Source organism: Nycticebus coucang, chromosome 12 (assembly GCF_027406575.1).
Source record: "Nycticebus coucang isolate mNycCou1 chromosome 12, mNycCou1.pri, whole genome shotgun sequence".
Classification (NCBI taxonomy): Eukaryota; Metazoa; Chordata; class Mammalia; order Primates; family Lorisidae; genus Nycticebus; species Nycticebus coucang.
The window spans coordinates 96,707,024-96,986,471 of record NC_069791.1 but is presented as its reverse complement, the minus strand read 5'-3'; the positions used below and the strand labels follow the sequence as shown (position 1 = coordinate 96,986,471).

Here is a 279,448-nt window from a genome sequence, read left to right as displayed (position 1 = left end):
CCTACCTCTAGTGCCCATTGTGCTGGGCACCGTTAAGAAGCAGGGTGATTCTCCTTGAGGCAGTAGAATCATTTAACCTCAGGAGTCTGAGGTTGCTGTGAGTTATGATGATTCCACTATGGTCCAGCCCCAGTGATAGACACTCTCTCTCTCAAAAAAAAAAAAAAAAGAGAGAAGTTATCTAAACTTTCATCATTTTACGTAAAGGTTTCTCTGACAGCTTCATGAGAATTTTGGCTTCCCAGCATCTAGTGCCCCTTTGGTGGCTTGCTGGATGGAGTAGGGCAGGTGCTCCCTCCAGGCCTTCCAGAAAGACTGACCCTCCTCGCATCACCTCCTGAAGCCATGGAGGCTATCGGGAACAGCTCTGTCCTCTTGCGCTTCCATTGGTTAACTCTGGAGAAATTTTAGGTATAGGCTTTTTTCTGTTAGTTTTACAAATCCATTATGATTTCTTCTTTGGTTAATCACTTAAAAGGTATCTAAATTTCTAAATGTATTTAAAAATCTTGTCATTCATTTCAAACCTAATTGTATATATAATAGAGAATACGATCATTATGATATCAATTCATTAATATTCATTTTGTTTTCTAGTCTGACAGCTGGTCAGTTTTCATACATGTGACATATACACTTGAAAGAATGCTTCTATGGAAGGCTCTCGGGTTCAAGTGTGCACAACTAGACTCATCTCTGCTTGATCTCAGCTGCAGAGAGCAGAGAGGCCCTAAAGGTGGTGTGAGTTTTTGTTTTGTATGGGTTTATTTCATCTTTTTTTTTCTTTTAGACAGGGTCTCCTCCTTTTCCCTGGCTAGAGGACAATGATGTCATCATTGCTCACTGCAGCCTAAAACTCCTGGTATCAAATGAGCCCCAGCTAATTTTTCTATTTTTTATAGAGACAAGATCTTATTCTTGCTCAGGTTGGTCTCAAATTCCTGCCCTCAAGTGATCCTACTGCCTCAGCTTCCCAGAGTGCTAGTATTTCAGGTGTGAGCTACTGTGCCTGGCAACTCTTCTTTTAAGACAGAGTCTTGGGGGCGGTGCCTGTGGCTCAGTGAGTGGGGCGCTGGCCCCATATACCGAGGGTGGCGGGTTCAAACCTGGCCTGGCTGAACTGCAACAAAAAAATAGCCGGGTATTGGGGTGGGCGCCTGTAGTTCCAGCTACTTGGGAGGCTGAGGCAAGAGAATCGCCTAGGCCCAGGAACTGGAGGTTGTTGTGAGCTGTGTGACGCCTCGGCCCTCTACTGAGGGCGATAAAATGAGACTCTGTCTCTACAAAAAAAAAAAAAAAAAAGACAGGGTCTTGGCTTGGTGCCTGTAGCCCAAGCAGCTAAGGTACCAGCCACATACACCTGAGCTGGTGGGTTCGAATCCACCCTGGGCCTGCCAAACAACAATTGACACCTGCAACCAAAAAATATCTAAGTGTTGTGGCGGGCACCTCTAGTCTCAGCTACTTGGGAGGCAGAGGCAGGTAAATTGCTTGAGCCCAGGAGTTGGAGGTTGCTGTCAGCTGTGATGCTATGGCACTCTACCCAGGGTGACAGCTTGAGGCTCTGGCCCAAAAAAATAAAAAATAAGACAGGGTCTCTGTCACCCCTAGACAACATTTGAAATTCCATATCTACTCTCAAAAAGTTACTTAAGTATTACAACTTATCATTTAAGACTGATAGAGATGTAATACTAATGCCCAGTCTGGAGATGCTAAGGTCACCCAATCATCTTCTTCACACAATTCCAGGAGGGGCAGTCACCTCTATCTCTGCCAATACCACCTCCTCAGGGGTCTCCAGCTCCCCAACTCTCTCCACCCCCCTTCCACTTCCCTGGGAGGCCTCCCACACCCTCCCGGGCATCTGGAACACACTGGTGAGCTCTCCCTGACCTCAGGACAGCTCCTACATGAAGGAGCCAGGTATCCTTTACTTGGTAATAACACTTTCCTTTCTTTTTCCACCTCTCCTTAGAGAGGGCTGCCTACCTAGAGCTGGCCTGTGCGGTTCTCACCTTAGCCCATACCTGATACACTGTCAATGGCAGCACCTCGCCCATCTGTCCTCTCGCCCACTGGCCTCACTTCTATGCTGGTTCACCACAGTGTCTCCAGGACTGAAATCAGTGCCAGGTGGTGTTCATGTGGGTGACATACAACAGTCACACCAAGAGTAACAATAGGCAATAACACAAAGAATGTTCCCCAAAGCCATTTGAGGACTCCATATTTTAGGAAACCCAAAACCTAAGTAACACTATTGGGTAATAACTTGGAGGATGGGAGAAATAGACCACTGCAGAGGGCTTGGCACCCGTAGCACAGTGGTTACAGTGCCAACCACATACACAGAGGCTGGCGGGTTCAAACCCGGCCTGGGCCAGCTAAACAATGACAACTGCAACAAAAAAAAATAGCTGGGTGTTGTGGTGGGTGCCTATAGTCCCAGCTACTTGGGAGGCTGAGGCAAGGGAATGACTTAAGCCCAAGAGTTTGAGGTTGCTGTGAGCTGTGATGCTATAGCACTCTATTGAGTGAGACTCAGTTTAAAAAAAAAAAAAAAAAACCCTCACAGAATTAAACATTTCACTGAAGGCAAATTTTTACTCGAAAAAAGACTCCTGGGTGGCACCTGTGGCTCAAAGGGGTAAGGTGCCGGCCCCATATGCCAGAGGTGGTGGGTTCAAACCCAGCCTCAGCCAAAAACTGCAAAAAAAAAAAAAAAGAAAAAGAAAAAGGACTCCAAACAAATATTTGGACCAGGTTATGGTGGCTCATGCCTATAATCTTAGCATTCTGGGAGGCTGAGGTGGGAAGATCACTTGAGCTTAGGAACTTGAGATAAGCCTGAGCAAGAGAAAGACTCTGTGTCTACAAAAAATTGAAAATTAGCTGGGTGTTATGTCAGGTGCCTATAGTCCCAGCTACTCAGCAGGCTGAGGCAGGAGGGTCTCTTGAGCCCACGGGTTTGAGGGTGCTGTGAGCTAGGCTGATGACAGGGCACTCTAGCCTGGACAACAGAGTAAGACTCTGTCAGAAAGAAGAGGGGAGTGGGAGGGAGTAGGGAGGGGACAGTAGAAGAGGGGAGAGGGAGGGGAAGAAAAGAAGAGAAAAATACTATTCTAGTCAATGGGCGCACCTGTGGCTCAGTGAGTACAGCACTCTACCAAGGGCGATAAAGTGGAATTCTCAAAAACAAACAAAAAAATATTGAAATTGAGGCAGCGCCTGTGGCTCAGTGGGTAGGGCGCCGGCCCCATATACTGAGGATGGCTGGTTCAAACCTGGGCCTGGCCAAACTGCAACAAAAAAATAGCCAGGTGTTGTGGAGGGCCCCTGTAGTCCCAGCTACTGGGGAGGCTGAGGCAAGAGAATTGCCTAAGTCCAGGAGTTGGAGGTTGCTGTGAGCTGTGACACCACAGCACTCTACCGAGGGCAATAAAGTGAGACTCTGTCTCTAAAAAAAAAATATATATATATATATACACACACACACACACACATATATATATAGAAACTGGCTTGACACCTGTAACTCAGTGAGTAGGGTGCCAGCCATATATACCCATCCCAGGCCTGCTAAACAATGACAACTGTAACCAAAAAATAAAAAAAATAGCCAGGCGCTGTGCCACCACCTATAGTCCCAGCTACTTGGGAGGCTGAGGCAAGAGAATCGCTTAAGCCCAGGAGATTGAAGTTGCTGGGAGAGCTGTGACACCACAGCACTCTACCAAGGATGACATAGTGAGACTCTGTCTCAAAAAAAAAAATAAAAAGAAAAGAAATATTCAAATTCTTGGTTCGGCACCTGTAGCTCCAGCTAGGGCGCCAGCCATATACGTGAAAGCTGACAGGCTCAAATCCAGCCCAGGCCTGCCAAACAATCACAACTACAATCAAAAAACAACCAGGCGTCATAGCAGGCGCCTGTAGCCTCAGCTACCTGAGAGGCCCCAGAGAATCACTTAAGCCCAAGAGTTTGAGGTTGCTGTGAGCTATGACGCCACAGCACTCTACCAAGGGCAACATATTGAAACTGTCTCAAAAAAAAAGACCTTCGAGGAGAGGAGCAGTATCTTTCTAACATTATGGATAAATAGTTGAGTCAGTCAAGTCTGGAAGACAGGGTGTGAAGTGCAAAGAATAAGAAAGAAGAGAGTGGGTGGTGCCTGTGGCTCAAAGGAGTAGGGCGCTGGCCCCATATGCCGGAGGTGGCAGGTTCAAACCCAGCCCCGACCAAAAAACTGCAAAAAAAAAAAAAAGAGAGATCTTTTTTTTTGAGACAGACTCCCAAGTAGCTGGGACTACAGGCACCCGCCACAGTGCCCAGCTATTTTTGGTTTCAGTTATCATTGCTGTTTAGCTGGCCCGGGCTGGGTTCAAACCCGCCAGCCTCGGTGTATGTGGTTGACACCGTAACCACTGTGCTACCGAGCCAAGAAGAGAGATCATCTTAAAACTAAGGGTATTTGAGGGCTGATGGAAAAGGGAAGATGCTGGAGGAGCAAAAGGTGGTTGAAAGGGTAGCGGATGACAGGGAGAGGCAATGAACGTGCACAGTGGAGATGACTGACCTCCATTTCTGATGGCTGCAATCCCTTGGTAGAAGTCTTCGAAACTGATCACGCCAAGCCCACTGGGATCCAAGTACTTAGTTAAGTCCTTTACCTGCAATTGCCAAATGAAAACATGTTATCCAAGGCCTTTAAAAAATTAGGTGGGGATACATATGCACTTGATCTTTTAGCATATGCAGAGCAGCACCCCACTCAAAAGATACAATGCTGAAAATGAGAGCCATTGGTTCCTCTGTTCTAGGAATCAGAGGTGGCCATCAAATGCCACTACAAATAGCTCCAGCCACAGAGTGGGGGGCACCCTGGGAAGGACCTCCAACAGGAGCTAGGATTATGAAGCCTGAAAATCTGATCCTAAAAACAGTCAACAGCCATGCTCTTTAAGGGGAAAGGTGAGAAGTTTCAAAGTTTTAGGTATTGTTCCAGCAAGCATCTGGAATATTTACACACAGCATAAACCTACTCAGAAAGTTTTCCCAGCTGTGCGGAGTCTTTGGTAGAAAATCACTAAGGTAGGCGGCGCCTGTGGCTCAGCGAGTAGGGCGCTGGCCCCATATACCGCGGGTGGCGGGTTCAAACCCAGCCCCGGCCAAACTGCAACCAAAAAAAAAAAAGAAAATCACTAAGGTAAACAGAGGTTTGATATCAAAAATCACAGAGGGTAAGTACGTTAATTCATACATAACATTGCAGAAAATGAAACTTCACAAAGAAGGTTTATATTACCAAGTATAAATTGGATTTCATAAAAATGTAAAACTTTTACACTTCAAAAGACAACATTAATAAAACAATGCAGACTGGGAGAAAGTATTAGCAAATCAAATATGTGACAAAGAACTTGTACCCTGAATATATAAAGAAATCTTATAGGTGAGTAAGAAGATAAAGATTTAGGCTTGGTGCCTATAGCTCAGCAGCTAGGGCACCGGCCACATACACGGGGGTTGGCAGGTTCAAATCCAGCCCAGGCCAGCTAAACGACAATGACAACTGCAACAAAAAAATAGCCAGGCATTGTGGTGGGTGCCTATAGTTCCAGCTACTTGGGAGGCTGAGGCAAGAGAATTGCTTAAGCCAGTGGTTCTCAACCTATGGGCCGCGACCCATAGGAACTGTATTGAAGGGCTGCGGCATTTGGAAAGTTGAGAACCACTGGCTTAAGCCCAAGAGTTGGAGGTTGCTCTGAGCCACAGCACTCTAGCCAGGGCGACATAGTAAGACACTGTCTCAAAAAGAAAAAAAGATTAAAAAAATATATACATAGACTTCTCACTGCCCTTGTTTGCGGGGTAGGTCATAAAGGGAACCTCTCACTGGATGGAAACTGGGCATGACCATGCTGGGGGATGCAGAGAAGCACTAGGGCAAAACCACAGATATCCCCCCGACACTGGTTGGGGGCAGGCTGGCTAAGGCAACTAACACCCCACAGAAGGCCTCCCAGAAGCCCTGTCTAGGAAGGGAGGCAGAGAGACCAAACCTGATCAGGAGAAAAAATGAACACAGCTTCAGGGAAGGGTGGAGCCAATCTGGGAATGCCTAGGGAGGTGATGTCACCCTCCAGGTGGGCGCTTCTCACCAGCATCACCTCCACATAGCAGAGCCCTGAGGGGAGCTCAGACCAGGTGGACTAACGACAACAAGATTAGATCATGGGAGCCTACACTAGAAGCAAAGAGAGGGAGCCAGAGGCACAATTGCTAAGATGTGCATGGGACAGATAGCCAAGATATAGAGGAACAAGAAGTGAGGCTGCCTACCCCCAACAGGGACGCAGGACGAAGGCAGGGGCAGGCAGAGCACCTTAGACCAAGCTGGAAGCCAGGCATCAACAAGGAGATGTCCAGCTGCCCCTTGGGAGGTAGGGTGGTCAAGAGCTCACAACAGGGCTGTCATGCACGTGCACAGAATGACCGCTCACGTCAGACAGGGGGCTGCCACTAGGGCAGATCAAAGAACCCTGAGGGCAGCCCACCATGGAAAGGCAGACGGAGATGCAGTCACTTGGTGTTTCAGAACTCAAGGGAGGATATGGTCAGCAAGGCCACATCACCAGTGTGCAAGAAGTCAGGGAACACTCCAAAACCCCACAGATTAACAGACATCAGAGAAAGGGTCAGACAACCCTGTTTAGCTCCCCACCACTACCTGTGAACACACAGGCAAAGTCAGACTAGAAGGGGACTGGCCCCATCTGAGAGGCTTTCCCAGCACAGGATCCTCCAGCCCTAGACCAAGTCTCCTCCTCCTCCCTTCATGATGAGAAGGTAGCAGCCACATGTCCATGACCCAAGTGGGCCCTGTGTGTATGATGCTAGCTTTGGAAGTCCATTTATCAGCTGATTTCTTGGAAACATATGAACTAAGGATTTTTTTTTTTAATGAACTGAATTCTTTATAAAATATCTCCCTTCTTATTTCACAAAAGCCTTCATTCCTAAAGCACATGATATCTAAAAGAATCCCACTGGGTACCTAAAGAGTTATCTAATCTGAAATCTGTATTGGCCCACATATCCTTAAGATTTCTTTTTTTTTTGTAGAGACAGAGTCTCACTTTATGGCCCTCGGTAGAGTGCCGTGGCCTCAGACAGCTCACAGCAACCTCCAACTCCTGGGCCCAAGCGATTCTCTTGCCTCAGCCTCCCAAGTAGCTGGGACTACAGGCGCCCGCCACAACGCCCGGCTATTTTTTTTTTTTTTGGTTGCAGTTTGGCCGGGGCCGGGTTTGAACCCGCCACCCTCGGTATATGGGGCCGGCGCCCTACTGACTGAGCCACAGGCGCCGCCCATATCCTTAAGATTTCTAACAATTTCACCATTGAAGCTACTAACTAAACACAAAGTTGTACATTCTGAAACATTAACCAAATACTTTTCAAATAAATCATTAACTATGAACAGGCCCATCTGATGCCATTTTAGAATGAGGAAGGATCAATCAAAATATACTTTTTTTTTTTTTAAGAGACAGTCTCACACGTCGTCGCCCTCAGTAGAGTGCCGTGGCGTCACAGCTCACAGCAACCTCCAGTTCTTGGGCTTAGGTGATTCTCTTGCCTTAGCCTCCTGAGTACCTGGGACTACAGGTGCCTGCCACAACGCCTGGCTATTTTTTTTGTTGCGGTTTGGCGGGCTCGGGTTTGAACCAGCCACCCTTGGTATATGGGGCCAGTGCCCTATTCACTGAGCCACAGGTGCCACCTGATATACTTTTTTTTTTTTTGATGAGGAGTCTCATTCTGTTGCCCCAGGCTAGAGTGCCCTGGTGTCATCATAACTTATAGCAAAATCAAACTCCTAGGCTCAAGCTATCCTCTTGCCTCAGCCCCCCAAGTAGCTGGGACTACAGGTATGCACACAACACCCGGCTAGTTTTTCTATTTCTAGTAAAGACTGCGTCTTGTTCAAGTTGGTCTCTAACTGAGCTTAACCATACACCCTCTTCAGCCTCTCAGAGTCCTAGGACTATAGGCATAAGCCACCATGCCCGGCTCAAAATACACATTTAAAAAATTCCATTTAAGGGCAGCACCTGTGGCTCAGTGGGTAGGGTACTGGCCCCATATACCGAGAGTGGTGGGTTCAAAACTGGTCCCAGCCAAACTGCAACAAAAAATAGCCAGACGTTGTGGTGGGCACCTGTAGTCCCAGCTACTTGGGAGACTGAGGCAAGAGAATCACCTAAGCCCAGAAGTTGGAGGTTGCTCTGAGCTATGTGACACCAAAGCACTCTACCGAGGGCGATAAAGTGAGATAGTGTCTCTACAAAAAACAAAATAAATAAAAAAAAATTTTAATTCCATTTTAACTACATTTTCTTTCTAATCTGAAGAACAGATTAACTTCCATGTAGCTTGTGCTTTGAGGATGGTTCTAATTCACCAAGCCCAAATTACCCTATTCAGAGGCTTTCAGGAAAAACTGTTGAGACTGTGAAATATGAGACAAGTTGCCCTTCCCTGAAAAATACACTGGAGTCAGAAAACTAGCCAAGACATAAGCCAGAACAGTCAAAGCTAACCAGCAGCTCTCCACCAAAAAGGCACAGTGAGCTACAAACACCACAAGAGAGAGATCCACTCTATAACCAGCTCCACAGGGGTGGAATCGGCTCCTAGCAGGATTATTCCAATAGGAAAAATTTACCAACGAACTATGTTATTTCCACTACAGATGGAGAAACTTAACCCACTAATCTGAAAAAGAAATCAGAACCACTTTTCTTTTTTTTTTTTTTTTTTTTGTAGAGACAGAGTCTCACTTTATGGCCCTCGGTAGAGGGCCGTGGCTTCACACAGCTCACAGCAACCTCCAACTCCTGGGCTTAAGCGATTCTCTTGCCTCAGCGTCCCGAGCAGCTGGGACTACAGGCGCCCGCCACAACGCCCGGCTATTTTTTGGTTGCAGTTTGGCCGGGGCCGGGTTCAAACCCGCCACCCTCGGCATATGGGGCCGGCGCCTTACCGACTGAGCCACAGGCGCCGCCCCAGAACCACTTTTCCACCTGCAGTTAACTAGCACTCCAAAGACCCCACAGAGGTCAAAATGAAGATGCTGCACGGTGGCTTCACAGCACCACTCAGCAAAGCACTCTTCAAGGCAAGAAACTGCTCCCACTTCTGCATCTTGTTACTATACTTTGAAATGCAGTGTTTTGAACAAATCTTACCTTATCAGGCAAAATGTTCTTGACAGCTTCCTCCAGCCATAATATCAGCCCTGGGAAGCCTGATTACAGATGATCTCTAAACGTCACACTGCAAGTGGTGGCTCACGCCTGTAATCCCAACACTCTGGGAGGCCAAGGCAGGAGGATCCCTTGAGCTCATGAGTTTGAGACCAGCCTGTGCTAGAGTGAAAACTTATCTCTACTAAAAATAGAAAATTAGGCCAGTGTTGATGGGTTCGAACCCAGTCCAAGCCTGCCAAACAACAACTACAACAAAAAAATAGCTGGGCGTTGTGGTGGGCGTAGCATCATAGCTCACAGCAACCTTCAACTCCTGGGCTCAAGCGATTCTCCCGCCTCCACCTGCCAAGAAGCTGGGACTACAGGCGTCCACCACAACACCCAGCCATCTCTTGGTTGCAGCCGTCATTGTTGTTTGGCGGCCCCGGGCTGGATTCAAACCCACCAGCTCAGGTGTATGTGGCTGGCACCTTAGCCGCTTGAGCCACAGGCGCTGAGCCCAGAAGAAACATTTTTTAAAAAACTGCCTGGCTGGAGACACCCATAGCTCAGTGGGTAGGGTGCCAGCCACATACCCTGAGGCAGGCAGGTTCGAACCTGGCCTAGGCTAGCTAAATAGCTGGGCGTTGCAGCAGGCGCCAGTAGTCCCAGCTACTTGGGAGGCTGAAGCAAGAGAATTGCTTAAGCCCAAGAGTTTGAGGTTGCTGTGAGCTGTGATGCAACAGCACACTCTACCCAGGGCGACAGCTTGAGACTCTGTCTCAAAAAACAAACAAACAAACAAAAACTGGCTGTGTGAACACAAAACAAAGACTCACTCACTGAATGCCTTACTCACACTGAAAGTACTTGGTCCTGCTAGAGAAAAATGAAGTCATTCAAGTAAATCTAATGTCTATTTTCTTGGCCACTTACAAGGCAAGGAATGTTTACTTCTGAGCATAAATTTAAAAGACAGGTAGGTTAAATAACAAGAGTTTTCCCACACTGAATGTGCTCATTTAGAGCTCAGATTTCTGTTTGAAGTACAAAAATAGCTTACCAAGTCACAACTGCTCTGATTACCTGTAACAATCTGATTAGCCTTCCCTGGCTTGGGGGGAGGGTTCAGAAAGTCTAGAAAAAAAGCACTGTGCTGGTATTATATGGAAAAGGTCATTCAAAATGTCATCAGAGAGGCATAACAGTCAAGAATCCATTTTCATCCATCAAAGGTAGGTGGTAAAACACGACCAGCTGCCTGTCCACAAGTGAGCAGTAGCCTGCTCAGACCTGGCTCTGAGTCCATCCACGGGACTGGTCCCTTTTCCTGTCAGGCATGGGGGATAGAGACCTGGGTTTTACCCAGTCTCAGATCTACTCTCTCCTTTAAATCTCCCTATCAGCAGGATTTTGGCAGATGGCTGCTCCCCAATAAGCTTGACACCTCACACTTTGTGGGGCACGAGGCAGGTGGGGTGAAGGTAGGGGGGTTCTGGCTGCTCCAGAGACACAGCAGCACCAACTCCCCAGGTTACTCCTGTTACCAACTTTACTGAAATACAACTCACACACCATAGAGTCACCATTTCAAGGTAAAATCCAATGGTTTTAGTATACATATGTACTCAGAACCATCTCTATGTCATTTTTAAGACAGCACACTCTTAAAATGTACATGGGAATATTTGAGGTTTTTTGTTTTGTTTTTTGTTTTTGAGACAGAGTCTCACTGTGTCACCCTTAGTAGAATGCCATGGCCTTACAGCTCACAGCAACCTCTAACTCTTGGGCTTAAGCAATTCTCTTGCCTTAGTCTCCCAAGCAGCTGGGACTATAGGCACCTGCCACAATACCCAGTTTCGTGTTTTTTTTTTTTTGGTTGTAGTTGTCATTGTTGTTTGGCAGGCCCAGGCTGGGTTTGAACCCGCCAGCTCCGGTGTATGTGGCTGGTGCCCTAGCTGCTGAGCTACAAGTGTCAAGCCCACATGGGAATATTTGGAAAAACAGTCAAGTGGATACAATCAAGCTTTAAACAAAAATGCTGAGGAGATAAAATAGAATTTGTAAAAGTAACCAAAGAACACATACACACTTTTTTTTTTTTTTTTTTTTTGAGATAGAGTCTCACTATGTCGCCCTGGGTAGAGTACCAAGGCATCACAGCTCACAGCAACCTCAAACTCTTGGGCTTAAGGGATTCTCTTGCCTCAGCCTCCCAAGTAACTGGGACAACAGGCGCCTGCCACAACGCCTCGTTATTTTTTGGTTGCAGTTGTCACTGCTATTTAGCTGGCCAGGGCTGGGGTCAAACTCATCAACCTTGGTGTTATGTGGCTGGCATCCTACTCACTGAGCTTTGGGCGCCAAGCCAGAGCACATATGTTAAACACTGAAGTAACAGAGCAAGCCCTGAAGGGAGAAGCCTGTGGGGATATACCTGAGAGGAGGGTGAGCAGCCCTGAACGGTCACTCCTGGCCATCAGCTACTCTCAAGGCTTGTTTCTCCTAGGGGCTAAAGAAAGCATTCCCTTGCAACTCATTCCTATAGTGCCCCTAAGCTGTGCCCCCCGACCAGAAGACACTGCTCAGTGCCACAGCACCTTCATGACACATGGCAGAGGAGTGGAAACATCACTCATTCTGCCTGAGCAAGGGCCTCCACCACTCCTGATGGGGATACTCTGCAAATCCTGGCTTAAACCTAGACCCCTGAGAGTAAACAAAGGAGGAAGGAAAATAAACTAAAAAAGTCATCAAACACAGGTACATAGTTCAAAAAGTGCTACCAGGCTCCGAAACTTCCTCAGCCATCTCTCTTGTTCTGAGACCCCACTTTCTCCTCTTCAGTGCTATCTGTCTTTGGGTCCTGGCCTCTACCTCTAAACCACGTGCCTGAAGCTTTTTTAGATCCACATGCTTCATTGTGGCCTCCAATGGTGAAAATGGAGCCCAGTGTTCTCCTAACACCTCCCAAGTTTGGCTAGGTTTTTCTGCAGTGTTTACAACCTTGACTACATAAATTATTTTTCACTGCTGAATCATCCTTAAACTGTAACACTTTCTTATCTAGATTTTTTCCCTCTTTACTTAGCAAGTCCCATGCCCTTTCATTGCCTTAATTTTCTACATAACTATTGCTATTTCTATCTAACCTCTCTATAGAATTATACACTCCTTTCAAGATCATTTCTATATGAGTGAATTCTTCAGGCTCCCTTCTGGACCAATTGGCTGCCCCAGGCCTCTCTAGAGCCCCAGCCTATAGCCCCTATCACCACATCCTACTATGGTAGAAGCCCTGTGTCTTCCTTCCCTACTCATTTTTTTTTTTTGAGACAGACTCACTCAGTAGTAGTAGGGTTGAGTGCCATAGAATCATAGCTCACAGCAACCTCAAACTCTTGGACTCAAATGATTCTCTTGCCTCAGCCTCCCAAGGTGCCCACCACAACGCCCAGCTATTTTTATATATTTATTTATTTAGAGACAGTCTCAAGCTGTCACCCTGGGTAGAATGCCATGGCATCATAGCCCACAGCAACCTCAAACTCAGGCTCAAGCAATCCTCTTGCCTCAGTTTTTCTATTTTTTAATAGGCAGGATCTTGCTTTTGCTCAGGATGGTCTCAAACTTGTGAGCTCAAGCAATCCACCTGTCTCGGCCTCCCAGAGTGCTAGGATTACAGGCATGAGCCACCTCATTTGGCCTGCCTGGCTATTTTTAGAGATGGGGTCTGGCTCTTGCTCAGGCTGGTCTCAAACTCCTGAGTTCAAGCAATCTGCCCTCCACGGCTTCCCAGAGTGCTGAGATTACAGGTATGAGCCACCCCACCTAGACTATTCCCTACTCATTTTAGAGCAGCCTCCTCTAGTAGCTTTTATTTTTGAGACAGAGTCTCACCCTCGGTAGAGTGCCATGGCGTCATAGCTCACAGCAACCTCAAACTCTTAGGCTTAAGTGATTCTCTTGCTTCAGCCTCCCAAGTAGCTGGGACTACAGGCACCCACCACAACACATGGCTATTTTGTTGTTGTTGTTGCTGTAGTTGTCATTGTTGTTTGGCAGGCCCGGGCTGCATTTGAACCCACCAGCTCCGGTGTATGTGGCCAGTACCCTACCTGCTACAGGTGCTGAGCCCTCTAGTAGTTTCTTGAGGATACTACAAACACAGGCACGCAAATGTCTCTTTGAAATTCTTATCTTCCAACTCTCTTTTCTTCCTTTTTTTTTTTTCTTTTCTTTAAGACAGGGTCTCTGATGCCTGTGGAATGTGGGCTAGAGTGCTGTGGCATCAGCCTAGCTCACAGCAACCTCAAGGGATCCTCCTACCTCAAGCCTCCATAGTAGCTGGGACTGCAGGCACCCACCTGTAGTTTTTCTAGTTTTAGTAGCGACTCTTGGCCAGGCTGGTCTTGAAGTATTGAGCTCAAGGGATCCTCCTGCCTTGGCCTCACAGAGTGCTAGGATTATAGGCCCACTGCTCTTGGCCCTTATTTTTCATTATATCACCAGGCTGAAGTGTGTCACAGACACACTCATAGCTCACTGCAGCCTCGAACTCCTGGCCTCAAGTGATCCTCCGGCAGATCACACCTCTGTGCCACTACATCCAAAGAAAGCACGATGACACAGAAAAAATTCACCCTGCTTGACCAAGAGAAAAGCAACACCTAAAACTGCATTGTATCTTGGCACTTACAGTTCAGTTTTCCTTCTGTGTATATACAATATTTGCATTTTAGTTTAGTTTTTTTTTTTTCTAATTTTTTTAGAGACAGAATCTCACTCTATTGCCCTCGGTAGAGTGCCATGGCATCACAGCTCACAGCAACCTCCAACTCCTGGGCTTAGGCGAATCTCTTGCCTCAGCCTCCCGAGTAGCTAGGACTACAGGCACCTGCCAGAACACCGGCTATTTTTTTGTTGCAATTTGGCCGGGGCTGGGTTCGAACCCACCACCCCTGGTATATGGGGCCAGCGCCCTACCCACTGAGCCACAGGCACCGCCCTTTAGTTTTTTTTGAGACAGAGTCTCAGTCTGTCACCTAGGCCAGAGTGCTCTGGTTCAGCCTAGCTCACAGCAAACCTGCCTCAGCCTCCTGAGTAGCTAGGACTATAGGTTCCTGCCACAATGTCAGGCACCTGGATCACTGCCCAGAAGCAGAGGCCCATGGATGTACCCAAACACTTGGAGTAGCAGCCTCGCCAGGCAAAAGAGGCAGGGGGGAAATCAGCCTGGGCAGAGCTGATGTATCCATGTGGCCAATCTTCAGCTTTTTTTGAAGTAATGAGAGTTATTCAATTCTCCAGAATAAAAAGAAAACAATATTTTCTTAAATTCAAGGCATATGGGCCTACATCCATCATGGCCCAAACTTTCTGTTGAGTATGTGCCACACTGACCGGGCCTGAGATAAGCTGGACAGGGCAGGACCTGGGCAAGAAATCTACATAGAACAAATGAATATTACATACAGTGACAATTAGAAAGGAATCCTGTTCCCTGGCCAAAGCAATGACTTCTAAGCCTGACCACAGAATATACTTGTTTACTGATTACTTTTTTTTTTGACAGAGTCTCAAGCTGTTGCCCTGGGTAGAGTGCTGTGGTGTCATAGCTCACAGCAACTTCAGACTCTTGCGCTTAAGCTATTCTCTTGCCTCAGCCTCCCAAGTAGCTGGGACTACAGGTGCCCGCCACAACGCCCAGCTAATTTTTGGTTGTAGTGGTTGTTGTCTGGCAGGCCTGGGCTGGATTCAAACCTGCCAGTTCCCATGTATATGGCTGGTGCCCTAGCCGCTGAGCTACGGGCACCAAGCCTGTTTACTGATTACTTAAAAAGAGCATCTGACTCCATGCCTCACATCTATAATCCTAGCACTGTGGCAGGCAAAGGTGAGTGGTTTGCCTGAGCTTAGGAGTTCTAAATCAGCCTCAGCAAGAGTGCGATCAAGTCTCTAAAAATAGCCGGGTATTGTGACAGGTGCCTGTAGTCCCAGATACTTGGAAGGCTGAGGCAAGAGGATTGCTTGAGCCCAAGAATTTGAAGTTGCTGAATAAGGTGACTCTACCCAAGGTGACTGAATAAGACTCTGTATCAAGGGTGGAGCCTGTAGCTCAGGGGGTAGGGCGCCAGCCCCACATACGGAGGGTGGCAGGTTCAAATCCAGCCCCAGCCAAACTGCAACAAAAAATACCTGGACATGGGCGGCGCCTGTGGCTCAAAGAGTAGAGCACTTGTCCCATATGCCGGAGGTGGCAGGTTCAAACCTAGCCCCGGCCAAAAACCAAAAAAATATATATATATATCTGGGCATTGTGGCAGGTGCCTATCGTCACAGCTACTTGGGAGGCTGAGGCAAGAGAATCGCCTAAGCCATGAGACTCTACTGAGGGCAATAAAGTGAGACTGTGTCTCTTAAAAAAAAAAAAAAAAAATGGCGGCGTCTATGGCTCAAAGTAGGGCACCGGCCCTATATACCAGAGGTGGTGGGTTCAAACCCGGCCCTGGCCAAAAGAAACTGCAAAAAAAGAAAAAAAAAAGAAAGAAAGAAAGAAAAAGCACCTGATTTAGCAACAGCTAGGAGGCCACAGTCCCCAGTCTTCCACCTGAGAAGGCAGCCCTAAGGTGGAAAGCAAGCAGACTATGGGTCTGACAGTTCTAGGTCCAGATTTACTCTATCTTGTAAAATATCTTTCTGGCCTTCTCGAAGCTGTTCCCCAAACAAGCCTCTTGGTCTACAGTGACAAGTCCCACATACAGTCTAGGCTAAGACTCACAAAAGAGAGGTACCCAAAACCTGCTCCAAGTTCAAGTGTGTCCACCTGCTTTGGGGAAGAATCAAGGCTCTTAACCTCACAGCCAAGTGGAAACACTTGGAGAGGTTTCACTTTCTTGCCTGGACCCACCCAAGAGTCTGACTAAAATGACCAAGGCACACAACTGGGTCCCTCAACTCCGACAAGCTCCTCAGATTGAAAAGCACAGTTCTGGAGCAGGGACTCTGCAAGTGGCTCCCAGATCAGCAGCAAATTCTTGGCCTCACCCTAACCTGCTGAATCAGAAACTAAAGGCTAAAAGAAGCCAGCACTCTATTCTGATGAGGCCCTGGGGCAACTGGATCCCTCTGGAGCTCAAGAAGCTCTGACTTAAAGAACAGAGGCCCAGACCAGCAAAGCCAAAGGCCTCAGTTGGATTTACAATTCCAATTACCCTCACCAATCTCTTTCAAGACACCCACCAGTGGGAACATTAACTCCATTTTCAATAAAACAGTATCATAAGCCAGATGCCATGGCATGTATCTGTAGTCCCAGCTACTTGGGAGCCTGAGGCAGGAGGATCGTTTGAGCCCAGTTCAAGGCTGAAGTGCACGACGTTTGCTTCTATGAGCAGTCACTGTACTCCAGCCTGGGCAACACAGCAAGACTTCATCTCTTTAGGCATGGCGCAGTGGCTCATGCCTGTAATCCTAGCCCTCTGGCAGGCTGAGGCAGGTGGACTCCCTGAGCTCACATGCTCAAGACCAGCCTGAGCAAGAGTGAGACCCTGTCTCTAAAAAAAGAAAAAAATAGCCAGATGTTGTAGGAGCCTGTAGTCCCAGCTACTTGGGAGGCTGAGACAAGAGAACTGCTTGAGCCCAAGAGTTTGAGGTTGTTGTGAGCTATGATGCCATGGTACTCTACCAAGGTTGACAAAGTAAGACTGTCTCAAAAATAAATAAATAACAACTTCATCTCTTTAAAAACAAAACAAAACAAAACTAGCCTCATACAGAGAACTTCACAACTGTGGGCTTCTTCATTCAAAAGTACAAGGCACATGGGGCGGCGCCTGTGGCTCAGTCGGTAAGGCGCCGGTCCCATATACCGAGGGTGGCGGGTTCAAACCCGGCCCCGGCTGAACTGCAATGAAAAAATAGCCGGGCGTTGGCGGGCGCCTGTAGTCCCAGCTACTGGGGAGGCTGAGGCAAGAGAATCGCTTAAGCCCAGGAGTTGGAGGTTGCTGTGAGCTGTGTGATGCCACGGCACTCTACTGAGGGCTATAAAGTGAAACTCTGTCTCTACAAAAAAAAAAAAAAAAGTACAAGGCACGACCCAGTATCGATCACTCAAGACCTGTTATTCCTCCACAGGCAGAGTGGTGCCCAGGTGTGGGAATGTAGATGCATGTTTACTGGAGGGCCAGTAAAGGAGGGCACAATGCAAAGGGCTCAAGCCAGCAATGACCCCAGGCCGGTCCCAGTGCACATCAGGGCTCATGTAGAAAGAAATCAATTTGCAGAAAACCACAGAGTATCAGATGTAGTGGTTATTTTATTACTTCAGGGGTCCTCAAACTGCAGCCCGCGACCGCATGAGGCGGTATGATTGTATTTGTTCCCATTTTGTTTTTTTACTTCAAAATAAGATATGTGCAGTGTGCATAGGAATTTGTTCATAGTTTTTTTAAACTTTAGTCTGGCCCTCCAACAATCTGAGGGACAGTGAACTGGCCCCCTGTTTAAAAAGTTTGAGGACCCCGGGCGGTGCCTGTGGCTCAACGTGGTAGGGCGCCTGTCCCATATGCCAGAGGTGGCGGGTTCAAGCCCAGCCCTGGCCAAAAACCACAAAAAAAAAAAAAAAAGAAAAAGAAAAAGTCTAAAAGAAAAAAAAAAGTTTGAGGACCCCTTCTTTTACAGGATATTTCTAATAAATAATTTATTTTCATCACTTGTAGGCCTTCAAATGTGTCAGCAGGGTAAATTCACCCCAGTGAGACTGTGCCAACTCACCAATGGCAACAGGGAAGATCTCAGACCCATGCTGTGCATTTCAGTAGCACTTGCTGTTTTAACAATGAAGAAGTATGACTTAGTCATCAGGAACATGAGGTTACTCAGCGATCGGGAGCAAGAAAGCACCCATGACATCATTCTTACCCTCTGGACTCAAATTGGATGAGCAAGATATAGCCAGGCGGCAGATACAGGCAAAGGTGCCTGTGCCAGCGGCACTTGCTCTTACCTCCCTGCTTCCAGCCTCATCTCACAGCTCCAAGCCCACCACCAGGAATAATGGAGATTCCTGGAACTCATGGTGTGGATGCTCTCCAAAATAAAATGCACAGATTTATCACAAGCACTGTTAGAAGTAAATCTTTTTCTGACAGTGCTTGTGAGGCTCTGTAAAAGAACCTCTTTGAACATCTATCTTTGTAAGATGCATCACTAACCTGAGAGATAACAGTCAGGACGCTGGCAGCAAAGTAGGGGAAGCTCTTCCAGCAAAGAGAAAATTCTCTTTTTGTTGCTGTTTTTGAGAGTCTCACTACATTGCCCTCGGTAGAGTGCTATGACGTCACAGCTCACAGCAACCTACAACTCTTGGGCTTAGCGATTCTCTTATCTCAGCCTCCCAAGGAGCTGGGACTACAGGTGCCTGCCACAACGCCCAGCTATTTTTTTGTTGCAGTTGTCATTGTTCAGCAGGCCCAGGCCAGGTTCAAACCCACCAGCCCTAGTGTATGTTGCCAGCGCCCTAACCACTGAACTCAGGTGGGGAGCCAAAGAGAAAATTCTTTAGGAAATTAAGATGCTAGCTAGCCAGGTCTTATAGAAATAACACCTACCAGGTAAGCCATTCATGAGGATGAAAAGCAGTTTCATCCTCAATGTGGTATTTCAAACTTTTAAAGCCATTTGAGTCTTTAATAGAAAAAGAAGGCTTGGCACCTGTAGCTCAGAGAATAGGGCGCCAGCCACATACACTGAGGCTGACATGTTTGAGCCTGGCCCAGGCCTGCTAAACAACAAGAACTGCAACCAAAAAAAAAGAAAAAAAAAGATAGCCGGGCACACATAGTCCCAGCTACTGGACCAAAAAAAATAATAGCCAGGTATTGTGGGGGGTGCCTATAGTGCCAGCTACTCGGGAGGCTGAGGCAAGAGAATCGCTTGTGCCCAAGAGTTTGAGGTTGCTGTGAGCTGTGATGCCATAGCACTCTACCCATGGCGACAAAGTGAGACTCTGTCTCAAAAAATACAAAAAACAAAAAAAAAGGTTTTCCCATGTGCAGCGTGAACCTGGGGACATCATGTTATGATGAGATGGGAGGTTTGGTGGCTCACGCGATGAGGAATTTCAACATAGAAAACCCAGCAGAACGGGAGATCAGCAAGATGAAGCTCTCTCCCATGCCCAAGCACCCTTCCACCAGGAGCCTCCTGCAGGAGCACATCGGCAATGAGTGGTGCATCAGAAGCGGGGGACATGGGGTGGCCGGGTGGTTCTGCGTGCCTGGGCCACCTCGGTCTGGAGGCCAGGTGACCAACGCCAACCTGCTCTGCCACGGAGTCTCTGGCCAGCAGAACAAGGGAAGATGGAAGCGCCCAGTCAAGTGACATTAAGACTGTCCCCTTGTGCCTGCAGTGAGATCAGCTGCTCCACCTACTTTCTAGTGACCTATGCCTTCTAACCCGGCCCTCGCCTGCTTTTGTCTGCAGTGTTTGGCAACTTATACAGGACTCAAAATCCAGAGGATAATGTGCAGCAGTTTTCTCTAGGGGTCGTCACAGAGCCCTAGATGCTGGCCTTGACCTTGTATTTTGATTTACAGTTAAATCCAAACTGCTATGATTATGTTTATTAAAAAAATAATCAGGCGGGCGCCTGTAGTCCCAGCTACTTGGGAGGCTGAGGCAAGAGAATTGCTTAAGCCCAGGAGTTTGAGGTTGCTGTGAGCTATGATAACACAGCACTCTACTGAGAGTGACAAAGTGAGATTCTGTTTCCAAATAAAGAATTTTCTCTTTGCTGGAAGAGCTTCCCCTACTATGCTGCCATCAACTAAGGAGAAAAATAAGGCCAGGCATGGTGGCTCATGCCGGTAATCTTAGCACTCTGGGAGGCCGAGGTCAGAGGATCACTTGAGCTCACGAGCTGGAGATCAGCCTGAGGAAGAACAAGATCCCATCTCTACTAAAAATTGAAACATGGGTGGCGCCTGTGGCTCAGTGAGCACCGGCCCCATATACCGGAGGTGGTGGGTTCAAACCCAGCCCCGGCAAAAAAAAATTGAAACATTAGCCAGGCGTGGTGGTCAGCCATCTGTAGTCCCAGTGTCTCAGGAGGCTGAGATAGGAGGATTGCTTAAGTCCAGGAGGAGGAGCAACAGAGTGAGACTCCGTTTCAAAAAAAGAGGAGGAGGAAGAGGAAGAGGACTGGTGTGCTGCAGCAAGGCCAGAGTGTCCCTGACTAGTCTCCAAGTAGTTCCCCCATATATGCCAGCCACACCACTAGGTCCATGGTGCTGAGCAGCTGGATTCCTAACAAGCTCCCAGGTGACACTGCTACTTGGTGGGTCCAGGGACCCCACCCTGGGAAGCAATGCTGTAGCCAATTTTGATGTCTCTAGCAGGGCCTGCCTAGGAAGCCCATTGAAGCACACATGGCCAGCAAAGGGGTGGGGGGTGGGGGGAGCAAGATATACGAAGGAGAAAGAGGGTCTTCATTCTGCCTCTGGACACAGTGAGCCACACACTGGGTGACAGGGGCAGAGCCAGACCCCAGGCTCACCCCAAGATGTCACCTGCCTAGAGCCTGTCTCATGTGAGACAATGGGTGTTCTTTATAATTTGAGCCACTTTCATACAGCTTCCAGCGACTTTCTGAAGTACTTCCTACTACTGCACTCTCAACCTTATCCCCTTCTCTGAGCTCCAGGACATCCCATGGGTCTGTTCAGACCATGTGCATGGGGCTCCAGCTCCCTGCTGCCTCCTCCCCATAGCTCATCCTGTGATGAGATCAGCAAGATGAAGAGAGAGAAACAGTCTAGTTCTTTTGTTTTTCAAAAGCACTAGAAGGAAGCTACTAGGAGTTAACCTCAGCTAGAAGTGAAAAGTGGAGTTGTGAGGAGAACATAACTGCTATTTGACCTCTTCTTTTTTTTTTTTCTTGGAAACAGAGTCTCAAGCTCTCCCCTGGATAGTGTGTCATGGCGTCATAGCTCACAGCAACCTCAGACTCTTGGGCTTAAGCAATTCTCTCACCTCAGCCTTCCAAGTAGCTGGGACTACAGGCGCCCACCACAACACCCAGCTATTTTTTGTTGAGTTGTCATTGTTGTTTAGCTTACCTGGGCCGGGTTCGAACCTGCCGGCCTCGGTGTATGTGGCTGACGCAATAACCACTGTGCTACGGGCACCGAGCTGCTATTTGACTTTTTAAATGTAAATAATAGGCCAGGTGTGATGGCTCATGCCTGTAATCCCAGCACTCTGGGAGGCTGAAGTGGGCAGATCGCCTGAGCTCACAAGTTCCAGCCCAGCCCGAGCAAGAGTGAGGCCCTCGTCTTTAAAAATAGTGGGCGTTATGGTGGGCTCCTGTAGTCCCAGCTACCTGGGAGGCTGAGGCAAGAGGATCACTTGAGCCTAAGAGTCTGAGGTTGCTGTGAGCTATGACGCCACAACACTCTACCAAGGACAACAAAGTGAGATTTTTTTTTTTTTTTTTGTAGAGACAGAGTCTCACTTTATGGCCCTCAGTAGAGTGCCGTGGCCTCACCCAGCTCACAGCAACCTCCAACTCCTGGGCTTAAGCGATTCTCTTGCCTCAGCCTCCCAAGTAGCTGGGACTACAGGCACCCGCCACAACGCCTGGCTATTTTTTGGTTGCAGTTTGGCCGGGGCCGGGTTTGAACCCGCCACCCTCGGTATATGGGGCCGGTGCCCCACCGACTGAGCCACAGGCGCCGCCCACAAAGTGAGATTCTATCTCAAACAAACATAATAAAAACTAAACTGAAGTACAAAATCAAAGTACAAAAAATAGTGTAGCAAACTGGGGCTATAGCACAGCAGGGACATGCCAGTGAGGACAGGTTCAGGTGAGGTGTGAACCTCACTGACAGGTTGTGGTTTCTCACGTAAGCTGTGAGAACACAGGGCACCACTACAGCCCTGAGGCCTCAGAGGGCAACGAGTGGGCTCTAAGCAGAAATGAAGCCCCAAAAGTGCCTTCAGTGTTTGGGAACCCAGGTGCCCGCTGCTCTCAGCCAGGCGCGGGGCACAGACTCCAGTACCCCCAATTCCATCCTCACCACTGAATCATGCGGGGGGAACACCAGGCCGGGCAGAGTGCAGGCTTCTGTGACAAGTGAGCACCAAGGTCACAAAATGGATTCAAGTGAACCGGAGACCCTGAAAATGGAAATGAAGGGAGAACTAAGAGATGTTTGAAGAGCTTCTTCCAGCCAGCTAGCCCTGCTTCTGCAGCGTCTTATGGAAGGGAAGACCCTGGAAACCCAAACTATACAAAGCCTTTAGAGCACACTGGTTTGCCAGGAGAGGATCTTGTGAGATGGGTCCCAGCAGCCTCATGAGTGCCAGCTGCCTCATCACCCCCATAAGATGGATACTGCCTGCCACCGATGTGCACCAGGGGGCTGCGTAGGATAAAAGACGAAAGGACAAAAAGATGAGACTACCATAACTCTGAAATGATGACAGGCACCGTTACTCTTAGATCAGTCCGGATAGGGCCAGAACAGGACAAGATAAGAACCAATGGGCCAAGTACTGTCATGAGAGTTAACCAGCTAAGTGCTGTGACAATTTCTTTTACTTATCCATTAGTTGCTAGATCTGCATTATGTTAACTTGTTATCTAACTGCCTTTTATGTTACCTATTGGCTAAACCAGTAAATTGCAAGGTTCGCTTCTGTAAAAGGGGTCATTGTGACCCTGTGCTTGCTTTTTGCTTCTTTTGCCAACTTTCTTTTTGCTTCTAATTGCTAACTTTCAGCCCACCTGTTTGGTCCTTTGCCAACTTTCAGACTAGAAAAACCCCAACTTCAGACCCCTCAATGCTCTCTCACTTAGTCTGCTTTAGACTTTGCTGAGACAGCCCCGCAGTTAATAAAAGACTTCTTTGTGAAATTCTAATTTGAGTCAGTGGTCCTTATCTCACCCCATAACATTAGGTATGGCACAAAAATTCTTTAAGATTATTATTTCTGAAAAAAGTTCAAAGTAAAAAATATACATTTTTTACTTTTTTTGAATCAACATATTTTAGTGTGCTACAGAAGTTTTACTGTAGGTCCAAGTGTGCTATGAGATAAAAAAAAAAAAAAAAGGTTGAAATACACTGCTTTAGAGGACATGCCACCCCCACAATCAGGATGCAGAGGTTCACCGTCAGTGATGTCCACTCACTGCTAAGCTTACAAGTACACAAAAACGTACAAAAAACATGAAGACACTCCCAAGGGAGGATCAGGCCTTAAGAAGATCAGGCCAAGGACTCCAGACTACAGCAGCTCACCCCAAGGTGCTTTGAGCTGGCCAAGGAACAGATGGATACATCTTCTGCCAAGTGACTAATATACTATTTTAAAAAGGAAACATCTGGGGCGGTGCCTGTGGCTCAGTCGGTAAGGTGCCGGCCCCATATACCGAGGGTGGCGGGTTCAAACCCGGCCCCGGGCAAACTGCAACCAAAAAATAGCCGGGCGTTGTGGCGGGCGCCTGTAGTCCCAGCTACTCGGGAGGCTGAGGTAAGAGAATCCCTTAAGCCCAGGAGTTGGAGGTTGCTGTGAGCTGTGTGATGCCATGGCACTCGACGAAGAGCCATAAAGTGAGACTCTGTCTCTACCAAAAAAAAAAAAAAAGGAAACATCGGGTGGCGCCTGTGGCTCAAAGGAGTAGGGTGCTGGCCCCATATACCGGAGGTGAGGGGTTCAAACCCAGCCCAGGCCAAAAACTGCAAAAAAAAAAAAGAAACATTATAGCAAGATTCTCTGTTTATTCTCCACCTAGTCCTGATGGGAACAGGCTCCCATTGACCCTGGACATCAAGGGAAGGCATATGTGGCTGCCTAAGCCATCAGCCAATAGCAGTGTCTTGGAAAGGAGTCTTGGCCCTTTGATTCCCAGAGGCTGGTCTTATCCCGGTACACACAAAAGGCAAATCCTCATAAACATAGTCTCCCACACAGGGCAGCATGGCTTTGTCCCCCATACTAGATATGCTGCCTTATGACACTGAATCTGAATTCAAGCTACTCTGTGATTTTATTTATTTGTTTTTATTTATTTATTTATCTTTTGCAGTTTTTGGCCGGGGCTAGGTTTGAACCCACCACCTCCGGTATATGGGCCCGGCGCCCTACTCCTTTGAGCCACAGGCGCAGCCCTATTTATTTATTTTTTTTGAGACAGAGTCTCACTATGTTGCCCTGGGTAGACTACTGTGGTGTCATAGCTCACAGCAACCTTAAGCTCTTGGGCTTAAGCGATTTGCTTGCCTCAGCCTTCCAAGTAGCTGGGACTACAGGCACTAGTCACAACACCCAGCTATTTTTTTTTTTGTTTGTTGTTTTTTTGGCCGGGGCTGGGTTTGAACCCGCCACCTTCGGCATATGGGACGGGCGCTCTACCCCTTTGAGCCACAGGCGCTGCCCCACCCAGCTATTTTTTGATTGGAGTTGTCATTACTGTTTGGCAGGCCCCAGCTGGATTCAAACCCATCAACTCCGGTGTATGTGGCTGGTGCTCGCCCTAGCCACTGAACTACAGGCACCGAGCCTGCTCTGTGATTTTAATATAGTTCTTCCATACAAAAGATTAAAGACGTCACAGCTGAAATATGTTGAAAAACTTCCTGAACATTTTACTTGGGTCCTCTAGGCATACGGCTGCACGCAGATATTTCCATAATCCCAGAAAATCACACAGCTTCAATATACTGGGACCAATGATCCTCATCCAATATTGTCATTGACAAAAGATTCTGCAGAATAATTTTGCATGATATGTCCAATATTGAGATATTTTCCAAAATTTTAGTACTTTTTAATAAAAGTACAGATGAGAATCTAAGATGTATTAATAATACAATATAACAGATTGGGGATTTTGTTTTTAAAAACTGTGAAATTAATGCTAGAATGAAAGATCAGGAAAAGAATGCTATTAAAATGTGACTTGGGGTAAAAAAGCCTTTAAAGACCAAACATGTTCAAAAAATTCTAGAAGTGACTTTTCAAGAGTGACCCAAGATCAGAAGCAGCAAAGAACTGATTAGGAAGGAACACATTTACCAGGCTCCATCCAGAACAGTTAAATCTGACACAGGGGGGTGCAACCCAGCAATCAGTGTGACACACTCTCTAGAGGATTCTAAGGTGCTCACTTTAGCAGTGTGAGACAGTTCTCAACAAGTGATCTTAGCACTCCTGGGGACGTTGGTGGTTTTGCAGGGAAATGAAAAGGAGTCAATATTAAAGACATGCTTTGCTTTCCTTCTCACTCTCAAATATACAGTGAAGTTTCCCAGAGGATACATGATATAACTGTAGCATTGAGCCTAAGAATCTAGCTCTCTTCAATTAAGACACTGAAGAGACTTGTGAAAATGTAAAACAAGCCATTCTCCTAATTTTAGAAATAGTTATTTTTCATAAAAATGTCATTTATGGACTGGGCACGGTGGCTCACAATTGTAATTCCAGCACTCTGGGAGGCTGAGGCAGGTAGACTGCTTAAGCTCAGGAGTTAGAAGACCAGCCTGAGGAAGAGTAAGACTCCATCTGTACTAATAACAGAAAAATTAGCCTATATTGTGGCAGGCACTTACACTCCTAACTACTCAGGAGACTGAGGCAGGAAGATCACTTGAACCCAGGAGTTCGGGGTTGTTGTGAGCTAGACTGCTGCCACAGCACTCTAGCCCAGGGTGACAGAGTGAAACTATCTCCAAAAAATAAAAAAAGGCATTTATTTTAATATATAATGGATTTTTTTTTTTTTTTGAGACAGAGTCTCACACTATTACCCTGGCTAGAGTGCCGTGCCATCACCATAGCTCACAGCAACCTCAAACTCTTGGGCTCAAGCAATTCTCTCACCTCAACCTCCCAAGTAGCTGGGACTACAGGCACCCAACACAATGCCCAGCTATTTTGTTGTTGTAGTTGTCATTGTTCTTTAGCAGACCCAGGCCAGGTTCAAACCCACCAGCCTTGGTGTATGTGGCCGGCACCCTCACCACTGAGCAGTGGGCGCCAAGCCAAGAGACAGGATCTTGTTCTTGCTCAGGCTGGTCTGTCTCGAACCCATGAGCTCAGGCAATCTATCCACCTTGGCCTCCTAGAGTGTTAGGATTACAGGCATGAGTCACCATGCCCAGGAATGGATTATTTTTAAATGGATTAATAAATATTTTAGATTTTCACAGTGGCACAATCATAGCTCACTGTAACCTCAAATTTCTAAACTGAAACTATACTTCTAGTTTGGCCTCCTGAATAGCTAGTACAATGGGCCTGCACCAACACACATGGCTATTTTTTATTTTTTAAAAGAGCTGAGGTCTCACCATGTTACCCAGACTGGTCCCAAACTCCTGGCCCCAAGCATTCCTCCCACCCCATCCTCCCAAATCACTAGAATTACAGGCATGAGCCACCACGCTCAACTTACTTCAAATACAATAAAAATCAATAGACGGATGGATGGATAGATAACCCACAAAAACAAAACCTCTTTGGGGTCCTCAATAATATTTCATAAAAAGGTCTAAGACCAAAAAGTTTATAAACCACTAGTCTAAGGCTTCACAACCTAAGCAAGGACTTTTCTGATCATCATTAAAAGGTCACAGTATAGTCTCGACACCTGTGGCTCAAGGGGCTAAGGCGCCAACCACATACACCTGAGCTGGCAGGTTCGAATCCAGCCCGGGCCCACCAAACAATGATGGCTGCAACCAAAAAATAGTCAGGTGTTGTGGCAGGCGCCTATAGACCCAGCTACTTGGGAGGCTGAGGCAGGAGAATCACTTGAGCCCAGGAGTTGGAGGTTGCTGTGAGCTATGATGTCACAGCACTCTATCCAGGGTGATAGCTTGAGGCTCTGTCTCAAAAAAAAGTTTTTCTAAAAAGGTTACAATGTATATTTAATATTTAAATGCTTTCCACTTTGTTAGCAGCAAAAACAGGCAGTTATGACTTAAACCAAACCACAACCCACAAACCAAATTTTGCTGCACTTTGTGTACTGACACCTAAATACAAATGAAATGACCCTCAGGCTTTGAAAAATAACACACCATCACTTTGTACTAGCATCTTTTTTTTTTTTTTGCAGCTTTTGGCCAGGGCTGGGCTCAAACCCACCACCCTCAGTATATGGGGCCAGCACCCTACTCCTTGAGCCACAGGCGCTACCCCATTTTTTTTTTGTAGAAACAAAGTCTCACTTTATGGCCCTCGGTAGAGTGCCGTGGCATCACACAGCTCACAGCAACCTCCAACTCCTGGGCTTAAGCGATTCTCTTGCCTCAGCCTCCCAAGTAGCTGGGACTACAGGCGCCCGCCACAACCCAGCTATTTTTTTTTTTTTTTGGTTGCAGTTCAGCCAGGGCCAGGTATGAACCTGCCACCCCCATTTTTTTTTTTTTAAAGACAGAGTCTCAAGCTGTCACCCTGGGTAGAGTGCTGTAGAGTCAAAACTTACAGCAACCTGCAATTCGTGCTCAAGGGATCCTCTTGCCTCAGTTTTTCTATTTTTAGTAGAGACGGGGTCTCACTTTTGCTCAGGCTGGTCTTGCTCAAGCAATCCACCTGCCTTGGCCTCCTAGAGTTCTAGGATTACAGGCGTGAACCACTGTACCTGGCTCTAATTAGCTTTTTTCATACTAAAACAAAATATTTGCAGAAATACATAAAGTTACCCAGAAACAGGAAATTAATTCTTAGATAGGTTAACTAAACATTGAACATAATTATTCATTTCAAATATGGATTTAGCCCATCTGAACAGTTTCAATATAGAGAGAAAAGAGATCTCCCCATCCCCCGTCTGAATTTCCTTGTGAGAGATTCCAGTGCCTTGAGGGAATACTACCGCTTCATAAATAAGAATACGACTTCATCATATTATTACTCCTTTTTTTTTTTTTTTTTTGTAGTTTTTGGCCGGGGTTAGGGTTTGATCCCGCCACCTCCGGCATATAGGGCCTGCACCCTACTCCTTTGAGCCACAGGCAATCACCCTATTATTCCTAGTTTATTAAGAGGAGCTTCCATTTTCTGTTTCAATCTCTGTATCAAAGAAAGGGGTCATTTCATAGCCTCTGTAATCTATGAACCAACAATGCAACAAGATAGTTGTTAAGTTAGTGAGAAGTAAAATGTGTGTGTGCATGGGTAACATTCTTTTTACTGGTTTCACAACAAAAAGATTGTTTTTGTTAAAAAATGGAGACTTTACATCCTTCGTATTAACGTGGATGGAAGTGGAAGACATTATTCTTAGTAAAGCATCACAAGAATGGAGAAGCATGAATCCTATGTACTCAATTTTGATATGAGGACAATTAATGACAATTAAGGTCACGGGGGTGAGGGGGAGGAAAAGCAGAGAGAGGGAAGGAGGGAGAGGGGTGGGGCCTTGGTGTGTGTCACACCTTCTAGGGGCAAGACATGATTGCAAGAGGGACTTTACCTACCAAATACAATCAGTGTAACCTGGCTTACTGTACCCTCAATGAATCCCCAACAATAAAAAAAAAAGATTGTTTTTGTTGGTTATTCTTAAGGTTGATAGAAAACCACATAATCTAATGAAAAGTACAAGTTAAAGTATAGACTGTCATCAGTGAAGTTCCCACACTGTATTTTCCCTAACTTTTTATTTTAAAATACATCAAACTCGTCATGTTGAAAGAATACAAGGAGCATCCATATAACTCTCCCCTACAGCCACCAAGTCATCTTTCCACATTGGCTCTATGACTCTTTCTACATACATGCACAAGCACACACACATTTTTTATGGAACTATTAAAAGTTGTGGACATCATGTATCATTATATTTACCCCTAAAATCTTTCCAGAATGTGTTTCCTAGGAACCAGAATATCCTCTACAAAATCACAATACCATGACGACACCCCAAAAATTTACATTGATATTATCAAATATTCAGTCTATATTCAAAATTTCACAATTGTTCCAATAATGTCCTTTACATTTAATGTTTGGGTTTTGTGGGGGAGGGGCAGAGAATATTACTCTGTCACCCTGGGTAGAGTGCCTTGGCATCATCATCGTTCACAAAAACTTTTTTTTTTTTTGAGACAGAGTTTCACTACATCACCTTTGGTAGAGTGCTGTGGCATCCAAGGTACTCAGGAGGCTGAGGAAGGAGAAGCACTTGAGCTAAAGAGTTTTAGGTTGCAGAGAGCTATGATAATATCACAGCACTCTAGATGAGGCCATAAAGTGACACTCTGTCTCAAAATAAAATGAATAAAAAATTAGTATGGAGTAGACCTGAACCATGGACCAAAGCCCTGTGTCCTCAAGTACCTTACTACCTATAAGTTCTGAGGTCCCTCCACTGATAAAATCTTGAGACATACACCATAAACAGCAGAGGAGAACTAGGAAACTGACAATCCTCTGCTCAGATCTCTCCAGCTGCTCCCTTTCTATTTTCTACCTTTAAAGTTAGAAAAATGCGGGCAGCGCCTATGGCTCAACGGAGTGGGTGGCGGGTTCAAACCCAGCCCCGGCCAGAAAAAAAACAAAAAAACTGTAAAGTTAGAAAAATGCTCTCATTGACTTAAGTTTTTTTTTTTTTTATTGTTAAATCATAGCTGTGTAATTTGTGCAATCAAGGGGTATAATGTGCTGGTTTCATATACAATCTGAAATATTCTCATCAAACTGTTCAATGTAGCTTAAGTTTTTAAAGGTACTTTAGTAAGTTTTCAGAAAAAATGTTTATCTCTCTAATCAATGTAGAATTATTGTGACGCAACCAATGGGTCATTGGCAGGCCAACTGATCTAATCTACACCAAAGATTGATAAAATGCCCCTAAATACATTGTCTTGTTTACTGACCCAATGATTTATGGCAAGAAAGATCTTCACAATGTACTGGACAATTCCTCCTCTAAGCACAGAAACCACCTATAAAAAACCTCAGCCAACAGGTACCATATCATTTAGAACCAGATTTTCAAGCCTTTAAACTGGTTGAACTTAATAAAAGAGAAATCAGATTATGTCAAATGAAAAAAGAATGGATCATAAAATCCTCTTAACAACTACACTGATAAACCCCAAACAAAAATATAAACAGCAAAGTTCACATCTTTTTGTCTGTTTTGAGACAGAGTCTCATTCTGCCCCACTGGGCAGAGTGCCATGGCATCATAGCTAACAGTAACCTTAAACTCTTGGGCTCAAGTGACTCTATTGCCTCAAAATCACTGAAGGTAGGTGGATCTCCTGAGCGTAGGAATTTAAGAACATCTTGAGTAAAAGTGAGACCCTGTCTCTACTAATTAATATAGCCAGGCATGATGGCAGATATGCACCTGTTAATCCCAGCTACTCAGGAGGCTGAGGCAAGAGGATCACTTGAGCCCAACAGTTTGAGGCTGCTGTGAGCTATGTGACACCACGGCACTCCACCCGGGGTGACAGAGTGAGACTCTGTCTCAAAAAAAAAAAAAAAAGGGGAAAAGAAAAACTAGCCGGGTATTTGGGTTGTGGTGAGTGCCTATAGTCCCAACTACTGGAGAGGCTAATGCAAGAGGATCACTTGAGACCGAGATTGAGTTGCTATGAGATATGATGATCCCATGGCACTCTACCCAGGGCAAGAGTTAAGAATCTGTCTCAAGGCTCGGGGTCTGTAGCTTAGCAGCTAGGGCACCAGCCACGTACACTGGAGCTGGCAGGTTCAAATCCAGCCTAGGCCAGTTAAAACAACAATGACAACTGCAACAAAAAATAGCCAGGCATTGCGGTGGGCGACTATAGTCCCAGCTACTTGGGAGGCTGAGGCAAGAGAATTGCTTAAGTCCAAGAGTCAGAGGTTGCTGTGAACTGTGACACTATGGCATTCTACTGAGGGCAACATAGAGAGACTTCGTTAAGCAAAGGTGAAGGGAAGGAAAAAGGAAAAACGAAAGGAAAGGAAAGGAAGAGGAAGGAAAGGAAGGGGAAGGGAAAAGGAAAAGGAAAAGGAAAAGAAGGAAAAGACCAGGCTCAGCGCCTGTGGCTCAAGCGGCTAAGGCGCCAGCCACATACACCTGAGCTGGCAGGTTCGAATCCAGCCCGGACCCACCAAACAACACTGACGGCTGTAACCAAAAAATAGCCAGGCATTGTGGCAGGCGCCTATAGTCCCAGCTACTTGGAAAGCTGAGGCAGGAGAATCACTTGAGCCCAAGAGTTGAAGGTTGCTGTGAGCTGTGATGCCACAGCACTCTACCCAGGATGACCGTAGAGCTTGAGGCTCTGTCTCAAAAAAAAAAAAAAAAGAAAGAAAAAAAGAAAAAGAGCAGCATGGTGACCAGTAGCTGGCTTCTATTCCCATCTACTCGGGACACTGAGGCAAGAGGATGACTCTTGAGCCCAAGAGTTTGAGTTTGCTGTGAAGTACAATGTCACAGCACTCCACCTAGGGCAACAGAGTAAGACTCTGTCTCACAAAAAAAAAAAGAAAGAAAGAAAGAAAAGAAAAGGAAAAAGAAACTAGGGGGCAGCACCTGTGGCTCAAAGGGGTAGGGTGCCGGCCCCATATGCCGGAGGTGGCGGGTTCAAACCCAACCCTGGCCAAAAGCTGCAAAAAAAAAAAAAAATAATAATAATAATAAAATTAAATTAAAATTAAAAAATAATCCAATTTACACTTACAAAAAAAAAAAAGAAAGAAAGAAAAAGAAACCAGGAAAGACAAATGAAGCATCACATGTTCTCAGTCCTATGTGGGAGCTACTACAAAAGTAGATCTCATGGAGGTAGAGAACACAATGATAGATACCAGAGGCTGGAAAGTGATTGAGAGGAGGGGTATTATACAGAAGGGTTAGCTAATGGGCACAAACATACAGTTAGAAGAAATAAGGTCTAATGTTGGTAGCAGAGCAGGGTGAACAAAGTTAACAATGTATTTCAAAATAGCTATAAGAAAAGACTTGAAATGTTCCTAACACATAGGAATGATACTAAAGGTGGCAGATACCCCAAATACCCTGATTGTTATACCCATGTAACAAAATAGCACATGCACCCCATAAATATGTACAAATATTTGTATCAAGAAAATCTTATGGGGCTCAGCACCTGTGGCACAGTGGTTCTTGGGCCAGCCACAAACACCAAAGCTGGCAGGTTTGAACGCGGCCCAGGCCAGCTAAACAACGACAACTGCAACAAAAAATAGCCAGGCGTTGTGGTGGGTGGAAGTTGCTGTGAGCTGTGAAGCCACGCACTCTACTGAGGGAGACAGTGAGACTGTCTCAAAAAAAAAAAAAATATATATATATATATTATATATATCTTATGTCAAAAGGAAGATTCAAAGCAACATACGTGGGAATTATAAAATTTACATATAATGAAGCATATATTACATACATTTCAATTTACATTTAAATGTATAAGTAGGCCTGGCATGGTAGCTCATACCTGTAATCCTAGCACTCTGGAGGCTGAGGAGGGTAGATTGCTTCAGTTCAGGAGTTCAACACCAGGCTGAACAAGAGCAAGACCCTGTCTCTAAAAATAGCCGGGTAACAGGTGGCGCCTGTGGCTCAAAGGGATAGGGCGCCAGTCCCATATGCTGGAGGTGGTGGGTTCAAACCCAGCCTCGGCCAAAAACTACAAAAAAAAAAAAATAGCCGGGTAGCTGTAGGGAGGCTGAGGCAAGAGGATCACTTCAGTCCATGAGTTTAAGGTTGCTGTGAGCTCTGATGATGCCACAGCACTCTAACCAGGGCAGCAACATGAGACTCCATCTCAAAAAATAAATTGTATTCTGACACACACATACCTGCTCCTGCACACACATATATCACCCACACACACCATGCACACACAAACATACGCCGCTCTCATTCACACATGCTAAGCTACACTCCAATTCAAGGACAGGAGAGAGACTGGAAATGACACTGAAACAAATAAAAGGTGCAGCCTAAAACCTCTAAGAACTTCCTACTGCCCATCAGTAGAGATGCAGGAATGAACAGCTTGGAGGTCTTCTGAGCATCGATACTTTTTTTTTGCAGTTTTTTTTGGCAGGGGCTGGGTTTGAACCACCACCTCCAGCATATGGTGCTGACACCCTACTCCTTTGAGCCACAGGCGCCGCCCAATACTTTTTTTTTTTGAGACTGAGTCTCACTTTGTTGCCCTCGGTAGGTAGAGTGCCATGGTGTCATAGCTCACAGCAATCTCACACTCTTGGACTCAAACGATTCTCATGCCTTAGTCTCCTGAGTAACTGAGACTACAGGTGCCCACCACAATGCCTGGCTATTTTTAGAGAAGAGGTCTTGCTCTAGGTCAGAATGGTACCAAACTCCTAAGCTCAGGCAATCTGCTGGCCTCAGCCACCCAGAGTGCTTGGATTATAGGAATGAGCCGCCACCACCGTGCCCAGCCTCATCAATACTTTCTTTAGCAACCTACTTCTGCAAGTATCAAAAAAGACGTATCGTGCCCACCAAGGTTACTGAAGGTTTACTCTGGGCTTCAATTCTGTAGGATTCTCTGGAAAGAATCAGTGACTATTTAAATGTAAATGCTTAAGTAACTTTCAAAATAAAATGTGAAGACAATCTTCATGATTGTAGTTCTTTGCTTTTTTCCCCAAACAAAAGGTCTCACATATTTACTACTAAACCAGCCTTCTACTGAAAAGCAAATAAAAAGAAAAATCCTTTTCCCAATGAACTGTATCTGACTGTCTACAGAGAAGTGACATTTTCAGTTTGATATAACTCTTTAAAAATAAAGGAACCAATCCTTTCCCACAACACTCTAAGAATTTATTTTACAATCTCTGCTTTATGATGGGTATGTGGTGAATACAAAAGCATGACTCCCCTAAGTATGAAGAGGTCATGTCAATCTTCAGAGATGGAAGAAAGCCTTAAAAATAACTTATTCTAACTAATGCCTAGAAACATCCAACTATAAATCCTGTTTCAAGAAGATATGAACAAAAACCTCCCTGGGCATAGTGGCCTACACCTATAATCCCAGCATTCTGAGAGGCTGAGGCTGGTGGATTGTTTGAGCTCAGAAGTTGAAGACCAGCTGGAGCCAGTGAGACTCCGCCTATAAAAAATAGCCAGGCATTGTGGTGGGCGCCTGTAGTCCCAGCTACTTGGAAGGCTGAGACAAGAGAATCACTTGAGCCCAAGAGTTTGAGGTTGCTGTGAGCTCTAACACAACAGCACTCTACCGAGGGTAATGATCAAAAAAAAAAACCCCTCCGCTATAGTCCTCTTTATCCTTCCATCTGCTTCCAGCTAACATAACCCTGTGTTATATTACACCACACCTGATCTATTACCAGATGATGTAAGGCGATCCATACACATTATGACATTGCTAAGGGACACAAAAGCCATCTGTATTATAAATGGGAGCTGCTTCTATTAAAAATTCACATAATCCGGGGGGAGGTGGGCAGAGGGAGGGGGATTGGTGGGATTACACCTGCAGTGCATCTTACAAGGGTATATGTGAAACTTAGTAAATGTGGAATGTAAATGTCTTAGCACAAAAGCTAAGAAAATGCCAGGAAGGCTATGTTAACCAGTGTGATGAAAATCTGTCAAACAGTCTATGAAACTAGTGTATGGTGCCCCATGATCACATTAATGTACACAGCTATGATTTAATAAAAAATAAAGAAAGAAAATAAAAATTCACATAATCTGGCTCGGTACCCATAGCTCAGTGAGTAGGGTACTGGCCACATACACCTGAACTGCTGGGTTCAAACCTAGCCTGGGCCTGCTAAACAACAATGACAACTACAACAAAATAGCTGGGCATTGTGGCAGGCGCCTAGTGTCCCAGCTACTTGGGAGGCTGAGGCAGGAAACTCACTTAACCCCAAGAGTTTGAGGCTGCTGTGAGCTGTGATGCCACAGCACCCTATCCAGGGCAACAGATTGAAGCTCTGTCTCAAAAAAAAAAAAAGAAAGAAAAAGAAAAACTGGCTTAGTGCCTGTAGCTCAGTGGCCAGGGCGCCAGCCACATACACCGCAGCTGCTGGGTTCAAATCCAGCCTGGGCCGGCCAAATGACAACTACAACCAAAAAATAGCAGGGCGTTGTGGCAGGCACCTATAGTCTCAGCTACCTGGGAGGCTGAGGCAAGAGAATCACTTAAGCCCAAGAGTTTGCGGTTCCTGTGAGCTGTGATGCCACGGCACTCTACCGAAGGCAACATAGTGAGATTCTGTCTCAGAAAAAAAAAATTAAAAAATAAATAATAAAAATAGAAAAACTGGGCTTGGTGCCCGAAGCTCAGCGGTTCGGGTGATGGTCACATGCACCAGGGATGGTGGGTTCAAACCCAGCCCAGGCCTACTAAACAATGACAACAAAAATAGCCAGGCATTGTGGTGGGTGCCTGTAGTCCCAGCTATTTGGGAGGCTGAGGCAAGAGAATCACGTAAGCCCAAGAGACAGAGGTTGCTGTGAGGCTATGATGTCAAGGCACCCTACCAACGGCAACATAGTGAGACTCTGTCTCAAAAAAAAAAAAAAAGAAAGAAAGAAAGAAAAAGAAAAGAAAAAAAACGAGGCAGGCACGGTGGCTCACACCTATAATCCTAGCACTCTGGTAGGCTGAGGCAGGTGGATTACCTGAGCTCACGGGTTCAAGACCAGCCTGAGAAAGAGCAAGACCCCGTCTCTAAAAAAATCTGGGTGCCTATAGTCCCAGGTACTTGGGAATCTAATGCAAGAGAATCACTTCAGCCCAAGAGTTTGAGGTTGCTGTGAGATAAGACACCATGGCACTCTACCGAGAGTGACCAAATGAGACTCTGTCTGAAAAAATAAAATAAAATAAAAACAGAAAAACTAGCTGGGCAAAGTGATGAGCACCTATAATCCCAACTACTTGGGAGGTTGAGGCAAGATCGCTTGACCCCAACAGTTTGATGTTGCTATGAGCGATGACACTATATATATTTTCAAACATGATTTTTTAATATAAAAATATACATATAAAAATACATATATAAATTCATGTTTTAAAAAAATACTGCCTGTGGCTCAGCGCCTATAGCTCAGGGGCTAGGGCACCAGCCACTTACACTGGGGCTGGTGGGTTTGAACCCAGCCCAGTCCTGCCAAACAACAACGGTGTCTACAACAAAAAAATAGCCAGACATTGTGGTGGGGGGGCCTGTATTCCCAGATACTTGGGAGGCTGAGCCAAGAGAATCACTTCAGCCCAAGAGTTTGAGGTTGCTGTGAGCTGTGACACCATGACACTCTACTGAGGGCGACATAACATAGATAGTGAGACTCTATCTCAAAAAAAAAAAAAATTGAGGTATGGTTGGGTGCCCGTAGCTCAGTGGTTAGGTCGCCGGGTACGTGTTCCAGGGTTGGTGGGTTCAAACACGGCCCGGGTCTGCTAAAGAAAAAAAAAAAAAAAATAGCCAGCAGTTGAGGCAGGCACCTGTAGTCCCAGCTACTCAGAAGGCTGAGGCAAGAGAATCGCTTGAGCCCAGGAGTTTGAGGTTGCTGTGAGCTACAATGAGCACTCTACTGAGGGTAACAAAATGAGACCGTCTCAATTAAAAAAAAAAAAAGTTTGACGTTCCTGCTGAGCTATGATGACACCATGGCATCCTACCCAGGGAGACAGAGTGAGACTGTCTCAATTTAAAAATTAAAAAAGGCTTGGCACCTGTGGCTCAAGCAGCTAAGATACCAGCCACATATACCTGAGCTGGCAGGTTAGAATCCATCCTGGGCCGCCAAACAACGACAGCTGCAACCAAAAAATAGCCAGGTGTTGTGGCAGGTGCCTGTAGTCCCAGCTACTTGGGAGGTGGAGGCAGGAGAATTGCTTGAGCCCAGGAGTTGGAGGTTGCTATGAGCTATGATGTCACAGCACTCTACCCAGGGTAACAGCTTGAGGCTCTGTCTCAAAAAAATTAAAAAATAAATAAAATAATAAAAAAATAAAAACCATAGGACTGGGCATGGTGGCTCATGCCTGTAATCACAGCACTCTGGGAGGCCAAGGCAGGTAGACTGCCTGAGCTTAGTAGTTTCGAGACCAGCCTGAGCAAGAGCAAGACACTCTCTAAAAAAAATAGCTGGGGGTGGTGCCAATGGCTCAGTGGATAAGGTGCCGGCCACATACACCCAAGCTGGCAGGTTCAATCCCGGCTGGGTCAGCTAACAACAATGACAACTGCAACAAAAAAATAGCTGGGCACTGTGTCAGGTGCCTGTAGTCCCACCCACTTGGGAAGCTGAGGCAAGATAATCACTTAAGCCCAAAAGGTGAAGGTTGGCTTGGTGCCTGTAGCTCAAGCGGCTAGGGCGCCAGCCACATACACCAGAGCGGGCGGGTTCGAATCCAACCCGGGCCTGCCAAACAACAATGACAATTACAACCAAAAAAATAGCCGGGCATTGTGGCGGGCACCTATAGTCCCAGCTACTTGGAAAGCTTAGGCAAGAGAATCGCTTTAGCCCAAGAGTTTGATGTTGCTGTGAGCTGTGACGCCATGGTACTCTACCCAGGGCAAGAGATTGGGATTCTGTCTCAAAAAAAAAAAAAAAAAACGAGTTGGAGGTTGCTGTGAGCTGTGATGCCAAAGGGCTCTACTGAGGGCAACATAGTGAGACTCTGTCTCAAAAAAAAAAAAAAAAAAAAAATAGCTGGGCCTTGTGGCAGGCACCTGTAGTCCCAGCTACTTGGGAGGCTGAGATAAGAGAATTGTTTAAGCCCAAGAGTTTGAGGTTTCTGTGAGCTATGATGGCACAGCACTCAACACCAGGGTGACTGAGTGAGACTCTGTCTCAAAAAAAAAAAGCTGACCAGCAAGCACAGTTCAAGCTAACCACCCAAGAAATTATCAGTCACTTATCTCCCTGCTCAGTAGACTAAGAGGTGGAAGACTCATCCTGGCAATATCTTCCAACCATAGCTAATCACGTGAGCATCACAGGATGCCCTGCAGGTACCTATGTGCACATAACCTAAGACTATAAATTCAGAAAGGGACTCATATTTATTAGAATCCAGGTTTGGGGGGTTTTGTTTGTTTGTTTTTGAGACAGAGTCTCAAGCTGTCACCCTGAGTAGAGCGCTGTGGCGTCATAGCTCACAGCAACCTCCAACTCGGGCTCAAGCAATCTTGCTTCAGTTTTTCTATTTTTAGTACAGATGGAGTCTCACACTCAGGATCTCAAGCAATCCAGCTGCCTCGGCTTCCCAGAGGGCTAGGATTACAGGCATAAGCCACCATGCCCATCCTGGGAGCCAGTTCTTTACATACCCACTGCTCAATGAATACTATAAATTATCAAGAGGGCAAATGGATCCTTTATGTATTTTTTCTTTTTCTTTTTTGGGGGGCAGTTTTATCTTGTCGCCCTCGGTAGAGTGCGGTTATCATGACTCACAGCAACCTCCAAGTCTTGGGCTCCAGCAATTCTCTTGTCTCAGCCTCCCAAGTAGCTGTCGGGACTATAGGCACCAGAGACAACACCTGGCTATTTTTAGAGACAGGGGTCTCACTCTTGCTCACTCTGGTCTCGAACCTCCAGGCAAGCTCACTCAGGTGAGCTCAGGCAATCCACCCACCTAGGCCTCCCAGAGTGCTGGGATTATAGGCATGAGCCACCACACTCGGCCTTCTTTTTTTTTTTTGAGACAGAGTCTCACTCTGTTACCCTGAGTAGACTACAGGCATCCCCCACCATGCCCAGCTATTTTTTCTATTTTTAGTAGAGATGGGGGTTTCACTCTTACTCAGGCTGGTCTTTAACTCCTGAACTCAAGGGATTTCCCACATCCACTTCCCAGAATACTAGGATTTTAGGTGTGAGCCACCAAACCTGGCCCCCTTATAAAGGTTCTTATTTTTATAACATCTGAAGAGTGCTGTGTCAATTTTATCTCTGTTCTTACAAACCTCTTGGCTTAAATATGCATATGTACTTAAACATCCACCTAACAAACATCTACAAGTGTGAAAAGTCAACAAAATATAAAAATTAGACCAGCATTTTAGGGATTTTCTACTACTGAGATATTTAAAAGTGAGCACTGATATTATTTGATGTCTAACCTTGTTATTAGAAGAATACACCCTGCTGTGATCTCCACTTACACTTTATTGATAGACAAGAAGGACTGGATCCTGGGGCCCCCCTCCCTCCTGAGCAGCTGGCACCCTGGGGACCAAGTGGGACCCCTGCTACACTGCACTGTAGCCTGTCTATGCGTTTCACCTCTCCTACAAGAGTGGAGGTGGCCCCAGTGCAGTTCTGCTAGATTCTGTATTTTTATCTGCCACAGAGCTCCAAGGCTCATTCCCTTCCCTTTTCACTGAAGGTACCAAAGTAAAAAATGTTTAATTCCTAGGACCTTGGATAAGTATTCACTTTCTCCCAACAATAAAAGACAAACGCTAGGTAGAAAAACTGTCAGTCATACACAACAAAGTAACTACTCAAAATAGGCGTCTATTAGAATGGTTTCAAGGGGACCGTGCAGCTTGTGGTCAGCTTAACTTGGATAGATGACACCTGGGCCCCTCTTCATTCAGCGGCGCTTATATCAGGCAATCCAGGAGAAGGTACCCAGGCCAGGAGCTGACCTCGGTTTAGGAAAGACCCAGCTGGTGTGGCGATAAGGGAAGAGGACGGAAATGACTCCTTAGCACTGAACCTCCTCTTAAGGTGGATAGGGGCTTCAGTGAAATTCAACCAGAATCCAAGAAGCGGTTAAAAAATAAAAGCGGGACCCCTTGGTCTTAGCCATGCCTTTCAGGACCACACGAGGCCTGTCCCCCGGCCCCAGCAGCCCCGACGCGCCTAGCTACCTGCTCTGCCCCGTAGACTGTGGCAAACTGGACGAAGTCCTCGATGCGAACGAAGCCGTCTCCGTCCCCGTCCAGGGCGTCGAACACGGCTCGAAGCCGGGAGCCGTCCTCCTGACCCCCCGCGGGTTCGCTCGGGAGCGGGTGAGTCTGGCTGAAGTCCGAGGGCTGGCACGGGTGCCCCGGGCCCAATTCCAGCGCCGGCTCGCCCACCGAGGGCGACTGGAAGGACGGGAAGAAGTCGACCTCGCCCCTCACTTGGTAGCAGTGACTGGAAACCTGCACGCGGAAAGACAGGCTCTCCTGGCGACTCGCGGGGGCATAATCCTCGGGCTCTTCAGTCCAGGAGAAAAATGGGTCGAGTTCTGGAAGCTGCAATACCGGGAGGGGGTCGGCGTTTGGGCAGACGCCCTGGTTAGGCAAGAGGCCAGAAGCCCCAGGGCTGGGCAAGTCGGAGTCCGCGTCCAGCCCCCGTGGGCCGGGACTGGTGCAGGGCGGCGGGGCGGGAGGCCCGGAGTCCTGCGGCCGCTCCTCCAGTCCCGGGGCCGGCTCCGCGCACCGGCGCGCCTTGGAATCCGCGCCGGATTCGGGCACCAGGTCGTCACACTCCGGAGGCTCCGCGCCCGCGGCGGGCGCTCCAAGATGCAACTCTGAGGGGCCTGGTGTTTGTTCGGCGGCCTCCAGCCCATCCGGCCCGCCGGCCCGCGGCTCCGGCGGCTCCGTGCGGCTGCAATGCCCGCGGGGCTCGGGGCCCCGGGGTAAGGCCGGCCGGCCCGACTCCATGTTCACGGGCGCTCCCGCGGCCCGGCGCGGGCCCGCGAGGCTAGTGGTGCGGCGGGCAGTGCGGGCGGCAGACAAAGGCGCTCAGAGCGCGACGGCGGGCGCGGGCATCCCCGCGGCGGCGCGGGCGGGCGCGCGCGGGACGCCCGGACTGCTCCGGCTGGCTCTCGGGCCCTGCTCCGCCCTCGCCCATCTTCGCTCCGCGCCTCAACTGCCCTTGGCTGGGCGGCGCGGTGGACGCGGGCCCATGGCGGCTACGCGGCCTGGGGAGGGCGCCGAGGGCCAGCGGCGAGCTACAGGCGGTGGGTGGCGGGGCTGCCAGGGGCCGAGAGGAGTCGAGGCCGAGCAGCCTGAGAAGAAGGCTGAGAAGGCCGTGGAGGCTGAAAAGACAGAGAAGCGGAGCAAGCGAACGCCGGGGCCGCGACCCCGCCCACCGCCGGGCCTGACGTCTGCACGTCGCGGAGCCGTCGGCCCCGCCCCTCGTCGGCTTGCTAAGAAAGCAGGAGCCATGGGATGCGCCGCAACTGTGGCTGGGTAGGGCGGCAATTTGTATTTTTTGTTAAGTCTTGAGCACCGGTTCGGAGCCTGACCGGAGCCTGGGAGCACGTGTGAGACGTCACCGGCGGAGGACGCGCAGGATCAGGCTCCGGAACTTGCTCCCGCAACAAAGCGTTGAGCTGACTCGAAGACCACCGCCGCATGCTGCAGACGAACAGGCTACGCGTAGAGGCGAGCGACAATTGCACAGGGGCTTGGATCCCGAAAGGGTTCTGTCCTTAACCCGGTAAAGCTCTCTTACTAACTTGTTTAGCAAAGACGCCCGGGGTAGCACAGGAGGAAGTGCGCGCGTTGGCTCCCCAGCAGCCCAGAGGAGGCCAGCGCAGAAGGGCAAAGGCGAGGTCTGAGCAAGGTCTGACAGGGCAGCGGCTTTCGGGGTTGGGAAGAGGTCCCCAAAAGGCAGAAAATCTCTTGAGGAGGCGCCTGTAGCGGCTCAGTGAGTAGGGCGCCGGCCCCATATACCGAGGGTGGCGGGGTCAAACCCGGCCCGGGCCAAACTGCAACAAAAATATAGCCGGGCATTGTGGCGGGCGCCTGTAGTCCCAGCTACTAGGGAGGCTGAGGCAAGAGCATCACCTAAGCCCAAGAGCTGGAGGTTTCTGTGAGCTGTGACGCAATGGCACTCTACCGAGGGTGACAAAGTGAAACTCTGTCTCTAAAAAAAAAAAGAAAAATCTCGCTTGTAACCAAAACAACGAGCAGTGAAACACTCAGGCCTTTCTTCTGAATCTCTGACTACTAAAATTATGGTAGACCTTACATATTTCCCCCATCTTAGGTAATGGCTTTCTTTTTTTTTGTTTTTTTGACAGAGACTATATCGCCCTCAGTAGAATGCCATGGTGTCAAAACTCACAGCAACCTCAAACTCTTGGGCTTAAGCTATTCTCTTGCCTCAGCCTCCCAGGTAGCTGGGACTACAGGCACCCGCCACAACGCCCGGCTATTTTTTGGTCATTGCTGTTTAGCAGGTTAGCTGATGACATCTTATCATTGTCCTTTTTGTACTTAACTGATGCCAGTGTGATTGTTTCTAATTGTATTTATTGACCAACTGGGATCCCACCTCTGCAAACTACCCAGCTGAAGCACTTGCTTATTTTTCCATTGGGTTCTCTGATGTTTTATTCCAGACAAAAATCCCTCATCAGTTTTAGATGTTGCAGATATCTTCTCCCTGTCTGTGATCCCTCCATGAACCCTGGGGTGAGGGTGGGAGGGTGGTCCTCTGATAGAGAAGAGTAAATGAATCTTCAATTTTGAGTAGTCAAATCCATCATTTTTACATTGCTGGCCTTGCTGGACATAAGGAAAATATGGACAATAGCTCATGCTCTGTCCCAGAAGGAAATGAGCAAAGAATATGAATAAGCAGTTCATGTTTGATTCAGAAATGTAAATGGCTGGTAATCATATTTAAAAGATGCTCAACTTCATTGGCAATCAAGGAAATGTGTGACTATAACATTTGACACAAATCAGAATAAAAATTTCCAGGTAACAGAGAATGTGGGGATTTGGCATTACTAATGCAACTGAAGGCCCGAATACCTTTCAGTCTGAGACTGTCCCTTCTCAGTACCTACTCAGGGCACAGGTTCACACAGACACAGGAAAGGCTGTTCCTTACTTATTGTGTTTTCATTTATTTATTTATTTGACACAGGGTCTCACTCCGTCGCCCTGGGCAGAGTACCACAGTGTCATAGCTCACAGCAACCTCCAGGAACCTCAAATTCCTGGGGTCAAGAGATCCTTTTGCCTCAGCCTCCTGAGTAGCTGAGACTACAGGTGCCTGCCATAACACCTGGCTAATTTTTCTAGTTTTAGTAGCAAAAAAACTCTTGCTCAGGCTTGTCTTGAACTGCTGAGCTCAAGGGATCCAGCTGGGCGTGGTGGCACATACCTGTAGTCTCACCTACTTGGGAGGCTTCCATTTCATTTTTAAGATTTAAAAGTAGTTTGTGTGGGGCTCGGTACCTGTGGCTCAAGCGGCTAAGGCGCCAGCCACATACACCTGAGCTGGCAGGTTCAAATCCAGCCTGGGCCCACCAAACAACAATGACGGCTGCAACAAAAAAAAAAAAAAAAAATTGCCAGGCATTGTGGCAGCTGCCTGTAGTCCCAGGTACTTGGGAGGCCAAGGCAGGAGAATTGCTTGAGCCCAGGAGTTGGAGGTTGCTGTGAGCTGGGATGCCATGGCACGTTATCTAGGGTGACAGCTTTGAGGCTCTGTCTCAAAAAAGTAAATAAATAAAGTAGTTTGTGTGGGCTAGGCACAGTGGCTCATATCTGTAACTCTAGCACTCTGGGAGGCCAGGGTGGGAGAATTGCTTGAGCTCAGGAGTTTAAGACCAGCCTGAGCAAAAGCAAGACCCCCATCTCTACTAAAAATACAAAAGTTAGCAGGTGTTGTGTAAGGTGCCGTTAGTCACAGCTACTCAGGAGGCTGAGGCAGGAGGATCACTTGAGGCCAGGAGTTTGAGGTTCCTGTGAGCCACGCCAATGCCACGGCACTCTAGCCTGGGCAAATAAAGTGAGCCTCCATCCAAAAAGAGAGAGAGTGTGAAAAAAGTAGTTTGTGTGAATCAGTAGAGGTTGGAGAAGAGTTGTGACATTAGGTACCCAGATCCAGTTTAGTCTGAGATTGAACAGGTTCTTTGGGGAGAGTATCCAATGAAGCTCCTTCCCATCGTAGGCGGTTCCCGATGTGTCCATGGAGGGCCCTTCCCTCAGCCATCATTAAGGGTTACATGGGGCAAAGCCAACCAGTGGTCTCAGTGGGAGCCTCTGGCAGGAAGCTTTGGGGCAGTTAACCAGGGCCAGGCACAATGCCCCAGGGAGGCTGGAACAGGAAGGAAAAGGGACTTGCCACAGACTTGTGATGGGGTCAGGGTGGGAAAGGAACAGTCTTCATCTGAGTACTAAAGAAAAGAGGTCCTGGTCTCAGCAGAGGGCATAATATCTCACCCACTATTCCCACTGTGCAGCCAGGTATTAGTCTCTTCACAGAGCATCTTCTCCCACATAGCTGCCCCCTTTGTGGCAGGTCCCTCCTAGGCTCTAAGCTGCTATCCTGAATGGATCACCCACTTCTTTGTCCTCAGTCTCCACTGCCATGTTGAAAACTCAACCAGTGGGCCGTGCCTGTGGCTCAGTGAGTAGGGCACCAGCCCCATATACTGAGGGCGGCGGGTTTGAACCTGGGCCCGGCCAAACTGCAACAAAAAATAGCCAGGCATCGTAGTGGGCACCTGTAGTCCCAGCTGCTCAGGAGGCGGAGGCAGGAGAATCGCTTGAGCCCAGGAGTTGGAGGTTGCTGTGAACTATGATGCCACAGCACTCTACCCAGGGCAACAGCTTGAGGCTCTGTCTCGAAAAAAATAAATAATAATAATTAATTAATTAGGCTTGGCACCTGTAGCACAGTGGATAGGCACCAGCCACATGCACCAAGGTTGGTGGGTTCAAACCTGGCCCAGGACAGCTAAACAACAATAACAACTGCAACAAAAAAAATAGCTAGGCATTGTGGTGGGCACCTATAGTCCCAGCTACTTGGGAGGCTGAGACAAGAGAATCACTTAAGCCTAACAGTTTGAGGTTGCTGTGAGCTGTGATGCCAGGGCACTCTACCGAGGGATGACATAATAAAAACTCTGACTCCAAAAAACTGCCAGCCTGTTTTCCAAAGGGCTGCACCATTTTACATCACTACTTTTTTTTTTATTTGAGACTGAGTCCCTCACTCTTTGGCGCTGAGCAGAGTGCTGTGATAACATAGCTCACAGTAACCTCAAACTTCTGGATTCAAGTGCTCCTCCTGCCTCAGCCTCCCATGTACCTGGGACTACCGGCACCTACCACAAAGCTCAGCTAGTTTTTCTGTTTTTACTAGAAACAGTCTCACTCTTGCTTAGGCTAGTCTCAAACACCTAAGCTGAAGTGATCAGCTGAGGCTGATCCCATCTCAGCCTCTTTAGAGTGCTAGGATTATAGGTGTGAGCCACCATACTTGGCCTACTAATTAATTTGTTTTCAATTTTTCTTGAAATGGAGAGGGCAGAGGGCGCTCGGCAGGCTGGACAGCAGTTTGAGCGCAAGCGCTCGCGTGGTTGCCTTGCCTGCTCCTGCTCTGGCCAGTTTGTGGAATGCTGGTGGACGCCAGGGCTGCTGCCTCCGCTGCCCTCTTGGCTGAACGCCCCACTCGGCCCGCCATGCTGGTGGACATCAGCAAGTGGTCTGGGCCCTTCAGCCTGCTGGAAGTGGATGAGCAACCTCAGCACCCAATGCAGGTCACCTACTCTGGGGCGGTGGTAGACGAGCTGGGCAAAGTGCTAACACCCACTCAGGTTAAGAATAAACCCACCTGGGGGCGGCGCTTGTGGCTCAAAGGGGTAGAGCGCCGGTCCCATATGCCAAAGGTGGCGGGTTCAAACCCAGCCCCGGCCAAAAAAAAAAAAAAAAAAAGAATAGACCCACCTGGGATGGTCATGATCCAAGTAAACTCTACACCTTGGTCCTGACAGACCCAGATGCACCCAGCAGGAAGGATCCCAAATACAGGGAATGGTACCATTTTCTGGTGATCAACATAAAGGGCAATGACATCAGCAGTGGCACAGTCCTCTCTGATTATGTGGGTTCAGGGCCTCCCAAGGGCACAGGCCTCCACCACTATGTCTGGCTGGTTTATGAGCAGGACAAGCCACTTAAGTGTGATGAGCCTGTTCTCAGCAACTGATCTGAAGACCACCGTGGCAAATTCAAGGTGGCATCATTCCGTAAAAAGTACCATCTTGGGGCCCCAGTGGCTGGCACATGTTACCAGGCTGAGTGAGATGACTATGTGCCCAAACTGTACAAGCAGCTATCTGGGAAGTAGGGCAAAACTTGGAGCGTGAACTGCTCCATAGGCCCCAAGTAGTGTTCTCCAGTTCTGTGTTGCATGTAGTTCTCCTCTTTCCTGCTCCCCTGCACATAAACAGGTGAGATCTGAGCAGAGAGTATTTTAGGGTGACTTTTCCTACTCCCCATTCTTATAATTTTAAATAGTCACAAACCCCAGTTTGTGTTTTGATAAAATTTGAGTTTCACTTTGGTACTATGAAGGAGTCATCAAATTAATACAAGAACAAGCCAAAATTTAAAGAAAAAAATCCTGTAAAAACACCCATTGTCTATGGTAATAGAGCAAAGCATCAAAGAATCTTTAAGGGAGGTTTAAAAAAGGCAGGCAGGGAGATTGGTTGCCTCTGCGTTTGTGATCCTGAGTCCAAAATTGTGTGTGACAGTGTCTCTGAGACTCATCACAGTGCTGTCTCACCAAGACAACCAGAGGCTGGCATTGAGGCTGATCCCCAACACAGCACATCTCAGATGGTTTAATAGGCATCAGTGTCCTGCTCTGGCCCTTTAAAGAGCCATCCTGGAAGAATCTGTAGGGAAAGTGGCTTTGCTGCTATGGAGACATGGCTGTCCAGACATGTGGCAATGCCAGCTGACAGTTTATCAGGAATCCTTAAATCTGTGTCCATTAAATTTTTCAGTCTTCACTAGGTGAGAAAAGTCAGTTTGGAGTTGCTGAATGTTTTGTTAATTCTGCTGTTTGCTTATAGTTGAATAAAAATAAAACCTTGAATCAATAAAAATAAAAAAATAATAATAAATTTTCTTGAAATGGCTGTGAGGCCAAGTCAGGTGGATTGCCCTGAGCTTAGGTTCAAGATCAGCCTGATCAAGAGCAAGATCCCATCTCTTAAAAAAAAAAAAAAAAAAATAGCCAGGCATCGTGGCAGGTGCCTATAGTTCCACCTACTTGGGAGGCTGAGGCAAGAGAATTATTTAAGCCCACCCACCCTATCATTCCTCTGCCATTCCCTGGAGAAATGAAGGCACATCTTTGCAAAGATTCATTAGTGAATGTTCATAGTGGTTTTGTAATAGCTTAAAATTGGGAACAACCTAAATGCTTATCAACAGGTAAATGAACCAGCAAATTGGTATGGCTGTACCATGGACTACATGTAGCTCAGCAATAAAAAGGAATGAACTATTGATACATACAGTATTATGTATGAATCTCAGAATAATGTTCAACAAAGGAAGCCAGACCAAAAAAAAGTACAAGATCAGATAATGAAGTTCAAAAACTCATCCTAGAAAAAAAAAAATCTTAGAAATAGTGCTACATACTTCATTGTTGAGTATCATTACAGTGACCTTTGAAGTACACCTGCTGGCCATCTAGTGAACGTGATAATTGTTAACAATGAGGCATGTAGCACTTTTTCTAGGATGAGTTCTCGAACTTCATTGTCAGACCTCCTACAACAGCTCTGATGAGGATTCCAGAAAAAGAGTTCCAAAATTGCTTTCAAGGGTAGACTAGGCCCTGGCATTGGCACGTAGCTTTCCAATGGGAGTACTTCAAAGGTGACCATAGTGATATTTAACAAAGACATGTAGCATTTGTTCAAGGATGAGTTCTCAAACTTAATTGTCAAAGCTGGTATTACCTGATTCAATTCATGTAAAATTCTAGAAAATGCAAACTAACCTGTATCGAAAGAGAGCAGATAGGTAGTCACTTAGGGTCAGTGATAGGAGAGAGGGCGGAGTCACCAGGGACAGGAAGCACCCAGCAGGTATTGAGCACCCTCATGCACTGAGGGCTTGATGGTACAGTCCTGTTAGAATTCATCAAATTACACACTCTACATGTGTGCACTTCATTGTGTCATTATACCTCAATAAAGCTACGTGCGTATAAACAAAAACCACCTGCCAAATATTTTTAATTTACCACTTTGAAAACTAGATTAAAATTTGTATTCAGTAAGAAAACTTGGCAAGAAGTGAAATTTAGGGGGTCGGCACCTGTGGCTCAAGCGGCTAAGGTGCCAACCACATACACCTGAGCTGGCAGGTTCAAATCCAGCTTGGGCCTGCCAAACAACAATGACGGCTGCAACCAAAAAATACCTGGGCGTTGTGGTGGGTGCCTCTAGTCCCAGCTACTTGGGAGGCTGAGGCAGGAGAATCACTTAAGCCCAGGAGTTGGAGGTTGCTGTGAGCTGTGACGCCACGGCACTCTATCCAGGGCGACAGCTTGAGGCTTTGTCTCAAAAAAAAGGGTGGGGCCTTGGTGTGTGCCACACCTTCTGGGGGCAAGACATGATTGCAAAAGGGACTTTACCTAACAAATGCAATCAGTGTAACCTGGCTTATTGTACCCTCAGTGAATCCCCAACAATAAAAAAAAAGTCAAATTTAGGACCAGATCATACTCCCCAGTGATCCCCAGCAGAAGACAGCACAGAGCCTCACTGGTGTTTACCAACATTTTATTCAGTAGGGGGGGACTTTTATTTTCATCTTCAAATTTGGTAAAGTACATTTCTTAGAGTAAAACTAGAACATGAGTTTGTAAGTTGCCATTTAACTCCTGGCTCAGTTGAAGTTTTTTTTTTTGTAGAGACAGAGTTTCACTTTATGGCCCTTGTGTAGAGTGCCATGGATGGCATCAGACAGCTCACAACAACCTCCAACTCCTGGGCTTAAGCGATTCTCTTGCCTCAGTCTCCCGAGTAGCTGGGACTACAGGCGCCCGCCACAACGCCCGGCTATTTTTTGGTTGCAGTTCAGCTGGGGCCGGGTTTGAATCTGCCACCCTCGGTATATGGGGCCGGCACCTTACCGACTGAGCCAAGTCGCTGCCCCTCAGTTGAAGTTTTAAATTTTTTTTTTATTGTAAGGCCGGGCATAGTGGCTCGAGCCTGTAATCCTAACACTCTGGGAGGCCAAGGTAGGCAGATGGCCTGAGCTCACGGGCTTGAGACCAGCCAGAGCAAGAGCAAGACCTCATCTCTAAAAATAGCCAGGTGTTGAGGCAGGCACCTGTAGTCCCAGCTATTCAGGAGGCTGAAGCAAGAGAATCGCTTGAGACCAAGAGTTAAAGGTTGCTGTGAGATATGATGCCACAGCATTCTACCCAGGGCAACAAAGTGAGATAACTAATAAAAAAGAAAAAAAAAAAAGATTTACCTATTTTAGCTGGGCACAGTGGCTCATGCCTGTAATCCCAACACTTTGGGAGGTCAAGGTTGGTGGATCACCTGGGCTCATGGGTTCGAGACCAGCCTGAGCTAGAGCAAGACCCCATCTCTAAAAATAGCCAGGCATTGTGTCGGGCGCCTGTAGTCCCAGCTACTCAGGAGGCTGAGGCAAGAGAATCGCTTGAGCCCAAGGGAGGTGCTGTGGATATGACACCAGGGCAATTCTACTGGGGGTGACAAAGTAAGACACTGTCTCAAAAAAAAAAAAGGTGCCACCTATAGCTCAAGGAGTAGGGTGCTGGCCCCATGTGCTGAGGGTGGCAGGTTCAAGCTCAGCCCCAGCCAAAAATTGCAACAACAACAAAAAGATGTTCTTATTTTAACGATTCACTCTGAAGTTGCTAGCACCTGCTTCATGTCTTCCTTTGATAACACAGCCATCTCTATCCCCACTGTGACTGCAGATTTTCAGAGACGCCATCTGTATTCACCACATCTCCCACAGGCCCAAGCTAGATAGGGTGGCCAGTCTGAAGAGGAGAGGTTTGCAGGGTGCAGACCTCCCTTCTTAGCTGCCTATCAAAGTCTAGTTCACATCAGTCTACTTCCCATTGTGTAAAAATTGTGATGGTGGAAGACCTAAAAGTTAACTTTTTTTTTTTTTTTTTGTAGAGACAGAGTCTCAACTTATCGCCCTTGGTAGAGTGCCATGGCGTCACACAGCTCACAGCAACCTCCAACTCCAGGGCCCAGGCAATTCTCCTGCCTCAGACTCCCGAGTAGCTGGGACCACAGGTGCCCGCCACAACTCCCGGCTATTTTTTGGTTGCAGTTTGGCCGGGGCTGGGTTTGAACCCGCCATCCTCGGTATATGGGTCCGGCGCCCTACCCGCTGAGCCACAGGTGCCGCCCCTAAAAGTTAATTTTTTTTGTTTGTTTGTTTGAGATAGAGTCTCACTGTTGCCCAGGCTGGAGTGCCATGGCATCAGCCTAGTTCACAGCAAGCTCACACTCCTGGCCTTGAGTGATCCTCTAGTATCTAGTTAGTGAGCTTTAATTTTTTTTTTTTTTTTTTTTGGTAAGCTTTAATTTTTTTATTTTTCTTCAAGACAGTTTCACTCTGTTGCCCTGGCTAGAGTACAATGATGTCACCATAGCTCACAACAACCTCAAACTCCTAGGTTCAGGCAATCCTCCTGCCTCAGCCTCCAAAGTAGCTGGGACTATAGGCCCAGCTTTTTTTTAGTAGAGACGGGGTCTTGCTTTTGCCCAGTCTGGTCTTGGAACTCATGAGTTAAAGCAATCCTCAGCTTTGATCTTCCAAAGTGCTAGGATGGGGTTTCTATGGCAGATGTCCAACAAGAACCACCTGATATCTGCCAAGGGCCTGTGCCTACTCCAGAGCTGAGGCCAACTGTTAACCCCTTACCCTGGAGGACCCACCTTCCTTGCTTGGGAGGACATGGCTGCCTCACTGCAGCATTTTTGAGCTTGGTAGGAGCCAGGGACAACACAAAACCCCTCACTGTTTCCACATGCAGCCCAGGGTAGGGGCTTGACTGGTGTAAGGGAGGCTTGATCTGTCCCAAAGGATAAGGACAAAATGATGTGGGGGACAGAGGAACCTCTGCTGAGCCTCGAAATGTCATGACTGAGGAGGTTCTTGGAGACTCGTTGTTTTGCTCTCCCTGCCTTTACTCCACAGCAATTCCACAGGCAAAGCAGAGAGAAGCCCGTCCCCAGGAGGGTAGCACATGCTCACTTCTGGGGCCTCAGCACCCCTAACAGAGCAGGTGCACGTGTGTACTGGTAGGTGGACAAATGTGCAAACAAGGTCACCCACAGACTGTGTCCCATGCCCCCACTGGTGTGGCCAAGCCCCAGGAGGTACATATCACAGTGCCAGGGCTGGGAAGAAAAGAGGAAAATGAGGTGGGGGAGACACATGTCAGGAGAGAGCCAAGCTCACTGGCTGGGAGAGACTGTGGGTGCCAGGGCTTGTAGCGTATACCAGGCACAAGATACCTGAGCCACAGAAGTTGACAGAGAGGAACACCCCCAAATAATTAGCACTGTTTACTTAGGCAATTCGTTTTTGTTTGTTTGTTTGTTTTTTTGCAGTTTTTGGCCAGGGCTGGGTTTAAACCCGCCACCTCTGGCATGAGACTGGTGCCCTACTCCTTTGAGCCACAGGTGCTGCCACTTTTTTTTTTTTTTAAGAGACAGAGTCTCACTTTATTGCCCTTGATAGAGTGCTGTAGTGTCACAACTCACAGCAACCTCCAGCTCTTGGGCTTAGGCGATTCTCTTGCCTCAGCCTCCCAAATAGCTGGGATCACAGGCACCCACCACAATCCCCAGCTACTTTTTGTTGCAGTTTGGCCAGGGCCAGGCTTGAACCTGCCACCCTCAGTATATGGGGCCAGCGCCCTACTCATTGAGCCACAGGCGCTGCCCTACTTAGGCAATTCTAAGGTTTTCTTTGCTTTCTGTGTCTACAAAGATGAACATACCCTGTTAGGGTGTGTTCAGACCCGCCACCTTGGTATATGGGGCCAGCACCCTACTCACTGAGCCACATGTGCCGCCCAACGCAGGCTACTTTTTAGAGATGGGGTCTTGATCTTGCTCAGGCTGATCTCAAACTTGTGAGCTCAGGCAATCCACCTGCTTTGACCTCCCAAAGTTCTAGGATTGCAGGCATGAGCCACCAGGCCCATCCTACCACAACACTTTTTATTTATCTTTTTATTTTTTATTTTTGAGACAAAGTCTCATTATGTCACCCTCGGTAGAGTGCTGTGGTGTCACAGCTCACAACAACCTCAAACTCAACTGTCACAGCTCAAATTCTTGGGCTTAAGCAATTCTCTTGCCTCGGCCTCCCGAGTAACAGGTAATACAGGCATGGGCCACAAGGCCTGGCTATTTTTTTGTTGCATTTGTCATTGTCATTGTTGTTTAGCTGGTCCAGGCTGGGTTCAAACCCTCCAGCCTCAATGCATGTGGCCGGTGACATAACCACTGTGCTATGGGCACAGAGCCCACAACTTTTATTTTTTTTTTTAGAGCCTGGGTAGAGTGCTGTGGCATCACAGCTCACAGCAACCTCCAACTCCTGGGCTCAAGTGAGTCTCCAGCCTCTGCCTCTCAAGTAGCTGGGACTACAGGTGCCCACCATGACACCCAGCTATTTTTTGGTTGCAGCCATCATTGTTTGGCAGGCCCAGGCTGGATTCGAACCCACTAGCTTAGGTGTATGTGGCTGGCGGCTTAGCCGCTTGAGCCACAGGTGCTGTGCCATATCTTTTTGTTTTTTGTTTTTTTTGAGAGAGTCTCATTATGTTGCCCTTGGTAGAGTGCCGTGGTGCCACAGCTTACAGTAACCTCAAACTCTTGAGCTTAAGCAATTGTCTTGCTTCAACCTCCCAAGTAGCTGGGACTATAGGTGCCCACCACAATGCCCGGCTATTTTTTGGTTGTAGTTGTCGTTGTTTGGCAGGCCGGTGCTGGGTTTGAACCTGCCAGCCCCAATGTATGTGGCTGGTCCCCTAGCCACTGAGCTACAGGTGCTAAGCCTATTTTTTTATTTTTATTTATTTTTTGAGACAGGATCTCAAGCTGTACTTCTGGGCAGAATGCTGTGGCATCATAGCTCATGGCAACCTCCAACTCTTGGGCTCAAATGATCCTCCTGCCTCAGTATTTCTATTTTTAGTAGAGATGGGGGTCTCACTTTTTGCTCAGACTGGTCTTGAACCCATGAACTCAAGCTATCCACCCGCCTTGGCCTCCCAGAGTGCTGGGATTACAGGCATGAGCCACTGTGCCTGGCCGTGCAACACGTTTTATTTTATTTTTTTTTTGAGACAGAGTCTCACTATGGTGCCCTAAGTAGAGTGAGGTAGCATCACAGCTCACAGCAACTTCAGACTCTTGGGCTTAAGCAATTCTCTTTCCTCAGCCTCCCAAGTAGTTGGGACTACAGGCACCTGCCACAACGCCCAGCTATCTTTTTTTTTGGTTATAGTTGTCTTGTTTGGCAGGCCTATGTTGGGTTTAAACTCGCCAGCTCTGGTGTATGTGGCTGGTGCCCTGGCTGCTGAGCTACAGATGCTGAGACATGCCCAACACATTTTAAAATGTGCATCTGCGGGCGGCGCCTGTGGCTCAGTGAGTAGGAAGCCGGCCCCATATACCAAGGGTGGCGGGTTCAAACTCAGCCCTGGCCAAACTGCAACAAAAAAATAGCTGGGTGTTGTGGCAGGCGCCTGTGGTCCCAGCTTCTTGGAAGGCTGAGGCAAGAGAATCACCTAAACCCAGGAGTTGGAGGTTGCTGTGAGCTGTGACATCACAGCACTCTACCGAGGGCAACAAAGCAAGACTCTGTCTCAAAAAAAAAACAAAAAAATGTGCATCTGGCCAGGTATGGTGGCTCACGCCTGTAATCCCAGCACTCTGGGAAACCAAGGTGAGTGGATTGCCTGAGCTCATTAGTTTGAGAACAGCCTGAACCAGAGACCCCCATCTCTAAGAAATAGTTGGGCATTGTGGTGGATGCCTATAGTTCCACCTACTCGGGAGGCTGAGAAAGTGGATCACTTCAGCCCAAGAGTTTGACGTTGCTGTGAGCTATGATGCTACATCACTCTACCAAAGGTGACAAAGTGAGTCTCTATCTCAATAAATAAATAAAATGTGCATTAGGTCCTGGACACATCAGTGAAGACAGACGGGCTGAATCTCACACCTCGAATGGTTGCCATCTCATGGCTTCTCACCCTGTTTTGGCTGATGTTTTTATGCAGTTTCCTTTTTTTTCTTGAGGCAAGGGTCTCATTTTGTCACCCTCAATAGAGTACCATGGCGGCACAGCTCATAGCAACCTCAAACTATTAGGCTCACATGATCCTCCTGCCTCAGTCTCTGGAGTAGCTGAGACTATAGGTGCCCACCACAAAGCCTGGATCTTTTTTAGAGATGGGGTCTCAGGCGGTGCCTGTGGCTCAAAGAGTAGGGTGCCGGTCCCATATGCCAGAGGTGGCGGGTTCAAACCCAGCCCTGGCCAAAAAAAAAAAGACATAGAGATGGGGTCTCATTCTTACTCAGGCTGGTCTTGAACTCCTAGCTCAGGAGATCCACCTGCCTCAACTTCCCAGAGTGCTAGGATTATAGGTGTGAACCACTGCACCAGGTGTATACATAGTTTTCAAAGGACCAAAGTTAAAAACTTTCACCCTTACCAAAGGGGTAAGGTCAAGTGTTGGCAGAGTTGGCAGCTTCCACAGGTAAAGTTTCAGAAAATTCTCTGACCAAGGTTCACATATAAAAAATTACCTTTCGTTTCAGGAAACCTGGCATTTTCTGTATTTTCAAGATAATTATGGCATATTTGAAGAAATTGTTGATGTGAATGGAAACTTTTTTTTTTTTTTTTTTTGAGACAGTCTCACTCTGTTGCCCTAGGTAAAGTGCCTTGGGTATGTCATATCTCATAGCAACTTCCAACTCCTGTGCTCAAGCAATCCTCTTGCCTCAGCCTCCCAAGTAGCTGGGACTATAGTCACCTGCCACAATAGTGGCACTGCCACCTGCCCAGCTAACTTTTCTATTTTTAGTAGATACGGGGTCTCACTCTTGCTCAGGCTGGTCTCAAACTCTTGAGCTCAAGGGAGCCTCCCACCTCAGCCTCCTAGAGTGCTGGGATTACAGGTGTGAGCCAACACACCTAATTACTGTGGTATAAATGCCACCACCAAGGGCAACAGCTCCATAGGCCGGAGTGCCACTGTCCATCCTCACTGTACACACCTGGTCCTTCTTGCTCTGTCACTTGTCTTTCCTTGCTCTGTCACTTGTCTTTCCTAGCTTCACTGTGAGGCAAGTGACACCTGCTGGGTATGCCTATAACCAAGGACCCTGGGCTGGTGAACTAAGCCAAAATGACTGCCACATCCATGCAATCTGTCTGCACTGAAAGGCTTCATCCTAGAGCACCTGCCTCAGACCCAGGGGTGAGCATCCCAGGGTCCTGGCAGGTGGCTGTTTTTCCTCAGCTTGAATTCCCTGCTGCACATTTCCACCTCAACTGTGCATCTCAGACTGCAAAGACAACAGGGACTGGTTGTAGCGGTAAGGGGATACTCAAGACAGGCTTCAGGGCAAGATCGCGTGACTCATTTCCACAGATGGTGCACTTAGGTAGGTGTTAACTGTCAGTCCTACTGATTCTATGCTCAGGGTGAACCAGAACATTTGGTGTTGCCTGTGGCTGTAAGTTTTCAATCATTTATGTTGCTAAGGCCCCAGAGAGGCTACATCTGGACTCTCCAAGAAGGCTGAACAAGTTGGACACCAGGTGTGCCATGGCCATTGGTGCTGGGCAGGAATAAGACCTCGGCTAAGCTTTAACTGCAGCTTGGTCATCACAGAGCTGCTGCTGCTGGCAAATCAGTGCACACAGCTCTGACACTGCCTTACGGGGCAACAATGTCCACTCCACACAGGTGAGGAGCATGTGCTGAAATGCAGTACCCCTAAAGCTGACTCAACAGCTGTAAGCTTAATACCATGTTTACAAATGGGCCAAGAGTGAAACTATAAGGGGCAAACGTTTCTCCTGTTTCTCAGAAAGTAAAGCCTGCGCACATTTGGGGTTTGGGGCAGTGGTGAGGTGAGAGTATGGAAAAACAGACTGGGGACCACAAGGCCCATAGTAGGCCACATCTCCCCCACCCTGGCCTCCTGCTCACCCTCTGCTGTGTGCAGAGGGGCTGCGGGTATGTTCACAGAGGAAGAAAGGCAAAGTAGTGACCAACCCAAGGAGAGCAGCAACCAGTGGGTGGGCAGAGTAGGCCAGATGTGAACAGGTTGCCTCCTGCAAAGGAGCATGTGCACTCTCTGAGTATCAGGCATCAGGTGGGAAGAGTGTTCTTTTTTTTTTTTTTTTTTTGAGACAGAGCCTCAAGCTGTCGCCTTGGGTACAGTTAGTTCCATAGCATCACAGCTCACAGCAACCTCCAACTCCTGGGCTTAAGCAATTCTCTGGCCTCAACCTCCCAAGTAGCTGGGACTACATACAGGCATCTGCCACAACACCTGGCTATTTTTTGGTTGTAGTTGTCATTGTAGTTTGGTAGGCCCGGGCTGGATTCAAACCCACCAACTCTGGTGTATGTGGCTGGTGCCTTAGCCACTTTAGCCACAGGCACCGAGCCGGAAAGAGTGTTCTAAACATCACAGAAAATAGGCAGGAAGGAAACAAAATCCCTCTAAGTGACAGGATTACCAGTGATTCTTTTTTATTTTTTTAAAACAGTGTCACTCTGTTGTCAAGGGAGTATCATGGCATGAACCTAGCTGACAGCAACCTCACACACCAAGCAATCCTCCTGCCTCAGTCTCCCAAATAGACCAGAGACACCCGCCTCAATACCTGGCTTATTTTTTTTTTTTCTATTTTTAGTAGAGACTGGGTCTCAATTTTGTTCAGCCTGATCTCGAACTCCTGAGCCCAAGGGATCCTCCCACCTCAGCCTCCCGGGGTACTGGGATTACAAGTGTGAGTCACGGTGCCTGGCCTCCAGTGATTCTTTTTAATCATCTTTTTCCTTCCTCTCTGGTTTGACTTCTGAGGACAGAGATCCCCAGGCCAGGAGTGAGGCAGGGGAAAGGAGGCGTGGATTGTACCATACCCTCCATCTAAGGCAGTGGGAATGACCAAGGATGCCCAATGCACACACACAGGGAGGAAGGAGACTAGCCCAGGGCTGGAGTTGGGCAGGCAGGAGACACCCCAGCAACCTGGCTACGTCCCCATCCCTAGCTGGCCCTCAGGCAGATGCCAGCATGGGCAGTTACCTAGGTAGGGCCATTGGAAGGGAGAATGTGAAGATAGCGTGCCCCCTAGAGGAAGGTGTTAGGCTTGAATGTGCACCACTGGGGGCAGGTGCCCAGAAGGTGTCCTCAAGCTCAGAAGAAGGCTGAGGGCAGCTTCCCTTCAGATACTTTCTCTGCCTTAGTCTTCCAGTAACTGCCAGAAATGCCAGCAGAGCCTAGGTCATAGAGCTACCTCCTACACAGCCTGTCAGCCCTGTCTGTCCAGTGGGTAGCATCTGACATGCAGCCAAGAAGGGGCAGGAAGGATGGAGACAAGGGAGCCACCCACTACTCTCCAGCAGGGCAAGGCCAGGAGTACCAAGGACACAGGTTAACCCCAGGACCCAGGGTTAGCACCTCACCTAGAGCTTAGCAGAGAAGGATGTGAAATTCGCCAGCTTCTTGATGTCATTTGGGAATGTCAGCCATGCCCCACCATCAGCCACCAGCACAGCACCCGTCACATAGGATGCCAGTGGGCTGGCCAGGTAGAGCGCACTGTGGGCAATCTCTGTCTTGTTCCCCAACCTCTGCAGGGGGCTTGCAAGGACTTTTGTGTTCATGCTGGCCTGGGAGCCACCTGGAGGGCAACAGGAGGCTCAGGCCCCTCGTAAACCCAGCATCTCAGCACCCCACAGCCAGCATCTTCCCTAAGCCACATCTGAGAGCAGCAGGAAGCCTTCAAATATCACCAGGCCTAGCAGACTGAGCCCTGTAGCTGAGGGACCAGCACAGGCTTTCAACATGCACCTTCCAAGGTTCTAGAAGCTTTGAGGGGCAGCCTGTGCCCCAGAAAAGGCCCAAGGGAGGCCAGGTCTCCCCAAGAGCCTTCCTTACCCAGTCGCCAGAACCCCTCTGTGCCGCTGATGGGACCAGGGGCAAGGCTGTTGACACGGATATTCTGGGGGCCCCACTCCACAGCCAAGTGCCTCGTCATTGCATCTATACAGAAGGAAGACGAATGTGAGTGGAGAATGCAGGACCAATCTGTCTTCTGGGGTGGGGCCCAGGGCCAAGGTCAGGCCTCCCTGGTCCTCATAGCTAGATTCAGCCTCTCCTTGAAACTGCTGGCCTATAGGGGTGGTTAGGAGTGGGGCCCTCGGAGAACCCAGGTGGCAGGCCCAGTATCCATACCCATGGCTGCCTTGGCTGAGCCTGCATGCACCTGGAGCACCTGCCCACGGTTACCCAGGGTTGCAGTGATATTCACAATCACCCCTCCATGGTCCTGCAACACACCAGGGGCAGCAATCAGTGAGCAGGCCACTAGAAGGTAGGAGACACTGGGTGGAAGGACACCTACCCGGAAAAACTTCTCATGGAGCACACGACACACATTGAAGGTGCCAACAGTGTCAATGTCCATCACAGTCTTGAAGGCATTGAAGGACAACACACTGGCAGGACACAGGAAGTTCCCAGCTGCACCTGCAGAATATAGACAGAAGGTGGTGCTGGGGTACCAGGGAAAGGGACTCTAGCTAAGCAATGGCCCTCATGGGAGGGTGCAGAAGGGAACCTAGAGACCCTGTGAGCAGGTAAAACATATGGACCCTCAGGGTACTCTAAGCTAGACAGAGAAAGTGACCCTTGTGATTGAATAAATTCCTGAAGGACAGAGTACAGACAGGATGTCATAGGTTGAACTGTGTCCCCCAAAAGACATGCTGATGTGAATTGGTGCCCATAGCTCAGTGGTTAGGGCGCTGGCCACACACAGCAGGGCTGGTGGGTTCAAACCCGGCCGGGGCCTGCTAAACAATAACAAAAAAATAGCTGAGTGTGTGGCAGGTACCTATAGTCCCAACTACTTGGAAGGCTGAGGCAAGATAATAGCTTAAGCCCAAGAGTTTGAGGTAGCTGTGAACTGTGATGCCACAGCACTCTATCAAGGGTGATATAGTGAGACTCCGCCTGAAAAAAAAAAAAAAGGACATGCTGATGTCCTTGATGTCCTGACCTCTGGTTCCTGTGAATGTGGCCTTATTTGAAAATGGGGTCTTTGCAGATGTAATCAAGTTAAGATGAAGTCACACTGAATTAGAGTGAGCCCTAAATCCAATGACTGGTACCCTCATAAGAAAAGAAGACAGAGACACAGACCATGTGAGACAGAGGCAGGGAATAGACTGATACGTCTACAACTGAAGGACTGTCCATAATACAAGGTGAGACAAAGGCATTGAAGAGGTTCTTCCCAGAGCTGCAGAGAAAGCATAGCTCTGCTGGCACCTTGACCTTAGTTTTTCTAGCTTCCAGAACTATAAGAGAATATGTTTCTGTTGTCTTAAGCCCCACAGGTTATGGCACTCTGTGAGTCCAAGAAACTAATACAGGGTAGTTTTTTTTTTTTTTTTTTTAGAGACAGAGTCTCACTTTGTCGCCCTGGTTAGAGTGCCGTGGTATCACAGCTCTCAGCAACCTCCAAGTCTTGGGCTTAGGCGATTCTTTTGCCTCAGCCTCCCAAGTAGCTGGGACTACAGGCGCCCAACACAACACCCAGCTATTTTTTGTTGCAGTTTGGCAGGGGCTGGGTTTGAACCCGCCACCCTCGGTATATGGGGCCAGAGCCCTACTAACTGAGCCACAGGTGCCGCCCTAATACAGGGTACTTTTTTTTTTGTAGAGACAGAGTCTCACTTTATGGCCCTCAGTAGAGTGCCATGGTATCACATAGCTCACAGCAACCTCCAACTCCTGGGCTTAAGCGATTCTCTTGCCTCAGCTTCCCGAGTAGCTGGGACTACAGGCGCCTGCCACAACGCCCAGCTATTTTTTTTTTTTGGTTGCAGTTCAGCCGGGGCCGGGTTTGAACCCGCCACCCTCGGTATATGGGGCCGGCGCCTTACCGACTGAGCCACAGGCGCCGCCCTATACAAAGTACTTTTAAAAGGGAATCTCAGCAGAGCGAACACTGACGTAAACTGTGGAATATAGTTAATAATAATATATCAATATTGGGCTCAGCGCCTATGGCTCAAGCGGCTAAGGTGCCAGCCACATACACCTGAGCTGGCCTGGCGGGTTTGAATCCAGCCCTGGCCCGCCAAACACCAATGATGACTACAACCAGAAAATACCTGGGCATTGTGGTAGGCGCCTGTAATCCCAGCTACTTGGGAGGCGAGGGCAGAAGACTCACTTGAGCCCAGGAGTTGGAGGTTGCTGTGAGCCATGATGCTACGGCACTCTACCCAAGGTGACAGTTTGAGGCTCTGTCTCAGAAAAAAATATATATATCAATATTGGTTCAACTGTAAGAGATGCAAGATGTTACTAGTAAGGAAAACTCTGGGGGGTGGGTATATGAAATTCCATGTACTATCTGCTCAATTCTATAAATCTTACAGTATACTAAAAAAAAAAAAAAAAAAAAAGTCTATTACTTTAAAGGAAGAATTTCAGGACACAAAGTACCCCAGCAGTCATGGGGCATAGGCTTGAATGGGGACTGTGTTCACCCCACTTGGAAAAAGCAGAGTCTGGGTCTTGGCCTCAGGTATCTGCAATGACTGCAGCCATGCCAGGGGAAACACCGGGCTCTCTGGCACAGACCTCACTCAAGGACCAAAGTTCTGGGGCCTCCAAATTGCTGATCGCTAGAAGCCCCCCAGCTTTGCTCAACACTGACTCACAGTTAATGAGAATATCGATTTTGCCAAACTCCTTCAGCGCCTGGTCCACAGCAGCCATGATGGCTGGGGGCACTCGGACGTCCATAGACAGAGGAAGGCATCGCTGGCCAGTGGCAGCAGCTAGCTTCTTGGCAGCCTAGAAGCCAGACAGAAAGTCAGGAATAGACTACTCAACAGCCTCAGCCTGGAGGAACACTCTTCAGAGTTGATGATGATGATATATCCAGATTCTACTAGGACTGTGGATTGGTGCTGGACACTACTCTGGGTAAGCCCAGCCTGCAAATCACCACTCCCTGGGGCTACAAGCCTGGTCAGCATTCATAAGACATCCCACACTCTCTATCTGCTCCGCCCCCCACCCCCGCCCCTCACTGTGCCCAGAATCTTCCATTCATGCCACCATCACTGGTCAACAGCAGCTCCAGCTGACCTCCCACTGCTGCCAGAGACCACAGGTGGCACTGGTAACACTCTCTTCCCAGGTCAAAGACCCTGCTGAGCCCAGAGATCTCTCAATACGGTGGTCTCTCCTAGGACCCACTAATCACTTCCACAAAGCTCTGTATTTAAGACCGGATAAAGTTTTGCTGTCACTATCCCCCGGGCCTTACCACCCTCCTAGCCCAAGCTCAGTGGCCCACATAGTGTCCAGTAGACAGGGCTACAGGATAGACTCACCATTGACACTCTCGGCAGGCTCCGGCTGGCGATGACTGTGTGGCAGCCATGCCTGCAAAACCAGATGGTAGGTGTGAGGACAGTGAAGGGCTCTCCCAAGTATGTTCCTGCCTAGGTGCTCAAAGCAGAGATCCACCCAAGGTTTTAGGCAAAAGTTTTGGGTTTTTTTGTTTTTTGGGGTGTTTTTGAGACAGAGTTTCACTTTGTCACCCTCAGTAGGGTGCCGTGATGTCATAGCTCACAGCAACCTCAAACTCTTGGGCTCAAGTGATTCACTTGCCTCAGCCTCCTAAGTAGCTGGGACTACAGACGACTACCACAACGCCCAGCTATTTTTAGAGATGTGGTTCTTGCTCTTGCTCAGGCTGGTCTCATTTGAGATCAGGCAATCCATCCACCTCAGCCTCCCAGAGTTGCTAGGATTACAGGCATGAGCCACGGTGCCTGGCCCTTTTGATTTGTTTTTTGAGACAGAGTCTTACTATGTCACCCTCAGTTGAGTGCCATGGTGTCACAGCTCACAGCAACCTCAAACACTTGGGCTTAAGCAATTCTCTTGCCTCAGCCTCCCAAGTAGCTTTGACTACAGATGCCCATCACAAAGCCTAGACACTTTTTGTTGTTGTTGTTGCAGTTGTCATTGTTGTTTAGCTGACCCAGGCTGGGTTTGAACCTGCCAGCCTCGATGTATGTGGGCTGGCGCTGTTACCACTGTGCTATGGGTGCAGAGCCTATTTTTTTTTTTTTTTTTTTTTTTTGAGAGAGTCTTACTCTGGTCAATGCTATGGCATCAAACCTTAAACTTCTGTGCTCAAAGAATCCTCTTGCCTCAGCCTCCCAAGTAGGTGAGACTACAAGCATCTACCACAACACCTGGCTAGTTTTTCTATTTTTATATATTTATTTATTTTTGAGACAGAGTCTCACTCAGTTGCCCTGGGGTAGGGTGCTGTGGCATCATAGCTCACAGCAACCTCAAACTCTTGAGCTCAAGTGATCCTCTTGGCTCAGTCTTCCCAGTAACTAGGGCTATAGGCACCTGCCACAATGCCCAGCTAGTTTTTCTTTTAGTAGAGATGGGGTCTTGCTTTGCTCAGGCTGGTCTCGAACTCCTGTTCTCAGCCTCTCAGAATGTTAGGATTATAGGAGTAAGCCACCGCACCTAGCCTTTCTTAGGCATAAGTACCAGTCAAGGGCCAAAGGCACGGCTGGCAGAGGGCACAGGCTGAGCAACTCTGGAGTTACCTCTACTGAGCACCACTGTTACCCACCCCAGGGTTTCTGGGCTGGAGCCCTCTGATGTAGGGTATGCCAGTCACACAGATATGCAAACTCCACCCTAAATACCTTGTGCACTGCAGAGACAGCCCAGCCCAGATATCTGCCAGGGGTCTGCTTCATTCCCCTGGCTCAGCCCCACACGCCTGCGCTCCCTTCTCCCCATGGAATTGGAGTGAAAAGCAGAAAACCCATTCTGAAGCCAGATGCCTCCCCTGCCCCACTCCCTGACAAACTCAGCCTCACAGTAACAACAAAGCCAGCTATTGCGTGCCAAGCAGGTCCTATGGGAGCTGCTGGCACTTCATCCATCTAATCTTCCAAATGACCCTAAACACAGATGGCTAGACTCTTCTTGGAGAAGCAACATGCACAAAGCATCAGCTCTAAAAACAGTCCACCTGGAATGGAAGAGCACCCCAGTCCTTCCTGTGGTACTCACCTCTTTGGTATTTAAGGGGAGAGCTTGGGGGAACAGGGAAAGGGTTCCTTTCCCCCAGCCTTAGCCTAACTCTGGGCCTCTGTCAGGTAAGGTGACAAGTTGCTAACCCTAGGCTGAGGCCATAGCACTTGTATACCAGTAGACATGTGCTTTGCATGGCATGGGGGCCTGATGCAACCTATCCTGACAGCTCTATGAGGCTTTAGGAGGCCGCAAAGCCACAGCCACACAATCTCCACTGGCTGCTAGGAGACCCCAGAGTCCAGCCTCCCCACTAGGCCAATCTTTGACCCCTCACCAGACCCCCTAGCAGGCACCTGAACCCTGCTGGGCAGGTGGGGACATCCACTGTCCTACTCCCTAGAGGAGTTCCACTATCCACCAGCATCTTGTCCAAGGATCCCAGGACCCAGCAGGGAGTCACCACGGACAAAGCAGTGCTCACCTCATGAAAATCTCTGCAATCCGGAAACCAATCCCAGAGCCACCGCCTGTGATAAAGGCCACTTTGTCCCTGAAAGCAGAAAAAAGGAGGCTCTTTGAAAAGATACTGTTAACTGAGGGGGGCAGGTGTGTAGCCATACAGGACTCTGACCCTTTGAACCTGGCACTTCCAACCCGTCTAAATTGTTGACAAAGAACATGTATTACTTTCACAGGAAGAAATGAAAAGCTGCTTTCTAAAACCTAGTATTCCTAGGCTTTTGGGTCTTCAGGACCCAAAGGTCTACTTATTAATAAAATTCTCTGTTCATACTGCTCATAGAGCACTCAGTAAACCAAGTAAAATTGTTTTTTTTGAGACAGAGTCTCACTTTGTTGACCTTGGTAGAGTGCCCTGGCGTCATAGCTCACCGAAACCTCAAACTCTTGGGCTCAAGCGATTCTCTTGCCTCAGCCTCCCGAGTAGCTGGGACCACAACGCCCGTCTATTTTTAGAGACGAGGTCTAGCTCTTGCTCAGGCTAGTCTCAAACCTGTGAGCTCAGGCAATCCACCAGCCTCCGCCTCCCAGAGTGTAAGGATTACATGCGTGAGCCACCGCGCCCGGCCGGTAAACCAAGTAAATTTTTTAAAAGATTAAAAAAAAAATTCTCTGTTCAGAGAGTTGCCAAGTGAGACACGATTGAAAACATGTAACTTCCCCCTACCGCCCCACACCTGGGGGCCTGCACCACGTCGACTCCCGGGACACACGTTCTCCCGGGCGCTCACCGCAGCAGGTCCGGGCAGAAGAGATGGCGGTACTCAGGCAGGCAGGCATCTTCCTCTACGTCGGGAGGCAGCTCGGCCATGGTGGTTGGGGAGGCCAGAGGCGACGCTGGCGGGTCTCAGCCACCAAGCAGCCACTTACCTCCCGCTAACCTCTGCAGCAGGGCCTCTGCAGAAAAGCCCCGCCCCACCCCTGGAGGCCCCGCCCACACGCACGGCATGCTGGGACTGGAAGTCGGTCAGGGCAGCGCGCGCTGCAAGTGCTGGGCCGAGTTCTGCGCTTCTCAGGTGGTTCCCTAAAGTTTGGCGTTAGTTCAGTGGTCGCCGCCTGACGGATGCCGCCGCGGGCCCAGCCGTACTTTTCAAATACCTACTTGTGGTGTTTGGGCCCCTCGCCCGCAGACCTCCCCATCCTGTTACATAAATATGGCAAAGGAGGAGGAAAAAGAAACTAGAGCCTAGGAGAGCAGAGGAAACCGAGGAGGGCCTTGGTTCCCCAAGGGTCCAGTTTTGTTACCAATAAAGAAGGGCCGCTGGCCCGGAGCGGTGGCTCACTCCTGTAATCCCATCAGTCTGGGAAACCAAGACAGGAGGAACCCTTGAGCCCAGGGGTTCCAGACCAGCCTGATCAAGAGCAAGACCCCATTTCTACTGAAAATAGAAAAAATAGCCCAGCGTTGTGGTACGCGCCTGTTGTTTCAGCTACTTGGGAGACTGAGGCAGGAGGATCGCTTGAGCCCAACAGTTAAGAGTTGGCTGGCACTCTACCCTGGGCAACATAATGAGACTATCTCAAAAACAAAACAAAACAACAAAAAAACAAAGGGCTGCTGGCATTTCATCCATACCCCACATAGTGGCTCTGCCCCAGGCATTTGTCACCAAGCCCAAGTTGGCCTCCACAAGTATAATAATGATATGCGATATACAGTGTCTGCTATCCCTCCTGAGAGCCCAAGAACCTACCAGTAGCCAGCACTGACTAGGGTTGGAAGGAGGGTGATGTGTATGGTGTAAGCATGGCAAAGTAGATGCCAGGCAGCTCCTGGCGTTGGGCTACAAAAAATCACAAAGTGAGGGATGTCTGTAGTCACCAGGCTCACCCTGCCCTTGCCCACCCCTTCCTATCAGCTCCAGCTGCAGCCTCCAGACCTACTCAGGGAAGGCAGCTCTTCAGCAGGATCACACAAGTGGGGCTGGGATAACACCTAGCCTGGAGCTCAGTCCACATTCCCCAGATCTCAGGCCAGAGGTCTCTGGATCCTTGCCTGACTCATACATTCAACAAAGTTCTCGATCCCCTCATGGGTGTGCAACACAGTAAGCTTCATTTGTATTATTTAGTGTTTTTTTTTTCTTTGAGGGTCTCAGGCTGTCACTCTGTTGCCTGGGCTGGAGTGCAGTGGCATATCATAGTTCACTGAAGCCTTGAACTTCTAGGCTAAGCAATCCTCCCACCTTAGCCTCCCCAGAAGCTGGGACTAGGGGTTTGTGCCACAACACCAGGCTAACTTGTCTTACTGTGTTTTGTTGTTGTTGTTAAGATATGAGATTTCGGGCGGCACCTGTGGCTCAGTCGGTAGGGCGCCGCCCCATGTACCGAGGGTGGTGGGTTCAAAACCCGGCCCTGGCTGAACTGCAAACCAAAAAATAGCTGGGCGTTGTGGCGGGCGCCTGTAGTCCCAGCTGCTCTGGAGGCTGAGGCAGGAGAATCACTTCAGCCCGGGAGTTGGAGGTTGCTCTGAGCTGTGTGATGCCATGGCACTCTACCGAGGGCGATAAAGTAAGACTCTGTCTCTACAAAAAAAAAAAAATAAGATATGAGATTTCATTGTGTTACCAGGCTAGTCTCTCAAGTGATCCTCCCACTCTAGCCTCGCAAAGTGCTGCAATTATAGGCATGACCACTGCACCGAGCCAGATTCATTTTTAAACTGCTTACATTTGGCATAAAAGCATCATTCCTGCTTCTGAGATGGCAGAAATTGCCATGGACATCATAATAAGCACACCACTCCCATGTTCAGCAAGGTGAATTTTAATATCTCCCCTTTAGGAGAGAAGAGGTTACACTGTCCAATTTTGAAGACACACCAAAGGTTGTCTGGCACTTTGGTACAGAAAGGACTTGGTCCAATCTTATGCTGGTTATGAACAGAAAGGCACATAAAGTTGGTGGCTCAAAGTCCTCCAGGCTGGGGTGCAGCAGGTGAACAGGGAAGTGATTTGGGAGGGACAGATATGGGCATGGGCTTGATTTCTTGTTGACAGAGGTAGTTGGTCCTGGATTGGCACTGGGGTGGCCTCAGGCTGGGTAGATGTTGCTTTGCTGGTCCCCATCTGCCCAGTTCACCAACTCACTGCTCTGGAACCACAGATGGATCTCTCTCTGGGCCCCCTCAATGGAGTCACTGGCGTGAATGATGTTCCTGTGCCAAGTGATAGGTGGGAAAGGTAAGGCTCAGGCTGCAGGGTGCAGCCTGGGGAGTCCCAGGGTCTATCTGATGCCCCTCTGTCGCCTTCTTTCTAGAGAACAAGCTGGGTAATTGTGCAAAGGGAAAAGAATCACAGGGTGGTGGATTGGAAAACTGGGTTCTAGCCTGGCCTTGGCCTCTTGCTTACAACCCCCTAGACCAGCTGGGACCCCAACTTTTGGGCACCTCATTTTCCCCCCAGCTGTCTCATGCCAACAGTATCATGGCAAGTTAGGCAGTGATGTCAGAGGACATACACAACACAAAGCAAATGCTTCATCACCTCTTATTTGCAGAGGGCAGGGGTGGAGTGTGAAAAAAGCTCCAACCATGTAAGCTATGATATCCCACCATAAAAAGTCTTTTGGCTTCACTTTCTTTCTTTTTCTTTGTTTTTTTTCTTTTTTTGAGACAGAGTCTCACTTTCTCACCCTTGGTAGAGTGCCATGGCATCATAGTTCACAGCAACCTCAAACTCTTGGGCTCAAGCGATCCTCTTGCCTCAGCCTCCCAAGTAGCTGGGACTACAGGTGCATGCCACAACACCCAGCTATTTTTAGACAAGGTCTCACTCTGGCTCAGGCTGGTCTCAAACCTGTGAGCTCAGGCAATTCACCCGCCTCGGCCTCCCAAGTGCTAGAATTATAGGCATGAGCCACCGCGCCCAATCCCACTTTCTTTCTGTGTTTTTTGTTTGTTGGGTTTTTTTTGTTGTTGTTGTTGTTGTTTTTTGATGGCGTCTCAATTACCCAGGCTGGAGTTACAAGGAGTACCACAGCAACCTCAAATTCTTGGGCTCAAGGGATCCTTTTGCCTCAGCCTCCTAAGTAGCTGAGACTACAAGCACCTGTCACACGTCCAGCTATTTTTAGAGACAGGGTCTCACTCTTGCTCAGGCTAGTCTGAAACTCCTGAGCTGGAGGGATCCACCCACCTTAACCTCCTAGGTATAAGAATTACAGGCATGTGGGCGGCGCCTGTGGCTCAGAGGGTAGGGCGCCGGTCCCATATGCCGGAGGTGGCGGGTTCAAACCCAGCCCCGGCCAAAAAAAAAAAAAAAAGAATTACAGGCATGAGCCACCATGCCCAGCCCTTGGCTTCATTTTCAGCATAGGAACACACCTAGGTCTTATGGATCTGCCTTGGGAACAGGCTGTCACCCTAAACACTTGCCCTCTTTGCCCCTGAACAGGCAGCTGAATGTGTCAGGGCCCTCATACCTGCTGATGTGGATGCTAAAATCTCCCCGGATAGTCCCAGGGGCAGCCTCTGCTGAGTCAGTATGTCCTATCATGGCCCTCGAGGCACGAACCACATTGTACCCTTCCCAGACCTGTAGCAAGAGATAAACTCTGGGGAGAAGTGTGGAGTGCCAAGGGCCCCCAGGCTCATTCCAGGCCCCTTCCATCTCCTTGGGGGAGGACACTCCACATATCTTCCACTACCCCTGTCCGCCATACCATGGCCACTACAGGCCCAGAGCTCATGTAGCTGACGAGGGCTGGGTAGAAAGGTTTTCTCCTCAGGTCCTGGTAGTGCTCAGCAAGAATTCTCTCTGGTGCCTGGGTGGTATAGGGGGAGGGGTAAACCCAGGACACTGAGCCAGTGCCTGGACCTCAGAGCACTCTCAAGATAATACCCTACATGGGCTCCCAGCCACAGAACAGATGCCCCTACCCATTTCAACCGCGAAAGCCAGGGCACTCCCCCTGGCACTAGCTGAGATGTGAGCAGAGAAGCACTCCCAAGTCCCCTCAAGGACACCCCACAGCCAAGAGCTCTGGTACCTGCAGCATCTTCATCCCCACTAGCTTGAAGCCTCGCCTCTCAAAGCGCTGGATTATATCCCCAACCAGGCGCCGCTGCACTCCATCTGGCTTCACTGCCACCAAAGTCCGCTCTCTGGTCCAAGAGGGCCCTCCTTTAAAAAAGGAGGGGTCATGGCTACTGCTACTTCACATTTCCATGCCCCCCAAAATCTGGGATCCTCTGCCAGGGCCCAGGCAACACCGAGCTTCAGGGTGTCTGCCTCCAGGCAGAGCAGCTCTGGAAGAGACAAGTGTGGTACCCAGAGTCAGAAACTGCCCCTATGGAAATGTGCTCCCTGGGGCTTCTAGTCTGTCCCAAGGGCCACAGCTTTGCCCAGGCAGTGGCAGAAACTGCCCAAGGTAGAGTGGAGCCAGCGACACAGAGCCTGAGATGGAGAAGAGGGTAAGGGGCTCTTGTTTGCAGCAGGAGACTCGGGAGGGCTGCTTCTTGCACACCGTGCCAGGCAGAGACTGTGTGCTTAGGGCTCCAAACGGCAGAAGCTTCCAGACCCAGGGTCAGCACTAAGCTCTGCCCAGCTTGTCTCCTCTGGAGGGGACCCTGCCAGGGAGCCAGGAGACATTCTCATCCTCCTACAGCTCCAGGCCATTCCCGAAGTGATGCTAAATCTCTAGCATTGGGTCCAAGGTCAAAGGCTGCTTTGGAGAGGAGCCCAGACCCTTGATGTGCACAAAATGGCTGTACAGAGTCAAAAAAGAATGGCAAATTATGGGTCCAGGAAGGCTGAGTGTTGAGCTTCACCCCCAGAGTGGTGGGTACCCACCCTGGGCCTTCTGGACTGAACAAAGCCCATGGGAGGACACCCCCCCTGCTTGTTTGTTCTCTCAAAATCCAGTTCACAAGGGCCCCTTGTCTAGCCTGTGGGGTCTAGTGTGGCCACTTTCTGCCTTGCAATTGCCCTTTCAGGGCCTGTGGAAGAAGCATTCTAACATTTGCACTCAGAAAGCACCCGTGAGCTTCAACCAGGGCAGGAGTCCCAGGCAGCAGTGGACTAGGGTCTAGGGTGCCCACTCTGTCCTAATTTGGCCAGGAGACAGCCCTGCCACAGCAGCTCCCTCGAGAATGCCCTTCTGCTGGGGATGAGTCTCTACACAAGACCCGGGTCCAATAAGACCCCCATCACAGCCCTGTGTGGCCTCCGGGCCTTGGGCTTTCAATTGCCCCAGAGCCCTCGGTCCACCCCCACCCCCTACCTCCCGACACACCCGAGATGCCCTGGGAAGAAGGGCTTCAGGGGGCCCGCCAGACGCAGGAGGGGAGAGAGCTTCAGGGCCTGCGGTGCGAGCCCCCAACTCCCGACTTGACCAGACCTCCACCCCCACCCCCACCCCCGCACGTGGGCGAACAAAGGCGGAGTGGCGCGCCCTTCCTCCGGCCTCCCGGGTCGTGCGGCCCAACTCACCCCAGCAGGTGCGCACCAGCAGGCTCAGGCCTGGGGCGCGCCGGTCGCAGTGCAACTCCCGCAGCGCCGCGCGCCCGAAGAGACTGCCCATGACGCTGAGCGGAGGGGAACCAAACGAAGACCGACGCCAAGAGGGCGGTGCCAGACCCCAGTCCCGTCCCCCGCAGGTCCCAGGCCCCGCCTAGGACCTCGACCCCCACACAGACCCGCCTCCCGGTCCCAGGCCCACCGCAGATCCCCACCCTTCTGTCCTGGGCCCTGACCACCCCTGCCCAGGCCTGCACCACCAGACTGGCCCCGGCCCCGCCCCCCATCAAAGACCCGCCCCCGGTCTGTACTTGATCCATTGCTGACCCGTGCTCAAGCCAGCTACTCAAGCACAGCCTGGGACTCACAGGCCCCTGGGACTGGCTTTTCTTTTTTGAGGCAGGGTCTCCCTCAGTTGTTATGGGTAGAGTGCAATGACATCACCACAGTTCACTGCAGCCTCAAACTCCAGGGCTCAACCCATCCTCCCGCCTCAGCCTCCCAGTAGCTAGAACTACAAGCATGCACCACCAAGCTTAACTAATTTTTCTGTTTTTGTAGAGATGGTGGCCTCCAACTCCTGGCCTCAAAACCTCCTCCTACCTCCGGTCTCCCAGAGTGTGAGCCACTATAACCTGATGTGGGAATGTTTAATGTTGATTTCTGTTGAAATCAGAAGAAAAAATGTAATAATAATGAATTCAGATTGGATTATATTCATCCTTATAATAAAGCATCATTAAATACCTTTTAAAAGATTTTTTTGGGGGAAGGCCCCACCCAAATCCTAATGCAGCCCATGTTGGTCTCAAGGTCAGTGTCTTCAAACCACCTCCTTCTCCTGGACCTGAGGGGCCCTTAGAAATTGCATCCTCGGGGGGCACCTGTGGCTCAGTCGGTAAGGTGCCGGCCCTATATACCGAGGGTGGGGGGTTCAAACCTGGCCCCTGCCAAACTGCAACAAAAAATAGCCGGGCGTTGTGGCGGGCGCCTGTAGTCCCAGCTACTCGGGAGGCTGAGGCAAGAGAATCGCTTAAGCCCAGGAGTTGGAGGTTGCTGTGAGCTGTGTGATGCCATGGCACTCTACCTAGGGCCATAAAGTGAAACTCTGTCTCTACAGAAAAAAAAAAAAAAAAGAAAGAAATTGTATCCTCTGGATGGCTCCTGTAGCACAGTGGCTAAAGCACAAGCCTCATACATCAGAGCTGGCGGGTTCGAATCCAGCCCGGGCCTGCCAAACAATGACAACTACAACCTAAAAACAGCCAGGCATTCTGGTGGGGCACCTCTAGACCCAGCTACTCAGAAGGCTGAGGCAAGAGAATCACTTAAGCCCAGGAGTTTGAAGTTGCCATATGATGCCAGAGCACTCTACCAAGGGCTATAGCTTGAGGCCATCTCAAAAAAAAAAAAAAATTAAAGAAAAAGAAAGAAATTACATCCTCCATCAGAGGAGCACACTAGGATCTGGATTGTCAGAGGAAAGGTGAGACCATGGTTTCTCAACCTGCCCTTAATTGGTGAATTTAAATGCAGAAAAATTCCACCTTTATTTGCTACTGGCCTCTGATGTGAACACATTCCTCTAATTGCATCAATTGTGAATATAAGGAATAAGCCATGCTTCTAGTTGCAGGGCCTATGACTTTGTCACAAACAGAAATGACAGGAACAATAATATTGGGGTAGATAGCAAAGCATGCTACTGCTTGTAATGGATCATCTCTTGCTATGTCTTTCTTTTATTTTATTTATTTATTTATTTTTTGAGACAGAGTCTCAAGCTGTTGCCCTGGGTAGAGTGCTGTGGCATCACAGCTCACAGCAACCTCCAACTCCTGGCCTCAAGCAAGCCTCCTGCCTCCGCCTCTCAAGTAGCTGGGACTATAGGCACCCACCACAACGCCGGGAATTTTTTTTTTTTTTGGTTGTAGCCATCATTATTGTTTGGCAGGCCCGAGCTGGATTTGAACCCGCCAGCTTAGGTGTATGTGGCTGGTGCCTTAGCCACTTGAGCCACAGGCGCTGAGCCAGTTTTCCTATTTTTCAGTAGAGTAAGGGTCTCACTTTTGCTCAGGCCAGTCTCAAACTCGTGAGCTCAAGCAATTCACCCACCTTGGCCTCCGAGAGTGCTAGGATTATAGGCATGAGCTACCACGCCTAGGTTTTGATATGTTTTGTCTTCAATTTCACTTAATTCTAAGTGTTTTATGATTTCCTTTATGAGTTCTTCTTCCTAACTCTGAAAACAACAAATCATGTTGAAAGAAATTAAAGATCTAAATAAACAGAAAAACATTTCAAGTTCATGGATAGGAAGACTTTTTTTTTTTTTTGAGACAGTTTCAAGCTGTAATCCTGGGTAGAGTGCCATGGCGTCATAGCTTACAACTCTTGGGCTCCAGTGATCCTCTTTCCTCAGTTTTTCTTTTTTTTTTTTTCAGTTTTTCTATTTTTAGTAGAAAGAGGGTCTCGCTTTTGCTCAGGCTGGTCTTTTTTTCTTTTTTTTTTTCTGGGTATCAAATGATCCTTTATTGAAACATTTTCCTTTGTACTTTTTAACTAGCTGGGCATTCCACAGCACCACTATTGATGTCATCTATGATGTCATGAGGGTGGCGGCCATCAACATTGCAGCCCATGGACTGGGCCGTCCCCTGGATCTCTTTAATGGTTCCAGAGAGTTCTCTGGCTAAAGATTGGTGCCGCATCTGGCTGGCAATGTTGACAATCTCATCGAAAGTGATATTTCCGTTGTGTTTAATGTTTTTCTATTTCTTTCTGTCTCTCAGCGGTTCCTTGAGGGCTTTGATGATGAGGGCAGAGGCAGAAGGTACCACTTCAATCTGGGCCTGTCTGTTCTGGATAGTCAGTTTCACTGTACTCCTCAGACCCTTCCAGTCACCAGTTGCTTTGGCGATGTCATTACCAACCTTTTTTGGAGACAAACCCAGGGGGCCAATCTTGGGGGCCAGGAAAGACGTGGCACTGACTTCGCCACTGGTGCACCTCAGGTACACGACTTTGATCTCGTTGGGGTCGAACTTAGGCGGCATGGTGGAGGCGGCTGGTGTCGGATGAACCCGGATTAGGGACAACCAAAGAAAGTTGGACGACAGAAGAAAGTTGGACCTTGGCCTCCTCCAACCGAAAAGCCAAAAGACCGCCTTTTTTTTTTTTTTTTTGACAGTATCTCATTATGTCACCCTCAGTAGAGTGCCGTGACATCACAGCTCCACAGAAACCTCAAACTCTTGGGCTTAAATGATTCTCTTGTCTCAGCCTCCCAAGTAGCTGGGACTACATGAGCCTGTGACAGTGCCTGGCTATTTTTTGGTTGTAGTTGTCATTGTTGTTTGGGTTTGAACCTGCCAGCTCCTGTGTATGTGGCTGGCATCATAGCTGCTGAGCTACAGGCACCTGTCCTCTTTTTTTTTTTTTTCAGACAGAATCTCAAGCTATCACCCTGGGTAGAGTGCCGTGTAGTCATAGCTCACAGTAACCTCCAACTCAGGTTCAAGTGATCCTCTTGCCTCAGTTTTTCTATTTTTAATAGAGACGGGGTCTCTCTTTTGCTCAGGCTGGTCTCAAATTCTTGAGCTCAAGGAATCCACCTGCCTAGGCCTCCCAGAGTGCTAGGATTACAGGTGTGAACCACCATGCCAACCTTGGAAGACGTAATTAACATTGTTTAGATGGTAGTACTCCTCAAACTGATCCATAGATTCAAATCAATCCCTATCAGAATCTCAGCTGACTTTTTGTAGAAACTTTAACAAGCAGATCCAAAAATTCCATGGACTTGAAAAAGACCCAGAATAGCCAGAAATTTCTGAAAAAGAACAAAGAATGTGCGCTTTATGATTTCAAATGTATTACACACTGGCTCGGCACCCATAGCTCAGTGAGTAGGGTGCCAGCCACATACACTGAGGCTGGTGGGTTTGAACCTAGCCCGGGCCAGCTAAAACAACAATAACAACTGAAATAAACAAACAAAAATAGCCACGCTTTGTGGCAGGCGCCTGTATCCCAGCTACTCAGGAGGCTGAGGTAAGAGAATCGCTTAAACCCAAGAGTTTGATGTTATTGTGAGCTGTGACGTCATGCACTCTACAGGAGGGTGACATAGTGAGACTATGTCTCAAAAAAGAAAAAAAAAAAAAACTATATATATATATATGTCTCGATGCCCATAGCACAGTGGTTACAGTGCCAGCCACATGCACCAAGGGTGGCAGGTTCAAACCTAGCCCTGGCCTGCTAAACAACAATGACAACTGCAACAAAACAAAATAGCTGGGGTGTTGTAGCAGGCATCTGTTGTCCCAGCTACTTGGGAGGCTGAGGCAAGAGAATCTCTTAAGCCCCAGAGTTTGAGGTTGCTGTGAGCTGTGTTGCCACAGCACTCTACCAAAGGCGACATAGTAGGACTCTGTCTAAATATATATATATATATCACACAGCAACTATAAACTGTGTACCGCAAGGATATACATATAGACCAATGGAATACAGTTGAAAGTCTAGGACCAGGTACAGTGGCTCTGTTGTAATTATTTGCCACCTGAAAGACTCGGACCCCACTTCAGGTATAAATCAGATGGTGATTTATTACACCTACGCAGGGGACCGCAGTGCTTTATTACACCTGCGCAGGTGGGCCACCACCCAAAGGCAAACAGCCCTGAAGAAAAATGCAGGTTGCTTTTTATATCTTTTTGTTGCCATGCAAGCAAGCAGAAACAAAAGCAGAACGTGGCAGTTAGCTGGGGCAGGATTACAGTCAGGGGGCTACAGCATGGCAACCGCGTGGTGTACTACGTGGTGGTTGGCATGGAGAGTTGGCATGGGGGCATCTAGGGGGATGCAGTACCTTGGGAACTTTGGTAGGTAATTCCTTTTCACCATTGTTTCGCCATAGCTAGGCGTTTGGGGGAACTGGGAGAACTTCCCTGTTTTATGGGGGTAAGCTTTCCCATTATTTTACTTGTTGCTAGAGTTCTTGGGAACTCAGGGAACTTCCTTGTTCTTTTCTGAAACCGGTTTGAGGAATTAACCCAAGGGGGGTGGTGAGACGTGTGGGAACTCAGACTGAGACTGTTAGGGGCCTTTAGGGGTCCTTTTGCTGGGTACGACAGCTCTTACCTGTAATCTTAGCACTCTGGGAGGCCGAGGTTGGTGGATCACTTGAACTCAGGAGTTCCAGACCAGCCTGAGCAAGGGCAAGACCCTGTCTCTAACAATTGCCAGGTGTTGTGGCGGGTACCTGTACTCCCAGCTACTAGGGAGGCTGAGGCAAGAGAATCCTTGAGCCCAAGAGTCTGAGGTTATCACACTGTGATGTTACCGCACTCTACTGAGGGCAATAAAATGAGCCTCTGTCTCAAAAAATAAATAAATAAATAAAAGTCCAGAAGTACACTCATACACATATGGTCTATTGAGTTTGACAAATGTGCCAAGACCATTCAATGGGGGAAAGAATAGTTTTTTCAGACAGCGCCTGTAGCTCAAAGGAGTATGGCGCTGGCCCCATATACCAGAGGGGGCAGGTTCAAACCCAGCCCGAGCCAAAAACTGCCAAAAAAAAAAGAATAGTTTTTTCAATAAACGGTGCTGCGACAACTGAATAGTCATATACAAAACCCTTACCTTCCACCATATAAAAAAAAATTAACTCAAGTACAACCTTTCTGGAAGGAAGTATGGAGAAACCTCAAAGCACTCAAGCTAGACCTCCCATTTGATCCTGCAATCCCATTACTGGGCATCTACCCAGAAGGAAAAAAATCCTTTTATCATAAGGACACTTGTACTAGACTGTTTATTGCAGCTCAATTTACAATCGCCAAAATGTGGAAACAGCCTAAATGCCCACCAACCCAGGAATGGATTAACAAGCTGTGGTATATGTACACCATGGAATACTATTCAGCCATTAAAAAAAATGGAGACTTTACACCCTTCGTATTAACCTGGATGGAAGTGGAAGACATTATTCTTAGTAAAGTATCACAAGAATGGAGAAGCATGAATCCTATGTACTCAATTTTGATATGAGGACAATTAATGACAATTAAGGTTATGGGGGGGAAGAGAAAGAGGGACGGAGGGAGGGGGGTGGGGCCTTGGTGTGTGTCACACTTTATGGGGGCAAGAGGGACTTTACCTAACAATTGCAATCAGTGTAACCTGGCTTATTGTACCCTCAATGAATCTCCAACAATAAAAAAAAAAAAAAAATTAACTCAAAATGGACTGGTGACATAAGTGTAAGAACCAAAATTATAAAACATGGAAGAAAATGTAAGAATAAATCTTCATGGTGGTGCCTGTGGCTCAAAGGGGTAGGGTGCCGGCCCCATATGCCAGAGGTGGTGGGTTCAAACCCAACCCTGGCCAAAAACTACTAAAAAATAAATAAATAAATAAATAAATCTTCATGATCTTGGATATGGCAAATGATTTTTAGATGTTACATCAAAACATGAGCAACAAAATAAAAAATAGATAAATTTAGCCGGGCATTGTGATGGGTGCCTATAGTCCCAGCTACTTGGGAGGCAGAGGCAAGAGAATCGCTAGAGCCCAAAAGTTTGATGTTGCTGTGAGCTGTAAAGCTACAACATTCTACCCAGGGCAACATAGTGAGACTCTGTCTCAAAAAATAAATAAATGAATGAATAAATAAATAAATATTTTAAAAATAGATAAAATGTACATTAGTTAGGTGAAGTGGAGGCCAAGAGGTGTTGGAGACCAGCTTGAGCAAAAGTGAGACCCCATCTCTACTAAAAATAGAAAAACTAGCCAAGTGTAGTGGTGGGCACTTGTAGTCCCAGCTACTTGGGAGGCTCAGGCAAGAGGATCACTTGAGCACAGAAGGTTGAGGTTTCTGTGAGCTACGTTGACACCATGGTACTCTGCCCAGAGGGATAGAGTGAGACATTTTTTTTTTCTGTCTGTCTCTTTTTTTTTTGAGACAGAACCTCAAGCTGTTGCCCTGGGTAGTGCTGTGTCATCATAGCTCACAGCAACCTCCAACTCCTGGGCTTAAGCAATTCTCTTACCTCAGCCTCCCAAGTATCTGGGACTATAGGTGCTCGCCACTACACCCGGCTTTTTTTTTGGTTGTAGTTCTCATTGTTTTTTGGCTGGCCTGAGCTGGATTCAAACCCACCAGCTCTTGTGTATGTGGCTGGCACCTTAGCCTCTTTTTTGTTTTTTTTTTACATTAACTTTGGATGATTGGGAAAAATGTACCATTTCTACTCCACTTTATTTATTTATTTATTTATTTTATTGAGACAGAATCTCACTTTGTGGCCTTTGATAGAGTGCCGTCACATCATAGCTCACATAGCTCACAGTAACCGCAAACTCTTGGGCTTAAGCGATTCCTTTGCCTCAGCCTCACAAGTAGCTAGAACTACAGGCACCTGTCACAATGCCTAGACCATTTTTTTTTTTGGTAGAAATGGGGTCTCACTCTGGCTCAGGCTGGCTCAGCTCAAACCTCTGAGCTCAGGGGAATCCACCCACCTTGGCCTCCCAGAGTGCTATTTCTTTCTGTCTCAAAAAAAAAAAAAAAAAAAAAATTCGGGCGGCGCCTGTGGCTCAGTGAGTAGGGCGCCGGCCCCATATGCCGAGGGTGGCGGGTTCAAACCCAGCCCCGGCCGAACTGCAACAAAAAAATAGCCGGGCGTTGTGGCGGGCGCCTGTAGTCCCAGCTACTCGGGAGGCTGAGGCAAGAGAATCGCGTAAGCCCAAGAGTTAGAGGTTGCTGTGAGCCGTGTGACGCCACGGCACTCTACCCAAGGGCGGTACAGTGAGACTCTGTCTCTACAAAAAAAAAAAAAAAAAAAAATTGTACATCATCAAAGTTAAAAACTGTTGTGCTTCAGAGAACACCATTAGAAGGTACAAAGGTGTCTCGGCGCACGTAGCTCAAACAGCTAGGGCACCAGCTACATACCCAGGAGCTAGCAGGATCAAACCCAAACAACAGTGACAACTACAACCAAAATATAGCCAGGCATTGTCGCGGGCACCTATAATCCCAGCTACTTGGGAGGCTGAAGCAAGAGTATCACTTAAGCCCAAGACTTTGAGGTTGCTGTGAGTTGTGATGCCATGGCACTCTACCCAGGGTGACGGCTTGAGATTCTGTCTCAAAAAAAAAAAAAAAAATGAAGAAGAAGAAGAAGGTACAAAGGCAATCTATAAATGGGAGAAAATATTTTCTTTTCATTATTTTTTTTTTTTTGAGACAGGGTCTCACTTTTTTGTCCTAGGTAGAGTGCAATGGGGTCATAGCTCACAGCAACCTCAAACTCTTAGGCTCAAGGGATTCTCTTGTCTCAATCTCCTGAGTAGGTGGGACTACAAGTGACCTCCACAACACCCAACTATGTTTTAGAGACACGGTCTCCTTCTTCCTCAGGCTGGTCTCCAACTCCTGAGCGCAAGCAATTCACCTGCTGGGCTGGAGAAAGTATTTTCAAATTGCATATTCTATAAGGAACATCTATCAAGAATAGAAAGAACTCTTCCAACTCAGTGATAAAAAAAAAAAAAAAACAGTTAATGGCCAGGTGCAGAGGCTCACAACTGTAATCTTAGCACTCTGGGAGGCTGAGGCTGGTGGATTGCCTGAGCTCACAGGTTCAAGACCAACCTGAGCCAGAGTTAGAGCTTGTCTCCAAAAATAGCTTAGCATTGGAGCAGGTGCCTGTAGTCCCATTCTGAGGCAAGAGAATCGCTTGAGCCCAAGAGTTTGATGTTACTGTGAGCTATAACGCCACAGCACCTACTGAGGGTGACAAAGTGAGACTCTGTTTGAAAAAAAGAAAAAAATCAGCTTGGTCTCCATAGCCTTCATCTATAGTCCCAGATACTCCAGAGGCTGAGGCGAGAGGATGGCTGCTTAAGCCCAGGAATTTGAGGTTACAATGAGCTATGATGATGCACTCCAGTCTAGCCCTGGTGACAGAGCAAGATCCTATTTCTTTTCTTTTTTTTTTTTTTTTGAGACAGAGTTTCACTTTGTCACCCTTGGTAGAGTGCTATGGCGTCATAGCTGACAGCAACCTTAAACTATTGGGCTCAAGCAATTCTCTTGCCTCAGCCTCCCAAGTAGCTGGGACTACAGGCAGCCACAATGATGCTGGGCTATTTTTTTTTTTTTTTTTTTTTTGTAGAGACAGAGTTTCACTTTATGGCCCTGGGTAGAGTGCTGTGGCATCACACAGCTCACAGCAACCTCCAACTCCTGGGCTTAAGCAATTCTCTTGCCTCAGCCTCCCAAGCAGCTGGGACTACAGGTGCCCACCACAACACGCAGCTATTTTTTTGTTGCAGTTCGGCCGGGGCCAGGTTTGAACCCGCCACTCTCGGTATATGGGGCCGGCGCCTTACCGACTGAGCCACAGGTGCTGTCCGATGCTGGGCTATTTTTTAGAGACAGAGGTCTCGCTCTCGTTCAGGCTGGTCTTGAACTGGTGAGCTCAGGCAATCGACCTGCCTCAGCCTCCCAGAGTGCTGGGATTGTAGGTGTGAGCTACCACCCCAGGGATGTGAGATCTTATTTCAAAATAAAAAGGCAAATGAACAAAAAATGCTAAGTGAAAGAAGACAAACACAAAATGCCACATGTGAAAAGATTCTATTCTGGGCAGCGTTTGCCAGTAGCTCAGTGGGTAGGTCACATACAAGGAGGGTTGAAACCCTGCCCAGGCCAGCTAAAATCAGCAATACAACTGCAACAACAACAAAAAAAAAGCCAAGCATGGCACCTGTAGTCCCAGCTACTTGGGAGGCTGAGGGAAGAGAATTGCTTGAGCCCAAGAGTTTGAGGTTGCTGTGAGCTGTGTTGCCACAGCACTCTATTGAGGGCAACATAGTGAGACTTCGTTTCAAAAAAAAAAAAAAGAAAGAAAGAAAATATTCCAGTCATATGATAGTCCAGAATAGGGAAATCCACAGAGATGGAAAACATTTATGATTGGTTATGGCTAGAGGAAGTAAAGGAGAAATACAGGGCTAATTGCTAAAGGGTATGGAGTTTATTTTGAGGCAATGAAAATGCTCTAAAATTGACTATGGAGATGGTTGAACAAATCTATGAGTATACTAAAAATCACTGAAATTGGAAACTTAAAATGGGTGAATTACATACTATGTAAACTACATTTTTTCCCTTTTATTCCCAAGTATTTTATTTTGTGTACTAGAAACATTATTCTGAAATGGGGCCCACCCAATTCTACCCAATAGAGGTGCCCAAGAACTCCCACTCTTGGACATTTACTACTTTCAGTACTCCAGAATGGGTGTGTGTGAAAACTGTCAGAAACCCAAGGTCACCCAGTTGGTTTGTGACTCAACAGTAGTTCCTTATGACCCTTAAGATTATTTAGATTCTGTTTTTTAGAACCAAAATAGATCTTAGCTATTTCAATGAACTGCTTCCAACCTTCCAATATGACATGGGTAAATTGTTTCAGGCCTTTTAGTGCCTCAGTGATTCTGAGCCTGCAACAGCATGACCCCACCCATCCTTGTCCTAGAGAGAACCACAGCACATTGTTTGTCCCACATGCTATTGTGCAAAATGGCCTAACCACTTCCCCACTTAGGCTGGCACTGTGACTGGTTGTAACTAACAGAAAGCAGCAGAAGAAACAGTGGGTAGTTTCCAAGGCTGGGCCATAAGAGGTCTGCACTTCAAACTTTGCCACTTGGGATACATGTATAATACTTGGGACCCACCCTCCTTGCAAAAAAGCCTAAAGTAGCCATAGAGAGAGAGAGGTCCCAGTGCACAGATAGTCCTGTCAAGATACCAGAAGTGTAGATGGAGTCATCCTTGGAGTTCAAGTCCCAGTGAATGCTACATAAAGCAGAAAAGCCACCCAGCCAATCCCTGCCTGAATCCATGAACCAGTAAAGAATCAGCAAGAAAATAAAATAGTGGTTATGTTAAGCTACTGAGTTTTAGGCCACTCTACTCATAATGATAGGTAACTAACATTACCTCTCTTCCAACCAAACCTGGCCCAACTGAGCTCATCCGAGGAATATGATCACCTAGCTTCTGTGTGGCCACACCAGAGCTTGAATAGAAGACAAAAGGCCTTGAGCTCATTGCTTCTTCACCAGTTTTCTAGATACCCATTCTATCCAGGATCTGTGTAGCCTCTGTGGAAAGACTTGAGGCTTTCTAGTATCTGTTGGTTGAGTGAATCAGGAGACCTGTGTTTCAACTCTCTTTCTGCCTCTGACCCTCTCTGTTCCCCTCTGTAAGATGGTGATGACAGTGCCACTGAGCAGGGGCTGCCCTAGTGGCTGCTTCCTGCTATGTCTGGTCTCAGCATAGCCCCTGTGACCCCTGTTCTCTTCCTGTACTCTCTGTAAAAGCACATATGAACATGCTTGGCACCCATAGCACAGTGGTTATGGTGCCAGCCACATACACTGAGGCTGGCAGGTTCAAACCCAGCCCAAGCCAGCTAAAATGACAATGACAACTGCAATAAAAAAATAGCCGGGCATTGTAGTCCCAGCTACTTGGGAGGCTGAGGCAAGAGAATCACTTAAGCCCAAGAGTTTGAGGTTACTGTGAGCTGTGACACCATGGCACTCTGGCAAAGGCAGCAAAGTGAGACTCTGTCTCAAAAAAAAAAAGCATACATGAACAATTTTTATTTCTCCATGACCACAGTTCTCCAGTGTAGAGTCTCCTCTCCAACTGGGCACGTGGCCATACCTGCAGTCCTAGGAACTACAGAGGCTGAAGAGGAGGATTGCTAGAGCCCAGGAGTTGGAGGTTATAGTGAGCTATGACGACAGTGCCACTGCACTCCAGCCTGGGTCAAAACAAAAACAAAACACCTTCCTCCTAGTTCCTAGTCCTAGCAATCCTAGTTCCTTCAGAGACTTAGGTTTATTTAGACATCCATATATAGTCAAAGCTCAGGGCCCATGGAGAGGCCAGCTGGTCTGCAGCTTTACGAGTAGAAAGGAGGGGTCACTTGTCCTCATTTTTTTTTTTTTTTGAGACAGAGCCTCAAGCTGTTGCCCTGAGTAGAGTGCCATGGCATCACAGCTCACAGCAACCTCCAACTCCTGGGCTTAAGCGATCCTCTTGCCTCAGCCTCCCAAGTAGCTGGGAGGCACCCACCACAACACCCAGCCATTTTTTTTTTTTTTTTTTGGTTGTAGTTATCATTGCTGTTTGGCAGGCCTGGGCTAGATTTGAACTCACCAGCTCTGGTGTATGTGGCTGGTGCCTTAGCCACTTGAGCTACAGGCGCCAAGCCACTTGTCCTCCTTTGGACCCATGGAGTCACTGCAATCCTAATCAGTGCCCTAGCAGGATTTTTTGGGGTTTTTTTACTTGAAAGGCTAACTCTAAACATAATATAGACGTGCAAAGGGCTGAACTACCAAGACCTGTTGAAGGAGACAAAGGCAGGGGGGCTTGTTCCCCCAGATTTCAGTCCTTATGGGGAAGCTGTGGTAAATAATGCAGAGTGAATAATGGTCCAGGTGCTGAGAAATAGAAAGAGAAGTCAGAACCCAGAAACACCCACGAGTGTTTGAACCCCTAACCTGTGACTAAGGCAGTGCTGAACGTGAGGGGTGGAAACAGACTTTTCAATAGTACTGGGTCAATAGGAAATCCATACAGGAAAAAAAAAAACACTCTATTTTACATACATAGAAATAAATTTTGGCTCGGCCCCTAGAGCTCAGAGGCTAAGATGCCAGCCACATACACCGGGGCTGGTGGGTTTGAACCCAGTCCAGGCCTGCCAACAACGACAACTACAACAAAAAAAAATAGCTGGTGGTGGGCTCCTATAGTCCCAGATACTTCAGAGGCTGAGGCAAGAGAATCACTTAAGCCCAAGAGTTGGAGGTTGCTGACAGCTGTGATGCCATGACATTCTACCAAGGGTGACATAGTGAGACTCTGTCTCAGAAAAAAAAAAAAAGAAAGACATTTCAGGTATATTAAACCTAAATATGGAAGACAAATATAAAGATCTTACAAGATAGGAAAACATATTCATGATCTTTTCCTTTCTTTTTTTTTTTTTTGTTTGTTTTTTATTGTAGAGACAGAGTCTCACTGTACCGCCCTCAGGTAGAGTGCCATGATGTCACATGGCTCACAGCAACCTCCAACTTCTGGGCTTAAGCGATTCTCTTGCCTCAGCCTCCCGAGCAGCTGGGACCACAGGTGCCCGCGACAACGCCCGACTATTTTTTTTGTTGCAGTTTGGCCAAAGCTGGGTTTGAACCCGCCACCCTCAGCATATGGGGCCGGTGCCCTACTCACTGAGCCACAGGTGCCACCCCATCTTTTCCTTTTTTTTTTTGAGACAGAGTCTCACTTTGTTGCCCTCAGTAGAATGCCATGGGGTGATAGGTCACAGCAACCTCAAACTCTTGGGCTTAAGTGATCCTCTTGTCTCAGCCTCTGGAGTAGCTGGGACTACAGGTGCCCACCACAATGCCAGACTACTTTTAGAGGTGGGGGGGTCTCACTGTGGCTCAGGCTGGTCTCAAACCTGTGAGCTCAGGCAATCCACCCGCCTCAGCCTCCCAGAGTGCTAGGATTATAGGCGTGAGCCACCATGCCGGCCCATTTTTCTTTCTTTTCTTTCTTTTTTTTTTTTTTTAAGAGACAGAGTCTCACTTTATTGCCCTCAGTAGAGTGCTGTAGCGTCACAGCTCACAGCAACCTCCAACTCCTGGGCTTAGGTGATTCTCTTGCGTCAACCTCCCAAGTAGCTGGCACCACAGGTGCCCACCACAATGCCCGGCTACTTTTTTGTTGCAGTTTGGCCGGGGCCAGGTTCGAACCCACCACCCTTGGTGTATGGGGTCAGCACCCTACCCACTGACCCACAGGCACCAACCTGTTTTTCTGTTTTTTGTAGAGATGGGGTCTTTCTCTTGCTCAGGCTGGTCTTGAACTCCTAAGCTCAAACATTCCTCCCACTGCAGCCTCCCAGAGTGCCACAATTAGACATGAGCCACCTGTGCTTAACCCTTAAATTCTCTTAAATTCAGTGGGGCAAAGTGACACACACTTGTAATCCTAGCATTCTGGGAGGATGAAGACGGTGGATTGCCTGACAGGCATTCAAGATCAGCCTGAGTTCAAGAGCTCAAGACCAGCCTGAGCAAGAGTGAGACACTAATCTCTAAAAGTAGCCGGGCATTATGGTGGGCACCTGTAGTCTGTCATCATAGCTCACAACCTTAAACCCTTAGGCTCAAGAAATCCTCTTGCCTCAGCTTTCTAAGTAGCTGGGACTAGAGGCCACAACACAATGCCCAGCTAGTTTGGGGGAGGGTTTGGTCTATTTTTCAGAGAGATGAGGTCTTGCTCTTACTCAGGGTGGTCTCCAACTCCTGAGTTCAAGCAATCCACCTACCTCAGCCTCCCAGAGTTGTAGGATTATAAGCGTGAGCCACTGTGCCTGGCCTGAATCTTGCTTTTTCAAAACTCAACCTTACATCCTCTGATTTTTAATCTGAGCATTTAGGCCACTAATTTTTCTTTTTTTTTTGAGACAGAGCCTCAAGCTGTCACCCTGGGTAGATTGCTATGGCATCACAGCTCACAGCAACCTCCAACTGCTGGGCTTAAGTGATTTTCCTGCCTCTACCTCCCAAGTAGATGGGACTATGGGTGCCTGCCACAATGCCCAGCTATTTTTTGGTTGCAGCCGTCATTGTTGTTTGGCGGGCCTGGGCTGGATTAGAACCCGCCAGCTCAGGTGTATGTGGCTGGCGCCTTAGCCGCTTGAGCCACAGGCACCGAGCCAAGGCCACTAATATTTAATGTAATTATTGATATTGCTGGATTTAGGTTTACTCTTCTACTATGAGTTTCATTTGCCCCTTCCAATTTGTATTCTTTACCTCCTTTCCTGAACTCTTTTGTACTAAAAAACATACTTTTCTAACACCATTTTTTTTTTTTTTTTTTTTTGTAGAGACAGAGTCTCACTTTATGGCCCTCAGTAGCGTGCCGTGGCCTCACACAGCTCACAGCAACCTCCAACTCCTGGGCTTAAGCGATTCTCTTGCCTCAGTCTCCCGAGTAGCTGGGACTACAGGCGCCCGCCACAACACCCGGCTAGTTTTTGGTTGCAGTTTGGCTGGGGCCGGGTTTGAACCCGTCACCCTCGGTATATGGGGCCGCCGCCTTACCGACTGAGCCACAGGCACCGCCAGAAACAGGATTTTTCTACTTTATCAGTATTCCTCCTGAAGACCCATAGATACACATGGCCAAAAGTTGCATAAAAATTGGAGTGGCCAAGCACTGTGGTGTACACCTGCAGTCTCAGTTACTCAGGAGGCTAAGGCAGGATGATGCCTTGAACCCAGGAATTTGAGGTTACAGTGAGCCTGGATGGCCCATCTCAAAAAAAAAAAAAAAAAGATTCAGAGTGTGAACTAAAATAAAGTCTTAAGGCTCCCCCCTCAGCAACTGAGTGACTGGACCCCCCTTCTTGGCCAAGAGGATTCTAAAAACGAGTTGCTAGCTGTGAGAACAAAAATCAAATCTGCCTCATCATGCCCCTTCCCCTTCTTAGAGATGTCCTTTGTGACTCACAGGCACAAGGCTATACCAAGTCCCGTCCTCAATATGCATAACTACTTGAGTCAGTCCAGTACTTTGTCCCTAACAGACCCTTTATCTTAAGCATTCCTTTTCACTGACTCTTGGTCTTTTAGACAGAGCCTAACTCTTTGACTCAATTGTCAGTGGAAGAATCTTTAAACCCACCTACAACCTGTAAGCTCCCTTCCAGATATCCCACCTTATGAGCCAAACCAATGTATGTTTTGCACATATTGATTTATGAACTCACCTGTAATCTGTCTCCCTAAAATGTATAAAACCAAGCTATAAGACCACCACCTTGAGTCCATGTGCTCAAGGCTTCTTTTTTTTGAGACAGAGTCTCACTTTGTCACCCTTAGTTGAGTGTCATAGCTCACAGCAACCTCAAACTCCTGGACTTAAGCGATTCTCTTGCCTCAGCATCCCAAGTAGCTGGGACTACAGGCACCTGCCATAACACCCCGCTTTTTCTTTTTTTAGAAAGGAGGTCCCACTCTGGCTCAGGCTGGTCTCAAACTCCTGTGGTCAGGCTATCCACCCGCCGCCCAAGTACTGGGATCAAGACTTTTTGATTGGGGTTCTGGGTCATGTTCCCCAAAGTTAGCTTAGAATAAACCTCTTTAAATTATTTTACAGAGTATGGCTTCTTTTCTGACCACAAGAGTATACGTATTGAACAATTATTATTTTTTTTGTTTGTTTTTTGAGACAGAGTCTCACTTTGTCACCCTCAGTAGTAGAGAGCGGTGGCGTCATAGTTCACAGCAACCTCAAACTCTTGGGTTCAAGCGATCCTCTTGCCTTAGCCTCCCAAGTAGTTGGGATTACAGGCACCAACACAGGGCCAGGATATATATATATTTTATTTTGTATTTTTTTTGAGACAGAGACTCACTTTATCGCCCTTGGTAGAGTGCCATGGCATCATAGCTCACAGCAATCTCAAACTCCTAGGCTTCAACAATTCTCTTGGCTTGGCCTCCCGAGTAGCTGGAACTACAGGCACCCACCACAACGCCCAGCTATTTTTAGAGATGAGGTCTCGCTTAGGCTTAGACTGGTCTTGAACCTGTGAGCTCAGGCAATACACCTGCCTTGGCCTCCCAAGTGCTGAGATTACAGGCGTGAGCCACCTTGATCAGTCAGCCAGGCTATTTTTTTTTTGAGACTGGGTTTCGCTCTGGCTCAGGCTGGTCTCGGAACTCCTGCGCTCAGGCAATCCACCACCACGGCCTCACAAGTGCTGGGATTATAGGCAAAAACCACTAAGCCTGGCCTGAAACAATTCTGTTAAAATACCCGGGTGCATCTGTCCTTTTTTTTTTTTTTCTCGTCGAGACAGAGTCTCACTTTACGGCCCTTGGTAGAGTGCCATGACGTCACAGGACTCACAGCAACCTCCAGCTCTTGGACTTACATGATTCTCCTGCCTCAGCCTCCAAAGCAGCTGGGACTACAGGCGTCCGCCACAACGCCCAGCTATTTTTTTGTTGCAGTTTGGCCCGGGCTGGGTTTGAACCCACCACTCTTCGGTATATGGGGCCGGCACCCTACTCACTGAGCCACAGGCGCCGCCCCTTAGGTGTGTTCTTATTACATTTTAAGGTTGCCATATTAATTTTCAAAAGGTGGAGGTGGCTCACATTCCTTCCAGCAGAGCCTGAAGCCCCACCTGCCTGAGAGGGCCAATCGGGCGGCCTAGTTTTAATCTATGTCGCCAACCACTGATTGAGCATTATTTCATGTCATAGTTTTCTTCCCAGGGCTAAAGCTCTGCTACTTAGCAGAGACCTCCTGGACCTCAGTCCCAGGCTTCTTGTCCATCTTCAATTTCACCAGCCTTCCTATGGAGCACAGGAAGTGAGGAGGGTCTGCTGCCTTCCTTCCTCCCCAGTGGGGAACTTCAGCATAGAAACCTAAGGTGACAAGGTCAAGGAGGAGTGTGGCAGTATGTGTGTATGGGGAGTCTGAGCCCAGCCTGGGGCAGAAAGTAGACCCGGATGGAACAGTCCCAGTGCTGCCGACTACAGCTGCTGTCCCCCACATGACTCCAGCCAGTTCAGTGGGGGGCAGAGCAGTGCCTAAAATCGTGGCTCAGCAAAATCCAGGTTCTAACCTCTGTTCCTTTAAATTGAGAACCACCTGGGAACCCCCTGCAGCTAGGGTTGATTCTAGAGGAACAAAGGATCTCCTGGTGGCTGGTAGCTTTGTACCTAGGGCTTCCTTCCTCCCAAACACCCTCCCTCCCCCATCTCTAGCCTTCAGTGGCCCAGGGCTTTGGGGAGGAGGTGGGAGCAGGGGTGAGCTTCCTCTTCTTCCTGTAACCCTCACTGCCTACCACCAAAAAAAGTTCAAAAGGTGAAAACTTGCCTAGTCCACACCACCACCCTTCCCAACGCTGGTCCCCTCCCCCAAAGTCAACAGGTGTAACTGCTGGATCTTTCCAGAGATATTCTATGCCTTTGATATACACAAATTAAATGCATTTTTCTCCCTTTTCTACAAAAACATCAGCTTTCTAAGCACACTGACCTGCCCATTCCTTTTTTTTTTTTTTTCACCTAATGAGCTATCTGGTGGACTGTTTCCAGTCAGTACATTGTGCTTCCCATTCTTCCTGTTACTGCTGCATTTGAACCGTGGTGTGAATGCTCTGCAATTTGAATGCCCTGTCAGCTAATGCCCAACTTTTAGGCGTATGCAGTATTAACAGCGGCCACTTCCGTGGATATAGCTGCAGGGAAAATCTAGAGGTCTCGTTACTGGATTGAAGGTGCTGTGCTCCTGTTATTTTTGGTTCAGGAGCCTGGAGGTTCCCTCCCACAAGGCTCACCCTAATACTTACTGGGTAACCGGCCCTACAACACGCGTCTCTGGGCCCCAACTCTCATCCTTTTGGTGTGATCAAACTTTTTGGCTTGGCACCTATGGATCAAGCAGCTAAGCGCCAGCCACATACATCTGAACTGGTGGGTTCGAATCCAGTCCTGACCTGCCAAACACTGACGGCTGCAACCAAAAAATAGCCGAGCATTGTGGCAGGCGCCTGTAGTCCCAGCTGCTTGGGAGGCTGAGGCAGGAGAATCCCTTGAGCCCAGGAGTTGGAGGTTGCTGTGAGCTGTGATGCCACTGCACTCTACCCAAGGCGACAGCTCAAGGCTCTGTCTCAAAAAAAAAAAACCAAACTTTTTGATCTTTGCCAATTAGGTAAAAGAAAAGCCATTTCAGTGTTTTTTAGTTTTCATCTCAGTTCCTAGGAAAGTTGATGCTTACTGTTTTATTTGCATATCTTCTCCAGGAATCCAGTAGCTAGATATCCTTTGGTCATTTTCTGTTGGTATTGATTTGTGGCTGTTTTGTATTAATTTTATTGAGATTAACCCTTTGTAAGCATGCTTCTTCTTCCACCCCCACACCCCACCCCACCCCCAGTTTATGGTTCGTTTTAAAACTCACTTAAGTAGGGTTTTTTTGTTTTGTTTTTTTTGGGGGGCCGGGTTTGAAACTGCCACCTCCGGTATATGAAGCCGGCGCCCTACTCCTTTGAGCCACAGGCGCCGCCCAACTCACTTAAGTAGCTTTTTTGCTCTGCCAACTTTTTCCTTTACAGTAGTTAAATTTCTCAGTGTTGCCTCTAATGTCTTTGGGGTTTGTTTCATACTTAGAAAAACCTCCTCCCCAAGATTCTGATAAAGCTTCCCCAAGTTTTCTTCTAGCCTGTAGCGCTTTTGCGGTTTCCTTTTTTATCGTTAAATCTTTAATCTGTTTTTTGGAATCCATTCCAGGGTAAAGCGTGAGGAGTTAATCCGGCCAATTCTACGAGCAAGTGTTTTTACACACACTCATAGCAGCTCTTCGGTATGAAGGGGGGCTGCAAGGGGCAGACCTGGGGTGATTCAAGCTCGGAGAGGCCACAGCTCCGGCCCACGCGTGCTGGATAAGAACCAGCGCAGGACTCTGCCCGGCCATGCGGACTTTGGGTCCAACCTCTGCATCCCAGCCAGAAGCCAACGCCCCCTCGCACTCGCAGCCCCCGGGAACTCACTGCGGCCTTGTCACCCCCCGGCGGGCCCGTGTGGCTGACCCACCTGTCCCACAAAGCTCCCAGCGCCTCCGGGAAGAAGTTTGGGGCACCATCACTCCCCACCGCCTCGCATCTTCCAATGGACGCCCCGCAAGACCCCTCTGTCCCGCGCTCTGCTGGCAACACTGGGTCGTGGGTAATATCTCCGTCCCGCGCTGCCCTCGGTCCGGCGTTACTCCTCCGCTCCCCGACACCCCTATGCGCCCCACGTGACCCCGGATCCTCTCCTTCCCGGTGTCTCCCAAATGCTGCGAGCCCTCTCCTTCGCCTCCTCGCAGGTGTCCCCGCGCCCCTCCCCGCACCCCCCATACCCCACCTTCGATCCAACTCTCCGCGCCTCTTCTCCACCCGTCCTGCCCGGCACCCACCCACCCGCGACCCTGGGACCCAGCTACCCCAGTCGGTAAGACCCGGTTCTCCGCCCCCTCCCGCTAGCGCCCAGGCGACCCGGCTCCCCGCGGGGCGGGGCCTCGCAGGCGGAAGTGCCCGGGGCGACGGCCGGGGACCGGCCGGGCCATGGGAGCCCGGTGCAGAGACTGCGGCGGCGGCCGCAGAGGCGGCGGTGGCTGCCCGAGTGGCGGCGGGGGCGGGCAGCGGCGGACGCGGGCCGGGTAGCGCCTGGCCGAGCCGAGCGATGGGCCGGGCTGGGACCGGGAACGCGGGCGAGGCGGTGGCCGTAGCAGCGGCGGGGCCGCTGCTGCTGCTTCTGCTGCTCGCTCGGCCCCCGCCTGCTGCCAGCCACAGCAGGAAGAGCGGTGAGCAGGCGCTGACTACCGGGCGCAGTCCGTGAGGCGCGGGCGGGGGTCGAGGCGGGGCCGCGATTGTGACTCACCTGGGGGCACCTGTGCGCTCACCCAGCGCCGGCGCTGGTGTTAAGCTTGGGGGCGCCCTGCATCAGAGAGGAGCCGGGAGGGACCGCTGCGCTCACGCTCTGTCCCCTAAGCTGGTTCCGCCTGATTGACCCTTGGGGCGCTCTCTGCCTTCCCACTTTCCAGTGTGCTCAGGTGGGACTTGGCTTAGCGCCCACTGGGAAGAACGGCTGCACGTGGGGTCCCAGGCCCTCAGCTGGTCTGGTAGAGGGGCTGAGCCGGGGAAAGTTCCTCGGGCTCTGGAGCAGGGCCCTGGGCATCGTGTCCCCACTCCTCCCAGTGACCACCAACACAGGAGCGTCCACTTTCAACAGAGCTTGGAGGCCCGGCTCCAGCGCGGAGGAGCCTGTTGGTCAGGGCGGGCCTGAGGAAAAGAATAGCCCCCTTGTGTGGGAACTTGCCGGAGCTCCTTTCCCATTTCTGCTCCCAGAGGGTCTCCACCCTGACTGCGGTCCAAGGGAGTGGCTAAGACTAGGGGGAGGGACTGAGGTGTGGACAGCAAGCCTTGGACCCTGGGGGTGATAGCCTGGGATCCCCAGAGCCTCCAGTGTTTGGGCTGGTGGGCTGGGAGGACTGTCATGACCCTGTCCACTCAGCAGACCCTCTGGGCAGTGGGCTGCTCAGCCAATGCTGCCTAGGGCTTCTGTCTTGACTGCTCCCCCTTCTCTGAAACATTGCTCCTCAGATTTCTTTTGAGGGCTGTGCCTTCTGGTTTCTGAGCTTGGCACAGCTTGAAATGAAAGGCATTTTCCCCTGAGGATCGTGCTCCTGATTAAATTGCTCCATTGGATACTGCCATCCTTTTCTGCATTCCAGTGATCTGCCCCGGGTGAGGGGTCACTGTTGGGGTAGTGTGTGGAGATGGAACACTCAGGTCTGGCAGTGTTGGTGCCTAGGTGGCCTGGCTCAGCCCCTCACCTCCTCTTAGGTCTGCTGAGGGGTATGCAGCTTTGTGGCCCTGACTTTCGGGATCTGTGGGTGGGCAGGGTCTCTCGCAGGTGCCTGTTCTTGTCTGGAGGATATGGGGCCGAGGGACCTTCACTGGGATTCCCAGGACAGGCTCCAGGACTTTCCCCTCTTCTTGCCCAACCCTATGGAGGGGGTGTGGGGCAGGGCAGGGTTGCATGTTGCCATCCCTCTTCACCCCTCCTGATGTCACATCTGGCTCAGACCACCATGCTAGCTGCCTGGTATGTTTACTTAGATAACACTGTGGGCATCTTGGGCGGGGTGATTGGACTGCAGAGTCCTTGGAGAGGCCCAGAAGGGCTATGTGGCCCTAGGGATTGGGGATTGGGTGTTAGGGCAACATTGAGCAGATCTTATCTCTTGTATACTTGCCAAAACTTCACCAGAGGATTCCGAGTGTCCTCAGGCTGGTACTCCAGGACCAGAGAGGCCTGAGGTCTTTACCCCTGACAGGTCAGGGAGCTGTATACTGCAGGGTGACCTCCCCTGCATGCCCTTCTCAGAGCCTGATATCCAGCTGGCTGATTGTTTCCCCTGGACAGCATGGTCCTGGGGGCCGTCCTGGCCATGTTATGGTTCTGCCCTAGGGCCTGTAGCACTTCAGGTGACAGCCTAGTGGGTGGGACTTGGTGACCAGCAGATACCTGGCAAGCTTGGAGCCTGCCCTGCCCAGCCACCCATGCCCTGCTCCTCTGGATGGAGCTTAGACTGGCTCTGCCAGCAGACTGTTACCTTTTCTCTAGGTGTCACTATGGGAGGGGCGAGGAGGATGGCAAGAGAGTTCATTGATCACCTCAATCCCTCATCCCTCTCTTCAAGGGGCCTGGGCCTACTGCCAGGGTGGTCTGAGCTTTCCCAGTTGAGGCAGAGGAAGGCTTCTAGGTGGGCTGGGTGGGGAGCACCCAGCTCAGAGAATGAGGCCAAGCCCTTTTGTATTCACAAAACATTTCTTCCTGAAACGCTTTGCTGTTCATTAACCTCAGAGGGAGGTGCTGCCTGTCCACTTTGGCCCACCCACAAGGAAGCTGGGACCTAGAGAGGGGAAGGGCTGCCCAAGGTCACACAGTGCATGAGGCTGCATGGGGGCTGGTGCTGAAAGTCTGAGAATGTGGCAGGGTCATAGGCCATGGGGATACCTGGTCTGAGAGCCTTGGGCAGTGTGTCTCCTGTGGGCTCCTGTTTTCCCCTGTACTATGAGGCATGGATGTGTACTCTAAGGGCAGGTAGGAGCCTCAACCATTTTGAGCATAGGGGCCAGCTGTCCCCTTGTCTCCAGGGCTGTCCAGGCTTCTGGCATGGGGTCCCCTCTCCCACCTAGAGTCTCTCCTAGGTTAAGGGGGAACTTGGGCTCTGGTCTGGCCCTGTCCCATGTCCTCACAGGTGAGAGCAGGCAACCAGCCCCCACATCTGAGCCTCTTTACCTGTCCAGTGGAGGGGCCTTCACAGCTACTGGAAGCTCAAAGGGGAAGAGAAAAGGAGTGTGTCCTGGTATCCAGCACCTGGGGCAGATGTGAGGAGGGGCAGGGACTTCTGCTTGACTTCCCCATGTCCTCCACCCTTGACCTTGGCCTGAGTGTTCCAGGGCTGCAGTGCAGGGGTGGACCTGACTGACTGCCCTGCAGGAGGGGCTGGCTGTAGGAAGTGGGGTCTTTTTAAGGTTGAAGGCTGCTGGGGTAATGGGTGCTAGAGGGGAGCAGTGGTGGGAGTGGGATGTGGGCATTTGGGAGAAGAGGCTGAGTGATGATAGCCTGAGGGGAAACTTCTGCTTGGCCCAGGACAGCCTCTGTGGGGCTGGAAGGGGGCAGCGGCTTTTGCCAAGGACAAGACTGACATGTCAGGGGCCCCAAGTTGGTCCACCTGGGCTTCCTGAGCCCTCTCCTTCTGGGAGCCTCCCATTGGCCTGGCTGACGGCGCCTCTCCCCACAGACGTGGCACTTGTGTCTGAGCACTTCTCACAGGCCCCGCAGAGGCTGTCCTTCTACAGCTGGTATGGCAGCGCCAGGCTCTTCCGCTTCCACGTGCCCCCGGACACCGTGCTGCTGCACTGGCTGCTGCAAGTTTCACGGGGCAGCGGCCCCACATGCACTGATGTGGAGATCACCGTGTAGGTGGCTGCCTGCCCACCCATGTGCTGTGCCTGGCCGCAGCCTTGCTCCTGACCTAGGCCCTACTGTCCTGTCTCTAGGTACTTCCGCTATGGCGCTCCTCCAGTCATCAACCCGCTGGGCACCAGATTCCCAGACAATACCTCAGTGCAGCCCTCCTTCCATGTCAGCATGCCACTGAGCACCATGTTGCTAAGCAACACCTCTGTCAACGTCTCCCACCCAGCACCTGGGGACTGGTTTGTGGCTGCTCATCTTCCCCCCTCATCCCAGAAGATCCAGGTGAAGGTAAGGGCTTCCGTATAGGGATCAGGGCAGAGGCCCAGGGTGCATGAACAGCTGGTGCCTATTGTTTCCTCTTGGAGCAGTCCTTGCTCTGGACTGGATCACTTCATCAGGTCCAGACCTGCCCCCCACACCTTGTTCTCTCCTAGGGCTTTGTTCCCACCTGTGCTTACATCTTCCAGCCTGACATGCTGGTCATACGTGTGGTTAAGACCTCCATTGTGGAACCTGATATGCCTCTTCCACAGACTCTCCTCTCCCACCCCAGCTACCTCAAGTGAGTGGGGGTGTGCCCTGTAGCCTTCAGGTTTGACAGAGTAGGTAGAAGACCATAGTCCTGGGATACAGGGTCACTGGGGCAGTGGTTCCAGATGCTCAGCCCCCTTTGACCACCGTCCCACCTTCCTACAGGATCTTTGTCCCCGAGTACACACAGGAGCTACAATTGGAGCTGCAGGGCTGTGCATCCAATGGGAGCCTGGGCTGCCCTGTGCGTCTCACTGTGGGCTCAGTCACCCTACCTAACAACTTCCAGAAGGTGCTCACCTGCACCAGCCTCACCTGGCCCTGCCGCTTGCTGCTGCCCTCACCGCCCTGGGACCGGTGGCTACAAGTGATGGCTGAGAACCTGGCAGGGTCCCATGAAGCAGTAGCTTTCAGTGCTGTAGCTGCCCTTACAGGTGGGCTGCACAGGGAGGGGTGGGGGTGTCTTTGCCCTTTCCCAGGCCCCAAGACCTTCCTGCAGCTGAGCCACTTGTCCTCTGGACAGCTTGTAGGCCATGGAGTATGACCTTCTCCCACCTTCTGCAAAGCAGACAAAACCAGACCTACAACACCTCCATTGGACAGCAGTCCCTGAGCCCCTGCCACCGGGACCTGGGCAGGAGCAGTGGGTGGAGCAGTAGCCCCTTCTGCCTCTTGAGCTACCCGATCATTCGAGAGGACATGGATGTGGTATCTGTGCGCTTCCAGCCCCTGGACAGGATCTTGGTGACAGTGCATTTGAACACACCCTCCATGATGCAGCTCCGCCTCAACACAGGCATGGACAGTGGGGGTTCCCTCACCATCTCCCTGAGGACCAACAAGGTACCTGTGGTTCTGGCAGTACTCCAGGCCAGGGCTGGGCTCAGGATACTGGGTGACCTTCCCATGCCTGTGTGTGGTCAGTTTGGCACAGAGATTGGGTCAAGGCAGCCTTTTAGGCAACAAAGTGACACCAGCAGGCATGGGCCAGAATAGGGGTCGTCGTCTGTGGAGTGACCCTCCCCTACAAAACATCCCCAGGTAGTGCCTGAGGAGATGGTCTGTGTAGTGGTGAGGATGTGAGGTGGCTCATGGCAGGGCTTCCCAGGCCTGGAGGCCCTGGGCACCAGGAGCCCCCGAGAAAGGCACTGAGCAGGCTTGTAGGGCAGACACCCCGACTGCCTTCCCAGCATGCTGAGCCTGCATCACTTCCCCTTACAGACAGAGATTACAAACGATACCTTGGTGGTGGCCTGTGTGAATGCTGCCTCACCCTTCCTCAGCTTCAACACCTCGCACAACTGCACCACAGGTGTGATGGGCAGGCAGTGGCGGCAGGGTGCTCCAGCCACTCCCCAGCCACCTCTGACGGACCTCTTTGCACCCCCCAGCCTTCTTCCAGGGCTACCCCCTGTCTCTGAGTGCCTCATCCCTCAGGGCCAATCTCATCATCCCCTACCCAGAGACAGACAACTGGTACCTCTCCCTGCAGCTGGTGTGCCTCAGGAGTCCACAGTAAGTGAACCTGAGGCTGGGGCATGGGCAGAAGGCAGGTACCAGGTCACTGCATGTGGGACTATAAATGGGGCTGCCTGAAACTAGAGTCTGGGAGTGACCCAGTGGAAGGGTCGTTTCTTCCAGGGCTACTGGAGGAAGAAGAGGTCCCCAATTCTTGGTTCATGTGTCTGTTAGCCTATTGGGAGCTCCTGGGGTGGACTGGCAAGAATTCCATAGCCAGCCTTCCTGGGTCTTTCCTCGAAGGGGCTGTGAGGAGACTGTAGTCCATGTGGAGACCACCTTGCACCTGGTGCCCTGTTTGAACGACTGTGGCCCCTATGGGCAGTGCCTCCTGCTTCGCAGACATAGCTACCTTTATGCAGGATGCAGCTGCAAGGCAGGTGAGGCCAGGGCCCTGCATTCTTGGGACGCCCCTGTGGGCTGCCTAGTCATTGCCCCTGGGGACACTCCAGGAGGGCTGGAGAGAGCACCCTGCAGGGCAAAACAGGGGCAAATGCCTCCTCCCAACTCCTCCAGTTATCTCTGGAGGTGATACTGCCTCCTCCTGGCCTCTTCTGTCTCCTCCAGCTCAGCTTGGTCCTGGGTGTGGAAAGGGGTTCTCCGTGGGGCTCCAGGTGAAGGATGGTCTCTGAGGTTTATATCCTCCCAGCCTGGCCCCATGACCCAGCCTCAGCCCTGGGTGTTATATGGCCCCCAGGCTGGCGTGGGTGGAGCTGTACTGACAACACCACTGCCCAGACCGTGGCACAGCAGAGGGCAGCCGCACTGCTGCTGACACTCAGCAACCTCATGTTCCTGGCTCCCATTGCCATCTGTGTACACCGCTTCTTTCTTGTGGAGGCCTCTGTCTATGCCTACACCATGTTCTTCTCCACGGTAGGCCAGGGCTTGCCCGCAGGGACCCTGGGCAAGAAGCCTGGGCCTGCGCTCACAGCCCTCCCCCACCACAGTTCTACCATGCCTGTGACCAGCCAGGCAAGGCAGTGCTCTGCATCCTCAACTATGACACACTGCAGTACTGTGACTTCTTGGGCTCCGGGGTGTCCATCTGGGTCACCATTCTCTGCATGGCACGGCTGAAGACTGTCCTGAAACATGTAAGTAGTCTTTGGCCTTCAACACTAGGGTCTGGGCTCTAGGCTAGCAGAGGCCCTCAAGTGCAGCATGCACAAAGCAGTATGGAGGAAGAGACTGTAAGGAGCTTGGGCTGCTGCTCTTAGCATCTGACATGACAGCTGGCTGCCTTCAGAAGGAGCCACAGGCAGTTGTGACAAAACAGTGCTGGCTGTTTTGGGGTATGCTGGGAAGGAAAGTAGTGTGTGGCGTTAGGCAAAGCTGACAGGCCTTCTCCCAGGGCCTGATTCTGAGAGGGCCCTGGAGCCCATCCTGGGCCAGGCCTCCTGAGAAGCCACTTGGTGTACTGCTGGGGTCTCTGATACCAAGAACACAGGACTTTCTGGGGCAGCCCGTTCTGGCGGATAGAGATTAGTACACTGGTGCCTATGAGCTACATCCTCTGTCTTCCCTGGGTCTGCTCTGGGAACTGCAGTCTGGGTGCTACCCTGAGGGGCCCATGGGAGCCCTGTAGTTAAGGCTGGGGGTGTGGAAAGGAGGTTTGGAAGAATCAAGAGTCCTGGTTGGCTGAGTGCTGGGAACATGAACTTGCTGAGAGGCACAGAACTGCAGGTTGTGGGCAGAAGTGTCTGCAGAAGACATGGGATAGGAGCCCCTTTCCACAGAGTAGCAGGGGAGAGACTGAGGCTGCCTTGCTGAAGACCTCTAGAATCCTAAGGAAAGGGTAGTTGAGCATGTGGGCAGAGAGCCACCACATGTGGCTGTCCAGTTTATGTGAGTCCTACCTCAGGGAGGGGTACCATCTTCCTGTCCCCCAGAGGTGCCTGCCTTGCCATGCCTGTACCTCAGAAATTCCAAGGTTGGGTGGTGCCTGTGGCTCAAGGACTAGGGTACCGGACCCATATCTCGGAGGTGGCGGGTTCAAGCCTGGCCCTGGCCAAAAAACTGCAAAAAAAAAAAAAAAAAAAAAGAAATTCCAAGGACACATGCACCTATGTGTGCAGCACAGCAACTGGAGGAAAGGCAGGCTTGGTCAGGGTATCAGCAGCTCTGAGGGCAGGCAGAGGTGCTGTGGAGGCCGTGGGGTACAGCCTGCCCCAGCCACCTGCTCCTGGTGTATCTATGCCATCACAAGTGACTTAGCCCAGGGCTCCCACAACCTTGCACTCATCCCATGTCTTGCACAGGTTCTGTTTCTCCTGGGCACACTGGTCATCGCCATGTCCTTGCAGCTGGACCGCAGGGGGGCCTGGAACATTATGGGGCCCTGCCTCTTTGCCTTTGTGATCATGGCCTCTATGTGGGTAAGGAGCTGGGGCAGGCAGGTGCCCAGGCCTGGTCCCTTGTTTTGACCACACTCCCACTCTTGCTCTGACCCCTGAATGTCCCACATCTGCTGGGGGTCGCTAGTGGTATCCATAGAGGCCTAGCACAACTGTGTGTCTGAGGCCTGGGGCTGAGAACTAGAGGCCTTGTGTCCTTGAGCCCCCTTGAAACAGCTCATCCTCATGATTCTGCTGCCTAGACCTGAGTGGGCCTCCCAGTGACCACTGGCCCTGGGCCCCTTGGGAGCTGCAGTTGTGCCCCGCATATGCTGACACCTGCTCGGCTGTTTTCTCCAGGTATACCGCTGTGGGCACCGGCGCCAATGCTACCCCAGTTCATGGCAGCGCTGGGTCTTCTACCTCCTGCCTGGCATCTCCATGGCCACTGTAGGCATCACTATCTACACTTCCTTAATGACCGCTGACAACTATTACTACACCCACAGCATCTGGCACATGCTGCTGGCAGGGAGTGCGGCGTTACTATTGCCACCACGGGAGAAGCACACAGAGCCCTGGACCTGCTGGCAGAGGCTCCCCTGCCACTATCAGATCTGCAGGAACAATCGGGATGAGCTCTACACGGTGACATGATGCCAACTCAGGGACCCCTGCTCTCTGCTGACCTCTTCAGCCAGGAGCAGGGTCAAGTAGCGGACCCCTGTTCAGCCCCCTTCCAATCGATATCCAGTTGAATAAAATTGGCCTTAGCACCCTCTTCCTTCCTCCTCCCCAGAAGAGGCCCTCTGGCTGACTGGCCAGCTGCTGTGGTGGCCCCGGATGCCCTGTGCAATGTGGGGCTCTACTTTGCTGACCTGTGGTTGGTTAGGGATGTGAAGAAAGAATCCTCACTGCTCTGCTTCTTTGTGATATGCTATGATATGAGATCTATAGGACTAGAAGGCCTGAGTCCACCTCTGAGGCTAAGAGCTGTGCCCTTCTGGCACTATCACCCCAAATGCCATCCTGTCTTGAGCACAGAGCTCCCCTGCTGCTGCAGTGGCCATGGAGAGAAGCTGGTGTCCACTGCCCTCTACTTTGCTCTGGCTCTTGGAGGAAGGGGCTGCAGGGCTGAGTGGGGTTCTCCCCTCAGTTTTGGGGGCTTCTTTTCCCTGCCCCTGTCCAGGATGTGGCCTTCCTCCCTGGAGGCCTCCCTTCACCCCTAGCCACCCTGCCTTTGGCCACCAAAGCAACCTCTAGTCTTGTAAAGGGGAAACATGTATTTGTGGGTAAAACATTTTAAGATATATTTTTATGTAGATCTGATTTCGCTGTGACTGGTGAATTCTATATTCAGCACTGATTTTTCAAGCTAAACTAGGCCCCCTGAGATGGGGCCCAGGATAACAAGCCCCGCCGCGCCCGAGCAGCGCGCTGCCGGTAGCGCTTTAAGTTGCCGCTATTACCTCCGCAAGGTGTTTTCCACAGTCCATAAAGACTGGGAGGGGGCGGGACGAGAGGTAGACGGACGGGCTTTGTAGCCAGTTAGCCGCAGGGAGAGGACACGGCTCGGCTGAATTATTTCCGGTTCCGGCTGGCGTGGGGTTCCGGTTGGCGGTGATCTGTGTGTGGAGTGGCGTTCCCTGCCTCCGCAATCCCGCGCTATGCCCCTGCACAAGTTCCCTGTCTGCCTGTGGAGGCGGCTGCGGCTGCAGCAGGGCATCTGTGCGCGCCTGCCCGGGCATTACCTGCGTTCTCTGGAGCCGGCGCGGATGCCCGCGCCTGTGCACTATCGGCCGCACGGGGCCAAGTTCAGGGTTAATCCCAAGAACGGGCAGCGGGAGCGCGTGGAGGACGTGCCCATTCCCATCTACTACCCCCCGGAGTCACAGCAGGGGCTGTGGGGCGGCGAGGGCTGGATCTTGGGTCACAGATACGCCAACAACGACAAGGTGGGTTCCGCGCAGGGCTGCGGAGGTACTCAGGGCGCTCGCGGTCCTTGGTGGCCTGCATCTGGGGGGTTGAGCTCTGTCAGTGGAGCGTGCTGACCAGCGGAAACCTACGTTCTGGTAAACCCGGTGAGGCGTTCTGAGACTGGCAATCCATATCGGGGGAACAGCGTGTGTAAAGGCCCGATATGGGGAGGAGGTGTGTGCGTTGAGGAGGGGGTAGGACTTGCCAGAGTTTGCCTAATATTGGTGGCACCCGCGAGGTCTTCCCTGCCCCTTCCTCTACTTAGGAAAGCCACTACTCAGGGTTAGGCAGTTTGCAAAGGGCAAGGCTGCTGAGACTGCTTTTGGTGGGAGCTCTGGAGGGGACTACTGAACCTTCTGAGGGAGATTTGTTTGAAGCCTCCCAGGCTGCTCTCTCTTTGCCTGTGGCCCCTTGGGATGTGACCACCTGAGCCTGTGATACCTGGGGTTACAGTTGTGTGTGCATCTGGAGAAAACATTAGCAACCTGAAGGCAAACTTGGGGGTTGCTGAGCCAGCAAGGCAGAAGTTAGCTCTAGATAGGGCTTGGGCTGCACCAGGCTGGGGGCTGGTGCACCCAGCTCTGAACCCCAAGTCTCTTAGGGATTCTGTGGAGTCTCTCCAAGGGAAGCATAAGGGCAACTGGGGACCCCAAGGGCCTTGGGCCCCACCTGCTCTTTAGGGAGACGCAGCAGTACTCATGGGGTCTCTCTCTTGCACCTTCAGCTCTCAAGAAGGGTGAAGAAGGTGTGGAAGCCACAGTTGTTTCAGCGAGAGCTTTACAGTGAGATCCTGGACAAGAAGTTCATGGTGACTGTGACCATGCGGACCCTGGATCTCATCGATGAGGCCTATGGATTTGACTTCTACATCCTCAAGGCAAACTGGGCAGGGGTTGGAGTGTACATGGGGGTCAGCGTTCAGACGTTTCATAAGCAGTCAGATTGAAGGAACCTCAGCACAGTGCCACATTGGGGAATGTTGCTGTTTAGAGTAGAGGGTCATAGCAAAATGTAAACAAGATCATGTTTTTTTTTGTTTTTTTTTTTTTGAGACAGAGTCACTCTGTCACCTTGGGTAGAGAGCCATGCCATCATAGCTCACAGGAACCTCAATCTCTTGGGCCCAAGCAGTCCTTTTGCCTCAGCCTCCTGAGTAATTGAGACTATAGGCGTGAGCTATGATGCCCTGCTAATTTTTTTTTTTTTCTTCCTTATTTCTAGTAGAGACATGGTGGAGTCTCACTCTTGCTCAGTCTGGTCTCGAACTCCTGAGCTTAGACAATCCACCCACCTTGGCCTCCCAAAGTGATAAGATTACAGGCGTGCGCCACTGTGTCTAGCCTAGGATTGTGCCCTTTTTGGGGCAGCCTCAGTGGGGACTTCTTGCTGCAGGAGAGTCCATCATTATAGATGGCTGACTGGCTTGCCCTTGGTCCTAGAGTGAACATAGTTACTCATAGTCACTTGGACTTGCTTCTATTCTGATTCCCATGCCTCGCATGGGGGCTGGCTATTAGAGTAGGTGGTGCCCTGTCATCAGCACCTGGTCCCATGTGAATCTTTTGCCAGACCCCAAAGGAGGATCTATGTTCCAAGTTTGGGATGGACCTGAAGCGAGGGATGCTGCTAAGGCTTGCCCAACAGGACCCCCAATTGCACCCGGATGACCCTGAGCAGAGGGCGGCCATCTATGACAAATATAAGGTGAGGGCTTTAGCCTGTGCTTCTGTCCTGCATCCTCCCAACACCTTGCTCTGGACCAGCTTTTGTGCTTCACTATGTTTTCTGCCTCTGCCTAGGAGTTTGCCATCCCAGAAGCAGAGGCAGAGTGGGTTGGGCTGACGCTGGAGGAGGCTGTGGAGAAGCAGAGGCTTCTGGAAGAGAAGGTGAGTGTGTGACTATTAGCTATACTGGGTGGGCATGGAGAGCAGCTGCCATGATACACATGCCATTCAGCCCTGCTGGGGGAGTATGGTACACTCCCAGTACATGTTTCTACATATTCCTGCCCCAAGATCCTTATAGGAAGAGTGGGATCCTGGCACTGTGGGTTCACTGGAGCACTCAGCATCTCCAGGGTCTTCCTTTTTGTGTCTGTTCCCTGGAAGGGTCTGGAGCATATGGTGTCTTGTCAGGGCAGGGAGCCTACCCTGGCATGGCAGCTGGCTGCCCTCCTCCTCCTCTTGAGTTTATCTTTGACTGCAAGAAAGCTGGGTTCAGGCATGTGACTCCTGCCTCCCCAAGGGAGAGGGCACTCCTATCATAGATAGGCCTCTGCCTTCCAGGTTGGGGTCCAGAAGGTATCAAGCAGCCTGTGTGACATAGGCTAGGCTCTGGGCTGCATGAGTCTCACTGTAACCCTCCCTCTCTAGGACCCTGTCCCTCTGTTCAAAGTCTACGTGGAAGAGCTACTCCAGCAGCTTCAGCATCAGGCATTGGCGGAGCCTGCAGTACAGAAGAGAGCCAGCGGGAAGTGACCACAGGGCCCTTCCCTGGACACAGAACCTGGGGTGTACAGGCTATCTGTGGGCAGTGGTTGAATCCTGGCCATACAGCTCCTGGGCTGGGTTGGCTTTGCAGAGGCTCCTCCCAGAGGGGGTCCCATGCTCTTTATGTTCACAGCAGGACCAAGACTGAGTAAAGTCTGAACCAAGCTCTGTGTGCTGCTTTGCTTGGAAGACCAGAGTTCTCTGGTGGTCCTGGCCATGTGCGATGTCTGACTTCAGCTGCCAGTCCCCACCTGAGCTGTGGAGACCAAGGTTTGATGTGTTTTCCTGCTCTCTGGGAAAAGGCCCATTGTAGCTGAAGGTGTCCTGGTGTACAACTGATGGTACTTGACTCCTCCCTGGGGCAGGCCTGGCTCTGGAGGGACTAAAAGAGCTCCTGGTGGTGAACCAGGAAGTGGAGACCTCAGAGAGCCTTCCTGTACAGCTGCTACTTGAATCAGGTGCCTCTATCAACGTCATCCTATTGCAGTTATGCAGGAGGTGGGGGCCACATGACTTGGGCAACTTTGGTATCTTCTTTTCAGTAACCCTGCCTGACCTGCTAGATGGAGATGTGCCTCCCAATCGGATGCCGAGCTCAGAACTCTAAGGTGGTTCCTGCCCTGAGGTTTAGGGGTGCCCCAGTTCTCCTCCTGACCCCTACCTAAAGGTCCTGAGGGTTGAGGCCCATTCTGTTTTCAGGGAGAACAAGGAGGGCTTTACGTGGAGGAGGACAAAGTGTTTGTGTCCCCAGGACCCAAGCTATGATCACAGCTGATGTCAAGAGGGTGAATTCGCGGCACCTTGTCTGATGTGGGCCTGGCAGCTACTGAGGGGCACTACATAGCCCATAGGGAGGTCAGGGTGGACCTACCTGCCCTGGGGCCAGCTGGTGGGGGGAGTTCCTCGTGAGGCTGCCCATATACCAGTGTCATCTTGTGTGATACCTCTGCTCTGTAAACTTTTTAAATTAAAAAAAAAAAATTTACAGAAAGTAGACAGTGCTCAGCCATCCTATTTCTGGTGATCCTTCAAGACTTAACCCAGTTGTCCAGACATGAATGCTGTGGTGTTCTGGCCAAGTGCCCCCTCCATACATGATTTCTGTGTTCAGCCCTGAATTTAATTAGACTGATTCCCCTCCAGCCCCTTAGCTTGCACCTGGTCTTCACTGGAGTATGTGCCCAAGATCCTCTTGCTGGCCAACTCACCTGCCTTATGCTCACCTGCTCTTTCCCACCCAACTGGGGCTTCTGCCAGGACAGGTAAGGCCTCTGTATCAGACACCTGGGGTACCAAGGGTCCTGGGTCTGGCACAGAGTGGGTTTAGCCAGCCTAGGCTGTGGGCTTAGGTTTCCAGACTCAGTCATCCCCATTCTCCCTGGTAGCAGTGATGGGGCAAGTGTATATTGTGATTCTGGGCATGAGTCCTGGGGTTCTCAGGAGATGCCCCAGGCTGACCACTGGTGCTCCTGGCCAATGGGAGGAGCTGTGTGTGGACTCAGCATGTTGGGACACCCTGTGGCAGTCACCTCCACTGAGGACTAAGACTGGGGGGGTTTTGTGTTTTTTTTGAGACACAGTCTTTCTATGTCACCCTTGGTAGAAAACTGTGGTGTCACAGCTCACAGCAACCTCAAACTCTTGGGCTTAAGTGATTCTCTTGCCTCAGCCTCCTGAGTAGCTGGGACTACAGGCGCCCGCCACAATGCCCAGGTATTTTTGTTGTTGTTGCAGTTAGGCTGGGGCTGGATTCGAACCTGTCACCCTTGGTATATGGGGCCGGCGCCCTACTCACTGAGCCATAGGCACTGCCGTTAAGTGATTCTCTTGCCTCAGCCTCCCAAGTAGCTGGGACTACAGGTGCCCACCACAACACCCAGCTATTTTTTTGTTTCAGTTGTCATTGTCTAGCTGGCCCTGGCCGGGTTCAAACCCGCCAGCCTCAGTGCATGTACCTGGTGCCATAACCACTGTGCTTTGGGTGCTGAGACTGTTTTATTCCTTCCCACTCAGGGAGGCCAGACAGCAGGACTGAAGTGGGGTTTGGGGATGGCCCTGGCCCTGAATCACCAAAACAGCCTTTTCTGGTGGGAGGTGACCTTTTTTTTTTTTTTTTGGTGGAGACAGTTCTACCCTATGCCCTGAGCAGAGTGCAATAAAGTCGTAGCTCACTGCATCCTGCTGCCTCGGCCTCTAACCCGCTGGTGCTTGCTACGGTGCCCGGCTATGTTTTTCATTTTTTTTTCATGAGTCGGGGTCTCTCTCTCTCTCAGACAAGCCTCGAACTTCTGAGTTCAAGCAATCCTCCCGCCTCAGCCTCCCAGTGCTGGGATTACAGGCATGAGCCACTGTGTCCTGCCGGAGGTGACATTTTCATCAAATTTTCATGGACATAGTGGGCTCAGAAAAAGTTGAGAAGTCCTCAGTGCATACCCCAGGGTATAATGCTAACTCAGAACTGGGACAGGCCCCCAGCAGGCTGGGTCTGCCACATTCTTCTGCCTTCTGGTTGCCAACTGGCGGGGGCCCAGGAGCTCAGATGCACACACTCTCACTTTTGCTCAAACAGGCACCTATGGAACCGGGAGCAGAGCTGTGAACCAAGGGAGGTAGCTGGTCTGTGGGTGGCAGCCTGGTTGTGCATTAATGCTTTCCACGTGTCCCCTGCTTCCAGGTCCTACTTAGGCCAGGGCCCCGGAGCCACCTTCCAGAATCTTCTTGCATTTCCCAGGCCTTATTGGCCACACCTCTTCCTAGGCTCCTTCTTGAAGTGCGTGTCTCTTTCTCTGAGAGCCCCACAACAAGGCTTGCAGCCCCTCAGGCTACTTGTACTGACAAGGTCCTCTGCAGAAGGTAGATCTGCCCTGTGCTGGCCACACCTCTGTCCCTGCACCACTGGGTCTGACCAGCCTCAGCCTGCAGGGACTGGAAGGGCCCATGTGTTACCTTAACAACAAGGTCCTCAACAGTCAAAGGGGCTGAAGCTGGGCTGTGGATGGGTGTACCTTTGCTGCTGCCTGGGCTAGGCAGGAAGTCAGGGCCACGGGAGGCCTGGCAAGGGTAGAAGGAAGTAACCCAAAGCCAGAAAGGATTGTGGGATAGAGTAGACATGAGAGACCAGCCTATGGTCAGTCTGGGGCTAGGTGCTAAGCTCCTCCCCCTGAAGAAGACCCTTCCCGTGAGGGTCTCACTTGCCTCCTGAATCCTGCCCAGCTAGATGGTGGCTGCAGCATGGTGGGAAGAAGGGGCATAGAGGAGTGCAAGCAGGTTCTGCCCTGCACCTGCCATGTGGTACTGTATGCCCCTTGCCCTGTACTTGAGCTCTCCTAACCTCATTCATTTGCCACCTTTTCCCTTACATGTGCTACCATCAGGGCTACCTACAGGTCAAACCTGCTGGTTGCATACAAGGTCCTTCTCCCTCTGACCCATACTACCCAGCCCCAGCTGGTGTCCTGGCTGGACAAACACATCCACAGCATGGCCCATTCAGTCCCAGCTTCACCCCTCAGTGTTCCAGGTCCTTCACCCCTCAGTGTGCCAGGTCCTTCCCAAACCGGCTCCATGCCCAGAGCAGGACTGCAGCCTCAAACCCTTTTCCCTGAGTGTGCCAGCTGGCCCAGGCCAGTGTGTCCACCCACACCCCACCTTGAACAAGCACTGTCTGCATGTGGCCTCCAGCACAGCAGAGGAGGCCCTTAAGGCTGGGGCTCTGTCCCATGACAGGCATTTCAGGGCTGGGTCAGACCAGGCCATTGTGAAGAAGTCAGGAGCGAGTCCGGGGGCTGGTCAAATAGCCTCTGAGACCACCTATTGCCACCAAGCCAGATTCCCTAGGTCCGGCCAGCTCTGAGATCACTTCCTTTGCTGTAGTACCCCATGGATCCATGATCCTGGCTCCCCCTGGCTCCAGCAGTGTCCTCTCAGGGGCCATTTGGCTCCATGAGCCTGCTGTTAGCCCTAGTTCCTTTCCAGAAGCCTTGTAGCCCTGAAGCTGTTTGTCATTAGATTCTGCTCAGAAAGTACAGACAGGGCCTGGGCCAGGAAGTATGACAGCCTCTCAGGGCTCTTGGGTGGCCTTTGTAGGGGTCTTCACTGGGTGGTGGTGTTCTCAGGGCATTTGGACAGGTCCGGTGCTGTTTCTGGCTGTCAGGTGCTCATGCTCAGCTCCAGAGATGTTCAGCATCCTGCAGCTTGGGACAGCCAGACCCCAGATGTGATGGTATGTCACTCACATGCTTGCGGGGAAGAAGCCCTGGCTCATCCTAGGGGTGGAGAGGGGTTCCCAGAGTGAGCAAGCCAGGGTATTGTAGCCAAGGTCACAGGGGTGTGGCTAAAGCCCAGGAATGCTACTGGGTAAGGACTATAGGAAGCAAGCCCATAGTAGAGGGCTTAGGGAGCTTTTGAGAGGGAACTACGTAAGCACGTCCACGTGTTCAACAGGCAGCAGCTAAAGAGTGTGGTGGTGTGGTCTCTGGGCAGAGATAAGCCGGCAGGGCCTTTGCCATCATGGTGGGTCATGAGCATGGTTCTGCCCTCCGTGGGGGAGTTTTCTCTGCTCTTCCTCCCACTGCCACCACCCATTGTTTTCTCACCATATTAGACCTTCAGCCCCTGGGGCAAGCCTGACCTGAAGTCCTCTTAGCAAGGGTTCCAAAGGGGCTGCGAGATCACTGCTTCTGCCTCCATCAAGGGGTCAGACAGGGGATAGGGTGGCCTGGGACAGGCCATGAGAAGGATGAGTACCCCTCATACTGGTCATAAATTAAATACACACATGCAAATGTTTAATAGCTGATGTAGATGCAGGTACTATGCAGCTGTGCTTGACTTGCCCTCCAAGGGGACCCTGGCATGGGCCCACTGGCAGTGCTGCCTGCTCCCTCAGCAGTCAGGAGTGGCTCGGGGGTGGCGGTGTCTAAAGGGGCTGGTTGCCATGGCTACCATAGGGTTCCGAGCCCCGTCATCTGGTCCCTGCCTCAGCCAATCGGCGGCAGGAGCCCGAGCTGCAGCCTAGAGTCACGCTTCTGCCTCCCAGCCACACAGTGGCCAAGAGCAGGGACCTGCTTCCTGGTGTGGCTGAAAGTGCTCAAACGGACAGCCAAGACCATCATGGCGGACAGCGGGATGGTGGGGTGCAAGCAGGCACATGGAGCCAGGCAGGTGAGGTAAGCCTGGTGGGTGGGTGGATGGATGGGTGGACAGGTGGACGTCCTCCTGCTACCCATTGTTCTCGTGGCTGCAGCCCTGCCCTGGGCCTAGCCCACCCTTGGGCAAGAGCCCACACATGCGGCCGTACCTTCACCCTTGGACCGTCTCCCCAAATGTCCCAAGGAAGGGTCAGGAGCAGAAACAAAGGGAACAGCACGTGGCAGGATGAATCCCATGGCACCACGGACCCAAAAAACGCCCTGGTGGGTCTTCCACATCAGATTTCACAGAGGCGGCATCAAAGACCCCCAACTGGCCCAGGCCCTTGGTATCCTGGCCTCTGCTCGAGGGTGGGCGACAAGCCATGAAAAGTCAGTATAGTCTAAGGAGCATTTTTTTTCGAGAAGAAAAAAAAAGAAAAAGAGGCGATAAAAAGAAAAAATGTCCACCTATAACAGGGGGAGTGGCCAGCCCAGATGGATCAGAAGCACCAAATCCCATTACTCGGGACTTTAGGGGACTGGCCCCAGCAAGGGCAGCTGCGATTAAGAGCTTGTCAATGGAGTCTCCTTTGGAGATCAAAGGGGGACATGCTCGTGCTTGCGCTTGCACATGTGTGTGTGTGTCTGCCTGCATGTGCGGGAGTGGGCACTGGGGGTGACGGTGGAGGGCTATGCACAGCAGCACAGTAGGGATTTTCCACTGCTCACGGTGGCCACCTCCATGTTGCTCATGTCCTTGGTGCTGTGTGTGATGTGTGGACATGTCTGGGGGCTGGGCCCAGCCCAGCACAACTCCCTCTGGAAAGTGGGCCTGGCCTAGCCTGGCTTCCCACCTGGGCCACCACCTTGATCTCTCAGAGAGTCCATCCCTTCTCCAAGTTCTGACCAGAGGAGCTTGGCAGGAGCCACATACACAGGCCTGGCAGATGGCAGAGCTGGGTGTAAGGATGGCCATGGTTGTGTGTAATCACCGGGGCCACGGCCCTGCTGCCCACAGCCGCCTAGAGCTCTCAGCCAGCCCAGCAAGCACATCCTGGGGGTTCAAAGCTTCCATCGACATGATTGTTAGGTTATTAGGTAAACTCTGAGAGGCAAATCTTTTAATCCACTGTGGCTAATCCAGTGCACTTTTGTTTGCCATGACAGATTCTGCGGCAACAAAGCAGCTGGAGGGAACCGGCATACATAATCACATGCTTAGAACTGGGCCCCGCAAGCTGCAGGGTTCCCAGGCAGCTGAGAGAGACATCTCAGGACAGCCAAAGTGGAGGGAAGGCAGTGGAGGGGTACTGTGGGAGGATGGGGTGCAGGTGGGCTGTCTGTAAGGACAGCTGGCTCCTGGGGAGGCACCTCTTCCTTCCCCATTAAGACAATCCTTGCCACCAGCTCAAGGGGTGGCTGCTGGTCCCTGGGACTGTGTGGACATGGGGGGACCACTGAGGTGAATCAGGTGGAAGGAGAAATTACTATCAGTACAGGGGTACAAGAGTCCGAGCACCTGTAGAGGCCCATAGGGATGGCAGTTGTAAAAGCAGGGAGGGCATTTTTGGAGAGGGGGCAGCAATGACAAAGGTAGGGTCAGTGCAGCAGGGGCAAGTGTGCCCAAGATGAGAATAGATGTGATTCACCAGCTCTTGCAAAGGTCAGTCATAGGCCTCTCAGGTGTGTAGCCCTTCTACTCAGACACTGCCTTTTTTTAATTTTTTTTTGGAAACAGAGTCTTACTATGTCACCCTTGGTAGAGTGCTATGGCATCACAGCTCACAGCAACCTCAGACTCTTAGGCTTAAGCAATTCTCTTGCCTCAGCCTCTCAAGTAGCTGGGACTACAGGTGCCTGGCACAACGCCCAGTTATATTTTGGTTGTAGTTGTCATTGTTGTTTGGCTGGCTTGGGCTGGGTTTGAACTCACCACCTCTGGTGTATGTGGCCAGTGCCCTAGTTGCTTGAGCTACAGGTGCTGAGCTGCCTTTTTTTTTAATTTAAAAAAAATTTTTAGAGGCTAGGTTCAGTGACTCATGCCTATAATCCTAGCACTTGGGAGGCCAAGGTGTGTAGATTGCCTGAGCTCACAGATTCGAGACCAGCCTCAGCCAGAGCAAGACCTTGTCTCTAAAAAATATAGCCAGGCAAAATAGCCGGGCGTTGTGGTGGGCGCCTGTAGTCCCAGCTGCTCGGGAGGCTGAGGCAAGAGAATCGCGTAAGCCCAAGAGTTAGAGGTTGCTGTGAGCCGTGTGATGCCATGGCACTCTACCCGAGGACGGTATAGTGAGACTCTGTCTCTACCAAAAAAAAAAAATATAGCCAGGCACTGTGGCAGGCACTTGTAGTCCCAGCTACTTGGAAGGCTGCGGCAAGAGAATCCTTTAAGCCCAGGAGTTCAGGAGTTTGAGGTTGCTGTGAACTGTGACACCATGGCACTCTACTGAGGGTGACAAGGGGAGACTCTATCCCCCCCCCAATTTTTTTTTTTTGGAGAAAATGTTATCCAGTCTGGGTGGCGCCTGTGGCTCAGTGAGTAAGGCACTGGCCCCATATACCGAGGGTGGTGGGTTCAAACACGGCCCTGGCCAAATTGCAACAAAAATAGCCAGTTGTTGTGGCAGGCACCTGTGGTCCTAGCTACTTGGGAGACTGAGGCAAGAGAATTGCCTAAGCCCAAGAGCTGGTGGTTGCTGTGAGCTGTGACACCACGGCATTCTACCAAGGGTGTCAAAATGAGACTGTCTCTAAAAAAAGAAAGAAAGAAAATGTTACCCAGTCTGGCTTTGAACTCCTAGCTTTAAGCCATCCGATCTTAAGGGTGAGTCACTGGTTTTGTGGCGTTTTGAGCACCTGGGACTGCAGGCATGAACTGCTGGGCCTTTTCTGAGAAAGTAGCACTGAGGCTGGGGGAGGTAGCAGGTCCTTTCCTCTTCTTGAGACGTACCTAAGACACAGGACTTGGGCCGTGGCCATCAGTTCACTCCACTTGGACCTCTGGGGCTCTGAGGCCAGGGTAGGATCTTTACATTGACAAGGAGGACCCTGGCTCAAAGGGAAGCCTGTGCCTGTCTTGCCTAGGGCCACAGGCCTGGCACTCCCTGGGCTTCCAAGGAGGCTGGACGAGTGTGGGCTGCTTCCCTGGGTCTTGTGGCTGAGTGGTGGACACAGGCTATCCTGTATCTTGTCCCCTCCACACCTATATGTCAGCCTGACCCTACTTGACACTCCCCTGGCATCTACCAGTCCCAACTCTCGGATCCCCAGATATGTGTCTGGGGTCAGAATCCTTCTGAAAGGACAACAGAGGTCATACCAGAGTTGGAGGTGTGGACAGAACCCTAGCATGGAGGGTAATGCCTGTGGGGGTCCACCCTGGTGGCTAGGAGCTAGTTGAGCCCCACACTTGCTCCTGCTCCCACTGCTTCCCTGTAGGCCTCAGGCCTGCCACTTGGCTCCTGGGGAGCTATGTTGGGATGTGGGGAGCTATGTTGGAACCATGCAGGGGACAAGCAAAGTGTTCGCTGGTTCAGCCTGGGCCAGGTACTAACCCTGGACCCCAAGCCAGAGAAGACAGGCACAGTGACCACAACAGCTGTTTCTGAGAGCTCATATCCAGCAGCTGATAGTTCACCACTTATCCCTTATGGTGGGTCCTCCTTACCTGTGGCTTAATAAGTGGGCTGTCATTCAGCTGGAAGCATGTGATCTCCATGGCCATGGTGATGGTCACATTGGCTTTCATGCACTAAGTAGTATGTGACACTGGAGCCAGGTCATTTGGGGCAAAGCCCTGTTCCCATGCCCCCAATTCCTCAACTTGGCGTTAGAAATTGGATTGCTCAGGCAGTGCCTATGGCTTAGTGGGTAGGATGCCCACCCCATGTACCAAGGGTGGTGGGTTCAAACTCAGCCCCTGCCAAACTGTAACAAAAAATAGCCGGGCATTGTAGCAGGCACCTGTAGTTCCAGATACTTGGGAGGCCGAGGCAAGAGAATTACCTAAGCCCAGGAGTTGGAGGTTGCTGTGAGCTGTGATGCTAGGGCACTCTACCGAGGGTGATAAAGTGAGACTTTCTCTAAAAAAAAAGAAAGAAATAGGATTGCTCCAAGGTATCTGTCCAAGCAAGGCAGCCTCAGCTACAAAACTACTGGGAGAACTCCAAACAGCAGGAGTGATGCAACATGTTAGCCTGCCTGACAGGTGTGCAGACGATGAAGAAGGACCTGTCTGGGGCAGATAGTGCCCAGGTGACTGCCAGACAAGGCAGGACCCACCACAAGGGATAAGGGGTGAACTATCAGCTGCTGGATGTGGGCTCTCAGAGACAGCTGCTGTGCCAGAGGTGGAGATCAGTGAGGCCCAGCCTAGAGTAACCCTGGAGATGGGTTGCCTGGGAAGTCCAAGGCAATGTGTCTTTCAGAAATGTGTTGGCATCTTCTGGCCAGGTCCCTGGCAACCTTGGATCAACATGGCAGTCAGAAGACATTGCCCATAGGTCAGCTTCATCCCTCAGGGCCTCACCTTTGTTATCTGTCTTGCTGGCATGTGTTTCATGTGATCATAACAGTAATATTACTATAGAACATCCCCAAACATGCAAAGAAGAAAATGGAACCCACTCATAATTCTGCCATCTGCCAATAGCACACGGTTAGTTTTTATGTCTTCTTGCCTTTATAGACCCATTTCTACTTTCACAAAAGCTGGCACCCCATGCACATGGCCTGTGGCTTTTCTCCTGGGTGTTGTGTCTCCTTATCCTCTTGTTTGGCTTAGGATAGGGGCACAAGCAACACTTAGGCTGCCCCCCTGAGCTCAGAACTAATGGAAAAAGATGATTCAGAGGTGAAAGATGGAGCTGGGGACTGGGCTTATGGCCCAGAAATGACCAGGGGCTGGCGGGGCGGTGCCTCTGATAGGACGTCTAGTCCTCACTCCTGGAGCTGGATGATCCAAGGTCTCCCTCCTCTGCCCGCCTATATTCACCCTTACCTCTGTGGACTAGACACAGGGTCAGGGAGTGGACAGACAGGGTGGGCTATTTCTGAGCCTCCCCTCCTTCTTCAGAATCTTGGTCCTTCCCCTGACCCTGGTGCATAGATGCCCCATATCCATAGCTAACCCCTTGCTTCCAGAATTCTCTGTCATGCCTTGTGCAATGCCAGACACTCCTTGGCACATGACATGTGTTCATCTTGGATGACTTCCTTAGGATTTTTTTTTTTTTGTCCGGGGCTGGGTTTGAACCCGCCATCTCTGGTATATGGGGCTGGCGCCCTACTCCTTTGAGCCATAGGCACCGCCACTGGGATCATTTTTTTAAGTGGTCTTCCTCAGTCAAGTGGATGAACACACTGAAGCCTTCAAAACTCTATTTCAAGGAATTCCTTTCATGGCTGCATTGAAGAAAATAATTTAATTTCTGCTTTTAAGTTTTTCATTGGTTCCTAGAAAGAACGCCTGAACAAATGTCATCGATAGCCAATCAAATCAAAGCCTTCAGTGGTGAACTACTACTCCCAGAAAAGCATGTCTGTGCCTCGAAGGGCCTCAGTAAGGAAAGCAAGGCCTGCATTTGGTCCTAGCTCTGGTGGCCATGCCACAGGTCCAACAATCTCTCTCTGGCCTTCCACAGAGCCCTTCTTAGCAGCTTTACTGTCTGGCCAATGATGGAGGTTTGTGAGTTGCTCCTGATCCCCTGTCCCCTGCCATGCTCAGTCTCCTTGCCACACACACACCGCCACCACCTTAAGCAGGGCTGCTGCATTTCCTCCAGGATTTCTGACCCCCTTCCTGTCCCTGCAGGGCAGGGACCCTGAGGAGGCAGAAGCACAAGGGCTCTGTTTTGGCCCCAGGACTTGGGGACACCCACCACCAAGGGCCAGGAGGAGAATGGACATGGACGCAACCTTGAGAGCCTGGCCAGGCCGCAGTAGCAGCTCTGCAGAACCAAGGCAAGCACTGGGGGCCCATGTTGGGAGTGAGGGGGGACAGCCCAAAAACCAGTGTCTGGGGTCCTGCTGTCAGTCCAGCCCTTCAGGACTCCCCCATCCTACAGGAACCCTGCTGTGCCATGGAGGCTACTTACTGCCAGCCAGCCAATGGCCACCCACTTTGTCCCTCTAAGGCTCTGAGCTGAGTGGGCTGTGGGAGCAGTTGCAGGGAAGCATCAGGGTGCAGAATTGTGGAACCTGGGGCTGTCCAGACTGGATGTGGGTGAGCAGGGTGCTTGCTGCCAGGACCCAGTGAGTTAAATATGGTTGTGTAGTACAGCTCTGTCCAGGGCCTTAACACCTGCTACCTGCTCTGGGTATGATGCTGGCCCAGGAAGTGCCTGGGCCCTTGGTAGGCTGGGCGTTCCCAGATCCCTTATCTCATGGTACTCCTTTCCCTGGGCATCAGGCACTATGCTAAGTCCCAGGAGAGGCTAGCTGGCAGGGGCTTGGGCTGGGCTGCCTACATATAATGAAGGATGAGGGGTGGGCACCAAGGGTGAGCAGTGTCCAAGGAGACAATGTAGTGGTGCACTGGATGGGCCTTGGCAGTACTGGGGGGAAACAGGGAGGTGGGCAAGTGATCAGATGTGCCTGAGGAGGGTGGTGTGGAGGAAATACCATTAGGAACGCCTTGAAGGGCTGTAGTCAGGGCAGGGCAGGGAGAGCTGTTGGCTGAGGTGTTGGCAGCCCTAGGCTGGCAGGAGGGAAGGAAATCCTTCTGGGGCCTGAACTGCAACCTCCTCCTCTGTGAAATGGAGGTATAGTTGTCCCTAGGCCAGGCCTGATAGTGCTCTGGGAAGGACAGATTCCTGGGCTGTCCTGGGAGGTGGCAGGTGGCAGGTGAGATTCCTAGGGATAGGATTCCTGGTGCTGACATCCTTTTTCTTGGAGGGGAGACTGATGGTGGGATGAGGTCTGGGTGGGGCCACTGGCTGGACATGAGCAGGGTGCTGGTTCAGACAGCTGATTCAGGGGCTGCAGCCCTTGGTGCTGGGGCTATGGACTTGTGCCCCAAGCCTGTGGTGAGTGGGCAGCCAGAGCTGCTGGATTGGACTGGAGGCCTTGGCAAGGGGTGCTGTTCAAGTAGCACAAAGGTTGGACATACAGCAGCCCTTGTGCTCAGGCTGGCCTGGGATCAGTGGAACCCTTGGGCAGTGGTAAGAGGAACACTCTTGTCTGGATCCTGGACAGTCCCTGCGAGAAGAGAAGTCAATCCAGAGGAGTGTAGCAGTGTTCATCCCAGCCCCTGCCTAGGGCTCTTTGCATGTTGTGACCCCTCTCCAAGTGACAGAGTTTTCTGGGTGCCCACTGCCTGCGGACTCAGTCAGGGAGGGTGGAGCCCCAAGCCCACCTGCTCAGAGTCCTGGCCGGCTGGGGGGGCAAGGGGTGCGGAGGCACAAGAAACCAAAGGGTTGAAGCAGCATCATCTAGAGCTCAGACTGCCCAAGTCCTGGTACACCAGCTTCCCTCGATGCCTTGGGCCGGTATGGATTGGAGGCCGGCTGGGCGCGGGCTGGCTAAGGACACCGATTTAGGGAGTTCTGAGCTGGGGACACTGGGCCTCCTCTGTCCCATTGTGTGGGGTGCTGACAGCAGAAAAAGGCTGAGACCGGGCTTGCGCCGCAGACCCCCAAAAGGCCGTCGGGTTCGCCCGTACCAGCCTCACAGTGGCACCGCCCCCTCCCCTGCCTCGCCCGCGGACATTGGCCTCGCCCTCTTGTCCTCCTCAGGCTCCGCCCACGCTCCCGCCCCCACCCATTCCGGAGGGCCCGCCCCATGCTCCGGCCCGCCCCGGCCCCGCCCCCGCACTTCCGGGCGCTGCCGGCGGGGGCGCTCGGCCGGGGCTGTGGCGCTCTGGGCTCGGCTCCGGCTCGGGAGGCGATCGTGTCCGCTACCACCGCAGAAGCCGGGTCGGGCCAGAGCCGGCTCCCCGCGGAGCGGGCCGGTGAGAGCGGGCGGTCGAGCCTTGGCGCCCCCACGGCCAGGCCCGCGCCCGCCTCCGGGCCGCTGCGCCTTCGCCGCCGCGATGGGGGCCGCCCCGGGCCGCGCCCCCGCCCGGTCCCGCCCGCCGCGCCGCCGCTGAGCGCATGGGCCGCGCCGGGAGCCGGGCCCGGGGCCGCGCCGCCGCGCGCGGGTGAGTGGCGTGGGGCACGCGGGCGCGCGCGGGGACGCTCGGCGGCGGGCCTGCTGCAGCTGGCCCGGTCTAGGCCGCGATAGGCCGGCGGGCCGCGGTGCAGGACCCGGAAGAGTGGCGGCGGGCTTGGGGCTGGGGGCGGGGAGGCGTGCGGGGAGCCGGAGGAAGGCGCGGGAGGCGTGCGGGAGAGCGGAGCCGCGCGGGCTGGCGCGCCGGGGAGGGATCCTGGGAGGATATGGGAAGCAATGGCCATTGACTGTGGGGTGAGGGAACAGGCAAGAGGGTCGGAGTGGGGAAGTGAGGGAGACCCAGGATTGAGAAGAGAGGCGGGGGTGCCCCTGGAGGCTGGTGGGATTTGCCCCTGGGTGTGTTGGTTTGCAGTGTGGGGTGCAGATCTGTGGAGCATAGGCCTGGGGTTTAGGGGTGAGGGTGGAATGCGGAGTAGCTGCTGGGCAAACAGTATGTGCCAGGGTCCTGGGGAGAGGCGGGACTGTGAAGCGTCCCTGCTTCCCACCCCTCAGGAAAAAGTAGGAGTAAGTCTGAAACCCAGGAAGGGTACCTTCTCCCCGCAGAGGTGCGGGGTCTAGGCTGTGGTTTGGATGTCAGAGTACTCAGGCGCCTGCCATCCATATTTCTTCAGGTTTATTTGTCTGTCTGTCTTTCTCAGGTTGGTATCTCTCTCTCTCTGCTTTTCCTCCTCTTCCTCTCCCCTTTTCTCCTCTTCTCTCCTCTCCTCTTCCTCCTCTGCCCTCCTGTGGGTCTTAGGTTCTATCCCTCCTCACACTTGGAAATTCAGCCCCCCATGAAATCCAAGCTGGACTGCCAAGGCAGTGAAACTGTTAGCTCAACACTGAAGATGATAGATCAGTCATCTGGGGATTTTTCTCAGCATCTCTAAGAATCTCATACAGGGTTCTTAATGTGCATTTTGGCTTCCTTTTTGCTCACACTTAACCTTCTCTGCTTCTTCAGGAAGAGTCTCAGGCTTACTTGGATTCTCAGGCCCTGCTTGGGAGAACGCATACAACCTGACTACCAGAGATAGCAGTAGTTCAGTTTCATTTTTAAGAACTTCCTTTCAAGAACGAGGATAAGAGAGCATACAAAATACAGTGTTTTTGTTAATTTTCAGCAGGTATGGACTTGTCTCGGATTTCTAATTTCAGAAAAGCTAAGTGGACTTTCCTAGGTTACACTGATCTTTGAGAATTTAGGTGATGGGGGAGTGGGTTACATGGAAAATAGTGGCTCTAAACCTGTAAGAGTTTAATCAGTGGGCAACTGGGAAAACATCCAAGTCATGCTCTGTTATTTCTACACTCCACATAAATCAAAAGATCAAAAGTTACATTCGAGTCAAATGAATGTGTGTGTGTACGTATATATGTGTGTGTAGTATAGTATCATGTGCAGCATTGAGCTTGCTGCCATGGTACCCAGGGTGTATGCCTAGGAATGAGTAAAGGGAATTTTAAATAAGGTATTAGACTTGTGGATTCCTTTTATGGAGTCGCTTTATTGATGGTGGTTACAGGATGTGGGCCAGATTTGGTGCTTGTGGGCATTTGACTCTAACCTGAATTAATATAACTGCTTTGTGTGTGGCGTGTGCATGTGTGTACGCTAAGTGCTTAGTATGCTTCTTTGTGGAGTCTGGAGATTTCAGGGATTGGAGTGTTTCAACAACATAAGTAATTTGGAGAGAGGTTCCTGTACTTCCAGGCTCATTAAAAACTCTTCTGTCAGCCGGATTAGGTGCCTGTAATCTTAGCACTCTGGGAGGCCACAGCAGGTGGATTGCCTGAGCTCACAGGTTTGAGACCAGCCTGAGCAAGAGCAAGAGCAAGACCTCGTCTCTAAAAATAGCCAGGCCTTGTAGTGGGTGCCTGTAGTCTCAGCTCCTTGGAAGGGTGAGGCAAGAGGGTCGCTTGAACCCAAGAGTTTGAGATCGCTGTGAGTTATGATGTCACGGCACTCAACTGAGGGCAATAGAGTAAGACTGTCTCAAAAAAAAAAAAACAACAACAACAAAACAAAAAAACAACCAAACAACTTTTCTGTCCATTGACAGCCAAAAGTAGATGTGAATAATAAGAAATTTTTCTTCTGGGCTTTGAAAAGCAGTTTAAAATGATTAGGGAAGACTGGTTCACACATGAATTAAAATATTTTGAAAGTCAGCTGCAATTTTGTCATCAAGGACTCCATCTTGGATTTGGTTCTGTTTCTATGGCATAGTAGTCCCGCATCTGTAAAGAGCCATTGTTAAAAAAAAAAAAAAGAGCCAGTGTTTGGCATTTGTGACTGCTTTTCTCATTTATATTGATGCATTAGGTATTTATTGTGCCTGTTAGTTGCAAGACCTCGTGTTGGGTGCTATGGGTCCTGTTGCTGGAAGTACTTTATGTAGAGAAGACACAGCACTGCAGAGAAAGTGACCGTGTTTGAACACATGCTCTCGTTAGTGTTAGTTACTTTTCAGTTTCTATGGACGACTCTAAAGCTAGTGAATTGCAGGAACTCTGTAAGGAGGTGCTTAGGTGGCCGGGATACAGGTCCCCTTTCTTGCGGTGGGGTGGTGTCCTGAACAGAGGACATTAGACATCTTTGAGCTGGTGTGGAGCTTGTGATAAAGTGAATGCAGGTGAAGTGGTCTGTAGCAGCCGGGTGCCATAGCCCACTGGGCCTTGACCTTAAAAAACTGGCTGTTCCTGTTGAGGTCATGATTATAGCCTATGCAGTAGGGTTTTTTTTTTTTTTGTAGAGACAGAGTCTCACTTTATCGCCCTCAGTAGAGTGCTGTGGCGTCACACAGCTCCTACAACCTCTAACTCCTGGGCTTAGGTGATTCTCTTGTCTCAGCCTCCCGAGTATCTGGGACTATAGGCACCTGCTACAATGCCCGGCTATTTTTTTGTTGCAGTTTGGCTGGGCTTGGGTTTGAACCCGTCACCCTTGGTATATGGGGCTGGCACCCCCTCCACTAAGCCACAGGTGCTGCCCCAGCCTACCCAGTCGTTTTCATAAAAAGTCCTTAACAGCAGAAATGTCATTTGGGGCATATAATTATGTCTTATTTTCCATTTATGGATACTTTTTCTTTTAGCTGTCTGCAGGTGGGTGCAGTGTTAGGATGTACATGAGGAGGACGAAGTCTGTGTAGGCCAGGGCTCAGAAGTGTGTAGTGGTGGCCAGGGAGAACCACTGGGTGTTATCACGGGGTCTTAAGGTTTTGTTTTACATCTTTTGGCTTGTCCAGTGCTCCAGGCATTTGAACCTGAGTGCTTCCTTAAAGTCCTCTCCCCAGCCCACCTTTTTTTTTTGAGACAGAGTTTCACTTTGTTACCCTCAGAAGAGTGCTGGGGCTTCATAGCTAACAGCAACCTCAAACTCTTGGGCTCAAGTGATCCTTTTGCCTCAGCATCCCAAGTAACTGGGACTGTAGTTAACAGTCATAGCCTGCCATAACACCCAGCTATTTTTAGAGATGGGTCTTGCTCTTGCTTAGGCTGGTCTCAAACTTCTGAGCTCAAGTAATCTATCCATGATGGCTCAGGGCCTGTAGCTCAGTGGCTAGGGCGCCAGTCACATGCACTGGGTTTGGTGGGTTCAGACCCGGCCAGGCCTGCCAAACAATGACAACTACAACAACAACAAAAAAAATAGCTGGGCATTGTGGCAGGTGCCTTTAGTTCCAGCTACTTGGGAGGCTGAGGCAAGAGAATCACTTTAAGCCCAAGAGTTTGAGGTTGCTGTGAGCTGTGACACCATGGTGCTCTACCCAGGGTGACATAATGACACTCTGTCTCAAAAAAAAAAAAGAAAAGTAATGTATCTGCCTCAGCCTCCCAGAGTGTTAGGATGATAGGCATAAGCCCCGAGTCCAGCCACCTCAGCCCATCTTTTTTTTTTTTGCCCTTTGGTAGAGTGCCATGGTATCATAGCTCATAGCAACCTCAAACTCTTGGGCTCAAGTGATTCTCTTGCCTCGGCCTCCCATGTAGCTGGGACTGCAAGTACCTACCACAATGCCCGGCTATGTTTTTTTTTTTTTTAGAGACGAGGTCTCATTCTGACTGAGGCTGGTCTCAAACCTGTGAACTCAGGCAATCCACCCACCTCAGCTTCCCAAGTGCTAGGATTACATGTATGAGCCACTGCCCCCAGCCACCCAGCCTACCTTTTTTTTTTTTTTTTTTTGCAGTTTTTGGCCGGGGCTGGGTTTGAACCCGCCACCTCCTGCATATGGAGCTGGCGCCCTACTCCTTTGAGCCATAGGCGCCGCCCAACACCTAGCCTACCTTTAAGCCTGGCCCACTTCTACCCTGGTAAGGTGTTTTGCACTCACTGCTCTCCCCCTTAGCTAGGTTGAGAGGTACAGCTCCAGTTCATGGCTTCTGTAGGCTCCTTGGGGACCATTGTGGAGGATTCTGACTTCTGAGCTAGCCTCTTCTGCGTATCACGTGCAGTCTCGTAGCAGCAATATTATCCTTAATTGCCTGACAGGGGTTGATTTTTATTTTACAGAGTATATGAAGCATATGCTTCATTAGCTAAAAAGTATAATTGTATTCGGATTTTCTTTTTTCTTTTTTTGTAGAGACAGAGTCTCACTTTATCACCCTTGGCGGAGTACCGTGGCATCAAACGGCTCACAGCAACCTCCAACTCCTGGGCTTAGGCGATTCTCTTGCCTCAGCCTCCCAAGTAGTTGGGACCATAGGCACCTGCCATAACACTCAGCTATTTTTTTGTTGCAGTTTGGCCGGGGCTGGGTTTGAACCTGCCACCCTCGGTATATGGGGCTGGTGCCCTACCCATTGAGCCACAGGCGCCGCCCTGGATTTTATTTTTTCTGTACCTTCTCTGTTCTTTCAAGTACCCAACTACTATTTGCTATCAGAAGGACATTTTCCTGTAACAGAGGCCATTTTCTTATAGAAACATTGTTAAGATTGTCTACATTGCTGGGCATGGTGGCTCCTGCCTGTAATCCCAGCACTTGGAAGGCAGAGGCAGGTGGATTGTCTGAGCTCACAGGTTTGAGACCAGCCTGAGCCAGAGCAAGACCTCGTCTCTAAAAAAAGAAAAAAAAAATAGCAGGGCATTGTGGTGAGCACCTGTAGGCCCAGCTACTTGGGAGGCTGAGGCAAAAGAATCACTTCAGCCCAAGAGTTTGAGGTTACTGTGAGCTGTGATGCCACGGCACTCTACCAAGGGTGACAAAGTGAGACTTTGTCTCAAAACAAAAACAAAAACAAAACCATATTCAACTAGGCTCCCATAGCTCAATTGTTAGGGCACTGGTCACATGAACCGGGGCTGGTGGGTTCAAAACCGAATTAAAAAAAAAAAAAGGTTGTCTACATTGACGATGCCAGAATACTTATTTGTGCATGGGTAGGGTGTGGTCCTTTATTACTTGGTCAATGGTACTGCAGGTGACCTAGTTAACTGCTCTTCTAGGTGTGTTGTAAGTTGGAGGGACACTTTGCTGTGTTTTGCATGTGTTACAAGTGTGAGGTGTCGCAGCAGGCAGGCAGCACTGGCGGTGGGCCTGGGGTCAGAGGATGCTCACCTGCCTGAGGGACTGTGATGTATATTTCCCTTTCTTTCTGTCAGTGTTGCCAAGATGGTGGGGTGATGATCCTCATCTCATTTGTGAGGGACCAGCTCTTACGTTTGCAGAAGTAGTTGGGATGAGAAGTCCTTTTCCTTCCTCCAGCCTTTCAGCCTTGTTGGTCACACAGCTCATTACTTGCAGTGGGAGGGCTTCAGTCTGATAATTGCTATGACACTCTGAGGAGTGACATTGGAGGAGAGTGGCATTCTCTGTGGTCTGGGCATTCACTTAGTGTGAGAAACATTCCAATAGTTGTAAGTTTCCAAAATTGCCTTAGTGTGGAACAAACCTTGTGGCTAAAATATGTCTCATCTGAAATTTTAAAGCGAGTTTCTGGCTTTGAGAGTGAGTGGGAGGGCTTCATTGCGAGTCTTGTCTTGAGAAAACCTCTGGTCATGTTTCCATGGACCCACCTTTCCTAATCCTTGTCCTCTTAATGGTTTCAACAGGACAGATTGATTCACTTTGGAGCTGTAAGTACTGATGTATTAGGGTGCAGCGCTCATTGTTCATTGACGCACAGAGTCCCAAAATGAATGTCCAAGAGCAGGGTTTCCCCTTGGACCTTGGAGCAAGTTTCACTGAAGATGCCCCCCGGCCCCCGGTGCCTGGTGAGGAGGGAGAATTGGCATCCACAGACCCACGGCCTGTCAGCCACAGTTTCTGCTCTGGGAAGGGTGCTGGCATTAAAGGTGAGACATCAACCGCGACTCCAAGGCGCGCGGATCTGGACCTGGGTTATGAGCCCGAGGGCAGCGCTTCACCCACCCCACCGTACTTGAAGTGGGCCGAGTCCTTGCACTCCCTACTGGATGACCAAGATGGGATAAGCCTGTTCAGGACTTTCCTGAAGCAGGAGGGCTGTGCCGACCTGCTGGACTTCTGGTTTGCCTGCAGTGGCTTCAGGAAGCTGGAGCCCTGTGACTCAAATGAGGAGAAGAGGCTGAAGCTGGCAAGAGCTATCTATCGAAAGTATATCCTTGATAACAGTGGCATCGTGTCCCGTCAGACCAAGCCAGCCACCAAGAGCTTCATAAAGGACTGTATCGTGAAGCAGCAGATTGACCCTGCCATGTTTGACCAGGCCCAGACAGAAATCCAGGCCACCATGGAGGAGAACACCTACCCCTCCTTCCTCAAGTCCGATATTTATTTGGAGTATACAAGGACAGGCTCAGAGAGCCCAAAGGTCTGTAGTGACCAGAGCTCTGGGTCAGGGACAGGGAAGGGCATATCTGGATACCTCCCCACTTTAAACGAGGATGAGGAATGGAAATGTGACCAAGACTTGGAGGAGGACGGTGGAAGAGACCCTATTCCACCCAACAGGCTCACTCAGAAGCTGCTCCTGGAGACAGCTGCCCCGAGGGCCTCCTCCAGTAGACGGTACAGCGAAGGCAGAGAGTTCAGGTGAGTCCGGCATAAGGGTCACCTCCAAGACCTGGCAGGCAAACGGGAAGGTCACGCGTGGTCTTGTCTTGTAGCTCCTAGCCGAATGTCCTGCTGCTGCTGTAGTTGAATTATAATCTTATTTTTCATGATGTCTTTGCACTTGTCACCAGGTACACTGCATTCTACCAAGGGTGACAGAGACTTTGTCTCCAAAAGAAAAAAAAAATGCATCAATACTTAGAGAATTCTGGATTATTATTTTTTTGTTGTTGTTGTTTGTAGAGACAGAGTCTCACTTTATCACCCTCAGTAGAGTGCTGTGGTGTCACATGGCTCACAGCAATCTCCAACTCCTGGGCTTAGGTGATTGTCTTGCCTCAGCCTCCTGAGTGGCTGGGAGTATAGGCACCTGCCACAATGCTCAGCTATTTTTTTGTTGCAGTTTGGTCGGAGCTGGGTTTGAACCTGCCTACCCTCATATATGAGGCTGGTGCCCTACCCATTGAGCCACAGGTGCTGCCCTGGATTATTGCTTTTAATAGTTATCTTCTAAGGTTCTTCCCAGAGGCTGAGAAATAGTGGTAAGGAAGCTCATTTGGGGAATTGTCAAAGTACTTTTAAAACTTCCTGTGACTTTGGTTGGAGTTCCAGGACTGGACCTTCTTTTCCTGCCATTGGAATGTGTTAGTGCTATTGGGTATTGTTGGTGCATAGCTGCCCAGGGGAGGCCTGGGGCTGCTGTCAACATGTGTGTGCAGGCCCCCATGCAGCTGGGAAGCTTGAACTGCTGCTTTTCACAGCCTGGAACCTGCTACTTCATGCTTTTTCCCTATAATCCCTACGTGGTTACCAGAGGTTTATTTGGCTTGCAGGTTGGCATCTGTTGTACTTGTGAGCAGATTGCTTGCATTTCCTGCTCATTTCCTCAAAGCTGGTGACTAGAGTCGCAGCCTGTGTAACTTTTTTTTTTGAGACAGAGTCTCACTGTATTGCCCTCAGTAGAGTGCTGTGGCATCGCAGCTCACAACTCTTGGGTTTAAGTGATTCACTTGCCTCAGCCTCCCAAGTAGCTGGGACTACAGGCACCTGGCTGTTTTTTGTTGTTGTTGCTGTAGTTGTCATTGTTGTTTGGCAGGCCCAGGCTGGGTTTGAACCCACCAGCTCTGGTGTATGTTGCCAGCGTCCTAGCTGCTGAGCTACAGGCACTGAGATAGAAACATTTTTAACATAGGACTAAATTTGAAGGCTGAGCTGCAGGAAAAGAACAAAACGGAGCTCAATTATGATTTCTGATTTTAAGAATTCCTGAGCGCCCCTGACCAGTCTTCCATCACTGGTGTAAGCAGTGACTGCTTTTTCTTTGATTTGCTCTGTTTGTAACACGAAAGCTTTGCCATGAAATTAAACGAATGCGTTGGCATCTCCTGTCTTCTGGTACTCAGTTGCAAAGACTGTGGCACTTTTTGGTTCTAACTTGCCCACTGTAGAGCTGCTGGTGGCTAGGACATTCTAGAACTCAGAAATCCTCCCTGTTGGAGGCTGTCTATGGTATGGTTTTGTGGTTTGAAGATCTTTGATGTCAGGGCCATTATTTTGTGAGCACTGATGGGGTGAGAAGTCCAACAGGGGTCAATTCCATTTTGTTTGTTTTTTTTTTTTTTTGGTTGTTGCAGTTTTTGGCCAGGGCTGGGTTTGAACCTGCCACCTCTGGCATATGGGGCCGGTGCCCTACTCCTTGAGCCACAGGCGCCGCCCGTCAATTCCATTTTGAACGCATTCTTCTTGCCATGTGAGGTTGTGCAGTCAGGGCTTGGAAGGGTGGCAGTGACAGCAGGCTCAGTCCATCTGGGCCTAGACTGTGAAGAGTATTGGTGGCTCCCACCTTCAGATGTACCTTGATCAGGACTCTAGCCCATTTTTTCCTGCTTCTCTGACTCTGCCTTTCTGGTGACCAGCATTGCTGGAGGTGGCTGTTGCAGTGAACTGGGCTGTGGGTTCCTTTGTTGACAACATTGAAGGGAGGTCCTACAGTTTGATCTGAGTGGGGAGGGTAACGCCGTGTATCGCTGTATCCTGCCTTTCCCAGCACAGTCACTGTGCTCGGGCCTGAGGCTGTGGGGGGTCTTAGACCAAATAGAGCCTCTTGGAAGGAAAGTCAGGTGCCCCACACAGCATGGCTGCTCCCAGGGAGATCCTCCAAAAAAAGATTGGAGTCACTGGTAAAGAGAAGAGGAGAGTGGGCTGAATAGGCAACTAGGAGCACCTCCTGCAGAAAAGAGGAACTGGAAATTAAGTTTCTTTCTTTCTTTCTTTTTTAGAGACAGAGTCTGTCACCTTCGGTAGAGTGCTGTGGTGTCACAGCTCACGGCAACCTCTAGCTCTTGGGCTTAGGTGATTCTCTTGCCTCCTGAATAGCTGGGACTATAGGTGCCTGCCACAAGCCCAGTTATTTTTTGTTGCAGTTTGGGGGCTGGGTTCAAATCCACCACCCTTGGTATATGGGGCTGGCGCTCTACTCACTGAGCCACAGGTGCTGCCTGGACATTAAGTTTCTTCTGTGGCAGCTGGGTGAGGTGGGTCACTCTGGGAAGCCGAGGCAGGTGGATTGCCTGACTAGCCTGAACAAAAGCAAGACCTTGTCTCTGCTAAAAATACAAAAACTGAGGCAAGAGGATTGTTTAAGCCTAAGTTGGAGGTTGCTGTGAGCTATGTACCATGGCACTCTACCCAGGGCAACAACTTGAGACCTTGTCTCAAAAAATAAAAGTTTCTCCTGTGGGGTTGCATTTACAGAAGCCAGCAGGAAGTTGTCCAGTGCTATCCAGTCTGTATGGAACACTGTGTATGGGGGCTGGTCTGGAGCCCTGAGGGCTCTGGTCCTGACACTGTTTATGTGAGAGTGCTCTGCTGGGGGGAGTGCTGGGCTCCCTTGTCCTGGTGGGAGGCCTGGACGCTGGTCCCTATCTGTCTGCCCATGTTCTCCATGTGGTTGTTTTTTTCTCTTCTTTTTTTTTGAGACAAAGTCTCACTATGTCGCCCTTGATAGAGTGCTGGGGCATCACAGCTCACAGCAACCTTAATCTCTTGGGCTTAAGTGATTGTTTTGCCTCAGCCTCTCAAGTAGCTGGGACTACAGGCACCCACCACAACGCCTGGCTATTTTTTGTGCAGTTGTCATTGTTGTTTAGGTCAGGTTCGAACCTGCCACCCTCGGTGTATGTAGCTGGCGCCATAACCACTATGCTACGGGCTCCAAGCCTCCATGTGGTTGTTTCACATAGTTGACTTGAGGAAAGTGAAATGTAACTTTTCTTAGGTTTCTGTCAAAACCAAGGAAAGGGCAGTCTCCTGGCCTTTGTGCTTGTCCTGCTCGCTGCTGTTGTGTTGAGCCCCTGGGCTGAGGTCCCTTTCTCTGCCTATATGTGGAGACTTTCAAGTGTGTATTGCCTGTCATCAATGGATCTTTGCACATGACTTTGGTTGGCTTACATCCACCATTTTAATTGGTGTGAATTAGCCAGCAGAGCCTGGCTGTTCGCTGGATGGGTTGGCAGTAGGGCCAGGCAGGTTTTACTCCCTCAGAAGGTTGGCTGGGCCCACAAGGTGGCCTTTGGGCTGGCCTCATGTACTCCTTCCAGCTCTGGTCCTTTGGGGTGGTAGCCCCTTGCTGCTGGTTCTACTCTCTGCTGAGCAGTTCCCCGGGGGCAGGGTCTTACTGGATATTTTTCTGTGTCTTCCTGGGCTGGTCTTCATGGCCATAATCAGAGAGTGGACCACAGACAGATGCTGTTTCCAGCAGGAGTGACCTGGTGACGTGATGTGTGCTCCTGGATCATGGGGCTCAGTCACTCGGGAGCCCTTAAATATCCCTTAATGGGTATTGTTTGTACTTCTGGTAATGGCTTAAAACGGTGGTTTTCAACCTGTGGGTCGCGACCCCTTTGGGGGTTGAATGACCCTTTCACAAGGGTCCCCTAAATACATCCTGCATATTAGATATTTACATTATGGTTTATAACAGTAGCAAAATTACAGTTACGAAGTAGCCATGAAAATAATTTTATGGTTGGGGATCACCACAACATGAGGAACTGTATTAAAGGGTTGCAGCATTAGGAAGGTTGAGAACCACTGGCCTAAAAGGTCAAGAGACGAAATTGTAAAAGAAAGGGAGTACACAGAATGTGTCCAAAGTTTTATGTGGAAGGACTACTCTGGGTGTCTTGTGTTGGGTGGTGCTAGGAGATGGCCCTGGGGAAGGATGTCTGGTGGCAGAGGGGATTCCACATCAGGATGGAGGCTGGTATAATGAAGGGGATGGCTCAGGGCGGGAGACCAGGCTGGGGATCTCAGGCATGATGGTGGGAGGCAGCTCATCTTCAGTCCAGGCCCCACCGCAGCCCTCCTTCCCGCTTTGTTCTGAGGTGGCACTTACAGCTGCTCTGTGTGCAGGCAGCAAAGCCGTGGAGAGGGGCTACTGCTGTTGCTGTCACCTCTCACATGTGTAGCTGGCCTTATATCTGAACAGATGATCCCCAAACTGGAGATGTTTTCACAGTGTCAGCACACAGCTGTGGGGTTCTCAGGATGCGAGTGTGTGAGTGTGCTCACTCACCTGGGTAGTGGGATGGCTGGGTACCTCTTCTGGAGGCTCAGCTTTTTCATGGCAGGCTCTGTGCAGGTAGGTTAGGAGAAGGCCCTGGGCACATTACAGGGAGAGAGACATCATCTGTGAGGTGTGAGGCAGCGGCTCTATCTGCACCAGTGTGCAGTTTTCTCAGCATCTCCTTGGGGGAGCCGCATTCTGTATTTGATCCGGATCTAAAAAGAAATATTTTTTGTTTGTCCATGTTAAAGGAAAACATTAAAAATTATTCCCTGAATTAAGTGAGTGGAGAAACCATGTTTTTTTTTTTTTTTTTTTGAGACAAAGTCTCACCCGTCACCTTGGATAGAGTACATTGGGGATCATAGGTCACAGCAACTTCAAACTCCTGGGCTCCAGCGATCTTCTTGCTTCAGTCTCTTGAGTAGCTGGGACTGTCATGCAACACCACACACCTGGCTAATTTTTCTTTTCTTTTTTTTTTTTAAGAGACAGAGTCTCACTTTGTCACCCTCGGTAGAGTGCCGTGGCATCACAGCTCATAGCAACCTCCAACTCTTGGGCTTAAGTGATTCTCTTGCCTCAGCCTCCCAAATAGCTTGGGACTACAGGCGCCCACCACTACATCCAGCTATTTTTTTGTTGCAGTTGTCATTGTTGTCGAGCAGACCCAGGCTGGGTTCAAACCTGCCACCCTAGATATATGTGGCCAGCACCCTTGGGCTTAGGCGATTCTCTTTCCTCAGCCGCCCTAGTAGCTGGGACCACAGCTACTGTCCCTGGCTATTTTTGTTGCAGTTTGGGCAGGGCCGGATTTGAACCCACCACCCTTGGTATATGGGGCTGGTGCCCTACTCACTGAGCCATAGGCACCGCCCTACTTTTTCTATTTTTATTATTTATTTATTTATTTTTTTTTTTTGAGACAGAGCCTCAAGCTGTCGCCCTGAGTAGAGTGCCGTGGCATCACAGCTTCACAGCAACCTCCAACTCCTGGGCTTAAGCAATTCTCTTACCTCAGCCTCCCAAGTAGCTGGAACTACAGGCACCTGCCACAATACCTGGCTATTTTTTGGTTGTAGTTGTCATTGTTGTTTGGTGGGCCCGGGCTGGATTCGAACCTGCCAACTCTGGTGTATGTGGCTGGCATCTTAGTCGCTTGAGCTACAGGTGCCAACCCAATTTTTTTATTATTTTTTTTTTTTTAATTTGGCCGGGGCTGGGTATGAACCCGCCACCTCCGGCATATGGGACCGGCGCCCTACCCGCTGAGCCACAGGCGCCGCCCACCAATTTTTTTATTTTTAATAGAGATGGGGTCTCACTCTTACTCAGGCTGATCTTGAACTCCTGAGCTCAAGCAATCTACCCACCTTGGCTTCCTAGCATGCTGGGATTACAGGTGTGAGCCACTGCGCCTGGCCTCAATGACTAGGCAGTATCTTGTGGGATCCGTCTTCTACTAGCGGTGTGACTGAAAGTGGCAACACCTCTCTGTGCTTATCTGTAAAATGTGAACAATGAAGTAAGAGTCTGTCAAATAAGGCTGTACAGGTGTAGTGCCTGGAGCACTTGGACCCCCCCACCACTGCACAGGAGATGCTTAGAGATCTCTGCTTTTCCAGCATCATCTGGATTCTGTGGTCTGCTATATGCTGGTGAGATTCACATCTAGGTTGCAAATTGTTGCAAAGATAGGGTAGTGAATGACATTCAGACTTTAATATTTGTACTTCCTTAAAGTAGAGCATATTTTTTTTTTTTTTTTTTTTGTAGAGACAGAGTCTCACTGTACCGCCCTTGGTAGAGTGCCGTGGCATCACACGGCTCACAGCAACCTCTAACTCCTGGGCTTACGCGATTCTCTTGCCTCAGCCTCCCAAGCAGCTGGGACTACAGGCGCCCGCCACAACGCCCGGCTATTTTTTTTGTTGCAGTTTGGCCGGGGCTGGGTTTGAACCCGCCACCCTCGGCATATGGGGCCGGCGCCCTACTCATTGAGCCACAGGCGCTGCCCTAAAGTAGAGCATATTAATGTTCCACCCAAATCTGCTCCTTTTCTAATCCTTTTATTTATTTTTTTTTAGAGATAGAGTCTTACTTTGTTGCCCTGGTAGAGTGCTCTGGTGTCATAGCTCATAGCAACTTCAAACTCTTGGGCTCAAGTGATTCTCTTGCTTTAGCTTCCCAAGTAGCTGGGAACTACAGCCTTCCGCTACAACGCCTGGCTATTTTTAGAGATGGGGTTCTCGCTTTGGCTCAGGCTGGTCTCAAACCTGTGAGCTCAGGCAGCCCACCTGCTGTGGCCTCCCAGAGTGCTATGATTACAGTCATGAGCCACCTCGCCCAGCCTCAGAGGGATCTTTTATAGCAGGCATCCTCAAACTTTTTAAACAGGGGGCCAATTCACTGTCCCTTAGACTGTTGGAGGGCCGGACTATAGTTTAAAAAAAAAAAACTATGAACAAATTCCTATGCACACTGCACATATCTTATTTTGAAGTAAAAAACGAAATGGGAACAAATACAATTCACACCGCTTCATGTGGCCTGCAGGCTGCAGTTTGAGGACGCCTGTTTTATATTTATAGATTCCATTCTGCCCTGTCTTCCAGTCCTGCAGGGACTTGCATCTGCACCAGGACTGGAAGCCAGCTCCTCATGACAACTTTAACATGCTTCCTGCATTAAGTATCTATCAGTGGTGGTAGACTTCAAAAGTAATTTTTCTTTGCATTAGTCACTTAAAAGTCCACAGTCTTTCACAGGTTTCAGCAGAGTCCACAGGAATGCCTGTCATTAGCTATTTTGGAACAGCGAGGCATCTTTGCCCAAGCCAACCTTAGTCCCAAGGAGTTGCTAAAGCTGACATGTGGCTTTTGCATCAGTGGGTTTGTAAAAGGGAACCCCTTGGGGACAGCAGAGATGCCCACAGTGCTGATTGGGGCTGCCTGCCTGGGCCAAGATACTCATAGTGTTGACCTGTGGCAGCTGACCCTAAGGGCATGGAGGGTGGCATGGGTGGCCTGACTGTGAGAGTAGCACAGTCTTTCTTGGAACGGAGCTATACTGACAGGCCAGCTGCCTGGAGACCCAGCCTGTTTTCAGGCATGTGTAGTGGTCAGCATCACAGAGATTTGAATTCAGTTCATACTCACTCGTTCTGTTAATCTTTTCCGAGGTCTGACTTCATTTGTAGCAGTTTACCTGCTACTGTTAGAAATGGGCTGTGGCTGAGTAGTGGTCGTCCTGTTGGGCAGTGAGGTCATTCTTTCTCCAGTCCAGCTCTGGTTGGAAGCTGTGCACCTGTGCTGTGGGAGGAGGTCAGTGTTGCTATGTCTCTGTGTCCCATTAGTAAGAACGCACCATTTTGTGAGCCAGTCAGAGTCCCCTCAGAGTCTTTTAATTTCAAAAAGTATTTGTTTGGTCTGAGTAAAGCGTGCAGTGCATCTCTCTACTTCTTTCCTGAGCCTGAGGCTGCCTTTCTGACTACTGTGTGAGCATAGCTGCCACATAGCAGGTGCATGTGAACACCCACCTCTGTCCTCCCTGTCTCCTCATGCAAGGACCTCATCCAGAGTTAGACAGCAGCTGTGTGGATTGCAGCCGAGTCCCACGAACCTCCTTTGAGAATGGTAGGAATTTCTTTTTTTTTTTTTTTATAGAGACAGAGTCTCACTTTATGGCCCTCGGTAGAGTGCCGTGGCCTCACACAGCTTACAGCAACCTCCAACTCCTGGGCTTAAGTGATTCTCTTGCCTCAGCCTCCCAAGTAGCTGGGACTACAGGTGCCCGCCACAACGCCCGGCTATTTTGCAGTTTGGCTGGGGCTGGGTTTGAACCCGCCACCCTCGGTATATGGGGCCGGCGCCTTACCGACTGAGCCACAGGTGCCGCCCTGGTAGGAATTTCTTGTAGCAAGTGGGCTCATCTCTGTTGTTTGGATTGAGGTAATCCCTGCATTGGGTGTCTATGAGGCTGGCCTGGTGGGTGCTGTCCTCAACCCTTGAGCAGGGGCTTCTCTGCCTATTCTTGGGCCCTCTGCTCAGTTAGTTTTGTGCCCTTTTGGGTTATTTTATCTCTCTACTTATCTATTTATTTTATTTTATTTTTTTGAGACAGAGTCTCACCATGTTGCTCTTGATAGAGTGCTATGGCATCACAGCTCACAGCAACCTCAAACGCTTGGGCTTAAGCGATTCTCCTGCCTCAGCCTCCCAAGAAGCTGGGACTACAGGCGCCCACCATAATGCTTGGCTATTTTTTTTGTTGCAGTTGTCATTGTTTAGCTGGCCCAGGCCAGGTTTGCATCCACCAGCCTCAGTGTATGTGGGCTAGCGTTGTAACCACTGTGCAATGGGCACCGAGCCTTATTTATTTATTTTTGAGACAGAGTCTTAGTCACCCTGGGGTTGAGTGCCGTGGCATTATTGCTCACAGCAACCTCAAATTCCTGGGTTCAAGCTATCCCCTCTTGTCAGCCTCCTGAGTAGCTGGGACTACAGGTGCCTGCCACAATGCCTGGCTATTTTTTAGAGACAGGGTCTTGGTCTGGCTCAGGCTAGTTTCGAACCTGTGAGCTCAGGCAATTTACCTGCCTCAGCCTTGCAGAGTGCTAGGATTACATGTGTGAGCCACTGTGCCCGGCACCCTTTGAGGTTATTTTAACTTTTTTTTTTTTTTTTTTGTAGAGACAGAGTCTCACTTTCTGGCCCTCGGTAGAGTGCCGTGGCCTCACACAGCTCACAGCAACCTCCAACTCCTGGGTTTTAAGCGATTCTCTTGCCTCAGCCTCCCGAGTAGCTGGGACTACAGGCGCCCGCCACAACGCCCGGCTATTTTTTGGTTGCAGTTTGGCCGGGGCCGAGTTTGAACCCGCCACCCTCGGTATATGGGGCCGGTGCCTTACCGACTGAGCCACAGGCGCCGCCCTGAGGTTATTTTAAAAAAGAATTTTTTTTTTTTTGTCACTAGACAGACTTTTATTGAAGCTTAACTTGTGGTACAGAAATACATTTCAACTGATTTAAGTCCCAATGCCAATGAAGGGAGAAATTATTGCATCAAAACTTTCCCTTCTTTATCATACTAAGATTAAATTAAATTACTACTCAATCTAGTTTTCTCTTTTCTAGGCTTGGTTCCATACAAATGTGCGGGCTTCAATTAGAATTCTTTTGTTTGTTTGTTTTTGGTGACTACTGTAGGATGCTCAATTAGAATTCTTAAATCTGTTAGAAAAAAAAATCAGACCTCAAGCCAACAATGAAATCTACTGGGATACTTTCAAGAACAAAATCACTGGCAAGGCTTGGTGGCTCAACTGCTGTAATCCTAGCACTTTGGGAGGCCAAGGTGGATGGATTGCCTGAGCTCAGGAGTTCAAGACCAGCCTGAACAAGAGCAAGACCCCGTATCTAAAAAATAGCTAGGTGTTGTGGTGGGTGCCTATAGTCCCAGCTACTCAGGAGGCTGAGGCAAGAAGATCACTTGAGCCCAAGAGTTTGAGATTGGGATGAGCTGTGACACCAGGACACTCAACAACAGGGTGCAGGGTGAAACTCTGTCTCAAAAAAAAAATCACTTTGAGCATTGGTTCTCAAAACAGAGCACCTGAAAACATTAGGTCTGTGCTCATTACTGAATCAAACTGATCACATTGATTGAAAACTTCCTCAATAAAACTTTTAGTCAATATGCTTAAAATAAGTCAAAAGTGGCTCAGTGCCTGTAGCTCAGCGGCTAGGGTGCCAGCCACATACACTGGAGCTGGTGGGTTCAAACCCAGCCCGAGCCTGCCAAACAACGACAACTACAACTAAAAAATAGCCGGGCATTGTGACGGGCACCTATAGACCCAGCTACTTGGGAGGCTGAGACAAGAGAATCGCTTAAGCCCAGGAGTGTGAGGTTGCTATGAGCTGTGACACCAGGGCACTCTACCAAGGGCAACATAGTAACACTCTGTCTCAAAAAAAAAAAAAAAAAGTCACCATACTACTTGATTTCAAACCAAGTAGATTTTGTTTAGCAACACTAAAAAAAGGTGTTTCATTTATAAATATGGAAGGAACAAAACATCACTGCATCAATCCAGTAATTATCAAAATATTGTGAGAAGAAATACAAAATTTAGTCAGCTTTGCTATTCGTGTAGTTGCTTATATCTCACAGTATTTGCAAATATAGCTAAAAGATGCCAACTCTTTTTTTTTCTTGAGACGGAGTCTCACTTCGTCACCCTTGGTAGAGTGCTGTAGCGTCTCAGCTCACAGCAACCTCAAACTCCTGGGCTAAAGCAATTCTTTTGTCTCAGCCTCCCTAGTAGCTGGGACTACAGGTGCCCGCTGCAATGCCTGGCTATTTTTTTTTTTTTGTTGTTTAGCAGGCCCAGGCTGGGTTCGAACCCACCAGCTGCAGAGCATGTGGCTGGCACCCTAAGCACTGAGCTCCAGGTGCTGCCCAAAACCCACAGTGTTGACAGTATATTGCTTTATATGGAGGGCTCAGGGAGAACCGTGGTGAGGGAAGAAATCAATTATAGGACTATAAACGCGTAGACCAATGATGTTAAAATAGTAATACACAAAATAAGTAAGTGGAATCATTTTCTTTTTTTTTTTCTTCACAAGATAGAGTCTCACTATGTTGCCCTTGGTAGAGTGCTGTGGCATCACAGCTCACAGCAACCTCAAACTCTTGGGCTTAAATGATTCTTTTGCCTCACCCTCCCAAGTAGCTCGGACTACAGGCGCCCACCACAATGCCTGGCTATTTTCTTGTTGCACTTGTCACTGTTATTTAGCAGGCCTGGTCTGGGCTCGAATCCACCACCCTCAGTGCGTGTGGCTGGGTTGTAACCACTGTGCTATGGGTGCCCAGCCTTTTTTAATAAAAAAAATTGTATTAGAAGCATTCAGAATGTCAACAAAACAGCTGCAACTTTTTTTTGCAATTACAGAGTGGTATTCAGTTAACAGAACAGCAATTATTTCGTATAAGGTGCATCAGAGACAACTGAAGATGAAAAAACTACCATCCCCATATATAACTAATTTGTGCTGTGCACCAACAAGAACCTGCTTTAAATTTCCATGCCAGGGCGGCACCTGTGGCTCAGTCGGTAAGGCGCCAGCCCCATATACCGAGGGTGGCGGGTTCAAACCCAGCCCCAGCCAAACTGCAACCAAAAAATAGCCAGGCGTTGTGGCGGGTGCCTGTAGTCCCAGCTGCTCGGGAGGCTGAGGCAAGAGAATCGCTTAAGCCCAGGAGCTGGAAGTTGCTGTGAGTTGTATGAGGCCACAGCACTCTACCGAGGGCCATAAAGTGAGACTCTGTCTCTACAAAAAAAAAGAAATTTCCATGCCAATTTACAACCCCCATTGAGCTCAAGCAATGTCCCAATACTGTACCAGGCAAGGTTAGTGGCTGTTGAAAATACCACCGGGACAGGGCTAGCTAAAGACACATTCGGTAGTGTGTTAACTATATGAAAAAAGACACTGTACAGTTTAAAAACAAATCTTACACAGCTTTACATTTCAATTTTTTTCTTTAAAAGGAGTGAGTTGTGTACTCAACTCACTGGGGGTTAAATGCTTTATAGACAAGAAAAAAACTGCACTAAAACCAACGTATTCATCATCTTCATCATCTTCCTTTTTCTTTTTTTTTTTTTCTTCCTTCTTTTTCTTGCTTTTTTCAGCCTTGAACGACTCCCTTTTTTGCTGCATCAGGCTTTCCTTTAGCTCGGTCTGCAGCAATATCCTTTTTGTATTTTTCCTCCAGCTTTGCAGTCTCCTTTTCATCAGGCTGCTTGTCATCCTCAGCAGTGTTATTCCACATCTCCCCCAGCTTCTTTGCAACATCACCAATGGATAGGCTGGGATGTTCTCCTGTGATTTTTGGGCAATACTCAGAACAGAACAGGAAAAAGGCCGAAGGAGGTCTCTTGGGTGCATTGGGATCCTTGAACTTCTTTTTTGTTTCCCCTTTAGGAGGGATGTAGGTTTTCATTTCTCTTTCATAACGGGCCTTGTTCGCCTTTGCCGTAGCTTCAAATTTTCCTTTCTCTTTAGCAGACATGGTCTTCCACCTCTCTGAGCACTTCTTAGAAAACTCTGAGAAGTTGACTGAAGCATCTGGGTGCTGCTTCTTGTGCTCCTCCCGACAAGTTTGCACAAAGAATGCATATGATGACATTTTGCCTCTCGGCTTCTTAGGATCTCCTTTGCCCATGTTTAGTTATTTTTCCTCAGCAAGGCACAGAGTTGCCCAGTGCCCGTCTGGCTCTCACTTGCCTGGGCACTGTCTCTGTGGAGCTCAATGTACTGCAAATCACCCAGCCTTTTTTTGTTGTTGTTCTGAGTCTCACTTTGTTACTCTGGGTAGGGTGCTGTGGCATGATAGCTCACAGCAACTTCAAACTCTTGGGCTCAAGTGATCCTTCTGTTTCAGCCTCCTAAGTAGCTGGGACCACAGGTGTCTGCCAGAACGCCTGGCTGTTTTTAGAGACGGGGTCTCACTCTTGCTTGGGCTGGTCTCAAACTCTTGAGCTCAAGCAATCTACCTGCCTCAGTCTCCCAGAGTGTTAGGATTACAGGTGTGCTAGGATTACAGGAGCCAACTTGTTTTTGCTATTGCAAAAAACATGTGTAAGAAGTAGAAATTGTCCCAGTAACATTAGTAAAGAATAAGTTCTAGAAAGTGGAGGTAACTGGATGTAAAATTCTGGAAGCAATTTAATGAAACAGTCCCAGATGGTTAGGCTGAGGCCAACACCTAATGACTTTTAAAGCCTCATCTGTGGGGAATTTTGGAGGATACCTGGATAGCTATCCTGGATATCCGGTCATGAATTCCACTCTCACAAGTGACATCCTTTGTAGTAACACCATCTTTCATGTAGAACTGGTCCCTAACTGCTAGGTCAGACTTACTCATCAGAATTTCCTGGGTTTGATCTGGCTGACTGATAACTCGACTCTCTGGGAAATCCAGAATATATAAGTACCAACAGTCAGAATTCATACAACCCATACAATACGCTGCTTCCATTTGGGAAAATTGCACTTAGAAACTCTTATTTCTTTTTGGAAATTCGAGTGTGGGTACCCTCAGTGAGAAGGCTTTATGAAATTCTTACGAGAATAAAAGAAACTTTGAATTGAGTCAAAGCCACTGCAATCCTTAGCAGGCTTCAACAGGGGAACCAATGCTTTCAGCAAGAGGGTGGTAGCACATGTCTTCAAAATGAAACCTCTCTTGGAAACAAACATGCTACTCTCACTGAGTACACAAACTTCCTGTTTGTCAGTTTTTGTCACACTTACTTATTTTGGAGACAGAGTCTCACTTAGTTGCCCTTGGTAGAGTGCTGTGGCATCATAGCTCGCAGCAACCTTAAAATCTTGGGCTCAAGTGATCCACTTGCCTCAGCCTTCCGAGTAACATGGACTATAGGCGCCTGCCACAACGCCCAGCTATTTTTAGAGATGAGGTCTCGCTCTGGCTTAGGCTGGTCTTGAACCTGTGAGCTAAGGTAATCCACCCGCCTTGGCCTCCCAAGTGCTGGCATTATAGGCTTGAGACACTGCGACCAGTGACTCTGTCTCAATAAATAAATAAATAGGCTTGGCACCTGTGGCTTAAGTGGTTAAGGCGCCAGCCACATACACCTGAGCTGGCAGGTTCGAATCCAGCTCGGGCCCACCAAACAACGACAGCTGCAACCAAAAATAGCCCAACATTGTGGTGGGCACCTGTAGTCCCAGCTACTTGGGAGGCAGAGGCAGGAGAATCGCTTGAGCCCAGGAGTTGGAGGTTGCTATGAGCTGTGATGCCAGGGCACTCTACCTAAGGTGACAGCTTGAGGTTCTGTCTCCAAAAAAAATAAATAAAATTTTACATTAAGTTTCTTTTAATATTCATGTATTTATTTTGAGAGAGAGTCTTACTTTGTCACCCTCGGTAGAGTGCTGTGGCATTATAGCTCATAGCAACTTCCAACTCTTGGGCGCAAGTGATTCTCTTACCTCAGCCTCCCAGGTATCTGGGACTACAGGCACCTGCCATAGCACCCAGCTATTTTTTGGAGATGGGTTTTGCTTTTGCAGAGGTTTGTCTTGAACTCATGAGCTCAGGCAATCCACCTGCCTCAGACTCCCAAGTGCTGGGATTACAGGTATGAGCCACCATTCCTGGCTATTAACTTTTTTTTTTTTTTTTTTCAGTTTTGGCCAGGGCTGGGCTTGAACCTGCCAACCCTGGTATATGGGGCCGGCACCCTACTCCTTGAGCCACAGGCGCTACTCCTTAACTTTTTTTTTTTTTTAAGACAGAGTCTCACTGTGTTGCCCTAGGTAGAGTGCTGTGGTGTCACATCTTATGGCAACCTCCCACTATTGGGCTTAAGAGATTCTCTTGCCTCAGCCTCCCAAGTAGCTGGGACTACAGACTCCCGCCACAACACCTGGCTATTTTTTGGTTGTACTTGTCGTTGTTGGCAGGCCCAGGCTGGATTCGAACCCGCCAACTCCAGTGTATGTGGCTGGCACCCTAGCCTCTGAGCTACAGGTGCCAAGCCTCATCCCCCCCTCCCCCGGTTTTTTTGAGACAAAGTCTCACTCTGTTGCCCAGGCTAGAGTGCAATGGTGTCATCATAGCTTCAACATACATGCATTGGGAGAGACACAGTTCCAAGTGTGTTTACACTGCCATCTTTGGGTCATCAGTTTTTAGAAAGCCTCTGTTAGTGTTTTCCTCTACCACCTGTCCTAATGTGCATCAAGGTTTATTGTTCTGGTTGGTGAGCTGAGTTGGGTCAAGCTTGCTCTTTCCCTTTTTCTGAGACAGGATCTTGCTCTATTACCTGGGCTAGAGTGCAGTGGCATCAGCCTAGCTTTCTGCAACTTCACACTCCCAGGTTCAAATAATTCTCCTGTCCCCCCTCCCAAAGTAGCTGGGACTACAGGCAGGCTCCACCACACCAGCTGATTTTTTTCTACTTTTTGTAGACACAGGGTCTTGCTATGTTGTCCAGGGTAGTCTCGAACTTATGGTCTCAAGCAATCCTCCTTGGCCTTCCAAAGTGTTGGGATTGTAGGTGTGAGACACTGTACTCAGCATGTTCCCTCTAACTTAAAAGTGAAGACACTGAAGCTGTGGGAAGGCTTGCAGCTGTTGCACAGTTACGTGCTAGATCAGAGTGTTGCAGTCAATGATGGATTAGATGCACAGTAGTGGTGCCAGATCATAATGGAGCTGAAAATTCCTATTGCTTAGTGTCTTCCTAGCTATTGTAACATCATAGAACAGTTACTTTATTTTTAAATAAATTTTGTGCAGCCTAAGTGCATGGTATTCAGAAAGTTTATACCATTGTAGAGTAATGTCTGAGGCCTTCACTTCACTTAAAACTCACTCACTGGTGGGCATTCTTTCCTTCTTTGGGATGCCATGCCATCTCCTTGCTCTCTGCTTTTTTCACTCCCTCTCTCCTCTCTAAAATGAGATAAAGTCTATACTTTTATACCTTAAATAACAGCAACAGCAACAACAGAAAACTCACTCACTGGCTGGGTGTGGTGGCTCACACCTGTAATCCTAGCACTCTGGGAGGCTGAGACAGGTTGATTGCCTGAGCTCACGGGTTGGAGACCAGCCTGAACAAGAGTGAGACCCCGTCTCTACTAAAAATAGAAGAACTGGAAACTAATTTATGGCTTTCATATGAAAGCTATAACCCAGTTATAACCTAAGAATATGGGGAAGGGGGAGAGGATGGGCGGAGGGAGGGTGATTGGTAGGATCACACCTACGGTGCATCTTACAAGGGTACATGTGAAACTTACTAAATGTAGAGTATAAATATCTTTTTTTTTTAAAGTTATTTCAATATTTATTCATAGGTAACATGAGATCATTTTAATGTGGTGTTACAAAAGAATATAAATATCTTAACACAATAACTAAGACAATGCCAGGAAGGCTATGTTAACCAGTGTGATGAAAATATGTCAAATGGTATATAAAACCAGTGTATGGTGCCCCATGATTGCATTGCACAGCTATGATTTAATAATAAAAAATAAATAAAAATAGAACTAGCTGGGTGTTGTGGGTGCTTGTAGTCCCAGGTACTTGGGAGGCTGAGGCAAGAGGATTGCTTGACTCCAAGAGTTAGAGGTTACTGTGAGCTATGATGTCACAGCACTCTACCAAGGGTAACAAAGTGAGACTGTCTTAAAAAGAAAAGAAAAGAAGGCCTGGCGCCTGTGGCTCAAGCGGCTAAGGCGCCAGCCACATACACCTGAGCTGGCAGGTTCTAATTCAGCCCTGGCCTGCCAAACAACAATGACGGCTGCAACCAAAAAAATAGCCGGGCGTTGTGGCGTTGTGGTGGGTGCCTGTAATCCCAGTTACATGGGAGGCAGAGGCAGGAGAATCGCTTGAGCCCAGGATTTTGATGTTGCTGTGAGCTATAATGCCACAGCACTCTACCCAGGGGGACAGCTTGAGGCTCTGACTCAAAAAAAAAAAAAAGAAAAGAAAACTCACTGACTCTTCCCGTCTTACAAGCTCCATGTTTAATCTTTGCTCAGACTACAGGGGGCTTACCATTGGGTTACAGTTGCCATCCTGCAGCATTCAGCACTGCAGTGCTATGCAGGCTTGTAGCCTGGCAGCAACAGGTTGCCCTGTAGGCTGTGCCACCTAGGTTTATGTAAGTGCACACTGTGATGCTTGGTGATGAAATGGCCTAACGCATTTCTCAGGCCATGGGTACTTAGGATGTTCAGGCTGCCTGCTGGCTTCTTTGCTTGGAAACCCCCAGATGTCACTATTTGTGGGTTTTTTTCTGGGTGATTTGCTCCCCTGAGAAGGTTGCTTCATTCTCCTGGTAGTGCTACCTGTGGGCATCTAGACCTGAGCGGGCAGAGGAGTGAGACCTACTGGTGTAGTGTACAGAGTTTGACGTAGTGTGCAGAGTTTGACCTCGTCTTTGTTTCCAGACCTCGTCCCCAACCCCATCTCCCTGTACCTGCTGAACCAGGAACCTTTTGTATTTGGGCATGGGAGACTGTAGTTCTGTCTTTGGAATCCCAGGACTGAGTACAGAGAGAGGTACTCACTGTGAGGGGCTTTGGGAGATGGGAAGGAGGCAATTAGAAGCCCTGGAGGGTCAGATCGGGTGGGAGGAAGCCAATGGAGTGTCACATCTTAGAAGCCAAATGAAGAAAGCATTTCTGGAAAGGTGAAATGAGTCACTGGGAAAACAGCTGGGAGGTGAGGTGAGGGTGGGTGCTGGTGGTGAACCTGAGTGCAGTGGGGTGGAGAATGCTGGCGACCCTGATGGCAGTGGGTGTTGAAACCATATTTGAAGTGTCTCTCAAGTTTAGCTGTATACAACTCAGCGCCCTTTGAGAAGGGACTGTGTCTATCTTATTTGTGTCTCTTGGCTTAATCTGCTCTCTTTATATATTGACTAACCCCAGCTATTAGAAAATAGCTAGTAGGTTCGGCGCCTGTAGCTCATGCGGCTAAGGCGCCAGCCACATACACCAGAGGTGGCGGGTTTGAATCCAGCCTGGGCCTGCCAAACAACAGTGACAACTACAACCAAAAAATAGCCAGGCGTTGTGGCAGGCGCATGTAGTCCCAGCTATTTGGGAGGCTGAGGCAAGAGAATTGCATGAGTCCAGGAGTTGGAGGTTGCTGTGAGTTCTGATGTCATGGCACTCTACCCCAGGGTGACAGCGTTATGTGTTTTTTTTTTTACTTTATTTTACCTTTTTTTACGTTATGTGTTTTTTTCTGCTATTAAGTTATATGCATTACTTATGTATTTTGACTGTTAACTCCCTTTTTTTTTTTTAGACAGAGTTTCATTTTGTTGCCCTTGGTAGAGTGCAGTGGCATCACAGCTCACAGAAACCTCACAGAAACTCTTGGGGTTAGCAATTCTCTTGCCTCAGTTTCCCAAGTAGCTGGGACTATAGGCGCCTGCCACAGTGCCTGGCTATTTTTGGTTGTAGTTGTCGTCGTCGTTTTAGCAGGCCTGGGCTGGGTTCGAACCCGCAGTCCCGGTGTACATGACCGGTGCTATAACCACTAAGCTATGGGCACCACGCCTTGACTGTTAACTCCTTATCAGATATATGGTTTTGCAAATATTTCCTCCCATTCCGTAGGTTGCATTTTTACTGTGTTGATTTTTTTTTTTTTTGTAGAGACAGAGTCTCACTTCATGCCCCTTGGTAGAGTGCCGTGGCATCACACAGCTCACAGCAACCTCCAGCTCCTGGGCTCAAGCGATTCTCTTGCCTCAGCCTCCCAAGCAGCTGGGATACTGTGTTGATTTTTTTCCTTGAAGTGCAGAAGCTTTTTAATTCTCTCTAATCCCACTTGTCTGCTTTCACTTTTGTTATTTGCACCTTTAGTGTCCTATCTAAGAGATGATTGCTGAGCCCTGAGTCATGATGCTTTCACCCATGTTTTCTGCTAGGAGTTTTACAGTTTCAGTTCTTTTTTTTTTTTTATTAAATCATAGCTGTGTACAGTTTCGGTTTTTAACATTTCACACTTTTGATTTTGAATTGATGTTTGAGTACCAGGTAAGGTAAGGGTCCAGTTTCATTCTTCCATATGTGGATGTGCTGTTTCTGCAGCACCCTTTAGTGAAGAGATTGATCTTTCACCACTGTGTATTGTAGTCCCCTTATAGAACATCAGTTGACTAGATGTGTGTATTTCTGGGCTTTCTATCCTGTTCCATTGATCTTTGTGTCTATTTTTATGCTAATATCATGTTGTTTTAATTATTATAGCTTTTTGAAATCAAGAAATGTGCCTCTAGTTTTGTTCTTAAGATTGTTTTAGCTTGGGTGGTGCCTGTGGCTCAGTGAGTAGGGCCCTAGCCCCATACACCGAGAGTGGCGGGTTCAAACCTGGGCCCAGCCAAACTGCAACAAAAAATAGCTGGATGTTGTGGCAGGCGCCTGTAGTCCTAGCTTCTCGGGAGGCTGAGGCAAGAGAATTGCCTCAGCCCAAGAGTTAGAGGTTGCTGTGAGCTGCAACACAACAGCACTGTACCGAGGGGCAACAAAGTAAGACTCTGTCTCTAAAAAAAAAAGAAGATTATTTTGGCTATTCAGGGTCTTTATGGTTCTGTTTGAATTTTAGAATTGTTTCCTCTCTATCTGTAAAAAATGCCATTGGGATTTCACTGAACAACAAGCATCTTTGACTTATTTAAGTGTCATGTAGGTTGGTTCTTTTACAACTTCACAGAAACTGCAAAGACTTAAGGTAAAACTAACACTAATTATCTATCTGCCATTGCTCTTTTTGCAGTTATTTTATTTTATTTTACTTTTTACATTCACTGGTATATTGAAAAAGATACAACAGCCAGGCATAGTGGAACCTGCAGTCCCCGCTTCCAGGGCTGCTGAGGAGGGAGGATTGCTTGAGCCCAGAAGTTTGAGTTCAGCCTGGGGCATCATAGTAGACCCTATTTGCTGGTTTATCATAAAGGATATTACAAAGGATGCAGGTAGGGTGAAGTGGGGTGTGGGGACACGGAGCTTCCATGCTCTTCCCAGGGTGCCACACTCCAGGAACCTGTTTACCTATCTGGAAGTTCCACAATTGTTATTTTATTTGTATGTGTATTTTATTTTAGAGACAGAATGCTGGAATAGGTGCATAATCATGACTCACAGCAGCTTTAGACTCCTGGGCTCAAGCAGTCCTCCTGCTTCAGCTTCCTGAGTAGCTGAAACTGCAGGTGTGCACCCCGTGCCCAGCTTGATCATTGTTTTTGTACAGTTATTAATCATTTAGACTTATTCAAATATTTACCTTCTCTGTTTATTTTTATTCCTTCCTGCTTCCCTAAGGTCCTATTGGGAGCATGTTTCTTCTGTATATGGAACTCTTAAAATTTTCCCTTTAGGCTTGGTGCCTGTGGCTCAAGTGGCTAAGGCACCAGCCACGTACACCTGAGCTGGCGGGTTCGAATCCAGCCTGGGCCCACCAAACAACAATGACTACTATGACTAAAAATAGCTGGGTGTTGGGCAGCACCTGTGGCTCAAAGGAGTAGGGTGCCGACCCCATATACCCCAGTCAAAAACTACAATAAATGAATAAATAAATACAAAATAGCTGGGCTTTGTGGCAGGTGTCTGTGGTCCCAGTTACTTGGGAGGCAGAGGCAGGAGAATTGCTTGAGCCCAGGAGTTTGAGGTTGCTATGAGCTGTGATGTTATGGCACTCTACCCAGGGCAATAGCTTAAGGTCTGTCTCAAAAAAAAAAAAAAATTTGTTTTTCCCTTTAATTTTTTTTTTTTTTTTTTTTGTAGAGACAGAGTCTCACTGTACCGCCCTCGGGTAGAGTGCCGTGGTGTCACACGGCTCACAGCAACCTCTAACTCTTGGGCTTCAGCGATTCTCTTGCTTCAGCCTCCCGAGCAGCTGGGACTACAGGCGCCCGCCACAATACCCAGCTATTTTTTTGTTGCAGTTTGGCCGGGGCTGGGCTTGAACCCACCACCCTCGGCATATGGGGCCGGCGCCCTACTCACTGAGCCACAGGCGCCGCCTTTTCCCTTTAATTTTTAAAGGATGTTCTTGCTGGGTGTAGAATTTTAGTTTGGCTGGCGTGGAAGTGGGCATCTGTAGTTCCAGCTACTCAGGAGGCTGAGGTAGGATTGTGTGAGCCCAAGAGTTTGAAGCCAGCCTATACTACATAGCAGGACCCTGTCTCTGAGAAAAAAAAACAAACAAAACTCAGCAAACTGAAAAGCATAACAAAACAAAAAAAGAACTCTATGTTGGTAGGTTTTTTCTTTCATAATTTCTAGGGATCTGCTGAAGGTTGATGGCTTTCTTCCAGTACTTTGAAGGTGGATTCATTCATTGCCCTCAGCTACCCTTGTATCTTGGCAAAGTTGAGTGTCAGTCTTACGTGGTACATTTGAAGGTGATGTGTCATTTTCTTATGTCACTGTAAAGACTTTCTCTTTGTTTTTGTTGTATCTACTGAAGTTGTACTGTTGTGTGTTTATCTTATGAGTTTGAGTGATTTTTGAATCTGTGGCTTGGCTAGGGTGAGTGCAGCGGTGCATATAAATAATCGATCACAACTAGTTATACTTCTTTGGTTCCTTCTCCCCTCCCACTACTTCACTTGACTGGCCTTAAAAAAAAAAAAAAAAAGAAGGAGCGGCGCCTGTGGCTCAGTGAGTAGGGTGCCGGCCCCATATGCCGAGGGTGGTGGGTTCAAACCCAGCCCCGGCCAAACTGCAACAAAAAAATAGCCGGGCGTTGTAGCGGGCGCCTGTAGTCCCAGCCGCTCGGGAGGCTGAGGCAAGAGAATCGCGTAAGCCCAAGAGTTAGAGGTTGCTGTGAGCCGTGTGATGCCACGGCACTCTACCCGAGGGTGGTACAGTGAGACTCTGTCTCTACAAAAAAAAAAAAAAAGAAGATTCTGTGACTTGATGAATTTTGTCAATTTTGGGAAGTTTTTAGTTATTAGCTATTTATTTATTTATTTATTTATTTTTATTTATTAATTTTTTTTTTTGTAGAGACAGAGTCTCACTGTACCGCCCTCGGGTAGAGTGCCGTGGCGTCACACGGCTCACAGCAACCTCTTAACTCTTGGGCTTACGCGATTCTCTTGCCTCAGCCTCCTGAGCGGCTGGGACTACAGGCGCCCGCCACAACGCCCAGCTATTTTTTGGTTGCAGTTTGGCCTGGGCTGGGTTTGAACCCGCCACCCTCGGCATATGGGGCTGGCACCCTACTCACTGAGCCACAGGCGCCGCCCTATTTATTTATTTATTTTGAGACAGAGTCTCACTTTGTCACCCGAGTAGCTGGGACTACAGATGCCTGCCACAATGCCAGGCTAGGGTTTTGCTCCGGCCCAGGCTGATCTAGAACCTGTGAGCTCAGACAATCTACCCATCTCGGCCTCCCAGAGTGCTGGGATTATAGGCATGAACCACCACACCTGGCCCTTATTAGCTTTTTATGTTTTTTATTTATTTATTTATTTTTGAGTTTTTTTTTTTTTTGTAGAGACAGAGTCTCACTTTGTTGCAGTTTGGCTGGGGCCTGGTTTGAACCCGCCACCCTCGGTATATGGGGCCGGCGCCTTACCGACTGAGCCACAGGTGCCGCCCGCCTTATTAGCTTTTTAAATACTGCACTGTTCTCTCTTTCTCCTTTGTTTCTGGGATTTGAGTTACTTTTGTTAGACCTTTCCTCTCACTGAAAGCTCATAAAAATTTTTTATTGGGCGGCGCCTGTGGCTCAAGGAATAGGGCGCTGGTCCCATATGCCAGAGGTGGCAGGTTCAAACCCAGCCCTGGCCAAAAACCACAAAAAAAAAAATTTTTTTTTATTAAATTTTTTTTTTTTTTTGAGACAGAGCCTCAAGCTGTTGCCCAAGGTAGAGTGCTGTGGCATCACAGCTCACAGCAATCTTCAACTCCTGGGCTTAAGCGATTCTCCTGCCTCTGCCTCCCAAGTAGCTGCGACTACAGGCACCCGCCACAACGCCCAGCTATTTTTTGGTTGCAGCCGTCATTGTTTGGTGGGCCAGGGCTGGATTCAAACCCGCCAGCTCAGGTGTATGTGGCTGGCGCCTTAGCCACTTGAGCCATACGCGTCACCAATTTTTGTTTGTTTGTTTGTTTATTTGTTTAAAAGACAGAGTCTCACTTTTTTGCCCAGGCTACAATCCGTGGTGTCTTCACAGCTCACTGCAGCCTCAAACTCCTGAGCTTAAGTGATCATCCTGCTAAAACCTCCCGAGGAGCTGAGACTATAGGTTCATGCCATCACACCCAGCTAATTTTTTTTTTTTTATTAAATCATAGCTGTGTACATTAATGTGATCGTGGGGCACCATACACTGGTTTCATAGACCGTTTGACACATTTTCATCACACTGGTTAACATAGCCTTCCTGGCATCTTCTTAGTTATTGTGCTAAGACATTCCAGCTAATTGTTAAATGTTTTGTGGAGATGTGTTCTCAGTGTTGTCTAGGCTGATCTCAAACTTCTGGCCTCCAGTGATCCTCCCATTTTAGCTTCCCAAACTTCTGGGATTATAGACATGAGCCAGTGTGCTGCCCAGCCTGCCTTTTATTTTTATTTTTTTTGAGATAGAGTCTCACTTTGTCACCCCCAATAGAGTGCTATGGGATCATAGCTCACAACAACCTCAAACTCTTGGGCTTAAGCGATTCTCTCGCCTCAGCCTCCCAAAGAGCTGGGACTACAGGTGCCCACCACAATGCCCAGGTACTTTTTTTTTTTTTTTTGTGGTTTTTGGCCAGGGCTGGGTTTGAACTTGCCACCTCCGGCATATGGGACTGGTGCCCTACTCCTTGAGCCACAGGCGCCACCCAACTTTTTTTTTTTTTTTTGTAGAGACAGAGTCTCAGTTTACCGCCCTTGGTAGAGTGCCATGATGTCACAGGACTCATAGCAACCTCCAGCTCTTGGGCTTATGCGATTCTCCTGCCTCAGCCTCCCTGGCAGCTGGGACTACAGGCGCCCACCACAACGCCCGGCTATTTTTTTGTTGCAGTTTGGCCGGGGCTGGGTTTGAACCCACTACCCTCAGTATATGGGGCCAGCGCCCTACTCACTGAGCCACAGGCGCTGCCCCAATGCCCAGGTATTTTTAGAGACAAGGTCTCGCTCTGCCTCTAGCTGGTCTTAACTTGTGAGATCAGGCAATCCACCAACCTTGGCCTCCCAGAGTACTAGGATTACAAGTGTGAGCCACTGTGCCTGGCCTTGCAGCCTACCTTTTAAGTTATTGAACATACTAATCATATATGTTTTATATTTTATAATTTCAAAATTGGGATATTTTGTAGTTCTTTTTCTGTTGTCTGTGCTCTTGTTTTTCATTTATTTCTGTCCCCTGGTATGGTGAACAATTTTTTACTAAATAGCAGACATCATGTATGAAAAATTTAGAGATGAGTTGAAGTTTCTGGTGATATTTTCCTTCAGTGCAGGTTTACTTTTGCCTCCAACTGGCTTTAATGGGGCATTTTAATCTGTCAGGAACCAAGCTGCTTGGGCACTAGAGTTTAGCCTTTTGGGAAGGCTAGGAATCCGTTTCGGATTCACCCCTCTCCTTGTATAGTGTAGTGGGAAGCCTGGAGCTTGCGTGGGCCCACTGTTCCTTCACACGCACTTTAAACTGCTGCAGGTTCTCCTCAGGTCCTGAGCCCTCAGTGAGTGTGAGAACCTCAAGGAGGAAAGTGGCACCAAATGTTGGACTTACTGCTCTGTTTTTCCCCTTCCTTCATATTTTGGCCCCTCAAGATCTCACTGGCTTGGTAGTTCTCTGTTGCCTTTTAAACAAATGAAGACATTTTTGTCTGGTTTTTCTCTTTGTCTTTGCAGGAGGTTTGGTGTGATCAAGCTTGTCTTCCCTGCAAACATAAATCTAAAGCTTACTTTATTTGGAGTGAAAATTTCTCTGGATGAAATTTTACTTTTACATCACCTATTTCTAGAACTTGATTTTGATGAAACTTTTTATTAATTTCCTTCTTAAGAAGGAGTTGGGAAAGTCTGTAAGAGATGAGCAGTTGTCTTTAGTTTGTCTCTATGTCCCCGAATGTACCTTAAAGGTGACCTGTGGTTAGAGAGGCCATCTATGGCTCCTGAGTGACCACGCCCATCCCTGGCACCCACTGATGACTGCTGTGGGAGGCCTGCTGTGGCCAGGCATGTGTGTGGAATTGAAGTGAACACTTGGGGTTGTAAAATTCAAAAATGTTGGGCTGTTGGCCGGGCACGGGGTCTCACGCCTATAATCCTAGCACTTTGGGAGGCCCAGGTGGGTTAAAATTGCTTGAGCTTGGGCAGCGCCTGTGGCTCAGTCGGTAAGGCGCCGGCCCCATGTACCGAGGGTGGCGGGTTCAAACCCAGCCCCGGCTGAACTGCAACCAAAAAATAGCTGGGCGTTGTGGCGGGCGCCTGTAGTCCCAGCTACTTGGAAGGCTGAGGCAAGAGAATCACTTAAGCCCAGGAGTTAGAGGTTGCTGTGAGCTGTGTGATGCCACGGCACTCTACCGAGGGCCATAAAGTGAGACTCTGTCTCTACAAAAAAAGAAAAAAAAAAAATTGCTTGAGCTCAGGAGTTTGAGACCAGCCTGAGCAAAACAAGACTCCATCTCTACTAAAATAGAACAACTGGGTGGCGCCTGTAGCTCAGTGGGTAGGGCACTGGCCACATGCACCAGGGCTAGTGGGTTCAAATCCAGCCTAGGACTGCTAAAAAAAAAAAAAACAAACAAAAAATAGCTGGGCGTACTCCGGAGGCTAAGGCAAGAGAATCGCTTGAGCCCAGGAGTTTGAGGTTGCTGTAAGCTGCGACGCCATGGCACTCTACCCAGGGTGGCAGCTTGAGACTCTGTCTTAAAAAAAAAAAGTTGGGGGCGGCGCCTGTGGCTCAGTTGGTAAGGCGCCGGCCCCATATACCAAGGGTGGCGGATTCAAACCCGGCCCCGGCCAAACTGCAACCAAAAAATAGCTGGGCGTTGTGGCCTGTAGTCCCAGCTGCTCGGGAGTCTCGGGAGGCTGAGGCAAGAGAATCGCTTAAGCCCAGGAGTTGGAGGTTGCTGTGAGCTGTGTGAGGCCACGGCACTCTACCGAGGGCCATAAAGTGAGACTCTGTCTCTACAAAAACAAAAACAACAACAACAAAAAAACGTTGGGCTGTGAACGGTGGCTCACGCCTGTAATCCTAACATTCTGGGAGGCTAAGGCAGGTGGATTGCTTGAGCTCATGGGTTTGAGTCCAGTCTCTAAAGTAGCTGAGACCCTGCCTTTAAAAATAGCCAGACATTGTGGCGGGCGACTGTAGTCCCAGTTATTTGGGAGGCTGAGGCAAGAGAATCACTTGAGCCCAAGAGTTTAAGGTTGCTGTGAGATATGATGGCATGGCACTGTACCGAGGGTGATAAAGTGAAACTGTCTCAAAAAACAAACAAACAAAAAAAACTTAAAATGGTCCTCAAAGTTCTCCCACTTAGCACAAGTTAATAGGAACATATAACCCAGGGTAACAGAGTGAGACTCTATCTCCAAAAAAAGAGGTATTTTTGGCTTGGCGCCTGTGCCTCAAGCAGCTAAGGCGTCAGCCACATACATCTGAGCTGGCAGGTTTGAATCCAGCCTGGGCTTGCCAAACAATAATGTTGGCTGCAACCAAAAAATAGCCGGGTGTTGTGGCAGGCACCTGTAGTCCCAACTACTTGGGAGTCGGAGGCAGGAGTTGGAGGTTGGAGTCTTGAGCCCAGGAGTTGGAGGTTGCTGTGAGCTGTGATGCCACAGCACTCCACCCAGGGCGACAGCTTAAGGTTCTGTCTCAAAAAAAAAAGAGGAATTTTCTTATAGGAAGAGGGTGTGACCTAAAAAATTAGGTCACAGAGAATATAGTACATGTTGAGTACAAGTCTTTATCTACTCAATAAGTATTAATTTTCCAGGCTGGATGAGATGGCTTACGCCTGTAATCCTAGCACTCTGGGAGACCGAAGTGAGTGGATTGCCTGAGCTCACAGGTACGAAACCAGCCTGAGCAAGAGCGAGACCCCATCTCTACTGAAAATACAAAAACTGAGGCAAGGGGATAGCTTAAGCCCAAGAGTTGGAGGTTACTGTGAGCTATGACACCATGGCACTCTACCTAGGGGAACAGTTTCAGACTCTGTCTCAAAAAAAAAAAAGGAAAAACTTTATTAAAACATTGTGATAGGAAATCCATAAGCAGAAATAATATGAAACAGCTTTTATAAAAACAAGATTTTTCTGGGGGCGGCGCCTGTGGCTCAGTGAGTAGGACGCGGGCCCCATATGCCGAGGGTGGCGGGTTCGGACCCAGCCCCAGCCAAACTGCAACAGAAAAATAGCTGGGCGTTGTGGCGCACGCCTGTAGTCCCAGCTGCTCGGGAGGCTGAGGCAGGAGAATCGCGTAAGCCCAAGAGTTAGAGGTTGCTGTGAGCCGTGTGACGTCACGGCACTCTACCCGAGGGTGGTACAGTGAGACTGTCTCTACAAAAAAACAAAAAAAAACCCCCAAAACCCAAGATTTTCTGTTTTCCCCTTAAGTGTTTACTTCCTGCACAAAACTTTTTTTGTGTGTGTGTGTTTTTTGGCCGGGGCTGGGTTTGAACCCCCCACCTCCAGCATATGGGGCCGGCACCCTACTCTTTTGAGCCACAGGTGCCACCCCCTGGACAAAGCCTTTTCCTTCTACATGCTCAGAGTAAGGAAATTAGACATAAGCTGCTAATGAGTGTTAGGGCTGTCAGGTGAGCTGTTAGCCCAGAGAGGGGCTCTGGGATTCCCGGCTGATAATAGCAGGTAAAGAGGATGAATACCGCCTGGAATTTTTGGTTTCTGAATTACAAGGGATACATTAGAGGACTTTATGGACAAAATTTTTCCCTTGACTAGATTTGTTTCAGTGTAAGCTTTTTGTTTTTGTTTTTTTTTTTAAATTAAGCCATGCTTTCCAGCAGTCATAATTTTATTTGTTTTTTGTTTGTTGAGACAGAGTCCCCACTCTATGCCCTGAGCAGAGTACGATGATGCAATAGCTCACTGCAACCTCAGACTCCGCCTGTGGGCATCCTGCTGCCTCAGCCTCTGGAAGCCACTACGATTACAGGCACTCAATGCATGGCCTGGCTGGGTTTTTCATATTTTATGTTAGTTTAGTTTATTTTAGTTTAAAGACAGAGTCTCACTTTGTTGCCTTTGGTTGAGTGCCATGGTGTCTTAGCTCACAGCAAACTCAAACTGTTGGGCTCTAGTGATCCTCTTGCCTCAGCATCCCAAGTACTATAGGTGCTTGCTAATGCCTGGCTATTTTTAGAGACAGTCTTGCTCTTGCTCAGGCTGGTCTCTAACTTCTGAGCTCAAGTAATCTACCCTGTTTCCCCGAAAATAAGACAGTGTCTTATTTTAAGGTGTGCTCCCAACGATGCACTAGGTTTTATTTTCAGGGGATGTCTTATCTTTCCTGTAAGTAGGTCTTATTTTCGGAGGATATCTTATTTTCGTGGAAACAGGGTATCTGCCTCAGCCTCCTAGACTGTTAGGATTATACACATAAGCCATGAGCCTGGCTACCCCAGCCCACCTTTTTTTTTTTTTTTTTTTTTGAGACAGATTCTCACTTTCTTGCACCCTGTAGAGTGCTGTACTGTCACAGCTCACAGTAACCTCAAACTCTTGGGCTCAAGCCATCCTTTTGCCTCAGCCTCCCGAGTAGCTGGGACTACAGGTGCCTGCCACAATGCCTGGCTATTTTTAGAGGCGAGGTCTCACTCTTGTTCAGGCTGGTCTTTAACCTGTGAGCTCAGGCAATCCACATGCCTCAGCCTCTCAGAGTGCTAGGATTACAGGCGTGAGCCACCGTGTCTGGCCTGATTTTTCTTTTTTTTTTTGCAATTTTTGGCCAGGGCCAGGTTTGAACCCGCCACCTCTGGCATATGGGGCTAGCACCCTATTCCTTTGAGCCATAGGTGCCGCCCGTTTTCCATTTTTTTAATGAGTCAGGTTTTCACTCTCGCTCAGACAAGTCTCAAACTCCTTGAGTTCAAGCAATTTTCCCACCTCAGCCTCCCACAATGCTGGGATTATAGGCATAAACCACTGCACTCCTGGCCAGAAGTTATAGTTTTGGTCTTGTAGCTTTAGCACTGAGAAGTGGTCTCTATAATGTGAGTTTATGCAGAAGTGAGGAATCACTGGTCTCTGCAGTCTCATTTGGGATTAATAATGGATATATGATGCTGGCACAAGCTCTGCTGTCCTGAAGTCAGCAAAGACCTGTGTCTGGAGACTTAGAAAGTTCTCTAGGTCATGTTGATAAAGACCCTTGAGTGATAGGTACAGATGGCATCTCAGTAAATTACTCTAAATTGCCTGCAATTTGTTGGGAGTTGCTCCTTCTAAATAGTTACTGTGAATGTCTGAGTTTGGGCAGGACAATGGGTACTTCTTTGGAATTGCCAAGGCCCTGGAGCTTCTGCTCAAGGAGTTGAGGCTGGGGCAGGGGCTGGCATCCCCAGACAGGAAAGCGTAAAACATAAAATATTATTTGTTCCACTTTTTTTTTTTCTGAGACAGGGTCTTGCTTTGTCCCCTAGGCTGGAGTGTGGTAGCATCGTCATAGCTCACCATAGCCGCAAACTCCTGGGCTCGAGTGATCCTCCTGCTTTAGCTTCCCAAAGCACTGGGATTACAGATACCACTACAGCTAGGCACTTCCACTTCTTCTTCTTTTTTGTTTTTTTGAGATGGAGTCTCATTTTGTCACCCTCGGTAGAGTATGGTGGTGTCACAGCTCACAGCAACCTTAAACTCTTGGGCTTAAGTGTTTCTCTTGCCTCAGCCTGCTGAGTAGCTGGGACTATAAATGCCATACCACAATGCCTGCCTATTTTTAGAGATGTGGTCTTGCTCTTGTTCAGGCTGGTCTTGAACTTCTGAGCTCAAGCAATCCTCTCACCTCGGCCTCTCAGAGTGCTGGGATTACAGACATGAGCCACCATGCCCAGCCGTAAGTTCCAATCTTTTTCTTCTTCTTTTTCTTTTTTTGAGGCAGTTGCCCTGGGGTTGAGTGCCATAGCATCATAGCAACCTCAAAATCTTGGGCTCAAGTGATTCTCTTGCCTCAGCCTCCCAAGTAGCTGGGATTACAGGCGTCTGCCACAATGCCCAGCTGTTTTTTTTTTATTTATTTTTTATTTTCAGCTTGCTTTTTCATCATTCTTCTTCATTTAAAGTACTCTTTCTTTTTTGTTGTTCATTTTCTTTCTTCTTTTTTTTAATGCTTCCTCTGGCAATGCTCTGTCCCGTTGCCTCCTCAGTAGCTGGGATTACAGACGCCCACCACAACGTCTGGCTGTTTTTGATGTTAGTAGAGACGGGGTCTTGCTCTGGCTCACTGCTGGTCATACTGTTCTCGAACCTCTGAGCTCAGGCAATCCACCTGCCTCAGCCTCCCACGCCTGGGACTACAGGCGTGAGCCACCATGCCCGGCCGCCCAGCTGTTTTTTTAGAGACGGCGTCTTGCTCTTCCTCCTGCAGATCTCCCAACTCCTGAGCTCAAGCAATCTACCCATCTTGACTTCTCAGAATGATGGAATTATAGGCATGAGCCACCTTGTCCAGCCTTAAGAAGTTCCATTTTTTAAATGTTTACCATTCTTCATCAGATAAGGTGTTTCTTCATAAGATTCACCTTAACCCACAAATGAGATGTGAAACCTTTTTGCTTAAGCCCAAGAGTTGGAGGTTGCTGTGATCTGTGACACCACAGCACCATACCCAGGGCAGCAGCTTGAGACTCTTGTCTCCAAAAAAAAAAAAAAAAGAGAGATTCTCTTGCCTCAGCCTTCCAAGTAACTAGGACTACAGGCACCCACCACAACACTTGGCTATTTTTTTTGTTGTTGTTGTTGTTGCAGTTGTCATTGTTGTTTTAGCTGGCCCAAGCTGGGTTTGAACCCGCCAGCCCCGGTTTATGTGGCCCGTACCCTACCCACTGAGCTATGGGTGCTGCCTCCACTAAAGTGTGTGTGTGTGTGTATATATATATATATTTTTTTTTTTTTTTTTTTTTGTGGTTTTTGGCCGGGGCTAGGTTTGAACCCGCCACCTCTGGCATATGGGACCGGCGCCCTACTCCTTGAGCCACAGGCATCACCCTTTTTTTTTTTTTTTTTTGAGAGAGTGAGTCTCAAGCTATTACCCTGGGTAGAGTGCCGTGGCATCAGAGCTCACAGCAACCTCTAACTCCTGGGCTTAAGCAATTCTCTTGCCTCAGCCTCCCAAGTGGGGTTGCAGACAGCCATCCTCATGTTCACAGGACCTCTCATGTTCCAAGTATCTGGGACTACAGGAGCCCGCCACAACACCTGGCTATTTTTTGGTTGTAGTTGTCATTGTTTGGCAGGCCTGGTCTGGATTTGAACCTGCCAGCTCTGGTGTATGTGGCTGGCGCTTTAGCCTCTTGAGCTACAGGCGCTGAGCCTATAAATGTATTTTTTGTTTTGTTTTGTTTTTTGCAGAGACAGAGTCTCACTGTACCGCCCTCGGGTAGAGTGCCGTGGCGTCACACGGCTCACAGCAACCTCTAGCTCTTGGGCTTCAGCGATTCTCTTGCCTCAGCCTCCTGAGCAGCTGGGACTACAGGTGCCCGCCACAACGCCCGGCTATTTTTTTGTTGCAGTTTGGCCGGGGCTGGGTTTGAACCCGCCACCCTCGGCATATGGGGCCGACGCCCTACTCACTGAGCCACAGGCACTGCCCTATAAAGGTATTTTTAATCATTACTGTGAATGGTTATTGGTGTGAGAAGCCTGGTAAAATGTAGGACCTGTGGCATAGAACATATGACGCCCAGCTGGACTCTTCTTCCCACCTTCTCCCCTGTGGAGCTTCTGTTGTGGCACCAGCTGCCACAGGCCTCTCAAACCTCAAGTGTTTGGGCCCCGCAAATGTTCTGACAGCAGAGCCTTGTACTGACAGAACCTTTGCTTGGACCTGTATAGAAAGTTCGCTGGATTACAGACTGTGCCTGTGGCTCTTGCCCTTTGTCCTCTGCCCCCAGTGCCCAGGGTGAGGGCTGCATGAAGGGCAGCAGCCGCTGGTGCAGTGGAGGGCTTTCTGCAGGTGTTGGCCATTGACAGGTGCTGTCACTGTGGCACTTAAAGCCCTTTTTATAAGGAAGCGACCATTCTCATTGCTACTTGACAAGTGAGGAGATGAGACCTGCACAGCTCAGTGACTGCTAAGAGGTGGAGGGGCTTCCTGGGGGCTGCCAGGCCCCACCTGTGCTGTCTGCCTATCTGACTGTAGGATTTTGACTATAAAGGGCCTTTGATGTGTTGAGCAATTCAGAGTGGTGGGTGGGGTGCACCAACAATATTATAAAAGTAAATAAAAGGCCTGCCGCAAATTGGAACCTGGGGGGCCTCTGGGGCACAGGTGACACAGCCCAAGCAGGAAGCTCCTGCTTGCTGCCAGTGACTCAGCCTCAGCCTTTCACATCCTCTCATCCTGAGCTTCCGTGGAACTCTGATCACTTGTATCGATGTAATCACAGATGTATGCATGAGCCTCTGCATCAGCCAACACTGCCTGGTTGGCCTGTGACATGGCCTGTCTCTGCCTGTGCAGGTGACACCCAGCGTCTCTCATATAAGCAGTTTACAATAGATGTGCAAGGGGATGTTCTAGGACTCAGGAGTGCTGGTGACCTTGGCCAGTCCTTATGAAGAGGCCAAATTCTTGATTTTCCTTCATGAAAGTAAAATAAAGATTATTACAGCTGACATTGACCTGATTTTGATCACATTTCTGAATGTAAATGTTTTGACTTTTGAGTTATGACTAAACAGTAGTGGAGCTTCTCTGGCAGTGTTCTGCATTTTGTACATTGTATCATTTGTATAATATTAATGTGAAATGAGGAAATACCCCACTGACTCTTTTAGGGCCTTTGTGTTTCCATTGTGTGAGTTGCTCCGTTGGGAAACTGGCCCCCCTTCCTTCTTCATCCTGGGGCAGAGCTGGCAGTCCATGGGGGCAGGGGAGATGGGCTATAGTGACACACACTGGGCAGAGTCTGATCTGAAGGCTGTAGGTCTGTCTCTGGGTTCAGGTCCATTGTTGACCTCTCATGAGCAGTGGAGATAGCCCCTGACCAACATCGATGTGGACTCAATCCTTCTGCTGAATTGAGAAGGCAGGAGGGTGCTGCTCTTTGGCTGGCTATTGGGGTCAGGGGTCTTTGCCAGCTCTGAAGTGTCCTGCATGAATGTGTGGGCCCTGCAGGAGCCATAGCATAGGATGTGGATGGCAGCAGAGTGAAGCAGCCTTGTCTATGGCTCATTCATGCAGGAGTCGAGAAAATGCAGACTAACCTCCAGTGCCAGAACATATCCAATTAGGGGTAGAGGGGCCAGGACAGATGAGTTTCAGTCGGGTAGAAGGAGACTCTGGGGAATAGGCATGCCTACTGCCAAGATGGTTTCCTAGGAGAGGATACACATCAGAATTCATCATGTCATACGCTAGTTCTGTGCTGCTCACTGTATGTCAGACCTTGCTTTAATAAAGCACTTCTGCAAAACAGTCTACTTTGCTTTCCTTTGTCCATAAGCTCTAGGCTCTTAGGACCTGAGGGTGTTATGGGGTGTCTCCCTGAGGGTGTGGTCAGGGAGCACTGACGGGCACAGGGGCACCTGTATTCAGGTCTGGTCAGGGTCGTGGCTCTGTGGCAGGGGCAGGGCTGAGGCTGTATGCAGTTGTGATCCCTGTCCTGCCATGTACCCCTGTCTGCTGGCCGGGTTGTGTCTGCAGGTCAGATGCGTATTCATGGTACTCCTTGGAGGTGTGGCATCAGGCATCTCACCCCATGCCCCTTCCCCCTTCGGTAAATTTTTTTTTTTTTTTTTTTTTGGTAAAGACAGAGTCTCACTTTATGGCCCTCGGTAGAGTGCTGTGGCATCACACAGCTCACAGCAACCTCCAACTCCTGGGCTTAAGCGATTCTCTTGCCTCAGCCTCCCGAGCAGCTGGGACTACAGGCGCCCGCCACAACGCCCGGCTATTTTTTGGTTGCAATTTGGCCGGGGCTGGGTTTGAACCCGCCACCCTCGGTATATGGGGCTGGCGCCTTACCGACTGAGCCACAGGCGCCACCCGGTAAATTTTTACCTTTCCTATTGAAATAGCAGTAAGTCATTTGTCTGTCCCACATGCTGACGTGTGGTCTGTGACCCTGCAGTCACAGACTGCACCTGAAGCTTGGTCTGGAATGTTGTCAGCTGTTCTTGTGGAGCTGTCCATCCTCACCAACGCTGGTGGACACGGTCAGCAGTGCATCCTGAGGCTGCCATTCACGGCCTTGGCTACAGGGTCCCTGCAGAGTTTCCCGGGTGATGGTCTGACAAGTGCCTGTGCCCCAGTCTCCCTTTCAACATTGCTGCTGTTCACACTCTTGCCAGCCTGCCTCCAGGTGTGATTCAGGCACTTCCTTCCTTGAGCTGCCGCTTCACATGAAAACCTCTGGGCAAGTAGAGGCTGCCTAGTGGCCAAAAATCTCCACCCCGTGGAGGCCGCTGTCAGTGTGGGTGGTCCTAGGTGTGTTAGATGCTGTTCCCATCTTTGGGAGACTGTGGGGCTCCCATGGGCTCCATGCTTAGATTGTTCATTCTGCACCATGTTCAGGGCTCTTAGGACAGTGTGTGCCCTTCCCCTTTGTCCCAGAGGAGATGAAGACCTGTACCCACATCCCCATGGTGCATTAGAGTCCCCTGAAAGAGCCAGCCCACACTTCTCAGCTTTACGTGTTGAGAGGCCAGCAGTTGTGGTACCCAGGGTCTCTACCAGGTGACCATTTTCCACCCTCTGGTGCCAGAGCCCCTTTCCCTGCACACAGGCATGGGCTGAAGGTCTGGACAAGGCTGAGGCTGGTCTGTCCCTGGGCAGTGTGGGCCTAGGCAGGGGCCAGAGCTCATCTGAGAGGGTTGAGAATAAGGCTGATGCTGGGGAGGGCCTGGAGATGGAGTGGCCTGCAGGCTGTGACTGGTCCTGCTCCCCAGCCTACCACTCCCTTCTGCCTGTACAGCTTCACAGTTTCCATGTTGTGTCTGTGGGGCACATCCATGGTATGTCCATCTTTACCATGCTCTGGAGCCCAAAAGACTGAAGGACATCCCCCAAAGCACTCCCCAGAAGGCCTTTGTGTGGAATTTGTCCACTTCCCTGAGACATCTGTGAGACTGAGACGTGGATGGTATTCCTGTGGGTCTGGGGGGGGTCTCCACTGCAGCCTCAGTGCCTACACATGGGGTGTCCCACCTGCCCTTGGGGTGAAGCCGGGAGTGTCCAGGCAGGGAGCCCCGGACTGAAGCACCTGCTTGCTAACTTTACTCAGCTCCTGGGCACCCTCCTAGCCTGTATCCCCAGGAAGCACAGCAGCAGCAGCACACACCTGCTTATACACCTGGGTGCAGGTGCGTCCTCTACAGGGCAGGCGCGGAGTGATGAGATGTGGCCTGCTTCAGAGCCCACACAGATTTCTGGGGCTAGAGGGCCACACTCCCAGCAGGATGCTCCTGCACTGGGCGGGTCTCCTCATGGAGACAGGTGTGTGTGCGGGTGTATGCCAGCGTCTCGCCTCCAGGTCATGCATTGCCTTGATTTCCTTTGGCCCTGAAGTGGGCGCTTCATGCTTCTCAGTCTGAGTGCTTAGCCCTGCACCTTCCTTGCCAGCTATGCATTTGGAGTCCCGCAATGAGCTTTCTAGGCTGTTGCTGTTAACTCATGTCTTTCAAAACACAAATGGGCCCAACTTAACAATTTTTTGAATTTGAGATGGTGCTAAAGTAACATGCATTCAGTATGCTCCTCATCTTATGATGGGGCCACATCTGGATGAACCCATCCTAACTTGAGAGCATTGAAAGTTGGAACACACTTTCTACTTAATAACATCTTCAGTTTGTGGTGGGCTTGGTGGGACATAGTCCCACCCTAAGTCAGGGAGCACAGGAGGTAGTTAGAGAAGAAGGTGACTGGCCTCTCAAGATGACTATAACCATTTTATTCATTCAATTTTTTTTTTTGAGACGGAGTCTTTGTCGCTCTTGGTAGAGTGCCACAGTGTCGTGGCTCACGGTGACCTCAAACTCTTGGGCTGAAGTCATTCTCTTGCCTGATCCTCCTGATTAGCTGGGTATTGCCTGGCTATTTTTAGAGTGGGGTCTCACTCTTGCTCAGGCTGGTTTTGAACTTATGAACTCAAGTGATGTGCCTACCTGGGCCTCCCGGAGTGCTAGAATTACAGGGGTGAGCCATAGCTCCTGGCCCAGCTGTAATCATTTTAAGTAAATAGTGGTCAGCAGTGGGTCTCTGGTAGCCTGTACCTGTGGCTTGCTGTGTCATTGCAGTGATGTTCACTAGCTGACGTGCTCTGGCACCTCCAGGGCAGGATTTTAGTGATGGACTGTGTGGGCTAATGCCATCCTGGGACTATCCCTTCTCAGAGAGGACAGGGACCTCAAGTAACAGGAGTCAGAGGGGCCTGGGTAGCCTGCTGTGTTGACTTCCAGAGAATGGGTCTCCCTCTAATCTCTTCCTCTCACCCAAGGGGACTGAGTTGGCCACTTGCTTGGCCTTTGTCGTTTCTAATTTTTTTTTTTTTTTGAGACAGAGTTTCACTCCGTCGCCCTCCATAGAGTGCTATGGCGTCACAGCTCACAGCAACCTCCAGCTCTTGGGCTTAGGCGATTCTCTTGCCTCAGCCTCCCATTAGCTGGGACTACAGGTGCCCACTACAATGCCCATCTATTTTTTGTTGCAGTTTGGCTGGGGCTGGGTTTGAACCCCCACCCTTGGTATATGAGGCTGGTGCCCTACTCACTGAGCCACAGGTGCCGCCCTGCCTTTAGATATTTTTTACCATTTATTTTATTTTATTTATTTATTTCTGCAGTTTTTGGCCGGGGCTGGGTTTGAACCCACCACCTCCAGCATATGGGGCCGGTGCCCTACTCCTTTGAGCCACAGGCGCCGCCCTGCCTTTAGATATTTTTTACCATTGATTTTATATTGTTGTATTTAAGAACATGTGCTTCATTTAGGTATTCATTAAGAGGACCTAAAGTGTCTTGTGTTTACACACACACATTGAGGGGTATGGTGGGATAGTTTGAAGCTTGACATGTTCTTAAACTTTTTTTTTTTGAGATAGAATCTCATTTTCTTGCCTGGGTAGAGTGCCGTAGCATCAAAGCTCACAGCAACCTCAAACTTCTGGACTTAAGTGATCCTTTTGCCTCAGCCTCCCGAGTAGCTGGGACTATAGGTGCCCTCCACAATGCCCAGCTGTTTTTAGAGACGGGTCTCACTTTTGCTCAGGCTGGTTTCCAACTCCTGAGCTCAAGCAGTCTATTTGCCTTACCTCCCAGAGTACTAGGATAATAGGCATGAGTCACTGTTACTGGCTATTTTTATTTTTTGTTTGAGACAGAGTCTTACTGTGTCACTCTCAGAGTGCTGTACACTCTACTGCTCACAGCAACCTCAAACTCTTGGGCTTAAAGCAATTCTCTTGCTTCAGCCTCCCAAGTACCTGGGACTACAGGCGCCCATCACAACATCCAGCTCTTTTTTGTTGCAGTTGTTTAACTGGCCTGTGCTGGCCTGAACCCTCCAGCCTCGGTGTATGTGGCTGGCACCATAACCACTGTGCTATGGGCGCCGAGCCTCCTGGCTGTTTTTTTGTGTTTTTTTTTTGTAGAGACAGAGTCTCACTTTATTGCCCTTGGTAGAGTGCTGTGGTGTCACAGCTCATAGCAACCTCCAACTCCTGGGCTTAGAGCAGGCGTCCTCAAACTTTTTCAACAGGGGGCCAGTTCACTGTCCCTCAGACTGTTGGAGGGCTGGACTATAGTTTAAAAAAAAAACTATGAACAAATTCCTATGCACACTGCACATATCTTATTTTGAAGTAAAAAACAAAACGGGAACAAATACAATTCACACCGCTTCATGTGGCCCGTGGGCCGCAGTTTGAGGATGCCTGGCTTAGAGGATTCTCTTGCCTCAGCCTCCTGAGTAACTGGGACTACAGGCACCCATCACAATGCCTGGTTATTTTTTTGTTGCAGTTTGGCCAGGGCCGGGTTTGAATCTGCCACCCTCATATATGAGGCTGGCGCCCTACCCACTGAGCCACAGGCGCTGCCCCCTCTTAGCTGTTTTTTTTTTGTGTGGTTTTTTGGCAGGGGCTGGGTTTGAACCCGCCACCTCCGGCATATGGGACTGGCGCCCTACTCCTTGAGCCACAGGCGCTGCCCTCCTCTTAGCTGTTTTTAAACTTCTAAATGATGACCTGTCACAGTGCAGCTTTGTGAGTTCTGTAGTTTTTTTGGTTTAAACTTTGCCTGTGTTTCACTTTTGCTGTTATGTTCTTCTAAGACATTTGTCACTTTATGTTTAGTTTAATTAAAATTGCCTGATATGGTCTGTGAGTCCTCCTAGTTGGGAGGACAGACTTAGCAGCTGACAACACAGGAAGAAATCCAGCTGTTTTCATTGACTCCCAGTAGGAAGTCAGGTGGGAAGCTGAATAGTGTTTAGAACCTTGGCTACACCAACAGAGAAGATGTGGTTTAGCTCTGTATTTTCTTTTACTGCTTTCGTTTTGGCCAAATAAAAGTGTGATGATCTCGTGTGAAAGGTTCTGGACCCAAAGATAAAAATCATTCCAAGGCGCCCAGGTGCCAAACAACAATGACAACTACAACAACAACAAAAAATAGCCGGGCCTTGTGGCAGGTGCCTGTAGTACCAGCTACTTGAGAAGCTGAGGCAACAGAATTGCTTAAGCCCAAGAATTTGAGGTTGCTGTGAGCTGTGATGCCACAGCATTCTACCAAGGGCAGCATAGTGAGACTATGTCTCAAAAAAAAAAAAAAAATTAAAAGTTATTAATGTTAAAAAAAAAAAAAATCATTCTAAGGCTCCAGACAAAAGGAAGGTGGAGTCCCAGTATGTGCAATCAAAGTAACTTTTATTTCACCTGGAGTGCAGGTAGGGTGAGATTATTGACTAGGGAGAAATCTACACGTAGGCAATGGGAATCAGGATTTAGCTTTTTTTTTTTTTTTTGAACCAGAGCCTCAAGCTGTTGCCCTGGGTAGAGTGCTGTAGCATCACAGCTCACAGCAACCTCCAACTCCTGGGCTCAAGCGAGTCCTCTGCTTCTGCCTCACAAGTAGCTGGAATTATGAGCACCCTCCACAACCCCCAGCTATTTTTTGGTAGCAGCCATCATTGTTGTTTGGCAGGCCTGGGCTGGATTCAAACCCGCCAACTCAGGTGTATGTGGCTGGCGCCTTAGCTGCTTAAGCCACAGGCGCCGGGCCGGCAATTGGGATTTAAAGGGTTAGGTAAGCCAGGATTGGTCTGTCCACCATTTCCTAGGAGTGACATACACTCCATTCTTCTTGGGCGGGTTAACTTTACCTGGGCAGGTAGGTAGGCAAAGGTTAGGGAGGCCTGGATTGGTCCGTTCACTATTTCCTGGGAGGGACATGCTTCCTAGGAAAGGGATCCTTTCTGGGCTGGTCAATAATCTGATTCTAATCAATGTGTCCCCTAATGTTAGGGTGTGTTCCTTTTGTTGCCCCAGGCTAGACTGCAGTGGTATTTTAAACTTCTGGGTTTAAGCAATCCTCCTACCTCAGCCTCCCAAGTTGCTCGGACTATAGGAATAAGCCACTGTGCCTGGCTAATTTTTACAAATTTTTTTGTAGAAATGGGCTGACCTTTCTTATCTTTTAAACCTTTTTACAAAGGATATATTTCTTGACTTTTTTATTTTGGAATATCCAAATGTATATTACCTATTCATAAAATTGAAGTACATTTACTGAAGAGATAATGAGAGGAAAGTTTTTAGGAAGTGGAAGCAGCGGATGAAAGGGCTGCCATATTCTGTTCTCTTCTGCTCAGTGCAATTATTATTGTTCCTCTCCACAAATTCAGGAACTACAGTTTTCTACAGATTTAAAAAACAAACCCCTAATTTTTGTCTCCACCTTGGTTTGCTCCCCTCATTGAGGCCTTGACCCCCAGTCAGTAAGTTGCCATTGCCACGGTCTGTGCCACCTGGGTGGCCTCAGTGGTGGTTGCCTGAACACGGGTTGGTGCCTATGGAGAGTGGGTGTGTGCACCTGTCCCTCCACACAGAGTGAGAGTACACCTGCTGCAAGGGAGACAGAGGGACAGGTGCAGGATGGGCCTCAGCAGTTGCAGCCAATCCTTTACACCCCTGGGACATTTTCTGGCTTCCCCTTACATCGGTAAGAATTTAGACATCCGAAACTCATGAGAAAAAGGAGGAATAGCACACCCTGCTCCCACCAGTGCAGGAGGAGGCAGGGGCATCCTGTTTCCAGGGCTAGGCTATTCTCATCAGCCCTCCTGTCCAAAAAACTACAAAATAAACACATCTAATGGCATTTGAGGGGTTTGCCTACCAGCAGGAGCCTTGGCTTCTTAGTCTGTTTGTTCTACTCTTATGTAAATCAGATAATTCCTAGAATAAAAATGGCCCAAGGTGACTCTGCTAAACATTTAGGGAAAATACACCAAGGGAACTAGCCAAGAAGATCTCTGACTCTGAGGTTACATGCTGGTCAGAGAAAATTTGGACTCTCCTTGTTACCTCGCAGGGCCCAAAAGTGAGACCTACCAGGGATGCTTTTGCACTGGGCTTGGCAATCCAGAAGCACAGACTGAAAACCTGCGTCACCCTAGGAAACGCAGACCTCACACACTGGGTTCCTAGACAATCTTGGTGCCAGCAGAAGATACCTTTACTCAGCTGCTACGCTGTTGCTACAAATAGCTCTTTCTGGCAGAGTGACCGGTCACAGGTCATGATGCCTGGAGGCCTCAGAGACTGACTGAGGACCACAGTGAAAGGTTAGGTAGGCCCTAGGGCTTGCTTATGGGAGACACCTGCTTGGATTTCTGGGGCATAGAGCTGGGGATAGGGAGGAGAGAAGAAAGAAACCATGAATAAGGTGTGGGACTGTGGAAGAGCAGCTTTTGGGGGGGGGGTAGGAGCTGAGGGCACAGCTCTCTTCCACCCATACTGTCTCCTTGGCCTTTCAGAGCATTGGGCACATGGCTCCTTAGACCTTGGCATGATGGCCTAGAAGTTTCTGTCTTCTGAGCTTCAAGTGCTGTAGAACTGTTTGTGCAGGAATGGGTGTGGGCATACCCTCTGGTGCTGCATGCGGCCACGTCCACCTGCGCACGTCGGAGTGTGTGCTCCTCATTGGCATGTGGGATGTCCAACTGAATTGGCTGTGTGTTTCTATGGTGCCTGTGGGCCGCATGTATATGTGGATACACATGTGCCACTTCAGCAGGCAGAACCACAAGTCCCATTAAAAGTGTTCTGCAGACAGGTTAACGGTCTCAAGGAGACACTTCCATGGGAATGGACTTTGGACAAGCCCTCTGTTGCAATGGGTCTTTGCAGACCCCATGTGACCCACATAGCAGGTGGGGGCTGAACCCACCTGGCTCTACCCTTGAGCTTCTGTGGAGAGGCCAGACCACCCTGAGTCACTGAAGCCAGTGCCAACACTGGAAAAGGGGTTATAAATCTGGAAATAGGAGTGAGCCTTTTGGGGGGAAAGTTCCAACCAAGCCCAGTGGGGGAGCAGTGACAGGCCAGCAGGAGCGAAGACACCAGGACTTGGAGGTGGGAATGACTCCAGCAGGCTAGACTTAGGACAAGTGTAGCTTAGTGTGGGGTGTGGGGGGGTCTTCTACACAGGGATGTGCTGAGGGTCTAGCAGACATTATCTGGCCTGAGAGTACCTGGCTTGGGGCCTTCTGAGCCCTGCAGATGCCTTCCTTCCTTGGGGGCCCACCCAAATAAGCTGTGTCTTGTCTGTTATGTCCTCAACAGCGTCTGGCATGGATATAGGGAATTGGGCCCACATACCTTCCCACATTAGCATCAGATTTGTTTTTGTTTGTTTTTTAGACAGAGTCTTACTTTGTCACCCTTGGTAGGATGCCATGGTGTTAGCCTAGCTCACAGCAACTCCAACTCCTGGGCTTAAGTGATTCTCCTGCCTCAGTGTCCCGTGTAGCTGGGACTACAGGTACCCACCACAATGCCCGGTTAATTTTTCTATTTTTAGTAGAGACTGGGTCTCTTATTCAGGATGGTCTCAAATTCCTGAGTTCAAGCAATCCTCTCACTTTGGCCTCCCAGATTGCTAGGATTACAGCATGAGTCAGTATGCCTGGCCTTAACCTCAGGTTTGTAGCTAGGCCATGTCCTTGACTTGGTGACCAGATGTGTCTCTTTTTTTTTTTTTTTTTTTTGTAGAGACAGAGTCTCACTTTATGGCCCTCAATAGAGTGCCGTGGCCTCACACAGCTCACAGCAACCTCCAACTCATGGGCTTAAGCGATTCTCTTGCCTCAGCCTCCCAAATACCAGATGTGTCTCTTATACCAGGCAACTCCACAGCTGCTGGGCCTACTGCAGGGAGCCCCCATCGTATACCACAGTTAGCATGTGCGCTCAGCAAGAGCCAGGACAGACAACTGGCATCTCAAAGGCAGGTTTGGAATTTTATGGGCCAATGAATTTCAAATACAATTTTAAGGGATAGGCTGGGTGCAATGGCTTGTGCCTGTAAACCTAGCACTCTGGGACGCCCAGGCAGGTAGATTACTTGAGCTCAGGAGTTTGAGACCAGCCTAAGCAAAAGCAAGACCTGGTCTCTACTAAAAATAGAAAAATTAGCTGGGCATTAAGTAGCAGGTGCCTGTAGTCCCAGCTACATAGGAGACTGAGGCAGGGATGGCTTGAGCCCAGTAGTTTGAGGCCACAGTGAGTTGTACTCTTACCCAGGTAACAGAGTGAGACTCTGTCTCAGGAAAAAAACCCAGAATGTTAGGAGATACTTAAGATTGCCAAATTTTGTTTGACCTAATGAAAGCAGTAAAAGAAAATAAACAAAACAAAACCAAATCTCTGTGGATCAGAGGTTCCCAGCTTGCTTAAGAGAGGCAGTTTGGGGCGGCGCCTGTGGCTCAGTGAGTAGGGCGCCGGCCCCATATGCCGAGGGTGGCGGGTTCAAACCTGGCCCCGGCCAAACTGCAACAACTACAAAAAAAATAGCCGGGCGTTGTGGAGGATGCCTGTAGTCTCAGCTGCTCGGGAGGCTGAGGCAAGAGAATCGCGTAAGCCCAAGAGTTAGAAGTTGCTGTGAGCCATGTGACGCCACAGCACTCTACCCGAGGGCGGTACAGTGAGACTCTGTCTCTACAAAAAAAAAAAGAAAAGAGGCAGTTGGGGGTGTTGCTGTTTGCCTCAGTCCACTTTCTGTTGCTGTAACAGAATACCTAGTTTAGTTCCCAATTCTGGAGGCTGAGAGGTCCAAGACTGAGCAGCTATGTCTGGTTGGCTTCTGGTGAGGGCCTGGTACAGTGTTAGGACATGGCAGAGAGTCAGCAGGTACAGAGGTGGCCTAAGAGGAGTGTTAGCCCACAGGCACCAGCACTGGCCACAGCAGGATCCAGCTTCCAGGCAAGTGCTGGGAACCAAGCATATTTATTCATCTTGTAGCAGTGCTTATCCTCGGACATTGAGGTACCCAGACAGATAGGACAGGGGTGACATGTGGACTGGCTGCTGTCAGGACCCGGTGAGCATTAATCTTTAGCCAACACGTGAAGCTACAGGACAAAGACACAGCCCCTTCTGGAATGCTGAGTAGATTTGTTGGCACATCATATAAGGCGTGCCTAAACAAATGGGGACAGAATGTAAAGGATAACATAATTTGTGCCTGAAGAATGCTTTGCTGAGAATGTCAGAGGTGCCGCTGGACAGGCCTCCCTACAGGTCTCAAGCCTCTGTGCAGGGCAGACAGCGAAGGCTGTGGGGAATCCGAAGATGCAAAGGCTTGTGACCAACATCTTGCCTTGGAAGAGTCAGAGTCAGTGCAAGAGTGGTGCCTTTCATCTGAGGTTTGCAAGGAGTTAAGAGGTCTCACTTTTAATGGTATCTGATCTTTTTAATGGTATATGAACGAGGGAGTTCCGGGGGAAGACTTCCTGCTGAGACCAGCTAAAATGCTGGGAAACTTTTTTTTTTCAATCTGATTGAAGCTATTGGAGAACTAGCAAAACAGGGAAGAATATGGCCCCAGTTAGGGAGAAGAAAACCCTAGGAAAAAAGGAAAGTAATCTGGAAATGTTCCTGGGCTCATGGGCCCTGGGAGGACAAGGCTGTCCTGGGAAAAAGGTGCCTGACATTTGGGTCAGGACTCCTCTAGGAGGAGGTGCAGGCCCGAAATGCTCTCAGCTGGAGGCTCACAGATGCAGAGGAGAAGAAAGAGTAATGCAGCGGCAAATAGGAGGGCAACTCCAGGTGAAAATCCAGCAAGAGAAAGCAGAACTAATAGCATCTGTGGGGCTAAGGACACAACGATAGCACACATGTGAGGGGAGGTGATTAGTTCTGAGGTCCTTGTGTAGTCAGAGAAGAGGCAAAATGCAGTGTGGTCGCCTTTAATCTGGTAGAGTACCCACTGTCATTGCCACAGGGAGCCTTGAAAGAACAGCAAAAGGGTTACTTTTTTAGGGTGAGTAAATGGAATGTAAAAAATACATCCCAAAGAAGGCAAGAAAGAACTAAAAAAGTAGAACAGTTGTGGCAAAGCAACTGTTGTGGCAAAGCAGGAGGACCTGGCCCCTTCAGTGTCACACTATGTGTAACAGGACCAAACAATCTAAGAAAAAAATTGACTGGATTTTAAAAGACTAGCTGCTTATAAAAACCACATGAAAGTAAAGGAATATAGAAAGGTAATGTAAAAAAAAAAAAATGTAAGATGGAAGTGCTGCAAACTGTTCTGAGACAGCAGGTAGCAGAAAGGTGCTGTCCGTGGGTGGGGGCACATCCTTGCCCTGCTGTCAGGAAGTGTGTCTGTGTTCAGGGACCTTTGACTCCAACACTCAGGCCCTCCTGGCCAGCTGCCTGGCCTCGGTGGTGGCCCCAGCACAGAGGTGCGCTGGTCTTTTAGTTTCTGACTTCTTGTTGCTGCTCTGGCTGCGAAGGCCACATGCTATGCTTTCAGAACCCCACACGATGTACATGAACCCACTCTTGGGCCTTGATTCAGCTCTTAATCACATCTTCACTGGATTTTCTCACTGGAGGTCTCCACTCTCCAGGCCACATTTTCTCCAAGTCTATGTTTTTTTTTTTTTTTTTTTTTTGAGACAGACTCTTATTTTATTGCTCATGGTAGAGTGCTATGGCATCACAGCTCACAGCAACCTCCAGCTTTTGGGCTTAGGCAATTCTTTTTTTTTTTTTTTTGGCCGGGGCTAGGTTTGAACCCGCCACTTCCGGCATATGGGACCAGTGCCCTACTCATTGAGCTACAGGCGCCGCCCAAGGGCTTAGGCAATTCTTTTGCCTCAGCTTCCCAAGTAGTTGGGACTACAGGCGCCTGCCACAACGCCCAGCTATTTTTTGTTGCAGTTTGGCTGGGGCTGGGTTCGAACTCGCCCCACTTGGTATATGGAGCCAGCACCCTACTCATTGAGCCATAGGCGCCACCCGTCCAAGTCTGTGTTTTCTCATGCCTCTCCCTGTGTTACAGGAACACTCTTTTATTTATTTATTTATTTATAGAGACAGAGTCTCACTTTATCGCCCTCAGTAGAGTGCTATGGTGTCACACAGCTCACAGCAACCTCCAGCTTCTGGGCTTAGGCGATTCTCTTGCCTCAGCCTCCCAAGTAGCTGGGACTACAGGCGCCCGCCACAATGCCCAGCTATTTTTTGTTGCAGTTTGGCCGGGGCTGGGTTTGAACCCACCACCCTTGGTATATGGGGCCGGCGCCCTACTCACTGAGCCACAGGCGCCGCCCAAGGAATACTCTTGAACACATAGAAAAGTGGAAAGAATTGTTAGGAGCTCCTGCACATCTTTTGCTATTGTGAGCATCCAGCCCATGTGCCTGCTATTTCCTGCACAGCGCTCACCAGGGGCTCTGGGCCATGCTCTCTTTCCTCTGTCCTCCCTTTGCTCCCTGACCCTTGGGAGCGGCCAGCAGGTCTTGGCTGTGGCTCCTGTGTTTGAGGAGTGCAGGGAGCTCACAGGGAAGAGGAGCTACAGCAGGGCTGGAACCTGGTGGCTCAGAAGGCTGGGGAAGGAGGACCCCAGAGCTAGAGCCAAGGGGACAGGCATGTTTGCCAAGAAAAGCTTGAGTGGCAGGGTAGGGCTGGGTGCAGAGCTATAAACATGGCCTCACCAGCCCTGGGCCCGTGTTCCTTGCCAGTCTTTGCTACCTCTGTCACCTGAACACCTGTACGCTGTTGTTCCCCCCAGCATGTTCACCCCTTCCAGTAGATGCTGATGTAAGGGGGTCTGTGGGGCAACTTCTGGCCTTTGGCCTCAAGGCTTCTGTGTGCCCTACTTGGCATAGGTCCTGATCCTGGGTCTTGACTGGTAGCAAAGACCCACCCTGGGAGCGGATTCATTTTGTAATCATGGCCCTTTAATGTGCATATGCTTTTAGGTTAAACTTTTCTTTTCTTTTTTTTTTTTTTAACAGAGCCTTAAGCTGTTGCCCTGGGTAGAGTGCTGTGGCATCACAGCTCACAGCAACTTCCCACTCCTGGGCTCAAACGATTGTCCTGCCTCCACCTCCCAAGTGGCTGGGACTATAGGCACATGCCACAACACCTGGCTATTTTTTGGTCGCAGCTGTTGTTGTTTGGTGGGCCCGGGCTGGATTCGAACCTGCCAGTTTAGGTGTATGTGGCTGGCGCCTTAGCCACTTGAGCCACAGGTGCCGAGCCTAAACTTTTCATTTTTAATTTTAATTTAATTTTTATTTTAGCTATTCTGGTAGGTTTGTGCTGATATCTTATTTTGTTTAATTTGAAGTTCGCTAACAGGTAATGGTATTGAATGTTGTTTCACATGCTTATCTGCCACCTGTGTATCCTATTTTGGTGAAATATCTCTTCATGTTTTGTGCCCATTTTCTAATTGAAGTGGGTTTTTCTGTTAACTATAGAGATTTGAGAGTTTTTTATTTATTCTAAATGCTAGTCCTTTGTCAGAGGTATGGTTTGCAGGTGTTTTCTGCCCTGTCTATTATTTTTTTCTTCCTCTTAAGAGGGTGACAACCAGTTTTTCCATTGATGGATCAGGACTTGGTGTCAATCGTAGGACCATTTTCTAAGCCCCAGATCACAAATATTTCATCCATTTTTTTCCCTTAAAAGTTTTATAGTTTTGGCTTGGCACCTATAGCACAGGGATTACGGTGCCAGCCACATGCACTGAGGCTGGCAGGTTCGAGCCTGGCCCGGGCCAGCTAAGCAACACTGACAACTACAACAACAAAAAAAAACAGCCAGGCGCTATGGCGGGTGCCTATAATTGCAGCTACTTGGGAGGCTGAGGCAAGAGAATCGCTTAAGCCCAAGAGTTAGAGGTTGATGTGAGCTGTGACACCATGGCACTCTACTGAGGGTGACACATAGGGAGACTCTGTCTCAAAAAAAAAAAAAAAAAAGTTTTATACTTTTATGTTTTAGATTTAAGTCTGGATCCATTTTGAGTTGACTTTTGTGTAAACTGTGAGACTTTGGTAGAGGCTTCCTTTTTGTCCCCTCAATGCCCAGTGCTTCCTGCAGGGCTTTCCCAGCTGAGTCACTATGCACATCATTTAAAGGTCCAAGGGCTTGTCTGTTAGACCCTACTGAGTCTTTATTTTGAGAATTTTAGAAGCTTCAGAAAAGTCAGAAGTTGGATTCTGTGAGACCCTGTTACTGCCTCGTGTAGATGGAGGTGTGTGTTGTTTTGCTGGGCACACGTCTTTACAGGCTCATACATGTACACACAGCATGTGGCACACGTGCACACAGCCATGCGTGCATACACATGTGTGTGCACATGTACATGAGCACATGTGCTCATGCTCTGCTCACTGTTGTATCCCAGCTGTCTTTAGTGGAGGGTCCTGGAGTTCCTCACGTGGCAGGTCCTCTTCTGTGTCATTGGTCAGAATGTTCTTTGGCAACTCACATAAGCCAAGCTGGCGTCTGTGTTTTTAGAGGTCTCTGTCCAGTACTATTGTCTAGATTTTTCAGAAGATAAATAGACGACTGGTAAGCTTCTCCATGTTTATTTTCTTTCCTCTCACCTGTTTTTTTTTTTTTTTTTCTTTTCTCATCATTTGGCCTTGGCTTGTATGATAGAATTTGCTCAATGCTAGAGTCTGTAGAAAATTGAAAATCTGTGTTTTTCCTTCTCATCATTTTATTTTTATTTTTATTTTTAATTTCAGTTTGCTTGTTCATTCTTCTTTGTTTGAAGTACTCCTTTTTTGTTCATTTTCTTCTTCCTCTGGCAATGCTGGCTGTTTTTGATGTTTGATGTTGTTAGTAGAGACGGGGTCTTGCTCTGGCTCACTGCTGCTCATACTGGTCTTGAACCTCTGAGGTCAGACAATCCATCCGCCTTGGCCTCCCACAGCCCCAGGACTACAGGCGTGAGCCACCACACCTGGCCCTTTCTCATCATTTTAAAGGCAGATTTTCCAGACACGTGACAGGCACACCACACCCTGTGTCTGAATAGGAAGGGAGGTAGATAGGACATGTTGGCGAAAGCAGTGTGGCAGTGCAGACACTATCCACAAGGAAGACAGTGTGTGTAGAGCATAGACCCTGCCTATTCACTGGGGTGAATCTGAAATGGTTTTGTTTGATCAGATGGGTATTTATGAAAAGTTACCAGCTTTTACTCCTTAACAGTAACAGGGAAACTTAAAAAAAATTAGCACTTAACTTGAGATCTGAATTTTACCACAGTGGTTGTTACAGTGACAATATTGGTGGCCCATAAGAAGCTATAGCTTTGGGCAGTACCCGTGGCTCAGTGTGTAGGGCACCGGCCCCATATACTGAGGGTGGCGGGTTCGAACCCTGCCCTGGCCAAACTGCAACAAAAAAAAATAGCCGGGCGTTGTGGCAGGCGCCTGTGGTCCCAGCTACTCGGGAGGCTGAGACAAGAGAATTGCCTAAGCCCAGGAGTTGGAGGTTGCTGTGAGCTGTGCTGCCACAGCACTCTACCCAGGGCGATGGAGTGGACTCTGTCTCTACAAAAAAAAAAAAGAAGCTATAGCTTTATTCTTAAGTACCAGGTGAATAACAGTGTCATTTAAAAATATTTCATTAGGGGCGGCACCTGTGGCTCAGTTGGTAAGGCGCCGGCTCCATATACCGAGGGTGGCGGGCTCAAACCCGGCCCCGGCTGAACTGAAACCAAAAAATAGCTGGGCGTTGTGGCGGGCGCCTGTAGTCCCAGCTACTCAGGAGGCTGAGGCAGGAGAATCGCTTAAACCCAGGAGTTGGAGGTTGCTGTGAGCTGTGTGATACCATGGCACTCTACCGAGGGCCATAAAGTGAGACTCTGTCTCTACAAAAAAAAAAAAAAAAATATATATATATATATATATATATATATATGTATATTTCATTAGGCTGGCTACGGTGACTCATGCCTATAATCCCAGCACTTGGGAGGCCAAGGTGGGTGGATTGCCTGAGCTCACAGGTTCCAGACCAGCCTGAGCCAGAGCAAGACCTTGTTGGGCACTGTGGGTACCTGTAGTCCCAGCTACTTGGGAGGCTGAAGCAAGAGAATCAGTTGAGCCCAAGAGTCTGAGGTTGCTGTGAGCTGTGATGCGACAGCACTCTACCGAGGGTGACAAAATGAAACTCTGCCTCAAACATAAATAAATAAATAAATAAATTAATGTAAAAATGTTTCATGGGGCCAGGTACGGTAGCTCATGCCTATAATCCTAGCACTCTGGGAGGCTGAGGCAGGTAGATAGCTTGAGCTCAATGAGTTCAATGAGCCTGAGCAAAAAAAGCGAGACCCCTTCTCTACTAAAAATAGAAAAACCTACCCCACATATACATAAATGTATTCATGATCTATGTGTATATGACTTAATAAAAAAAGAAAAAGAAAAACCTGGGCGGCACCTATAGCTCAGTGAGTAGGGCGCCAGCCCCATATACCAGGGGTGCTGGGTTCAAATCCGGCCCTGGCCAAACCGCAACAAAAAATAGCCAGATGTTGTGGTGGGCACCTGTAGTCCCAGCTACTCGGGAGGCTGAGGCAAGAGAATTGCCTAAACCCAGGAGTTGGAGGTTGCTGTGAGCTGTGTGATGCCATGGCACTCTACTGAGGGCAATAAAGTGAGACTCTGTCTCTAAAAATTAAATAAATAAATAAATAAAGATAGAAAAACCTGAGGCATGAAGATCACTTGAGCCCAAGAGTTGTAAGTTACTCTGAGCTATGATGCCACAGCACTCTACCCAGGGCAACAGCTCAAGAGTCTTGTCTCAAAAAAAAAAAAAAAATTTTTTTTTTTTTTATGGGCTGGGCACCGTGGCTCGCATGCCTGTAATCCTAGCACTCTGCGAGGCTGAGGCGGGTGGCTCATGAGTCTGAGACCAGCCTAAGCAAGAACAAGACCCTGTTGCTACTACCCTGTTTCCCTGAAAATAAGACAGTGTCTTATTTTAAGGTGTGCCACCAAAGATGCGCTAGGTCTTATTTTCAGGGGACGTCTTATCTTTCCTGTAAGTAGGTCTTATTTTCGGAGGATGTCTTATTTTTGGGGAAACAGGGTAAGAACAGAAAAAAACAACCCGGCAAGTGTCTGTAGTTCCATCTACTCAGGAGGCTGAGACAAGAGGTTAGTTTGAGCATAAAGAGTTTGAGGTTGCTGTGAGGGTAACAGAGTGAGACTCTGTCTCAAAAAAAAAAAAAAAGGGATGGGTCAGAGCACCCTGCAGAGGTATGGAAGTAGGGGGTTATATGTGACAGCCACATAAATTAGCAGAACGGTGCAGAATCCAATAATAGATGCATGTGTGAGGGAAGCTAAGATAATGTTGTAGGGAGGGATTTAAAATTATTGCGAATGAGATGATACAGTCTTCAGTGCTAACAGCTGGCTGTCCATTTTGTTACAAGGGGGAGTGTGAGATAGATTTCTACACATTTCAGGTAAAGGTGTAAATTTCAAAGAAACTATTAGGGTGGCACTCACAGCTCAGCACATAGGGCACGGGCCACATACAATGAGGCTGGCGGGTTCAAACCCTGTCCAGGCCTGTTAAAGCAATGACAACTGCAATAAAAAAAAAGTAGCCGGGCATTGTGATGGGCGCCTGAAGTCTCAGCTACTTGGGAGGCTGAGGCAAGAGAATCACTTTACGCCCAAGAGTTTGAGGTTGCTGTGAGCTGCAACCCCAGGATGACAGCTTGAGACTCTGTCTCAAAAAAAAAAAAAACAAAAAATACTGAAAAGCCAAAAAGGAAAAGATTCGTCAATCTGATTTCATATAAATGAAAAATATTTTTTTGTAGAGACAGAGTTTCACTTTATGACCCTGGGTAGAGTGCCGTGGCATCACACAGCTCACAGCAACCTCCAACTCCTGGGCTTAAGCAATTCTCTTGCCTCAGCCTCCCGAGCAGCTGGGACTACAGGCGCCCGCCACAATGCCCGGCTATTTTTTTTGTTGCACTTCGGCCGGGGCCGGGTTTGAACCGCCACCCTCGGTATATGGGGCCGGCACCTTACCGACTGAGCCACAGGTGCCGCCCAGAAATGAAAAATTTGTATATGCCCCAAATCAACATGCACAAAATTAAAAAGAAAAATGGCATTTAGGGAGAAAAATATTGATTGCATATATAACCAGATGTTAGACCCACTTGTAGAAATGTACATGACATGCTCATGGTGTGAACTGATGAAGAGGAGGAACCCATGTCTGCACCCTGACTATTATGCAGGGAAGTGTAAACTAAATGGGGGGGGCCCCTCTCTGGCTGATCATGGCAGCAGGTGGAGGTGAGCCCCACCAGGGTAGGCGTGGGCAAGACTATTGAGGGAATTCACCCATCAACCCCATGTCATCCTGTGGCCCTTCTCAGACTTGTGCACTGGTTGTTAGAGGGGAAAGGGTGGGGCTAGAGCCCAAAGGCCCCAGCTGGAGTTCTGGGGAAGCACCCTGGGACTGGAGGCCAGGCTCACTTTGTAGCCAGTAACAGAAATAACAGACCGTGTATAGCCTTGCTCTTTAGAAGAAAAAGCATAACATCCATGTCCTGTTTCTAGTTATATGTACAAAGGCAAATCAGAAACCTGATGATAGGCGGTGGCGCCTGTGGCTCAGTGAGTAGGGCGCCGGCCCCGTATGCCGAGGGTGGCGGGTTCAAACCCAGCCCCAGCCAAACTGCAACAAAAAAAAAAAAAAGAAAGAAAAGAAACCTGATGATAATCTGTGCGTGTGCACTAAATGTCTTCCTGAAAGCAGAGGGAAAATGTGGACAGATGCCCAGTGTTTTCACCTACCGCCCTGGGAAGAGCAGTAGGAAAGGCGGTAGAGATGCTGACCCTCCCTGTTTTAATATTTATTTTATTTATTTTTTTATTTTTTTGAGATAGCATCTCAAGTTATCACCCTTGGTAGAGTGCCCATGATGTCATAGCTCACAGCAACCTCAAACTCTTGGGCTTAAGCGATTCTCTTACCTCAGCCTCCCAAGTAGCTGGGACTACAGGCACCTGCCACAACGCCCAGCTATTTTTTTTGTTGTAGTTGTCATTGTTGTTTTAGCAGGCCCAGGCCAGGTTCAAACCCGCCAGCCTCAGTGTATGTGGCCAGCGCCCTTACCCACTGAGCTAGGGGCACCGCCCCTCGCTGTGTTTTAAATTCATGCATTAGGATGTTGAGATAATTCTGAAAATGTGGATTAAAACAAGAAGCTATTGGGTGGCGCCTGTGGCTCAGTGAGTGGGGCGCCGGCCCCATATACCGAGGGTAGTGGGTTCAAACCCAGCCCTGGCTGAACTGCAACCAAAAAATAGCCGGGCGTTGTGGCGGGCGTCTGTAGTCCCAGCTGCTCGGGAGGCTGAGGCAGGAGAATCGCAGAAGCCCAAGAGCTAGAGGTTGCTATGAGTCCCGTGACATCATGGCACTCGACCGAAGGCGGTAAAGTGAGACTCTGTCTCTGCAAAAAAAAAAAAAAAACCAAACAAGAGGCTATTGACAGGCTACCACTAACGTGCTGCTTGTTTGTAGGTATGGATCCTGGAGGGAGCCAGTCAACTCCTGCTACGTCAATGCCGGCTATGCCCTGGCCCCAGCCACCAGCGCCAATGACAGTGAGCAGCAGAGCCTGTCCAGTGACGCGGACACCCTGTCCCTCACAGACAGCAGTGTGTAAGTCCTGCCCTTGCCAGGAGTATGGGCCTTCATGCCAATCCCAGCACTGCTGGGCTTTGTCTTCATAGAAAAAGTTTCTGGTCCACCCTCCTAGAGCTAGTGCATCTGAAACACAGGCAAGGTGGGGGACAGTGGGTCACGTCTGTAATCCTAGCACTGTGGGAGGCCAAGGCAGGAGGATCCCTTGAGCTCAAGAGTTTGAGAGCAGCCTAGGCAACATAGTGAGACTCTATCTCCACACAAAATAGAAAAATTAACTGGACGTGGTAGAGGGCATCTATAGTCCCAGCCACTTGGGAGGCTGAGGCAGGAGGATCACTTGAGCCCAGGAGTTTGAGGCTGTGAGCTAGGCTGATGCTGCAAGATGATCTGAAAAATAAAAATAAAACACAGACAAGCTGGTTTAGGAAGCCCAAGCTAGAACCCATCTCACATTAGCTGCTTCTCCCTGTGGCCCAGACTGCTAGAGCCCTGAAAGGAGAGTCAGGGTACAGTTGAGAGATGTTCCAGGTTGCCTGAGCTAGAGTGTTAGGCCATTTCCTCTTGGTTTTCATAGTCCAGGGTTCAGCTTAAAGGTAGGCACAGGCCAGCTGCCTCGCTGGTGGCTGTGACAACAGACATGGTCCCTGAAAGGCAGCTACAGGCACACTTCCTGTCAGCACTGTCGTGGTGCACAGCCCTGTCCTATCAGTTGAGCTTTCTGTCATCTGCTTGGTGTGGGCCCCAGGAGAGAGGGAGCCCATGTGGCTGTTCTATGCTGAGCCTCTGTGTCTCACAATGTCCTAGTCCCCTGCATTGTGGTGATAGCTGGGAGCTTATTCTTCCATTGTCATGTTGTCAGGGAAAGCCTCTTTGTGGAAATATGCTTGTTACACAATCTCTTCTCCTATGCTTTAGCAGGTGGCTGTTGGGGACCTAAGTGCACAGTAGGAATTTGTCAATATAAATGCACTTTTGATACATTAGAAAATTGACTCATGCCTGTAATCCTTGCATTTGGGAAGCTGAGGCAGGTAGATTGCCTGACCAGCCTGAGCAAGAGTGAGACCTGTCTCTAAAAATAGCCAGCCACTGTGGTGGGTGCCTGTAGTCCCAGCTACTTGGGAGGCTGAGGCAAGAGAATCGCTTAAGGCCAAGAGTTTGAGGTTGCTGTCAGCTGTGATGTTACAGCACTCTACTGAAGGCACAAAGTGAGACTCTGTCTCCAAAAAAGAAAAAAAAGAAAGAAAATTGACTGTCCAGCCTTGGGTATGTTTCACTCAGTCTTTCATGAATCTTGGACCTGTCCAGTTCTTGGTCTATCTTTGTGCCACTTGCCACCTGACCACCAGCAATGGCCAAGGCTGCAGGCTGAGCCTGCACACCCCAGGGTCTCACTCCAGCAGTGTTGGGACATTGGAGGAAGTCTGAGGCCATAGTATGCAAGGAGCTGCAGCCACTTACTAAGAGATGTGCCCCTACCCCTCTCCTATTCAGCCCTATCAGTGGGTGCTGGGATTCTTCCCTGCTCCAGCTTCTCTGTTCATGTGAAAAGTTCGGAGCATCAGGAAGGTTAAAATAAGAAGGAAAAGAAGGACTTCTAACCCAGAGGCAGGTCCTGTTTATATGTTTGTGATTGTTTTTAGCTTTAGTTTTTATGGTTTGTTCTTTTCATTTGTCTTTAAATCAGCTACCAACACCTGAATTTTGTTTTTTGTTTTGTTTTGTTTTATTTTTATTTTTTGGAGACAAAGTGTCGTTATGTTGCCTTCAGTAGAGTGCTGTGGTGTCACAGCTCACAGCAACCTCTAACTCTTGGGCTTAAGCAATTCTCTTGCCTCAGCTTCCCAAGTAGCTGGGACTATAGGCGCCTGCCACAATGCCCAGCTATTTTTTTTGTTGCTATTGTTTGGCAGGCTTGGGCTGGGTTTGAACCTGTTAGCTCTGGTGTATATGGCTAGCCCTCTAGCCTCTGAGCTACAGACGCCGAGCTGATGTGATGTGATGACAAAGTCTCACTCTGTTGCCCTGGATAGAGTGCCGTAATGTCATAGTTCACAACAGCCTCAAACTCCTGGGCTCAGGCAAGCCTCCTGCCCTATCCTCCTGTGTAGCTGGGACTATCGGCCCGCTACCACACCTGGCTAGTTTTTCTGTTTTTAGAGATGGAGTCTCACTCTTGACCAGGCTGGTCTTGAACTCCTGTACTCAAGGAACCCACCTGCCTCAGGTTCTCAGGATTACAGATGTGAGCCACTGTGCCTGGCCAAACACCCGAATTTTAAATAGAACCAGGTTATCACCTGCTGTTTCTGAATCAAATCTAGCCAGTTGTGTATTGTCACACCTCTTGGTCTCTTTGGTTTTTCCACTCTGATGCTTGTATGGCAGTGACACTGGGATGGATCTCAGTCTCTCTGTTGATGTTCTTCGTGTGGTATTTCTTACTGTTTATTTCATTCTTTAATTTTGAATCTTTAAGATAAAATGTTGACATGTTGAGTGGAGTTCAGGTGGCACCTAGTGTGAATATAAAGTATTGCGTGAGTTGGTGGGGCAGCTGCAGCCCCACCAGGCATCTAGAGCAGATTGTGCATTTATAGCATCTGGTTTTCTTCTTTCCTGAAAATGTTACTACAATAAAAATTAATCTGCCAATGCAGTTTTCTCAAAAATCTCTTACTCTCTCCAAGAAAAGAACATATGTTTCCTGAAGAGAAGACCTAAAATAAATACATGTATCAGTTTTCCCTTGATATTCTATTCATCTTGGTTTGCACTGAAGCGTTTAACAATTTGGAATATAAAATTCTACAGGTATTTGAATATATATCAGGGGCAAAAAGTGGAATGGTGCATAATTTCTGTTGGGGGCAGCTGTACTAAGCTTCTCATGCTGGGTTACTCTCACAATTGTTTAACCCCATGCTTAACCAGTTGTGAATATTGAAGATAGTGCCTGACCCACAGAGGGAAGTAGAATTTTAAAGTACCCTGTCTGGCCAGGGCAGGGGTTGTGCACTGTCACCCACTAACCAGCAGTCAGGGCTGGGACCCAGTGCCATGTGAAACCTGGTTTTCCTCTCTGAGTTAATGGCTCCTCTTTCTCCTGGACAGGGATGGGATCCCGCCATACAGGATCCGCAAGCAGCACCGCAGGGAGATGCAGGAAAGTGTGCAGGTCAACGGAAGGGTGCCTCTCCCTCATATCCCTGTAAGTACTGGCTCTACCACCTCATGCCTGTGCCCTTCTGCCCCCAAGTACCTGGCCATCCTGCCCTACGAGTTGAGCCACAGTGGCCCTAGACAATGGGAAAGCTGTGACTGGGAGTAGCTCAGAGCTTCTGTCACTGACCTGGAGCCCAGGCCCAGCCCCTGTGCATCTGCCTAACCCTATGACTGGCAAAAAGCCTGAGGGCATCTCTTTGCTCCCAGCCCATGTTACTGTAAGTGCTACTTTGGCCAAGATGAAGTTGAGGCCAGGTACCGTGGCCTATGCCTGAAATCCTAGTATTCTGGGAGACTGAAGCAGGTGGATTGCTTGAGCTCAAGAGTTTGAGACCAGCCTAAACAAGGGTGAGACCCGTCTCTACTAAAATAGAAAACAAAAACAAAAAACTAGCGAGGCGTTGTGGTGGGTACCTGTAGTCCAGTTACTTGAAAGGCTGAGGCAATCAATGAATCCCCAACAATAAAAAAAAAAAAAAAGGGTGGCGTCTGTGGCTCAGTCGGTAAGGTGCCAGCCCCATATACCGAGGGTGGCAGGTTCAGGCCCGGCCCCGGCTGAACTGCAAACCAAAAAAAATAGCTGGGCGTTGTGGCGGGCGCCTGTAGTCCCAGCTACTTGGGAGGCTGAGTCAAGAGAATCGCTTAAGCCCAGGAGTTGGAGGTTGCTGTGAGCTGTGTGAGGCCACGGCACTCTACCGAGGGCCATAAAGTGAGACTCTGTCTCTACAAAAAAAAAAAAAAGGGTGACGCAAGAGGATTGCTCAAGTAAAATATTTGAGGTTGATGTGCACTATGATGATTTGGTGGCACTCTAGGTTGGGTGACGGAAACTCTTTCAAAAAAATGGAAAAAAGGTCGGCGCAGTAACTCACGCCTATAATTCTAGCACTCTGGGAGGCTGAGGTGGGTGGATTGCCTGAGCTCACGGGTTCAAGACCAGCCTGAGCCAGAGTGAGACTTGTCTCTAAAAAAAAATAAGCTGGGCATTTTGGTGGGCACCTGTACTTCCACCTACTCGGGAGGGTAAGGCAAGAGAATCATTTAAGCCCAAGAATTTGAGGTTGCTGTGAGCTATGACACCCCGGCACTCCACTGAGGGCAACAAAGTGAGACTGTATCTCAAACAAAAATAGCTAGGTGTTATGGCGGGTACCTGTAGTCATAAGCTACTTGAGAGGTTGAAGCAAGAAAATCACTTGAGCCCAAGAGTTTGAGGTTGCTATAAGCTATGATGCCATGGCACTCTACCAAGGGCTGCAAAGTGAGACTCTGTCTTAAAACAAAACAAACAAACAAACAAAAAACCCAGGATGAACAAATGAATTTAAGGTATTGGCCTTTTTGTGGCTGAGCAATGGCAGGCCCCACAGAACATCTTCACTTAAAGCTACCTCAGTTTCGTCTTGTAGATCAAATTGTTGTTTCCCTACTTACAACAAGGGCTTTGCTGAGGGGCTTTGCTGGGCTGTAGGTCATAGAGTCAGCTTGGGGCAGAGCCAGGCACACAGCCTGTCCCTTGTTGACCAATGAATGGAGCTATTAGCTTCTCTTATGTATGTATGTATGTATGTATGTATTTATTTATTTTTGAGACAGAGTCTCACTGTGTTGCTCTTGGTAGAGTGCCGTAGCATCATAGCTCACAGCAACCTCCAACTCTTGGGCTTAAGTGATTGTCTTGCCTCAGCCTCCCAAATAGCTTGGGACTACAGGCACCCACCACTACATCCAGCTATTTTTTTGTCGCAGTTATCATTGTTGCTGAGCATACCCAGGCTGGGTTCAAACCTGCCACCCTACGTGTATGTGGCCAGCACCCTTGCCAACTGAGCTACAGGTGCCGCCAGCAACTTTTTTTTTTTTTTTGGAGATAGAATTCAAGGTGTTGCCCTAGGTAGAGTGCCATGGTGTCATCATAGCTCACAGCAACCTCCAACTTCTGGGCTCAAGTGATCCTCTTGCCTCAGTTTTTTTTATTTTTACTAGAGACAGGGCTCTCACTCTTGCTCAAGCTGGTCTCAAACTTGTGAGCTCAAGCAGTCCACCCACCTCCGCTTCCCAGAGTGCTAGGATTATGGGTGTGAGCCACTGTGCTCCAGTCTCTGCAGACTTTTATTTCCAAATTAGAGAGTGATGGTTTATAGTTGAGAAGAAAGGTTGTTGGTTCTTACTTCTGAGGAGAAGATATTCTAGTATTTTGTCACCTCCCAGCCAACCCTTGGGACAGACTTGAACTAAACTAGGCACTGATGGCGTCTGCTTGTCAGAAAGGGATCAATCTTGTAGGCACCTGTGCAGCCACATGATGTGCACCAGTGTGGTGTGGCTGTGTGTGTGTGAGCCTGTGTGTGGTGTGTGTGCACAAGTGCCATGGTTGGGCTGGGGCCCTTCCTGTCAGCTGTGTGCCTCTTGCCTGGTACTGCCTGATGCCATTTGGGGGAACTTGAACATGAAGGAGAGGCTGAGGAGCTGATCCAGACCAAGAGCTGAGAGCCAGGGCTGGCAGAGTTGAGAGGCCTGCATCAGAGAAGGCTTGCATAGTTTCATGCACAGGAAACACCAGCAGGCGAGGGTGGTTGAATGTCAGTGGGCAGCCCACTAGCAGGTGATGGGGAAGACTTTCTTTGTGGTGTACCTGCAAATTTCTGTAAGTTTGGGGCTGAAAATAAAAGCGTTTCAACTCAATAGATAAGTTGGACAGACTAGTACAGAGACCCTAAAGGCAGGTCAGTGAGCCTGAGTATAGACTAGGGCAACTTCTCAGGGTGCAGCATAGAGAGAAGAGCAGGGTGGTGAGCAGAGTCCAAGGGCACATCTTGAGAACGTTCTGGAAGGTCACACAACTAATTCAGTGTGAAGACAAAGCCATGGGAGGCAGTGGGCACATCACATGTGCAGCCCCTCCTTGAGGCTCTGGGCTGTGGGGTGTAGATGGCATGTGAGGCTCAGCTGGGGGCGTTATGTCTCTTTAGTCTCATCTCTTCATGTGAACCCCTCATCTGAGACGTGAGGAAGCTGTCCAGATGAGGTGACCGGCTGTTGGGGGTGTGGCTGGCTACATACCGGGTTGGGTCCCCAAGGCAGTGCTCGGTAAGCTGCACACGAGCACTATGGTTGTGGGCACCCTGAAGCAGAGGTGGGTGAGCCCAGGAGCTGCCTGTACCAGCCACAGCTCTGCGCCTTTGCTCCCTCTGCTCTGTGTTTGCTTTCAGAGCTGTATCTGGGACAGTCCAGAATTCCCATGTGGCATGTGGGGCGTAGGCAAGGCTGAGGGGCAGGTATCTGGGATTGTGGCCATGACTCAGCTTGTGCAGGCATTGGACACAGCCCCTCACACTGTAATATCTGGTCCCAAGACCCCTGCAGTCAGGGTGGAGCCTCTTCTCTCCTCGAATTTTTTGTTAAGATAGAGTCTCACCCAGGCTGGAGTGCAGTGGCCTCTTCGAAGCTCACAACGACTCAAACTCCTGGGCTCCTCCAATCCTCCTGCCTCAGCCTCTTAAGTAACTGGGACTACAGGCACCATCCACAACTCCCAGCTAGTTTTTCTATTTTTAGTAGAGACAGGGTCTTGCTCTTGCTCAGGCTGCTCTTGAACTACTGAGCTCAAGTGGTCCTGCCACCTCGGCCTCCCAGAGTGCTGGATTATAGGTGGGAGTCACCATGCCTATTCTTTTTTTTTTTAGACACAGTCTCACTATGTTGCCCTCGGTAGAGTGCCGTGGCATCACAGCTCACAGCAACCTCCAACTCTTGGGCTTAAGCGATTCTCTTGCTTCTCAGCCTCCCAAGTAGCTTGGGACTTCAGGTGCCTGCCACAACGCCCGGCTATTTTTTGGTTGTAGTTGTCATTGCTGTTTTTAGCAGGCCTGGGCCAACTTCAAACCTGCCAGCCCTGGTATATGTGGCCGGTGCTCTAGCCACTGAGCTACGGGCACCAAGCCACTTTGGCCTTTTTTGTGAGACTCTGGGGTGCTGTGGAATGTGCTTGCTGGAAGCCTCACCATGGGCTCCTTGTAGTCTTTTGCACATTGAGCCTGGCCACAGCCCACCTGAGGACAGCGTAGAAGCACTGTGGAGGGCCAGCAGCCCCTCTGGCCAGTGTGGAATGAAGTTGACTTGGCTGATGAGAAAGAGGGAAAGTAAACACTGACTTTAAAGTAAACCGTGGGCTGGGCATGGTGCCTCACACCTGTAATCCTAACACTCTGGGAGGGCAAGGTGGGTAGATCACCTGAGCTCAGGAGTTTAAGACCAGCCTGAGCAAGACCAAGACCCTGTCTCTAAAAAAAAAAAAAACTAGCCAGAGGTTGTGTCTGTAGTCCTAGCTACCTGGGAGGCTGAGGCAAGAGGATCGCTTGAGCCCAAGAGTTGGAGGTCGCTGTGATCTATGACACCACGGCACTCTATCGAGGGCAACAAATGAGACTATGTCTCAAAAAAATTTAAAAAAATAAATAAATAGGGCGGCGCCTGTGGCTCAGTGAGTAGGGCGCCGGCCCCATATGCCGAGAGTGGCGAGTTCGGACCCAGCCCCGGCCAAACTGCAACAGAAAAATAGCCGGGCGTTGTGGCGGGCGCCTGTAGTCCCAGCTACTCGGGAGGCCGAGGCAAGAGAATCGTGTAAGCCCAAGAGTTGGAGGTTGCTGTGAGCCGTGTGACGCCACGGCACTCTACCCGAGGGCGGTACAGTGAGACTCTGTCTCTACCAAAAAAAAAAAATAAATAAATAAAATAAACTGTGGATTTTATATCTGTTTCCTCACATAAGAAGCGTTTGCATGGCTCGGCGCCTATAGCTCAGTGGCTAGGGCACCAGCCACATACACCAGAGCTGGCGGGTTCAAACCCAGCTCAGGCCTGCCAAACAACGACAATTACAACAGAAAAATAGCTGGGCATTGTCATAGGCACCTGTAGTCCCAGCTAATTGGGAAGCTGAGGCAAGAGAATCCCTTAAGCCCAAGAATTTGAGGTGGCTGTGAACTGTGATGTCATGCACTCTACCAAAGGCAACATACTGAGACTCTATCTCAAAGAAAAAAAACAGTGTTTGCAAATAACCTCGAACCAGACGTGTCCCCGGCTAGGGCGGAGACTGGGATGTGAGGTGGTACCTGCCTCATAGCTGTATCCCCTGCAGCGTACCTACCGAGTGCCAAAGGAGATCCGTGTGGAGCCGCAAAAGTTTGCTGAGGAGCTCATCCACCGTTTGGAGGCTGTCCAGCGCACTCGGGAAGCTGAGGAGAAACTGGAGGAGCGGTTGAAGCGCGTGCGAATGGTGAGTGGCCGTATTGGGCCATGTCCCCTCCCAGAGTTTTCTTAGAGATCAGAAGTTCTGGCAAGCTCCATGCAACATTAGGGCCTTCCTTGGCCAGGCCAGAGCCTACCTGCTACCTTGCAAGGCCTCCAATGTCTGCCTCTGTCCAGGTCCCTCTCCACCCGTGGGCTCCCACCAGGCCCTGCAATAGAAGGGTGGGTATGGACGCCTTTGCCTATGGGCACTTCTGCAGCCACAGCAGGTGGTCAGCCCGGCTCCTTTGGCCATGTGCAGCCAGCAGGAGCTTGGTGAGCCTGTGTGGAGCAGGAAGGGCCTATGACGTACAAGAGTTCTTTTCACATTTCTTCAGGGGCCACAGTGCCTGAGACGTTGATCATTTGACTCTGTTGGCTCAGTGCTGTGACGTTGCCCCCCCCCTCCCTTTTCATGGAGCACTTGTCTAGTGAGGCCACTCTGCACAGCCTTCCAGACACTGTGTGCTTTCCTGTGCTGATCACAGAAAGGCCTTGACTTTTTTCTGTTGGTGGTAAATGGTCACCACGGAGTGGCAGTCCTCTGGTCTCTTTTCAGTATTTTCTGAATATGAATACTTAACATACTGTCAACATTTTGTTTATATGAATTTCCATACCTTACGTTGAAAATGTAGTATCTTTCTAAGGAATTATTTCTTCATCTGATCTCTTATTTAAAATGCAGAGCCAGGGGGCGGCGCCTGTGGCTTAAAGGAGTAGGGTGCTGGCCCCATATGCCAGAGGTGGTGGGTTCAAACCCAGCCCCGGCCAAAAACTGCAAAAATAAATAAATAAATAAATAAATAAAAATAAAATGCAGAGCCATGGCTCAGCGCCTGTAGCACAGTGGTTACAGCACCAGCCGCATACACAAAGGGTGGTGGGTTCAAACCTGTTCCGGGCCAGCTAAACAACAATGACAACTACAACAAAAAATAGCAAATAGCTGGGTGTTGTGGTAGGCACGTGTAGTCCCAGCTACTTGGGAGGCTGAGGCAAGAGAATTGCTTAAGCCCAAGAGTTTGAGGTTGCTGTGAGCTGTAACGCCACAGTACTCTACTGAAGGCAACATAGTAAAACTCTATCTCAAAAAAAAAAAAAAGAAAAGAAAATGCAGAGCCACAGCCTTCCCGAGACACCCTCAGACAGGGCCCACTCATGCACTTTCCTGTGCTGCCCAGGTGAGCTATGCACACCTTATGTCTGGAGACATGGGTGGTCGTGGGGTACTCCTATCTGTCAGCTATGGCCGTCCTGGTCTCCAGCGCCTTAGGTGATGTCAAGCTCGGAGGCCATCGGCCTGGCCCCTCAGTGGGATAGCCAGTGGGTCCCATGTAACCTGCTAGAATCTTTATGACAGGAAAATTTATGACAGGGATTAGGCTTGATCACTACGGACTTGACAATGACATAAAATTAGACAGACTCTCTAAAAAGAGGTTTGTGTGAAAATAGTGTAAGCACACACACACACACACACACACACACATAAGTTTTCCACTCTTTTTTTTTTTTCGAGACAGTCTCACTATGTCACCCTCAGTAGAGTGCTATGGGATCATAGCTCACAGCAACCTCTAATTCTTGGGCTTAAGCAATTCTCTTGCCTCAGCCTCCTGAGTAGCTGGGACTACAGGTGCCCACCACAACACCTGGCTATTTTTTTGTTGTAGTTGTTGTTTGCCTGGGTTGGGTTCGAACCCACTACCCTTGGTGCATGTGGCTGGTACTGTAACCACTGTGCTACAAAGCGCTAAGCAAAATTTTCCACTCTTGATAAACCTTTTGCCACTATAACCAGCAGCATCTTCACTTCTCCATCTTGGCACTGGGCCTGACACAGTCCTCTCCAGCCCAGGGCATAGATATTGGCAGGTGCTGCCTGTGCCACCTCATTCATCGTGTCCACAGTCACCCGAGGAGTGGACTCAATTAGTCCTTGTGGCTCCGGAACCTGGCCAAGGCCACTTGCTAGGGCCACTGTCCTGCTTCATAAAAGCAGCATCACTGCCATATATTTTTGCTGGTGGTGAGGATGAGACTTTATGTTAGAAGCCTGCCACTCATTGGAGTGACTCCCTGGCTGTCTGGGGCGCCGTGTTGTAGCCAGGCCATCTATGGCACCAGGATGCTGGTGTGTGGAGGCTGGTCCTTCTAGCACCTGCTAGCAGCCTCGTCCCAGTTGAGGAAAGAGTAGAAGCACAAGTTGAGCCTCTGTTAGCTTTGAAAAACCAGGTGTTGGGAAGAGACTTGCCACAAAATATGGAATATAGTGACAGACTCCACGTCCTAGTTTTTGTGTGGTGATGAAGTCCACTTCTTTGTTCAGATTGCAGAGCACCCTGTGGTAACATCTCTGTTCACATGAAGGCTGTCCACCACAGCAAATAACTTTTTTTGTTGTTGTTGTTGCAGTTTGGCCAGGGCTGGGTATATGGGACCGGCGCCCTACCCACTGAGCCACAGCCGCCGCCCAACTTTTTTTTTTTTTTTTTTTTTTGCAGTTTTTGGCCAGGGCTGGGTTTGAACCCTCCACCTCTGGCATATGGGGCCAGTGCCCTACTCCTTTGAGCCACAGGCGATGCCCACACAGCAAACGACTTTTTTTTTTTTTTTTTTTTTTTTTGGTAGAGACAGAGTCTCACTTTATGGCCCTCGGTAGAGTGCAGTGGCCTCACATAGCTCACAGCAACCTCCAACTCCTGGGCTTAAGCGATTCTCTTGCCTCAGCCTCCCGAGTAGCTGGGACCACAGGCGCCCGCCACAACGCCCGACTATTTTTTGGTTGCAGTTTGGCCCGGGCCGGGCTTGAACCCGCCACCCTCTGTATATCGGGCCGGCGCCCTACCGACTGAGCCACAGGCGCCGCCCAGCAAACGACTTTTAAAACAAGTGTGCTCATGGCTTGGTGCCTGTAGCTCAGTGTCTAAGGCGCCAGCCACATGTACCAGAGCTGTCGGGTTTGAATCCAGCCTGTGCCTGCCAAACAACAAAGACAACTACAACCAAAAAATAGCTGGGCATTGTGGCGGGTACCTGTGGTCCCAGCTACTTGGGAGGCTGAGGCAAGAGAGAATCACTTAAGTACAGGTGTTAGAGGTTGCTGTGAGTTGTGATGCCACAGCACTCTAGCCAGGGCGACAGCGTGAGGCTCCGTCTCAAAAAGAAAAAAAACAAGTGTGCTCATGAAGAAATTTAGGAAAGGAAAAATTTACCACCCTTTTGCTGTAATTTTTGTTTTTTTTCCTGAGACAGTCTCATTCTGTAGCTTGGCTAGGTTAGAGTGATGTGGCATCATCACAGCTCACTGTAGCCTTAAACTCCTGGGCTCAAGCGATCATTCCACCTTGGCCTCCCAGGGTGTGGGACTACAAACGTGGGCCACCGTGCCCAACCCAGGCTAATGTTTAGGCGAGACATTTTAAAGTTGAATGTAGGTGTAGGTATTCAGTGTGTTTTGCTGATATCCGAGTCCTAAAGCTTCCTCCTCTGGAAGGAAGGAAGGAGCAGAGGAGTTCCTGCTCTGTCCGCAGCAGCAAAGAGGCAGGTGCACAGTGGGTACACTGGCACCTGTGTACCAACAGTTCTTGGGAGGGCAGGCTGCACTGTGCTCCCACCCACTGAGCAGTGTTCTTCAACTTAATAGAAAATGCTGAAATGACTAATGTCTTGTATTTCTCCCTTTGTCAGTTCAGATGCCTTTAAGCTTAGGAGGCGCGCATGTGCATTGGCCTGAGATGGCCTCTGAAGTGGGAGCCTGGGAATCAGCTCATGTCCTCTGTCCTGAGTCTGCTGCAAGTGATGTGGGCCTCCCTCTATTCTGGGGTTGTGGCTTATCTGCTGAGCAGCTTGCAGTGTGACCATATGTCTGTTAAAATAACGTATGATTTTCTAGTTTATATACAACATGCTATAAATAATGGTGTCATCATAGCTCACAGCAAATTCAAACTCCTGTGCTAAAGAGATCCTCTTGCTTCAGCCTCCCTAGTAGCTGGACTACAGGCACCCGCCACAATGCCAGGCTGGTTTTTCTATTTTTAGTAGAGAAGAGATCTCCTTTTTGCTCAGGCTGGTCTCAAACTCCTGAGCTCAAGCAATCCATCTGCTTCAGGCTCACAGAGTACTAGGATTACAGGCCTGAGTCACTGTGCCTGGCCTCAGATTTTTAAAATAACTTTACTTTTGGGGTGGCGCCTGTGGCTCAAAGGAGTAGGGCGCAGGCCCCATATGCCGGAGGTGGGGGGTTCAAACCCAGCCCCGGCCAAAAACTGCAAAAAAAAAATAATAATAATAACTTTACTTTGTAAAATTTAGGAAATAGGCTGGGCCCAGCGGCTCACCCTAGCACTCTGGGAGGCCAAGGGAGGTGAATTGCTTGAGCTCACAAGTTTGAGACCAATCTGAGCAAAAGTAAGAGCCCCATCTCTACTAAAAATAGAAAAACTGAGGTAATAGGATCACTTGAGCCCAAGAGTGGAGGTTGCTGCGAGCTATGACACCATGCCACTCTACCCAGGGCGACATGTCTTAAAGAAAAATTAAATAAATAAAATTAGGAAATAAAAGCACAAAGAAGAAAATGAAAACCATTAGCTGAACAGTTAAGATCACAAATAACATTTTGAAACCCTGCAATTGAATTTCTATGTGTTCTGGGAGGCTGAGGTGGGTGGATTGCCCTGAGCTCATAGGTTGAGACCAGCCTGAGCAAGAGTAAGACCCTGTTTCTAAAAATATCTGGGCTGCTTTCCCGCTATGACAGCAAGACTTGGAGGTCACCCCCAAGTCTCCCCATAAAGTTGTGGTGGACACCTGTAGAGCCAACTACTTGGGAGTCCAAGGCAAGAGAATCACTTGAGCCCAAGAGTCAGAGGTTGCTATGAACTATGATGGCCCTGTACTGAGGCTGACAAAGTGAGACTCTGTCTCAAAAAAAAAAAAAAAAAAAAAAAGAAGTCCAACATGTCCAGAGCTATTAAGAAAAATTGGGATGGCACCCGTATCTCAGTGTGTAGGGCACCAGCCACATAAACCCAGGCTGGCTAGTTCCAACCTGGCCTGAACCAGCAACAGCAACAATGACAATGCAACAAAAAAATTGCCGGACGTGGTGGCAGGTGCCTGTAGTCCCAGCTACGTGGGAGGGACTTAAACCCAAGAGAATCACTTAAACCCAAGAGTTTGAGGTTGCTGTGAGCTGTGACGCCATGGCACTTTACCAAAGGTAATGTAGTGAGATTCTGTCTCAAAACAAACAAAAAAATAAAATTGGACATTGGCCCAAGGTTATCCGTGGATTTGGCGGTCCCCCCTTAAGCTGACACCTTAGGGTAAATGGCACTTTTAGTCCAAAGGAAGACCCTTGGCTAAAAATTTCCCCCAGGGTCTCAGGCCCTTCAGTCCTGCAAAGCAAAGAACAGGGAGGACAGCCTGTGGCCAGTAGACATCCAATTCTGGTCCAAGTCTTGGCATGGTGACTCCATGTTGTGCCCCCAGGGGCACCTACATCCTCCTGTCCTGTCAGTCCCACCCCTGCTTGTCTATCCTTTCTGGGGCTGTTTTGAGGCATCCTCAGCTAACATGCCACACAATCTTGCACATGCCTGTCCCAGGTGCATTTAGATGATACTGTGTAAGCAGGAAGCTTGGTGGTGAGCTTTCAGAAGTTTGTTTATATTAAAGTACAGGAGTAGCTCCCTCCCTTTGTACCTTAGTACTGGAGTCATTCAACACCATCTGGTTTGTCAGTCTAGTAAGATGGGAAAATAAATATGCAGCATGACTTTCAAAGTGATCACATTGGCATTGACAGATAATTTTCTACATCTGTTAACTTTTATTTATTTATTTATTTTTGGAGACAGAGTCTCACTTTGTCGCCCCTGATAGAGCGCTATGGCATCATAGCTCACAGAAACCTCAGACTCTTAGGCTCAAGTGATACCTTTGCCTCAGCCTCCCAGGTAGCTGGGACTACAGGCGTCCGCCACAACACCTGGCTATTTTTTTTAGAGACAGGTGTCTCACTCTTGCTCAAGTTGGTCTCGAACCTGTGATCTCAGGCGATTCACCCACCTCAGCTTTCCAAAGTGCTGGGATTACAAGCATGAGCCACTTCGCCCAGCCGGCATCTGTTAACTTTTAGAGAATGAACAGAATTCAGGAGCTTGATGTGAGGCCCCATCCAGACATAGACAGGAGGAGCACAGTTGAGAGCCTCCTGTGTGAGGGTAATGTTCTTTCTAAAAATGTAACAGAAAATATGGGTGGCGCCTGTGGCTCAAGGAGTAGGGCGCCGGTCCCGTATGCTGGAGGTGGTGGGTTCAAACCCAGCCCTGGCCAAAAAAAAAAAAAAAATGTAACAGAAAATATATTTATGGCAGTAGAATTAAGGAATAGGAAAACAAAAATCTTTATTGGACAAAGCATAGAAGAAAACTAATCCTTTACAGCCAGGTGTGGTGGCTCAGGCCTGTAATCCTAGCACTCTGGGAGGCCGAGGCAGGTGAATTGCTTGAGCTCAGGAGCTTGAGACCAGCCTGAGCCAGAGCAAGACCCTGGCTCTGAAAAATAGCCAGACATTGTGGCGGGAGCCTGTAGTCCCAGCTACTTGGGAGGCTGAGGTAAGAGAATCACTTGAGCCCAATAGTTGGAGGTTGCTGTGAGCTATGATGCCACAGTACTCTACTGAGGGTGACAAAGTGAGACTCTGTCTTAAAAAAAAAAAAGAAACTAACCCTGTGCAGAGTTGTGTCCATGGCCTATGATTGCGCTATGTTCCTCGAGCAGTCAGCATGCGCATTCTTGTCCCCCGATACGTTCTCGCCTTCCATCTGTACTCTGTCCTGTCCCACCTCCCCAGCCTTCCTCTCAAGACTGGGACCAGAAGGGACAGGAAGCTCCTGGAGCCTGAGCAATGTGGTACCTGACAACATCTGCTCAGGACCTTCTGACCACTGGAACACAGCTGGCTCAGTCCTGTTTCTTATTTGTTTTCCCCAAGTGTATGGTTCTCCCGGTGTTGCTGGTACTGACAGGTAATGATGCTGCCTTGTCCCCATAGGAGGAGGAAGGTGATGATGGCGACCTCTCCTCTGGCCCACTGGGGACAAGTCACAAACTGCCTCCTGTCCCTGCCTGGCACCATTTCCAACCCCGCTATGTGGACATGGGCTGCGCTGGGCTTCGGGATGCACACGAGGAGAACCCTGAGAGCATTCTGGACGAGCATGTGCAGCGGGTCCTCAGGACACCTGGCTGCCAATCGCCTGGGCCTGGTCACCGCTCCCCTGATGGTGGGCACATGGCTAAGATGGCAACAGTGCTTGTGGGCGGAACCTCTGGGCACAGTAAACATCTGCCTAAGTCAGCGGCGAAGCTGGACACGGCTGGCCTGCACCACCATAGGCATGTGCACCACCACGTCCACCACAGCACAGCCAGGCCCAAGGAACAGGTCGAGGTTGAGGCCACCCGCAGGGTTCAGGGCAGCTTCACATGGGGCCCAGAGCCACATAGCCACGGAGCCAAGCCCCGCAGCTACTCAGAGAGTATGGGTGCTGCCCCAGGCGCCGGTGACAGCCTGGCCCACAGGTGAGTGTGTGCAGCCAGCCACATGCTTTGGGGGTTGGAGTTGTGGTCCTCTCTGCTGAGCTTGTGGTGGTGAGGTGCTTTGCCAGTAGGTGATCAAGGCCAGAACTTCCCTGTAAAACTTATAGGAAACCCGTGGCTGCTGCCAACCAGCAGGGCCCGGCTTCTGCAGGAGGTTCTCTAGCCTGGTGGGGTTCCGGACACAGAGTGGGGAATGTCTGGGCTCAGAGGAACAGGCTGGGCTGTGGATGGAGTCAGCTAGTACCCTCAGGGGGAGGCAGAGGTCCAGGTTCATCCCTTCCCCAGACAACACAAGAGCAACGATGGGAGCCACCTTGCAGAGCGGGTCAGAGGCTCCCTCAGACAGCACATGGGGGGCACATCTGGCAGCCCTGGGAGGTTGTGGGAAGACTGGGGGGTGACCTGCAAGTCTTCCTGTCACAGTGCGAAAGCAGGCGTGCCCTCCAAAAGAAATGCCAAGAAGACTGACTCGGGGAAGGGCGCTAGTGTTGAGGTGCCTGGGCCCTCTGAGGACGCAGAGAAGAACCAGAAGATCATGCAGTGGATCATCGAGGGCGAGAAGGAGATCAGCAGACACAGGAAGGCTGGCCACGGGTGAGTGCCTGTGCCCCGTGGGAGCTGAAGCAGGCATCCGCTGCAGTGGGGCCGGCTCCTGGCACCCGCCCTTTCTGCCAGTATGGTTAGGGCTGTGACACAGCATTAGTGTGAGAGCTCTGATCCCCACCCTTCCACCTGAGGCCTTCTCCCCACAGCAGGCTCTGTGGTCCTGTTGGCCCCCTGGAGGGAGCTGTGTGGGGGAAGGTGAGGAGGGAAGCTGTGTGTCCCCACCCAGGGGAGGGTGGCTGCTCTCACCCCACAGGTGGGTCGCACAGCTGCTCCCTGGAGGTTATTTTTAGGCTTGTGATGTCTCCAAATGAGAATGATCTAAGTCACCTGGGAAGCTCCACCTATCTCTCCAGACAGAGCCAGCCTGTGGGAGAAGCCTACTTGTTCTCACCTGGTCACCCTGGCCACTGGGGAGCTCTGGGCTAGTCTGAGCACTATTCTCCCAGAAGGGCAAATTTGCTGTGGGCTGTGTGGAGTGAGGCCCCAGACGCCCAGGTCCAGCCTGTCCGCATAGTCTACATAGGTTCATCTCTGGGTGTCACCCTGTTATGTGCCTTGTCCCTGTGTGTTCACACTGTTCCTGTGCCTGGCAAGAGGGCCAGGGCCCCCCAAAGAGTAGGTGCCCCCTACATGGCTAGAGGCTTGTCAGTCAGAAGTACAAAGGCACTTCCTTCTCTTCCCATTTCCCTGATCTGCTCCCTTTGCCGGGAGGATGGCCAGCGCAGACCTCCCTCCCTGTTACTTGGCAAGATGGCACAGTGCCAGGGGCCACTGTGGGCTCTGAGAGAGCTGAGTACCTGAGGTACAGCACCCACCATTGTGCACAGCCTACCTTGCAGGAGCCTCCTGAGGCTTCCCTGTCCAACTTCAGCAGAGTGGGGTGGAGCTGGACTTTTCTTGCTATTTCTTTCGTGGGTGTTTACAAGGAGCGGGCCTGTTTTGGTGCTCCCCACCACTGAATGTTTCTGTGGTTGGAGGACAAGAGCACTGGCAGAGGCCGTTCCACAGGACTGGCCTGGGGGCCATGGTGCCATTGTCTTTGTTCTCACCTGGGGGCTTGTGCACCCAGGCCCTCTCCTTGGCTCCTTTGTCTTTGGTCTTTGTCCTTGGGCCTGGGCCTGCCTTCAAGGTACCGAGCCCCTGTCTAAAGCCACCACCATAATGGGGCCAGGCCAGTGTTTTTGCTTGGACTCTGACTGGGGAGCGAGGCTGGGGCTCTTGACGGTGCAAGCCTCCTCGGTGTCAGCAAGGGAGGCCATGGTCTCATGCAGGGTGGGGAATCAAGAGAAATTATATGTTTAGAATTATAGCATTTATGCTAAGGACTTAGAGTATTTATATTTTTCTTTCAATTTCCTATGTATTTCATGTTTTTTTACAATGAACACTTTACAATAAAGATTTTTATTAAAAGCTTTTCTTTTTTTCTTGTTTTTTTAGAGACAGAGTCTCACTTTATTGCTCTTGGTAAAGTGCTGTGGCGTCACAGCTCACAGCAACCTCCAGCTTTTGGGCCTAGGTGATTCTCTTGCCTCAGCCTCCCATGTTGCTGGGATTATAGGCGTCTGCCATAATGCCCGGCTAGGCTATTTTTTTTTTTTTTTTTTTGTTACAGTTGCTGGGGCAGGATTTGAACCCGCCACCCTCGGTATATGGGGCTGGCACCCTACTCACTGAGCCATAGGTACTGCCCTGAAAACTTTTTTTTTTTTTTGTAGAGACAGAGTCTCAGTTTATCACCGTTGGTAGAGTGCCGTGGTGTCACACAGCTCACAGCAACCTCCAACTCCTGGGCTTAAGCGATTCTCTTGCCTCAGCCTCCCGAGTAGCTGGGACTACAGGCGCACGCCACAACGCCCAGCTATTTTTTTGTTGCAGTTTGGCCGGGGCCGGGCTTGAACCCACCACCCTTGGCATATGAGGCCGGCGCCCTACCCACTGAGCCATAGGCGCCGCCCTTTTTTTTTTTTGAGATAGTGTCTCAAGCTGTCACCCTTGTAGAGTGCTGTGATGTCACAGCAACCTTTAAATCTTGGGATCAAATGATCCTCTTGCCTCGGTGTTTTTGGTTTTGGGTTTTTTTTTTTGTCTAATTTTGGTAGCGATGGGGTCTCAGTTTTGCTCAGGCTGGTCTTGAATTCGTGAGCTCAAGCTATCCACCTGCTTTGGCCTCCCAGAGTGTTAGAATTAAAGGTGTAAGCCACCATGCCTGGCCTAAAAACTTTTTTGAACAATAAAAATGATATATTTTTTCAAAGATGTTATGTAGTATACAATTTTTTATTTTTATTTTAGAGACGAGGTCTTGCTCTATTGCCCAGGCTGGAGTACAGGTGTATGTTCACAGCTCACTGCATCCTCTAACTCCTCTTGGCTCAAGTGATCTGCTCCCTCAGCCTCCCCAGTACCTGGGACAAGCATACTATTTATATGTCAGTAAAGCTGCTAAAAATAAGATATAAAAAGAATTCTAGCTTTGGCTCGGTGCCTGTAACTCAGTGGCTAGGGCACCAGCCACATACCCCAGAGCTGGCAGGTTCGAATCCAGCTGGGGCCTGCCCAACAATGACAACTACAACCAGAAAAAAAAATAGGCGTTGTGGCGGGTGCCTGTAGTCCCAGCTACTTGGGAGGCTGAGGCAAGAGAATCACTGAGGCCCAAGAGTTGGAGGTTGCTGTGAGCTGTGATGCCACGGCACTCTACCAAGAGTGACATAGTGAGATTCTGTCTCAAAAAAAAGTAAGAATTCTAGTCTGGTGCAATGGCTTATATCTGTAATCCTACCACTCTGAGAGGCTGAGATGGGAGGATTGCTTAAGTTTAGGAGGATTGCTTAAGTTAAGCAAAAGTTAAGACTGAGCAAAAGTTAAGACCCTGTGTCTACTAAAAATAGAAAAATTAGCTGGGTGTTGTGGTGGGCGCCTATAGTCCCAGCTACTCAGGAAGCTGAGGCATGAGGATTGCTTGAGTCCAAAAGTTTGAGATTGTTATGAGCTGTGATGACAGCATGGCACTCTACTTAGGGTGATAGGGTGAGACTCTGTCTCAAAAAAAAAAAAAAAAAAGGGTGGCGCCTGTAGCCCAGTGGGTAAGGTGCTGGCCACATACACCAAGGCAGGGAGGTTTGAACCCGGCCCAGGCCTGCTAAACAGCAATGACAACTGCAACAAAAAAAATAACAGGGCATTGTGGCAGGTGCCTGTAGTCCCAGTTACTTGGGAGGCTGAGGCAAGAGCATCGCTTAAGCCCAAGAGTTAGAGGTTGCTGTGAGCTGTGAGGCTACGGCACTCTACCGAGGACCATAAAGCGAGACTCTGTCTCTACAAAAAAAAAAATTCCAGGCACAATGGCTCACACTTGTAATCCCAATACGTTGTGAAGCCAAAGTGGGAGGATCTCTTGAGCCCAGGAGTTTGAGACTAGCCTGGGAAACATAGCAAGATCCCATCTATAAAAAATTTTTTTGTTAATTAGCTGAGCATGGTGCACATACCTATAGTCCCATCAGAAAAAACCAAGTCTGGCTCCGCTCCTGTAGCTCAGTGGGTAGGGTACCGGCCACATACACTGGGGCGCTGGCGGATTCGAACCTGGCCTGGGCCTACTAAACAACAATGACAACTACAACAGAAAAATAGCTTTGCATTATGGCAGGTACCTGTAGTCCCAGCTACTTGGGAGGCTGAGGCAGGCCCGAGAATTTGAGGTTGCTATGAACTGTGAGCCAGGGCATTCTGCCCGGTGACATAGTAAGACTCTGTCTCAAAAAAAAAAAAAAAAAAGTCTGTAAGAAAGCGATATTTTTATCATGTGTTCTAAGAAAGATATTCATGGGACTCAGTGGCTGGACAGGTATAGACCCCTGCCCTTTCCCACCCCTGGGGAGGCCAGCCCCTGGGGGGAGGTGGATAGAGACCTGCCAGACAGGATGGCCAGGGTGTTATCTGCTGCCACACACTCTTTTCTTGTTTCCAAGGTCTTCTGGGGCAAGGAAGCCACAGGCCCATGAGAGCTCCAGGCCTGTGTCCCTTGAGCGCCCTGGGGCCGTGCACCCCTGGGTTGGCACTCAGCTCCGGGCCTCTGTGCAGCCCTCCCACCTCTTCATCCAAGACCCCACAATGCCACCCCACCCAGCCCCCAACCCACTGACGCAGCTCGAGGAGGCCCGCCGGCGCCTGGAGGAGGAGGAGAAAAGAGCTAGCCGGCCACCTTCCAAGCAGAGGTATGGCCATACTGGACACCACAGCACATTCTGGGGCCAGAGCCCCCCAAGACTTGAGCCCTACCAAGGAGTCCCTCAGGGGAGCACATGGCTAGCAGCCCTGCTGAGGGGCAGAGGGCTGGACGGCAGTCACCCTTGCTCAGATGGGTCTGCTGCTCACAGTTCCTCCCATTTGAGCCTGGGTTGCATTAGAGACTGCAGATCCCCAGTGTGGTGGGAATAACTGGTTAGATGACCATTGGTTACTGAGGAGCCTGGGCTCAAAGGTGGGTGTCCTGGCAACCTGGTGACAACCACACCAGAAAGGGCCCTGAGTGGTACTATATGTGGGTGGGATGATACCTGGCTCCGAAATATGTAGGTTGGAAACTCTTCTGGGGCAGGGCTGTTTCTGCCCCAGCCACATGGAGACCCCGCTTTGTGGTGGCAACATTTGCTCTCCAGGCTGGAGCTGGCCTATCTGCCCTTTCTGCTGAGTCTTCCCAGATGTGCAGGGTACTAGAATTCCAGCAGGGTCTCTTAAGAGTGTCTGGGGGTCTGTATCTCTCAACTCAGGCTCAGGACTGTTGTCTCTCAGAGCCTGCTCTTGCCTTCAGAAGTGACCGTAGCTCCTCTTATCCCTCTGAGTCACCAGGTGTCTCTGTCTTTGGGGCACTGTGGGCTTTGGAGCCCTGGTCTGCTGAACCATGTCAGGGTGTGGATCCTTATGCACCACTCTGGGTTGTTGGAAGTTCATGGTGTATACCAGGCTCTGAGCTGATGCCAACTTTGGGGCCGGAAAGGGTCACAGTTACTTAGAACAAAAAGGGTGACCATTTTATGGCTAATGTCCCCCTCCCCCAACCTTATTCAGCCAACAAAGAACCAGAGTGCATGCTCTGGACAGGAGACCTGGCAGGGCAGACAGTATGGGGCCTGGCATGTGTCAGTGCTGGGACTTCTTAGGGTCATGAAGGAAGTGACTGAGGTAGGAGCTTTCAGAAGACAGGATTTATGTTTGCACTTCTGCCAATGCTGGGTGGCCTCATGTGTTAGTAGATGCTACTGTTTGTTCCCACTGAGCCACGAGAACCGCCCTGTGCCACGTGTCAAGATGTGATCTTCCTGCCACAGTTCAGGGGTGGCTCGTCTCCACTGTGAGGAAAACCCAGAACTGCTGGGTTTATTTGTCTGCCCAGGTGATGTGGGCTTGTGAGCAGCAGCAAAGGCTGGGTGGGAGGTGAGCAGGGGCCCTGCCGGCCAGGTCTGAGTAGAAATCATCGTTACGGTCACACAGTGTGCCCTAGTGTGTGTGTCTATGTGGAAAGGAGACACTGTACTTCGAGCCCCAGGATAGCAGGTCTTTGGCCTCCCTGGGTGCAGATGGAGCTGGCATCACACTCAGAGCCAGTGCCCATGTGGTCTGTGGGGACCCATGCCGGAGAACTGAGGAGGAAGTGCTGGGGAAGAGGCTGCAGACAGATGGTCTCCAGCAAGCGCTCTGTGGTGTGAAGACGCCCTGCCAGGGCAGATGAAGAGGCAAAGTTTTAGTGCCCCAGATCAGTTTCTCAAAATGTGTTCCAGGGAATTCAAGAGCTCATTGGCCAGATAACAGATTTGACATGCTCTGGACCAAATATGTAACACCTATTTTTTGGCCATCTCTGGCAGACCTTCTCTGAGGCTCAGTGTCATGTCTTGTCCACCTTCCCCAGGTGGAGCCTCCACTGCAGCCTCTCCCTCTATCATCTGCCCGTTGTCCCAGCAGTGCTGGTTGAGGCCTCTCAGGCTGGCGGCCAGCCAGTGCAGCCCCATTGACGCGGGTTGTTCCCTAGGTATGTGCAGGCGGTCATGCGGCGGGGACGCACCTGCGTCAGGCCATTGTGCCTGCCAGTGTTGAGTGAGGTGCCAGCCGTGTCGGACATGGAGCTCTCCGAGACTGAGTACGTGTGCCTGAGGGCCTCCCATCCCGCCCACCTTGGCCTGGGCATCCTGAGCCACATCCCACGGTGGAGCAGCTGTTCTGGGACAGAAGCTTGGGCACCACACATGGGAGCATCCATGGCTGGAGACGGTCCCCATCAAAGGAGATGCTGACCATCCAGTGTGGTATAGATGACCAATAGGCCCAAGAGGAGTCTTGGGCATGGATCCTCACATGGGAATTCACATGGGCATCACAGCCAGGCCTTGGCAAGGCAGAGACCTACCTCCTGCTCCATCTTTGCCTTCCAGAGGTCCCTAGCTGGGCCTGAGGACTTGCTGTTCCACAGCTGGCTGTCTTGAGTGGGGTCAGGGCTCCAGCCATGATCCCCTTGAGTAGGCATTGGGGTGCTTACCTGTTATAGTCTTGAAAGCACGTGCTAGCCTGGCCAGCACACCAGGAGCACTGATTGCTCAGAGCCTGGGAAGGAGAGGCCGTGCCATGTCCACACCCCATGCTGCTGTGGGCAGTGTAGACAGGGCTGGCCACCTCCTTCCTGCACTTCCACTCAAGATAGCAGAAGGAGTTTGCTCAAAGGAAGGGCTTTGAGGATGGGGGTCCCCAGGCCTCGCCCCCACTGTGCACGCAGAGCCTTTGCTCTAGGTAATCCCCCACGATGGAGCCCTCTTGGCTCAAGGACGCAGCACTGGGGGCAGATCCAAGAAAATAGGTGCCTGGGCACCTAGTTCACCAAGTGGATGGTCACGTTAACAAGGTGGTCCATGGGGGCTGTGACCCCAACTCTGGAAGCTTCTGGATGGGCTCCATTGGCAGGAACCCAAGGGCTAGGCCTGAGTGGGTCTGGACAGCTCCTGGAGCCAACAGGGAACCCTGCCTGTCACCCCAAGGGATTAGTGGCCATGCAGCACTTGAAAGTGAAAGGAGGCCGCCTAGCCTGTGTTGGGCCTCACATACTCTGAAGGTGCGCAGACAGGCCCTGCTGTGTTCATTTGAGATCTGTGCATCATTCTGTTTGCTCAGTCTTTGCCCTTTGAGTGTTTTTGAAGTTTGGGGGTTTGGGATCTTGCTAGGGTATAAGCAGCATCAGCCCCATCCCAGAGGTGGAGCCACCAGTCCAGGGCTTGCCTGGTCACCCTGAGGAGCCAGGACATAAGGTCCACTAGAGTTGGCCCTCAGAGGCCTGCTCTCACTTCAATGTGGTTGGTTAGGGGGCGCCACTGTGGTGTTCCTGGGGGAGCTGAAGCCCTAGCCATTAGGGGGTGGCAGGTGAACTGTGGAGAGATGCTGTGCTCCCCAGGGAGTGGTGTTGGTGCAGGACTGGACCCCAGGTTGAGAAGCTGTTGGGGAAGGACGAAGAGGGGCCCCTGGCATTCCTGGTGGTGCAGCTGAGCCACATGTCCTGCCCATCAGTTCCGGGCAGCCCAAGGCCCAGGGGAACCTGTGGGACTAGGCCTGAGCCCACCAGTCATGCTGTGTGTTTGCCCCCAGGACGAAATCACAGAGGAAGACAGGCGGCGGGAATGCCCAGGCTTGCGACAGCATCGTGGTGGCTTACTACTTCTGTGGGGAGCCCATCCCCTACCGGACCCTGGTGAGGGGCCGTGCAGTCACCCTGGGCCAATTCAAGGAACTGCTGACCAAAAAGGGCAGCTACAGGTAAGAATTGGGGCAGGGACACCTGCCGTGTGGGATCTGTGGCATTAGGGCCCAGGGTGCTGGCTTCCTGTCCTGCTCATCTGCTGGTGCTCATCTGCACCCGTCAAGCTGAGTATAGTGCATGGGTAGCACAGGGGTCAGGAGCCTCATCCTGAGGGCAAGGAGACAGACCCAATTGCTTGAGATCAGGAATTCAAGACCAGCCTGAACAAGAGCGAGACCCTGTCTCTAAAAATCATCAAGCATTGTGGCGGGTGCCTGTAGGACCAGCTACTTGGGAGGCTGAGGCAAAAGGATTGCTCAAGCCCAAGTTTGAAGTTGCTGTGAGCTCTGATGCCATGGCACTCTGCCCAGAGTGACAGAGTAAGACTGTCTTAAAAAAAAAAAAGCCAGACCAGGCGTGGTGGCTCATGCCTACAACCCTAGCACTCTGGGAAGCTGAGTCAGGTAGATTGTTTGAGCTCATGAGTTTGAGACCGTCTCTACTAAAAAAAGAAAAACCCTCTGAGGCAAGAGGGTTGCTTGAGCCCAAAGAGTTGGAGTTTGCTGTGAGCTATGATGACACCACGGCACTATACCCAGGACAATAGCTTGAGACTCTGTCTTTAAAAAAAAAAAAAGCCAAGCCTCCACCCCACCAAGGACCATCCTGGGCTGCTGAGCCCTTGAGGAGGGACAGAGGGCAGACCTGGCGAGAGGTCCAGGTCCTGGCCCCAGCAGGCTCCAAGAACTGGTTTCCTCTGTCCACTATGTGGCTGTAAGTATACTGGAGGGAGTGGCCACAGGAGGAAGCCTGGGCTCTGAGACTGGCCACATCCCACAGTGGAGATGGGGTCAACCCTGTACCCAGCATTCCTCTATGTGACTACACACACACACACACACACACACACACACACACACAGTCATTGCACCTGCTCAGTGCTGCACACACAGGGTGGTGGGTCCGTGGGGCTGGGCTTTGCATGGCCCCTCTGTCTCCGCCTGTCCCCATAGCCATCTGCCCACTCTTGGCCTTCTTGCTGTCTCCCACAGATACTACTTCAAGAAAGTGAGTGACGAGTTTGACTGTGGAGTGGTATTTGAGGAAGTTCGAGAAGACGAGGCTGTTCTGCCTGTCTTTGAGGAGAAGATCATTGGCAAGGTGGAGAAGGTGGACTGACCAGCTCTGTGCCATAAGAACACACCATTGCAGCACATAGCCTGTCAGAACCAGGGGCCACGGCTCGACACCTATGGCTCAAGCGGCTAAGGCGCCAGCCACATACACCTGAGCTGGCAGATTCGAATCTAGCCCGGGCCCACCAAACAACAATGACGGCTGCAACCAAAAAAAAAAAAAAAATAGCCGGGCTTTGTGCCAGGTGTCTGTAGTCCCAGCTACTTGGGAGGCGGAGGCAGGAGAATCACTTGAGCCCAGGAGTTAGAGGTTGCTGTGAGCTGTGATGCCATGGCACTCTACCATGGAGTGGTAGAGCTTGAGGCTCTGTCTCAAAAAAAAAAAAAAAAAAAAAAAACAGGGGCCATCCTTACGTGTGCAGCAGATGCGGGCACAGGGCAGTGCCAGGTGTGCTATATCTATATCTGGGTGGGCAGGGCCTCTGAGTGTCCTCTACTGAGGACAGCCCCTCATGCCCCACACCATGCTCAGAGAGCCTGGCCCTGCTGCTGGCCTCAGGCAGCCCACTGGCGCTCACATGTGGGTGTCCATTCTCCCTCTGGGACTTCCCTGTTCTGGTTCAGGCTCAGCCCCAGGCCTGGGTGCAGGGGGCCTACAGGGGTCTCTGTAAATTGTACATGTCACCGAGTGCCTTTAACACAGCGTGTCTCTTCCTGCCACTGTGTGAACCCAGCGACAGAGCACCTGTGCTTCAGTCTCCAACTGCACTGCTCAGTGGTCCCGGGTCCCCGCCTTCTGAGGGCCGTGTAAATATGTACATTTCTCAGGCCAGGGCCAGCAGGGGGCTGCCCGAGCCCGTTTTTCATGCAATGATGTGTACAATTAATTATCTTTACAAAGGTACTTGGATAATAATGAAATAAAACACTTTTGAACCTACTCTGTGGAGCATACTTTTTGCTGCTGGTGGGGCCTGGGCCAGTGGGCACGGGGCCAGTCTTAAGCCCCAGCAGTATGGAGGTCACTCTGGCCTCTGAGGGACATAGGGTGTCCTATAGTGTGATAGTGATAGAGCTACAGCATCAATGTGCTCTGGCTCTGCCTTCTGGCCCAGGGTGGGGACACCAGACCCCAGCCAGGAATCTGCCCAGGGTGGGCAGGGCCCCATCCCTGATGGAATCAGCCACAAGAGGCTGAGCTATGGCCAGAGTGGGTGGCCAGAGGGTCAAGCCAGGCAGAGCTAGAGCTGGCTAGCTTTGCTCAGGGACCAGGCACACAGATCAGAAGCAAAATCCTTTATTCACAGCCCCCACCACACCCAAGGCAACCGCTGCCTCAGCCAGCGGTGATGGGGGCAGCTATAGCTCCTCCTTGGACCCCATAGTGGTGTTGGCTGGTGACTCCTAGAAAAGATCACAGGCCAGCTCAGGCTCTGCCCTTGGCTGCCCCTGCCCCAGTCAGCCTTGCATGAAGAGGGCTTGCCAGCAGTCTGGAACCCTGGCTCTGGGGTACCCACCGGGAAGGGAGCCACTGGCTCCTCTGTGGGTTCCACAGGCAGCTTGCCTCCATTGTCAAGGAACTTGGACAAGGTTTCCAAGTCTCTGGTGCTTTTGTATTCAATCACCTGAGGAGGGATAGGAGGGCCTGGAGAGCATGCCTTCCCAGGACATGTCCAGTGTGCAGGTTCCAGGAACCTGACCAGAGCACCCAGACCCAGCCCCACGCCTTGGGAGAAAGGGTCCTAGCTCCACCCTGCCCACCCACTTCACCTTCTTCCCCGGCCCTGCCGGGAAGTACTTGAGGGTAGGGAAGCCGTGCACAGGAAGTCCTTCCAGCTCGTTGGCTGTGGCATCCAGCTCAGCAATGATGATGTCCTCGTGTTCTTTGTACTTCTCAGCCAAAGCCTCCCAGGCCGGGGCCATCTCCCTGCAGTGGGCACACCACGGGGCATCTGAGATGGAGGCATAGAGCACAGCCAGTGCAGCTCCACTGCCCAGCCCCACTGCCCACTGCCCTCAGCACTCACAGAACTTGACAAACACATTCTTAGTTTCATCGAAAGCCACCTGCTCGAAATTCTTGCTCACGAGGATCTTGACTGGCCGCTGGTCCCAGTCGGAGGGGACCTCCTGGCTCAGAAGATAGGGCTGGGGAAGCCAGGCCCGGCACTCTCAACTGGGGGCTCTGCAGTGCCAGGGTCCTGCGAGCAGCTCCCAACCCCCACCACCCTACCCCTCGCCCCTGTCCTAGAGTGGGCAGTCAAGCAGTAGACAGACCTTGACTTGACCATTGAGGACTGTGTGGCAGAAGGCAGTGACAGCAGCTGCAGTGATAGGCTCCCTGTCTGTGGGAGCATACTTCTTGGTGGTCTCAATGTTGACTAAGCGCAGGGTAGGGGCCGCCTCGGCCTTGAGGCCAAAGTACTGTAGCACGTGGTCGTTGTCCCCAGCAACGTCCACCACCACAAACAGCACCTGCCAGAAGGACGTCTGCACTGGAACACCCATGGCCCTGCCACCGCTCCCTCTTGGCCCCATAGTACCTGTCCCCGGAAGGGGGGAGCCGCCTCCCTGAAGCCTGCCAGGAGCTCCGTGTGTGCAGCAAGTGACTGGTTGACAAACAGCAGCAGGTGGTTGAGGATCCTGGCAGTGAAGATCCTAGAGGATGTCTGTGGGGCAGGCTCATGACTTGTGGGCACCTCTAACTACAGGATACCCCCAGATCTTGGGGAATGTCTGTGGGTGGGCTCATCTTACAGGTACCCCCACCCCAGGGCACCCCTAGATCTTAGAGGACATATTAGGGGCTCCTGACTCATGGGCACTCCTCCCTCAGGCTACCCTTAGATCTTAGGTGATGTCTCAGGGGGCCTCATGACTCAGGAACAATCCCCCAAGACCCCTGCCTGGGCCCTATGGCTGACATACCTGGCTATTGAATGCAGTGACCAGGTGCATGCTGTGTGTGACAAGGAAGCGGGACAGGTCCCCTAGGTCCAGGCCAAGCTCCTTGTCCACTGGGAAGTCTGCCCTCCCCTCGTCAAACTGGACAGCACCAGGTAGGTTAGTGGGAGCCATAGCCCTGAGCCCAACCCACACCTTGGCCCTGACCCACCTTCTTGAGGAGGACCACAGTGTCCTTGGTGAGGTTAAACTTCTGAAAGAGCTGCGGCTGGTCAGTGAGGCCAAAGGTCATGTCCAGGGCGTCCTGGGCCAGGGCCAAGAAGGTGGCTGCATCCTTGTCCTGCAGGTCCTAAAGGGCCCAGCCCTATGAGGCTAGGAGGCACCATGGCTACTTCTCCCATGCCCAGTCCCCACACCCACCACCTTACCCGGAAGAAGCCAATGACCACCACATCCTGGGCACCTGCTAGCACCTGGACGCCCGCCTCGTCCTTAAGCAGAGTAGCACTGGGCCCCACCCGCCTTCTCAGCCACTCAGTGATGCCCTCAGCTTCTCGGGGTCCTGCAGAGAGTCCCCTTCAGCCTTGACCCAGCCCTGTCCCCAGCCCACACCACACTTGCCCATATACCTGTGTACTCCTCTGGGTGTGTGCGGTTCCCATCATGGAAGAACTTGAGTGTGGGGTAGCTTGTCACACCAAATTCTTCAGTCAGCTCTGGCTCAGCAGGCCCATCCACCTTGGCCAACGTGGCTGGAATCGACTTGGCTGCTAGCAGGGCAGCTGCCTTGCTGTACTCAGGGGCCAGCACCTTGCAGTGCCCACACCATTGGGCATCTGGGGGATGGGGCCATGAGTGCCCTAGGCTGTGGTCACACCTCCTCCCTGCCTGACCAGACCCTGCAGCAATTCAGAGTCAGATCCAGCAGGGAGCAAGCATCTTCTATTCACACCCACTGCCTCCAAGGGTCCCCCTGAGCCTTGGCCACAGCCAACTCCTTGAGACCCCAAAGGCTGGGGGCACAGGAACCAGCAAACTAAGAGAGAGTTTGAGAAGAAGCTCCCATCACTGCTTTCTAAAACTGGAGCTCCTAGGCCAAATGGAACTGCCTGTGAAGGCCTGCCAGCTAAGAATGGTTTTCATATTTGCAAAGGGCCAGAGAAAAACAGACGCATGTGTTTGTGTGGGCCACCAAGCCTGAAGGCTGCCTGAGCCTTCAAAGAAAGAGTACAGAAAGACACCACCAGCAGCCACCTGGTGACGTGGCCAACCAGGTAGCACCAACATCATGGCCATAGACAGCTGAGCAGGAAGGTGTGGTGCTCCTGTGCCCCATAGGTCCCTAAATGACTTCCTGCTCTGACTAGACCCCAGACCTGGCTAAGCCCAAGGTCTCCCCACTGCAGCACCGTCCAGTGACCCTAGGCACAGTAGGGGCCTAGTGCCCCCAGGAGGCCCCTTCCTGTGCTCATAACTCTTTGCCCATGGCAGGGTTGAGCCCAGTAGTCCCTGGGGGTCCCTATCCCACCAGTCCCAGCACACACTCACAGAACTCCACTAGCAGTGCGGGGTGCTCCCGCAGGGCCAGGCCCAAAGTGTGGTGGCTCAGTGCCAAGATCCCATCCTCCCTGGGCACCTCTTCCTCAGGGAGTTCCTCTGAGGGACTCTCAGGCCCTTGTCCCCATCCCCGAGGGCCTGAGGCCCCGAGCAGCAGCAGCAGCACAGGTAGGAGCTGGCCGTCCATGGTGCTGCAGGCCCCACAAGGCAGGGGCAGATAAGGGGACTGGAGGCCAAGCAGTGGCTGCCACGTGGCACCTAGGCCTGGTCACAGGGAAGATAAGGCCCACGTTTCTCCCAGCCCACGGCAGGGTGGAGGAAGGGGGGGAGGCAGAAAGAGGCAACACAGAGGGCACCAAGACAGGGCCATGTTTAATGGGACTGTTCAGAGAGGCCCACCAGGCCCAAGGGTGGGGGTTCCCAGGAGCAGAAGTTGGGGGAGGGGTCTGTTCACTCACTGAGGGAGCTGGGGAATGCTTGGGGGTCCCTGTGTAGCAACAGGGGGAGGGGAGGCAGAAGAAACAAGGACCCCACATGGGGGAATTTAGTCCTTCCAGTCCTGGCAGATGTGGAGGCCCCACTCCCAGGAGAGGTGGTCCATCCTGTCGTCATCAGTGAAGAGGGATGTGACGACGTATGGGCCCCGCACCAGCACACCCCTCGGCACCTCCTCCACCGGAGTCACAAACTCGTACTCCTCGGCACTTGGGCCGTAACTGCCCACCATGTAGACAGCCTTGTCCACTGGGGGAGGGCAAGGGTGTCAGGGGCTGCCCTCTGCCCCGCGGGGCCCCTCCACAGCACCCTGCTGCTCCCTCCACTCAGCCTCACCTTGCAGTCCCCGACGGTAGGTGTGATGCAGACATTTGAGGCCACTGACGATCTCCCTGTTGACCTGGGAGACAGAGGCGTTAGGGGGTCATCTGGTGCTGAGCCTCTGGCTGGCTGGTCCCCCCTCCATAGCTGCCCTCACCTTGAAGGTGATCTTCACTTTGTAATCAACACCCTCCTTCAGGACAAACACCTGGTTTTTTAGTGCAGCCAGGTCCCCTGGTAGGAAAATAGCAACTAAAATCTGAATTCCTGAGATGGGCTGAGACCCTGCCCCAAGAGTCCCTATATGGGGTGCAGTGCCCCTGATGTCTTCAGTGATAGGCCCAGGGTCTCATGCACTTGTAGGCCCCCTCACGCTCAGGATTGCTCCAGGCATCCTAGGAGTTACCTGTGAGGTCCATGGTGATGGGCCCTGGAGCCTGCTCAGACATCAGCGTTAGCCTCATCACCTGTACGTTGGGCAGGCTGGGGTCTGAGAAGAAGCCAAAAGTCTGCAGGAGGCCCCAGCCAGCCCCACCTGCTCCCCACCTGGCCCAGGGCCCATACCCACGGCAGGTGGCAGAGGCCCCAGCAGCACCCGCTTGTACTTGGCCAGGCTCTCGTCCTCAGGGTCCAACTGCTGGATCTCTATGACGCTCTTCCTGCCTGGCGCCTGGTACTGGGGCACAGCCTCATCTAGCACTTCGTCTGGTTGTGGCTGTCCACCCTCCTTGTCGGTCAGAAGTACTGGGGGTCAAGGATGGTGGGTGAACAGCAGCCACCAGTTCACCCTGGCATTTGAGCACTAAACTGGAGCCCCTATCTAGCCAGCTGTGCCTCTCACTGCTATACCCTCCACTGCCAGAGGGTCCAGGAATAGAGTGGGCCAGAGGAAGCAGTGAGAGGTCTGACAATGCATCCAGACCTTTAGGAGGGGCCCTGGCAGCTGGGGAACCTCCTAAGAGACGGGCTGTGTCTGCAGTGGCACGAGCTCCTTTTTGGCCCAGCTGTCCATACAGGGCCCCTCCTTGACTCTAAGGCCAAAGGTGGAAAGGAATGAAGACCCCCAAATGGAGGACAACTCCAAGGATCTGTGAACTACCATAAAGTGGTGACCCATGGGGCCCTCCCCATATTCCAGAGACTCCCCACATCCTGGGCTCTTCCCATGATACCTTGAGATACTGCTGGGTTCTCCACCATCTGCTCTGGGATGGGGTCTCTCTGAACACCTTCTACAGTCCTAGGGGTTCCTCCCCACTGTGAGCATGGGGGTGATTCTCTAACCCCCTGAGCTCATGCTCTGGGACCACCTCCCGTGGTGCCTTGGGGTAGGGGTCTTTCAGAGTGCCGGCCCACTGTGCTTCAGACTTCCCAGGGCCCACCATGCGCCCTAGGGAGTCCCAGACCCCACCCAGGGGAGAGGTCCCACAGCCTCCGGGGCCTCACCGACACACCCTTCCACTCTTGGCTTCTTCCCACGAGGGTCCAGCCTGGACGCAGTGCCCTTCCCACCCCCCACTCGGGCAGCCACCAGCTAGGGGTCTGCGCCACGAGGTCCCCACGCGCATCCCTAAAGTTCCCGCAGGGGAGGGGCTGGTTTCTGCCGAGACCCCCGCCCACTTGGCCGCCCGGTCCCCGCTCACCTCGGGCGCACAGCGCCAGCCGGAGCAGCTCCAGCAGCTGCGCCCCCAGCTCGCACGCGTCCAGGCCCAGCATGGTGGCGCGCGGCCCGGCCCGCCGCGGAGCCGCCGCCCGCCCCGCCGCCGCCCGGCTCGGCGCTCAGCCCCGGCGCGACTGCGGTGAGCTCATCCCGGCCGGGAGCGCCCCCCGCGCCCAGCGCCGCGCCCGCGCCGCGCGCCCCCAGCCGCTCCGCGGACCCCGCGCAGCCCCGAAGAGACGCGCGTGTCGCCCGCACGGCGCACCCGGACCCCGCACAGAGGCGTCCGGACGCGGACGCACGCGGCAGCTGCGGTCACGATCCCTTGTCGCCCGCCCGCCCGCACCCTGCTCTAGCCCTCAGGGCTGTCCCACCCTCACAACGCTGGCAGGAGTCGGGGGGTGGGGGGTCTCCCAGGAAGCCCTCTAGGCGCGCGCAGTGGGGCTGGGGGCGCCGAGCAGAGCAGGTGCGTCCCCGCCGCGCCACGTCTCCAGGCGCTCATTATCTGCAGGCCACACCTGGGGCCCCAGCTCTCCACCCTCCCCTCATCCTACTCTGGCAGCAGACGGTCTGGGCAGAGGCGACTCTTGGGGCCAGTCTAGCCTTGGGGCGGGGGACTGGCGGCCTGCACCCTAGAGGTTCGCAGTCATAAGCAGGGAGGAAGCACCGCGAACTCTCCCACAGACATACATGGAGCACCTGAATGCTGACCATTAGGAGGAGCTAGCTGGCCTGTGAGAGTGTGGCGGCCAGTGGAGGGTGGTGTATTTCTTGTGCAGGGCCTGGCACCCAGAAAATTACTAAGGTCCCTGTCCTTGGGGAGAGGACATTGACACCACCGCTCAACAGCACAACAGCAGTGGGGGATTGTGCTGAAAAAGAGCACAGTAGGAGCTTCTGATCTTCACACCTCAACTGACACCAGGGGTGTGGTGAGTGGCTGTGGGATTTGATCAGCCAGGGAAGGTGAGGGGGGAGGGTGGCAGGGTCTTAGTCTGAGGAACAGCTGAACCAAAGGACTGGGTCTGAGTAAAGGCAGAGAGAGCCGAAGGCAGAGAGAGCCGAACACCAGCCTGAGCCCTCTTCTTTCTCAGACACTCCCTGACCCCCATCCCCATTTCTGGGGGCACCCAGAGATCAGATGCACCTGTGCCCTCGGAGCATCTCTGAGCAGGAGACCACCTTCTGGGCTATGGTATGGTGGGGTTTGGGTGGGGATTGCCCCCTTGGATCCTCTCACATGCCCACAATCTTTCCAAACAGGCTCCCACCTTTGCTCTCCTCCCCTGAGGGAATGAGGTGTTAAAGAGGCCACTCCCCTATGGGCTGGGGATGGATTCTACCCATCCAGAGTACAGCCAAGCCCTGGGGCCAGTCTGACCCACAGGGGAGATGGGACCTTGGCCTGAAGGGTCCCCTCAAGCCCCTTCCCCCTCTCATCCTGAACCTGGCCTCTCCAGCAATGTAAATGGCCCACTCCCACCCAGAAGGGGAGAAGTTCTCTCTCTAAAAGAGTATAAACAGGCTTGGCACCTTTAGCACAGTGCCAGTCACATTCACCCAGCCTGACAAGTTCCAACCCAGCCCGGGCCAGCTAAACAATAACAACTGCAACAAAAAATAGCTGAGCGTTGTGGCAAGCACCTGTAGTCCCAGCTACTTGGGAGGCTGAGGCAAGAGAATCACTTAAGCCCAAGAGTTTGAGGTTGCTGTGAGCTGTGACAGCACAGCACTCTACCGAGGGCGACATAGCGAGACCCTGTCTCAAAAAAAATAAATAGGGCGGCACCTGTGGCTCAGTGAGTAGGGCACCAGCCTCATATACCGAGGGTGGCGAATTCAAACCCTGTCCCTGACAAACTGCAACAAAAAAATAGCTGGGCGTTGTGGCAGGCGCCTGTAGTCCCAGCTACTTGGGAGGCTGAGGCAAGAGAATGGCCTAAGCTCAAGAGCTGGAGGTTGCTGTGAGCTGTGATGCTACGGCACTCTACCGAGGGCAACAAAGTGAGACTATCTCTAAAAAATAATAATAAATAAATAATAAAAGAGTATAAACAGATATAATTCTAGCACTCTGGGAGTCCGAGGCAGGTGGATTGCTTGAGCTTAGGAGTTCAAGACTAGCCTGAACAAAAGCAAAACCCCATCTCTACTAAAAATAGAAAAACTGAGGGCTCAGCGCCTGTAGCACAGTGGTTATGGTGCCAGCCACATACACCAATGGTGATAGGTTTGACTCTGGCCTGGACCAGCTATACAACTGCAACAGAAAAATAGCTGGGTGTTGTGGCGCGCACCTGTAGTCCCAGCTACTTGGGAAGCTGAGACAAGAGAATCACTTAAGCCCAAGAATTGGAGGTTGCTGTGAGCTATGACGCTAGGGCACTCTACTGAGGGCGACATAATGAGACTCTGTCTCAAAAAAATAAAAAAAGAAAGAAAGAAAGAAAGAAAAACTGAGGCAAGAGGACCGCTTGGGCCCATGAGTTGGAAGTTGATGTGAGCTATGATACTAGGGCACTCTACCCAGGGTGACAGCTTGAGACTCTGTCTCAAAAATAAAATAAAACAAAAATAACTAAATGGGCGGCGCCTGTGGCTCAAAGGGGTAGGGCGCCGGCCCCATATGCCAGAGGTGGTGGGTTCAAACCCAGCCCTGGCCAAAAAATAAAAAATAAATAAAATAACTAAATAAAAACAGGTCAATGATCCTGTCCAGGAGCCTGACCCCTTTTGGAGCCTAAAAGAGCCTAAGCCTAGCCCCCGAGGGTCTGGGATAGGTGTGGCCAAGCTGTTGGAGGCTGAAACTGGGGCCCTGAGAACCACAACCCTCTGCTGGTGAGACTAAGTGTCCCACTGAACAGTTCTGACTCATCCTTCTGCTATTCTTCCCCTCCCCACCTGGAAGACTCACAGAATAAAGGAGGCCCAGATTATACACTCCCAGTTTTATCAGCACACACAGCCTCCAGCCAGGCTGCCACACCAACCTGGGCACCCTCTGTGGTATCTGAAGCCATACCAAGCTAGGACATGCTCTCAGGGCGGTCAAACCTTCACTGGATTCCACAGCCCATCAGCCTTGATCCCTGCACATCCTGACAGCCTCTCACACCTGGCAAGGTTACAGACCCTCCATTCACTGTGGACCCTCCCCCTTCCTGAAGCCTCATCCTCTCCCTAAGTCCTGACCCCTCAATGAGCCGCCCCTCGAGAGCCCTATTCCTGCCTGAGACTCACCCTCCTGAGCCCCCCTACTCTTCCCTCTTTGGCCCCCCTTTGCCTTGCCTCATCTGAGCCGCAATCCCCCCACATTCCCACATTCTGTCTGGGTCCGTGCTCCGCCCAGGGCGGACGTTTCCGGGGTCCACATCACCCTCTACGCTCCCTTGCTGGTCCCGGGCGTGTCCGCGCCTGGAAGGGACATGCCGGGGACCAGCAAGGGAGCGTAGAGGGTGATGTGGGGGTTGATTCCTCAGAACGTGGGGGGCGATTCTCTAGTCGTTCGACGAGCGCCAGCCCCTTAACTTCGGGCCGTAGCGGGGCTCTCACACTCGAACTGGGAGCCTGGCCGACTCCCGAGTCCTGCCGCCCGCAGCAGGAAGAGTTAACCGGGTTAAGCCGGAGCAGGGCAGGAGGGGTGGGAGCGAGGAGCTGCGGGGCCGGGGCGCGGCACGGTGGGGCGTGGGGGCGGGGCAGCCTCGGACAGCCCGGCAGGGCCTCGCCCTGGAGCCATGGCCGCCGGCCCCGCGCCCCTAGGCGGGCGCCTCCGAACGCAGATGTCCCATCTAAGCAAGGTGGGAGGCGGGCAGGGCTCCCTCCCGCTGCTGAGGCCGGAGGGTGCGAGAGGAGCGGGCTGGTGCGGACGCTGCTGGAGACCGCGCTCTGTGGAGCCGCCGGGGTCTCCCCTGGCCCGCGCCCGCCCGGCGCTTGTGCCTCCAGCTGCGTACTGAAATCCGACTGTTGCCGCGCTAATCTTCCCGGAGCGGGCTGATCCGGGGCATCCCAGCCGGCTCGGGAAGGGGGACCCGGGGCGGGGTGGGGGAGGCGTCTGGAGTGGCCCCTGACGGCCCCCTTCTCCCAGATGGAGCGTGTGGTTGTGAGCATGCAAGACCCCGACCAGGGTGTGAAGATGCGGAGCCAGCGTCTGCTTATCACCGTTGTCCCCCACGCAGTGACCGGTGAGGCGCCACGGGGCCCCGGGGGAGGGGTGTGTGCCCGACCTCCCTCCACCACGATGTCTCCTGCACAGGCGGCGACGTCGTGGAGTGGCTGATCCACAAGTTCTGCATCTCGGAGCAGGGTGAGGGGTAGTCAGCCTGTGGCGGCCTGCCTTCCCCTCTGGCCCTGGGTCACGGCTGGAGTCTGGGACTGGATTTTCTCTGGGGCTCAACGTGTCAGCCCTGAAGAATGTGCTGGGGTGGCGGAGCTTATGGGGAGGGGAATCTGGGCTCAATGACATTTGGCACCCCATCCCTTCCAGAGGCCCTGCACCTGGGCACCCTCCTGGTACAGCATGGCTACATATACCCACTGCGAGACCCCCGCAACCTGGTGCTCCGACCGGATGAGACATCTTACAGGTTCCAGGTTAGGCTGGGTTTGAGCTCCTAGTATCCTAGCCACCTACCCAGCAGCCCAACTGGTGGGTGTGGGACTTGCTGAGATTGGAGCAGGATGTGGTGGTGTCACTGTGGGCTCATGGGCTCCTGCCCCATCCCCAGAAGGCCTGAACTGGAAGTCTCCATCTGGTGAGAAGGACTAGGTAAGGGAGTACAGTCAGTGTTGCTGGGGCCACAGCAGGGCCCCGTGAAAAGTGGTAACTGTGGAAGATCCTGCTGGTTGCCTGAGGAACCTTAGACCTCCCGACCAGAAGAAGGAGTCTTTGTGGGGCGTGAGGACAGGACACCTGCACTTCATGTACGCAAGCATAGTGGAAACCTCTCTGGCTACATCAGAGACCTAGACCCAGCCTGCTCTTGGTTGTCTCCCCACCCCAAGTACACACCATGACTGCCCCCACCCCACCCTAAAGGGAGGGTTAGGGCCACCAGTGTGGGGGAGGTGGCCCCTGCACAGGGCTCCAAGGGGAAGGTTGACCTTTGTCCCAGGTGGACAGGATAGCCAATGATCAGCAGTGCCTCTGGTGGTGGGCAGACAGGGAGGTCCTCAGAGACCCCTATGCAGCCCAGTCTCCTTCCACGGAAGCTGTTGGGTGGGATGACACTGAGGGTGGGGAGAAGGCCTTGGAGGTCCCAGACACCCTTCTTCCTGTACCACACCAGACACCATACTTCTGGACAAGCATCCTGTGGCCGGCCTCTGAGTTGGACTATGGTGAGTGGGGGGGAATGGGCTAGCTCAAGGACAAGCTTCCAGGATTAGTGGACCCAAGGATACTGCCACAGGGTAGGAGAAGAGCTGCTCTCTGCAGCCTGCCCCATCCTTTCCAGCCATCTACCTGACCAAGAAGAACATCCGGAAACAGGGCGCCCTCGTCGACCATGAGAAGGTACATCCAACCAGAGGAGCCCAAGCCCCAGAGTTTGCCTCAGAACATACAGCCTAGGACCCAAGATAACACCCACCCCCTCCTTGCACAGTCTCCCTGGGGTGGTGGGTTCCACACCACAGGCACCCGGTGGATTACCCACTGCAGGCCCTGCTGTTTCCAGGAGCACTATCACCAGCTACACAAGAAGATCAACCATGCATGGGACTTGGTGGTGATGCAGGCTAGGGAGCAGCTGCGGTGAGACCTGCTGCCTGCCCAGGCACTAGCCCAGCCTGCTGGGGAAGCCGTGGGACCTAGATGGCACTGATTGATCAGGAGTGGGCTCACATGCCCCCAACTCTGCTTACTCCTCCCAGGGCAGCTAAGCAGCGCAGGAAAGGGGACAGGCTGGTCATTGCCTGCCAGGAACAGACTTTCTGGCTGGTTAACAGGCCCCCGGTAAGCCCTTTGTGGGGAGTGGGGAGTGTCACTGGCCAGCCGCAGGGCTAGCAAGCTGTACCTGAAAGTCTCCCCCAGGACCTCCACTGTGAGCCTGTGGAAAGACATGCCTTCCAGGTCCTAGTTTCACCCAGAGATCTGCAGGTCAGGCCTGCGACTCCCTGCCCCCAGACCACAGGACAAACCAGCTTCTCTTTCAGCCTGAGGGGACTGAGGATTGTGGGGGTGGAATTTAGGGTGGGGTCTCAGAAGGCCACCAAGGGTATGTCTCCCCATCTCATCTCCCTTCTGCAGCCTGGGGCTCCCAATGTGCTGGAGCAGGGTCCGGAGCGGGGCTCCTGCACCACCGGCTACATGCAGATGGTGAGCCCCTGCACACATGCCCACTCGACTTTACCCACCATGGGACTACTTGGGGGCTGGAGCTGCCCACCTGTGTGTCCTTCAGACCACCCAAGTGACACATGATACAGCTGCCCAAGCCCTCCCCTACCCCAGCAACCTCTTAATTCACCTCTTCCCTCCGACCTGTTGCCCTGAGTGTGCATAAGTGGAGTGGACCCAGGGAGAATGGGGGCTCTTTCCCCAGGCTGGGACAGCATCAGGCCTTTCAGGGATGTAGAGCGGTGACCAGCAGAGTTATGGACCTGAGGGACCTGGGCTGAACCAGCCACCTTCCTCCTGGACCTCTGGTGGCCTGACCAGACCAGGAAAGACACACCCCACAGTTGTAGCAGCAAGGTCCTTCTTCAGATCACATCCACTCAAACCTCAAACCTAGAACAGATGCATGCAGTATCCCACCAAGAAACTTCTACCTGGCTTCAAGACCCTAACATTTGGCTACATAAAGTCAGGTAGAGAGGCCGGGTGCAGTGGCTCACACCTGTAATCTTAGCAGTCTGGGAGGCCAAGGCAGGTGGATCGCCTGAGCTCATGAGTTCAAGACCAACCTGAACCAGAGTGAGACCTCATCTCTAAAAATACCTTGGTGGCTTGGCACCTGTAGCTCAAGCGGCTAAGGCGCCAGCCACATACACTGGAGCTGGAGGATTCGAATCCAGCCCAGGCCTGACAAACAATGACAACTACACCAAAAAATAGCCAGGCATTGTGGCAGGTGCCTGTAATCCCAGCTACTTGGGAGGCTGAGGCAAGAGAATCACTTAAGCCCAGGAGTTGGAGGTTGCTGTGAGCTGTGATGCCACAGCACTCTACCCAGGTGACAGCTTGAGGCTCTGTCTCCAAATAAATAAATAAATAAAAATAAAAATAGCTGGGCATTGTGGGCGCCTGTAGTCCCAGCTACTCAGGAGGCTGAGGCAAGAGGATCACTTGAGCCCAAGAGTTTGAGGTTGCTGTGAGCTATGATGCCACAGCACTCTACCAAGGGTGACAAGTGAAACTCTGTCTCAAAAAAAAAGGCAGAGAGAGCTGAGGCAAATATTGGAACTCACACTTGTCCTGGCCAGGTGGCAGGTCCCCTCCTCTGGCTCTATACCTGTGTCAGCTATAGAGTAGGGAACATGACCCCTGCATCCCAGCCTCTGAGCAGACTGGGGTTTGAATTAAACCTGCATTTCCCAGTATGAATTCATTAGGAGTATTTCTCATGTATATGTTGTTTTAAAAGTTACTTAAATACATTTGAAAATAGGACATATTAATCACAGTTGGGGGACTTAAAGGCAACTGTGAGAAGCAGAGGGTTCTCAGGGTTCTATGGAATATTTTGGAAATCTCCAGACTACAGGCCCTCGGAGGTCTCCTGGAAAGTCAAACTCCCCATTGGAGGAAAGGGCTCTGAGGGATAGGGCCTCAGCTGTCCTCTGAAAGGTCCTGGTGGGGCAGGGTCTTGGGTGGTAGTAGGGTTTGAACCCCAGAAGGGGACCTGTGATCTAACTACAGTCACCTGTCCCCTTCTAGACCAAGAGCTTGGATTTCTATAAGCTGGAGGTAGGTCCTGGGATGGGCAGGGATTTGGCCTCTGGCCCTCAGCCCAAGCCTTGACTAATGAGTCTCATGTTCTAGATTGAGCGCTGCAGAAAGGCGCTTGGCAGGACCCGGGTGAAGTCCTCTGTTTGCCTTGAGGTGTGAGTGAGGAGGGCAGCTGGAGACCCCCACCCCACAGCCCTTGTCCCCAAGGCCCACCCTGCCCAGCACCTGGCACTGTCCCCTCCAGGTACCTGAAGTTCAGCGCCCAGCACAGACTGCATGACCCCATCCTGTCGGGGTGCCTGCCCAGCAACCCCTGGATCACAGATGATGCTGCCTATTGGGCCATGAACGCACCCACGTGAGCCATGGGCGGGGCGGGTGGGAACTACAGTGGCTCCCAGAATGGGGCTGGTACAGGGTCAGACCCTAGCCACCCCAATGCCCCCTCTCCCTTCAGAGTGGCTGCACCCACAAGGCTCCGCATAGAGCGCTGGGCCTTCAGCTTTCGGGAGCTCCTGGAAGACCCTGTAGGGCGGGCCCATTTCATGCACTTTCTCAGGAAGGAGTTTAGTGGTGAGAAGCCCCCAGCCCTCCTGCTCTGGGCCCCATAAGGGAGGCTGCTGCCTGAGACCCTTTCTGCCAAAGTTTCCACAACCTCTCTGAGTCCTCCTGGCCCCTGACTGGGTGCCCGGTCCCCTCAGCCGAAAACCTCAGCTTCTGGGAAGCATGTGAAGAGGTTCGCCATGGAGAGCAGGCACAGATCCCTGCCCTGGTGGACACTGTGTACCAGTGAGTGTCATGGGCTGGGGGCTGGCTGGCTGGCTGGCAGGTACGAATGCCCTGCCTAGACCACTGATGCTGTCTTCACTCCTAGGCAATTCCTGGCCCCTGGTGCTGCCCGCTGGGTCAACATTGACAGCCGAACGATGGAGCAGACCCTGGAAGGGCTGCACCAGCCCCATCGCCATGTCCTGGATGATGCCCAGCTGCACATATACATGCTTATGAAGAAGGTGGGCCCTGGAGCCAGGAGGGCAGGAGGCACAAGGCTGGCCTTGCCATCTGCACCTCACTGACCATGCTGCCCTGTCCCTATGGGAGCTCCTTCCCAGGGTCCAGCTGGCCTGGGGGCCTTGGCACATGGTGCTGGCTACTCTACTGTGATTGTTCAGTCCTGAGCTCACTCTGACCACCAACAGGAAACAGGTCAGAGGGGCTGAAGGACCTGCCAGGTCACATGCTTAATAAGAGAAGCGTCTAGCTTCAATTTGGAAAAGCATTTTAATATAGAAATTTTTAAGTATAAACAAAAATAAATCAAAATGATGACTCCTCTGGGAGACTGAGGCGGGCAAATCGCTGAGCTCAGGAGTTAAAGACCAGGCTAAGCAAGAGTGAAACCCCATCTCTACTAAAAATAGAAAAATTAGCCAGGTGTTGTGGCTGGTGCCTATAGTCCCAGCTACTCAGGAGGGTAAGGCAGGAGGATCATTTAAACCTAAATTTGAGGTTGCTGTTAGTTATGATACCATGGCCCTCTACCCAGGGCAACAGAGTAAGACTCTGTCCCCAAAAGGCCAAAAAAACAAAAACAAAACAAAACAAAAACAAGAATTTCTGTACACTCTTGGCCTGGCTCCAGAAATATTTGTCACCTGGCACGGTGGCTCACGCCTATAATCCCAGGACTGTGGGAGGCTGAGGTGGGTGGATAGCTTGAGCTCATGAGTTTGAGAACAGCCTGAGCAAAAGTGAGACCCTGTCTCTACTAAAAAATAGAAAAACTGAGGCAAGAGGATTGTTTGAGCCTGAGTTGGAGGTTGCTATGAGCTATGATACCGTGGCACTCTACTCAAAGCAACAACTTGAGACTCTGTCTCAAAAAAAAAAGAAAAAATGGGGCAGCGCCTGTGGCTCAAAGGGGTAGGGCGCCAGCCCCATATGCTGGAGGTGGCGGGTTCAAACCCAGACCCAGCCAAAAACTGCAAAAAAGAAAAAACGACAACAACAAAATAGCCGGGAGTTGTGGTGGGCACTGTAGTCCCGGCTACTTGGGAGGCTGAGGCAAGAGAATTGCTTAAGCCCAAGAGTTTGAGGTTGCTGTGAGCTGTGACCCCAGGGCGACAGCTTGAGACTCTGTCTCAAAAAAAAAAAAAAGAGAAATTATTTTCTTCAAGCCACCAAATACCTGCCTGATCAAGGCTCTCACCTCCTCCCTTGGCCTCTGTATTGGTTTCCTGTGTCTTCTGTAACAAACTACCACAAAACAGTACACATTTATGTTTTTGCAGTTCTAGAGGTCAAAAGTCTGGCACAGGCCTTACTGGGCTAAGGTCAAGGTGTCTATAGGGCTGGTTCCTCATGGGAACCCTTGGGAAGAAACCATCTCTTGCCTTTCCTATCTGGACTCATGGCCCAGTCCTCTGTCTTCACAGCCCCAAGGCAGTAGCTCCTGTCCTCTCTGACCCTTTTGCCTCCCCCTTTTCACTTACAAGGACCCCTGTGATTATACTGCACCTACCGGGATAATCCAAGATCATCTCTCCTCTGAAGATCCTAAATATAATCACAGCTGCAAAACCCTTTTACCATCTAAGGGGAGTTACTCTTATGTTTTAAGGATTAGGTTTAAAGGATTAGGGTGATGGCTTCTCTAGGGGGTGGGGATGGAGAAGGACATTTTGCATGCCATAGCCTATAATTGTCTTTTTCTTTTTTTTCAATTTGTTTGAATTTGGATTCAAATTATGTTAGAATTGGTCAGTGAGTCTCTTGAATCTCTCTTCTCCGTTTCATCTCTTCTGTTTTGTTTTAGAGGATCTGGACCCTTTGTCCCGTAATGTTCCTTAGTCTGGATTTTTATTTTTTTTGAAACAAAGTCTCAGTCTCCCTTGGTAGAGTGCTATGGCATCATAGCTCACAGCAACCTCAAATTCTTGGGCTCAAGAGATCCTCTTGCCTCAGCCTCCTGGGTAGCTGGGGTTACAGGCACCTGTCACAAGGCCCAGCTATTTTTGCAGAGACAGGGTATTGCTTTTGCTCAGGCAGGTCTTGAACTCCTGAGCTCAAGTGATCTGTCCACCTTGGCCTCCCAGAATGCTAGGATTACCTGCATGAGCCTTTGTGCTGGGCCTCTCAGTCTGGATTTGCTGACTATATCCTTGTGAATTCGTTAATGTGTTTCTATGAAGTGCCAGTTACATTTAAGGCTTGGTCAGATTCATCTTCAGTCTTTGTTACTTTTTTTTTTTCTGGTTTTTGTTGAGGTCAAGTTCCGTGTACTCCTCTAGCACATGGTGTGCAGTTGTCTTTCTTTTAAGCAGCCAGTGCCCTGATTTTATGAGGGATTTGATGTGGTGATGTTCTAATTCCATCACTGCCTCTCTGTGTATCAGCTGGAATGCTTCTATGTGACACTTCCCTCACCTGTTCTTTGGTTGTCCAGTGGTACAGACTGTGGAAGGAAGGCAGATGCTTAATTCCTTTATTGCCACCTTTAAAAATAATAAATTGGAGCTGGGTGTGGGGGCTGAAGCCTATAATTAATTCCAGCACTCTTGGAGACTAAAGTGGGAGGATTGCTTGAGGCCAGGAGTTCAGGACAGCCTGGGCAATGTGGTGAGACTGTCGTTTCAATAACAATAAAACAACAACAACAACAACAACAACAACAAAAAAAGAAAGGGCGGCGCCTGTGGCTCAGTGAGTAGGGCGCCGGCCCCAAATACGGAGGGTGGGGGGTTCAAACCTGGCCCCGGACAAACTGCAACAACAACAAAAAAATAGCCGGGCTTTGTGGTGGGCGACTGTAGTCCCAGCTACTTGGGAGGCTGAGGCAAGAGAATCAGGCTAAGCCCAAGAGCTGGAAGTTGCTGTGAGCTGTGACGCTACGGCACTCTACTGAAGGTGACAAAGTGAGACTCTGTCTCTAAAAAAAAAAAGAAGAAGAAGAAGAAGGGCGGCACCTGTGGCTCAACTGAGTAGGGCGCTGGCCCCATATGCCTGAGGTGGCGGGTTCAAACTCAGACCTGGCCAAAAACTGCAAAAAAAAAAAAAAGAAAGAAAGAAATAGAAAAATAAAGGAAAAGAAAGAAAGAAATTAGCTAGGTGTGGTGGTGCATACTTGCAGTCCTAGCTGCTAGGGAGGTTGAGGCAGGAGGATTGCATGAGCCCAGGAGTTTGAGTCTAGCCTGGGCAATATAGCAAAGTCCCATCTCAAGGCCAGGGGCAGTGGCTCACGCCTGAAATCCCAGCACTTGGGAGGCTGAGGCTGGTGGATTTCCTGAGATCACAGGTTCAAGACCAGCCTGAGCCAGAGCAAGACCCCCATCTCTAAAAAACAGCTGGGCATTGTGGGGGGTGCCTGTAGTCCCAGCTGTTTAGGAGGCTGAGATGGATTACCTGAGCCCAGGTGTTTGAGTCCATCCTGGGAAAAATAGCAAAACCCCATTTCTAAAAATAAAAAAATCTTTTAAAAAAAAATGAGTTGGTCCCCTGGTATCTGCGAACGGTGGTCAGTAAGTTTTGATCCCCCCTCTTCCCCTGAGACATAGTCTATTGCCCAGGCTAGAGTGCAGTGGTGTCAGCCTAGTTAATAGCAATGTCAAACTCCTGAGTTGAGGGATCCTCCCGCCTCAAGCTCTGGAGTAGCTGGGACTACAGGGTTCCACCACAATGCTCCACTCATTTTTCTGTTTTTAGTACAGATGGAGTTCCACTCTTGCTCAAGCTGGTCTCAAACTCCTAAGCTCAAGCTATCTACCTGCCTCTGCCTCCCAGAAGTTTAATGTTTTTAGTGCCATCATAAAAACCCTGATTTTGGGTGGCGCCTGTGGCTCAAGGAGTAGGGTGCCAGTCCCATATGCCAGAGGTGGTGGGTTCAAACCCAGCCCTGGCCAAAAACCACACACACAAAAAAAAACCTGATTTCACCATATTTGACGTGTTTGAGTCCCATATTCAGTCTTATGTGGTGTACACATGGCCTCATCCATGGCTATCTGGCTTTGCGTCATCTGATGTCACCAGAACTCTGTGTTGGCTTCTTACCTTTTCTCAGGCTTGTCTTGCCCTACTCTAGAGTCAGCCATTTCCACTTCAGGCCTGTCCCTTTCAGATATTTAGAAACTGCAACCTGAACATCATTAGTTCTCCTTGTCACTGGGCTACCATCATTCCCAGGTTTTTCAGGAGTCAGAAAGAGGATATGTATGTGTTTTAACCAAAAATAACCAGGAGCTAATAGTAATAATTCCAGTTCAGAACCACGGTTTTCCTTCACCTCTTTGGCTTTACCACAGTGGTTCTCAACCTTCCTAATGCCACAACCCTTTAATACAGTTTCTCACGGGGTCGTGACCCACAGGTTGAGAACCGCTGCTTTACCATCTCCACTATGACCACTAAAAGCAGTTTGCTTTTTTCTCTTCTTGGCCCTATGTATATTCCCTACTTAGGACATCACCCTGAACAGCTCTGCTGTGCATGGATAGGTTTATAACACCGACTGGGGACACAGTTGGTGTCACCTGTCCCACTTCACACTTTTAATGTCTGGGAATTGCTTATTTTATAATTATGCAAAAATATACACTTAGTTCCAAAATCAATTATACAGAGCATGGTGCATTTAAATGAATCTAGCTCATATCCCCTGCCTCCTCTGCCCTCTTTCTTTTAAAAGTGTAAGTGGGGCGGCACCTGTGGCTCAGTGAGCAGGGCGCTGGCCCCATATACCGAGGGTGGCGGGTTCAAACCCAGCCCGGGCCAAACTGCAACAACAACAAAATTGTGGTGGGCGCCTGTAGTCCCAGCTACTCGGGAGGCTGAGGCAGGAGAATCGCCTAAGCCCAGGAGTTGGAGGTTGCTGTGAGCTGTGTGAAGCCATGGCACTCTACCGAGGGCAATAAAGTGAAACTCTGTCTCTACAAAGAAAAAAAATAATAAAAATAAATAAATAAAAAAAGTGTAAGTGATTATGGGCACAGATTCCCTCCTTATCACTTGATGCAGCTTCCCTCCATCTTGTTTTATATTTTCTTGTGCCTGTGCCTAGGCACTAGGGTTCTGGCTCAGCTTTCACTGTGAATAGTCAGTGGATGGGAGCCTAGGTGTCCCTAAGCCGGATAGTCTGACAGGCCTGGGTGGCTCCCTCCAGCACCCATCCACTGGAGACTGTGGCTAGAGGTGGCCCAGCAATGCCTGGCTGCATCTTGCAGGGAGCTGGCCTAGAGGAGTTGGGGTGGCTGGATCAGGGCTGGATGCTATCTCTTGCAGGATTCCTACCCAAGATTCCTGAAGTCTGACATGTACAAGGGCCTACTGGAGGAGGCAGAGATCCCACTGGAGACAAAGAGACGGTGAGCCCAGACAGTGCCCTGCATCCAGCTGCTGCCACCCCAGGACCTTTTGAGGCCTGCTGGTGAGGTGGGCAGGACTCTGGTTGGCCACTCCACCATCGGCCCTCTTCTCACCCACAGGGTGTTCCCATTTGCACGGCAGCCACGGCACTCAAGCCCCAGCCCTGCTCCACTTCCCACCTCTGGGGAGCCCATGGTGGTTGGCAGCCCGAGGGGTGATGGGGAGGCCTAGGTGGACCTGGCTAACACTTGTGTATATGTGTTACCTCCTCCTACTTCCTATTTCCTCCTGCCTCACACCCTGCCGATTGCACAGTCACATTCTTCTTGGCTCAAAGTCCTGGTGGCTGCTGCACCCCCAGTACTGGTGTCCCCAGTGCCAGCTATGCTTTAGGGTACACAAGCCTTTCTCCCTGGCTTCCTTCTTTTCCTTTGGGCAAGTCCTTTTCTGCCAGGGAGACTGGTCCAATGCTGATTCCCAGGGAGGGGGATGCTTGGTCAAGCTTGGGTCAGGGCAGGCTCCGTTATCTGAAGAAAGGTGAGACCAAGGCCACACGGAGCTCCTGGCATGCTATGGTCTTCAATTGGCACTGGGTGCCCATCCCCATCAACTATCACATCAGCTGATGAATCCCTGCAAGCTAGAGGCACAGACAGGTGGCTTCCACAGGTGGCATGCACCATGTGATGAGGGAACTGCTGGTCTCAGGGCAAACTCCGCCCTGTCCAGGAGCAATACTGTCCAGGGTGAGGCCCTAGTGGGGACTCTAGAGGGCCCCTTCAGTTCTATGGAGGCCATGTTCACTGACTTCTAGGGCTGTGCTTGCATCACCCTTGCCTGGACTGGCACCAAACATATTCCAGAACTTGCCCACAGGCACATTGCCATCTAGTTTTCCAGCCTGAGGCTGTGGCTTCTCCACCAGATTGGTACTGATGACTCTGCCATCATCATGCCAGTGCACTAAGGCCCTCTTCCCATTAAGGCAGACCCCTGCCAAGACTTTCTCTGTGTGTCACATTACTCCCTTCCCCCAAGTGCCCGGCTGTTCCCCTGGGCTGGGAAGAAGTACAGGTTGGCTCCTTTGGGGATGCAGCTCTCACTGGTTCAGCTAGGGTGGCATTCCTCCCCAGCAGGGCTTGTTCATATATGAACCTCCCACCTCCTTACCACAAAAATAAAAGACTCTTGGGCCTTCACTGTGAGCCCATCTTGTGGGTGCAGCTCATGATGTGTGTACACATAGTGTGTGCGCATGTGAGGGGTGATGTGGGTACATGCAGGAGTGAGACATGCGTGTGTAGTGTGTATCAGGTGTGCATGTGAGATGCATTTGTGTGCACAGGATGCATGTACACATATTGTGAGGCACACATTGTGTGGGGTGCACACATTTAGGGTGTGCACTTCAGACACAAGAGTATATGTGTTACCAGACATGCATTGTCATGTGTGCACAAGGCTTGTGCATTTGTGTGATGTGTGGTATGTGGTGAAGGAAGTAGTGAAGGTCGCTAGGGCTCAGAAATCTAGCACCCCAGGCATGGATGGAGGAGGGATCAGCAGGCTCAGGCCTCAGGCTGGACTCGGGCTGTAGATTTGGGGAATCTGGTCTTTAGGAGGAGACAGCTGGGGGCACCACCAGTGTTCTGGGCTGAGACCAACAGGGTAGTGAGGGTGCCTGGCTTCAGGGAGAAAAAGTGAAAAAACTGAGGTAAGGCTTGTCACCCATAGCTCAGTGAGTAGGGTGCCGGCCACATACATCAGGGCTGGTGGGTTCGAGCCCGCCCCAGGCCTGCTAAACAAGAACAACTGCAACAAAAAAATAGCCAGGCTTTGGGGCGGGCGCCTGTAGTCCCAGCTACTTGGGAGGCTGAGGCAAAAGAATTGCTTAAGCCCAAGAGTTGGAGGTTGCTGTGAGCCATGCACTCTACCAAGGGTGACATAGTGAGACTCTTGTCTCCAAAAAAACAAAAAAAGGAAACTGAGTCAAGGAAGCCGGTAGGAGACAGGCTCCTGATATGCAACCCACATCTCCAGGAGCAGCTGAGGACAACTTGACCTAACGCCTCAGACTTGCAGATTCCCCAGGGACCCCAGAGTCCTGCTTTACTTATAAGTTCAGGGGGTACAGAGGGACACCCCTTTGGCTAGAGTGGCATTCCTCCCCAGCAGGGCTTGTTCATATATGAACCTCCCACCTCCTTCCACCACAAAAATAAAAGACTCTTGGGCCTTCTAGGGCCCCCTGACTTATTTTTTGAGGACTTTTTTTGCTTATCTGTGGTGTCAGATATCACAAAAAGTATACTGCTCATCAGCTTTATGTGTAGCCAGGCCCTTAACTCTGGCTACACAGGCCCGGGCTCATTGCCCTGCTCACCCTGCAGAGGCCACCAGGGGTACAGCTGCTCCTGTGACCTGTAGGGCAACCCTTTGCCCTTTAGGGACCCCCTGTAATCCTTCCTATGCAGGGGGCAGACTTACAACTCTAGTGGCATACTTTGCTCTCTCCCCTGGCTTTTTTTTGTTGTTTGTTTGAGACAAAGTCTCATTATTGTGCCCTGAGTAGAGTGCCCTGGTGTCACAGCTCACAGCAACATCAATCTCTTGGGCTTAAGCGATTCTCTTGTCTCAGCCTCCCAAGTAGCTGGGACTACAGGTGTCCGCCACAACACCCATTTTTTTTTTGTAGTCATTGTTGTTTGGCAGGCTTGGGCTGGGTTTGAACCTGCCAGCCCTGGTGTATATGGCCAGCACCCTAACCACTGGACCACAGAGTCTCACTTTGTCACCCTCAGTAGAGTGCTGTAGTGTCACAGCTCACAACAACCTCCAGCTCTTGGGCTTAGGTGATTCTCTTGCTCAGCCTCCTGTGTAGCTGGGACTATAGGCGCCTGCCACAACGCCTGGCGATTTTTTTGTTGCAATTTGGCTGAGGCTGGGTTTGAATCCACCACCCTCGGTATATGGGGCTGGCGCCCTACTCACTGAGCCACAGGCGCCGCCCTATTTATTTTTTTTTTGAGACAGTCTCACTATGTCGCTCTTGGTAGAGTGCTGTGGTGTGACAGCTCACAGCAACCTCAAACTCTTGGGCTTAAGCGATTTTCTTGCCTCAGCCTTCCGCACAGCTGGGACTACTGGCGCCCACCACAACGCCTGGCTATGTTTTTGTTGCAGTTTGGCTGGGGCTGGGTTTGAATGCACCACTCTCGGTATATGGGGCCGGCACTCTACTCACTGAGCCACAGGCACTGCCCCCACACACCCCCGGGCTTCTTGATTTTTACTTAGGGGAGCCCCTTCATGCCCATGGCTGTGTGAGCTGTATTACTTTTCTCAGGGACAAGGGACCCACTTCCCACTTCTTGGCACAGAAGAAGGGCTCCCATCTGTTCAAATTCCCCTCCAGAGCTTTGGCAGGGAGACAGGAACAAGGTTGTGCCTGTGCAGCTGACACAGATTTTCATATTTCAACACCCGCAGAGAACCCCTGCAGGGGTCTCTAGAGCAATGTCCAACCTTGTTTTTTTCTTTTTTCCACTGGAAACATCAGAGTTGTCTTGGGCCACACATTAAATACACGAACATGAAAAGCTGATGAGCAGTATACTTTTTGTGATATCTGACATCACAGATAAGCAAAAAAAGTCCTCAAAAAATCAGCACGTGAGCCGAGGACTCCAGGCTAGACACCCCTGCAAAACACTTGACCTACAGTCATTTCTTCTCCCCAAGCTGTATCTCATGGAAGCCCCTGACTTGGCTCCCACCACCCCACCCCACTTTGTGCTGGCCTCTGGCTGGCCCACAGAGGATAAGGATGCAGAGGTGGTAGGCCTACCTGCTGTCTGTCCCAGGTAGCAGCACACTGGCTTTTGTGGGGTTGGGCGCCTAGTGTGTAGCACAGGGGCCCTCAAACCACAGACGCGCCTGGAGGCCACACTGAAGTCTGCTGAGCCCCCAGCTTCTGGGTGGGCAGGCCTGGGCACGAGTGCTCACCTCCTTGGCCGTCCTTCTCGCCCTGACAAGGAGCCTGGACAGCACATTCCTGGTCACCGTGCCAGGAACAAATCCATTTTACTCTTTTGGGAGGGACAGGCGGATGGATACCAGCACACACCTGACCACTGGGCTTTTTCAGACAGTGCAAAAGTATTTATTGTGGTTTCTTCCATGGTGACTGTGGTCATTTGGTTGCTTTGGCTCCAGAGCTTGGGCTCTGTGTTTGGGCAGGGCCTACAGCTGCCCTTGGCCTCAGGAGCAGCAAGGCACAGAGGTGAGTCCTGGACCAGGTGACACTGGGGATGAGAGCACCAGGGGGCAGGGGAAAGGCAAGAGGCACTTCCCACGCCCAGGGCACAGGGGCCTCTGGAGGGATGAGCAGCCCCGTGTGCGGTGACCTATGTATAGGAATCACAACACACAGGGAGCAAAGCTCCAGGGTAGGACTTGTGACACAGTTCCAGTGTGGGAATGCCCCTGTCAAGTTGGAGACCCCTGCACTGGAGTCTACCCTCACAGGGCTGGGTCAAAGGGCCCAAGTTTCCCCACCATGCCAGAGGATTTCCTCCTCAGGTCCCAGCTGCTGTCCTTAGGCCACCCTCAGGCCCCTTGAATTCCATGATTTCTGGGGGACAGTGCACAGAAGAATCAAACAGGAATGGGGAAGGGACTTCTGCTGCAAGTATGAGCAGCATGTCCTTAGGGATGCCCTGTGCCCTACCACAATCCCATCCTCTCTGGCCTAGGGAGAGGCTGGTGAGGTAAGGGCGTGGTATGAGGATGGGGTATTATGGGGCCAAGCCTTGCCCAAGATAGCCCAGGGAGGGCACCACAAAGGCAGCCTGGCCATGAGCAGGACCCCAGCGGGGCACAGTGTGGAGGACATGGTATGCTGGGCAGCAGGAGACACTTGGGCATCCATCACCCACACACAAGGGTGGGACCCTCAATAAGGAGTCCAGGGAGGCCAGTGTCTAGCATCAGCAGGTGGAGTCTTCCCCCATAGGCTCTGGCTGGCACACATCTTATGCCTCGCTCCGGTAGCGCAGCCGGGAGAACCGGTCCCTAACAGCCTGGTCGCTGTCTGGCCCTGCCTCACTCAGGCGTACCACTCTGCTGCTCGGGACCAAGTCCCGTACCCTGTGCTTGATCAGAGAGACCAGACCAGGCACATCTGAGGTTGTGGGGCCTGTCAGGAGGACGTAGGCAGCATGGCGGCTTGGCTCAAATAGGACCGCTGCAGGGGACACAGATGTTAGGGCCACTGCAGGAACTCATGGTGGTGAGACCCCAGCCCTTGCCCAAGGCGAAACTTACCCTCAAAAGTGACGATGTTGGCAGAGATGTTGGCTAGCTCCAGCAGCACACTGGGCAGGGTGGGGTGGAGCATGTACAGGCTGTGCCACATGGCTCCGGTCTCCTAGAGTGACAGCAGCGGCAATTTTCACTGTCTGGGCCGTAGACAAGCACCAGGCAGTGCTCAGGTCACTACCACAGGGTGCTGTGGCCACAATGGCTATGCCTAGACCTCTGAACCAGCCTCTAGCCTCCCCTAAGCTGACCCTGACCCCCACCAGCGTGCCCGCCTCCCACTGCTCATGTGTCACCCTCAAAATGACACCCCAGGATGTGTTCTCTGGCATCACTTCATCATGACAGACTCTCACTTGAATTCAGTATATCTGGTCACTGATTAGTTTCTGGGCACTTCCAGGGGGACCCAAGCCTGGTGCCTCAGGCCCAGTTCCTGGCACAGGCTGCTCCAAGGGGGCCCGGTACCGTCTCATTGGTGCTGGCCAGCTTGTCGAAGCCCCAAAAGAAGAAAGCCGAGCGGTGGTCTGCGGTCGGCAGACTGGCGGACCCAGGGGCCCCAGGGAGGCTTGGGAAGGCCTGGCTCCACAGGATGGCCCCGCTGCTGAGGTCTAGGAGCAGGATCTAGAGAGGCAGGAGATGCCTTTGGGGTGGGTAGGGGCCTACACAGGCACACGAGTCTCCTGGCTTCAAGGCAACTGCCCTCAGGCCAGATTACCCCAGCTAAGAACAAACGAGAAACCTCAGAAGGAAACTGAGCAAACCTGTCTGTGAATGCCGGTTCCATTTTCAATAACCACAGCCAAGGCATCTGGTTTGTAGTGGCCAAAGATGGGTTTTCTGGAAGAATAGAGGAGAATAGCTCAGAAAGGGCCTCTGTGTTGAGACTGAGGTATAGACAACACTTGGGGACAGGTACATCCCTCAGCCTTCTGTGGCCACACCTGGATGGGGGAAGCGCAGCCTGCAGGGGGCTGGCATGAGGCAATGATGTCTGAGATGGGGCTTCATGACCCCTCTGCTGATGCGGAAAGCACTCACGGCAGGTGAGAAGCTTGGTGGCAGCACATAGGCCCTCTAGCACACACCGCACCCCTTGTCCCCAGGGCAGCCAAGGCAGGGGTGGAAGACTCCTACCTCAGGACCTGGGCTCTGCTGAGGGTCCAGCGGGGAGTCAGCGCCTGCCCGTCTAGCAGTACACAGGTCTCTGCGCCCACAAGGAGCACATCTGCACCAGCCTTGCCTGGGATGTGTACCAGGTGGCGCACTGCTCCAGCACTAAACAGGAGACAGGAGGGAAGGGTACAGAGTCCCCAGGGGCAAGTGGGAGGGCAGTCCCTCAGCACTGCTTGTCCCACAGCTGCTTCTCTTAGGCTCCCACCCCCCCATATTTCTCAATTCTCCAGCATGAAAACACAAAACAAGACCCTTACTTCCAGTAGAAAAAAGGCAAGCACACCATTGGGAACTTTTCTTCTCAGTTTCCACTCAGCTTTTGTCTGCCAGTCTCTGGTGTCTAAGCCCAAGGTGGCCTCATGGCATTAACAGCACTAAGCCCTGGCTCCACCCAGCCAGCCAGTTGCACTGAGCTCTGATGCCCTCTGTGCACTGAGGCCTGTGAGCCAGGCCATGGGGCAGACACCTGTGTGCATAGAAAGCTGCCTCCCAGACCAACCTGTGCACAAGCCTCCTGCAGGTGGTGGCGTTGAGCATGTTCTCCCACAGGGGGTCTTTCTTAAATGGGCCATCTCTCCTGGTCAATTTCTCATAGAGACCTTTCACAGAGCAGCCACAGAGGGAGCTTGCTATTCAAAACATAGAAGAGGTCGAAGTCACCAAGGTCATCCACCAGTCCCATTTCCAGTAACACATGGTGCTAGGCCTTTAGGCTTTCTGGCCTGTCAGGATTGAGCAGCATGTCTAGAATGAGAGCAGGAGTGGCCTCCAGGGCAGTCACAATTCCCGCATATGTTGTGTCTCTAAGGGTGTTGGCTAATCGTTTATGGCCAGCACTGCCTGAGTGGGAAGCCAGTCCCAGAGGTGTGGCAGCACAACATACCGCAGGGGAAGAGGATGTAGTGGGCACCCGTCCTGGTGACATGGAGGAGGAAGCCGCTTTCCCCGTCTATTCCAAGGCTGCCTCTGTGGCCGATCTGGTGCCCAGTGGTGCCTGAGTAGATATAACCATTAACCTGCAGCGACAAAGGGCAACAGAGAATGAGATAGAGCCAGATGCTCAAGAGGGAGGGTCATTTTCAAATGAGTGGTGCCAAAGGGAAAGGCGAGTTTGAGGAAAACCTCCTCAGAAATTAAAGTGTGAGATGAGTGCTTGGCCCAGGAGAGGCTCCAGGTCCGGTGCTGTGATGGCGCCATACATGTGCTACCTTGCTTGGGGACAGACAAAGGTTCCAAAAGAGAAGGGTGCTGGGAAGGGGGTCAGACAAAAATTCTGTCTGGAAAGTGGAAGTGGACAGGGAGGCAAAGAAGAGGATGATGGAAATGAGGGCCTCAAGGCCGAGACAATACAGCGGGTCTGTACCTCCTTCTCTTCCCGGACCAGAAGCAGCAGGTCTGGGGCCCCATCACCATCAACATCGGGCAACTGGAGTAAAGGGCTCAGGACTGAAGCATTTCTGCCCAGACTGCTGGGATGGGTCCACAGGGTTTCCCCTAAAACCAAACACACTATCACCGAACAGCTCCCAATGCCTCTTTACAGTAGCTAGGTGACACAATCGCCTCTGCAGCACACTCCCGCTGAGGCATCCGTCCACACAACCCAAGGCTCATGCACACTCAGAAACAGAAATACTTGCCGTGGGAGGGCAAAGGTACATATGACTGTCCTTGTAAAGGAGTAGCAGGGACAATGTGGTAGAATATGCACCATACCCATGTGAAAAAAGTTTGGACAGATACATACCACAATGTTCAAAGTGCTTTTTCTGGGAACCGCAGAGCTCTCCCCTCCTTTTCTGCATCTGTTCCCTAACAGTTGGCACTAAACAAGTACCATTCTATAACGCCTAGGATCAGTGCTCTCCCCTGCAGTGGACAGGATCAGATCATGCCACCTCTTGAGGTCACAGGTATACCCTCTGGTCCCATGAGGGACCCAGCTGAGTGGCCACTCTCTTTGCCCTGAGGTCACAGATATACCCTCTGGTCCCATGAGTGGTCCAGCTGAGTGGCCACTCTCTTTGCCCTGTATATGGAAGGCAACAAATGAAGGTGTGTGCTCAGAGGCAGACCTACTGGCCACAGGTCCTGAGGTAATAACATTTGTTTTTTGGAGACAGAGTCTTATTGTATTCCCCAGGCTAGACTGCAGTGGTATGATCACAACTAACTGTAACCTCATACTCCTGAGCTCAAGCCATCCTTCTGTCGTACCTTCCAAGTAGCTGGGCCTATAGGTGCCCACCACAACATCCAGTTTCTTTTTTTATCTTTTTTGTAGAGATAGGGTCTCACTATGTTGACCAGACTGATCTTGAACTCCTAGTCTCAAGCCATCCTCTTGCCTTGGCTTCCCAAAGTGCTGGGATTATAGGTGTGAGCCACTGTACCTGGCCTGTTAGTTTGTTACCCAGACAGACCTCATCCAAACTCCTTTTTTAGACTAATTCCTCAATCTTAAAATATTTCCAGCCTGCTCTTTATTTTCTTCCAAATCCTTCGAACTACAGCTTGTAAGGGAAATGATAATATCCACCAAATCCAGCAGAGTCCCTTCATATCTGATAAGGTACAGGGGCCATCCAACCAACTCCTTCCCCACTCTGTGTTCCCTTCCTCGGTGTTTCCCATGACCTGTTACATTAGGGCTCTGAGACATGTGCCCTCAAGGATAAGAATAGCACCAGATCCAGATCTTCCCTGGGGGCCAAGTACATGGTCAGGCCCTGGGCTCACCATGGGCAATGCCAGCACACTGCCCTCCTCTCCACACCTCTACCCCACAGTGGGTGAGGTCTGACTAACTCTGCTGTGCATCCATAAGCAAAATGTAAATCAGAGGTGACACTGGTACGACACGTCAGAGCAGCTGAAGGGAGCTGAGGCTTGAGACTCCCAAGTGGTTGCATCTTCACTTGGTGATTTCTCACCCAGTCAGCCATGCTGAAGGGTTGACCCTGGCATTGGCTCTCCTGGGTGAGGAGGTACAAGCCCCCCAACCTGGCTGACCTACCTGTGAATAAGTCGACTGCAATGACAGAATGGGGCCTGCCCACGAGGATGCAGGCAGATGGCACCTCACTGCCCCTTGGCTGGGACCCGGCACACTTCACGAGGGCCACATCTGAGGCCACAGGCCTCTCCCAGAGCATGCTGCCGTTGGCCCCTGACACAACTGCCACAAAGGTGCAGGGAGAGGACAAGCCTGGAGGGGAAAGATGCTGGGTGGTTGGGCTGGCCACATCCTGTGCCCTGCTAACCCTGGCTTCCCCACACCTCACTCCCGGCCACAGGCTCTGACACATGGCATGTTCTCTTTATCCCTGGGCCCTTCACCCTTCAAGCTCATGGAGGCTCTGGGTCCACACTAAGGGTTTGCTGAGAACTGAGCCTGCCTCCTTGCCTCTTTCTAGATTTGCTAGAAAGAAGGATGTCATGGTTTCCAGAAGTGACACCATCTGCTTCCCCCAAACACTCCTAAAGTGAGAGGATGACCCAAAACAAAGATTCCTCCTCCTACAGAGAGTTCTTCCTTTTTTAGATAAAATCAAAATTACCTTCATCAGCACAGGATCGGCTGAAATTACTGCTGCTGTTGGCGTGTTTATAAAGAAACAAAACATCTCGGATCCTGTCCCTGTTTATGTCTTCCACAGCCAGAAAGTCATAGGTGACTGAAAAAGAAAACCACAGACTATATGCCATGGGCTGAGCTTGGCTCACAGCAAAGGTTGAGTCTAACAACGGCCACTCCTCTGCTCCTTGGGACTTAGCACAGAACCTGCCACTGTGAGATCAACTCACAAGAGAAGCAGCTTCTTTTTTACTAGGAGTGAATTCCTACATCTCTTCAGAACGCAGTAGCCACCCTTTATGAACATGGCTGGGATGGGCTGACAGCCATCAAGGGGTAGCCTTCAGGAAGGAATACCTGGGCCACCTGGCATTCCTGGGTTTATGAACTGGGTATAACGCACTGATGTTTTCAACACTTTTCTTCTAGCTGGAATCTGGACAGCCCATACTCCACATTCTTCAGGGTCTACTACTTCCTTTCATTCAATGACCCAAATGATAAGCTATATGCCTAAGAAAATAAAACACCAAAAAAATGAAATTGGACTTTTTTTTTTTTTTGAGACAGAGCCTCAAGTTGTTGCCCTGGGTAGAGTGCCTTGGCATCACAGCTCACAGCAACCTCCAACTCCTGCGCTTAAGTGATTCTCTTGCCTCAGCCTCCCAAGTAGCTGGGACCACAGGCACCCACCACAATGGCCGTCTATTTTTTGGTTGTAGTTGTCATTGTTGTTTGGCAGGCCTGGGCTGGATTTGAACCTGCCAGTTCTGGTGTATGTGGCTGGCGCCTTAGCCGCTTGAGCTACAGGCGCTGAGCGTGAAATTGGACTTTTATCTCACACAATGTAGTTTACCTTACACAATGTATTTCACCTTACACAATTTGTTCAAAATGGTTCAAACAGCTGGGTATAGTAATTCACATCTATAGTCTCAGTTACGTGTAGGATGACAGAGGAAGATTATTTGAGCCCAGGAGTTTGAATCCAGCCTGAGAAACATAGTCAGAACCCATTTCTTAAAAAAGGGGGGTAGGGCAGTGCCCGTAGCTCAGTGGGTAGGGTGCTGGACACACACACCGAGGCTGACAGGTTTGGACCCAGCCCGGGCCAGCTAAAACAACGAGAACTGCAACAACAACAAAGAAAAACAGCCGGCTGTGGTGGCAGGTGCCTGTAGTCCCAGCTACTTGGAAGGCTGAGGCAAGAGAACTACTTAAGCCCAAGAGTTTGAGGTTGCTATGAACTGTGACTCCACAGCACTCTATCAAGAGCGACATAATGAGACTGTCTCAAAAAAAAAAAAAGGGCAGCGCCTGTGGATCAAGGAATAGGGCGCTGGCTCGATATGCTGGAGGTGGCAGGTTCGAACCCAGCCCTGGCCAAAAACTGCAACAAAAAAAAAAAAAAAAAAAAAGGAAAAAAAAGGGGTGATGGCTGAGTGCCCATAGTTCAATAGTTAGAGTGCTGGCCCTGTGCCTGGGGGCTGGTGGGTCTAAACCCAGCCTGGGCTTGCAAAGCAATAAAAAAAAAAATAAAGGTGGTGAGGATAGAGCCAAAGACCTAAAAATATGAGCTAGAACTATAAAACTCTTAGAAGAAAAGAGAGGGAAAAAAAATTTTTTAAATAGTTTCACTCCGTCACCCTGAGAGTGCTGTGGCATCATGTTCACAGCAACCTCAAATTCCTGGGTGCAAGCAATCCCCCTACCTCAGTATTCCAAGGATCTGGGACTATAGATGCCCACTACAATGCCCAGCTAGTTTTTCTATTTTTAGTACAGAATCTCACTCTTGCTTAGGCTGGTCTCAAACTCCTGAGGTCAAGTGATCCACCCACCTCAGCCTCGCAGAGTGTTAGGATTACAGCATGAGCCACTACGCCCAGCCCTTTTTTATATTTAGATGAACAAATATTAATACTTAATATGAGGGCGGCGCCTGTGGCTCAGTATATGGGTGCGGGCCCCATGTACTGAGGATGGCGGGTTCGAATCCAGTCCCAGCCAAACTGCAACAAAAAATAGCTGGGCCTTGTGGCAGGTGCCTGTAGTCCTAGCTACTCGGGAGGCTGAGGCAAGAGAATCGCCTAAGCCCAAGAGCTGGAGGTTTCTGTGAGGAACACAGAGTGAGACTCTATTGAGGAAGACAGAGTGAGACTCTGTCTCTAAAAAAAAAAAAAGAACAGTAACATACTGTATAGATTTGAAGCCTGGGAGCAGTAGGCTATACCATGTAGTGTGGGTATAACAGGCTAAACTACCTAGGCTTGTGTAAGTTCTCTCTATGATGTCTGCACAATGACAAAATGACCTAATGACACATTTCTCAGAACAGACCCTGTGAGTAAGCAACCCATGATCATATTTTAAAAAACTACCGAGCCTTTAGCCGGGTGTTGTGGCAGGCGCCTGTAGTCCCAGCTACTTGGGAGGCTGAGGCAAGAGAATCGCTGAAGTCTAGGAGTTGGAGGTTGCTGTGAGCTGTGTGATGCCATGGCACTCTACTGAGGGCTATAAAGTGAGACTCTTGTCTCTACAAAAAAAAACAACAACAACTACCGAGCCTTGAGTTAGAATGGTGGGAACTGGGGGTATTTTACCGTGAGCGGCTCCTGTTCTCTATACCTCCACCTAAATCATCTGCGTAGTTGTGCCACAAGTCTAGGAGTGCTCTTGAAACAACAGTGATCTCCTAAGCAAACACATGGTAGTCCATCTTGAAGCTAGCCACAGGCTGAGATGGAGTGTAGGACAAGCAACATAAAGGAAGATTAGGCAGAAATCATATAGAAGGATACAGCCATAATCAGTCTTAGTAAGACCTTACATATCACTGGCAATCTAAAGGGCTTTGTATATAATCAGGACAGACTAGAGAGGGACCTAGCTCTCTCTACATTTATGAGGACAGAATAATCCTAACATCAAAGCCAGACAAAGACATCATAAGAAAAGCTATGTTCAATATCCATCATTAATATGATCCTAACAATCTTCAATGCATATTAGCAAACTGAATTCCTCAACTAAAAAAATGATTCTTGTAGGCATGGTGGTATATACCTGTACTCAGGAGGCTGAGACGGAAGGACTGCTTGAGCCCAGCCTGAGAAACAGAGAGAAACTGTTTCTATAAAAATTTTTCTACAAAGGGGCTGGGCACGGTGGCTCATGCCTGTAATCCTAGCACTCGGGGAGGCCAAGGTGGGTGGATCATTTGAGCTTAGAAGTTTGAGACCAGTCTGAGCCAGAGTGAGACCGCATCTTTAAAAAATAGCCAGGACAGGCGGCGCCTGTGCCTCAGTGGGTAGGGGGCTGGCCCTATACACCGAGGGTGGCAGGTTCAAACCTGGCCCTGGCCAAACTGCAACAAAAAAATGGCTGGGTGTGTAGTCTCAGCTACTCGGGAGGCTGAGGCATGAGAATCGCCTAAGCCCAGGAGTTGGAGGATGCTGTGAGCTGTGTCGCCACAGTACTCTACCGAGGGTGATAAAGTGAGCCTCTGTCTCTACAAAAAAAAAAATAATAATAATAATAAATAAATAAATAAAAATAGTCAAGTGTTGTGGCAGGCACCTACAGATTCAGCTGCTTGGGAAGCTGAGGCAAGAGAATCACTTGAGCCCAAGAGTTTGAGGTTGCTATGAGCTATGATACCACAGCACTCTACCGAGGGTAACAAAGTGAGACTGTCTTAAAACAAACAAACAAACAAAACAAAAAAACAGATACAATGATCTAGTGGATTTTATCTCAGGAATGCAAGGTTGGTTTAACATCTAAAAATCAATTAATACAATGTACAATATTAATAAAGGATAAAAACCCGACAATCATTTCATACATACAGAAAAAGTATTTAAGCAGAATCTTTTCATGAAAAAACTCAAGAAACTGATAAACGGCATTACAAAAAAACATACAGCTAACACATACTTAGGACTAAAAGACAATACTATTTTCTCTCTAAAATTGGGGGAAAGTATCTGCTCTGACCAGGTCTATTTAACATTGTACTATACTGCTAACCAGTGAATTCAGGCAAGAAAAAGAAATAAAAGGCAGCCAGATTGGAAAGGAAGAAGTATCTCTTTTTTGGCAGATAACCTGATTCTGTATAGAAAATACTAAAAATACACACACCTCTACTAAATCTAATTATGACTTTAGCAATGTCACAAGATAAAAGATCAATATCGTGATCCATAATATTTATATATACAAAATCAATAAACAACCCAAAAATTAAATTCATAAAACAATTCCTTTCATAATAGGAATAACGTAGAATCCATTTAACAAAAGAAGCACAAGACTAGAAGATAAGAAGCACAACACTAAAAAACATTGTTAAAGCTAAAGATCTAAATAAATGGAGGTACATGTCATATTCATGGACTGGAAGGTTTAGAATTTTTTTTTTTTTTAGACAGGGTCTCGCTATGTTGCCCTTGGTAGAGTGCTGTGGCATCACAGCTCACAGCAACCTCAAACTCTTGGGCTTAAGCAACTCTCTTGCCTCAGCATCCCAAGTAGCTGGGACTACAGGCGCCCACCACAATGACTGGCTATTTTTTTGTTTCAGTTGTCATTGTTGTTTAGCTGGGTTCAAATCCACCAGCCTCAGTGTATGTGGCTGGCACCATAACCACTATGCTACAGGCACCCAGCCAAGTTTTTATATATATATATTTTTTTTTTTTCTTTTTTCCGCAGTTTTTGGCCAGGGCCGGGTTTGAACCTGCCACCTCCAGCATATGGAATCAGCACCCTACCCCTCTGAGCCACAGGCACCACCCAAAATGTTTGCTTTTTTTTTGCAGTTTTTGGCCAGGGCTGGGTTTGAACCCACCACCTCTGGCATATGGGGCTGGCGCCTTACCCCTCTGAGCCACAGGCACTGCATATATATACACATTTAGAGAAAGAGTCTCACTTCGTTGCCCTCAGTAGAGTGCTATGGCATCACAGCTCACAGCAACTTCCAGCTCTTGGGCTTAGGCGATTCTCTTGCCTCAGACTCCCAAGTAGCTGGGACTATAGGTGCCCGCCACAATGCCTGGCTATTTTTTGTTGCAGTTTGGCTGGGGCCAGGTTTGAACCTGCCACCCTCGGTATATGGGGCCGGCGCCCTTCTCACTGAGTCACAGGCACCGGCCGGTTTAATATTCTTAAGATGCCAATTCTTTTTTTTTTTTTTTGTAGAGACAGAGTCTCACTGTACCGCCATCAGGTAGAGTGCCATGACTTCACACGGCTCACAGCAACCTCTAACTCTTGGGCTTATGCGATTCTCTTACCTCAGCCTCCCAAGCAGCTGGGACTACAGGCACCCGCCACAACACCCGGCTATTTTTTTGTTGCAGTTTGGCCGGGGCTGGGTTTGAACCCGCCACCCTCGGCATATGGGGCTGGCGCCCTACTCACTGAGCCACAGGCACCGCCCGGTTTAATATTCTTAAGATGCCAATTCTATCCAAACTAATCTATAGCTTCTATTCCATCATAGCTCACCTCAAAGCATCTTCCTGCCTTAGCCTCCCAAGTAGCTGGAACTACAGTTGTGTGCCACCACACCCAGCTAAGTTTTCTATTTTTTTTTTTGTAGAGACAGAGTTTCACTTTATCGCCCTTGGTAGAGTGCCGTGGCGTCACACAGCTCACAGCAACCTCCAACTCCTGGGCTTAGGCGATTCTCCTGCCTCAGCCTCCCGAGTAGCTGGGACTACAGGCGCCCACCACAACGCCCGGCTATTTTTTTGTTGCAGTTTGGCCGGGACAGGGTTTGAACCCGCCACCCTTGGTATATGGGGCTGGCGCCCTGCTCACTGAGCCACAGGCGCCACCCAAGTTTTCTATTTTTTGTAGAAATAGGATCTCGTTATGTTTTGAGGGCTGTTCTTAAACTCCTGGTCTCAATCCTCACATCTTGGCCTCCAAAAGTGCTAGAATTGCATGTGTGAGCCATCGTGCCCAGGTTAAACCTGCCTCTTTACTTCTAAGGTAGTATTGCTAACAAGAAAGAGTGATGTGGGCGGCGCCTGTGGCTCAAGGAGTAGGGCGCCGGTCCCATATGCCGGAGGTGGCGGGTTCAAACCCAGCCCCGGCCAAAAACCACAAAAAAAAAAAAAGAAAGAGTGATGTGATAGTTTTCAAAATTCTATCATTTGCTTCCACCAAACACTGTGCACATTAATTAACTAAAAATGAATCATAGGCTTAAATGAAAGCTACAATTATAAGCCGGGCACAGTGGCACATGCCTATAGTCCCAGCTACTTGGGAGGTGGAAGTGGGAGGATTCCTTGAAACCAGGAGCTTGAGACAGAATCTCGCTTTGTTGCCCTCTGTAGAGTAATGTGGCATCATAGTACACAGCAACCTCAAACTCTTGGGCTCAAGAGATCCTCTTGTCTCATTTTTTCTTTTTGAGACAGAGTCTCACTATGTCACCCTCAGTAGAGTGCTGTAATGTCACAGCTCACAGCAACTTCCAACTCTTGGGCTTAAGCAATTCTCTTGCCTCAGCCTCCCGTATAGCTGGGACTAAAGGCATCCACCACAAGGCCGGGATATTTTTTGTTGTAGTTGTCATTGTTGTTTAGCAGGCCCAGGCTGGATTCAAACCTGCCAGCCCCGATGTATGTGGTGGGTGCCCTAACCACTGGGTTACGGGCACCAAACCATTTTGCCTCCTTTTTTGATTTTTTTTTTCCCCCCGCAATTTTTGGCTGGGGCTGGGCTTGAACCTGCTACCTCCAGTATATGGGGTCAGCGCCCTACTCCTTTGAGCCACAGGTGCCGCCCCTTTTTTTCTTTCATTTTATTTATTTATTTATTTTTATTTTTTACTGTAGAGCCAGAGTCTCACTTTATCGCCCTTGGTAGAGTGTCATGGCATCACAGCTCATGGCAACCTCCAGCTCCTGGACTTAGGTGATTCTCTTGCCTCAGCCTCCCCAGTAGCTGGGACTACAGGCGCCCACCACAATGCCCAGCTATTTTTTTGTTGCAGTTTGGCCGGGGCTGGGTTTGAACCCGCCACCCTTAGTATACGGGGTCGGCACCCAACTCACTGAGCCACAGGCACCGCCCCCTTTTTTTTTTTCATTTTTTGAGACAGAGCCTCAAGCTGTCGCCCTGGGTTGAGTGCCTTGGTATCACAGCTCACTCACAGCAACCTCCAACTCCTGGCTCCTAGGCTCAAGTGATTCTCCTGCCTCCACCTTCCAAGTAGCTAGGACTACAGGTGCCTGCCACAATGCCTGGCTTTTTTGGTTGCAGCTGTCATTGTTTGGTAGGCCCGGGCTGGATTCGAACCTGCCAGCTCAGGTATATGTGGCTGGCGCCTCACCCACTTGAGCCACAGGCACTAAGCCCCTTTTCTCATTTTTAATAGTGATGGAGTCTTACTCTTGCTCAGGCTGGTCCTGAACTTGTGAGCTCAAGCCAATCCACCCACTTTGGCCTCCCAGAATGCTAGGAGTACAGGCAAGCCACTGCACCTGGCCACAATCTCATCTCTTAAAAAAAAAAAAATAGCACTCTGGAAGACCAAGGCAGGTGGATTGCTTGAGCACAGGAGTTCGAGACCAGCCTGAGTAAGAACAAGATCCCATCTCACTTAAAAATAGAAAAACTAGCCAGGCATTGTGGCAGGCACCTGTAGTCCCAGCTACTGGGGAGGCTGAGGCAAGGGGATCACCTGAGCCCAGAGTTTGTGGTTGCTGTGAGCTATATGACACCACAGCACTCTACCCAGGGTGACAAAGTGAGAATCTCTGTTTTAAAAAAGAAAAAAAAAAAAGGCTAAAAAAAAAATCACATGAAGAGATATTCACCATTTTTAGCCATTAGGGAGATTCACATTAAAAACACACAATACCGGGCGGCGCCTGTGGCTCAGTGAGTAGGGCGCCGGCCCCATATGCCAAGGGTAGCGCATTCAAACCCAGCCCCGGCCAAACTGCAACAAAAAAATAGCCGGGCATTGTGACGGGCGCCTGTAGTCCCAGCTGCTCGGGAGGCTGAGGCAAGAGAACTGCGTAAGCCCAGGAGTTGGAGGTTGCTGTGAGCCGTGTGACGCGGCGGCACTCTACCCGAGGGCGTACAGTGAGACTCTGTCTCTACAAAAAAAAAAAAAAAAACACGATACCAGGTGGCACCTGTGGCTCAGTGTGTAGGGCGCCAGCCCCATATACTGAGGGTGGCGGGTTCAAACCCAGCCCCAGCCAAACTACAACAAAAAAATAGCTGGGGGCAGCGCCTCAGTTGGTAAGGCACCGGCCCCATATACTGAGGGTGGCGGGTTCAAACCCGGCCCCGGCTGAACTGCAACCAAAAAATAGCTGGGCGTTGTGGCGGGCGTCTGTAGTCCCAGCTACTTGGGAGGCTGAGGCAAGACAATCGCTTAAGCCCAGGAGTTGGAGGTTGCTGTGAGCTGTGTGAGGCCACGGCACTCTACAGAGGGCCTTAAGTGAGACTCTGTCTCTACAAAAAAAAAAAAAAAAAAAATAGCCGGGTGTTATGGCAGGCACCTGTAGTCCCAGCTACTTGGGAGGCTGAGGCAAGAGAATCACCTAAGTCCAAGAGCAGGAGGTTGCTGTGAGCTGCGACACTATGGCACTCTACCGAGGGCGACAAAATAAGACTCTGTCTGGAAGAAAACAAACAAACAAACAAAAAAACCCCACACAAGATACCACTAAACAAAGATGGGTATAATAAAAAGACAAACAATGGCAAGTGTTGACAAGGATGTGGAGAAACTAAAATCCTTCTGAACATTGTTGGTAGGAATGTAAAATGGTACAGCCTCTTTGGAAAACAGCTTGGCGTTTCTTAGAAAATTAAATATAAACTTACCATATGGCTCAACAATTCTACTCCTAGTAATCTACCCCTAAAAATGAAAACATATATCCACACAAAGATCTGCACATGAATGTTCATAGGAGAATTATTCATACTATCCCCAAACTGGAAACAATATAATGTTTATTATCTAGTGAATAGATAAGCAATATGGTCTATCCATACAAAGGAAACTATTTAGTATTAAAAGACAGAAAGAGGCTACAACACAAATGAACTTAACGTTACGCTAAGTGAGAGCAATCACACTCAGAAGGTACATGCTATATAATTTCATTTACATGAAATACCCAGAAAAGGCAAATCTATGGAGACTGAGAAGAAACTGGTGGTGGCCTACAGCTAAGAGAAGGGGAATAGGAAGTGAGGACAATCATGAGGAATCTTTTAGAGATGATGGAAATGTTCTAAAATTGTATTGTGGTGATGGTTGCACAACTGTAACTTGACTAAAAATCACTGAATTATACTTCTTTACAAAGGTCACAGGAAAAAATTATACACAAGTGATTTTTTGTGTGTGTGTGTGTGAGACAGAGTCTTACTTTATCTCCCTCGGTAAAGTGCCATGGCGTCACAGCTCACAGCAACCTCCAACTCTTGGGCTTAGGTGATTCTCTTGCTTCAGCCTCCCAAGTAGCTGGGACTACAGGCGCCCACCACAACACCCGGCTATTTTTTTTCTTTTTTAGAGTCACAGTCTCACTTTGTTGCCCTCAGTAGAGTGGCAACCTCCAGCCCTTGGGCTTAGGCAATTCTCTTGCCTCAGCCTCCCAAGTAGCTGGGACTACAATACAGGCACCCGCCACAACACCCGGCTTTTTCTTTTTTCTATTCTTTTTTTTTTAGTTGAGGTCTCGCTCTGGCTCAGGCTGGTGTCGAACCTGTGAGCTCAGGCAATCCACCCACCTTGGCCTCCCAGAATGCTAGGAATACAGGCATGAGCTACCATGCCTGGCCTGGAGTGACAATTTTGAGGAGGAAGTAAAAAGATGCACTGTCCAATGGATGAGGGTGTTAGCTGGAGCACCAGGGAGGCTGATTGCACATCCTGCTGCATTTGTTCACATTTTATGACAATCTTCTCTATATCTGTCAGCCAGATGGGCTGCTTTCATTTATATATCCAGCTCAGCCTTGCTATAAAAGGGAGAGCAGGCCACACTACTTCCATGTAGGGCTTGCGTTTTTATTTTATTATTTTTTTTGAGATAGAGTCTCACTTTGTCATCCTCAGTACAGTGCCATGGCATCACAGCAAACAGCAACCTCAAACTCTAGGGCTCAAGCAATCCTCTTGCCTCAGCCTTCAGAGTAGCTGGTACTACAGGCACCCGCCACAATACCTGGCTATTTTTGTAAAGATGGAGTCTCACTCTTGCTCAGGCTGGTCTCAAACTCCAGAGCTCAAGCAATCCACCTGACTTCGCCTCCTAGAGAGCTAGTATTGTAGGTGTGGGCCACGGCATCCGGCCAGGGCTTATGTTTTTACATAGTGGCTGCTCTATAGATTCCTAAAATTCCATGAAGACTCTGGGCATAGAACTGGTAGTCACTTAGGTCTGACCCATTATTAAAGGCCATTTTGAAACTCATAAACACAATCCTGCTCACTGAATGGAGGAAAGGGGTCTGGGAAATCATAGAGGCAGAGAATTATCTTAAGACTCACCTGCTGCACTATAATCGACCCTCCACATGCGCTGTGACGCAGGTCGGTCAGGGCATGGGATGATGAATGAGATGACAAACACCACAAAAAGGCAGATAAACAATGAAAGGAAAAATGCCACTGCTCGGCATCGGGACAGCCGGGACTGCAAAGGCGTGCTTTTCATGTTATCTTCATTTTTTAGTTGGTTACCCAGGTTGTCTTGTGATTTTCTGTCTTCATTTTTCAAGGGGTGGATTTCAGCTTCTTGATCCCTGCTGTCCATCATCATGTGCACATCCCAAAGTCTAACTGCTGGTCACTGTGCCAATAAAACAAGAGGTAGGAGAGGCAGTCCCACAGCAAAAGACTACAGCACAGAGAGGGGCTCCTCCCATGGCTGAGCCACAGCCCAGGAAACAGAAGCTAGATACAAGTTCAGGGCATCATTCTTAACAACCGTACTTAAGAAGGTTTCTAATTAATACAGAAAGGCAAATTAGTGTGTAGAGCCAGCAGACAGGAAATTATTTTCCGCCTTAAAACTAGAGGAGTAAGCCTCAAGGAAGTGATGCCCACAAATTATACATTAACTAAACCCCACCTACTGACCTGATAGCACTCCATCAGCCTCCAGCACAGCTGGGGAAGGTGGCCCAGGTAAGAATTTGGTGAAACCAACATTCTCACATGTGGGATCCCTAGAGTGCCAAAGACCCCAAATTCAAAGTTTCCTAAGTTGGGTGGGCATGGTGGCTCATGCCTGTAATCCTAGCACTCTTGGAGACCTAGGAGGGAGGACAGCTTGAGCTCAGGAGTTTGAGAGTAGCCTAACTAAGAGCGCAACCCCTGTCTCCACTAAAAATAGAAAAAGAGCAAGCAATTCCATCTATCACTGGGCAAGAGATATGAACAAAACCTTCTCTGATGACAGACAAATGGCTTACAAACACATGAAAAAATGCCATCACCTTTAATCATCAGAGAAATAAAATCAAAACCACCCCAAGAAATCACCTAACCCCAGTGAGAATAGCTCACAGCATAAAGTCTCAAAGCTGCAAATACTGGTGTGGATGTGGAGAAAAGGGAACACCTTTTATACTGTTGGTGGGACTGCAAACTAGTAACAGCCTCTTTGGAAAGAAGTAGGGAGAATTTTCAAAGAACTTCAAATAGACCTTCCATTTGATCCCGCAATCCCATTACTAGCTATCAACCCAGAAGAAAAAAAAATCATAAGGGGCGGCGCCTGTGGCTCAGCGAGTAGGGTGCTGGCCCCACATGCCGAGGGTGGTGGGTTCAAACCCAGCCCCCGGCCAAACTGCAACAAAAAAATAGCCGGGCGTTGTGGGGGGCGCCTGTAGTCCCAGCTGCTCCGGAGGCTGAGGCAAGAGAATCACGTAAACCCAAGAGTTAGAGGTTGCTGTGAGCCGTGTGACGCCACGGCACTCTAACCCAGGGCGGTACAGTGAGACTCTGTCTCTACAAAAAAAAAAAAAAAAAAAAAAAAATCATAAGGACATCTGCACTAGACTGTTTATTACAGTTCAATTTACAATTGCCAAGATATGGAAACAAACCAAGTGCCCATCAATCGATGAATAGATTAATAGACTGTGGTATATGTACACCATAGAATACTATTCAACCATAAAAAGATGGAGACTTGGCTCAGCACCTGTAGCATAGTGGTTATGGTGCCAGCCACATACACCGAGGTTGGCGGGTTTGAGCCCAGTCCAGGCCAGCTAAACAACAATGAAGATAGCAACAAGAAAACAGCAGGCGTTTGTGGCAGGTGCCTGTAGTCCCAGCTACTTGGGAGGCTGAGGCAAGAGAATTGCTTAAGCCCAAGAGTTTGAGGTTGCTGTGTGCTGTGACGCCACAGCACTCTACTAAGGGTGACATAGTGAGACTTTCTCAAAAAAAAAAAAAAAAAAAGATGGGAGACTTTACATCTTTTGTAGTAACCAGGATAGAGTTGGAGAATATTCTTCTTGGTAAAGTATCACAAGAATGAAAAAGCAAATATTCAATGTATTCAATACTAATATGAATCCAGTAGACGAACTAATAAACACCTACATAAGAGAAAAATTCAATTAAATTCAAGTTGCAGGGAAGGGTAGGAGGGAGAAGGATTGGTGTGGTCTCATGGACTGGTCATGATATAAGGGAATATGCCATAACTCCTGGGTGAGGTGCACAACTACAACAGGGACCTTACCTAACAAATACAAACATTGTAACCTCATCACTTGTATCCTCATATTAATCTGAAATAAAACAAAAATAGAAAAATTGGGCAGTGCCTGTGGCTCACTGGGTAGGGTGCTGGTCCCATATACCCAGGGTGGCAGGTTCGAACTCAGCCCTGGCCAAACTGCAACAAAAAAATAGCTGGGGGTTCTGGGGGCACCTGTAGTCCCAGCTACTTGGGAGGTGGAGGCAGGAGAATCACTTGAGCCTAGGAGTTCGAAGTTGCTGTGAGCTGTGATGCCACAACACTCTACCCAGGGCGACAGCTTGAGGCTGTCTCAAAAAAAAAAAAGAAAAAGAAAAAGAAAAACACACACAAAAAACAAAAATAAAACCCATAAAACAGTCTAACTGAAGATAGATAGGCTCTGGATTGATAGCCTTGCCCATTACTAGCTTTATGATCTGGGACAAGTGATTTGATTGTGCTCCAGTTTCCTTATTTATAAAAGAGAAATAATATAAAAAAAAGAGAGCAAGATAGAAATAACATCTATTGTAGAAGACTGAGCCAGGTGTGGTAGCTCATGCCTGTAATCCTAGCACGCTGGGAAGCCAAGGTAGGAAGATCACTTGAGGCCATAAGTTTGAGACCAGCCTGGACAACATAGTGAGAACTTGTCTCCACAAAAAACTTAAAAAATTAGCCAGATATGGTGCTGCCAGTGTGTAGTTAGCTATTCCAGAGGCAGGAGGATTGCTTGAGCCCAGGAGTTGGAGGTTCATGCCATTGTACTCTAGGTAAGAGAGCAAAATCCTGTTTCAAAAAACAAAGAGAAAACTAAATGTGTATGCATTTTCCCTAATGCTGAACCATATGTTTTAACATCTTGGAGGTCAGAAAAGGTGTGCCTATCAAAGGTAATGAGTTGAACACAAGGAAATTTAAACAATGAGTCATGATCAGGGATCTCATTAAACCCAAGCACCTGACACAGGGGTGGGGACGTAGGGCAGTTGTTTAGAGAAGGTAATTAGGGGAAAAGCCAGCATCAGAGCCTGGAGTGGCTCATCAGCAGCACCTATGGGCCTGGGAACCTTAGCTTGAGAATTGGAGAGAGCCATTTATTTAGCAAATCTGGCTACCATGTCCCTAGTGCAGGGATGTTTAAAATGTTTAAAATATTAAGTTCTTTTGGCAAAGTAAAAAAACTTATTGAGGGGGCGGCGCCTGTGGCTCAGCGGGTAGGCGCCGGTCCCATATGCCGGAGGTGGCGGGGTCAAACCCAGCCCCGGCCAAATTAAAAAAAAAAGATGTCACATGAATGAAAAATAAACCTTTAAAAAAAAAAAAAAAAAAAAAACTGACTGAGAAACCAGACGTTAAAATTCTAGATTTCTATCTTGAAAGCTTTAAAATTTCAGGCAAGAAACTCAGGCTCTCTGAGCTTCAGCTGCCTCCACTTGTCAGGAACCAGAGAATCCCCAAGGAAAAGTGCAAGACAGTGCCGCTAAAGCCACGAAGCACTGCACAAGAAAGGGCATCTGCTCAGAACAACGCAATGGAACAGAAAACCAGGCCTGTCCACCTTATGTGCTCATGGATCCCAGACCTACCTGGTGGCAGGAAGATGTGTTCAATACTAGCTTCTGGCCAGCTGCTGGTACATCTGGTCACTAGGTTTGGACAGGTATTCGGTACCTTCATAAACCCAGGCAGACCTAGGAATTGTAAAGTCATTGGTGAAGAGTATCTCAGGCAGCCTGTGAATGCATCAGCTAAAGGGCTTAGGTCCTTCCAAAGCCATGACTCTCAGCCTTGCCTCCACAATGAAGCCTCCTGGGCACTTTCAGAATCCTGATTGCACACCCAAGGTATCAGCCTCCTAGGAAGGGGGTTCCCAGCAAAAGCAGCTATTGACACTTTCCAGGTGATCCAAGGTGCAGCCAAGTGGAGAACCGCTAGCCAAGAAGCCCTGTCCTTGTCCTGTTCATCTCCCTTGAACCAGATGACTGGATTTCTCCTAGTCCTTAAAGTGGAGACTCCATTTCCCCACTGCCAGCCTGGAAGAAAACAAACCAAAGGGAGGAAAAAGCCTCTCCCTTTTGAGGACTCCCCAAGCAATTGAAGCAGTATCAAAAATACCCTACTGGGACCTGATCAAACTAAAAAGCTTCTGCATAGCCAAGAACATAGTAAGTAAAGCAAGCAGACAGCCCTCAGAATGGGAGAAAATATTTGCAGGTTATAACTCCGATAAAGGTCTAATAACCAGAATCCACAGAGAACTAACGTATTAGCAAGAAAAGAACACGTGACCCCATCTCAGTGGGCAAGGGACTTGAAAAGAAACTTCTCTAAAGACAGACGCACGATCTACAAACACATGAAAAAAAGCTCATCATCCTTAATCTTCAGAGAAATGCAAATCAAAACTACTTTAAGATATCACCTAACCCCAGTAAGAGTAGCCCACATAACAAAATCCCAAAACCAGAGATGTTGGCGTGGATGTGGAGAAAAGGGAACACTTCTACACTACTGGTGGGAATGCACATTAATACGTTCCTTCTGGAAGGATGTTTGGAGAATACTTAGAGACCTAAAAATAGACCTGCCATTCGATCCTATAATTCCTTTACTAGGTTTATACCCAGAAGACCAAAAATCACAAGATAACAAAGACATCTGTACCAGAATGTTTATTGCAGCCCAATTCATAATTGCTAAGTCATGGAAGAAGCCCAAGTGCCCATTGGCCCACGAATGGACTAGCAAATTGTGGTACATGTATACCATGGAATATTATGCAGCCTTAAAGAAAGATGGAGACTTTACCTCTTTCATGTTTACGTGGATGGAGCTGGAACATATTCTTCTTAGCAAAGTATCTCAGCAATGGAAGAAAAAGTATCCAATGTACTCAGCCCTACTATGAAGCTAAATTATAGCTTTCACATGAAGGCTATAACCCAACTATAGCACAAGACTATGAGGAAAGGGCCAAGGAAGGGGAAGGGAGGGGGGAGGTTAAGATGGAGGGAGGGTAATGGGTGAGGCCACACCTACGGTGCATCTTAGAATAGGTACAGGTGAAACTTACTAAATGCAGAATACAAATGTCTTCACACATAACTAAGAAAATGCCATGAAGGCTACATTGAACAGTTTGATGAGAATATTTCAGATTGTATATGAAACCAGCACATTGTACCCCTTGATTGCACTAATGTACACAGCTATGATTTAACAATAAAAATAAATTAATTAATTAAAAAAAAAAGAAAAAGCCTCTCCCTCTAATCAGAACATCTGAGACTGCATTCTGAGTTTTCTCTCCCTTAGAATTCTCAGGAAGTAAGTAAAGCAGACTTCAAGCTAGTCAATTAAATAGCTCCTTTCTTTTTTTTTTTTTTTAAGACAGAGTTGCTCTGGGAAGAGTGCCATGGTGTCATAGCTCACAGCAACCTCAAACTCCTGGGCTTAAGTGATACACCAGTCTCTGAATACTGCTCCTAATCCCCACAAGAGTCTCACAATGGGGATTATCCCACACAGACTAGACACACCCCAAACTGGCAATTCTATGAACAAACCAATGTTCTCAGGTTGGGCCTTAAAGGTACTCATCAATTCCCCTTTCTCTCTCTACACCCACTAGTGGTCTCTAGAAGTTTGGAGATTGCAAACAGCATATTACACAAAGTCCTATGGAAAAAACAAATAAGAACTATCCCCCAAGGTGGTGCCTGTGGCTCAGTGAGTAGGGCGCCAGCCCTATATACTGAGGGTGGCTGGTTCAAACTCAGCCCTGGCCAAACTGCAACAAAAGAATAGCCTGGTGTTGTGGTAGGCACCTGTAGTCCCAGCTACTTGGGAGGTTGAGGCAAGAGAATCGCCTAAACCCAAGAGCTGGAGGTTGCTGAGAGCTGTGACGCCACGGCACTCTACTGAGGGCGACAAAATAAAGACTGTCTATATAAAAAAAAAAAAAAAGGAACTATCCTCTGGCTAAAAAAACTAAAAAATAGAAAAAGAAAAAAGAACTATCCCCTGGCTGTCTTTTAAACGTAGAGAAATAACAGGAAAACATTCTACCTGGGTTTCCTCCCGTTGGAGGTGCCACGTAGGTACTGAGGCCTCATTATATCACAGTGCAAATAATGCCAAAGGCCACAGTCCTACCCAGGAAAAGTCTGGCCTTACAGGGTTATTTTTATACTAGGGTCAATAATAAATGATTGATAGAAATGAGATATCAGGCAGGAAAGAGGATAGTTTGAAGTCAGTTCAAAGCTACAGTGAGCTATGATCACACCACTGTACCACTCCAGCCTGGGTGACAGAGCAAGATCTTGTCTCAAAAAAAAAAAAAAAAATTTTATAAAAATAATTAATTTGAGGCCAGGGGCAGTGGCTTACTTTGGGAGGCCAAGGCAGGTGGATGGTTTGAGCTCACAAGTTCAAGACCAGCCTGAGCAAAAGCAAGACCTGTCTCTACTAAAAATAGAAAAACTGAAGCAGGAGGATCTCTTCAGACCAAGAGTTGGAGTTTGCTGTGAGCTATGATGCCATAGCACTCTACCAGGGTGACAGTTTGAGATTCTGTCTCAAAAAAAAAAAAAAAAAATTGACGTGAGATATTGAATCCTGCCCGCTGACATTCTTGAATGTTGGAAAAGTTTCCTATGAAGAGCAAGACTGAAATGGATAGGATCATAAGGAGGTAGTCCAGGTAAAATAAGGAGAGACTTGGGTAGCATCCTACCACAACTTAGTGAGTGTCCCTGGGGGGATAACAATACCCTGTGAAAGGAGGGTCCTAGTGCAGGGCGAAGAGACCGCCTGGCACGGATGTCTTAGGAGACAGCCTTTGAATTGAGTTTCCTTTAAACCTTACATACTGGGGGTTGAACCCTAAACTGGTATTACAAGTCCAACTTCCCCATTGCCTCTTTAAGAACAAGGACTCTGTTTCTCCATAAATTGCTGGCTCACGTAATGAATGATAGAAATGAGATATCAGGCAGGAAAGAGGATAGTCTGAAGTCAATCAATCTCTCTCTTCCTTTTAATTACTAATAGAGTTCCAAGATTCCTGTTCCAGTATTAAAGACGGTTTATAAAAATAGTTACAAGATATTATGATCTTTCTCTGAAGGTTTCTGAAATTCTTTTTGTTTTTTTGAGAGTCTCACTTCATCATCCTGGGTAGAGTGCCATGGCATCATATCTCACAGCAACCTCAAACTCCTGGGTTCAAGTGATCCTCTTGCCTCAGCCTCTCCAGTAGCTGGGACTACAAGTGCCCACAATGTGCAGCTCATTTTTTTTTTGTTTGTTTGGTTTTTTTTTTGAGACACAGTCTCAGTATGTCACCCTCAGTAGACTGCTGTGGCGTCACAGCTCACAGCAACCTCAAACTTCTGAGCTCAAGCGATTCTCTTGCCTCAGCCTCTCAAGTAGCTGGGACTACAGGGGTCCACCACAACGCCTGGCTATTCTTTGTTGCAGTTGTCACTGTTGTTTAGCTGGCTTGGGCTGGGCTCATAACCCACAAGTCTCGGTGTTATGTGGCTGGCACCTCAACCACTGTGCTACAGGCGCCGAGCCTCATTTGTTTGTTTTTGATACAGAATCTCACTCTGTTGACTTGGGTAGAGTGCCATGGTATTGCAGCTCACAGCAACCTTGAACTCTTGGGCTCATGCGATCCTCTTGCCTCAGCCTCCAGAGCAGCTGGGACTACAGGTGCCCACCATGAAGCCCAGCTAATTTTTCTATTTTTAGTAGAGACAAGGTCTCATTATAGCTCATACTGGTCTTGAACTCCTGAGCTCAAGCAATCCACCCTCCTCAGCCTCCCAGAGTGCTAGGGTAACACGCATGAACCACTATCAAGGTTTCTGCTCTTTATGAGAGAAAACTGAAGGACCAAACACTGTGCAGGAACCATATACTCAATTCAAATAAAACCATGTTGTTTACCTTAAAAAAAAAAAAACAAGATGGAGAGATGGTAACTACAGTACTCCTTCAGGAATATCCTCACTGATTCCTTCAGGCAATGGCAATAAACTCTATCTAGCACTTCCTTCCCACTAATATCTGTCTGGGCTTCTAAGGGCAAACCACACAGGTACCTCTGCTGTGTCTGCAGCTAAACACAAAGATGCAGGAAAAATGGGTAACACAAGTAATCATGTGCTCAGAGGAATCTTAGGAAAACCAGTCAGGAGTCAGAGGTGAGGACATGGGTGAGAGGGAAGGAGTACAGGGAGTTTCCTTGTCAGGGTCAGTTCTGCAGCTTGATTTTGGTGCTGGTGGCACAAGTTTCCTATTTGTGATAAGATGTCATAAAGGTAGACATATACACAAATGAGTGCATGTAAAAACTGGCAAAAGCAAAAGGAGTAAGGTCTAGTTAAGGGATTATGCCAACATCCATTTCCTGCTTTTGATAACTACTAGTTATTTAAAGTGTTACCTTCAGCTCGACGCCTGTAGCACAGTGGTTATGGCGCCAGCCACATACAGCGAAGTTGGCAGGTTCAAACTCAGCCCAGGCCAGCTAAAACAACAATGACAACTGCAATAAAAAATAGTCGGGCGTTGTGGCACGCACCTGTAGTCCCAGCTACTTGGGAGGCTGAGGCAAGAGAATCGCTTAAAGCCCAGAGGTGGAGGTGGCTGTGAGCTGTGACACCAAGGCACTCTACCCAGGGTGACATAGTGAGACCAGGTCTCAAAAAATAAATAAATAAAATAAAGTGTTAACTTCAAGGAATAGGGTTCCTTTGAACCCTAATAGGGTTCCCTGCATGTAGGGTTCAAAGGACAACTCTGTACTATTTTTGTAATTGCTTATGAATCTGTAAATAGTTCAAAACAAAACAGTTAAAAAGAACTTAAAAAGGGTGAAGTGCGGCTCGGTGCCTGTAGCACAGTAGTTATGGCACCAGACACACATACCAAGGCTGGGTTAGAACCTGGCCAGGGCTAACTGCAACAAAAAAATAGCCGGGCGCTGTGGTGGACACCTGTAGTTCTAGCTACCGGGAGGCTGAGGCAAGAGAATCACTTAAGCCCACGAGTTTGAGGTTGCTGTGAACTATGATGCCACGGCACTCTACCAAGGGCAACACATTGAGACTCTGTCTCAAAAAAAAAAAAAAAAAGTCAGGCGGCGCCTGTGGCTCAGTCGGTAGGGCGCCAGGGCGCCGGCCCCATATACCAAGGGTGGCGGGTTCAAACCCGGCCCCGGCCAAACTGCAACCAAGAAATGGCTGGGCGTTGTGGCAGGCGCCTGTAGTCCCAGCTACTCGGGAGGCTGAGGCAAGAGAATCGCTTGAGCCCAGGAGTTGGAGGTTGCTGTGAGCTGTGTGAGGCCACGGCACTCTACCGAGGGCCATAAAGTGAGACTCTGTCTCTACAAAAAAAAAAAGTCAAGTGCGATGGCTCATGCCTGTAATCCTAACACTCTGGGAGGCCAAGAGTGGCAGGGGGATGGACTGCCAGACTGAGCAAGAGCGAGACCTTGTCTCTACTAAAACAATAGAAATATTAGCTGGGCGTTGTAGCTGTCACCTGTAGTCTTAGCTACTCAAGAGGCTGAGGGAAGAGGACTACTTCAGCCCAAGAGTTTGAGGTTGCTGTGAGCTGTAATGATGCCATGGCACTCTACTTAGGGCAGCAGAGTATGACTCTGTCTCAAAAAAAAAAACAAAGAGGCTTGGCACCTGTAGCACAGTAGTGGTCACAGTGTAGGCCACATACACCCAGGCTGGCAGGTTCAAACCCATCCAGGGCCAGCTAAACAACGACAACTACAACAAAAAAATAGCTGGACATTGTGATGGACACCTGCAGTCCCAGCTACTTGGGAGGCTGAGGCAAGAGAATGCTTAAGCCCAAGAGTTTGAGGTTGCTGTGAGCGGTGACGCCACAGCACTCTACTGAAGGTGACATACTAAGACTCTGTCTCAAAAAAGAGGAAAAGAGGGTGGCGCCTGTGGCTTAGTTGGTAAGGCGCCGGCCCCATATACCAAGGGTGGTGGGTTCAAACCCAACCCTGGCTGAACTGCAATCAAAAAATAGCTGGGCGTTGTGGCGGGTGCCTGTAGTCCCAGCTACTCGGGAGGCTGAGGCAAGAGAATTGCTTAAGCCCAGGAGTTGGAGGTTGCTGTGAGCTGTGTGATGCCTTGGCACTCTACTGAGGGCCATAAAGTGACTCTGTCTCTACAAAAAAAAAAAAAAAAACGAGGAAAAGAAAGAAATTAAAAAAGGAAAGAAAATCTTTAGCAAGGGGGTTCAGAGCATCACATAAGTTCAAGAGGCAAAACGTGCCTCACAGCTACCCTATTATGAAGCTATTTTGTTCCAAAGGGTAGAGACTTCTTGTGTTTTGTTTTACTTTTGTAAGAATAGCAGTAATAGTGGAGTTTTGTGATAAATAAAGACATACAGAAGGAACAGCGAAATCCCTGGCATGCTACAGTTCTCTATTACAAAATAATTACTGGCTTCCTGAAAATGACCCATTGCAATTATTTGCCTCTCCACTGCATTAAAAAAAGAGGTATTTGTTGTTCCTAACAGCATAACTTATTTATAATGATACACCCAAAACACTTACAGCACAAAACAAATGACAGAGTTTATAAGGGTCACTTAAGCCACACAACTGGTGACAATGTAAATTCTCAAAGGGATGATGAGAGCTCTTAAGGTAAAATATGCTCAACCTAAGCTTTTTTTTTTGAGACAGAGTCTCACTTTATTGCCCTAGGTAGCATGCCATGGCATCATAGCTCATAGCAACCTCAAACTCCTGGGCTCAAGCTATTCTCTTGCCTTAGCCTCCCAAGTAGCTGGGATTACAGGCACCCACCACATGCCTGGCTATTTTTAGAGATGGGGGTCTTGAACTTGCTCCAGCTGGTCTCAAATCTGTGCCCTCAAGCAATCCACCCACCTCAGCCCCCCAGAGTGCTAGGATCACAGGTGTGAGCCACCATACCCAACCATCAACACAAGCTATAATGTTTGCCGTAAAGGGTATATGTGAGTATTTAATTCTAATAAGGACTGTCTCTTGAAAATAAAAGGTTATCAGAAATTTTTTCATAAGGGGCTGGGCTTGGTGGCTCATGCCTATAATCCTAGCACTTAATCCTAGGGTTAACCTAAAGCTTTTTTTTTTTTTTTTTGGCAGGGGCAGGGTGTGAACCCGCCACCTCCGGCATATGGGACCGGCGCCCCACTCCTTGAGCCACAGGCACCGCCTAACCTAAAGCTTTTGACATGAGTGGGTTCCCAAAGTGAGTACTTTTTAATTTTATAGGTTCTTAAGACAAGGAACTGGCAGGTTATTACATGGGTTTTCTCAGGGTTTTTTCTAGTGGACTGCAAGAAAACTTCTAAAGGAACACAGCAGGAATAAAGCCCATCTAGATGACATGTGCCTCCCTGGGACTCCCATCTACCTTTATTTCAGCCTCTTCCTCCCTCATACCCCAGAGCTTCTCAAACAATGACATGCTAGAGTCCTTTGGTATTGCTGCCAGGGTTAACATGGTGATCTTCTAGCTTTGGGAATACCATATAGAATTCTGTTTCTTGTTGGGGGCAAGCTTCCAGACCCCCATCGGTGTGTATTCATTACGGCCCCAAAAAATGCAAAAAAAAAAAAAAAACCAGGACCATTGCCTCATGTCTGTAATACCAGAACTTTGAGAAGTGAAGGTGAGAGATCACTTAAGGCCAACAGTTTGAGACTAGCCTGAGCAACATGGAAAGATCTTACCTTTATAAAAACTAGAAAAGTTAGTCAGGTGTGGTGGTGGGCACCTGTAGCTACTAGTGAGGCTTTGTGGGAGGATCACTTGAGGCCAGGAGTTTGAGGCTGCTATGAGTCAGGCTGATGCCATGGAACTCTAGCCTGGGTGACAGAGCCAGACTCTATCTCAAAACAAACCAAAACAAAAATAAATAAATAAAAACACTTCATAAAAGATCACCTCGCTGCTTTAGTAAACATATTGATAATGTCCAGAGTCATTCTTTTTGTGTGTGAGAGAAAAAATTATCTCATTTTGTTTCATATATATCCATAGTTGAATTTTAATATAAACAGGAAAAATCACAATCTGACAAATATTTACAAATAACATACCTTCAAATAGATTTTATTCACTTTAGTCCGGTGCAGAGTAATTACTTGTTATGTTCAAGTAATTGTACTTGTTATGTTCAAGGCAACAGAGTTCATAATCCAGGATCATCAAAAGTCTTCTTTTCCCCCCTGGTAGAGTACCGTGGCATCACAGCTCACAGCAACCTCAAACTCTTGGGCTCAAGTGATTCTCTTGCTTCTCAGCCTCCCAAATAGCTGGGACTACAGGCACCCACCACAATGCCCAGCTATTTTTAGAGATGGGGTCTCGCTTGCTCAGGCTGGTCTCGAACCTGTGAGCTCAGGCAATCCATCCATCTCAGCTTCCCAGAGTATAAGGATTACAGGTCTGAGCCACCACTCCTGGCTCAAAAAATCATTCTTTTTCCTTTTTCTCTTTTGAGACAAGAGTCTCAAGCTCTCACCCTGGGTAGAGTGCTATGGCGTCATACCTCACAGCAACCTCTAACTCTTGGGCTCAAGCAATCTTCTTGCCTCAGTTTTTCTATTTTTAGTAGAGACAGGGGTCTCACTTTTGCTCAGGCTAGTCTTGAACTCGTGAGCTCAAGCAATCCACCTACCTCACCCTCCCAGAATGCATGAGCCACTGCGCCCAACATCTATGCCACTCTTACCTTAAGAATGACTTCTGAGGCTGGGCATGGTGACTCACACCTGTAATCCTAGCACTTTGGGAGGCTGAGGCGGGTGGACTGCTTGAGCTCACAAGGTACTCTACCCAGGGTGACAGCCTGAGATTCTGTCTCAAAAAAAAGTAGCATACATTTCTTTTTTTTTTTTTTGCAGTTTTTGGCCAGGGCTGGGCTTGAACCCACCACCTCCAGCATATGGGGCCAGCGCCCTACTCCTTTGAGCCACAGGCGCCACTAGCATACATTTCTTTCTTTCACTGGGGAATTCTTGCCCTTAATTCACACTCAGTTAAATTACTTTTCTAAAAAATAGTTATTTAGAATAGTTATCTATAAGGGCGATCTGGCTGGATAGGTGGTTGCCCTCTTCCTTCCTCACTGCTCCACGCATATCCTTCCGGAAGTGCCATGCTAGGTCCAAGAGGACCACCTTCCCAGACAAAAGAGGATCATTCTTTGGTTAAGGGTATGCTCCCCTACTAGAACCTTCAAACAAGCTCTCAAGTTACCTAGAATAGAATACCTTATCATGTATTCATTTGTGAATTACCTGCTGATAGCCTTTGGTCACTTGGCTTGTACCACAACTTGACAAATAAGGGATACTGACTTTCAACACTTTATATGTGCTGGTCTTCTTACCTGGAATGTTCCTCTGGATTTAGTCAAGTCTCAGCCTAAACAGCATGAAGCCCTGGGTGGCGCCTGTGGCTCAGTGAGTAGAGTGCCAGCCCCATGTACCAAGGGTGGTGAGTCCCAACCCAGCCCCAGCCAAACTGCAACAAAAAATAGCCGGGCGTTGTTGTGGTGGGCACCTATAGTCCCAGCTACTCGGGAGTCTAAGGCAAGAGAATCGCCTAAACCCAAGAGCTGGAGGTTGCTGTGAGCTGTGATGCCACAGCACTCTACTGGGGGCAACAAAGTGAGACAGAGTCTCACTAAAAATAAATAAATAAAATTATAAAACCAGCATGAAGCCCTAGAGCAGTTTGTTGTGACTCCTATTGACCCTGTTCAACACCTTCCACACCAGAGAACTCAGTCTTTTTTTTTTCTTATCTTATTTATTTTTTGAGACAGAGCCTCAAGCTGTTGCCCTGGGTACAATGCCATGGCATCACAGCTCACAGCAACCTCCAACTCCTGGGCTCAAGCAATTCTCTTGCCTCCGCCTTCCAAGTAGCTGGGACTACAGGGACCCGCCACAATACCCAGCTATTTTTTGGTTGCAGCCATCATTGTTGTTTGGCGGGCCCAGGCTGGATTTGAATCTGCCAGCTCAGGTGTAAGCTGAGGTTATACATAGGTTATACATATACATATAAGGTTGGCGCCTTAGCCCCTTGAGCCACAGGCGCTGAGCCTATTTATTTACTTTTGAGACAGTCTCACTATGTTGCCCTCGGTAGAGTACCATGGTGTCATAGCTCACAGCAACTTCTAATTCTCGGACTTAAGCTATTTTCTTGCATCAGCCTCCCAAGTAGCTGGAACTACAGGCACCCACCACAACGTCCAGCTATTTTTTTTGTTGTAGTTGTCATTGTTGTTTAGCAGGCCTGGGCTGGGTTCCAACCCGTCTGCCTTGGTGTATGTGGCCAGCACCCTAACCACTGAAGGACGAGCGCAGAGCCACCGTGTTGTTGTTGTTTTTTTTTAAGCACTCATCATACTCCTTTCACATGCCAGAACATATAGCTATTTAAGGGCAGGAGATCTCCTGTGTCCTGTGTCCATTCAGCCAAAACATAGTAGGAGTCAATAAACATCAGTGAAATGGATGAAAGAGAATTTTATGGAGCATGTCTCTAGACAAAAAGATGAACAAGAAAACTCACAATCATTCTCTTTACTCCAGAGCCTGAATTTTCCCATAGCCTTTCATGATCTATAATCACTAAACAATCTTTACAACAAGTGTGCTGAAAGGTTTGTCCCTACAGCTAGTTGTTATATACACAAAAGACTGGTCTTCTACACTATGTATTTTGTGTCATTGCCAAGAGTGGTCCGTATATGTTGACAGCAGTTGAGCATGAGGTACTTGAGAGGAACACCCACACGATAGCCAACTAGGCAGTATTGGATTTTTCAGCTAAGCAAAGCAGATGTCAGACAACAACAGCTATAGTGTTCAACTGTTTATAGCAAACAACTGTTTGCTCTCTCACCAAGAATTATCTCAAGACAAAGAACAGGCCCATACTCATTTCTCAAATGAGGACAAATTTAAAGGTCATGATTCACTGACATAGGCAAAAGTATCCCAGCCCATGCAGTCAACACTCAGTCTTGATTTTTGATCCTAGACCCTTTCCTTTATATAACTGAAAAACTTTCAAAGTAACTGAGCATAGCTCACAATACCTCCTAAAAACAACCCGAGGATCAAGTTGTCTGCATTTCAGATGAGGGACTATTACATAGAGTAAGTTTTGCAGTTTTGTCCAGAAAATAACAGAGAGTAAGCCTTTCTCCTGAATTTGAAGGCAGACTTTAGGTCCTGTGACTCCACCACAAAGGGAAGAGTGGGTAGAAAGAAAGCAAAACCTCTTAAAAAAGATAAAGTATAGGCTCGGCGCCTGTGGCTCAAGCGGCTAAGGCGCCAGCCACATACACCTGAGCTGGCGGGTTTGAATCCAGCCCGGGCCCGCCAAACAACGACGGCTGCAACCAAAAAATAGCCAGGCATTGTGGCAGGCACCTATAGTCCCAGCTACTTGGGAGGCTGAGGCAGGAGAATCGCTTGAGCCCAGGAGTTTGAGGTTGCTGTGAGCTATGATGGCAGGGCCCTCTACCCAGGGCAACAGCTTGAGGCTCTGTCTAAAAAAAAAATAGCTAGGCGTTGTGGTGGGTGCTGTAGTCCTAGCTGCCTGGGTGGGAGGCTTAGGTAAGAGAAGCACTTGAGCCCAGGAGTTTGAGGTTGCTGTGAGCTATGATGCCACATCACTCTACTAAAGGTGAGATAGTAAGACTCTGTCTCAAGAAAAAAAAGGGGGGGGGTACAAATGTATTTGCTATATGGATATCTTTTATAATGCTTATGTAGAGGCTTTTAATGTGCCCATCACTTGAATGGTGTTCACTGTACCCAACAGGTAAGTTTTTACCCCTCCTCTCCTCCCCTCAGCCATTTTCAACTATAAGCCAGCATACTTCTCCCCCATGTCCCACCTCCTTATTTAAAATTTGCTCCACTTTAGAAGTAAGTCACTTGGATTTGGGTACCTGTAGCTTGGCGGCTTAGGACACCAGCCACGAACACTGGAGCTGCCAGGTTCAAATCCAGCCCAGGTCTGCCAAACAACAATGACAACCACAACCGAAAAATAGCCAGGCATGGGTGGCACCTGTGGCTCAGTGAGTAGGGTGCCGGCCCCATATACCAAGGAAGGCGGTTCAAACCCACCCCTGGCCAAACTACAACAACAACAACAAAATAGCCGGGCATTGTGGCGGGCACCTGTGGTCCCAGCTACTGGGCTGTGACACCATGGCACTCTACCGAGGGCAACATAATAAGAATCCATCTCAAATAAATAAATGAATAAATAAACTCACTTGATCTCTTAGCATCTGCTTTAAAGTTAGTTGGTTATGAATCAGCATTCTTTTCTTTTCTTTTTCTTTTTTTTGTACAGACAGAGTCTCACTGTACCGCCCTTGGGTAGAGTGCCGTGGCGTCACACGGCTCACAGCAACCTCTAACTCTTGGGCTTACGCGATTCTCTTGCCTCAGCCTCCCAAGCAGCTGGGACTACAGGCGCCCACCACAACGCCCGGCTATTTTTTTGTTGCCGTTTGGCCGGGGCTGGGTTTGAACCCGCCACCCTCGGCATATGGGGCCAGCGCCCTACTCACTGAGCTACAGGCGCTGCCCAGCATTCTTTTCTTTTCAACATTCTTATAACCTAAATCCCTTGAAGCAGTTTACAAAGTGAGACTAGGAAAAAAATACAAGTTTGTGGGTTATAATTTATAAAGACCAATTTTTTTTTTTTTTTAGAGACAGAGTCTCACTTTGTCGCCCTCAGTAGAGTGCCATGGCATCACAGCTCACAGCAACCTCCATCTCTTGGGGTTAGGCCATTCTCAGCCTCAGCCTCCCGAGTAGGTGGAATCACAAGCGCCTGCCACAACACCCAGCTATTTTTTGTTGCAGTTTGGCCAGGACCGAGTTGAACCCGCCACCCTTGGTATATGGGGCTGGCACCCTACTCACTAAGCCATAGGCGCCACCCATAAAGACCAATTTTGAGTGAAATATACAGTACATTTTGAAACATTCAACAAGCTCTGTAGATTTTAACTTATCTATCTAGTTTACACCCTTTTTTCAATGGCCACTGCTTTAGGTCATACATATATATATATATTTTTGCAGTTTTTGGCCGGGGGTGGGTTTGAACCCGACACCTCTGGCATATGGGGCCAGCGCCCTACTCCTTTGAGCCACAGGCGCTGCCCTTTAGGTCATATTTTTATTAACTTCTCACCCAGATTTCTGTAGCCACCTCAAATGCTGCAAGAATTAAAATATCTTTTTTTTTTTTTCCTGCGACATAGTTTCACTTTGTTGCCCTGGGTAGAGTGCCATGGTGTCATAGCTCACAGCAACCTGAAACTCCCAGGTTTCCCAAGGAATCCCAAGCGATTCTCTTGCCTTAGGCTCCCAAGTGGCTGGGACCACAGGTGCTTACAACAATACTGGGGTATTTTTTGGAGACAGGGTGGTCTTGCTCAAGATGGTCTTGAACTCGTGAGCTCAAGCAATCCACCTGCCTTGGCCTGCCAGAGTGCTAGGATTACAGTAAAATCTTTTGAGCATATCATTTTCCTGCTTTAAACTCTAGAAAGACTCATCACAATTTTTTAGAACAAAGTTCAAATACCTTAATTTAGCTCCAACTCCTTTTTTTTTTTTTGTGGTTTCTTGGCTGGGGCTGGGTTTGAACTCACCACCTCCAGCATATGGGACCGGCGCCCTACTCCTTGAGCCACAGGCGCTGCCCTAGCTCCAACTCTTTTCACCACTTAGCTCCTGGGTCTCTAGTGTCACCTCTCCCCAAGCCCTATGCCCAACATTTGTTCTAGTAGTGTCTCCTCTGAAGTCACACTGTTCTTTGCACTCATTAGTTCATCTGCCTTCCTTATTCCAGTAACTCAGCGTGTCTTCAAGCCCCATTCATGGCTAACTTCCCCTGAGTACATTCTTTGACATCTCACGTTTCTCTAACCAGTGCACCTCACGTTGTACTAAGCTGAGTCACGGGGAAGACTTCCCTGGACTCTGAGGAACTTCAGGGCATACAATTTTTATCGCTTTTGTTTCCCAAGACAAAGCATAGTGCCTGACATAAGATACACATACATTCAGGGCCAGTGCTGGGTGGTGCTTGAGTTCAGCAGTTTGAGGCTGCAGTGAGCTGAGGCCACATCATGCTAGTGTCAGAGAACAGAGTAAGATTCTATTTCCAAAAACCAAACGGGCATGGTGGCTCATGCTTATAATCATAACACTCTATTAGGCCAAGGTGGGTGGATCACCTGAGCTCAAAAGTTGGAGACCAGCCTAAGCAAAGTGAAACACGCATCTCTACTAAAAATAGAAAAACAAGCCAGTTGTTGTGGTGGGCACCTGTAATTCCAGCTACTTGGGAGGCTGAGGCAAGAGGATGGCTTAAGCCCAAGAGTTTGAGGTTGCTGTGAGGTAGGCTGACACTTACCTATCTAGGGCAATAGAGTGAGACTCTGTCTCAAAACAAACAAGCAAAACAGACATTTACAAGTTGAATAAATGCTCACTTTTTTTTTTGCAGTTTTTGGCCAGGGCTGGGTTTGAACCCACCATCACACTACCACTGGTATATGGGGCTAGCGCCCTATTCCTTTGAGCCACACGTGCCGCCCTAAATGCTCACTTTTTTTTTCTTTTTTTTGCAGTTTTTGGCTGGGGCTGGGTTTGAACCCGCCACTTCCAGCATATGGGGCTGGCACCCTACTCCTTTGAGCCACAGGTGCCGCCCCCTAAATGCTCACTTCTTTCTATTCTCAGTTCATAAGCTTTTCTTAGAAGAGTAATTTATTAATACATTCACTGACCACTTGCTTTGAAATCTTCAGCTTGCAGGAACAGCTGACTTATAAAATCTGATTATAAAAACCTGGTATACAATTATAAGAGGACTTTATCTAACAAATGCAATCAGTGCAACCTAATTCTTTGTATCCTCAACGAATCCCAAACAATAAACTAATTTTTTTTTTTTTTAGAGACAGAGTCTTACTTTATCACCCTGGGCAGAGTGCCATGGCATCACAGCTCACAGCAACCTCCAACTTCTGAGTTTAGGCGATTCTCTTACCTCAGCCTCCCAAGTAGCCGGGACTACAGGCACCTGCCACAACGCCCGGCTATTTTTTTGTTGCAGTTTGGCTGGGGTTGGGTTTGAACCCGCCACCCTCAGTATATGGGGCCGGCGCCCTACTCACTGAGCCCCAGGCACCACCCAAATTAATTAATTTTTTAAAAAAGGCCAAGTGCGGGGTGGTGCCTGAGGCTCAGTGAGTAGGGTGCCGGCCCCATATGCCGAGGGTGGCGGGTTCAAACCCAGCCCCAGCCAAACTGCAACAAAAATAATAGCCGGGTGCTGTGGCGGGCACCTGTAGTCCCAGCTGCTTGGGAGGCTGAGGCAGAGAATCGCGTAAGCCCAAGAGTTACAGGTTGCTGTGAGCCGTGTGAAGTCATGGCACTCTACCATGAGGGTGGTACAGTGAGACTCTGTCTCTACAAAAAAAAAAAAAAAAAAAAAAGGCCAAGTGCAGTGGCTCACACCTGTAAATCCAGCACTTGGGAGACTGAGGTGGATCGACTGCCTGAGCAAGAGCAAGACCCCTGTCTCTAAAAAATAGCCAGGTATTGTGGCAGGCACTGTAGTCTCAGCTACTTGGGAGGCTGAGGCAAGAGAATCTCTAAAGTCCAAGAGTTTGAGGTTGCTGTGAGCTGTGACGCCATGGCACTCCACCAGGGCAATAAAGTGAGACTGGCTAAAAAAAAAACGTGATATAAATCGTATGTACGGGTCACTTTGACTAAATGACATCCATTCCTGCTCCTTCCATTAACAACACCAATTTTCCTTGGGGAAATCCACTTTCCCATGTGCTCAGACATGTGGTCCTGGTAGGACTTACCTCGCTCCACTTGGGGGAAGTGTTCTTACTCAGGCCTAGTTAATTCATCAGAGTCATAGCTGACATTACAAGAATTAGGCACTCTTTTCCCACAGGGGTGGTAGGCAATATAGTGGTTTTGCTATTCTTCCTTTCAGAAGATGAAGTATTTTGTACTTAGTAACACTAACAAATACAATGTGGTATAAGTAGCAGTTTTAGAATTTCAAAACTAGGTCCTAAAAGGTATTGTGGTGGAAACCTTCTTCCCTCTGAGATCACTTGCTCTGAAAGAAGACAATTACCATGTGAGATCATAGGGCCCTATGAAAGGCCTATGATGCCTGGAAATAGGGACTCCTGCCAACAGTCAAAAAACACTCAAGTCTCCAGACATGAGCCATCTTGGAATCAGATTCTCCAGGTCCAATCAAGCTTACAAGATGACTGTAAGGCCATGAGAAAGTGTGAGCCATAATCTAGATAAGTCACTGGTGAATTCCTGATCCACAAAAATTGTTAGACAATGAATGTTGTTGTTGTTTCAATACATTAAACTTTGTGTTAATTTGCTACAAGCAGATTACGACAAGACAGCAGAATGGAAGCAGGATCCTGAGAAAAAGGCCAACACAGAAACAGGACAGAGAGAAGGTATATTAAAGGTTGAAGAACTAATAAGACATCCCTTTTGTGATGAATGTGTTACCTAGTTCAATGTAAGCATTCCACATTGTATATCAAAGCAGGACCCTGAACCCTATAAATGCATCAATGTACAAAGTTATGATTTAATAAAAAATAATAAGACATCCCTTACCATTTCTGAACCCTGATGATTTCATTCAAGTCTCAGACTCCATCTTATTCCTGATTCTCTGGACTTGCCAGTGTGAAAATCAGTGGAATCCCTCTATTGACTGAACTAGTTTTTTTTTTGTTTTTTTTTGAAGTTTTTGGCGGGGGCTAGGTTCAAACCCGCCACCTCCGGCATATGGGGCCGGTGCCCTACTCCTTTGAGCCACAGGCCCCGCCCTAGATTGAACTAGTTTTAATGGATTCTTGATATTTGAAGCCAAAAGCATCCCAACCAGTGCAACAAGGACTCAGAGAATTGGTAAGTTGCTCAAATAAATGTCCCCTTGAAGCCTAGGTCATTTCCATTGCCTTCCCCTTTCCTGTTTACATGCTCCATATCTTGATCATCTAATTTATTATATTTCCTGCAGCAGAATTGCTCTTTGAGGACAAGAATTTTGTCTGTTTTGTTATGTACGATTATCATTAGCACCTAGAAGCCTGGAAGGCCTGGCACCAAGCAAACACTCAGGAATGTTTGTTTAGTTCATCTAAGCTGCTCTGAGACTCACTGTGAAATTGCAATGACAGAAGTGGTGTGATTTGGTGCTGGTAGCAGAAAGACATTATCAGTCAGTACATGAAAGTGAGTACATCACTCAAGCTCCTCAGCTCAAATCGCAATGTTACTTAGAACCAACAAGTAATTCAACCTGCCTATTCTGCTACCATTATCAGTCTGTTAAGGGCAAACTCTCTCATTCATTCAACTTACGGAAGAGCTGGGTACCCTTCCATGGGCTGTTTTCTTTCCTTTTAAACGTTGTCTTACTTTTTGTTCAGAAAGACAGGCTGTACATGAGTGATCTCCCTACAGATGAGTAAACAGCAGCTGAGCTGTGGGTTCTCTGCCAGTTTGTCTTACGGATTTGCTTACGATGTCCTGATAACAAAATACTAATACTTGACCCTTGTAAGAGACTTGTCATGGACCTTGTTTTACTATTATTTACTAAATTATTCTGGGGCAACCAGTGCGGCACCCGTAAGAACCAGGGTACCTGCGGCCAGAGTGAGGTGGGGAGTTTCCCACTGGGAATTAATCTAGTCTCCGGGAAAACTGAGGCTCGAAGCACACGCCGCTGAAGCCCAGGCTGCGGGCAGGGGCGGTGCCAGGACTGACCTTTTGCCCCTGACGCAGCCAAGACAGGAGCCCTCCACGGGGACGGCCCAGGCTCCACCACCTGAGGACACGTCTCTGAGGGGCAACGCAGAGGCCAAAGGCGGTGAAGAGCGCGTCGGGGTCACCAAGAACCGGGGACACCGAGGCGGAAAGACCATGCACTAAAGCCAACCCTGGGCAGTCAGGCGCCCCAGCGGCGTGTTGGCGCCGGAAAGACTAGGACGCGCTCACTCACCTGCCGCTGCCCCGCCAGCCACGCTCCACAGGCCCCGCCCCGAGCGTCACTTCCGGCCGACCAGGAAGGCGACACGGAAGCGCGCTGCGGAGGACCCGCCCCACCCAGCCCTGCTCTAGCCCCGCCCTGCCAAGGTTGCTGGGCAACACGGATGTCGGGTAACTCTAGCACTGTTAGATCCCCTGCTGCCTGTGCCCGGCGGCATCCCCTGGCCAGCCGCTCAACCTGGTCCTCTACCCTTTGCCCGCCTCCAGTTTGTCACCACCGTACGTACAGGTGTGGAACATCCTCGCCTTCGCCCGCCCTTCAGGTGCTGCTGGCTGGCCTTCCCATCTTGGACCAGGAGCATAGTTGCTGGTGGTGCGAATTTTCCACCTCGAGTGATTGTGCTCATTTGGAGTGTCACGTGTTTGTATTGACTGACAGCCCTCACCCTGGTCTGGGGATTCAAGTTCGGACTCCCAACACTGGCTTTGTGAGACTTTAAAAACTTGTTTTTTCAGTAACGTGGTCCTTTGTTCGGTCAATGATTCCCCAACAATACAAAAACAAAAAAACCTTGTTTCTTCAGTCGGATGTGTCTGAAGTAGTGTCTCATTATAGTCTTACTCTTATGTCCATGGTGACGCATTTGAGGATCTTATAGTGTTTATTGGCTATATTTCCTCTTCTCTGAAGTACCTGTTCGTTCATGTCTTTGTACCAGTTTTCTAGTGAATGGTTTGTATATATACATATTTTTTGTATTTTTTGTTTTTTAGAGACAGTCTCATTTTGTCACCGTTGGTAGAGTGCAGTGACATCACAGCTCACAGAAAGTTCCAGCTCTTGGGCTTAGGCGATTCTCTGGCCTCAGCCTCCCGAGTAGCTGGGACTACAGGCGCCCACCACAATGTCCGACAATTTTGTGGTTGTTGCAGTTTGGCCCGGGCCGGAATGGAACCCGCCACCCTGGGTATATGGGGCTGGCGCCCTACTCACTGAGCCACAGGCGCCGCCCAGACCCCTTTATCTTAAGCATTCCTTTTTCCTGATTCCAAGTCTTTAGACAACGTTTAATTTCCTTAACTAATTAGAAATCAAAATTTTTCTTTTTCTTTCTTACTTTCAGCTTTCTTCATTTCTTTTTTTTATTATTGTTAAATCATAGCTGTGTACATTAGTGCAATCGCCTGTACCCATTCTAAGATGCACCACAGATGTGGCCTCACCCATTACCCTCCCTCCACCAAAACCTCCCCCCTCCCTTCCCCTTCCTTGGCCCTTTCCCCATAGTCTTGTGCTATAGTTGGGTTATAGCCTTCATGTGAAAGCTATAATTTAGCTTCATAGTAGGGCTGAGTACATTGGATGCTTTTTCTTACATTCCTGAGACACTTTGCTAAGAAGAATATGTTCCAGCTCCATCCATGTAGACATGAAAGAGGTAAAGTCTCCATCTTTCTTTAAGGCTGCTTATAGTATTCCATGGTATATGTGTACCACAGTTTGTAGTCCATTCGTGGGTCGATGGGCACTTGGGCTTCTTCCATGACTTAGCAATTATGAATTGGGCTGCAATAAACATTCTGGTACAGATGTCTTTGTTATATTGTGACTTTTGGTCTTCTGGGTATAAACCTAGTAAAGGAATTATAGGATCGAATGGCAGATCTATTTTTAGGTCTCTTCTTTTTTCTTTTTTTGAGACAGTCTCAGTTTGCGCTCTCGGTAGAGTGCTGTGGTGTCACAGGTCACAGCAACCTCAAACTCTTGGGTTCAAGTGATTCTCTTGCCTCAGCCTCCCACGTAGCTGGGACTACAGGTGCCCGCCATAGCGTCCAGCTATATTTTAGAGACGGGGTCTCTCTCTTGCTCAGGTTTGTCTCAAACTCGTGAACTCTGGCAATCTACCCGCCTCGGCCTCCCAGACTGCTGGGATTACAAGCGTGAGCAACCTCACCCAGCCTTTCACTTTTTTTTTTTTTTTTTGATACAGAGTCTCACTATGTTGTCTTTGGTAGAATGCTCTGCCGTCACAGCTCACAGCTACCTCAAACTCTTGGGCTTAAGCGACTCTCCTGCCTCAGCCTCCCAAGTAGCTGGGACTACAGGCACTTGCCACAATGCCCAGCTATTTTTTTGTTGTTGTAGTTGTCATTGTTGTTTGGCAGGCCCAGGCTGGGTTCGAACCTACCAGCTCTGGTATATGTGGCTGGCGCCCTAGCCACTGAGCTACAGGCGCTGAGCCCACTCTTTTTTTTTTTTTTTTGCAATTTTTGGCCGGGGCTGGGGTTTGAACCCACCACTTCTGGCATTTGGGGCCGGTGCCCTACTCCTTTGAGCCACGGGCGCCACCCAGCCCACTCTTTTTTTTTTTTTTTGAGACAGAGCCTTAAGCTGTCGCCCTGGGCATCACAGCTCACAGTAACCTCTAACTCCTGGGCTTAAGCAATTCTCTTGCCTCAGCCTCCCAAATAGCTAGGAATACAGGTGCCCATCACAATGCCTGGCTATCTTTTGGTTGCAGTTGTCATTGTTGCTTAGCAGGCCCAGGCTGGGATTGAATCTGCCACCCTAGATATATGTGGCCAGTGCCCTGCTGACTGAGCTACAGGCTCCCACTTTTTTTTTTTTTTTTGATCAACATAATTTAAGTGTGCTGCAGAAGTTTGTGGGTCCAGGCTTGGCACTTACAGCTCAAGCGGCTAAGGCGCCAGCCACATACACAGGAGCTGGTGGGTTCGAATCCAGCCAGCCCTGCCAAACAACAATGACAACTACAACCAACCGGGTATTGTGGCAGGCACCTGTAGTCCCATCTACTTGGGAGGCTGAGGCAAGAGAATCGCTTAAGCCCAGGAGTTGGAGGTTGCTGTGAGCTGTGACACCACAGCACTCTACCCAGGGCAACAGCTTGAGGCTCTGTCTCAAAAAAAAAATAAATAAATAAATGAAGTTTGTGGGTCCAGTATGCTGTGAGATTAAAAAAAGGTTGAAAAACATTGGTCTAGATGTATGGATATTTATTGCATGCTTTGATATTACTTTATTTCACAGTAAAATAATAAATATTACTTTATTTTGTTACTCAAATTGTTCCAGCTTTGGGAATTAGCAGCTCTAGCCTATTGTCCCCCCCCCTTTTTTTGTTAGACACAGTCTCACTCTCACTCTGTTGCTCCCAGTAGAGTGCTGTGGCGTCATGCTTACAACAACCTCACACTATTGGGCTTAAGCGATTCTCTTGCCTCAGCCTCCCGAGTAGCTGGGACTACAAGAACTTGCCACAATGCTTGGATATTTTTTGAGCTGGGGTCTCTCTCTAGCTCAGGCTGATCTCCAACTCGTGAGCTCAGGTGTCCGCCCATCATGGCCTCCCAGAGTGTTGGGATTACAGGCATGGGCCATGACACTGGGCCCTGTTGTCTCCTTTCAATTTATCCCCATCACTGTAGGGCTTTTTGTTTGTTTTGCTTTATTTTTCAGTATTTTCTTATGTTATGGCCCTACAAAATCCTCTGTGTTCACCTTCTATATTTCTTCTCCCAGTATTAAAACAGCCAGTTCTGGGCAGCGCCTGTGGCTCAGTGAGTAGGGTGCTGGCCCCATATGCCGAGGGTGGCGGGTTCAAACCCAGCCCCGGCCAAACTGCAACAAAAAAATAGCTGGGCGTTGTGGCGGGCGCCTGTAGTCCCAGCTGCTTGGGAGGCTGAGGCAAGAGAATCATGTAAGCCTAAGAGCTAGAGGTTGCTGTGAGCCGTGTGACATCATGGCACTCTACCCGAGGGCGGTACAGTGAGACTCTGTCTCTAAAAAAAGAAAAAAAGAAACAGCCAGTTCTTCAAACAGCCTGTAGGACACATATGTATTTTAAATGGGTGGCCTGCCATTCAACTTTTTTTTTTTTTAGAGATAAAGTCTTACTTTATCAACCTTGGTAGAGTGCTGTGACATCACAGCTCACAGCAACCTCCAGCTCTTGGGCTTAGGCAATTCTCTTGCCTCAACCTCCCGAGTAGCTGAGACTATGTGCGCCCACCACAACGCCTGGCTATTTTTTGTTGCAATTTGGCCGGGGCCGGTTCCGAACCGGCCACCCTTGGTATATGGGGCCAGCGCCCTACTCACTGAGCCACAGGTGCTGCCCCTGTAGGATATTTTTTAATAGCTCCACATTATGTCACAAAGCAAATTTACTAGTTTTTATTTAATCATGCTGGTATCATCAAATGTTTTTGTTTTTCCTCCACTTTTTGCTGTTTAAACAATTTAGCAATTAATGCCCTTCATATGTTTGTGACCATATTCTTAGACACGAGAAGCCTAAGATACCCTGTATCTAAAAACAAATTGAAAATATACAACTTGTCTTAGAGTGTCTGGAGTTTAGATGCTTCCAGAACATGAGCACACATAATCTTGGATTCTTTTCTTTTGGGTGCTGTGACTTGGATTTGATAATCTTGGATTCTTAAAGTCTTTTTTTCCCTTCTCCTGGGCGGCAATAGTATTAAATTATCACTTGTGAAAATGCTTTGCTCTATTTATAATTATAGGATATGGGCATTATTCTGCCCATATCCTATGAAAGTTGAAAGTCAGCTCCTTGCCTTTGTGTTTCCTCCAGATGTTGCCATCTATTTATGGTTGGAACTGAGAAGTAAAAGAGTGTCAGTATTAGAGACAGAGTCTCAAGCTGTTTCCCTGGGTAGAGTGCCATAGCATCATAGCTCATAGCAACCTCACACTTGGGCTCAAGCGATCCTCTTGCCTCAGTTTTTCTATTTTTAGTAGAGACGGGGGTCTCACTTTTGCTCAGGCTGGTCTCAAACTGGTGAGCTCAGACAATCCTCCCACCTTGGCCTCCCAGAGAGCTGGGATTATAGGCCTGAGCCACCTTGCCTGGCCTTTCACTCTTTTTTGTTTGAGACAGAGTCTCACTTTATCCCTCTTGGTAGAGTACAATGGCATCACAGCTCACCACAACCTCCAACTCTTGGCTTAAGAGATTCTCTTGCCTCAGCCTCCAGAGTAGCTGGGACTACAGGCGGCCGCCACAATGCCTGGCTATTTTTGTTGCAGTTGTCACTGCTGTTTTAACTGGCTGGGCCCAGGTTCAAACGCTCCACCTTCCACCCTCAGTATACTGGGCCAGTGCCCTACCCACTGAGCCACAGGCACCGCCTGTTTTTTTGTTTTCTTTTCTTTTCTTTTTTTTTTTTTTTGTAGAGACAGAGTCTCACTTTATGGCCCTTTGTAGAGTGCCATGGTCTCACACAGCTCACAGCAACCTCCAATTCCTGGGCTTAAGCGATTCTCTTGCCTCAGCCTCCCAAGTAGTTAGGAGTTTTCTTTTTTTTTTTGAGACAGAGTCTCATTATGTCACCTTAGGTAGAGTGCCGTGACGTCACAGCTCACAGCAACCTCAAACTCTTTGACTTAAGCGATTCTCTTGCTTCAGCTTCCCAAGTAGCTGAGACTACAGGCACCTGCCACAATGCCCAGCTATTTTTTGTTGCAGTTGTCATTGTTGTTTGGCTAGCTAGGCCAGGTTAGAACCCGCCAGCCTCAGTGTATGTGGCTGGCGCCCTACTCACTGAGCTATGGGTGCCAAGCTTGTTTTGTTTTTTCTAGAGATAGAGTCTCACTTGGTTGCCCTGGGTAGAGTGCTATTATAGCTCACAGCAACCTTAAACTCTTTTTTCTTTTTTTATAGACAGAGTCTCATTTTATCGCCCTCGGTAGTGCTGTGGCATCACAGCTCACAGCAACCTCCAACTCCTAGACTTAGGAGATTCTCTTGCCTCAACCTCCTGAGTAGCTGGGACTACAGGTGCCTGCCACTAGGCCTGGCTATTTTTAAGCTACTATGATTTTTATTTATTTATTTATTTATTTTGGGCCGGGGCTGGGTTTGAATATGCCACCTCCAGCATATGAGGCCAGCGTCCTACTCCTTTGAGCTATAGGCATCGCCCTATTTCCGGCTATTTTTTTATTGCAGTTTGGCTGGGGCTGGGTTCGAACCTGCCACCCTTGGTACATGGGGCAGGCGCCCTTCAGAGCCATAGTCGCCGCCCAAACCTCAAACTTTTGGGTCCAAGCTTTCCTCTTACCTTAGCCTCCAAGTAGCTAGGACCCAAGCAGCTGCCACAATGCCCAGTTATTTTAGGAGATGAGGTCTTTCTCTGGCTTAGGCTGGTCTCAGACTGGTTAGCTTAGGCAATCCACACACATCGACCTCCCAGAGTGCTAGGATTACAGGCTGGAGCCACTGTCTTTGGCCTTATCCCTCTCTGTTCAAAGGATTATTTCAAGAAAAATAATAAAAATGAGACAATGTGGGTGAAAGCTAGAGTAGGCTGGCATTCCTCCCTGAAATCTTGAGTGAGTTATGGCCCCGAGTTTCAGTTCTTCTATTGCAATGCAGAGTGCATGCCTATACTGGTGAAAGCGGATTGGAATATCCAGCAGAGTAGATATGAAAATAGTCTAGGAAATGTCTAGTTAGAGATCAATAGCTTAGACACAAGAAAATAAATCTAACTAGAAAATAATTGATAGTTGCCTCCCATAGATACCCTGCAGCCTCAACACCTTGACCTAAAGGCTGTAACTTTCCTTCTTGTCTTTCCTGGGAAGTATTCGTTGATTTGTAGCCTTACAACTTTCTTCCTAAACAAAGAACTGCCTGTTTAATTGAAGCATGAAGCTGTTACCTTTTTACTTTTTGCCTTGTGTAAACACACCAAATTTTCTTTTCTTTTCTTTTTCTTCTTTTTTTTGAGACAGAGCCTCAAGCTGTCACCCTGGGTAGAGTGCAGTGGCATCACAGCTCACAGCAACCTCCAACTCCTGAGCTCAAGTGATTCTCCTGCCTCCGCCCTGCAAGTAGCTGGGACTACAGGCGCCCGCCACACACCTGGCTATCTTTTGGTTGCAGCTGTCATTGTTGTTTGGTGGGCCCAGGCTGGATTCGAACCCACCAGCTCAGGTGTATGTGCCTGGCACCTTAGCCGCTTGAGCCACAGGCGCTGAGCCCCAAACTTTAACTTTTAATGAAAAAAATGAAGTCTTAGATGAAGCTAGAAAGTGGAGTGATTTTTGGTTCATGTCCAATACTGATGGCAGTATGTCTTCTGGGGAAAGGGACAGATAACCCACAGGAAGACAGGCAGTTGTGTTTGAGGATCCCGGGACCCTGAGAATCAAGGTTGACTGGTGGCGAAAACATTTTCTAATGTGTATAATGGAAAGTTTACATCGATCCAAGAAAAAGCCTATGAACTATTCTAAGTTGTCTGTTATTTACCAGGAGCAAAATGAGAGTCCCTCGGGCAGCTCAGCGAGTAGGGCACGAGCCCCATATACTGAGGGTGGCAGGTTCAAAACCCGCCCCAGCCAAACTGCAACAAAAAAATAGCCAGGCATTGTGGTGAGTGCCTGTAGTCCCAGCTACTCGGGAGGCTGAGGCAAGAGAATTGCCTATAGCTCAAGTGGCTAAGGTGCCAGCCACACACACCAGAGCTGGTGGGTTCGAATCCAGACAGGGCCTGCCAAACAACAGTGACAACTACAACCAAAAAATAGTCAGGCGCCTGTAGTTCCAGCTACTTGGGAAGCTGAGACAAGAGAATCGCTTGAGCCCAGGAGTCGGAGGTTGCTGTGAGCTGTGATGCTACAGCACTCTACCCAGAGAGACAGCTTGAGGCTCTGTCTCAAAAATAAATAAATAAATAAAATAAAATAAAAAAGATAAATAAAATGGTAGCATAGAAAGGAATAATTCCCCTGTGGCACCCCTTATTTGGGAGGGATCATTTAAGAATCATGCACCTCAATATACCCAAGAAGAAAAGGAATGGGCTTTATCCAGAGACTATTAATACTTCCATCAGGCTGGCTACAAAATAGAAGTGGACTTTTGCTATTACCTTCTGCAAGCCAATGGAAAATACTTAAAATTTTACATCAGTCTTTTCATTTTAGCACTAGAAGTACCTACCAAATGGCTAAAGCTCTCTTTAATGGGAAGAACTTATTTATTTATTTATTTGCAGTTTTGGCTGGGGCCGGGCTTGAACTCGCAACCCCTAGTATATGGGGCCGGCACCCCACTCCTTGATCCACAGGTGCCACCTGGGAAGAACTTATTTAAAACCATAAAACAGATAACAAGGACTTATGAGGTATATCAGAGAAACAATCCTTCAAAGCACCATCTAGCTCCCCCAGGTATACAGAAACAAGGCAAATATCCAGGTGAAGATTGACAAATGATTTCACTCACCTCCCTAAGGTACATGGTGTACAATATTTGCTGGTATTTGTGGATAGTTTTACTAAATGGGTTGAAGCATTCCCTTGTAGGACAGAAAAGGCCTAGGAAGTTGTAAAGGCTTTAATACATGAGACTATCCCCAGGTTTGGACTCCCTCAGAGCTTGAAGTGATAATGGGCCATCCTTCAAGGCAGCTGTTACACAGGGAATAGCTAAAGCCCTAGGCCTAAAATATCACCTACACTGTTCTTGGAGGCTCCAATCCTCTGGGAAAGCAGAAAATATGAATGATAAAATCAAAGGACCAAAAAAAAAAAAAAGTCAAAGAACAGTTACCAATGCTAACTAACTCAAGAAACTCATCTCCCTTGCACTAAATTTCTTTCCATTGTTCTCCTTAGAATAAGAAATTTACCTCATAACTCAGTCCTAGCCCATTTGAATTATTATATGGAAGACCCTTTTTGACAAATGATGTAGTATTAAACCAAGAAACTACAGAATTAGTAAAACATATTACTTCTTTAGATACATTTCAACAAATCCTTAAAAACCTCCCAACTACATTTTCACATTCCACACTAAAGGAGCTTTTTTTCCTCCTGGAGATCTAATCATGATCAAAACTCTTTCCTCTAATTCACCTTCCCTAACCCCAAATTGGAAGGTCCCTTTACTGTTATCTTGTCTTCTTCTACAGCTGTTAAAGTCATGGGAATAGATTCCTGGATACATCATTCACGAGTAAAATCCTGGAACCCAGAACCTCCTACAGAAGCATATCATGAAGAGAATCAGCCACAGTCCACCTACACTTGTGAGCCTAAAGAAAATTTAAAGTTCTTGTTAAGAGACAACAAGAAAAGGGTTAAAATAGTTTTCTTTTTAATGTCACTGACTTTGTTCTTTTAACCTGACACTGTAACCCCCTCCTCTCACTGTTCTACCATTGCCTTTTAATGGGCTAATCAGGCTTGTGTCTTCCAGAAGTGTCATCAAGCTACACACAGTAAAGATGGTTCCAGTCCAAGACCTGATTCTATTGTGGATCCCTGGCTCACTCTCCCTCCAAAGAAACACTAACTGCCCCCTTCTATCATCACCCAACTCAGCAGGAAGCAGTTGGTCTTAGTCCTTTTTCCCTAATAGCAATTAGAGTTTCTACTAGGAGAGGGAGAAGGGAGAGTTGATACAGGACAAGTGGTGTCCCAGCCAGCTCAGTGGAGTTGGGGTGTGTGTGTGTGTGTGGGGGGGACCAGCTGCCTCTCCTTGGTGGTGTTGGTACAGTGGCAGCAGGCAGAGAAACCAGTGGGCTGGAGGGTAGACAGCCACCCCCCACCTCCCCGCCGGGAGGTTCCATTAGCTGGAGGGGCCAGACAACTGCTGGGGAGACACCAGCACCTTAGGTTTCCTTCCCATTGCACTTAAGGCTGAACAGGGAAACCCCCCATTTCCTAGGCCTGGGAATGAAAGGGATTGTATCCATTCATTCACAACCCAGACACGCTGTCCCAGACATGCTAAATGCAAGTACAGAGGGTCCTAGACCCCCAGACATGCTAAATGTAACTACAGAGGGTCTCATGCAACTATATACACCCCTAGACAAAGAGCCCAGCGACAGAAGAGAGAGAGAGAGAGAGCTTTTTTCTCCTGACTTGGGAGCTTTGGTGTTTTTTGTATTCTTTTCTGTAAATAAATCCTGTCTTACCACTGATCTGTGGTCCGCGGATTCATTCTTTGAATCACAGTGACCAAGAACCTACTCAAGAGTGAAATTCCGGTATCACTCTTGCCTCAGTTTTTCTGTTTTCAGTAGAGACAGGGTCTCACATTTGCTCAGGCTGGTCTTGAACTCGCCAGCTCAAGCAATCTACCTGCATACGCCTCCCAGAATGCTAGGATTACAGATGACTGCAGCAGGCCAACACCATATTTTCTTTCTTTTTTTTTGAGACAGAGCCTCAAGCTGTCGCCCTGGTTAGAGTGCTGTGGCATCACAACTCACAGCAACCTCCAACTCCTGGGCTCAAGCGATTCTCCTGCCTCAGCCTCCCAAGTAGCAGGGACTACAGGCACCTGCCACAATGCCCAGCTATTTTTTTTGGTTGCAGCTGTGATTGTTGTTTGGCGGGTCTGGGCTGGTTTTGAACCCTGCCAGCTCAGATGTATGTGGCTGGCACCTTAGCCGCTTGAGCCACAGGCACCAAGCCAACACCAAATTTTCTTTCTTTTTTCTTTTGTAGAGACAGAGTTTCACTTTATGGCCCTCGGTAGAGTGCCATGGCATCACACAGCTCACAGCAACCTCCAACTCCTGGGCCTAAGCGATTCTCTTGCCTCAGCCTCCCAAGCAGCTGGGATTACAGGCGCCCACAACAACACCCAGCCATTTTTTTGTTGCAGTTCGGCTGGGGCTGGGTTTAAACCCGCCACCCTTGGTATATGGGGCCGGCGCCTTACCTACTGAGCCACAGGCGCCTCCCCAAATTTTCTAAATAAATATAGCCCTACGTCCTGGGCTCAGGAGGGGCTGGCATGGTGTCATCTCTAACGGGTCAGAACACTAAGTGTGTGTGTAATTTTCTCAGCCCTTCTCTCTGTCTGCCAGGCCCCAGACTGTTGGGTCACGTTCCCACTTGAGGAGGAACCCCCAAGTACCCAGGTAGTGGCTTGGTTCCTGGGTTGTTACAACATAGGTAAAAAGCACATGGGTGCGCTATCTTGCTCTGTATGTATATATATTTGTGAGTGTATATACATATATTGAAATTCAAATTTTTTTTTGAGACAGAGTCTCATGATGTTGTCCTTGGTAGAGTGCCTTGGTGTCACAGCTCACAGCAACCTCCAACGCTTGGGCTTAAGAGTGATTCTCTTGCTTCAGCCTCCCAAGTAGCTGGAACTACAGGTGCCTGCCACAAAGCCCGGCTATTTTTTTTTTTTTTTTTTTTTTTCCGTTTTTGGCCAGGGCCGGGTTTTGAACCGGCCACCTCCGGTATATGGGGCCTGGCGCCCTACTCCTTGAGCCATAGGCGCTGCCCCCGGCTATATACACACACACACACATATATATATATATATATTTTTTTTTTTCTTGCAGTTTTTTGGATTTGAACCCGCCACCTCCAGCATATGGGGCCAGCACCCTACTCCTTTGAGCCACAGGCGCAGCCCTCCCCCTGGCTATTTTTTTTGTTGTTGTAATTGTCGTTGTTTAGCAGGCCAGGGAAGGGTTTGAACCTGCCAGTCCCAGTGTATGTGGTCGGCGCCCTAACCATTGAGCAACGGGGGCCAAGATGAAATTCAAAATTAAAAGAAAAAAATCTTTCCTGATTAAATTCAAATACGAAACGTTACCATGCGTCTCTGTGGAAGGTGAGGAAATGAGAATGGTGTCATGCTATTTTCGGTCCTGGAATGCCTTTCTCTTTAAACTTTCAATCTTCATGCCACAAAATGCTTCATTGCCAGAAATGGTGGTCTTCATGCCACAAATGCTTCATTGCCAGAAATGGTGTTTGAAGACCACAGTTATCGGAGCAATCTAAAGAGAGCATGTGAGGCAGGCCCCAGAAAGATCAAATGTCTCAGGTCTTATGGGATATGGAAAGGAGTTTGGATTTTTTTTTTTTTGCGGTTTTTGGCCGGGGCTGGGCTTGAACCGACTACCCACGGCATATGGGGCCAGTGCCCTACTCCTTGAGCCACAAGCGCTACCCAGGATTTTTTTTTTTTTTTTGAGACCAAGTCTCAAGCTGTCGCCCAGGCGATTCTCTTGCCTCAGCCTCCCCAGTAGCTGGGACGACAGGCACCCACCACAACGCTCAGCCACTTTTTGGTTGCAGTTGTCATTGTTGCTTAGCACGCCTAGGTCGGGTTCAAACCTGCCACCCTAGGTGTATGTGGCCTGCTCCCAGCCAACTGAGCTACGGGTGCTGCCAGGAATTTGGATTTTTATAGTCAAATTTACACCAAAGAAATCACATATACTGCTTTGACAAGGTAACATTTGTGCATGTGTTGGGGGGATAAATTGAGAATAGAAGCGAAGAAACCGTATAGGAAGTGGCTGTTATTGTTTTCAGTAAAAGATATGGGTAGTCTGGATTAAGATTTTAACAGTGGAGTTTAGAACTGGACAAACAGATTAGAAATGAACATTTAATATAGTAGAAGTATATGTGGGACATAGGTAGATTCTTACTATAACCCTACAACAACATACAATAATTGCTTACATGTCTCCTTTTAGCCTTGGATGACAGATTGTGAGCTCCAGAGTGACGACCACGAAGTAGCAATGCTAGAACCTAACATCAATTCCACACTTGACTTAATTTTCTTTTTCTTTTTTTTTTTTTGTAGAGACAGAGTTTCACTTTATTGCCTTCAGTAGAGTGCCATGATGTCACAGGACTCACAGCAACCTCTAGCTCTGGGGCTTCAGCGATTCTCCTGCCTCAGCCTCCTGAGCAGCTGGGACTACAGGCGCCCGCCACAGCGCCCGGCTATTTTTTGGTTGCAGTTTGGCCGGGGATG

General features: G+C 49.5%; 11 protein-coding genes and 1 pseudogene across 33 annotated transcripts in view; 5 read left to right on the top strand and 7 right to left on the bottom strand.

Annotated features, from left to right (window-relative positions):
* RAB11FIP3 (RAB11 family interacting protein 3) overlaps positions 1–41,278 on the bottom strand; it is a 94,630-nt gene extending 53,352 nt beyond the window's left edge. For all 6 annotated transcript variants that reach the window (XM_053556902.1, XM_053556903.1, XM_053556904.1 and 3 more), the window contains exons 1-2: positions 40,153–41,278; positions 4,581–4,674 (exon numbers count right to left, since the gene is read on the bottom strand). In XM_053556902.1, the coding sequence (XP_053412877.1) occupies positions 4,581–4,674; positions 40,153–40,932 (874 nt within the window). In that variant the 5' untranslated portion in view covers positions 40,933–41,278. The remainder of the gene's footprint in view (positions 1–4,580; positions 4,675–40,152) is intronic.
* A 3,435-nt stretch (positions 41,279–44,713) lies between these two features.
* DECR2 (2,4-dienoyl-CoA reductase 2) lies at positions 44,714–64,870 on the bottom strand. Of its 2 annotated transcripts, XM_053556911.1 has the most exons (9): positions 64,673–64,870; positions 63,904–63,972; positions 61,739–61,790; positions 61,058–61,193; positions 58,726–58,850; positions 58,557–58,650; positions 58,260–58,364; positions 57,785–58,002; positions 44,714–44,856 (listed from the first exon to the last, which is right to left on the bottom strand). In XM_053556911.1, the coding sequence occupies exons 1-8, from the start codon at positions 64,750–64,752 to the stop codon at positions 57,785–57,787; spliced, it is 879 nt and encodes a 292-aa protein (XP_053412886.1). In that variant the 5' UTR covers positions 64,753–64,870; the 3' UTR covers positions 44,714–44,856. The 2 variants fall into 2 exon arrangements, with proteins under 2 accessions (XP_053412886.1, XP_053412887.1); XM_053556912.1 differs by lacking the exon at positions 44,714–44,856 and having other exon boundaries at positions 48,190–58,002; positions 64,619–64,755.
* Positions 44,901–48,170, top strand: LOC128562205 (phosphatidylethanolamine-binding protein 1-like; annotated as a pseudogene).
* Positions 64,871–66,670: 1,800 nt separating the features above from the next.
* On the bottom strand, positions 66,671–70,654 carry NME4 (NME/NM23 nucleoside diphosphate kinase 4). The gene is made up of 5 exons (XM_053556913.1): positions 70,373–70,654; positions 68,931–69,064; positions 68,604–68,705; positions 68,364–68,476; positions 66,671–67,098 (listed from the first exon to the last, which is right to left on the bottom strand). The coding sequence occupies exons 1-5, from the start codon at positions 70,461–70,463 to the stop codon at positions 66,975–66,977; spliced, it is 564 nt and encodes a 187-aa protein (XP_053412888.1). The 5' UTR covers positions 70,464–70,654; the 3' UTR covers positions 66,671–66,974.
* A 2,247-nt stretch (positions 70,655–72,901) lies between these two features.
* LOC128561124 (60S ribosomal protein L12-like) lies at positions 72,902–73,504 on the bottom strand. The gene has a single exon (XM_053554930.1). It carries the CDS (start codon positions 73,453–73,455, stop codon positions 73,171–73,173), a length of 285 nt encoding a protein of 94 aa, XP_053410905.1. The 5' UTR covers positions 73,456–73,504; the 3' UTR covers positions 72,902–73,170.
* A 17,124-nt stretch (positions 73,505–90,628) lies between these two features.
* On the top strand, positions 90,629–99,918 carry PGAP6 (post-GPI attachment to proteins 6). 4 transcript variants are annotated; one of them, XM_053554926.1, is made up of 13 exons: positions 90,629–90,893; positions 93,903–94,080; positions 94,162–94,369; positions 94,516–94,643; positions 94,778–95,046; positions 95,136–95,455; positions 95,834–95,924; positions 96,004–96,127; positions 96,374–96,510; positions 96,828–97,006; positions 97,081–97,227; positions 98,392–98,508; positions 98,827–99,918. In XM_053554926.1, exons 1-13 carry the CDS (start codon positions 90,773–90,775, stop codon positions 99,121–99,123), a joined length of 2,316 nt encoding a protein of 771 aa, XP_053410901.1. In that variant the 5' UTR covers positions 90,629–90,772; the 3' UTR covers positions 99,124–99,918. The 4 variants fall into 4 exon arrangements, with proteins under 4 accessions (XP_053410901.1, XP_053410903.1, XP_053410902.1 ...); XM_053554927.1 differs by lacking the exon at positions 90,629–90,893 and adding an exon at positions 90,917–93,486 and having other exon boundaries at positions 94,549–94,643; XM_053554924.1 differs by lacking the exon at positions 90,629–90,893 and adding an exon at positions 90,917–93,486.
* A 130-nt stretch (positions 99,919–100,048) lies between these two features.
* On the top strand, positions 100,049–103,097 carry MRPL28 (mitochondrial ribosomal protein L28). The gene is made up of 5 exons (XM_053554929.1): positions 100,049–100,421; positions 101,168–101,320; positions 102,013–102,147; positions 102,243–102,329; positions 102,816–103,097. The coding sequence occupies exons 1-5, from the start codon at positions 100,134–100,136 to the stop codon at positions 102,918–102,920; spliced, it is 768 nt and encodes a 255-aa protein (XP_053410904.1). The 5' UTR covers positions 100,049–100,133; the 3' UTR covers positions 102,921–103,097.
* A 12,777-nt stretch (positions 103,098–115,874) lies between these two features.
* On the top strand, positions 115,875–203,379 carry AXIN1 (axin 1). 5 transcript variants are annotated; one of them, XM_053554920.1, is made up of 12 exons: positions 116,183–116,201; positions 117,174–117,336; positions 122,274–123,234; positions 176,652–176,792; positions 179,892–179,988; positions 185,146–185,283; positions 192,364–192,893; positions 193,335–193,505; positions 197,495–197,740; positions 199,555–199,662; positions 201,153–201,320; positions 202,356–203,379. In XM_053554920.1, the coding sequence occupies exons 3-12, from the start codon at positions 122,357–122,359 to the stop codon at positions 202,480–202,482; spliced, it is 2,604 nt and encodes an 867-aa protein (XP_053410895.1). In that variant the 5' UTR covers positions 116,183–116,201; positions 117,174–117,336; positions 122,274–122,356; the 3' UTR covers positions 202,483–203,379. The 5 variants fall into 5 exon arrangements, with proteins under 5 accessions (XP_053410896.1, XP_053410898.1, XP_053410895.1 ...); XM_053554919.1 differs by lacking the exon at positions 116,183–116,201 and adding an exon at positions 116,332–116,868; XM_053554921.1 differs by lacking the exon at positions 117,174–117,336 and having other exon boundaries at positions 115,875–116,201.
* A 341-nt stretch (positions 203,380–203,720) lies between these two features.
* On the bottom strand, positions 203,721–207,234 carry PDIA2 (protein disulfide isomerase family A member 2). Of its 2 annotated transcripts, none has more exons than XM_053557734.1 (11): positions 206,892–207,234; positions 205,973–206,179; positions 205,772–205,905; positions 205,555–205,692; positions 205,368–205,484; positions 204,983–205,108; positions 204,717–204,914; positions 204,467–204,587; positions 204,210–204,391; positions 203,957–204,064; positions 203,721–203,843 (listed from the first exon to the last, which is right to left on the bottom strand). In XM_053557734.1, the coding sequence occupies exons 1-11, from the start codon at positions 207,085–207,087 to the stop codon at positions 203,799–203,801; spliced, it is 1,572 nt and encodes a 523-aa protein (XP_053413709.1). In that variant the 5' UTR covers positions 207,088–207,234; the 3' UTR covers positions 203,721–203,798. The 2 variants fall into 2 exon arrangements, 1 of the variants encoding a protein (XP_053413709.1); XR_008373472.1 differs by having other exon boundaries at positions 203,813–203,843; positions 204,210–204,366.
* Positions 207,235–207,254: 20 nt separating this feature from the next.
* Positions 207,255–210,072, bottom strand: ARHGDIG (Rho GDP dissociation inhibitor gamma). The gene is made up of 6 exons (XM_053557736.1): positions 209,360–210,072; positions 208,281–208,460; positions 208,123–208,206; positions 207,874–207,950; positions 207,732–207,795; positions 207,255–207,644 (listed from the first exon to the last, which is right to left on the bottom strand). The coding sequence occupies exons 1-6, from the start codon at positions 209,430–209,432 to the stop codon at positions 207,445–207,447; spliced, it is 678 nt and encodes a 225-aa protein (XP_053413711.1). The 5' UTR covers positions 209,433–210,072; the 3' UTR covers positions 207,255–207,444.
* Positions 210,073–212,723: 2,651 nt separating this feature from the next.
* On the top strand, positions 212,724–224,850 carry RGS11 (regulator of G protein signaling 11). The gene is made up of 17 exons (XM_053555846.1): positions 212,724–213,170; positions 213,458–213,554; positions 213,626–213,676; positions 213,857–213,963; positions 214,659–214,710; positions 214,827–214,885; positions 215,049–215,125; positions 215,245–215,326; positions 215,621–215,689; positions 217,253–217,282; positions 217,358–217,419; positions 217,509–217,622; positions 217,722–217,837; positions 217,966–218,053; positions 218,139–218,277; positions 223,541–223,623; positions 223,744–224,850. The coding sequence occupies exons 1-17, from the start codon at positions 213,108–213,110 to the stop codon at positions 223,853–223,855; spliced, it is 1,401 nt and encodes a 466-aa protein (XP_053411821.1). The 5' UTR covers positions 212,724–213,107; the 3' UTR covers positions 223,856–224,850.
* FAM234A (family with sequence similarity 234 member A) lies at positions 218,507–266,695 on the bottom strand. 9 transcript variants are annotated; one of them, XM_053555844.1, is made up of 13 exons: positions 266,644–266,695; positions 248,044–248,148; positions 244,246–244,546; positions 233,680–233,796; positions 233,136–233,327; positions 231,483–231,613; positions 231,003–231,135; positions 230,619–230,748; positions 230,081–230,221; positions 229,708–229,783; positions 229,412–229,567; positions 228,950–229,083; positions 218,507–220,718 (listed from the first exon to the last, which is right to left on the bottom strand). In XM_053555844.1, the coding sequence occupies exons 3-12, from the start codon at positions 244,514–244,516 to the stop codon at positions 228,952–228,954; spliced, it is 1,479 nt and encodes a 492-aa protein (XP_053411819.1). In that variant the 5' UTR covers positions 244,517–244,546; positions 248,044–248,148; positions 266,644–266,695; the 3' UTR covers positions 218,507–220,718; positions 228,950–228,951. The 9 variants fall into 9 exon arrangements, 8 of the variants coding, with proteins under 8 accessions (XP_053411819.1, XP_053411816.1, XP_053411812.1 ...); XM_053555841.1 differs by having other exon boundaries at positions 218,509–220,718; positions 228,950–229,052; XM_053555837.1 differs by lacking the exon at positions 218,507–220,718 and adding an exon at positions 227,763–228,869 and having other exon boundaries at positions 228,950–229,052.
* Positions 266,696–279,448: the final 12,753 nt, after the last annotated feature.

Coding starts and splice junctions, on each gene's coding strand:
- PDIA2 (XM_053557734.1), bottom strand. CDS start 207,087: ATGGACGGCCAGCTCCTACCTGTGCTGCTGCTGCTGCTCGGGGCCTCA. Junction 205,109..205,367: donor TCACTGCATTCAATAGCCAG/GTATGTCAGCCA, acceptor CCTGCCCCACAG/ACATCCTCTAGGATCTTCAC. Junction 204,392..204,466: donor GAATGTGTTTGTCAAGTTCT/GTGAGTGCTGAG, acceptor CCTCCATCTCAG/ATGCCCCGTGGTGTGCCCAC.
- AXIN1 (XM_053554921.1), top strand. CDS start 122,357: ATGAATGTCCAAGAGCAGGGTTTCCCCTTGGACCTTGGAGCAAGTTTC. Junction 179,989..185,145: donor TGCCTCTCCCTCATATCCCT/GTAAGTACTGGC, acceptor TATCCCCTGCAG/CGTACCTACCGAGTGCCAAA. Junction 199,663..201,152: donor ATGGAGCTCTCCGAGACTGA/GTACGTGTGCCT, acceptor GTTTGCCCCCAG/GACGAAATCACAGAGGAAGA.
- MRPL28 (XM_053554929.1), top strand. CDS start 100,134: ATGCCCCTGCACAAGTTCCCTGTCTGCCTGTGGAGGCGGCTGCGGCTG. Junction 101,321..102,012: donor TTGACTTCTACATCCTCAAG/GCAAACTGGGCA, acceptor ATCTTTTGCCAG/ACCCCAAAGGAGGATCTATG. Junction 102,148..102,242: donor CCATCTATGACAAATATAAG/GTGAGGGCTTTA, acceptor GCCTCTGCCTAG/GAGTTTGCCATCCCAGAAGC.
- PGAP6 (XM_053554924.1), top strand. CDS start 93,345: ATGTCCTCACAGGTGAGAGCAGGCAACCAGCCCCCACATCTGAGCCTC. Junction 94,081..94,161: donor ACTGATGTGGAGATCACCGT/GTAGGTGGCTGC, acceptor TCCTGTCTCTAG/GTACTTCCGCTATGGCGCTC. Junction 96,511..96,827: donor AGGATGCAGCTGCAAGGCAG/GTGAGGCCAGGG, acceptor TATGGCCCCCAG/GCTGGCGTGGGTGGAGCTGT.
- DECR2 (XM_053556911.1), bottom strand. CDS start 64,752: ATGGCCGAGCTGCCTCCCGACGTAGAGGAAGATGCCTGCCTGCCTGAG. Junction 63,973..64,672: donor TTCTGCCCGGACCTGCTGCG/GTGAGCGCCCGG, acceptor TTCTGCTTTCAG/GGACAAAGTGGCCTTTATCA. Junction 58,365..58,556: donor CTCAGCCAAGGCAGCCATGG/GTATGGATACTG, acceptor CCTTCTGTATAG/ATGCAATGACGAGGCACTTG.
- ARHGDIG (XM_053557736.1), bottom strand. CDS start 209,432: ATGCTGGGCCTGGACGCGTGCGAGCTGGGGGCGCAGCTGCTGGAGCTG. Junction 208,461..209,359: donor GCTGGCGCTGTGCGCCCGAG/GTGAGCGGGGAC, acceptor CTTGACCCCCAG/TACTTCTGACCGACAAGGAG. Junction 207,796..207,873: donor AAGTGAAGATCACCTTCAAG/GTGAGGGCAGCT, acceptor TCTGTCTCCCAG/GTCAACAGGGAGATCGTCAG.
- LOC128561124 (XM_053554930.1), bottom strand. CDS start 73,455: ATGCCGCCTAAGTTCGACCCCAACGAGATCAAAGTCGTGTACCTGAGG.
- FAM234A (XM_053555837.1), bottom strand. CDS start 244,516: ATGATGATGGACAGCAGGGATCAAGAAGCTGAAATCCACCCCTTGAAA. Junction 233,797..244,245: donor GGTCGATTATAGTGCAGCAG/GTGAGTCTTAAG, acceptor TTTCTTTTTCAG/TCACCTATGACTTTCTGGCT. Junction 231,136..231,482: donor TGGTCCGGGAAGAGAAGGAG/GTACAGACCCGC, acceptor TTGTCGCTGCAG/GTTAATGGTTATATCTACTC.
- NME4 (XM_053556913.1), bottom strand. CDS start 70,463: ATGGGCAGTCTCTTCGGGCGCGCGGCGCTGCGGGAGTTGCACTGCGAC. Junction 68,706..68,930: donor TGGGGATGAAGATGCTGCAG/GTACCAGAGCTC, acceptor TATACCACCCAG/GCACCAGAGAGAATTCTTGC. Junction 68,477..68,603: donor CTGGGCCTGTAGTGGCCATG/GTATGGCGGACA, acceptor CTCTTGCTACAG/GTCTGGGAAGGGTACAATGT.
- RGS11 (XM_053555846.1), top strand. CDS start 213,108: ATGGCCGCCGGCCCCGCGCCCCTAGGCGGGCGCCTCCGAACGCAGATG. Junction 214,711..214,826: donor GGCCTCTGAGTTGGACTATG/GTGAGTGGGGGG, acceptor CATCCTTTCCAG/CCATCTACCTGACCAAGAAG. Junction 223,624..223,743: donor CCACTGGAGACAAAGAGACG/GTGAGCCCAGAC, acceptor TCTCACCCACAG/GGTGTTCCCATTTGCACGGC.